We start from the raw sequence: 221,063 nt of genomic DNA on the forward strand, positions 1-221,063 counted from the left end.
GATTTTTAGGCAAACGAGGATAAAAGAAAAGCTCCACCCCTGCAGCAGCGGTGGTGGTAGTGCCCTGGTGAATGCTCTTCCTTCCCATTTGCCCTCCCTGTCATCTCCCGTGGAGCTTCAGAGCTAGGCAAGGATGCTGCCAACCACCATGCTCACATCGTAGCTCTCTATGGACAGAGGCTCTGGTGGCAACATTGAATCAACCCCAGCCTGAGCAGTTCTGGTTTGCTCCCAGGCCTGGAGCACCACATCCCCTCTGCAGCTGCAAATGAATCCTGAACTGGGCATCTGAGCTCTTGATCAGTGAGAACGGCCTTTCTTTAGCACATCCACTTTGCACATACATCAACACAGAGTCAAAACAATACCTGGGTACCAAGTGGAATCTGCAAATCAGTTTTTTCAGTGGTGTTACTATGAGTGTGCATCAGTTGTCTTTTCCATGAAATGCCTATGAACATAGCACCTAGGTTTCTTTTCCACTCGAAAATCTCTTCTGTATAGTTTCATGTCATCATCTGGGTTGGAAAAGACCTTCAAGATCAAGTCAACCTGACCTACCAAGTTCTGTCACTAAACCATGTCCCTTAGTGCCACTGCATGCATTTCAAAGCACAGCTCATGTTATAGGATCAGAGGCTAACTGAGGTTGGAGGGGACCCAGAAGGTCTCTAGTCCAGCCCCTGCTCAAGCAGGGACAGCTCCGAGGTCAGACTGGATTACTCAGGTCTCTCTATTTTGGGCTGGAAAACCTCCAAGAATGGTGACTGCACAGGCTCTCCAGGCAACCTGCTGGAGTGATAAAAGCAAGAAAGGCAGGTTGTCTGAGAAGATCCCAAGCACAGCTCTTTCTCCTGCAGACCCAAAGAACACCCTTCTCAGTCTCCAACCTGGAAGAAATGAGGAAGGGGACTGGGTCATCCATCTTCCTTCTGCTAGGACCACAGGGAAGCACACAGCATTCATTTGAAATGTGTTCCTCCTCTTTGTATCGTGCAAACAAAGCACATAGCCAGTGCAGGGCTGGGAATGCTCTACACGAGCTGGCAATAACCCTGTAGGGTTATTCATTTGTTTTGTATGCTTTATTTTGTTGGAATTCACCTGGAGAGCACGGTATCTTTGGGATCAGAGAGCAAGACTAAGTCTGGAGTTTAAGATAAGCTTTTTGCTTTATAAATATAGTTAAACTGACAGAAACTTTGGGGTTTGTGAGGGGTGGGAGGAAGGTTTCACCCTGCAGAAGACATTTAGGTGGTATGACACATTAAAATGTGGTTTAAAGTGGCTGGATGGCTGCCCCATGCGTGCAAAGCAACCTGCATGCTTCTTCAGTCCAGGCAGGGCTGGCTCCTAGGAGCAGCGCTCCTGCCAGGAGGACCTGGATCTCCAAAGCAGCAATGTGCCTTCCTTGCATCTCACCAGCATATGCATTAATTGAGCCTGGCTGCCTGAGCTTGCAGGACCTGCAGGATTAAGCCCTGGATGTATCTGATAAGGAGCCACAAGGTCCACAAGTACAGACAAACACCGACTCCCTTGCATCAATAACGTACCAATGCTTTGACAGCATCAGAGCCTGTGTCTCTGTTAGTACCAGCTTTGATTTAAATAAATGGAGGCTGTGTGCCCTTTTGGTATCCTGCAAATCTTCAGCGATCCCCCACAACTTAAGATTTAATGTTCTCAGTGCTATGTCCAGACTCAGCAATAGTTTGTCTGTATGCATCCTTCTTGCCAAATCTCCCTTGCAGATTTGATCACATAAAGCATCATTCATTTCCTGAACTAAACCTGCTCTGTCGTCTGGTGCCATTCTAATACTATCCTGAAGGAAAATGTAATTTGGTTGTATATTCAGTGATCTCCACATACAGCACACATTTCTTTGGCGCTGAAAATCATCCTCCTTTCAGTGAAATATGCCATGTAAATCCATTGTTTCAAGAGACAGAGATGAAAATGTATGGGTTATAAAGCCATAAATGAATATAACCATTTATTCTAGCAAAATACCCTGTCTTAGATAAAATGCCAGAAGTGTTTACTATTGATATTTGTTATAAGCCAGGATTTTCAATACTCCTGCAGGGCTGGTGGAGTCACTGTGACAATATCCAGCAAAGCCAGGGCTGGGTTCAGCCCCTCCTAATAACTGGGTGTCTGTCCCTAGGGCACAGCAGAGCCAGGGGCTCACCTCACCTTTGGCAGCAAGGTTTTAACATTTTGTCGCTATTTGTGCGTTGACGTTACAAAGAGACTCCTCTGTTTCTGTCAGTAAAACCTACTGTCTGTGTCCCTGCTCAAAAAAAATAAACAGATGAGTAAAAAGAAACAGGCACGTTATATGACAACGTATTGCCCTTGGCTCGCATTTAGTGTTTTCTTACAGGCTGTTTGCCCACTTGGGCTTTGCAGAGAAGCTGTCTTCTTCAAAACAGCCACCGCTGTACCTCACTGAGAAGTGTGCTGGCTGTTGGCAGCAGCCTGGCCGCACAAGGACACGTGTCCCACAGCATCCGTGTAGATGTGGTGCTTAGGGACATGGCTTAGCATAGACTCGGCAGTGCTGGGTTAAGGGTTGGGCTTGATGACCTGAGAGGTCTTTTCCAACCTAAATGACTCTAAATGATTCCTGGAAGTGGAAGAGCTTGTTCCTGGGCAGCACGGTGTGCCCCTGCCCCAGGCTTCACCAGGCCCGAATGCAGGGTGAAGCCAGCCTGGGCAGGCCGGGAACATGGCGGCCCTTGTGGAGGAACCCCCATCACTGAGGCACTGAGGTGCCGCCCTTCTCAGCTGGCCAGCTGCTCGGCCCTTGTAAATTTGGGCCCGTTTTGCTTCTCTTCAAATTGTGTTGCAGAAATGAGTTGTGCTTGAAAATGTAACTCTTCTCCTGGAGCTCCTCTGCTAACAGCACTTTCCATGGTGCAGGGGGATAGGAACACTTTTTACAAGAGGTAGCCATAAAATGTTCCTCGCCGTGTGTTCCAGCTGATGTCTACTTCCAAACTAATTTATAAAGCTTCTCAGATATGCAACCCAATTCATCAAGATATTTAGACATTGATTTAAGATGTCTAAATCCCATTTTTTAAAACTTATGCGGGTAGGTGTCAATTTCCTATTCTCTTCTAATGAGCCTTAGACTCAGAATAGATGCCATAAAGTCCCTGTATTTCTAAGGATACATCTCTGAAATGCCTCATCTTCACACAACTGTCAACTCTATGAAAAAAGAAATCCTCAGAAGTGCTTAAGCTGAATATTTGTCAGCAAACGCAGGCTTAAGTCTCCTGTTAGCTGATCTTTTAAAAATCCCATAGATGCTGAACAAAATTGTTCTGCACTCTGCCCAGCTCTAAGACAGACTCTTCAACCCATCCAGAGAGACACAGACTATAAAATATAGCTCAGGAAGAGTGAAGGCAGAGACAGGAATAAAAATGAAGATGAATTGGGGACCACTAGGCAAGGCAAAGAAGGATAACCATGCCACACTAACCCATTACATGCTGAAACTGTGAAATTGGCCGGTTCTGCCTACAGAGCAGTGGCTCTGCTTTCTCTTTTTGATTTGATACTGAATTTTCCAATGACAGAATAAAGTCAGATCAGCAGAACTACTATTTTCCAAGCAGCTTTTCCTGTCCTGACAGCTCCAGCCTCGGCCATAGGCACTTTGCAGAGCATGCACCAGGCTGTGTCCCAGGGAGAAGCATCATCATGATGAGTATCTGAGCATAGCGGCTGGTCCTGCCATGCAAGCTGCCCAAGTCAGGGGATCAGATGACTCTCAAAGGGTTTCCATTGTTCATTTCACCAGGAAATAGTAAAGCGGCTTCCCGAACTCCTGTGCTGTTTGCTCATGTAGTTTGTGTGCCAGCTAAAAAACATTCCCGATGGAAATGAAAATAAGGTCCCCGCCAATGTCCTACCCAAGCCTTCCATGAGGGGAGGGCACGGGAGACACACACAGAAAAAGTGTCTTGTGTTTTTTTCCCAAAGCACTGGTTGAGCATTTTTTTCTGTTTTATTCCCAGTAGATATTTCACTAATGTTTTGAGAAACATCCCACCGAAATATTAGTGTATTCCCACGGCTATCTCCAGATTTATTTGTCACCCAATCACCTGAAAAAGAAACTGAGCTTTTTGGTCTACAGGGTAAATATCTGATGGTCTCTACAGAGACACCCATAAATTTTAGAGCTCTGTCTGGACCTGGTGCCCGTTTTTCATGGCAAGTGTCTGAACCGAAAGGTGAGACCCCCCTGGCAAGGGGAAGGGAGGCTGTGCCCATCCCTCTCCTCTCAGATGGGGTGGTCACCTCCACCTATCTCCTCTCCTGTACAAGAAAGCTGTTCCATGTCTCAGAACTGATAGGATTTGCTTCTTCATTGTATGGTTCCTTTTAAAATAGTGGAAACGGGAGAATTGGTGGTTGAGAGCCCAAAGAGTACTGGGTGGGCACTTCCAACCCAAGCAAGGTCCAGGTTTCCCAGAAATGGTGACAGCCTGTCTTCAAGCTCTCACAGAGAGGGTTTCCAATAGGGCATAAAAGAGCTCTTGCCCCAGCCCTTGGGCTGTGTAGTTTAGGCACTAGAAAGCATAAACAGCAGGAAAAAAAAATAAAATATAGATTCTTGCTTCTTTATTGCAAAGGTATGCAAAATAGTGAAATTTCTGTATTTTACTATTTAAGAGTCTCACCTCAGCATGTGTGTATGAAAGAGTGCAAAAAACCATGGGAAACTCAGTTTAACCAGACACACTTGGTTTCTTTTCAGTTTCCTATATATAAAAAGCATCAAACTAAATATGTCCAAGAAGAAACCCACATCAGCTTAAACTCTCCAGAGGGCTTGCAAGCTTGTCTGGCTTGCAAGAAAATGTTGCCGAGCGGTGTTGGGTTGACCACCCCAGCAATTCAGCTGCATAGTTGCCCTTTCTTTTTCATGCCTACAGCAGAATTCCTTGTAAATCATCGGGGGAAATGAAAATAACCACCTCCGTTGCACAGCTGTGTCCATTTACTTCACCCCAGCGCTTCGTTCCAAATAACGCATCCGTCACCACCGGGCTGAAGTAAGGAGGAGAGGTGGCAGACAGGGGCCGGCTGGTGGGCTGCCCAAATCCTGTTTGCCACAGGGGATGAGGGGGTGAGGGAAAAAGAAGCAGGAGGGGGTGAAGGCAGAGGTCTCCTAGCGAACGCCTGCACCTCGGTGATCACAGATCCGGAAAAGCCCATGGGAGAGCTCAAACAAACAAGTGATTAATGTGTCCAAGATCCAAGGCTCTTGCTCCTGTTTTGCAGAAAGGACTATTTAATTTGTATTCTCCACAAATGAGTCACAGCCTACCGATGGCTACAAAAGTCTCCATATTTCTTCTGCGTACACTGGGCCTCAGTGATGTTGCCTTGCTTTTTTATTCAGCATTAAATTCCTGGATCCCTGTGCTCTGGGGAGCTCTTGTGTCAGCAGCTGGGGGAACATTGCAGCTGCAGAAAGCAAGAATAGAGGATAGATACCCTGCACGTACCTGTGTAGATACACAGGAGGCCTCTGAATAAACCAGGCACAGCCCTATATTGCAAAGCTAAGAAGAAATTAGGAAAATTCATTTCATTTTCCAATGGAATTATAAGAAAGAAAAAAAAAAAGAAAAAAAAAAGGAAAAAAAAAAAAGATATTAGAGTTTTTTTTTTAACATATATTTAGCAATGCATGGATCCCTGAATCCCTGTCCTTCAAAATCTCTTACAGACTACCTTAAATTCACAGGAGAAATGCTCTATCTTGTATTAGGTACAGTCCTGCCATCTGTCGGATATTTTTAAAATTAAACCCTCATTTAATATAAGAAAGGAAAAAAAAAAAAAAAAAAAAAAAAGCCACTGACAGCAGTTGTTTGTTTGCTTTTTTATTATTATTATTTCAGTCAAGTGCCTGTTTGCTTTTCTAGAGGACTTCAGCAACCAGCAGCGACCCTGACATTTCCTTGGGGTCCAGCTAACCAGGGGCTCCACCCAGCCAGCCTCCAGACACAAATATTTACCGGAGGATGCAGTATAACACAACATATGGAGGGAAGCAGTAAGTCTCCGCCTTTTGGGATGGGATTCTGCTAGATGCCCTCCAACACAGACATCTACACGTGAACTAGGGACCCTCCCATCTCTGGGGAGCAGCAGGCATTTCCACCGTGCAGTTCATCTGTTCAGATGGACACTTCAATCTCAGGAGGAGATGAATCACATCCTCAGCATACCTCTATACCTTTTTTTCTCTGGTGACTATAAAGACAGCTCGGCATCTGGTCAGAGAATTGCACCTTTCATTGCCTGGGCATCTTTCTGGCAGAAGAACCTGAGCCAAAGACAAATACCAGTGCCCACAGCTCAGGTGGCCAGGAGCAGTGTACAGCCTGACACTTGGATGCCCTCAGGTGATTTTGCAGCCCCTTCTGGCCTTGCTCTCTGTGCTTCTGGGGCTGGCGTCACAGCAGACCCATCGGCATGGCACTGCCTGCTTGGCATAGGTGGTCAGGGCCATCCCATCATCTGGGTGATGGTGAAAATTGCTTTGGCTCCCTGGTCTGTGTGAGAGGCAATCAGACGGGATGCCCCTCAGCAGTGCTCAGGGTCCAGTCACAGGGGAAATCAGCAGCAGCAGCCCTGCAAACACTCACACTGCAGCTACATCTAGCTCACCAGCCACCAAATCCTTCCTTTTAACAAGAGCCGGGCTTCAGAAAAAAAGAATCAAAGCAAAACAAAACAAAGCACTTTCCAGTGAGGCTCTGAGCAGGGTGGATATTTTCAGGCCTCAGAAACGTGCGAATTACCATCGCTCTGACTCAAGCCTCTGATGGTTATGGATGTGCTTACATTACTCATTGGCTCTGAACAGAAGAAACAAGCTCTCTGGTCTCTGCTTTCACATACTTAGGCTATGTTCAACAGATAAGAAGCCCCAAGTGTTTTTTCATTGTGGGAACCAGGCAAGGTTAGCTAAACTGACAACTGGATCTCTTTTCTGATGAAAATATGGAAGGCACGTTTCAGAAACTGCTTGCTGAAGAGGCTATTGCAGCTGCAGACAATGGCAGAAAACATTTTAGAAAAGTTGGCACATTCACAGGGGGGAGCTCGCACGGTTCTTGCAATAGTCTTGTCCAGTTTCACACTGCTGCTCTTACCGCTGTGTCAAAACACGAGCAAATTTCCTCTCTGAAAGCCAGCAGGCAGCTAAGGAAGCCACTGCAGATAACACCATGTGTTCTCTATGCTGTACCAAAAACATCAGGAAAAGCTCATATCTGGTCTGGGCTTGGGAGGTTTTCCTACCCCCAGTCCTTCTCCACAAAGAACTGATGCAAAATGTCCCAGGGAACTTGCTCTTGCCCTGACTGCAGCTGGAGCCTGACAAAAATAATGCAGAAACCAGGCAAAAACGCTTCCCTGAGTCATGTCTGTGATTTGAGGCAAGGTCACAGCGTGCTGGGAGACAGCCCGGGGCGAACACGCTTGGATGAGCGACGTTGGCTGATGCCCAGCTATGACAGCAGTGAGAAGGTGACATTAAGTGAGCCGCACAACATGCACTCCTGCCCTTTGCCACGGGCAAGCACACATCTCGGACATATCCCAGGGGTTGCATCTACACTGGTGTGGAGGAGTAAAGCTCAGCTGCTGATTAAAACCTCAGCAAAGCCTCGCTTATTGTCCGTGCTGTTCATACTCGTGAACGTGCAGCATGAACTTGGCCCAGGCATGGAGGATGCAGCAGTGGAGGAGGAAAAAACACAGCAGTCAGGGTGCCCACACTGTTTAATCTTAGCTGGACATGTGTGGTTTGTAACACCTCAGCTCTACGTGGTCTCCAGGCACTGTCAAAGCACTTGACCAGCCTGGACCTTTCCCCAGTGATGCTGGACCTCCAGCTGCTCATGCCCCAGCAGAGAGCACCAGGCACAGCCCAGGGGTTAGCGTGGCTCTGGCACTCCCCACAGAGTTGTGGTTGAGACACAGATGTGGTTTGGGGGGTAAGTGGATGTGGTGGTACAGATAGGAGCTGGTTTGTGTGGGCTGGCCTTAGGGCCGGGTCTGTTTTATAGAGAGACAGCCTCTGGGTCTAAAACATACCTGCTAATTTTCTTCGTGTACCTTCTCCTAACAGGATCTGGAGTAGAATCTCCTACTATGCATTAAACGGGGAAATTACTATCATTAAAAATCACTTTATTCAATCAGTTTTATAGTCATCGGGTGGTTAACAACTTTTGCCTGCAAGTGCACATTGAAAGTGTGCCTACGTGACTGTCAGTCCTCTGCAGGTCTGATGGAAATACCAGGCACACCTTTAAAATGTCTGGCTGGGGTCCTGCAAACAGAGTTGCCATGGCAGTGCAGAGCTAAGCCCAGCAGGAGATGTTGACTTGCCTTCCAAAGGTGACAAACCCTTTGCAGCATCTAATGGATACTTGCTAAAAACAAACTCTGGAAGCACAGACGCACAGAACCACAGAGTGGTTGGGGTTGGAAGGGACCTTAAGGATCATCCACTTCCAACCCCCTGCTGTGGGCAGGGACACCTCCCACTAGACCAGGTTGCCCAAACCCCATGCAGCTGGGCTTTAAACGCTTAAACTGGCTTGCCCCACTCCCTTTGAGCATCAACCTGAAACCCAAAGACACTGGCCACCTCAGGAAAGGGGTAAGCCTGTGGTGAGAAAGGCCCACTGGGGCCAGAAATGCACGTAAGTTTGTTGTGGCATCAAAGCAAGCCACCAGCAACGGGGACACGACCACATCGCTGCTGGTGGCCAGAGCAGCTCCCAGCAGCAGCGGTGCTGCCCTTCTCCCCTTCTGCAGACGGCTGTCGAGACAGCCACTACTGCCATCAAACCTACCTGGTTTTGTTCTCTTTCATTTCTTTCATTCTGGCAGGAGAAATTACTGCACTTGGAAAGTAAACAGCTTTCACTGCTGTTCTGAATGTCAATACTGCTCTAAAACGTCTAGAAAAAAAAAAAAAAAAAAGCACACACACAATGCAGGAGAATAAACAATGCTGAATACAGATTGTTAGTATTTTCATTATGCCATGGAAGTGTCTAATGTTTGAATGAAATTAAAGGGCAAGCTGGGAGCATCTGCCCTCCAGGACCTCTGGCCTCACTTCTTTAAGGACTTCGGGATGTGGTCTCATCCACGCAGAGCAGCAGTGCAGAGGGGCTGTTTGATGTGTGTGAAGGTCTTGCCTCAGTATTTTCAGGGCTGGAGCCTGACCTGGCAAGCACAGAAAATTGAAGAAAACTGGTAAAAGTAGCAGAGGAATTAAATTTTGATTAGACAAAATTGAAGCTGAGGCACTCAGTGGCACAAAATCCATGTATGACTGGTAACTTCTGTCCCTGTGAGAGAGGGACACAGGAGCTGTTCCTAAATGCTCAGACTAATGAATCTGGTCAAGACCTGATGGTTTAGAGGGGTGCAAACATCCCCAGCTCCATCATGCTGCTCCCACCATATGTGTCCAGCTGTGCAATGATGAACATGAGGAAGGAACAAAGGAATCTGGTCTGATCTATGCCATGAAGCATGACCCACAATTTAAAGCCTCTGAGACTCCTACACAGTAACATCCAGCCTCACCCAGACCTTTATTTTGAGCCAGATAACTCCAGAGCTGAGCAGAAAAGCCTCCTGCTGGCCTACAGCATTCCCATCTGCACAGTACCCAGTCTGCAGCCGAGGAATCCCCTTTCCCTGGATAAACAAGTCCAACGCATCCAAACTGGATGTTCAGCCATTCGACCACATTTGTTCCTGTTCCATATGGATATATTGACCCCTCTCTGAACGTGCCCCAGACATTTACTTATAGGCCGTAAGCAACTCTCCCATTCACCTCTCTCACAGCCCACAAGATCTCTTGCATCTTCTTTTATATTTCCTTTCTCATTTTCCCGTGGTGAGCATTTCTTCATCGAGCCATCTCAGCTCCTTTTTGTGCTTCTGCTCCTTGGCAGAGCAGGCTCCCCCCACCACGAACCCCAGGGAAGAGCCCTGCGCTGGGCAAGGGGCTCCCTCTGGCTCGGCCTCCCACAGCCACTGTCTCCTGCAAGGGACATCTTGTTCCCAGCAGGGACCATGCTCATCAGCTGCCCAATAAAACACCAGACCACCTATGCTGCTATTTCTTTATTCTTGGTTTTTATTCTCCCTCCTTCTACATGGGAGAGAGAAGAGAGACACTGCCCCACGTCCCACGGCAGGTGTAGCATGGCCAGCTTGTCTCACTGCTTGGGCAGTTCATTCCAGTTTGGGAACACCAAACAGAGCACTGCAGATGAGGCAGACTCTGATAATCAGGAAGAAACAACACAGCAAGCAGGAAGGTGGCTTTGCTGAGGTGTTCTTGGATGGCTGCGGCTCTGAGAGGCAGCCGCTGAAGGTTTCTTTTTATAGCAACAACCGCTCCTAATGGCAACTGAGAATCTGGGTCATATTAAGGGGGGGCTCATGCAAGAGAGACATCTAGAAATGGCTCTGCTCTGCGTGGTGCTGCAAAATGAGCACTGGCAGGTAGGAGAGCAAAATCAGAACTGGTGCATGGGCGTCTTCCTTGCCCTCCCACCCCAAAGCACCACAGCTCAGCAGTCAGGGCACACAGCGGGACATTTTTCCCTTGTGCTGTGTTTCCTGGTCATTTGTCACAGGGGCAGCATCAGCACGGTTTGGGCTGGGAGGGTTGCAGCACGATTTATAGGCAGACAGCTTCTTGCCTTGCCTAATGAAGCAGGGCAGGGCGGCTGGGATGAACCATGCTCCCAGCACCCAGGAGATGCTGCTGATCTCCAACCCTGTGGCAGAGAAACCCTTTTCTGAGCTTTCTGACCTAGAGATAAGCTGCTTAGCTACTGCCTAAGCACCTGTGAGTAAAGAAGGCAGCGTAAGTTCTAAATTTGTTGGGAGAAATATTAATAATGAATGGATGGAAATAGGTTAGCAAAACGGGCTGTTCATTGGATCAGTGGCAGTCTGGGAAAAGTTACAGGCAATGATGTGCTGACTTTGCTAAGAATAGAAATACATTTAATTTAGCTTCAGCTGTACCATGCCACTTAGGCTACGCAGGTGTCTCTACTGCGACCATTGCTATGGTTTCAAAAGAAAAAAGAAAAAAAATCTGCTGCAAGAGGTTTCAGTCTTAGGATGCAATTTGTGGTGTGTGTATAACACCTGTTCATGTTCTCCACCTTTCCTCCCTCAGCCTTTGCCCTCATATCAGATCTTACAAACACTGGAGAGGTTCAAAGGCACAACCTCCTTTATTGGGTGTATGTTCACACTGGGTGGTGCAGATAAAGCCATGCTTTGGGTTCTTCATTTTTAAACAGCAGATGGTGTCACCTACTCGTGCAGCAGGCAGAGAAGAGGAGGCTGTACCCTATGTGTGCTCCCCCTGGCACAGCCCAGCGCAGCCCCAGCAAAACCCAGAGCCCCAGTTTCTCTCAAATTGGAGGCATCTCTGGCATTTGATGCTTCTCTTACCAATAGAATGTTCCTGGGAGCCCTTGAATGCCACAAGGCAACAAGTTTCAGTAAAAAAGCCAAATTGTAAAGTTTAGTCTTTCATTGGAAAATAAAAAAATTTGCTCTAAAACAGTTTTGGGCCAAGGCAGGGGGTTGTCTTCAAAACGAAGGCAGCAGCCAGGTCAGATGCCCCAACCCACGTTTTCATCCAGGCTAGCAGGACACCAGCTCTCCTCCACCAAAGGACAAAGGAGCATTGCAAATTCCCTGGAAAAGTTGCAGATTTGGGCTTCTCGGAGCAGCACCAGAGCCCCCATCACTTGTCCCTGACAAAGGAGTGGTCCCATGCCAGTGTGCAGGGGAGGAAGAACATCGTCCTTCTGAACGTGAGTCGATGCTGCCAAATTATCACACTCAGCAATCATGCCACAAACCTCAAAGCTCATATAAAGTTGTTTTGAAAAGCACATGATTAAAAAAATGAACTTTTAAGAATTATTTTTCTGTTTACTCAGTCTCTAGACTTCCATTCCCTGAAGTCAGTTCTGCAGCCAAAAGGCCACAGGCTTTTTCCAAAAATGAAAGCCAAGATTGTCAAGGAATTGTTTAGTCACAGAAAATGAGACTTTAAGAGAAAAAAAAAAAAAAGAGAGAAAAAAAAAAAAAAGCACTGAAGATCACAAGACTTCTGATAATTTTCTGGACTTGTCATCAGATAGGATTTGTCATGCAAGCCTGTAGAGAAGGATGGTTTCAAAATTCTCCAAAACAGGCCCTGGTTTTATGAAAACTCTTGAAGAACTGAATATTGAGGTTTTTATTTTTTTTTTCTTTTTTCCTCTTTGTTTATTTTTAATTCGTTGTTTTGTTTCATTTTGTTTTGTTTTGGGTTAGCTTGGTACCTAGCACTTAGACTATTTATATACTGAGCATTTCAGACTTTCACTACATTGAGGAACATTCAGAAAGAGGCAGTTTCCCATATATCCAGCTGGATTTAGCTGGGAACCTCTGTCCGCTGCCTGCAGTGTATTTTCTAATACAGATTCTCAAATAACATTAAAGTAGTGTAAATAAACTGACTTCTCCCATTTTAAAGACATACCCACTAAACACTTGTGAAACCAGACAAATTTATAATACAAGAAAAAAAAAGAATTCATAAAATAGGTTAAAATAGTTTTGACAGATTTTCTCATTTAGAATCCTACATACAGCCCTGTTAACCTGCTGAAATAAATAATAAAATTACGTAGCTTACTACCGCGGCCTTACTAAGAAATGGGAGGCAGCAAAATGTTGCACTGGCACGCATTTTGTCTGCTTGCACTGTCAGTCAGATCGTGGAGAGGAGCAGCTGGAAATCAGAATTCAGCACTTCCTTCTCCAGAGTATGAACATGCATGGATATTTTGTGCCAGGCACTTCAGGAGACCCAGCACGTGCATTTTTGAAGCTGTGGAGTTTCTGTGTGTGCTGTCACAAGGCCTTTCATGCCAGAGAGTGCTGGGCACCCCCATCCCCGTGTCCTTACATCCCCTGAGGCTTCAGTCTGCAAACTGGTGCCATTTCCCTGTAACTTCAACAGTGTCAGGATCACAGCAGGACTCTCCGTCCTGTTTCTCTCTGGTTTAATAAACAAACATCTTACAGCACTTGCTAAGCTACAGGAAAATTTGCTTTTCAGAAACGTGACTGTGACAGCCACATTTCCTCTTCCACTCACCAGCATGTGCACAAGGACCCTCCATTAAAGTGTCCAGCCTTAGCAATGAAATGAAATCCTGATGTTGTCATAATAGTCCAGCTTGTCACCCTCTTTCACTCAAAGAAAGGAAAAGTTGCACAAGACCTGTCTTCCCAACAACACACACTACTCCTTGAGGTTAAATATCTCACACTGCATGGCTGCCTTTGCTTCTTGCATGTAATTATATTTTCTGTGTAAACCTGTGTGTTCCTCATTTCAGCAATTCGTAGGGACACACTCTTGTGGCATACTCGTGTGCCAGCCTTTGGAAATTGCCTGTTTTCTGTGAGATTAAGTTCTTCCCTCCTAATTAAAAGAATTGCTCAAATTTGGCAAAATTAATTGGAAATAATATTAGCTAATTTATTTTTAGTTAGACCTCAGGGAAAATCCAGTTTGAGATGATGAAGTCCGACAGCACGTCTCCATCTCTCCCTTCCCCTCAAGAAGCCATTTCTGATGATCCGAAGCCTCCCAGCCTGTCCCACCTCCAGCACACCACTACCCCACCAGGCTGAGTGGACAGCCACGTATGGTTGTCCATGCTCGGCGACAAACCAAGCCACCCAGGGGACCTGAAGCCCAGCTGGTGGTGACTCCTTGTGGCTGCTGCTCCCTCCACTGCCTTGAATGTGTAGAAGTCATTAAGCATCTTCTTCAGGCAGTAAGGAAGCCTGGGTTGTGAGGATGTGGAGACAAGAGATGCTCTTCAGCTTGAGAGGTTTTTTTCTCTCGTGTGGATTTATTTGGATTATCAGCAATGCAGCTGTCTGTGCTGTTCATCCTCTGGTAGAACTCAGTGCGTGTAGGGGGGAGGAAGGAGTTTTCAGTGTCACAGCTAAAAACTAGCTGTTAGCAGTAAATGATGCACTTCAAAAGAAAGCTTACTGTGCCAGAAATAGAAGATTGCCATGTGAATACATACACACACCACTACTGCGGATGTGCCGCGTAGTACACCTAGCCCATTAGCAGCTATTATTCAGGTGAACAAAGAGGAGAAAAATGTTTGCAGGCAAAAATAGATATACATATATATATATATAGTATACATAGATATACATATATATATATATATATATATATAAAAGAAGAAAATAGGAAGCTATCTGCTATCACAAATATACACAACAATTACACTGGCCTATTGCTGTGCCCCCTCTCCAGCCTCAAGGCTGTCCAAAGGCAGGACATGCCAATGGCTCTCTGCAGGGTTGTCCCTCTGCTATGTGAAGTCTTCCTGTCCAGACTAAAAATCTTGTATTCAGCAGCCTGTTTGAAATCTGGATGTTATTGCTCCTGCCCACCCCTGCTCAGCACACAGCCATAGGGCAACCAGGCCTTTCCAGCATCCTCAGCAGGAAAGCAAGTGGCCTCAGGGCTGCTCAGCCACCCTGGGGCTGGTGGAAGGCAGAAAGCAGGGTCTGAGGAGGTCAAGAAACACGTACATCCATCCATCACCCAGATCTGCTCTCAGAGAGGTGCATGCTCCCCTCCTGCTAGCACCCTCACGTAGGCCAGGAAGGGATAGCCATCTGAAATCTTACAGGTTTTGAGTATGAAAAACCTATGCTGCCTGATGGCTTTTTCCTAAACGCATGGATATCTGGGCTGTGGTCCCAGTGGAGTGCTAGAAGTTAAACCACAGCATTAACACCTCACCCAAAGACTTGGACAAAGCCTAAGCAGGATAATATATTTCCTTGTTTTATATTTCCTTGGTTTTACTGCTGCTGTTTCTCATCCTGTTGTAGTATCTTAGTCTAGCAGTGACCATCAAGATCTTAGGTTCCAGTGGGACAAACTGTGTTAATTACTAAATTGGTCAACTGGCCACTTGCCACGTCATGAAACCTGCCAGTAACCCCTTTTTACAGAGAACTGCAGATTTTCCTAGAAGACTGAGGTCATATTCTGGGAGGGTTACACACAAGGCCTGGCTTGTTTCATAGTGTCAGAAAGAAGCAGAAGAAAGTTAAATAGCTGTGCTAGGGACCAGCAAATCATGTCTAATAGTTTCTTGTTGATCTCCTGTAGGTGAAGATGTCCAACAAGCCATCCACCGAGTAAATGTAACACCTCTGGTGCTACAGCTCCCCCCACCTTTTGTTTTGAGACAACCACCAACTTAACTCTTACTGATGGATGGCTGATTAGATATATTAGCATACAGATTTCTACCTACCTATATAAAAACTGATTTAATTTCAGTCAACTCTATAGGTTTCTTAAGCTATGCTCCCCAAAAAAAGACTACAGAACGGAAAGCAGAGACACTGCACAGATATTGCTACTTATGCAATTTAAATTTCTTGAAATAGAAGGTAGGAAAATGCATATGTTTAGATTGCTTATCCGCAGGTTGGTAGCAGAAGCAGGGAAATACAAAGCTAAATGTCATCAAAAGTTGGTGTAAAGAACCTTATGGCCTGGAGTCCTTCCTCTTTACCTGGTTGTAGGACAGGCCCTCTCCACACCAAGGAGGCCAAGCAAGTGAAATATTTCAAGAGACAGAGAAAATACAGCTTGCAAGAGGTGACGCAGAGAGACAGTAGGTATGGTGGTATCATTGCACTGTGTTAAGTTTCTGGCTACCATGAGTTTCACTCTTAGCTCCTGACAAGCTCCTCTCTCATGTTCATAATGCTTAACAGTAAGTAGGCTTTCTCTTTTATTAATTTTTTCAGAGTAAAAAACTCTAACTAAAGAATAAGCACAGGGACTGTAGAAACAAAAATGTCTGTTTTCATGAAAAATTTAGTGGATACGGTAAATACATACATCACCATCTGTAAATTATGTTAAGGCACATGGAAGCTGAGGTGACTGATGACAGCCAACATGGCTTCACTAAGGGCAGCTCATGTCTGACAAATCTGGTGGCCTTCCACGATGGGGTCACAGCATTGGTGGGTAGAGGGAGAGCAACTGACACCATCTACCTGGACTTGTGCAAAACATTTGACACTGTCCCCCATGTTATCCTTGTCTCTAAAGTGGTGAGACATGGATTTGATGGATAGGTAGGTAAGGAATTGGCTGGATGGTCACAATCGATGAGTTGCAGTCAATGGCTCAGTGTCAAGGCAGAGATCAGTAATGAGTGGTGTTCCTCAGGGGTCAGTACTGGGACCTGCGCTGTCTGACAGCTTTGCTGATGACATGCACAGTGGGATTGAGCACACACTCAGCAAGTTCGCCAATGACCCCAAGCTGTGTGGTGCTGTTGACATGCTGGAGGGAAGGGATGCCATCCAGAGGGACCTGGACAGGGTTGAGAAGTGGGCCTGACCGAACCTCACGAGGTTCAACAAAGCCAAGTGCAAGGTCCTGCATCTGGGCTGGGGCAGTCCCAAGCACCAATACAGGCTGGGCAGAGACTGGACTGAGAGCAGCCCTGAGCAGAAGGATCTGGGGAGGTTGGTTGGCAAGAAGCTTGACACAAGCAGGTAACGCATGCTTGCAGGCCAGAAAGGCAACCTCTTTCTTCCCTGGCAGTTTTTCATTCAATACAATGTCTTCCTGGGGGAGATCTTGTCTCCTGTCTACTGCAGAGGGATGCATCTCTCTTCATGTGTGCTCTCACTACCCCTGGCTGCCCAGAAGATCACACATGGTGTGGAGAACAGCCAGGCATCTGTGCCGTGCTCAGGGTAGCGAATGTCATCTGTTTTCTCCCCTAAGAACGATGAGGCTTTCTCCGGATAAGCTCAGAAATAACAAACCTCTTGCTCTGCTCTCAAATGTTCTCCCTTATGGAAAATGCAAGCCCCAGGAAACAGTTATGGCTCTAAATCATTTCAGACAGGGCCTGGCCACAGCCAGATTTTCAAAGCCCTGTTAAAAATAGGTTTTCACTCCCCAGTTTCATTTTCTATCCAATTTTCTTTCTGTACTGCACCACACCCACACTATTTCTCCTTCAGCTGCAATGCTTCCCACCACTGCTTCCTTTCAACACCCCTCACAAGGTCTGTCATTTACTGTACATCTGCATTTTGCAAGCCACTGCCAGCAACCAAAAGGACTGAGCCCTTCATGTTTTGCTTAGCACCAGAGGGGAAAAAGCAACACATTAAAAGAACACCCCAGCAGCTGACAAGCCACTGCAGAAGAGGTGCCAGGCTGAAGGAGGCTGTGGCAGTGCTCACACAGCACACATCTGCTCGCTGGAGTGGCTCTATAGGACTTATGCATAGAAGACACTTGGGCAGCCTGACAGATGGAGGGTATTTAGGGATAAGAGCTTTTTGAAGTAAGGATTCCTCTGTAGTTGCCTACAGAGAGGACAATTTTAATAGTTAAGTCAGTATTGCAATGAGTGAAGGTGATGAAACGGGATAGATCTCATCAAAGCCTCAAGCTCTCCTCTATTTGATCCCTTCTTATGATAGGAAAGTACCACATGAAAATGTATACAGGAGGGTTTGTGGATGGCAGAAAATTGAGGAGCCATTTGGAGGAGAGACTTAAAATACAGCAGAGGCTAGATAAATTGCAGAAATAGAGTACAACCAAACTGAGATTTAAAAAAAAAAAAAAAAAGTGAAATGCTTGCTATCTAAGGAAAAAGTCAGATGTATAAATATAGAGTAGAAATGGTGATTGCCCAGCATGGTCCAACCTAGACCTTCTGGATTATAGATCCCAGAATGGATAATGGATCCCAGATTGCACAGGAGGCATCGTCACATGGGCAAGTGGATCCCAAGCTGGATTATTTCTCAAGCAGAAAGCAGGTGGGGGCTTTTCCCCAGCTAGGCTGCTACAGGTAGGTCTTAGTTTGAACACAGCTTTTATCTGGGGGCATCCTCCTTTCAGAACTGACAAGAAAACTTCTGAGGAAGTTCAAAGAGACGTGAGAGGAAAAAAAAAAAAGAAAAAGGATAAGAGAAAAAAATTCTGCCAGTGGAACAAAGTTAAAAAAACTGAGCATGTTCATGCAGGGGTAAGAGGATATCCAAGGGAGGTCAGTGAGCTGTGTATTTCCACAATTGCACAGACTACTGTCTTTTCATCTAGGGCAGAATAAAAAGCAGGAGACAAGGAGGGAAAACGGGGATAAAATTATATGTGAAAATGGTGTGAATTCCCTCTGAGTGGAGACTCAAAGCATCATATCAGCCAGCACAGAGAGGTGCCGAGGGACCTTCCTGAGCCGTGACAGCTTCACTCCGCCCCATTTCTGAGCTGAGCATTGTCGCCAGTAGAAAAAATAGACTGCTCTTTAGAAATGCTCAGGATAATTTTTTAATCCTTTTCCTAATTTCAGGGCTTTTTTCCCCACCCTAATATTGCAATCTGTACTTTCTGGAAGTTCTTTTTTTTGTTTGCTATTGTTTTTTAATTATTTACTTGGAAGCATACATCACCCAGTAGCCTCCTTCCAGGGGTCACTCCTGCCAAGGCTCAGGATCAGGGAGCTCCTTGGGGTCCCAAGCTCCCCAGAGCCGTGGGGCTGGCCAAATCTCATCTCTCCTTCTGTGTAGAGGGGGTCATGCTGCTCTTGTCTTTCACCAGGCCCTTTGCTGTTTAGCTTTTATATTTTGACAGCACCTTCCATATGAGAAACCATGTGTGTATGTGCGTGTGTAGGTTATCTCACTTGGAGGCAGAGGGTACTGCAGAAAAGCATGACAGATATGCCCATACATGTACATGTTAAATGTCTGGCTATAAGATGCACAAAAGACCCTTCATCTATGCAAAGATAATGAGAGACTGCGTGTACAGTCTGACAGCAGGAGGTGTCCCAGAATCCTAATAGATTCACTCCAACATCTGCACAATAATAGACTTTTTCTTTTCCTTTTTCAAAATTTTGTTCAGTTTGAAAAGAAGAAAACAAGCAAAACCACAGGGCACAGTAAACTGCACAGGAGGACAATGATCTGAAGTTGTAGAAATCATCACAGCGCTGTGTTAGGATGCTGGGAATTCAAAATGTTCAGCAATAAAAAGAGAGCTGGCATTCAAAGGTGACATTCAAAAGCAATTCAAATGGCATAATAAAGCATATGTAATTAGGTACACAGTTTGTATCAAAGGTCCTCTTATTAAAGGGCTGCTGAGTGTGCTATGCAAAAGGGCTTCAAATAGACATTTCTGGTTAAACAACGTCTCGTTTCTAGCGTATCTTCCTTTTCTACTTGTTCCTGCAGCCAGGGAGGTCATGTCATACGGCTAAATTTATGACGACATAACTGTTTCCATGGCAGCAAACTATTGTCATAAACACTGAGCTTTATGATTTCACAGCTGGATTAAGAGAGAAAGAGAGAGGGAGAGAGAGAATCAGGCTGGAGAGGGAGGAAGTTTTTTATTCCAATGAGAGTTAGGGGAATACACAAGATTGCAGGCAAAGAAAATTGCTTTTTGCGTAAATGTTCTTTTTTAAGTTTACCCCAGTGTGAAAATCCCTTTTAAGGGATATAATCTGGGTAACGATCCCTCTCCTATTTAAATGTTCATAAGGCTAATGAGCCAGCTTGTCTATTTTTGGAGCACTTCAGCAGTAAGGCTGGATGTTTTGCAGCAGGAAGCCAACCAGATTGAAATGTGTTTTCTCCACTTTCCTACCAGCTCTTGACCCCTTTCTCCATGAATTTCTGTAACTTCACAAACTAGAAATCAATGTAGGTGAGGCTAGGTTATTGATGACAATGCATAGACCCTACTAGCTACCACTTATTTCCTCATTACATCATTATGTTTCATTTTTGTCAGTTTTGTCAAGATGGACAGATTGGAGGATAATCACATGTTTTTAGGAAGAGTGGTTTCCTTCACAAGGTCGTTTAAGTCTTTACAGCTAAATTAATACTGGTAACTAACAATAGTCCTTGAACATGGAACTGCAATCAGGAAACCCGGTCATGGAAGGTTGGAGATGCCCCCTGCCAGTGCATCACCAGGAAGTCCAATATAAAATATCAGATGATGGGACTCATGGCGGAGGCAAAGCTCAGGCCAGCTTTGTCGTCATTAAAACCCAATAGCTGAATGCCCCATAGCCCTGATCCCTGCCTATGGACCCCTCTGTGGCTAAGAGAGAGGCCCAGAGACTTCCCTAGTGTACATCTCTTGCCACTGGGGAGCTCCTGTCCCAGCACCATCCAGTTCTGCTTGCAGGCAAGATGAGGATGGAGTGGTTATAAGTCATCTGGGTGATCTATAGGGGGACACAGCTCCAGTTTTCCGTGACCCCACCATGGTCCATGGAAAGGGACATGAGCATCTCAGGGCCACCTCTCTGACTTCCCCAGTCCTGCCTTCCTACCCCCCTGCAACGACCAGAAAACTCGCCTGCATGAGAGGCGTCCCTTCAGGCAGCTACCAGTGGGTAGGACAACCTCCATCCTTGCTGACAGGGAACAGGATGTCAAGAAAAAAACACCACATGACAGAGTGCTCAATATTCCCTTGGGGATACAAGTGCTGAAATGTCCAGCGTTGGCCTCCATCAAAGACGGAGCTCAGAGCTAAGGAAAGATTATTACTGCGTCTCCTGGTGATTCCCCTGGAATTTCTACAGCAGAAACAAATTAAACGTAACTCATCTTTCAAGTAATTAGCATTTTTCATTTCAAGAAATCCCAGCTGACTTTACCTACCAGACAATAGATTACTATGTCCTGCACTAAAATGTGCCTGAGATTCAGCTTTCCAACAAAGCTTTATTCGTGTGCAGGTAATCTAGATTGTCAAAACATAAAATGACGGCACAGGCAGCACTACAGGCTGCAAAATTTCTCACAGAGCCACACCAAAATGAGGATGCTTTAGAGCACGAGGGCTGGGCAAAGGCAGATGTAACATTGTGCTGTCGGTCTTCTATCAATTATCAAGGTCTCAAGGGAGTGCTTTAATTTTCTTTGAGCAGAATCCAAAATAAACAGAAAGGTCACTTTGTGGGGCTGCTTCCTTCCCACGAGGTAGAAAATGGCCTTGCTCTGCAAGGGGAAGAGCCAGGCCTGGATACTGAGAGCTGTACACTAGAGGTCACTGCTATAATAAAAGAAAGAGCAAGCCAGCAGGTAAGGCAGGTTTCATTCTCCACCTTATTACAAGGTCACTCACAGCAAAAAGCAACAGCTAACTGAATGATACTGTACTTCATTATATGTGAAGAATCACTGAATAAGAACTATTCAGTTACAGAGAGGTCTTCAGATGTGTGGAGAAAGGGATAATGACAGAGGAATGGGGCCATTTATTTTGAAAAAGAAAAAAAAAAAATGTTCATTTTCATCAGTTTCACTTGATAAACAGTGCTGGTAATAAATGTTCATAGGGCACTTTAATATGAATCGCAGATGCAAACCAGTGGGTAATTAGCTGAGGATTACAGGTGGGATGCTAATGAAGTAGATGCCTGTAGAGAGAGAGTCACTGCCAACCATGTGCCAGTCAACTTATCCCAAGGCCTCCCAAGTCTCCAGGCAAGCTTACATTCTTACATCTTTTTGTTTCTATGTACTCTTAATTAGTGTCTGGGACTGTTTATTTAATGAGGCATCCCACATTCCGGCAGGGGTAATTTCTCTCTGTCACATGTTGCCAAGCAGACATGATCAGCCTGAATTTTCGGTCTGCCTTCTGTAGGCTTCTGTCATAATGTTAGGATGCTATTTAAACTCCTTCTTCCCAACCCCTGGCAGATTATTAATTTCACTGCAGATTGAACCATGTAACCTGTCCAGGGCCTGCTTGCTGATGATTCATGACATGTTTCCTGTTTTCTTTCCTCTATAGGAACCATGGTTCCTGATGATTTTGCACATCTTCGCGTGGCACATCCTGTCCAGGGAATTCCTTATCACAGTGGCCAACAGTGTATTTCGTCAGCTGTTTCTCTTTATTCAGTCAGCTCCAGTGTTTCATGTTCATGTGGCATTCCTTTATCCTACTCACTTCATTTTCACAAATTTGTTCTTTCCTTTTGTCAAATGACACAGGAAGCAGGAACATGGCAGGGAAAGGTATTTTTGTGGTGGGCAGCCCAGATAACAGAAAATCAGCTCATCTCACAGTCCTGGCCCGCCTCCATGATAGCTTCTTGTGTGTTTTGTCATGTTTCATCTTGATCAGATATCATACAGCAAGAGATGAACCCATCACCACTACAGAAACTCATCTAAGATCTAGCCAAGGGTCATCCCAGCCCTATACAGCCTTCTGCCAAAACACTCTCCATGACACCCAGTTTTAAATATTTCTATTGTAACTATCAGCTTTCCTTTCCCTATGTAGTCTTCCTGGCTTTGTCTGTTTTCCCAGCCTAGGGATAGCCAAAGAATACTTCTTCATCTCCTGTAGCAACACTGCTCAAATATTTGCTAATTATTTCTCTTTCTTCTGAAATTTCATATATGTTTAGGCCTTTTAGGCTTTATATCACAGAATCACAGAATTTCTAGGTTGGAAGAGACCTCAAGATCGTCGAGTCCAACCTCTAACCTAACACTAACAGTCCCCACTAAACCATATCCCTAAGCTCTACATCTAAACGGCTTTTGAAGACTTCCAGGGATGGTGACTCCACCACCTCCCTGGGCAGCCTGTTCCAGTGCCTCACAACCCTTTCAGTAAAGAAGCTCTTCCTAACATCTAACCTAAAACTCCTCTAGAGCAACTTAAGCCCATTCCCCCTCGTCCTGTCACCAGGCACGTGGGAGAACAGGCCAACCCCCACCTCGCTACAGCCTCCTTTAAGGTATCTGTAGAGAGCGATAAGGTCGCCCCTGAGCCTCCTCTTCTCCAGGCTGAACAAGCCCAGCTCCTTCAGCCGGTCCTCGTACGACTTGTTCTCCAGGCCCCTCTCACCAGCTTCGTTGCCCTTCTCTGGACCCACTCAAGCACCTCGATGTCCTTCTTGTAGTGAGGGGCCCAAAACTGAACACAGTACTCGAGGTGCGGCCTCACCAGAGCCGAGTACAGGGGGACGATCACCTCCCTAGCCCTGCTGGTCACACTGTTTCTGACACAAGCCAGGATGCTGTTGGCCTTCTTGGCCACCTGAGCACACTGCTGGCTCATATTCAGCCGACTGTCCACCATCACTCCCAGGTCCTTCTCTGCCTGGCAGCTCTCCAACCATTCCTCTCCCAGCCTGTAGCTCTGCTTGGGGTTATTGCGCCCCAGGTGCAGGACCCGGCACTTGGCCTTGTTGAACTTCATGCAGTTGACCTCAGCCCATCGGTGCAGCCTATCCAGATCCTCCTGCAGAGCCTTCCTACCCTCGAGCAGATTGACACACGCACCTAACTTGGTGTCATCTGAAACTTACATTCAGCTTTCTAAAGCCACTTCATATTATAGTTGCAGGTTCAGTTCATCCTTTGCCTGTGTCTGTTACTTCTCTTGTGCCTTTTTCAGCACAATAATTTCCCATGTTTTCTACCTGTCTTCAAGTATCTATCTCCAGTTTGTATACATCAGGCGCTATAAGACTGGATTGTTTCCAACATTAATCTCATTGTTACAGGTCTCTCCCTGTCCAAGAAAGAATTAATTTGAAGACAAAAAAAAAAATGCATTTTATTTCAGTCTAATAATTTTCATTTAAAGTAACATTTTCCATGTAAAGCATACAATGTGCTAGAGAAAATGTCAGGGAGGAACAATCTGGAACTATGAATCTGGGGAGTGTTTTCTGCATAGTGTAACATTACGTTCTGCCAAAATGTCTGTGGTCATGTTCATCACCTTTCTGACACCCATTTGTGATGGGGAAAAGAAAAAATTAAAAAAAAAAAAAAAAACTTGTGATACCACTGAAATGCAGAGAGGCTAAAAAGAAAAGCAGACCAATTCCCTTCCAGACTTTGCACATAGTTAACTGTAGTCTATTGATCACCTGGAGGAATTCATGTCACAGCACAGCTCCCATAACTGCAAAGATTTTCTATCAAAGACACAAATGCTTCCTGCTCTGCCGTACTTCTACAGACAGAAGTCCCCACCAACAACCCCACCAGCAGCCCAGCATCACCCCCTCTCTGAAGCTCCCTCAAACATCCCTGTGCTGCACCGCCTGCCCCAAGCCTTGTGGCAGGGATCCAGCTGGCCTGCTGAGGCATCTTCCCCTCCTCATCTTTGGCTGCTGGGACCTGGTCCTGAAGCATCTCTGCAGAGATGGACTTGCAACACAAGTAAAAAACAAGCAAGGGGCCTGCCTCAGAGCTGCTGGCCAGCCAGCGTTTCTAGGTCAACGGTTCCCTCTCTTGGAGTGGTGAGCTTGGGAGCACTGATGTCACTGCCACTTGAGGCCACAAAAGAACAAGGTCATGAGAAGAAAAGTTTGAAAATCAGTGCATTAGATGATTGTAATATTTTTTTTTCTTTTTATTTTTTTTTAAAGGGACTTTCCTTCAAATGCTTTCAAAAAACATTACTCACACTGACCTTTCTAAAATGTCATATGAAATAGTGGAGACAGCATTAAGATAAGGTGTATTTTGATGCTGTTGCATGCAATAAATCCAGACGCTGGCTCCTTTTCTAAGCTGGGCTGCTGTACATGCTCTGAATCAATACATGGTCTTCATTCTCCCCCATGGGGTCCAAATTTGAGTGCACACACATTTTTTTGGATTATATCTCTGCTCCTTTATTTGCAAGTACCTGGGATCCTGAGATCTGATCCAGATTTTGCATGAGCATCACCATACTTTTCTCTGGAAATCTTTTTATAAGGTATACGTGACAGCTGGGGAGGGCAGGTCACTCTTCAGAAGATCACAATGGGTATATGTCTCAATTTTAATCATCAAACAAAAGCAGACTAGATAGTGTGGTAACTTCATTCAGTTTTCTATTCCTACAAATTCACCCTGTGAAGGAATGGTTTGGGAGATTCTAGTAAGGCTAAAAGTCGGATAACATTATATTTCAGCTCCACATTTGATATAATGCTGTGCTGGGCATCCCATTTCCATTAAAACAAATTCTACATTTGCATGAAAAGAGAAAAATAAACTAATCATAACGTGTGTTGTTTCATCAAGAATTTACCCAGATTGCATGAACAGTCTTGGGTGCAAATGTGAGCAATAATTCTGATGTCAGATTTAAGTTTCTGAAATGAGCGGGGGAAGGACAGGCCCCTTGTTAGCTTTAGGATGGAGCTGGAAAGAGATTCATGACATGGCTTCCTGCAAGCACAGGACCTTTGCAACACCCGAGGTCCTTTCTGAGCTGGGTTTTCCACATCTGCTCTATCCCAGCTTCCCAGCAGATCAGTCTGATCGCGCTGCACTGCTCCCCGAGCGAGGTCATGCTCTCGCACAGTACTTGTATGGATGAAGGTTTTCATTGTTTTCGGGTGATGTCAAGGAGTAGGATAGCAACTGTACACTCAAAATTTCATTGTGTCACTTGGCTGAATGCTCCTTGGGACTGGGATGGAGGCGTATGATGAATTTTTGGATGTTAAATGAATCGCTATTAATGCTTAGCATGATGTACTGCTAAGTTGTGGAGATATCTATGCAGGATTTTGATTGATTTTGGCTTCTCCTTTTTTCCCAGGTGGACTTCCGAGAATGTTAAAGGCCTGAAACCAGCTTTCTTATAACCCTTTTCTTTGGTTTTTGTAAACATGCTTTTGAAAAGTTCACAGAGACTAACACCAGGCTGCACAGGGAGACCTAGGAACCACAGAGTTAATCTCAGTCATTTAGTCCTGCTTTTGTGACCGGAGGCTTTAACCCACTTTTGCAACTCCTGTAATCTGGGGCCATTTAGGACACTAGTCTTTCTCCATGGTATAAAAATAGCAAGGAAGTTTGTGTAGTCCTCAAGTGCTGTCCCTTAGAGCTGTGGCCACCATCCTAACTGGGCATATCTTAACGAGGCATCTTCACTGGAAACTGCAGGTATGCCTCTGAGGAGACCTTGGAAAGATCTTCAGCGACCAGAGAGGCCCTTTGGGCAGCAATTTTCCTTATTGTACAACCTGTTTTAAAATCTCTTTGTGTTCACCGACTGGTGTTTGTCACAGGTTTAGGCCATGGAGATTCCTGAGCCTCTGTGAGTGTAACAGAAGATTCCCAAACCATTTCTTAAGGATCTGCAGTGTGCAGGCCTGGTGCCCCCCAGCAAAGCCCTGCAGGTTCCCCCATGATACAAAGGAAACAGCGTGCATCCTCATGGAGATCTCTCTTTGGCTCTCACCTGCTTTTTCCTCCTTTCCCATCCCATCCCTCCCTGCCTAACAGAAGAGTGTACTGACTGCAAGCATATTGCTGTCTTTTGCATGTGGAAAAACATGTCAAAACAACAGCAAGCTATCTGCTAAGGGTAGCATTAACAAAGCCTCTCTGCCTCAGAGGATGGCGAAGTTCATTAATTTATTTGCAAGATGTTCTGACTGGAGTAATGAGCCTGTAATTACCTTCTACTTCTGCATCACCAATGTCTTTATTTACTCTTGGTGGGAAACAAAGGAAAATGTAAGGGAAGCGGTACTCAGATTAAAATAAAACAGGCAAGGGAGTCTTCTGCTGACATGATGTGATGCAGAGCTGGCTCTTTTTCTAAGGCTTTCAGTGCCCAGATGAATGACCACTTCCCCCTGCAGATATGGGAGTTTCATGAATGTTGGTGACCCTGTGGCCCCAGGGATGAAGGATTTATGGAGATGGGCACAAGGCTGCATTGTGTAATAAAACATGCGTGAAACAGGGCCACCAACTCTTTCTTGATGGTTGCCTGATCCTCAGCTGCCACCACACCATGCCAGCAGGACCTCATCTCACCTCCAGGGCTGTGGCCAGACACATCCTCCCCCCACCAATGCTGCCTGTCACTGCAATGAGACACTGCCAGCACCAGCAACTAGAGTTAATCTTTAAAAAGGGTGGGGAGGGGAATCAATGGTAAGCAAATCTTTGTTCCCGTGTAACACACTTACATGCAAATGCATTTGAATACATCCAGCTAGCACTAAGGCCTGTTGTCACATATCAGATATGAAAAGTCCCCTTTTGTAAGGAAAGCAGGGCTGTAATAGCCAGGTCAGGGTGTCAGGGTGTCGCCAAGAAGCCTTGGTTTGCAGAGGCAAGAGCAGAGGAAGCACAGCCTCACCTCAACATTGGGAATAAACACGAGACAAGCAAGGGAAAGGGCATTGCATGGCCGGCCCAGTGCCATTGGCAGCGAGAGGGAGCCCAACAGCACAACCCACAAATATACATTACAAATTGACAAGAAAAAGGGAGGCAACGAGGATGCCCTAATTAGTGCAACGGGAAAAGGAAAGCAAAATGTACCAAGGCAGCCAAGTTTCCCAATAGGATGGCAGCAGCTAACCCAATATCTCCAGAGTCTGTGTCTAATCTAACTGTATTGATATTCTTTCTCTCTGTTTGACTCATGTACAACCAGATGACTAATCCATCACATCATTTAACAGACACACAACATCATAGAAGGTGCCACGTCTTGGACACTAATCTGATACACTTCTATCTTGGCTAAGCTGCGGAGGGCGAAGTGATTCGAAGTTTGTTAATGAAAACTCACTTTAAAAACCTGCCATGTGTGAATCCACAATTTTTTATATCAGAAGAGAGACATTTATTTACTACGTCTTTCACACAGAACAGTGCAGGAAATGTTACCTACATATTTCACAGGGAAGGCACTGTAGAGAAATTAACTGAACAGAAGGAGCTAATGGAGCTGATCTTTACAGCATCTGAAGCAGATAAATAGCCTGCAATCTAAAACCAAACTCATCATTCAAAATGCTTTGGGTAAAAAGGCGAAGAAATCCATGACAGAGCACCATCTCTCATGACAAGTCCAGAGAAACATAGAGCATGAGCTATTTTCATTCTGCTATTCCCAAGAAAAACACCCTTACAAAAGTTTTCCCCAGCAATTGCATTATGCATATTACCATGCCCACTGCTGCAAATCAGGCTGCACAAAGAGTTGCCAGATGACCATTTTCCAGTTCAGTTTTAAAGACATCATCTCAAAAGAACATTCTTTGTCCTAGGAGACGTGCAAGAAAAACTCCAGAAGAATGTATGTGCTAAAATAGAGCCTTGAAAGGAGAAAAAGTACAAAAGAGGAATAGACCTTGAAGAACTTAATGCAGTTGGCGCTAACATGTCTACTGGTGACTACAGCATTTGCTCAGAAAATGGCTGTATTTCTCTCTTCTTTCCCCACTGAGTTATAGCACACAAGAAGTAGATTTTAACTAACTCGGAGCATCTGTTCTAAAACTACAAGTCGTTCACTGCCAGTCAGGGAACTTGACCATTGGGAAATGAAGTAGGGCAATATGAGAAACAAATTAATCTTTTTAAAGTTGCAGGGAAGTCAAGTTCTCATGCTGTTGGTATGAGAAACTTTAACTAAAAACGATTAGGCTCCAAAGAGAGGTAGTAATGCTGGAAGAAGAGAAACGAGTCTCCCAAAGGAAAAGAGCCCAGAGATTTCCAGCAAAGACTCATAAAGCACAGGCAAATGTCCTTCCATGCCAGAACTTCCCTGGTTTCTCGTTCACATCCAAATGGAGGAAACAGCAGTAGCAGTTGTACACAGACAGAACTGCTGTGAATCAAAGATGGTTCACGATGTCCCATAAAGGGTCTACAAGCAACAGGCACGGGATATGCTTCAACCCAGAGAATCGCCTACCTGCTGACATTAGGTCAAGCAAGGGAACAGCAGGGGACTTATCTCAAGACCATATTTGAGTCTGTTGAGCGGATGAATAAGATTTTACTGAGCTTACCCTACCCAGTGTCGAAGACATGTAGCCAGTTCCTCACTGCATACGCAACGTTCCCCACTGAACACTACCTTATAGGTCATACCCTTCCAAACATAATATTGCCTCATAATAAAACTTAGGAAAATATACTGAAGGGTCAAAATAACAGTAATAAAGCTCTTTTACTTATTCAAGGTCTCTATTTCCAATAATCTGTCATTAATCTTTCACTTTGAATAGCTGCATAAACACTGGCATACTTTATTAGGCTGACATTTTGAGTTTGGGTGGATGGTGTTAAAGTGTTAATCCTTGCACGCACTTAAACACCCAAACCAGGCGGCGTAACTAAAATATTTGAGGCCTCCTGGGCTCTCTCTCTGCTTTCTTATGAGCAGTTTCCCCTAACCTAATCCTGAGCGCCCTGCAGGAGTTCACTTTACATTCCAGCTGTATGTTGTGGGATGGGGGAGAGAACTGGGAAACAGCAAAACTCATGAGTTCAAATAAAGACAGCTTAATAGGACGGAAAAGGAAGGGGAAATAATAATAATAGTAATAATAATAATAGTTGTTATTACTGTTATACAATTATATACACTCAAAACGGTGGAGTTGCTCACCACTCACCAACCAATGCCCAGGCAGTCCCTGAGCAGTGGCAGCCCCCCGCCAACTCCCATCATGTTTTTTTGTTCAGCACGGTGCCACATGGTGTGGGACATCCCTTTGGGCAGCCTGGGCCAGCTGTCCTGGCCGTGTCCCCTCCCAGCTCCTGGGGCACCCCCAGCCTCCTCACTGGCCAGGCAGCACCAGGAGCAAGAAAGGCCACAGCTCTGTGCGAGCACTGCTCTACAGCAGCTGAAATATCCATCTGGTATCAACTTGTTTCTCTCCTAAATCCCAAATACTACGTCATACCAGCCACTATGAAGAAAATCAGACAAAACCAGGAGATCGTGACATCCTCATCAGTAGGTATTTAGCCTCAGCACAGGGAAGCAAAGCTGAGGGTGGGCCAGATGATGGTGAGCTGAGTGGAGCAAGCTGCTTCCTCTTGCCCCAACACGAAGGTTTCCTTCTGGTGGAAACCAGATCATGGAGAGCAAAACGGGAATTACCAGTGCCCAGGCGTTGTCCTGGCTGCATTGGGAAGCTCTCCCATGTCTCACCATCAAACTCAATTTAAAATACTTCTCACAGACCAGCATCTAGGATGGATGCAAGAGGAGCAGGATGCTGGTGGGCACGCATCATCCAGTACACAGGTCCCTGCATGAACTCGCTCCAGCCTCTGCTCCAGCCCAGGCTTCATCACTGGATCCACACAGGCCAGGATTGCTCCAAGGGTCCCTGCTGTGACCCAGCGGTGGGGATGATTGCTCCCCACAAGGGGCTGATAGAACATGCCTTGGGTGACAATGCAGGAAGGAAATATGGAAAAAATTGGGGCGAGGGGGCTGGTTAAGCCCTTAGACTTGGGACTTGCACAAAGGCAAGGTAAAGCTGATGGGTTAATGCAGCCTCACTGAAGCTTGGTACCTACTGCTGGAAAAGGCTACAAGCACAGCAACAGGCAGGTATAAAATTAATTTGCCCTAACTTGATTATGTGTTGTTTGTACCTTCACACTTCAACAATGAGCTGTTTATTTCCTATTGTATCATGTGAAACGATAGTTTTAATTGAAACCTAAGAGCTCTGCATCCATGATGGATCCTGAGTCTCCCATGACAATAAAATCAGGCAATGAATTGGATATGAATAAAAAAATGTCAAATATTACAGTTCAACCTCTCATGTAGTTTCTCAGCTCTTATCCAGATCTCTTACACCAACTAGAGCTAAGTCCTGAAAGGAATGCAGAGCATCTCACTTCAGTCTCCAAATTCATGTAGCTATTGTAAACCAAAGGTGGCAGAGGATAGGAAGCACTGCCTGTATCTACACCTAGCCCCAGAACAGCTGGTGCACGGGATTGCACCCGGGCTGGAGTTTCCCCGTCGGTCGCTTTGGACGGGACTCCCGCATCTGCAGCAGCACCATTCGCGCTTTCCATTACGCACGCTCAGGAAGTGCACCCAGTAAATTCAGCACTCTCCTTTTGAACACGGGCTCAAGCCACAAGGCTGTTACAACAGGAAATTCACCACCTCGGCGACCGGGACGTGACTTATCTACACAAATTAGGCGAGTCACAGTTTCCCTCGCACGTCCGCTACGCCTGCGTGCTCCCGATGGCTGCTGGCACACCAAGGCCGATGCCTTATTTTTGGCAAAGAAGAACAGCAAGGCGGGGTGTATGGGTGGGAGAGGGCCTGGGTGGGAAGGTCAGGGCCCTGCTACACGCAGGAGGAGGGTGGCCGAGGTTTGGGCACCGGAGAGGCACCAGGGGGAGCTCGGGGCGCACGGCGCGCCCAACCGGGAGCACCCGGTGCCCTGTCAGCTACGGAGCCCCACAAAACTATCCCAAAACTATCCCATGTCAATATTAACACGTTGGGGAGCCTCTCGCCTTTGTCTAGGAATCAAGGGAGGCGGATCGGACGGAGAGGGAGCCTGGGGGGCAGCCCCACAGCTTGCAGCACCAGCCTCGCCACGGCCGGGCCGGGAGCGGTGCAGCGAGCGTGGTGAGCGGAGGAAGCGGTGCTGGGCTGAGTGAATCATATTTTCCGTGGTCGGCTGCAATCCGTGTGCTTTCTGTATCTCAGGGCAAAACTCACTGAAGCCCAAGCTGCCGCTGGGTTTCAGTGCCCTGTGAGCTTCTGTCTGGTTCCCCTCTGCAATTGCCTCCACCGTTGGGAAGTGGTGCTCATCCCCGTGTGCTCACACAGCCCTCAGGGTGCTCACACCTTGGTGGTCTTCTTGGTGGTCTCGGAAGCCTTCCTTTTCTCCATTTTGTCTGTGTCTGCCTTCCTGCAGCAGGGCACTGAGAAGGAAAACTCCTGCTCACCTACTCCTGAACCCCAGGAACAGGGATCTGCCTGTGGGAGAGAGCAGGGAGCATTTGGAAGTCTCTCCTCGCACCTCTGTCAAGCCTCTGGGGATTTTGGTCCCTCCATCCACATTGGGATGTGTCAGTGGGGGGGGAGGGGTGATGCCATGTCACAGGATCACGGGATGACTGAGGTGGGAAGGAGCCTCTGGAGGCCAGCTGGTCCAACCCGCTGCTCGTTCAGGGACACCCAGAGCCCAGGAGGCCTTTTACCATTTTATGTGTGCGCTGCTCCTCTTGCTTTGGCTGAGGACACACATCTAACCTAAAAATCAAGCACCTGCCTCTGGCTGTGCCATCAGAAAAGCAGCGGTCTGGCCATGGCTCTCAGCAGGCCGAGGAGAGCGATGCTCTCTATGTTCTCCACATCTTCACCACCCACGTGGACGTGGCTTTTACATTGCACTGCAGCCCTTGCCCAAGCTGCCCGAGTCAGGGCAGATGTCTTAGTCACTTCCCGACCTACCAGACAGTGTCACAACAGCCTCTCCATGTGACAGGGCACTGGTTTTTATACCCTGTCCCCCTCCCCCAGCAAACTGGGCCATGCGGCGCCGCAGCCGCCATCCTGGGGCTTTCCCATTGATCTGCACCTGCACCCCACAGCTCTCCCAGACAGCACCCAGCTGCTGTCTAAGGCCACAGGCAGCGTGGGTGCAGGCACCTGGGTGGAGGTGAAGCACGTAGCTACATCAGCACAGCCCACGCTGCGTCGCGGGGGCAGCAAATGGACCCCAGCTCGTTTTATGGACAGGGTAAGGGCTAAGGAGCCATGCTGCTCTGTTTTGCGTGGTTATCCCCTTCTGCACTGCGCTGCGTGTACATCTTTGGGTGGGCTTTGCTTCACCAAAGGTGAAGAAGAGCTGCAGTCATTAGTCTGCCTTCCTAGTAAAGAAACAGAAACAGGAACCTCTAATGGGCATCCTAAAATAGATGGGGTGAGTCACCAACAGGAGACGTCTGTTACTATCCACTAATTAAAGATGGAGCCCAGAGGATTAACTCGGACATCCATCTTCACAAGGCTAAACTCGGGTGATGTCAATCGTGCTTTATGTGGCTTTGCCTCTTAGCTACCTCGTGGAGCCCGAGGAGAAAAGGCAGCAAGGCATGCACACTGTCGGTCACACTGCTGCATTACTGGTGCACAGGTACTAGTGCGAGCTATGCTTTCATGAACTGATGGTTCCTGACTCCTGAATTATTATTATTATTATATATTTTTTCAGAATTAATGTTCTGAACACTTGCTGTCCAGAGGAATATATGTCATGCGCAATCTGGATTCTGGCTTCACGTCATAAATGAATTTCAGACACGTTTTTGACCAACATGCATGTTCCCTGAGTTATATAGCACACAGCTGAAGGAGGATATATACTTCTCTCCAGTTCACTGGATCCCTTTAAATTAGTCCTCCCGACTGCTCAAGCAGAAATGGATCAGTAGCAGTGAGCCTCTCCAGCATATATAAGAACGAACATCAGCGGCAACATAATTTTGTGCCCACCGATGGTGGCATTTGTGACAGGCTGGAATAAATTAGATGCTCTGTAGTGGCTCTGCCTGAGTCCTGTTCCTTTCACTGCTTGATGTACTCCACCGTTGCAGCAAGGATGAGGAACAAGCGGTCAGAAGGATGAGTATTTCCTTCCTCACAGTTCATAAAACAGTGCTCTGACAACACCCTTTGAAATACCAATAAAAACCCATTTTCCTCTCGCCTCCATGTGCTCACGAGTGTGTGAGTAAATATAACCTGACATGTGATGTGTGTGTGTGTGTGTGCAACGCTCTGAGGCACCATTTTCCTTCGTGCTCCAGACCGCCGTGCAGCCTGTTTATTCCCCTTGCTCCCATGGAGTTAGTCTTCCCCTCTCAAATTCCTCTGATTTTTCCCCTCGTTGAAGCACGTGAGTTACTATGGAAACTGATCTGTGGGTACAGAGCTCGGTGGCATCCACTCGGAGGGATGCTTCCCGGGCACCCAAATATCAGCTGGGTGGTGATATGTGACCTCCACGTGTGGCTTACACTTGGGAAAAGCTTGCAGGAAGCCGCTGAGGGAGAAGAGGTAGCAGCTGCGGTTATGATGGCTGAAACCCCGAATCCAGCCACTGGCATGTCCTGCAGCCCTGTGACTTCCAGGCCTGTGACTCAGAGGGAAGCCAGCAGAGAGGAGCTGTGCCCCCATGCTTTTGGTGAAAGTGCACATCGCTTTCTGGCACAGAGGTGCATGTGAAGCCAGAGGGGCGGCTGGAGAGCAAGCAAAGCCCATGTCCAGAAGCCCACCCTGCTCCTGGCCCAGCACCGTGGTGTTACTGAGCCTTGCCCAGTTTGCGCCGCCAATTCAGTTTGCTTTTGGAGAGGGATGAAATCCTCTGATTAGAGGTGCTGTTTGACTTGGTTAGGTCTGTGCTGGCTTTGTGTCTTGTGGGATTTCAGTCCAGCTCCACACAGGCCAGCTGGCTGCCTCAGGGTGCAGCAATCCCACTTTTTACCTGGATGCAGGGCATGGGTTGGGCTGGCTCACCCCGCAGGCCTGAGTGGGGCTGGCTCAGGCTGCCCTGCCCACCCCCGAGCAGAAATAGGCCGGGGAAGAGTTAGGGATTAAGGGCTGAGAATGAAATCGGATCCAATTGCAGGCTCCTCTTGAAAGTTTTTTCCTTTTTCATTTTAAATTCAATCCTTTTTGGAGATTGGTCCTGTTGCACCGGTAGCCGAACCTATTACGAGCAGCAGGGTAAAAAGGTAGAGAATGCACTTTGAAAGACAGTAAGTGGGACTCTCCTCCAAGACAAGCGAGTAATTTAACACCTTGCACTGTGCAGTCACATTTTCATTTAGCAGCGACGTGAAAAGTCATCATGTCCCATTTTTAGATGGCCACTTCCCTGTTTGCACTGGTCTTTATAACAAGCATGCAAATGCCTGTCTATATTTAAAGCGGGCTCTTTGCTGAACCCTGGGAATTTCAGACAGATAGACATCTGGGACTGAACAGGGATGAGCACACAAAAATCCCAACTTTTGCCATTTGCCTAAACCTCAAGGGCTGGCTCCCCATCCCCAGGTTCTCGCCCACCTTCCCTTTCCCTGCTTTCCCTGGGGACGAGCTGTGCCCAGGCTGCCTGAGCGAGGAGGGGCCTCCAGCGCATTCCCTGCTCACTCCTCAGTGTGTCAGCCACTGGGATTTTCCAGAGAGCTTTTTTAGACCCACCTGTTGTTTGTTCGGTGAGCTCCACTGAGCATATAAACCTGTTTTACTTGAAAAGGGAACGCAGGCCAGCCTCTCCACGCGGTCACATTGAGCTGTCTGTCTGCTTTCAGCTGAGGAAAAGATGCCAGCTTGAAGGAACAATTTACCTGAGTGACACCTGAAGAGGAACTGAGTGAATCCCCTAAATCAAGCTTTCTCTGCAGCTGCAGGGCAAAATCTCTGTCCCATTCACATGTTTTTTCTCCATTTCCCCTCCAAGTCTGCATGGGGAATGATGGCTCCAGTCTTTTCCTACTTGAAATTGGCTTGCCCACCCCTAACCAAAACAAGTGTTTCAGATCTGCCAGAGGAGCAGCTGTCCAAAAATCAACAATGAACTGATGACCCAGATGTAGACTGTAATTGCCAAAAACTCAGGCTCTAAAATATGTGTGTTCAAAATGAACATTACATAAATATTGCTAGATACCAATGAAGAAGCTGCAGGAATAGTCTGGAAAATCGTACTGATGGCTTTGTAGGAATCTTACGTGCTACATACACTCAAAAAAAAAAAAAAAAAAAAAAAAAAAAAAAGTGAGGCAACAGTAAAAATTGCACAGCGTGGGAAATGAATGGTCTACAATCCACGTCCATGCTGGTTAGAGAATGATTGCATGTTATAATGAGTTGTACTGAGCAATAACGGAGTGGAGAAATGGAAAGGAAATTGAGTAGCAGCATCTCCGCATCTTACCCAACAAGGTCCCAAAATCTAGCAACCCTTTTGAGATGGTAAAAAATAGTTTCAAAGCAATCAGCAGGAGCGGTGATGTCTGGGAGCTGCAGAGTCCCAGGGTGGAAAAAATGCTGCTGAATGTTGGCTAACATTGTCTATCTGCACACAAGGGATGCTACAGGGAGAGGAAGCAGAAAGTCCTGAACCAAGGCTTGCAATAAGGTCAAAAATGAAAGCCAAGACAGGGAGAAGATTAACAGAAGGGCAGCACGATGCTAACCAACAGGACCTCTCCCCTGTTCACACTCGTTTTTGCATCCTGATGTGAAATCTGGGCTTGGAGATGAGGGATTGTGTTTTCATCAGGTGCAGGGTGCAACAGCAGTGCAGCAAGGTCTGCGTGCCCTCTGTCTAGCTGCTCACTACAAGTCCACTGGGTGGGGGCAAGCATCAGGGAGAGGGAAGAGCTGTTTCAGCTTGGAGAGATGTTGCAAGAAGAACTAGGGGTTGTGAAAGGGCAGGGACGTGTGCAGGCGATGCCACAGCCTGCAGCGGGAGAGGCTGAGCCTCTGCTGCCTCCCCAGCCTCAGCCTCCCCATCCCTGGGAGCAGCACATGGGCTGGCACGTGCCATGAGCTGGGATGCGGGTGTGAGGATCAAGGGGTTTCAAAGCCCACAGGCACATTTGGGCAGCTGCATGGCCCCAGGAGGAGGAAGGCTGAGGATGATGGTGATGCCAGGGCTGCTGGCATGGGGGCATGGCGTGCCCTTTGTCCTTTCCAGCAACACCAGCATCTCAGGCAGGTCTGCACAGGATGTTTGTGGGGTTGGTGAAGCTGCCCTGAAGGCCTTGACTGGAAAGAGCAGGTTTCAACCCGAAAATGGAGCATCCCCACAAGGAAGCTGCCAGCAGCAGTCACTTTAGAATAAATGTGAAAAACAGAATAAATATCCAAAAAATACCAAAAATTTAATACGTGGTAAAAATAAAATAAATACTAGGTGCTGCAGCTTACTTCTTCCCTTCTGGGGCTCAGAAGAACACAGCTGGACAAACTTTTCCCCATTGAGCAGCAGGGAGGCAGGAGGGGTCAGTGCTTGCCCTGCTGGGGACCATTCACCCACCCTGTCCCATGGGTGTCCCTCACCCCCAGCCCCACAGATTCCCTCTATGGGCTCCAGCCTTCAGCAGCAGCTTCCCTCTCGCTAGAAAAGTACTTTCAGTAATTAGCTGGACCATTACCACCGTGTTTAAAAGGCTATTGTCATTTTACAGATGGCCCCTTTTCTTTTCTTTCTTTCCTTTTTTCTTTTTTTATTGCCAGGACTTGAAGATAAATAGAAATGTTTTGAAAGAGTTGGTTTTGGGGGGGTCCGTTCCAGTGAAAACAGCTGGGTTTAGACAAATAAATATTATGTTACTATGTAATATCCACAGCACAAACAATGCAGGCCTAACAGTGAAACTGCCCACACACACAAGAAAAGCTGCATTTCAGTTACCCAGCCAAGAAAAAAGCACAAAATTTAAAGGGAGATTTTTTATCATATCTTAAATTTAATATTTTCAGGTATTGCTGGTAGTGGTAGTAAAGCAATACATGTACATGTTTTACATATAAATTTTCAATGCTGAAAGCAAGAGTATGGACTACAGGGTATAATAGGTTCCCCAAAGTGAAACTCTTCCTTTCCAAAACCAAAATATAGAGCAAGAAATCTGAAAAACACAGGACTTGGGAGGGTTGCACAGGCCTCGTCCGAAGTACATGCACCGAGCATAAAAGCAGTGCTGCCATGAGAATCAGTGATGTCTAAATTGAATCCTTTTGTTGGTTTCCATCCAAATTCACTTCATTCTTAGCTGGCAAGATCACATCAGCAGGAAGGCCGTTGGCTTGCGGTCACGTCTTAGCAGCATCCTTGCTGCACGGTGTAAAAAAATCTTTCACCAGAACTATGCTGTACCCCATCGCAATTACAGAGGGTTGCAATCAGCTAAGATAATGGCTTAATCTCATTCTTACTGCACAACTCTGACTATGAAGGGTTTGGGAGCCCCCTCGGAGGGTTATTTGTAGACTTGCAGTGCTGGAGTCATGCAAGCAAACATGGGAACGGTCCTTGCTGGGGATTTTTCCCCAAAGGGGGGCAACCATCCGGGGGTTGCTGTTACCAGCCCAGGCTGCTGCAGTCCAGGCCTAGACAGGAGAGGGCGAAGGCTAAAAGGCTGAGTCCACTCTTTCCCAGTACGGGCACTCAAAGACGCAGCCAGGTAGCCCCAAAACAAGCTTGGCAGCTCCTGATGGCTGCTTCCAGCTCCCCTCGATTCCCTAGGCCATAGGGAAGCACTGCTGGCCTCTTATCACCTCCCAGTTTGCATGGTTGTATGCAAACCTATGAAGGAGTCACATGGAGGGGAAGTTGTGCCCATACCAGGGTGTGAGGGAGTGGAAGAGCAAGACACACAACGCCAGGGAGGGAGGGGACACCACTGAGGACACCAGGCTCCGTCTGCAAACCTGGGGGAGCCGGGCAGGCCTACGACAGGGTGTGGAAGCGACCTTATCTCGTCAGCTGCTTTCCTGCTTCATGTTTGCTGCTGGGCGGCTTTAAACCACATCCCAGGGGCTGGGAAGGGTGAGGGCAGAGCTGTATTGCCAGCTCCCTGCTGCCTCCATGGCAGGGCAATGCCTTTTGTACCCAAAATCACCACAGGGCTTAGCACAGAGCTCATGTTGACACTGTCTCACTGTGAATTGTGCTGTTGTGTTATCTGTTCACTTTTTGCTCTAAGTCCCCAGCTGCAGTAACTTTCCATCCCCAGGCCAAGCCACCACTGAGTCTGAACCAGAATTTCCATGAGGTTGCACACACACCTATTTCTGGCCTTTTTTTTTTTTTTTTTTTTTTTTCCCTTAGTGAGCTCAGGCAAGAGATGTGAAACTCTGACTAGAGAGAAAAATCTGCTCCAACATTTGGCTATCAGCTGGCAGAGCACAGACAGGCTCAGGGTGCGCAGGGACCGTGCCCAGATGTGTCTCTGCCAAACTGCCTGATGCTAGAGAGTATTGCTTGTCATACAGGGTGGTGTTTTTAACTTCAGATCGTAAGCCCTGTAGCCAAATTAACGTTGTTTGCCTGGAAAGCATTTCTGGCTGAGGAAAGAAGGGAGCACCTACTTGGAGATGGTGCTGCACAAAGCCACTGCAAACACAATAAAGGGGGCTGCAAACAAGCGAGCCTGCATCCTGAGAGGGGCAGCCGGAGTTAAAAGCTGCACCTTTACCAAGCCATTTCTGTCTTTCTGTCCTTTTCAGCAGGGCATCCTTAGTCTCAGCCATTCCTGCAACTTCAGAGAGGGAGGAGGAAAGCTGGGGTTTTAGACCACTTGGTCCTGATGCTGAGAGAGATCCCAGCTGTGTCCCCACCTCACAATCATCTGGAAGAGCCTCGTCTTATTCACCCTGACTTTGTACTGGCTCTCACTGCCAGTGCCACAACTGCAGTGGTCTTTCATGTTTAAGGGTGTAATGGATGTCACACAAGGCTGCGAAGCCTGGCTGTCCATACAACTAGTGGGCTAAAACTGACCAAAGTCCAGCTGAGATCCCCCTGAAAAGGTGATGTGAAACTCCCCTGGGGGCGCTATCACAGGGTTAGGAGTCCCCAGCCTTTGCCCACATAATGGTGAGACTGGTGGAAAACAGCAGGACTGGGACCAGTAGCACTGAGTACCTCAGCTTTCCTTGGGTGTGATCCAGCCACGGTATGGCCAGTGCTGATTCCCCCTAGGAAGCAGGGATCCCCCTGAGGCAGACTTTCCAAAAGAAGCTCGGTTTCTGCAGGCAGTTACTCCACAAAACTTGGCAACTTGCAGCACAAAGCCTTTTGAAGTCTTTTATTTTCCCACTCTCCCTGCCCCTACCGCCACACGCACATCATGCCTGGGACCCCAGAGAGGAATCAGAGCAGGAAAACAGTTTGACTAGGAAACCTTTCCAACGTCAACATCCTCCATCCTGGGGCCTGGCTTTCCGGAAAAAGATGTGCTTTGTGTACACATTTGTGTGGACAGGGCTTAAAGGCAAAGACCTGTCTACCGTCAAAAATAAAATTAAAAAAAAAAAAAAAGTTAAAAGGTGTTCTGCAGACTAAACAGATACAGTTCCGTGAGTACTCTAAGGATGTATGTAGCAAAAGTTCTTGCTTCCATCACTGAAGTGAAGACTGAGCAGAGATGAAGGCATTTCAAAGTGCAGGGAAGCCCTGGGGCCACTGGACCCCATCCTGTGCCAGGACCCATCTCCACCAACACAGTGGACTGCTGCTCCAGTCTTCAGAGAAACCTGTAGTCAGTGATATAGGGGCATGCAGGCTTTTCAGACTCCAAGGACACTCACAGCCACACAGATCCCTAAAGCTTTTATGTCCTCACCCATAATTTCTACTGGAGTGGCAGAGAGCTGGTTTAATCAGCTGCCATGACTTCTCCATGTAGCCAGTCCTGCTAGGGCAGAGATAGGAAATTGAACCAGCGCCTGATGGCTGAAAGTCAAACCAGTAGGGGCTGGTCCCAAAGAGCAATCAGGCAGGCTCTGCTGAACTGCACAACTTGGTTCAACCAGTGGTTAGGACTTTGCGCAGCATCATTGTCTCTCTACCATGCCCTGTCCCTTCTCAACCCCAAGGCTGTTGAAAAGTAGTCCTTGAAGCCAAGTTACCCAAACTATGCTTCCCTTATGGACACATATCCTTGTCCAAAAGAGAACAAGGGCCTTTGTCACTACCATGTTGAAATACTGCTATTTCAATAGAAATATTACAATACTGAAAGACAGAAAGGCATGAGCATTTTGAGAGGGCACGTTACCAAGAAGCAGGTTAGTTCACAAGAATGAGATGCATATTATTTTGAAGGAAGCTTTGTCCGTGGCTAAAAATACACCTATGCTGTGTTTCCCTATTTGAACTTCCTGTAAATCTTCAAAGAACACAGAAACCCAAGCAAGCCATTCCCTTTGAAGGAAACATTTGAGATCATTAGCAACTTGCCTGCTGGGAGGATCTCAGATCCAGATGTCTTTGTGGTAAATTTGCACAGAGCATTTGCTATCCTATTTATCCCCTCATTTAAAAACCATGTGCTACTCGTAAAGTCAGCACTGCATTAAGAGAGGCATGACTGGTGGCAGCTCTGCTTACAATAGAGAGGCACTGGATTAAGATGAGGTTTCATTGTTAAGTGAAAAGTTAACTTCTTAATTTAAAACATCTGAAAAATTAACATTCTCTTTTGGGCATCTTTCCAGGTCAGATGGTAGCTCCTGAAAGTTCTCTGGACAAACTATCTCATCCACAGTAAGTGGCTAAATGCTTGGCTCACTTCTCTAATGTATGTAAGTGAAGAATGATGTTGTGTTTATTAATCATTCCAGAATCAGCTCAGCATCCCACATCACAAGATTTTGTTCCATCGCTGCTGCTCACTTCCTAAAACCAGAGCGCTTGTGTCACAAGCTCTGACACTCCCCACACGCTTCAGCAGTTTTGGATGACTCGGATGACTCCAATTGCTTTCATCTTGGATAGCGTCTTGACTTCCTTCAGCACTTGTCATATCTACATCTTAAATAGGTTATCAGCCTCTTTGGGTTTGTTTTTCTGTTCTCTAGAACAAGTTAAGATCTCTTAATTTGTTCTTATCCCAGAAATCCAAAGAGATTGAAAAATGGAGAGGGAGGGACTGTTTTTATAGTGCTTGCTACAGTTGGTCCCTGTTCTTTTGGTTTGGTTTCCAGGCTTTCTGCATTACATCTTCCAATGGCACCTGCTTGTTGTCACTGTGGTCTTTAGCAGTCCCCCAAAGGAAGTGACTTGCACATCAGCCTTCAGAGATGTTGGCTTGCAAGACTGATAAAAGTTACAATGGACTTCAGTAAGCCATGTAAAGAACTCTTCTTAAAACATATAAAATAATCTTACTGTTCTATTGTCACGAATAATGCCTCTGCTAGAGAATAACAACCAGGAGAGGCACTAAGCTTCAAAAAAGATGTAGAGTTATTGGACAGAAACAAAAACCTGAGGCTGTAGAAACATGACATACCAAGAAAGGTTGAAGTTAATCAGTTTAGCAAAAGATAATAATAAAAAGAAAAACAACACAGAAAAAAAAATACAAACAAAGAAACAAACAACAACAAAATACCTGAGGAGAGCCTTGAAGGGCAAGAGAGATGCAAAAAGGGAGAAAATAAATTTCATTTACGTTCTTTGGAGATAGGACAAGAGTAATGCGTTTTGATTGCACCAAGAGAGACAGAGGCTTGGTGCTAGAGACAGCCTACTCTAGTGATAAAGGCAGTAAACAGTGGAAAAAGTTGCCTAGGGATGTTGAGGAATATCCATCACTCTTGGTTTCTAAGAATAAATGTGACAGAAGCAAGTTAAGACTCATTCTGGTATAGCTGGACCTGCCTTTGGGCAAGGACTGTGGACAAGTTTATTCCTCGGGGTACCTTCCAGAGCTATTTATTTAATACTTGGTGATACTGTGCCTCATATATATATATATATATATATATAAAGAGCAGTAAATATTGAATACTACAAACAAAACCATCTCAAGAAAAAAAAAAAAAAAAAAAAAAGAAAGAAAAAAAAAGTGGAAAAAGAGACCTTAGCCTTTGCAAGGTTTGGAGAGAGAGTGTGTGGCTTGGTCTTCAAAGAATAGCCTGCTCTGTTTTGGTTTTGCATAAGGTTAATGTGAATGATCATTTTGTAGGCAGCCTGTTGACTTAAGAGAAGTCACTTATGGAAGATAAGCTGGGTGGGTGCTGGAGCCATTTGGGATACCCCATCAAGTTTCTCATATCTGCTCCAGTCACAGGCCTCATCACAGAAAGCGCATATACTGCTTGGCTGAGAGAAGGGTTGTGCTAAAAAATGTTCAGAATTTTTTTAAGGGAATCACAGTTTAAAGTAAAACTGTTGTTTTTTTTTTTTTTTAAACAACAACTAAAAAAAAAAAAAAGGCCATGCACACCACGCAGACAAAAAGCCCAGCTCCAGGAAGCTGAAGTAGAGCTTAAATACCACGTACTGAAAGGAAGAGAGAATTAAGCTGGCCATAAATGTTTATGCTAAAAATATTGGAGATGTGGTCACTGTTTATGTTGTGGAGTCTCAGTTTGTCATGCTTCATGCTATGCAGAAGGATTTCAGACTTCCAGGGTTTGGGAGGAGGTTGCCTCCTCCTTCCCATGGAAGAATCAAGAGCGTCTGTCTTGTGAGTCCAACAGAACCATCACAGGATTCCAGTTTATTTCCTTCCCTTCTTAAAATTATCCGGTACTTTTACATAAGCCTCCTAAATCTTCTTCACTGATACTTCAGTAAAATCCAGTACCATATCCATCTTCTTAAAATGCCTTCCCCAATAGTAACCCATTTTCCAAATTTTGACTTCACTGGCACACAGGACTTAATGAACTGCTGAGATTCAAAGCAAAATTCGGATGATGGGAAAATTGAGGTCTGAAACAGCAAAGGCATAAGATGACAAATTTCTAAGGGCTTCACAGCCTTTATTTCTGTGAATATTCTCATCTGTGCTAGTATAAACTGGGAGCAGTGACACTAAATATAGCAAGTGTAGTCCCACTGTGACAGCATAATCAGTCCTGAAAGTGTTCTCATCAATTGTCATTTAGATGCTACCTTTCTTGAAAGCCTCTAGCAATAATTGAGAAGAACAACAACTCTAAATAAAGGCACTTCACTGTTCTACTCACTGCAGAATGACACCTTATAAAAAGGGAATACCTGTATGTTTTCATTTAGCAAGCTGATTTGCTTTCCAAATGCATACAGCGAAGCCAAAGTACTTAAAACAATAAAACATTTCCAAGACAAATAGTGTCAGTTTTGAGATAATATATGAAAAGTGGCTGAGTGGGTGTGAAAATATTATTTGACAGGTTATGGGTACACTGGAGATAAAGAAGCAAAGGACTGGCTGAAGTGGTACACAGGCTGTTGTAACAGTCAGGGTTTTTAAGCCGTAGGAAGTAGATTTGTAATAGCAATTCATGTTTCCTTTTCCAATATACTCAAAACCATCACAAATAGCAAAGTTCTTTAAGAAACAAACAAAAAACGTGGAGATATCTACCTGTATTTTGGTATTATTGTAAGCCTTAAACTCAGGTCTGATCAATTGGGATGGTTTGTACTCCTTTGGATAATTAGGTTAGAAAACTTTTCTTTTCATCAGGCTTTATGGACCACTGAAATCTCTCTCAAACTGCAGGCAACTTATTTTATCTGTTTTCAGCTGGAAAGCTGGACAGGCCTGAGTTTCCAACAGGTGTTCTCAGTTCTTTTTTCTTTTTTTTTTTTCTTGAAATAGAAAACTAGGTTTTGAGTCCATGCAGTACGAAGTGAAAGCAAAAGCACCAAACATATCTAATCCACAACCTAAATCTGCCAAGTTTGCATAACAAAAAGAGAGAGAGAGAGGGGGAAAGAGAAAGAGAATGGCTTTGTCGCTAAATGACAAGAGTAGTTGAAGATGAATGAAGAAAAGTGAATGCTGTGTGTTTGTATTGTGTGGAATAATTTATGGGGCATGAATGCCTTTGAACGCTTTTACCATTGATATATGAATACTTTTGATCACGAAAAACACCCTCAGCGAAGAATAAAGAAATGACAAGATTTCAGTACTCCAGAATTGCATATGAAAAACCCATGCTGCATAACAATAAAAATCACAGATTCTTATAAATGAGTACAATTAGTCATAGTTATTTCAATGTAAGTATACATTCAATCTGTATGTACATATTAAATACAATAAAAGAAATATATTTTTTTTTCTTCAGAATAAGGCATAACATGCTGAGCAAAATTACAGAACAGATAGGAAATGCTTTCTTTTGGAGGAGAAAGAGAGCCTGAGTACTATTGCAATAAAGGACACGGGGGCTGCCAGCCCGCACTGTGTTGGAGCAGGGACTCACCACAGAGCATATTTCTCCTTCTTGGCCCGCAGCGAGGATGATAACACCATCGTCCCGTTCTCCAGTGACATGTCCATTTATGTACAAGTGCAGATGGCTAATTCCATACACACTAACTGTTGGAGTCAAACACTGTAATTTACTTTTTTTTACTGCATCTGGCTCAAGGAAGCAATCCCAACAGCCTGCTGCATAGCTCAGGTGGCCAGGCCAGAACACTCAGATGTTTCTAAAACTGAACAGAGGCTGTTTAGGCAAAATACAAAGGACTTCTATGTCCCCTATTTATTTTGCTAGTTATCTGTCAGGTGACCTGGAGTCTCCTAAATTTGTGCCTGAGCCAGATATTACTATTCTTGGACACGAGCTGGTCCAGCTCTTCACAGCTACTTCCACCTCTCCCTTTGCCCTTCTGTGAATTTTAGAATATAAAATGTAAACATTGCAGTTACTAGATGTATGATACATCCTAAGATGGTATTTATCAGACAGTTTTGAGCATCTCTCCTGGCATTTCATTTCTAGCTTCATGCAGCTGCTATTTAGAAAAAAATACCCTTGCTACAACGCATTCACTTCCTTCCTTGCAAACTTGAAATTGGTCCCTAGTTGTCCTAGCACAGATTATTTCATGCCATTAACTGATCCTTAGATTTGATCTAATGTAACTCAAAAGCTGGAAAATGACAACTGTAGATAGCATAATGCTAGTTATTGTATTTGGTGACTGATTTAAAAAATCTCGCAAGGAATGGCATCTGCTGCAGGCTCCCTTCCATCTCAGGCCACAAGCTTGTTCATAATCCTTCCCAGTCAGTATAGGAAAGGGGGGGACCTTGTGTACTTTCTATAAGGAGGCAAAGGAAGGAGCAGCTCAGGCTCTCCTTTCTGCCCAGGGTTCAAGGCACAACACGCTCTGATGTTTTGCATATTCTCAGATGTCTACAACATTCAGCATATTTGGCTACCATGAAGAACTCCATCTAGCAAAGCTATCCCAGGACATACATGGTGCCTCAGCTGCTTAATCCCAACAGATATAAAAGCGTATAGGAGATAAATTCTGTTAAGGGTATGGATACAATAACTGTCATAAGCAAGTTGTATTTTTTACCCAAGCAAAATTGTTTATATATATATATATGATACTGATGATACCTCTCTCCTGTTCCAGAATAGCTCATGTGATACCAACTGGTGGATCTCTGCAGTGCGCTGCATTGCACTGTGGTGAGTGGTAATGCCCTTCATCTCCTCCCGTCATTAATACTGGTTAGAACTTGAGTCTCTGCACTTCAAGATGCAGGGCATGGGACAAATACTGTGCCAGCACCAGCTCGCGAGAAAAGCCCAGATTAGAACAAGGGGGAGAAGCAGTAGCTTGCTGATTCTCTGTGCATTTTGGGATTGCTTGTGGAGGGTTTCCAGATGTAGTCTTTTCAGTGATAGTATTTAGCAATGCACATTTTGAAAAGAACTGCTTCCATCAGAGATTCAGAGAAGACTGTGAGTAAAAAGCATACCACACATGGTATGTAAAAGAGTAGTTTTACCAAACTGAGCCTCTTTCTTTATGTCCATGAAACATCCCCATTGTGAAATCCCTTGTGTTTTTTTTTTTAAGTGTGCTGAACCTAAAGATTCCCTTTGTCCTACGGGAACCAGCTCAGTGGCCAGATAACATGGCTTTTTGCACCATTTGACTCCAAGTATCTGTGAGGTGTTGAAACACAAACCTCTGCAAATTAGCTTGCTTTGTCAAAAAATCAGCTTTCACTTCAAATATTCCAGACCCAAGCAATGTCAATGTAAAATGTGCATGCCTCAAAGCAGAAAAAAAAAAAAAAAGTAAAAGACCCCAAAGAGAAAAGGGAGACTCTTGGCTTAAGATTTAAATGCAGGTGTCAGCCTCAATTTCCCTTTCCTTAAATTTAAATTACAAAAATATTTTTCAAAGTATGAATCTCTTGGGCACTGTCATATTACGTCGCCAAATAATTCATTAAAGAATGTTAGCTCTACTGCTGCCCTTTGAAGTGTCACTGTTTTCTTTGCTTGAAACTGCCTCTTATTCCCAGGGATGGAGGAAAGAAGAGGGTTCTCTTTGTATTTTCCTTCCAGTGCACAATGGATTAAAAGAAATAAATAAAGAATCAGTACTGAGATAACAATGAGAGATCTCTTTCTGAAGGATCCTAGCACGCCGTAATGGTATGTTGACATACAGATGGGGGCAAGGCTCTTCTTCCCTGTGCACAAACTGCTTGGTTGCAATCCCTGCCGCAGTTTGTTTCCTAATATTCGGTGTGACATTTCCTGTTTCTGGCCTTGGGCTTGAACGGGTTTGATCCAGCCTGCCCTGAAATTAATGGAAAGACTGCTATTTACCTCAGTGTCCCCTTTTACCTCTTACTGCTGTCCGTTGGCTGCTCCAACGATTTCTCTCGCTTTCATTTTGGCTGGCCTTCAAGCCCTTCCCAAGCACCATGCCTTTCCTCTGCACACAAGCACGGGCAGAGGGAGGGAGATAATAAGCCCTTCAGCTCAAACACCTTCCCTGCGTGCCCTGGCCAAGGGGCAGGGAGCAGTTCACAGGCAGGGGCTCAGGTGCTGGAGCCTCCCCAGCTGCTGCCCCTTGGCTGCAGGTGCCAGCTCCAGCACGGCCAGCAGCCACGCTGCAGCTCTCTGCGTTCACCAAGAACCATGTGCCAAGTTTTTGAGGTCCCTGAATGTGATCCCACAGCTGGTCATGGTATAAAGCCCCCTTCTTGGATAATTTTCACTGTACCATTTCTTTTAGCGCCAGCCTTATGAGATAGCACGAATCCTGCTCCTTGTTGTATCACAGCACTTAGCCTACTGTCTACAGAGATAATCTCTCTTTGGCTGATCTGCTTGCTTGGCTGCTTTCCCCTGGGTTTTTGAGGTATTGCAAGACATCAGGTGTACACTTTCCAGGTGCTTGATGCTGAAATATGGACAGTATTTTCTCCTACTGACAATCAATTGCCTTGCACTTCCAGCGCTGTGCTATTTAGTCATTACGTGCTGATACATTTTTGTCTGGATTTATCAATTTAGCACAGTTCTCGGAGGTCTGTGGCTTGCCCACAGTGGCAGGCTTTAGCCCATAGGTGTTTCTCTTTTGTCCTATTTCTTGCTCTCACTGCCAGTGCTGCTTGCAGGAGCTAAATACCGAGGTATATATTCATCTTGACAGCAAGCATTTTCACCAGACTGCTGTTAACACTTTCTGCAGGGAAGATTTCTCCATTCAGGAACAGTTTGACATGTGTTTTCTTTTTTAGCAGCTCCCTTTAATAGAACCATAGCAATTTGAAGCAGTGATTAAGCTTTGTCATTGTAACAGGAGGGTGATGTAGAGCTCCCATCCCATGCTAAATCATCTACACAGAGTGGCCAAAAGCAGGGTCAAGGGGAGGGTCAGAGTGTGATCACCGGTCCCAGTTTCCACATGGCACGGACTAGCTCATGTCCACCTATCTCTGGGGTAGTCGCCTATAAAAAAGAAAAGTGTGACCCATCCAAGAGAAGAGGTATCTACAGGACAAGGGACTTGACAATTAAATGGAGCAGACAGCATCCTAGCAATGCTCAAGTTCATTTCCACGCTGTCCCTTATTTAAAGCCCGGAGGAACCAAATGCTATATACATTTCATCAGCTTCAGGTTGTTTTTGCACATTCCCAGATGAACCCCCCAACTGTTTACCAGGTCTTTGATATCCCTGGTCATGTCTGCCAAGCAGTGACATCTCCAGGTTTTTGGAGAGACACTTCAGTTTCAGGAGGCGCTCTGAGAAAGCTTCTGGGATCCGAGCACTGTGAGCCAACTGCCTCTGACTACGGTGCTATCTCGTATGCTCAGACTGTCCTGATAATTCAAGCACTCGGCGAATGTGGGTGGGAGCTCTCCTTTGGCATATGCCCAGCTCTACAGAATGATAGATATAAGTGCTTGTTTCATATGGTTTGTTCTCAGATTCCTTTCTGGCACTTCCTTGACAATTGTAAATAATTGGCTTGATTGCTTTCTGTGCCTTTCTGCCATCCATTTTTCTAGCAATTTGAGGATCTCATATTTTGGTTCATTTGCTGTACTTTCATGACAGGGATACAAAGTCATCTATGTATATCTAATTCCCTCTTTTCATTGCGCGTCTCAAAATTGTAGCATTGCAGTTTCAGCATCATGGAGACTCACTAGCAGTAATTCCTTAAAAATGCTCCCTGGTGATTTAGTGTCATTTTCTACTTGAGTTGCTTTACATCCTCAAACATAATGATGAAACAACTCACAGCAAACACAATCACTGGATATTTTTACTCGGTTTGGGTGTCTCATGGTTCTGGGGTAATAATGAACTCGGTCCAAAAGCTACCATCTCTCTCTGCTGCAGGAATTAATACGCCAAACTACAACTCACTAACAACACACTGTGTGGCTGCCTTTTCAGTCACACTGCCATGTTTTTGGATGGGATAAACGTTCATCTGTTCTCTGGTGGGATGCAATTGTTATATGTGGTAGTCATGTTCATGTTATTTTTTTATTTTTTTTCCCAGAAATCAGAGGCTGTCTGATTCTGGAAAATCAGTAGAAATAATGACAACTAGTGTAAAAACAATACTGTCAAAGTCCTTTAGAAATTGCCTTTAGACATGGCTGTATTGTTTTTAATGCTATGGTGCATAATCCCTGGGAGGTCAGCAAATGCTTGTGAATGACATGGCAGAAATGTGCAACTTACCTTGCTCCCAGCCAGTTTTCAATCCACTTCCCAAACTCTCTCAGAGCTGATTGTGGCCATGATAAGTGTCAGCTGCTGCCATGTGTTTCCTCGGTGCAGCAGGAAGTTACGAGATACGTGCTGCTGCCAGTAGATCCAATCAATCCCATTTCTATTGTTGACGATAATTACGCCCTTCTTCTGCAAATGGGATCCTAAATGTCATTCCCAACTTTCAGTGCCTACGTGAGGCAAGAGTATTGCAGGGGAGCCACCTGACTTACCTGAGTGCTCTTCCCTGTTTGCCACGTATGCATGTGCTTCAGGAACATGTGAGAGGTGTTTTGGGGCAAAGGAAGCTTGATTACCAGCCAACTCCTCTAAGCTCTCAAATGAAAGAAGCACTGAAGCAAAGCAAAGGACAGGCAGCTGAAAACAAGGAGCATCCTGTTTGGTAGGTAAGTGTGCAAGGGAAGGGTGCAGTGAAACATTCACGCACTCATGCAGTCACGATACGTAAGGAAAGATGCTTATCCTTCCTGAGCGGGTACAGTCATTCACATGGTGACACACACTACAGCACTCCTGACCTCACCCTCAAGGTACTCCAGGGAATAGTGACGGCAGCCTGCAAGTTATGACATCCTGCCACCCTTACAGCACTCCAGTTGGCTTTGTCTGGCTGCATTGTATCCAGGCTACGCTGAGGAAGTCTTTGTAGCTTCACATATTTACTACTGCCTCAGTGTTTGTTTGGCACCTGATGTACTGAGGTTTTTTCTGTGTTTGTTTTGTTTGTCAGTTTGTTTGTTTCCATTTGTACCACTGGGCTTGATCTGGGGTAGTTTCTGGTGTTGATTTGTTTGTTTGTTTATTTGTTTTTGATGCCATCTTGTATTTGCGTCAGGAGCCATACAGGAGGATTTCATTTTCCATGACTTTGCACTGTGTTAATATTATAAGCCTGCAAAATCTCGGTCTGTTCCTGCCTCCTTGATAAGTCATTTCATAGTTTTTTTGTTTGTTTGTTTGTTATCAGTACATTTTAACTCAATGGATTCTTTTTCCACAAGTACTGTATTCAAAATCTTCATGCAGGACACTCTTTATTATGCCTCAGATTATTCATGTTTCCCTTTGCATTTTATTTTTCTCCCTTTTTTATGACTATCCATTTGTTTATTTGCATTCAGATTGGTACATTTTTATCTTTTAATTCCTTTGCCTGGTGGATGGATAATTCTAGTTCTGCTCCACCTTTAACCTCGCATTTACTTGGGAACCTGCACCTTTTCTTTATGCCTCTCCAGCTTTTGTAGGCTTGTTAAGTGTTCTTAAGTTTCGAAATTCTTGCAGTTAAGTCCTTTAAGATTTGATAATCACACGAATCTTGAACTGTTCAGCAAGATGCTCATCTGTTCCAGTCTTCCAACTGCATGCACCGAGCAGATACTCTTTCTGGGTACAGGCACTCGTAGACTTTTTTAGGACTTCACCAGGGGACACATCGCTAAGTGCCAAAACCTCTGTTCAGCTTACAGCTGCATGTCTGCTGCAGAGTGCTGTGTGGCTGGGTTTATTTTATTTTTTTTCCTCCTTCTGTCTGGCTTCGCTACATCCTGTATCTGTTTTCCATTGCAAGCCAGAGAATGTCCACATTATGAGCTCAGTCTATCTGCATAGAGGCAGCTGTGGCGTGGTGCCATGATTATGGCTGTTTCTTTAGTTGAAAGATCCAGAATTCATCCTTAATGATGGATGCAATTACAAACTCCAAGGAAAAAAAAAAAAAAAAAACAACGACCTAGTTAGAAATGAAGCCTATGAGGGCGCACATTCACTCTGATACTGTCAACAATATAGCCAACTCCAGACAGTACAGGAGGTGCGAACCAGGCAAAACGAGGGTGGTGGAACTCAAACCTGCAGCTCCACAAGAGCAGCCCACAAGGATGCAAACGTGACGACTGCCAAGGCGGTGGCTGTTCCATGGGAGAGTCGCGCTGAATCACATCCGTTTGCAGGTGCCAGCAGCGTGGTGCGGGCAAAGAGTATGCCGAGCACTCTGCTGGCTTCAATGAGTTCTCCTTGGAGAAAACAGCAGCAGGAGAGGCTCCTATCAATAAGCTGAAAGTGAATGAGATTTATTAATCCTTACTTGGAATCCAGTCCACGGTGCATCATTAGAAACAGGGTTAGTGTGAGCAAAGCAGTGCTTCAAAGCCCTAGGCAGGGGACAGGCTCCACTGATGGGGCACTAGAGTGAAGACAGCCTCCGAGAGTGGGAGGAGAAAGGGGTGGATTTGGGAAAGAAGGTGAGCAAGAGGATCTATGAGAAGATGGACCTCTGCACTAAACTGTGGCACAGTGCTCCACTGGCAGCAGAAAGGTGGAAACACACTGGTGAAACGTGCACTTTGTACCTTCCTAATTGCTGACCTACACAGATGATGACAGCCCACTGCTTCTGGGTGGTAACTGCAGCACCCAGGAGGAGGAGTGCAGGCAGCCTAACAACTCTCCCAACCCTCTAATAGGCTCATTAGCATATGTCTCTGCTAATGATACATATGGAACCAGACTACTTCCATATGAAATATCTCTGGGTTACTTTACCATTAAAATAAATAAATAAAAATCTAAAACCGAAACACTGGGAAACTGCATCAAAAAATAGATTAAAAGAACATTAGAAGTGGAAGGTCAGGCATCCAACAGTTGGGTAATGCCAGAATTTGGGCTCCTTACATAAGTTTATTTAACTTCTTTGAGCGAATATAGTTGTTAGTCACAAGACGGTGGGGCTTTTTCCAAAGAATCATGACTAATTCAGTGATACAATGGCCAAAAGGATTAAAGAAAAGAAATATTGCTCTCCTCTAATTCAGGATGTGGCAGCCCGTAATATTCCCTGTGCAGAAATCTTGTCCCACAGTGGAAGTGAAATTATTAATTTTCCTCATGAGCTTCAGCAATACACTCTTCCCAAAATATTTTAAATTTTTTACAAATAGGAATTCATCCTCACACTACACAAGTGAGCAGATATTGTTCTCCCCATTTCAGATGCAGGGAATAAAAGCACTAAAATCAGGGTAAAAGTTTTCCCTTGGGTAAAGGGAACCCATATGGGGTGAGCTATACTTAGAAACGTGCATTTCAGACATGAAGAATGCTGTTTTAGTTCTGTCATACAGTGCGGCTTGGAGACAGACAAGACAAGAAAGAGTTTGATTTTTTGGTATTTGGGGATAATTGACTGGAAAGTACATCCTCCTGGGAATCACAAGGCCATGCATGGGCCTGTTTTGGGGGAGACAGAGTATACTTCTGCAATTTATCTGCTATCAGATTAGTCTCTGAGCAAATTAAGAAATTTAAGAATAAACTTGGGCTTTTTGCCCCAGATTTACTCTACCACTGAAAGTCAACCTTCCCAGAGATCCTCTGGTGCTCAGCACGGGGCTAATATTGATAACAGGAAAACAATGACGCAACTTTAATTGTATTAACTGTTCTTCATTTCCACAAAATCATGTAATGCAATATACGTGTTGCCTCCTGTATCTTCCAAAGATACTGTCCCCATAAAAGAATTAATATCTTTCTTGGCTGGATTATGGATGCACTGCTGCTCCCAGTGTTCTTCTCCCACGGGCTCTTTACTGTCAGTAAAAAATATATATATTTTTACTGAAAGTCAATACATTTTATGAACTAGCACAGAGAGTTTAAAATGTTTACTTGAGTAATTAAAATGAGACTTGTTTCTGACTTTTCATAAGTCTGAAAGTTATGAAAAGATGCAGTTAATATTTTAATGTTATTTCTGGATTTCCTTAGGTAACTCCACGTCGTTTTTCTTTTCCCCCATGTCTGTGTCTAGCCACACAGGCTACAAACACATCCGAACCTCATAAACAGAAACTTAGCTTTCAAAAACTGCATGATCCCATTTGAAGATGTTATTTTTACAGTTTAGCACCTGGTTTGCTGGCTTGGGAAAACGTCTGTGAAGTGTCTGAGGAAACGCCTCCTCCAACTTGTGCTTTACAGACATTGTAAGACAATAATACAAAAAGACTGGTATAAACATTCAAGATTAGACTATACAGCAGTAAGGAAGGTCTCTTCTGTTTATTTGTTAAAGATGCAGTCGTGATCAAGTCTCCTTTGTCGACCTGCTCTCTATATTATGCAAAATGCAAAGCCCCTGCCAATTCTCTTCCTTCGTTTTGAGTGCATTATTTGCATTATTAGGATTCACGAGGAGGATGAAGAGCTCGGCTCAAACCCTTCCCTTCCACTTCGAGGCTGTTGTTCCTACATCGGAAACGGTGTCCCCAGGGAGCCAGATCTGCCACCTCAACATCCCCTTGCAGTAATCAGCAGTGAGTCAGCAGGACCCATTTAGCTCTCCCCAGCCGAAGCAACTCTTGAAAACACAGTGGGATGTTTCAGGCAAATACTGTCAGCCTCTTAAAATACTGTAGGCAAGTTCTGATCATTTTTTTTCCCCGCTACTCTGTAATTATTATTATAATATGCTGTACATGGCAGCCTATAGCTGTCTATAGCTGGCAAAATACACACAACCAAAACCAAAACAAATGGTAGTGTTACCGAGTTAATAATGTAAAAAGGGAGGAAGCAAAAGAGAATATAAGAAATGGTGAAGCTGACTAGGGATCTCTTAGTCTATTTGTGATCAGCGCATTGTTCTGAATGAGGAATTTGAAGATAACATTTGGTTGTCCTTCTGAAAGGTAGCACCAATCAAAAAGTTCATGGAAAAAAAGAAAAAAAAAAAAAAGACACTGAAAAATTAAGCTCTCTTTGGATCTCTTTAAAGTTTCTTATATTCTCACTTTTTCAAATTACGGCTTGGAAGAATCCAGAGTAATGTTGAAGTGTTTTGCTCTTGGGTGCAGCCTGGCTTTACAAACAGGAGTTTGAAACAACCAAGAGAACTGAACTGATGTCCTGTGTAGTTCCTCAAAAGAGCTACCTTTACATCTCCCTGCTATTACAAATTTCAGCATGCTTTACTTCTCAGAATATTACATTTCATACAATTTGGGGCTATCATTCATTCAACATAGATTCACACCTATTCCTGATTTCTTATTCATTGAGAAGTCTGCCAGGCAGCAATGCAATAGTGTCTCACTTTGTGACTGTTGTACCACGCTCCCAGGAGCTAAATTAATAATACGAGCAAATCTTAATGAGGCTCCGTGATTTTCATGTCGCTCAACTGCAAAAATGGCATGGGGTTTTGTTACTCTGCAAGAAGACAGGAGCACAGAATGGGAAGGAAAAGGGAAAATCCTGATACATTATTTATTACACATAACTATTTGCAGAATTAAGATCTTGACATTATTTTTCATGTTTTCTATACAGGCTGATGAGGAAGAAGCATTTTAGTGGACATTAGTTGAAAATTTTACTGATGAAGTGTTTGAAGGTGAGTCTGGAGAAAGGAGAAAGTAGTTTGGAATGAGGAGAAAGGTCACTTGGAGGAAGGTGTCCCCAGGGAGCCAGCAGCATTACAGGCTCTAAGCTAAGATGCTTATAAAATTTGAGGAAGAGAAGTGTAAAAAGCCTCTTCTGTACTTCTCTAAGTACATTTAATTATTTCTTTTGTTTAGCTGGGTGGCTGCCTGTCAGATTTTCCAGGTGACTCCTGAAGGCAGGCACTGACATCATCAGAACAGGGTGGTGAAGGCCAAAGAACATAACTTCTGGGAGGAAGAACTGCTGTGTGCAAGAGATGGCTTCACCCACTTAGGAGGCAATGCTCCAGCACATCTAACCTCTGCCACGGGTCCACGGGAACTCCCAGCAACTCCCCTAGTCCTTAGGATCCTAAAGAAATCGCAGCTTCCCTAAAGGGGAAACCCAAGGCTTCCTCCCATGCTTCCAACTACCAGGACTTGCTTTCTGACTCCACACCTCATTCATTCCTCTTCAGCTGTACTAGCTCAGAGCGTCAGACTTTCTACTACGGCATGCTGCCAAGCCAGTTTATCTGCCCCGGCTTCCAGCGGCTCTGTGGCTGATGTATGATATTGTTTTGGTCTGCCTTCATTGATCAGTTGGTTACTGTCTGGTTTGGCTCAAAAAAGAGTGGCTGTTCTTTTTTTCTTTTTTCTCCTTTGTGCCATTCTGCTTTTCATTGGCAAGAGCACCCATAGTTTTGGACACGGATTGTTTTTTCTCACTTGCTTGATTATAAATTAAGTACTTTTTTTTTTTCCTGTATCTCTTGCAGGAAGAACATCTGGTTCTTTGATTAATTTCCCGGATGCCTATGATCACACAAATATAAACATCTATTGACTTGTGGGGAGTTAAGATTACTCATGACTTTGTTAAAAAGGGTAAATTTGGGGCATGCAAAAATGCACCTTTTTGTAAAAACAGGCAATTTTTTTTTTTTTAAGCTGCCCAAGAGCCTGAAAATTATGCTTGCTTATACATCTATAACCAGATTTAAAATAAAATTACTTGAGTAACACTTTCTTTTGCAGTTCCCATCCTAATATGAATTAGTGGGATAAACTCTTTAGGGTCCTGAAACGTTATGGTCAAGAGTTACCTACACAACTTTCACTGTCACCTACACAGGCAGGTGAAATGTTTTTGCTGTGAACACACAGCTATGTGTGTACTGATGAAAAACAAGGTTACACTTGAACATATAAACATATAAAACTGTAATTTCATCAAGAAATCAAGTCATCAGGATGAAATGATTCTCTGGGTTAATTATCAGCAGACAAAAATGAAATCTGGGGAAGAGAGAAAGGTAAACCTTATTTATTGGATATTTCCATTATAGACCTCTTTCCTAATTCAAGCTGTTTTATTAAGCTTCTGTTTGCATCCATACTTTACATGTGTTCTTGCTGAAGGCTAAAATATGATGTTTTTTTCAGTGCTAAGGCAAAAGAGCTCTCCAAACCCTGGGAGATGAGTGACAGAGAGATGTGCCAAGCTGCCAACACTGGAGCATCCGAGGTCGCACGCACGGCTGTGTTTAGAGAAGGCGCCTGAAGCTGGAGCACACGGCTCTGGGTGGACACAAACACCTTGAGCAACGCCGGGAGGAGTCCCGGCATCGCCGAGGACATGGAGGGAACAAAGTGTACGGACACCTTTCCCTGCTACCTGCCTGTGGAGCAAGGCGTACTGCGACTCGAGGGCAGCAAAGCCTGCGTGTGTTGGAGCACTGCGCAAGGCTCCGGTGACGGCTTCTGGCTGTGGTGAGGAGCCAGTGGTCGGCTTCTGGCTGTGGTGAGGAGCCAGTGGTCGCACCTCCTTGAGGATGGCCATGGCGGGGTCGCAGCAACGCCCAGCGTGGCCACCCGAAACGCTCAGTGCCTAGCACAAAACCAGAGACCTTGAGAGCCTCCACACGCTTCGTTTCTCCGCTCCCTTCCCACCCGCTACCACCGATTCCAAGAATTATGGATACCAGGTGGGATATTAGGAAGAACTTCTTTACTGAAAGGGTTGTTGGGCACTGGGAAGCGGTGGAGCCACCATCCCTGGAGGTCTTTAGGAGATGCGTGGATGCAGAGCTCGGTGACATGGGCTAGTGGAGGGCTGGTTAGTGTTAGGTCAGGGGTTGGACTCGGTGATTGTGGAGGTCTCCTTCAACCTAGGTGACTCTGTGACTAAACCCAGCCTCCCTGAGGCCGCTCTCCCCGCCAGGGCCGGCTGCACCCCTCAGCCCCTCCACCCCCGGGCATCCCCTTGACCCCCCCCAGCCGGTGCGGAGATGGCGGCGCTGCGCCGCGCCCCCCCCCCCCCTCCCCACCCCACACACCCAGCGCACCTCCCTCTCCCCGCCCTCCCCTCCATTTCACCCAATGGGAGCCGCGGCAGCCGCGGGCCGCGCTCTCCCATTGGCCGGCGGCGCTGCCACTCTCGCTCCGCCCCCGCGGCGGGGCGCGGCGGGCGGGGGAGGCGGCGGGGCGGCTGCGCCATCTGTCAGCAGCCCCGGCGGGAGGGGAGCGCCCGGGCGGAGCCGGCACCGGCAGCGCCACCGACACCGAGAGCGGAGCGGAGGCAGCGCAGCTCCCCCCCCCCCCCCCCTCAGCCCCGAGAGCCCCGTCCCGGTGCTCGGTGGGCTCCGCCCGGCTGTGCACGGCTCTGCGCAGCGCAGCGGGAGCCGCCGCCACCGCCCGCGGACAGGGGGCAGCGGGGAGCGGGGCGAGGAGGATGGGAGCGGAGCCGCCGCAGGTAAGCGGGAGGAGGAGGAGGAGGAGGAGGAGGAGGGGGTGGTGGGGGTGATGCTGCGGCGCGGGGCTTCCTTTGTGCGCCCAGCCGCGGGGGGACCCCTGCCCGCAGCCCCCGGCATCGCCGCTTCCATCCCCACCGCCCCCCCCCCCCCCCAAAACCCAGCACGGAATAAAAGGCTGCGGGGCCGGGAGGAGGGCGCTGGGGCCGCCCCGCAGACCTTGTGGCTTTCCCTCGCTGTGTGCGAGCTCCGTGACTCGCACATCCTGCCCTGCAGCCTCCCCGCGGCTGGCAGCCAGCAGCCCCTCCGCACAGGCGCATCTCGGGATCGGGGTTTTTCCCCCCCCCCAGTGTCTGTGACCGAAGCCCGGAGCAATGGCAGGTGACAAAGCCGCGTGTCTGTGGAAGCCTTTTCGTTCAGGTTGACTCGTCTGGTGTCCCCAAGGAGGAGCGCTGGGCAGGAGGGATGCCAGCGGCTCTGAACGCAGAGGATGTGAGCACAGAGCCCTGTCCGCTCGGACGCCCACCCGCCGGACCCCCGTGGCTCCCCCGAGCCCGGCTCCTGGCCGCCTGGGCTCATCGCGCCGCAAGGCAGTGCAAAGGCTGCAGCAGGCTTCAAACAAAGTTCTGCCAGCGAACAAAGGAAGCCCCAGGAAGAATATCAGAGTGGGAAGGGAAGGAAGCGCCTCCAACTATTCGGTTGTATCCATTTCAGCCACAGCTGGGCCCAGTGGGAAGCTCGGGGAGGGAGAGAAGCCACTCTTTGTTCCTTTCTCGAGTTGAGTGCTCGCCTCGGATCCCTAAAGAGGCAGATTGATGCCTTGCCCCAGCGAGGCAGGAGGCAGGCAGCGTGTTGGTGTACGTGCTCAGCAAGCTGGTAGCACGCGGTGGATGTCAGCAGGTCCATGACTTCTCAAACTTCTTAATCAAAAAGAAAAATTAAAAGGGAATTCGAAGGGAACAATGGGTTCCTTCTTGACTCCCTTTTCCTCACAAAGCTGTGATTTGATGAAGAAGAGAAAGCAATGTCAATTCATTCCTTCAAAATTTGTATTTCATTGGTAGTAGCTGGCGGATTTCTCTTACTTTGTTGGAAGTTTCAGGTGACTCACGGGTTTGCCTGCAAGCCTGCTTCTTTTCCACCTGTAATAAATTAGTGCCTCATCTGAAAGGTTCATCTTTGGCGAAAATAAGAATTTCCCCTGTGAGGTTGTCTAATGGCAGGCTGCTGGCTTTGGTGTTTTGTGGTTTATGCTTGGGGCACATTGTTTCGGAAATTCCACGTTACCTGCTGGGGGAAGGCGTACTGGCATGAAACATCAGTGAAGTATAAAGCCATGAACCGGCTTCTCTGGGAGTTGTTTTGATGTTGCCTAAATACACGTCTTCAGTGAATGGTAAACAGCTTTGGCGTGTGGACGTGGCCATCAGCATAAGACAGAAGAGAGGAAGGTGGTTGCTTATCAACCCCTTTCATTCTAGGAGTCTCTGAAAGTCAGGACCCATTGACAAACTTCTGCTTCGTTTGAGTAAGAAAGCCAAAGCATTGCTGAGGAGTTATTGTGAAATCTATGGTATGTCAAAAATAACTCTGCATGAAACGCCTGAGTAGTGTTATCCAAAACGCATGGGTGGAGTTGGACACGGGAAGGACTTGGGAATTAAACTGAATATGCTAATCTGGCCGTGGTGTGGTCTGTGGCACGTTCATGGGGCAATACAGCTGTGGTGAGACGCATGAGAGCTGTCCGGTGCCTCCGTGGGGATGTCGCGTTGTGACGTGACCCATCTGTGGCATCATGCATTTGGTTATGGTAATGAAGACGTGGAGTTGTTTGCTATCTTATGCCTCATTAGTGATACTTAGCCAGTAATCTTCCCGGCGCTGCCTTCCCGCGTCAGAGGGCTTTAACTGCAGGGAGGGCATGTGTTGCGTGCTTGTGTTTTCCCTTCCTCGCGCTCTCTCCGGTAGGCATTAATATTCGATCCCAACTTGTTTGGTACAGTTCTGCCCAAGTCGGCCTGGGTGGTATTTGAATGGCTAATAATGGAATTCGTTTCTGTCATGGCCAGCGCTTTGTAATTTGCTTTATGGGCAGGTCTGCTCTGACAGCGTGTGTTGGCAAAGTGACCTTCAAGAGGAAGAAAATTAATAACTCTTTACCCTTTCCCACCCCTGCAGCTCCCACACAAGTGTCTTCACAAGTAATTTCGGCCCATTACTCCCCAAACAGGACTTGAACCAGACAAATCTAATTCACCCGAGCAGTCTCATTGAAATCTAGCAATTAAGGACTCCTTTGGTGACAAAAGGCCTGCAGATCTGTGTAGTGCGAGTCAGCAATTTGCTTTGAGTGAAAGCCACAAGAGGATTCGTGTGCTTCAGTGCGGAGCATCATGAGATGAGGCCTTGCTGCAAGGGTGTTTGCAAGCCCCATGGACTTTGGCATCCCCGAGCGTGGGATGTGGATGCTCGCTACGTGCTGTTGGACATCACGCGAGCACCTCCGAGTCACCGGGGTGCCGAGGGAGATGCTGGCTGGGCCGCCCTGACCAAAACACCTCAGGGAGAGGGGAAGCTTCAGTGCTGCATCTGCCTGCTGGGTTATCTCCTTTGCACAGCAGCAGCTTGCTCATAAAATTTAAAAACCCCAGGCTGCTTTTGATAAGATGGCTGAAAAGCCACCAGCAACGAAAAACCACTTGAAATGTCAATAGGTGACAAACGTGCAGATGTAGGAGGATTTTGAGCATTCGCATCCCCTCATAGGTTTTGTCCTTAGTGCCTGACTTCCTCCTAGGCCGAGAGTTGTCAGGATGAGAGGTGCAGGGTGTTAGATGTTGTGCTACCTCTGAGCCGTGTACCCCGCTCCTGGAGGGTCAGAGCGTGGAGCCTGAGAGCTCAGCATCACTTCTTAAGGGCCGGTTTGATTTCAGGCAGGTAAGCAGGCTGCTGGTGGTAAAGAGAGTGGTAAAAGCTACTGTGGGAGATGTCCTTGAGCTGTGAAACCAGAGACCAGCTTGACCTCACGGAAATTCGCAGCCAAGGAGAAGTGCCCCGTTGTTCTCCTTACAATTGGCTGCAGGAAAACAGTGACATTTTGTAAAGAGCTTTCAGAACTTTCCTTCACTTGGAACTGGGACAAAACCCGACGATATCAACACTTCCACTGAAGGAAATGAAAAAATGAGATTAATTCAAGTCAACCAAAACATGCCACCTCATCATGCCTCTGACTGCTTTGAGCTGTAACTCCTTCTGAAATAAAGGATTACAGCTCAAAATACGTGCAACTGTTTGGAGTAAAATAAAACCGTTGACACTATGACTTTTTATTGAAGATTCCAATTAAATAAAACATAAAATTACATAAAATTAGCAAAATGACTTCTAGATGTGGCTAGAACTGAATAGTCGTGCAGGGACTTTTTCACCTGAAAAAGCCATCCAAAAGCTAGCCTTGCACTATCAGCTGATGGGAATGAGATGGCTTGAGTGCAGTCAGCTTGTCACAGAAAGTCAATTTTACTTTGTTGCCCTTCCCAAAATGCAGTTTCTTTTTGACACCGAAGGCATTCCACCTTGAATGGCTCTACTGTCATACTTGTGACAATGTTAGACGGGGAGAGGTTACCCCAGGTTTTCCAGATGAGCTTCTTGCCAGTTCAAGGAAGCCTTGCACCTCTGGAGGCTGTTTGTTTTTCTATGCTATAATTTTCCAGAGCATCTCTAAGTCGTAAATCCGACTTGATTAAGCCAGTGGCCTAAATTCTTAGTGCAAGTTAGTTGGTGCTCTTCATGTTGAGACATACAAGGGGCTATACAAGGCAGCTGTGATGTGTCAATGACTTGGTGGGATCAAAGAGGGTGGGTGGCAAGTGTTTCACACCACTTAAACTCACAGATAACTTTTGTTGTAACGATCTGGGGAGGAGGAGGGAGGAAACCTCAAATGGTTGGCTAGGCTTGGTTGAAATACCTCCTCTGTTTGCAATTGGCCTTTTCCTCTCGGTTCCAGTTTTCCCTCTTTAACAGACTTGACCGAAATAATCCTTAAGCTTTGGTGTACTCCAGGATGAAAGCATTATTGCCAATTAATTCATACCTTGTCAGTCATCGCTTTGGTAGATGAAGCTATACAGAGAAGTTAAACAGGGTATGATAGTGAAAATTAATATTAAATACCCATTCAGTTATTTTTTAAAGAACTTTTCAGTTTCATGAGAGCTCTCTAATGAGCGTCTCTGGTTGTTCCTAGCATTGTTCTTCTTTAAACTTTGTAATTTTTTTTTTTTACTAGTTCACTTTTTTTAAACAGATTTCGTCATTCATTTGAAGCACGCTCATTGTGCTCATAAAGACCTTGCAACCCCCTTATCACAGAGCAGCCCACATGGGGAAGAACGCCTTGTGCAACTTGCATCTCCAGCTTGCAGCTGTAGCAGCTAGGAAGGTTTTCATGGCGTGACTTCGGGCCATCACGCAGTTCCTATTGTGGCTCCTGATGTTGGTGTACAGTTGAGTATTGAGTTATATATATATTTTTACAAATATGTTGGTTTTTCTTCCCTTTTGTGCCTGGTCTTTAAACTGCAAAACTGCCCTGGGAGTTATAATTGAAGGAGGAGATGCTCTCACTCAGAATAACTTGGAAGCCCTGCTGCTATCCAGCCTGAAAGCTCCCCCAGCCAGAAGCTTGGGGCTGTCACTGAGACACGCAGCACCAGCACTCACAGACTGCCTCTAGCTCTTTTTAGCCTGCACAGAACTTCACGACCCTGCTAAAAAGGACAGTAGCTATCTGTATCAACCAACATCCTGCTGCTGTCAGGGCTGGCTTGGCTGTGGCCTTCCCCTGAAACATACAGCAGCACTTGTCTGCTACTTTTTAACTCCTGGCTTTGTATCAGTTCCACACAGAAGTATTTTCCTCCTTCTGGGACAACTTCATTCCATACCTGGTCATCTCTTACTCCTGACCAGACGATTGCAGGGTGGAGCTGGTTGCATCCCATAGCCAGGTGCTGTTCCCCCAGGGGAGGAGAGCAGGGGTGGGAGAAAGCAGCTCTCACCCCACTGAAGGACCGAATATTTGTTTGTTGCTCAGACTGGGTTTTAATTTGTGGGCAGCCTCTTGCTAGGAAGCAACGATGCATTTTTCCAGGAAAAATGCAGCGCTGTGACTTGGAATGAAACCCTCTATTTTTCGGAGTTGGATCTTGGACTGTTTTGTGCCTTAAACTGTATGAGAGGCCCGTGTTTGTTTTTAGTGGTGAAGCTAATGGTGTTCTGTTGGTTTCTTTTTTTATGGTGAGGTTAATGACCTCTTGCATGTTTATAGACCTCCCTGTGGACAGGTCCTTGTGCACGCTGTTGCTGTATGCTGAGTGTTTGGAAAGGGGCAGGTCTGAATCCTGTGCTCTTGGAGGTAATAACCATGTGCTGGCTTCTGGGAGAAGATGACAGGAGCAGTGTTTGGTCACTGCAAGCTTTTTTTTTCTTTTCTTTTTTTTCCTACCCTCTTCCACTTTCTTGCAATGCAGTAGTCTTTTGCTTTCCCTATTGATCATTTATTTTCTCCTTCAGAAAACAAGTTAAGAGCTTGAAGTTGCTTGGGACACTGTTTCCCAGTCACGTTTACTGTGCTCCTGCACAAGTGGTTAACAGCAGTCACTAACAAGATTTCAGAGGGAGCCACCTCCCCACCCCATGTTCAGTAAGATTGTTCTCTGAAGACCAGCAAAAATGCCTCTCTGCCTTCCTGGAAAGTAAATGAGAATGCCTAAACTTCTTTCTGGAGTTTGGATATAAGTAGCAATAGATGGCATTTCTGGTTGTTGTCACCCCAAGCAGCATTTGAATTGGTGATTTCTGTAAGAAAGGTCCCAGGTCCCATTTTCAAATACACTGATAATGTTTTGCTGGTGTCACTCCTAAGGAAGGAATAAAACTATGTAAATAATCCTTTTAATAGCCCACTCTGATGCCTTTCATAACTATCATGTAAAGCATCCAGCTGAATATGCAGCTCTTTAATCACAAATATCAAGTTTTCCAGGTGTCTGTGAATGGTCAGTGACCTTATATTCACAAGACCTGATACGATGGACTGGTGAGGAGGAATAGCAACTGGATTTTGGATTTTCCTTGTAATTCACAGAAGGTCGGTGTACAACAGATGGCTAACTGAAGAACCAGATATAACTCTCAGTGTAAGAGTGTGCTCTCAAAAATGTGTGTAGTGTTGGCTCTAATTTATTTTGAGCACCGCTCTTGGAGTTTTCCTTCTGTAGGAAATGTAATGAACCCAAAGATTTGGCTGAGAGGAGAGCCACCGAATGATGTAGCACTGTGGAGGAAATGTCTTTTAAATCCGAAGGTCAAAAATTACCTCGTGTGCATTGGGGGAGGTAGGAGACAGGCACTGACTGTCTTTCTTGCTTAGGGCAGCATTACTGCCACGCTTCAAAACTGCAGAACTTGTTGTCCCAATGTTGAAGTGGGGCTGCCAAAAATGAACAAATACGGCTGGGGACACAGTGCGTAAGGAGGCTGTGTGCCTCTTCCTCCTGCCCAGTCATTGCAGGCAGAACAGCAAGAGCATCGATGGCTTTGTAGTGCCGGATGACTCGACATTCAGAGCGATTTGCTGCTACTCTTCTGAGAGGTTAAAAAACATTTTCCTTCTACAGGCTTTTTTCTTTTCTTTTTTTTATATATATATATATATATATATATATTTTTTAAGTTGTGGGCTTCCTTTAGCATCAGTGTGATTCAGTGTCTTCAAGGGTGAGGTGACCTTGCCTTTGTTCTTGCTATGTTTTTAGCAAGCCTTGATTTGAACTGTTGAAAGGTTAGGCTGGTTGGCTGCTTTTTTGTTTTGTTTTTCTCTCCCATGCTAAATAATTAGTTCTGCTTTATGAAGCTGACTGTATGGCTGTAGATGTTGAACAAGCCGGTGAAATTTTGCTTTTGTGGTCAACTCTCACTATTTGCCTTGTAAGCTTGTGTCTTAGTAAGACCAGTTGCTGTCTGCTAGAGCTAGCGTGGCACAGCAGGACGTGCCGAGAATAATCTGGAGCTGGATGTGAAGGCTAGATCAAAAAAAAAGCATTGCTTTCTTTGTACTTCCCAGGGCAGGGTTGGATGCACATCCACATTGCTGCAGTTGTGAACAGAGGAGCTCGTGGGTGAGAATCAGGGTATCCCCAGCAGTCCAGGAACTGAACCACACTGACGTGCCTGCACCGCATCCAGGGCCCCAGAGGTTGGGTGCTAGGTACTGTGAGTGCACCTACACAGCATGGTCTGGTGCTGGAGAGGCTGTACTTGGCTTTGTTTTGACACAGAAAAGAAGAGGCATGAGAGAAATGACCTGAAAGAGTGGATTAACTAGATAAATGTTCATTTTCACAGCACTAAAGACTATTCAAACTAGTTTGCTTAAAAAAAATTAGTGCTAAACTGTGGAGAAACTCTTCTTTTTATACATTATCTGCCCCACTGAAGAAGAGTGATTATATTCCTGGGAAGCTCCATCTCTAACAGCTACCCACAAGCTTTAGAATGACATAGTGCTACACTTGTATGCAGTGGTTATTTTCAGTCTTCTCTTTTTTTTTTTCTTAAGGATGGACTAGCCATTCAAATCATACTGCCACGAAAGTGGCAGAGTGGTATAAGACTCCTTCTCTTGATGAGTCAAGGTGTTTGAAAGTAAACTGGTCTCAAAACACAGATCTCAAAAACACGGATCTCAAGATAATGCAGGTATAAACAACTGGTTTATATAATAATAATTATATATAAAAGATAATGCAGGTATAAACAACTGTACAAACAAAATAAGGTCTGTATTTGGCAATAAGGTGGTCACCCCAAACTGCAACATGAGTTTCTTCCATAATCAGCAGTGTGTTGTCACTCGAGCATAATTTCTGAGAAAATATCTTGAAAATGACCGTGAAACCGCACTGTGTAGATTTGCTTTGTGATTGTTGGTATGGGAACTTGCTCAGCTGCTTATCATGACAAGTGTGTAGCTTTGGACTCCAATATCATGCTTTGAACCTAGGGAAGAAAAAATAAAAATAAAAACACCCGAAACTTAGTTCCGTTTAAAGGGAACCATCACCTGCAGTTGTTTTTTGTTCTAGTTTTTTCTTCCTGCAATCATATTGTAACAGCTTCTTTGTGACTGAGCTCTCTAGAGCTAACAGACTTGTCTGCTAAAGTTACTTTTTAATAGTTCTTCTATTAAACTACTTCTTAATAGTCCTTCCTGCTCCTCTGAGAAGTGTTATTCTTCCGTTTAAAATTTAATCACTGAAGAGTTGAGGCTTTGGGAACCTCTGGAAAACATCTCCCTTCACAGAACAGGGCTGGCCTCAAGGCTGGCTCTGACAGAGGGGTTGGTGCCTCATCCTTCTGAGCATCTCCAGGGGCGGAGGTTACATGGCCTCTCTGGGCAGCACATTCAAGGGCACAATCCCTCTCATTGTGAACATCTTTCCTTACTCTCCAGCAGGAATTTCCCCCGGTGCCACTCAACTCTGTTGTTCCTTGTCACTTCATGTGTGCCTCTAAGAAGAATCCAGCCTCAGCTTCTCCTCCACTGCCCGCTGCGCGTTTGAACAGAGATGCTGCCCCCATCTCTCAGCCTGCTCTGTCTCAGACCGCACAAACCCAGCTCCCTTCAGCTGTCCTCACCCACCAAGTGCTCCAGCATCCTGCTGGCCATCCACCGGACCTGCTTGAGTGCATCCAGCTTTCTCTTCCCAGTGTTCCCCAACCCAGACTGAGCACTCCAGATGTGGTCTCACAGGCACTGCATAGGGGGAATAATTACCTCCCTCCACCTGCCGCCTAATTAAGAGGCTTATTTTGAGCGAGATCTTCAGCTGCTGTCTCCTTTCCCTTGCTGAGGAGCTGTATCAGAGGAGTGCTTGTAGGCTTCTTGTCACCTCGGAGCTGGAACAGGGCCTTGCTCAAATGAAACGAAGCAGATAACCCAGCCAGCATTTACGTACGCAGACCTGTAACATTTTCCATTGCCCTGTAGTGAGTTCTTCACGCTGCATGCAGCAGTATAACCTGCAGCAATGAGATGTTATTGCCTTGATTATTTTAGTAAAATAGTGAGGAAAATGCATAGTAAACACCACACAACAAACTGATTTCACACAGTGTGTCTGTTTTTCTTCGCAGCGCCTTAGCTACGAGACAAGTTACCTTCTTGAATGTTTGCTAACAAATATGAGGACTGAAGTAACAGATGTGCCACCCAGATGAGCCTCGTGGGAGCTGGGGCCCCACAACACCTGCTTACGGCTGTGGGAAATCCAGAAGGGGTTTCTTACCCACTGGGTTTCTGAGGCCTAGGCATTGCGTGCTGCATTGTTACTGGTGCCTGAAGTACCTGTGACAAGCTAGGGTCCATGCTTTTTAAAGGTTTCATCATCTCTGTTTGATTTTTTTTTAATGTACGTTTTTAAACACACACACAATGAAAATGTTATGATGAACAGTTTAAGTACTTGCATGTATGTTTGCTTGGAGGGAGGAAAAAAAAGAAGGCAAAGCAGTCGGAATAACAGAGAAACCCACAACCACCACCAAACCCGTGTGTGTGGGATTCGTCCTGCAGTTGCTGTTGCTTCGAGGTGTGTGTGGCTCGCAGCGCTTGGCTCAGAAGTTGTCTTGCTGTGGTGTGCATACGCATGCTTTAATGTAATGCAAGCTCTTAGTTCAGGAAATTCTGGCTCCCTAAAACCTGTGGAAGCCTCTCTTTCTATTTCAGCTGTTGCTGCCACCGTGTTTATTTTTTTTTAACTATTCTTACTACCTCCATGGCACTGGCTGTGGCAGTCAGGCCTCCAGCACAGGAGAGAAATAGGCCTGTTGGAGCAAGCCCAGAGGAGGGCCACAGGGATGATCAAGGAGCTGGAGCACCTCTGCTATGAGGACAGGCTGAGGGATTTGGTGTTGTTCAGCCTGAGGAAGAGAAGGCTCCAAGGAGGCCTTGTAGCGGCCTGCCAGTACCTAAAAGGGGCCTATAGGGAAGCTGGGGAGGGACTCTTTGTCAGGGAGTGTGGTGTTATGACAAGGGGAGATGGCTTAAAACTGAAAGAGGATAGGATTAGAAGAGATGTTAGGAGGAAATTCTTCACTCAGAGGGTGGTGAGACCCTGGTGCAGGCTGCCCAGAGAAGCTGTGGATGCCCCATCCCTGGAGGTGCTCAAGGCCAGGCTGGATGGGGCTCTGGGCAACCTGGGCTGGTGGGAGGTGACCCTGCTATGGCAGGGGGGTGGAATTAGGTGGTCTCAAACCCAAACTATGGCCTTCCAACCCAAACCATTCAGTGATTCTGTCTCTTTTTTGCACATTTTTCCCATAGCCCTGCTTGCAGCGATCCTGCCCTCACGCCTGTTTACCTCAGCCTTCTCTGTCGCTTACCTCCCTTTAATTACCCTCGGATCACGCCACCGAGCTGTTTATCCTCGAACTAATAGATGCCTCGAATGCTCCGATCACAATGCCGCAGAACTGCTTATATTCACGGCGATTAAAAAATAAAAAGTGGATTATTTTTTGCCCTACCCCAGAGAATTAGTTGTATATTTTTACTCCATACAGTTGTCACTGTAGGTTACGTTGAATAGGATTCAGAGGTGACTAAGAAGCCCCTTTTAGTATGGCAATGAGCCTTACATACCGTAGCTTGTTCGGGTTACCCAGGCATCGTTGTGCAGCAGAAGAACAGCATGAGGTAGCTATATGCCAAGCTGAGGCTTATAACTAACCAGATCCTTGTATTCTGTGGTGAAATGGGGAGTTTTGCCTGTAGGCTGTAATAAATGGCCCCTCCTGGACCCTTCAGAAACCTGGGTCTTCCTCAGAGCCTGTGAGCAGTGCTGGAGAACATCTTTGTGGCTGATCAGGTGTGGTCGGCTGTCTCAGGAGGGTGCGTGCTCCTTCAAGAACAGAAAAGCCTCTTCTATTTATTTGCTTTCCTTGAGCCAGAAATTAGGGCGGCTTTGTGCCATATGCAAGCTCCCGTGGGGGAAGATGCTGAGAGTTTAAAGTGTTTCAGATTTTTGTTCCAGATTTGACTGAATTCGCCTGAGAAGCTCACGAGCTTTCTGGTGTTCAGCGGCAGCTTGAGTAAAATAGTTTCAGTGGGAAGATGAGGGGGATGCATATCAGCTTGTAGTTAATATTTGTTTAAGCGGGTTATGCAAAACAATTTAGGTTATTGTTAGCAAACTAGAGAAGTTGCGAAAGATGTCCTTCTCTGATGAGTATAAAATACATTCTCTTGGTAGAAACCCTGGGAGATAAGGCACCAGCACCGAGCACAGGAGGTTAATACCCACTCCAGATAATGCCAGCGCCTACAGTCTCCTGCATCCCATCCCTGAACACTCATTTGAGTAAAATCTGGGTGGTGACGGGACTGGAACCAAGTGTTGCCAACCCTAAGCATTTAAATATTTTGGTGGTTTTGGAGAGGAGGAAGAACAGGCTGGAGCTGGGAGCTTCCCAATGGTACAACCAGCAGCACTGGACTGGACTGTGCTCACGTCCAGGCTGGGGGTAGCTGCCACTGAGCATCTCAAACGCTGCTGCTTCCTACAGAATACGTGTGTTTGTGCTCTCGTTAACACCTTCTAATTAAATCTAAGATATTCAAATCAGGCTGGAGTTGAGTTCCACCAGCGTGACTCAGGTATTTTTCATATGTGCCTGATACATACATTTTCACTGGGCTGTCTGGAGTTGTTAGCGTTGAGCTGGGGCTAACTCCTGCTGTTAGGAAATCGCTGGTACGTGGACTGGTGGAATAGAGGTTGATCCTTAAAATATTCTGTTTTTTTCTTTTGTTAATGTTGGCAGGTGTTTCCAAACAACACACTGACTTCTTTGTATATTGTGTTTAATCTCTCTGGAGAAAAAATAAAGAAGAAACAAAGCAAAGATCTCTATAAAAGGAATGGCGAGATCGGGGTGTTGCTCAGGATGAGGCACTTGAAGCCATCCCAACATGTGTTTAGAAGAAATAAGTAGTTTAAAAAAGCTTTCTCTCCTCTGTTTGCGCTTGTTAGAGCAATGTCAGCGTTGCCCTAAGCAGACAAGCTCACCACCCCACCTCCCTGCCAAAATACCCCATACCTTCCTCAGGATGCGTCCGGCTCCCAGAAGAGCTGGCCTTGGGCTGGTCAAGTACACCCGCTGTCCGCGTGCAATCTGTGCATGAACAAAAAAGCCAGAAACGTTCCTCTAATACTATAGATATGAGTCAGATTTCCCATCAGCTCATGACTTTATTCTCTGACAAACTTGTGGTGGTTTACTGCTTGCAGTGAGGTTTCTTAGTTTTTGCCCCCAAGCACATCACGTTTTGGCTGCCGTTCCGAGTTGCCTCCTTGTTTCTTGTCAAGATTTCCAAGTGTCAGCCTTGTAAGGAATTACTTCCTAGCACCTGGAAACCAATTATCACATCTGCTAAAGACCCAAAGCAAGGGATACAGCGTGTTTAAAGGGGGAAAGAAAACAGGGGCAGAAGAGGAGGTTGCTAAAAAGTAATCTCTAAAACCTCATTTTGCAAATTAGCGTTGCTGGAGCATCTGCATATGTGTCACATGCTTGCACCAGAGGTAGTAGTTTATGCAATGGCCTGTGTATGTAGATAACTTGTTTCTGACAGTTTATTCTCTCTGTTGTTGTGGTTTTCTTTTGTGGGAGAAACATCTTTAAGAAGGAATCTGACTCCCTTTTTTGACTCAAGAAGAAAGAGATCTCACTGGTGGTCTTTACTCATTAGCAGTGGCTTGAGTGCTGATAAAGCAGCGTAAGCCTTCTTGCCGGTAGTTCTTGATACTTTTATTTTTCAGCTTTATTTTTTCTTTATGTTTGGCGAGAAACTGCTGAACTAATTTTGGTATTCCTCTTAGAGCTCATTTATGTTCAGTTGCCAGAATTCCCCAAATGAATGTTAAGTGTCTTGTCGGTACCTGCGGGTTAGGGTTTTGCTGTTGTTGTTGCTGCTTGGGCTTTTTAATGCCATTTCACTTTTTCCGTTTGTACAACTTTGCTTTCTTTAGGAAGAATTTTTATCAAACTAAGCCTGAGTATGAAGTAGAGTATGTTCTTCAAGTCTCTGTAACGAGTCCTTTCAGGTTTTGTGCCACTTTTATGGCTTCCTTTTGCTCCCTCGGAGCAGATTTGGGGCTGGCTGTGAGTTGTCTTCATGGGCTCTGCTCTTATCCCTCCTCAAGGGACGGTCAGACTCGGTGTGTTGGGCTGTCAGACCGCCGACGGCTGCCAAACCAAATCAGCACGTAGGTTTTGCTCGACCAGCCGTAGCTGTTTTCTCATCTCTTTAGGGTGTCAGGAGATGTGGAAGGAAAGAGTAGATGAAAGGGAAGGCCGAGGGATCCCAGGGCCAGGAAGGGAGGGCAGGGAAGGGACACAGCTGTAGGAAGCAAAGCTTCATTGGCCCACAGCTTGCAGCTTGGTTTTTAAATTCAGTGACCTTTATTTCTAAAGAAATAAAAGTTTCAAAGGCAGATCCATTGTCATTAGGCCTATTTACCAGGTCTTTCATGAGCAGATGAAGGTTTATCTTTTTTTTTTTTTTTTTGGTAATAGAAACAAACAAAACCACAAGCCACTTCAACTAGCAGTGGTAAAATAAAAAAAGAAAAAAAGAAAATAAAGGATTTTAAAAACTGATAACCAGTTTGCCTTCTAGGCATACCCAGGAACCTCACCAGCTTGCTCTACCAGCCAGCCGCAGCGTTTCAGCAATGGGAATCGAAGGCGTCTGTGTCTGAGGAATGTGCCTTCTGAAGTCTGTCGGAAAACTGGTCAACTTGTGTGCAACCAGGAATAATGCCTTACCAAGTTTAAATGCATGAGGTTAACACGCAGAATGCGTCGAATTAATTTTCGATCCCTTCTTCCTAGGAACAGGGATCTTTGACATCCTTAAAAGTGAAGGCTTGTTTGCAACTTTTCATTTACCGTTCCAGGAGTTGTCTGCCAGGGCCCTTACAGGGTTTCCCTGCCTGATTTCAGTGACAATTATGGGGACTGCTTAGTGTAAGAGAGAGGAAAGGCAAAACTTTTCCATTCAGTTTCTAGGCTGAGGTTTCCCCTCTCTGCCTCTTAATCTAGCAGCTTTGACTCAGCCCTTTCCTCTGCGAGCCTTGGGCTTCTGACCCTTTGTGTTTGTGCTGGGTTTTCAACAGCAGCCCAGCTTTTTCTGCTTTTACTGGGCTTCAGGATAAACACAGCCTCTAGGGAAAAGGAAGGAGAAATGGAGGCAGCGGAAGAAAACTGTTGCTGCAGTTTTGGGGGGGTGAGGAACTTGGTTTCTCTGCTCATACAGGCTGACCGAGCTGCGGGCACCGGCGGCGGGGACACAGATAACCTGCCCTCGCTGCAAAGGAGACGATGGCACCCTGAGCTGTGGCTGCTCATGTCTGACAAAACCTGTTCCTTGCTTCCCAGTCTAAGAAAGCGAGCTGTGCACAGTCCTTTGTTTTTGTAATCTTCCCGGCGCTGTATGTTTGTGTGGGCTGCTAGTACATGTCCAGGACAGATCATTCCTACTTCAGAGGTAGGAACGTGTCGTTGCAGCAGCTCTGCTGCTTTTCAAGAAAGACCTGATACACTCAGAAGGAGAGCAGGGTGTTCTGGGGAGCACTGCTCCTCGTATCGCTGATACGTCTGTGCTAATAACCTACTGCTTCTGCAAGGGAAATTGTTTGTCCTAAGCACTGGTATGGCAAAGAGGAAAATAATAGTCTTCTGTTGCCAGCCCACTTACAAACACGTGGCTGGAGCTCTCTGGCTGCAGCAGCAGCACACAAATGGGTGCTAGGTGGGAGGGGTGCTGCCCATAATCTCCACCAAATATCTCGCTTGGCTTTTCACGCTGTTTGTATCCAGTACTGCCATAACATGCGTGTATTTAAGTCTGCATTGACTCAGGCAAGGCCCTAAACCACAAAGCACACAGGCATGTTGAAATAAGGGCAGCTGGATGCAAAATGAATTTTTGCATCTTGCTTTTCTAAGAAAAGCTTTGGTAGGTGGCACAGAGTTGTGCGTGGTAGGAACTTGGGGCAGGGAAGGGATCTTAAGTCACTGCAGCCTTCATGGTCGGAGTTAGGGCACGGTGAACTCAGGCTGTGGCTGACCTCTCTTAGCCTAACCCCTTAGAGAGCTCAAGGCATGAGTATCTCCCACCTTTTCTGTCTTCTACACATCAGTCGTGGGAAAACTTCTGCTAATATCCAGCTTACTGCTCCGTACAGAGCATCTTTGCTAACTTCAGCATACATGGAGGAATGGGAAGATTGAGAGGCCATCGGTCCTGAAAGCTTGTCCATACATCCCTGTGTGCATTACTTATGCTAGCAAAAAACCCCTGCCACTTTGTGCAAAGCCCGCGTCCTTGGAACACCCTTTTCCTTCTTTCAAGGCTGAGAGTATACACCCTTCCCATTTGCTCCCTTTTTTTTTATTAACTTGGCTGATTTCTCTAGCCTTTCTGCGTAGGCCAAGGCATGGAAAAGACCTTCAGGCAGGTTGAGGAAGAAGTCTTGGTTTGTCTGATTTGGATTGCTTGGGCAAGGAGACCAGCAAAGGCTGAGAGAAACCTTTACCCACTGGACCTTTTTTTTTTCCTTCCCCTTAGGCTGTGGAGGTAATTGAGCTGAGGATTTGAGGGCTTTTTTTCCATCTGCTGGTAACAACAACCCATGAAATCCGTCCATAAACGTAGCGTTGTGTGCCCCACGACCACCGCCGCCCCTCCTTTCTGGCTAGCGCAGAGGCAGAAGCAGCATGAAGTTTTCAATTTCTTCCCTGAGCTTAAACAGGAGAGATTGTGCATCAGCCTGCTGATTAATCACAGGCGCTCATGTGATGAACATTCCTCTGGGGATGGGAAAGGTTAGTTTGCTTTTAACAGTCTTAAAATAGCCTCGTTTCAAAGAACATTTCCATGATTTTTTTTTTTTTTTTCCTGAAGCTGAGGACGCAGAAGCATTTGCAGCGTTAGGCTGTGTGCATGGTCTGTGGTTGTATGGTGTGCTCGTGGGCTTTTAGCCTGTCAGCATCCCTCGCTGGACCAGCAGATTGCTCCAGACAGCGACCAAACCTGGGAGATGGGTTTCTGCAGGACCACGGCGTAACTCGCTGCAGGAGCTGGGAGCTGCCACGAGAAGGAGGCGGCGAAGTTTGTGGGAGGGAAAGGGAGAGGATCTGCCAGGCATCTGGGGGACAAAATCTGCTTCAGCACACAGTTATGAAAAGTGACTGATTTTTCCCCGTGCACCCACGCTAATAGGCTACGGGGTGACTGGAGGAGTGTTGAGTACATGCAACTGCAAACGAAGTCAATGGGCTCATTGCTCTGAGTGTACTGAATAGTCAGGCCCCATTTGTCTCCGACTGGGCACCTAAATAAAGGGCACTTTTGAATTTATCTTCTCTCTGTCAGTTCCTGTCATAAAGTGCCAATAATGCTCCTGGTGTCTTAGGATGCTGTAAGGAAAAAAAATGCACGCTTTGTGGGGGAAAAACTCGGGTGCTGAGCACTGCAGGGACCCATGAGTAAACTTGTTTTGTGTTCAGAGGCTGGGAATAGTAGTCTGTATATAAATTATATATATATTAAAAAAAAAAAAAAAGTATTGAATGATGACACTGAATAAGTACCAGTCATTAGGCACTGAAGGAGACGAGACTCTTGCAGAAACCTCTCTGCGTGCTCACGTACCAAAGAGCTGCATCGCCACGAAGCCAGGGGCCAGCTGAGAGAGGGCAGCATGACCAGGAGCAGCTCTGGAGAGATGTAGGTTTGTGCCCACCGTTTGTACCTCTTGCATTTCTGTCATGCAGGGTGGTGCAATTGGTCCTTGAATGCAAACCTGTGGTGAGGTGCGGGGTGCTGAGAGCTGGGGAGCGCGGCTTCGCAACGCGCCAGGTAAACAGAGGGCTGGCCGCTCGCCCGTGCTGCAAGTCAGCACATGTGAACCCTGCTCCTCTGCTGCTGCACGCAGTGCTTGTGGCAAAGATGACAAACCGGCCTCTGTGCGAGCACAAAACCGGGCAGACCCAGCGCAGGGTGGAAATTCAGTGCTGTCACAGAGGTGGGTGTTGGCGGGGCTTCTCCCCTGCGTTCCCTCCGGTGGGGCGGGTGGAAAAGAAAGGGTCTGAGCCTCAGGTTGGCTTTGTGAGGCGCCTGGGTGGGTTAGAGGAGCTGTGCTGTGTAAGGAGAGGAAGGCTGGGACCCTAGGGACTCTTAAAACTGTTTTTCTAATTGTCTGGCTCATGGCACGTTTTTTAGATGTCCAAAGTGGCTTTTTTTTTCTTTAAACAACACTAATAATTAAGAACCCGTTCTGTATCATGCTAAGAACCCGGTAACTCTGCAGTTAAAAACAATGTAAAACAACTCTCTAATTGTTACATATTAAAACTTGCTGTCCTTTCCAGGTAACACAAAGGAAAGTCAGAGCATAATCGAGCAACCCCACGTATGTCAGCACAGTTCCTCTGCTTTATTTTCAGCCCAATTATATTTGGAAGGTGCAGGGGAAATTGAGAACTTGACTTTTGGCACTTATCAGCGCGATCTTAATTACCCATCACTTTTCATGCGTTTCTGTGAAGAGCTCCAGCTCTGTGATCTCATTTCCCTCCTCTCATTTGAGAGTTAATACTCGCAGGTAAATTTGTCTCAATTTCATAACCTAGCGTATCTCCTGCTTAAAAGTAAGTGGCAAAACACTTCTGAAAGCTGTTTGGAGGCCCCCCTGTGTGTCAGAGCAGGAGTCATCATCCTTTTCTGACTCTCAGCAGAAGACTTCAGGGAAATGTATAAATATCTGGAGTGCCTGCAGTGGGGGTAATAGAATATTATGAAATGCACTTGTGCTGTTAAGCGGGATTATAGGATGCACAGAAGACATGCGAGGAAGCAGCTAAATACAGCCTTTACTCACTAAATGAGGTGTTTGTAAATGAACCCTTTTGTTAAACGTGAATTGAATTTTTTCATCGTTTCTACTGACAGAGCACAAAGAAATATAATGCATAAAGGCAACCGTTGAATAGCTGGCACTGTTGCAGCCAGCCAAATTTTATAAATAGCAATAGGAAGGAAAAGTTAAGTTTTTTGCCTTTTTAAAATTCTGTTTGTGAGTGTCATGATGATTTTTAAACTAAAGATAACAGGCCTGATAAATTATCAGACAGAATTTTGAAAAGTTATTTTAGTTACTGGGAGAAGGAGGAGTTTATTTTCCTCTCTTGTTTTTTGCTCTTACCACCTCGTTGTTTGAAAGCAAAGGGGATAGGATCGTGAGAGGAAGGAAAGGGGTTAGGGGAGATGAGATCTTGTTTGCTGATTGACTTCTATTTGAAGTAAAGATATTTTTAAAGCCACAAAATAGCATTTGATTCACATAATCCCTTGTGTGCTTGTATAATCTGCTTATAATTTATAATACAAAAGCAAAATCCCCCCCCAGGCCCTTGGTCAGAAGGATTTGGGCACTTGATACACTTCAAGGAGTCTAAAGAGAGGAAAATAAATAAATAGGTAAACAGAGCCTAGTGCTCGTTAACATTGTTGTATGAATAACAGCTGATTCACTGCCCGTGCTGCACGTCCCCAACATGCTGGTGATGACATTTTGAGAGAGGTGGGTAAACATTTATACTGGGCTCTGAGAAAAGGTTAGGTGAAAGCCTTTTGATGGGACTTGAATTTGCAGTTTTATTCTTGCTTCTTTAAACAACAACAACAACAAAAAATAAAAAAACAGCTGTGTCTGTGAGAGGTTTACTTCTTTTTCACTAAGAGGAAAAGTAAACCAGGTCATAAGAGCTATATGCACGTCAAACAGGTTTTGTGTCAGGGCTTCCAGACAGAAATCTACGTATGTTTATCCAAGAATATCTTTATAATCTTTAAAATAGAAATAGCAAGAGCTTCTACACAACGTGATGTTGCTTGCGGTTGTAGCTTTAACAACAACCTGATTGTATTTCAGGACACAAACCAACAGAGCGTACACTTAACTTGCTCATTTCGTACGGGTACATCCTGTGACTGGTTTCCTGAGGACTCCCGAGGACAGTGGTCTTTTCCATTGTCATTCTGTTCGCCAGTAGAAAGTAGAGATTATCTGCTTTCTGCCATTTCCTCTCCTCTCTTTCTGGGGAGAGGGGGAAATAAATTCTCCCTCTGGCTAATGCAGCTGTTAGCACGGCATGAAACTTCTCTTGCTCCAGCTCTGGGAAACCTTGTCCAAATGGGCCATACGGGCTCGTTGGTCTTATTCTGTCTTTCTGCTTGTTTTTAATTTAAGATTGGTATTATGCTGGTTTTGCACTGAAAAAAAAATGCTTTACTGCAGCAGTGTTTGTTGTGGAGATGTGATCAATTTTTGGAGACTTGTCAGTTAAATGCCACATGAAAGGCAAATTATTTAACAAAAATGTAATGCAAGTGTGCTGGAGCTATATTTCATAAAGTCTAGGAAAGAGGCTCTTAAGCAAGATTACAATAGTACATACGTGACCAAAGCATCTATGCCATGAAAAACACTGTGAAAAGATTATAGATGTCCACAAAATTGAGTTGTGTATTTTTTTTTTCCCTTCTTTAACAACTGAATTTCTCTGCCACCTGCCGTTCAGTTCAGACCGCTTCCATTCTACCTGTGGACTTTGCTGCAGCCACTGCTTCGGTCTGGTTGGGTCTCGCTGCAATGAAAACCTCGCTTGGGAAGCTCCACTGCAATCTACATAAGAAACTGCTGCATTTGTATTATTCCCAAGTACTGCTTAAGTATCAGGAAGAGAAATACAATATTAAAAGTTAAAAATAAATAAAGGAAGGACTTAAATTTCTCTGCGTTTTTCTCCTTGCCCTCTGCCCCACCGATGCGCTGCCCTGTGATACCAGGGTTTTCACTCAGGGAAGTCACCGCAGCGTCCGATGGCTGTTGTGTTGGAGAGGTAAGGGGATAAAGAGGCACGAAAACCACGCCGACTCGGTCTGTGTTCAGGGGAAAAGTCGTGCTAGAAAAACAAGAGACGGTAGAAATTGTAGCTTTGCAACATTTCCCTTTCCGTACTGCTTTCCTCCTGTCCCCAGTGGAGGCTGGTGGTTTGGAAACTAAACCTGCTCCTCTGCTTGGGGTGAAGTGGCTCTGTCCTTTGTTGAGGGAAGGCACAGCTCTGCTGGTGGGCCTCCTGGGACCACCACTGCTACGTGAGGTACAAGAAGACAAAGAGCAGTGTCTGGGGGCTGTGTGCTGTCCCCTCAGGTGTTATGGGGTCTGGGGGAGGCAAAGCACAAGCAAGGCTGGGAGCCTGTGTGAATGTCAGAGCGTGGGTGTGGTGAGGAAGAAGATGGGGGCTTTTTAGTAAGCGTTGAGAAAAAAAGGTGTGGTGGTGGAGATGGAAAATACAGCCAGGACAGGAAAGAGCCTGCGGAAGGCACAAGCGTTGAAGCTAAAACAAAAAAAAACACACTTGAAACAAGCAGAAACCCACAGCAGTGTGTAATACAGATGAGAATGGATCGAAGCCAAAAAGTCAAAAGACGTTTTTAACGAAACCACAGGAGATGCTGTGAGTTCATTGACAAGAAAGCTGTTTGGTTGCGTTATAATTAAATGCTGTAATAAGCGCTTTGGCGTTTCAGAGGGGGCCTGCTTGGGATGTGGCAGCGCAGAGCTTTCCTGCTTAATCTGAGCTATCCTTCAGGAGTGGGATAATGGTTTTCCTGTCGTCCCAGTTTGAGCACGAGGCTGGAGAGGAAGCACGTAGGTGTGCAGAGAGAATCTGTGAAGCTTCATCTGGGATGGAGGTGATGGTGATGGGGGAGGCTGAGCCAGAACAGCTCAGCACGAGGGGCGGGGAGGCAGCTGTAGGAAGGAGACTCCTTGGAGAGGGATTGCCCCACGGGAGGAGAGAAGGGGAGAGATGCTGTAGCAGTGTTTCCAGAGCAGTTAGGGGGCAGAGGAGGTGACAGGCCTGTGGAGTGTCACCTGCCAGAGCGGCTGGCTGTGCTTCTGGGGGGCTGGAGGCAGCCCCTACAACCCCATGGCTGCAGGGCCTGGGCTGGGGAGGGCTGCTCCTAGCGCCTTACAGTGTGGTTTTCATCATCCTTCTGTGGCTCATTGGGGCAGGGGGAGTTCAGGGGAAGCTAATAGGAAGCACAGGTTGGGAATCAGCTTCCCTCATCAGCACAGGTGCTATTTTTACAGCACCAGGCCTTGCTGCAGGAGGCAGAGCCACCTCTCACCGTGCCTGAAGCAGAAGGGAGGCTTTTGGCATCTGAGGAAATCTCGTGCAGCCAAATCGGGTGAGGCTCAGCCTGCCGGTAGCCTGCGAGAGGGATGATGTTACATCGAGATAAAGAGCAGGTTATACGCTGCTGAACCAGGCCTGGGGGCCAGGTGCCAGGGTGATTTACATGGGAGTTACTGGGATAAGGAAACCCAGCAGCCTCTCAGCCTGCCAGTCCCTGCCTGCCTTCCCAGCAGAGCGAGCACGTGGTAAAATGTCAAAACATTTCTGCGTGTTTTTAAGTAGCTTAGAGTGGGAGATGCTAAGGTTTGGGGCTCTTGTTTGCTCTTAGTTCCTTCGTGTTTCCTTCTTGGGTGAGCATTTGGGTTGTGGTTTTTTTTGGTTTTGGAAGCCCTGCAAACACCTACCTGCCCATCTCTGTGAGCAAAGCAAGCGTAATGCCACTAACACACATTTTCTTTTGCTCCATTTCTCTACTACTTCATCTCAAGATAAACTTCAAAATTCGAAGGACCAAATGAAAGAGTTACATAAAGGGCAGCAAAATTGCCATGCCCCACAGCTTGGTGCACAGCACAATAGGGAACTCTTTCAGAGAACCTAGAAATCACGGCAAAGAAATGAGACAAATGTTCAAAAATGCTCTTAATTAACTTGCATTATCAGTAACTGCACTGAGTTGGTTTCTCATTTAAATTTTCAATCTAGAGCTCCTCTGACTAGAGTATTTCATCATTACTGCTACAATTTAGCCTTTGCAATCTGAACGTTTCAAACATGATGGACTTTCCTATCTGAGGAAAAGCTGCACCGAGTTCAGGCTTTTAAACCTTAAAACTCATTCTGATATAAATGAGAAAAGGGTAGTCTCACTATGAATCTTTCTTTCTGAGAAAGTTGAGAGGTTTTCATATTTATTTAGATAGTGGTGTTTTAAAATTTGCATACAGTTCTTTGAAATTCCACGTTTTGTTGCTGCAAATGTCATTTTTAGTTCTAAATGGAAAATGATAAATACTTCTCCAGGAGTCTGGAGCTCCAGGATTAATGTGGTTGAACTAGTTAAATGTTAAATCTATTCAAAGTAAAACTGCACAGAGACTGCAAATGTTCCTGCATGCAAGTAAATCCTTTTTATATTGAGCCTGGTTTGCTAAAGACGTAACTGCTCTGCCAGCTTGTTCTGTACAGATAAGTTATGTACGGTACAGGTACTTTATCTTAGGGTGTTATATTTGCTGTCCCCATTAATGCTAAGCTGAGCTCACAATTTAATTCTGCTTTGTACTAAAATGAGAACCAGCCTGTTTGAACGGAAGGAGAGGTGCTGTAGAACACGGTGAATTTCATACCAATGCTTCAAATGCTTGGTGGGTAGAAGTAAAAGTTTCTCAAGAAAATTGTGTGGACTCTGATAGCAGTTTAAATGTCTCTCTTACCTCTTTGAAATAAATCTCTCTTCAAACTTCATCTGATAAGAGTCCTCAATGGACATTAGCTACGGTTCATCTTGCAGACATACCCAACATGTTGCGTATCCTAACACCGTAGCGTGGTGGCAGTGAGTGCTGTTGGGGCTGCTGCCTACCAACTGACTGAGAAGTCTTAATTCTGTCCCTTGATTTAGCAACCCAGCCACGTGTTCCCTTTTACCACATTTTAAATGGAAAGGTTTGCAAAACGGAGGTCAGGATGATGTTTTAATTTCACTTAGCTTACCAGAGCCCCTGGATAAAATGTCGCGGAAGAGACCCATGCAGATTCCAAGCTCGAGTACTCAGAAGTTGGGTAGTGAAAAGCATTTGCACTGGGACGAGTTTCAATGCCCTGTGTTCTCTAAATAAAAGGTTCTTGTTTTTGCCCAGCTATTTTCTTGGAAGTGACCGGGTTGTTTTGGCTGCAGCTCCTCAGAAAACTCAGCCTGGACTTGATACATTGGGATTCAGCACAAAAGGTCTAAAGAGTCGCAAAGGTTTCCTAAGCAATGAACAGCAATGTGTTGGAAAACTATAGATACCCCCAAATGTAAATCACTGCTTTTCTTTTCAGCATTTGGGATTTTATATTTCAATGTCAGAATTCACTTTGGGCCATTTTTTGTCTCTTTTCTGCCGTTGTTATCCCATAGCCTTTTCTCTTTGTCCATATGAAACAAAAGCCAGAGAATTGCTACACCTGTGCCATGCCTGTGGCACTACTAAATCCAGTAAATTGTCTCTGACTTAACCAGATCAGGGTGCTTTAGGAAAGGTTTTTAGCACCACAGGGAGGAAATAAGGAATCTTCTCTTAGCTCCTTTGTAATTAGACTGTAATAAAAGAATACACGTGATGTTTAATAGCCCTTCTAACGCTGTTACCAGCATTACAACAAAACTGGGCACTGTTTCATGTATAACGGAGTACAGAGACTGACTTACACAGAATCATACATTCCAGGCCTGCACATTTCTCATGGTGGTGAGTTCAGCAGGCTCCCTGCTCATATAAAAACATATTCCTTCTACTGTGGCTTAATTTCCATCGTTCTTTTCTTACCAAATTTCAGATGGGTATCATTAATTTCTGTTCTCCTGATATATTTGCCTTGTGATATATACATTTTCCCTGTTTGTTCTGCACCTCTCAGTTTATACAAACCTAATGTTCCATTCCCTCCTACTGGGTCATTGCCACTCTTTTCTGAACCTCATGGGTCCATTTTATCCTCAAAGCTGTCCCTCTGCTTAATGGGGTGATCATGATGGTGCCCGGTGTTCCAGATGGTGCCCAAGCCTCTGTAAATGTTCAGCTTTGAGTGCTCCATCTCCCTCCCAGCCCAACCACCCCATGGGGGTTGTGATATCCTGAGCCAGGTCCCATGTTCACTACACCAGCACCTCACCGCCCCAGCTGGTTCTGAGGAGGCCAGATGTTGTCACGCACCATCTCTTCATCTGGGCATTTCAGAAGGTGACGTTAGTCTGGGCCTCAGTCTTTCTTCAGGATTGATGTGATCCTGAAGTAGTTTTTTCAAATAAAACACCAGGAACACCCGCAGTTAATGAAGCCTCTGCAGGAGATGGGTCTGAAGGTGTAAGTGTAGCGTTAGCTTTTCCGAGCTGGGGCTTGAGGACAATCGACAAGGCTTAAGGTGAGAGGACGTGTATACCTACATACCCACATACTTATGAAATCAGGAAGAGAGAAGTCGTGTCACTAGATGCTAATTTTAATTGTTTCTGCTATGCGATACCGAAAAGAAGAGAGTGACTTGCCCTGCTTCTGGTTGCAAGATCACTACGCTGGAACCCACTCACCTATAAATGGAAACCTCTGCAACATCCTTTGTTTCCCTGACTAGTTCTGAGTACTATAAGAGCTGTACAATTACTGTGATTGAATCAGACGGAAACCCATCCAAGAAGAAAGCAGGGTGTTTCCAAAAATGATCCTGGTTAGTGTATAATAAGTTTTGAGTCTGTGCTGTTATATATAAAATCTGTGGCCAAAAACTTGGTAAAAACTTTAAAAAAAAAAATGTTTCTGCTTCAAAGAGAAGATTTATTTAGCCTTAAGTAATCACAAGGCAAACGTGGCTGTGGTCTGTAATTTTTATGGATGTAGTTAAAGAGTATTTTTGGAGGTTTGGGAGCTGTTGATAAGATGACAAACTACTTGCGGCTCATGAGCATTTCCCTCACTCTGGAAATGGTAAATGCACTAGAGAGTAGTGGGGATACGTTATGCATTGCATCCATAAATAATACATGCTTATGTTAATATATTTCATCATTATGTGGGATCCGTGCAGAAATTATTCTGTCTCCAACCTAACGTTACCTTTATTGTTTTCAGCGTGTGATTATTTGAGTGCTGAGGCAGGGCCTTTCTGCTGGGGGGGAGATGGATAGGTGGACAATGCCTGTCACACTTCTGGCAGCTCAGGCTGTGTGTGTGATGCTGGATGTCCACACCTAAATGTCCCCTTGCTAGGCTGTTACAGCTCATTTTACCATCTATTGTGGATGCCTCCCAACCACCTGGGTGGGTTAGGGCAGCACTGCGCAGGGACTCCTTGCCCTCTCCCTGAAAGCCCTTTGGGGCTGCTGTGAAGAAGCTTTAGGCAGTTTTAAGCCTCCAGCAGGAGGAGCTGCCCCTGCCTCCTGAAGTCATCTGCCTTTCTTCCCTTTCTCTTTTGCTTGATTAGTTTTGTTGTTGCTGGTTTTAGTTTTGCTTGATACAACCAGGAGCCTTCCGAACTGCTGCTGATAATGAGCAGCTGAAGCAGTGGTTGTGAACTTCGTCCTGTCAAACAGAAACTTTCCTTCAGCAAACCTCAGTTGTATTCATTTTAATCGGGCATTGTCCCCACCACGATTTTTGAAAAGAATAGGATGACTTTCAGTTTGGGAAGCATGTTGAAATGAAGCAATTCTGTGACAAAATGGATAAACTTTGCCCATGTTGCTTATATAAAATAATAAAATAAAAAGAGCCCCAGGGGTATTCTGTCAAATTAGCTTTGTAGCTAAGATAAACAAGTACCTTGGAAAAAAAAAAAAAAAAAAAGATCTGTTTAACGGACTTGAATGTGCAGGTATTGGTTTGTAGCAGATTTGTGCTGCTTCTGTCACGTTTTTCTTTCTTCTGTACTTCCTTTGTTGTACCTTGCCTTTAATTATTTTTGAAATCCTAAGAAGAAGCTGTGCTTGTGCTGGATTTCCTAGGGTAGAGACACGGGGATGCCTCGGCAGTCTCTGAAGTGCTGCAGAATAAGCTCTAAGAAGTAGAAATGATGGAACAGGCTGCAGCTGAAATTCCTTTTATCAGGCTATTTAGCGCTGCAGCTTTCATGAAATGGCAAAATCAGGTCAAAATTGCCAGACCCCTACTTTCTGAAGGGAAATTGTGTGTCAACCTGCCACTTTAAGCTTTTGGAAGAGAGGCAGGAGTTTATAAACAAGTATCATTATGGTTTATAAGACAGAAAATAGTATTAAAATAAATATGTTGCGGCTTATTTCAGAATTTTTCTCCGCTCGATATCGTAGTATTTGTGGTTTCTGAATAAAGTCTATATTCAGACTCTCCAGTCCTTCACTGCTAGGAAGGTTCTGGCGAAGCGCTCCCTAAAGCAGCTGGCGGTGCCACCAGGCCTTTGCCTTGGCTGAGCCCTTGGGTTTTAACCCAGCCAGGAGGAGGTGAGTGGTTACGACTGGTTCGGGTTGAGGCTGAGACATGGCCAGAAACACAGCGGAGGCCCCTTCCTGCATGGTCTCTGCAGAGGCCGTGACGAGCTGGAGGTGTGGGGAGCCTGTGGTCCTCTACCACATCGGCAGGGACCTCCAGAGGCCGTCTGCTCCAATCCCTGCTCAAGCAGGGGCACCCAGAGCTGCTTGACCAGGACCATCTCCAGGTGGCTTTTGAGGATCTCTCCAAGGAGGACACCCCACAGCCTCTCTGGGCAACCTGTGCCAGTGACTTTTAAGTCCTGGGAGCTAAAGCAAAGGACCTAATTCCAGCAAGTGTTCATCTCTTCAATAGGATTGGCCCTTTGTATCTTGTGGTTCACATCAGGATGTTTGATGGCAAGACGAAATGCTCAGCTTCCAGTCTTCCTCCGGGTCAGCACCTCCTTGTCAGTGCCAGCTTCTTCCTTCCCTCCTCCTGTGAATTTATCCTGACTAAACTCGTGTCAGTTTGGTCGAAGTGAGTCGGTGTCTTTCACCAACCACAAGTATTTGCTGAGGATTTCTGCTTCCACTACGTACGTCACTGGCAGCTGTAAGAAAACTGGAATCATCTTGGCTGCTGAAGCGGTTTGGTAATTTATTGTACTTGTTTCAGTAGCACTAATCAGAGCTAGATTTGGCCAAATTAAATTTAAAATCCTGTTTACTACTTCACCAGTCAATGGAAGCACTGAAATGTCTTTTGGGAGCTTGATGAGATCTCATTGCACGAGCCAGGAGGATTGGTCTTAATTGAACCTGACCTTTACCAGTTTGTTATCTGGAGCTGTGTTTCTGTTCTTCTCTTTAGTGCTTGCCAATGCAGTCTGTATCTTCTGCAACCTAAGCTGAGCCTTGCAGACTGCACGCATGCAAAACTCCGCAACTTCAGAGACATTTCCTTTGCCAAAATGACTGCGAGATTGCCCCACTTTGGTGCGTTCATACATTTTTTATATACAAGAACAGTTGCGTATACCAGTTTCTTAGTGGATGGATTTGAGTAAAACTACTTTTAAATGCTTGGTTTATGAATCTGAGTTATAATAAACTCATATATAATTGTGTATTTGTAAGTTTGATGGGCAAGATGAAGAGCGATCCAAAATTTTCTGTTAAGCATGTGAGCAGCCTTTGACTGCTCCTTTCTTTCCGTGTATTCTGGGGAGTACAGTTTCATCCTCTTGGTTGCTTCCAACTGGGAAATTAACTTCTAAGATGTTTGCCATCAGTAAATAGCTGGAAGAAAAAAAAAAAGATGCCTGCAAAATTTTTTTAGAGGTTATTTAATGTGAACTTTATTCTAGTAATAACTGCACTAAATGAGTGCTGGGAGCAGTATCCACTTAAGAGAAATAAGACATTACGAGGAAACAAGTCAGTATGGGACAAGGTGGGATCCAAGCTTGCAGCCGGTGGATTTCTGAGCAGCAACTGCTGTGTGAATGGTCTGACTTTGTGTGTTCTGCCTTTACCTTAGGCTGCTTACTCCTTGCTCTTCTGCAGTTGCTACAAAAGGTGAAAATGTGCTTGTGGGCAGCCACCCCACCAGATGCATGTTCTAGCAGAAGTTCACGAGCTACAAGTTACCGCATAGCTGTTACCATCACAAACCATGAAGTAGCACTTCTGGCCCATGGTTCATGAAATTTAGGCCATGCAGATCGTATTTCTGTTCGCAGAGAAGTCTGTGTTAAATGTTTTTCTGGTAGCCGTGTTAGTGCAATCTGCATGGGAGGACAGAAGGTTTGAAGGCCGTGTTCTTCCCTTATAGTGAATGATGCTTCCTGATTTTAATCTGCGTAAGGACCATAGTTATCTTTATCTGTGTGTTAAGTTCAGTTCCAGGTGGCCATGACATTAAACTCCTGTATAAACTGGCACCTATCCTCATTTACAATATGCAGATTCAGGATCTAATCACTCGGCTCTCTTGAGCTGTCATTGTTTACTGGTCTCTGTGGCCATTCTGGACCTGCGACTTTAAGACTGACCTCACTTTAAAATAGCATAAGAGGAACTAGATACTTGGCTTGGGTTAGTTTTCACTGTTTCTTAATAGCAGAGTATGCTAAAACCAAAACCTGATACATACATATATATATATATATATATTCAATCACCTTTCTGAATATAAATAGATAGTACAAGTTTCATTTCATGGTGTTGTGACAAGCTGATGCTTATCTTGGTGAAAACATAGTCTCAGCTTCGTTGTAGCAATAAAGCCAAAAACAGCTCTGGAGCAACAGGGAGGGAAATGAGAATTGCACATCCCTCTCCCCTCCTTTTTTTTTTCTCCCTGGGGTATTCTGATGCCCTGTTAGGAGATTGTTAATGAAACATAATATTGCCAAGATATTTTAAGTTATTTTGCAGATTATTAATTTGGCCAAAATTTGTGCATGATAGGTAAAGGACCTACATGACGCTTGTGTATCAGAGGAGCATCATGCAGGAGCCAGAAAGCAGAGCAGTACCATTACCATCTCGTGCCCAGTTCAGATCCAGCAACACTCCAGTCACACTTACAGCTTCCTTCACAGCACTGAGGGCTTACAGCTTCAATGACATTGTCAGTATTGGGGCAGGACGGGTGGTAAACCACCAGCCTCAGCTATAAGCCAAGTCTTGCCTCTTTGCTGTCCTATTTTAAATCCTTTTTAACAACGAAAATCTGGCAGATTGATCAGGAGCTTACTGAAATTAATGGGAAGACCTTAATTTAACATCAGGGGAACTTGAATCAGGCATTTATAGTGCCTTTGGAGAAAAGGCTCTTCTGTGATAGTCTTTCTGCAAGTATTTCTGTAAAAGCAGAGAAGATGCGACTGTCTGTAACCATTTTCCGTCCCTTTTAATGTGCCAGTTCCTAGTTATCACGAACAGTTAACAGCTCTTTGTGCTTACCATGTGCATGGCTGCATGTGCAGTGATATCACGGGCTGCTGAAGAACAGATTTCGGTGAAGCCATTGGGTGTGTACCGAGAGCTCAGCTGCAGATGGGAAGTGCCTTTCCTGTGGAATTTAGATTAAAATTGCCATATGTAAAATATCATTCTGCAGTTCGAAAATCTAGATTAGGTTGGAATTGATAAAGCAGATATTAAAATTCTGAGTATCTAATCTTGCTGGCTGATGGCATTCTTCCCCCAAGATCAGTGGTGTCTGTTTATATAAAGCAACTTCATGAGATTTTTACAGGAAAAAATTAAGCTGTGTTTTGACTCTTAGGTGCGAGCCTAGAGATGAAATATTACTGGGTATTGTTTCCTGTAAATTCTCTGTTCATGTATGGGTGTGTGAGTGCGGATGTGTCTCTGCTTATCTCATTAATCATGCTATTAATCATGCTTAAAATGAATAAGCTTTTAAAACATACCTATAACACCATGTGGTTTTGTGTTTAATTAAACGTGTGTCTAATCCTACAGTTGTTAATTTGTCAAAGTCCCACTGGAACTTAGAGCCATCTGATCAAACAAAGGAGAGCTGGATAAAATCTCAGATAAGGTCTTCAGAAAGCGAGTGCATGTCTAAGAGAAATCTTTTTCCTAATTTAGAATAACACTGTAGTGCCATGTAAGCTTTTGGTTATGTAGTGGTTAAAGTGTTTCCTATTTTGACACTGAATTGCTCTATCTGTTTAATTTTCCTTGGATCATTTCCTGTCCACAAAAGGCTATCGTAATTCTCAGCCTTTCTAGTAAACACTCAATAGATAGGAAGTTATAACTTCATAATAGACCACATCCACGCAGAAATCTGTAAACATCCTTTTTGCATCCCTTTCTTTGGAGGTTTCCTCATTAGTTATTCTTGCCACACTGCTTCTTTGTGTGACAGATTGGCTAGTCAATGGTTGTAAAACGGGACCCTTCCGACTGTGTCGGTGTACCAAACTACAGCTATACCAAGAACGTGTCCCAGTTTGAATGCTAAGATATTGTATGTAGCCTAAAATGTAAACAGAATAACCTGGTGTAGATTTTGTTCTTGTCCAAGGGAACATATATATGTCTATCTATATCTATATCTATCTGTCTATCTATCTATATATATTTTGCACAAATACAAAAATTGCCTAGTGCCCTTGGAAATATTTTTTTAAATTATTATCACTTTTTAAAAGGTTAATACCAGGACTGGGATAAGTTGGCGACTACAGATTAAATATCTTTACTGGGTAACGTGAAACACATTGGATTTTGTGCTGAGCTGGCAGCCCTGCCCATAAGGTTATCAGAGTATTTTTCCTCATTTCCAGCTTATTCTTTGCACATTGAAGAATGTCTTAACCAATTAGCGTCTGAGTCATGAAGTTTCATGCATGAGATTCCTATCACAGTGGGAATCCTACCCCGCGCTGTGTCACAGGCTCCAGGAGCATGGGCACAGCAGTGAGCGTCTCTGGCTCGGGGACCACAGCTGAGCCCCACGTGGCTGCTCAATCTGGCCTGCACCATCCTGATCCAGAGGGGAACCCCAGCACCACAAAATATCCGGAGGTCCTTCAGCCACAGCTTCTTTTCCATCTTGCGCCATGATCCATCCCCAGGAGGGATACAGGAAATATAATTCTGTCAAGGGCGTCTGTTCTATTCAATGTATCTCTCCGTTCTATACGGATCAAGACAAACAGAAATTACCTCAGTCCAGCTGGACTTTTTCTGTACCTGTCAGCATGTTTCTCGTCCTTGTTTGGTTCAAAAGTTGAGATTTATTTCCAAGGAATTCACTTGCGTGCATATGTTGTGTGTGTACATAACACATTAGTGATTTCATCATCTGCTTTCTCATAGTTACTGACTTCATTATAACAGCTCCTAGGAGAGATGGACAAACAGTCCTGCTTGAAGTTGTTTGAATTAAGACTTTAAGTCCCGAGAACCAAGAGGGTCTTGCTTTCTAATTCCAGGTAACTCACTGTTGACATTAGTGTTTCTAATTCCTTTTCCATCTAGTTTGGCAAAGTGATGATAAGGCTAAGAAACCTCCAAATCCTGACAGTTTTGGAAGGGAAAGGTGTCTATTTCCTTTCCCCCTGTGACTTCTAATCTTACTTCAGAGCCCATAAATTAGTGGCAACCTCAGAGGTGGCCAATGTAATTTCTTAGGAACTCAACAGTGTTGTTCTCCAGGCAGCCACGTCCCTTTCTCTCAGCTCAGGGAGTGCATCTGCTGCTTCTACACTTCTCCTTTCTCAAGCTAGCCAAAGAACAGAGGAATGTCCTGCCTTCATCCTGACTGAACCAAGATTTCAAATTCTGTGTGTATGCTGAGGATTTCTTCCTATGAAACAGTCCTGAGGAGTACTGCTTGCCTTAATCTGCTGAATTCATCTGAATTTTTTGGTTTTTAATTTTTAATTTCTGCATGGTGCCTGGGAAAACTGGCAGGGACACCATCTCAGACTATGCTTTGTTCCTCTGCTGCAATGCAGACCAAAGTAGAGAACTTCTTAGGCCGATATGCCACAAAAATTAGCTTGCTTTCTCTCCAATCTCAGATGTCTGCTTTTCTTTATTGCTCATCCTGTTTCCTTTTCATGCTTGTATGCTGTACAAAATCTCTGTATTTCTGCATGTCTGCTTTATATTATTGAATGTCAAAGGAAATGCCAAATATCCCTTTCCCAAAACTTTTTGGACAACTAACTGGTAGAAGGAAGTGTATTTGTGTATTTGAATTACTGACACAGTCTCCAAATATCTCAGATTGCCAAGTCAGAAAAGTCTTTGCAACGAGTACCATTTCAATGAAAACAACACTTCAAAGAGGTAATTCTTTCAAATAGACAAACTGTGCAGAATCACAACTGTCTACTCTTTTTTGATGGATCTGAAGTTATCGATGAGTTAGGAGTTTGGTCTTTTGCGTGTGAATTCTGACTGTCCTGTTCCTAAATGTAGTGCGATGCAGAGGATCATGTTGTTTGTGTTTATCAGGAATTAGCATTCTCCCATGTTTTGTGCTTTCCATGATCCAAGAGAAGCATGGATTTATTTATTTTTTCCCAGATATTGTTCCATTTTTATTTCTGCATGAATTAGCTGCCAGAGAAGATTCTGCAAGTCTCCCATTTCCTACCCTCATACTGAACCTAGGAAAAAGGAAGCAAATCTAAAGCTAGCTGGTCTTTGCCATCGTTCTTTGCTCTGATATTAGCAGTCCTGCTCACTCTGATTCATTCTTTCCTTAGAACAACCACTCGTGAGTGTCCTTTTCTATTTACTTGAATACTATTAAGTGTAATAAAAATTGCATAAAGACCCAGATCAGTATCCCATAATCAGAATAAGTTTAAAAAACAAATCACACTTGACTTAGAAGACTCCTTGTGTATCTTTCATCTTGAAAAGGAATGTTTCTACAGCTTATATTACATGTGTTGATTTATAATCTGTCTCCTGATGAGCATGAGGTATCAGGATACTGAACAACTGTGCTAGCAAAAGCTGGGCGTAGAGCTGTTATAGTAACCACGGTCTTGTCCTAGCTGGAAACAATAATGTTTCATCACATGGTTTAGTATGAGTGGTGGTGAAGGTGGTTTGGCCTCTGCCTATATTAACTGTTAAGTTGACCTCAGCGTGTTTAGTCCTGTGAAGGCCAGCACCCGTGTAGAAATGGCAATGTTCTGGGTCACAGGACGCTAATACCCACTGGTGCTTACAGATGCCCCTTCCTGTGTGGTCATGGTCACTGTGACCATGGCTCAAGTGGGAGACTTTGGTCTCGGAGGTGTCGCTCTGTCACTGGTGCAGATGACCAAAGCGTCTCCTTCCCCCGCAGCGCCATCACTTGAGCAGAGCTCCCTCTCAGCTCCCTGCTAGCACCACTGGGGCATGATTTCAGCTGTAGGCGTATGACTGTCCAGAAGCAGATGACTTATCTTCTATAGAAAATCCTCAAGCTGAGCAGTGTTGCAACGCGTACCGAGTAAACGGTGAACAAAAGTTCAAAAGAAATCACTTATGTTCACTTTCCTGGCGCAAAAGAGAAGTGCTTCAGAGATCAGCTGTGTGGAGCTGCTATCCTACGCACACCTCTGCTGCTGAGTGTTGAGCAAGTCGTGGTAACCACGCTTAATGCTGGATGTGGAGAGGGCGGATGTGAAGAGGAAGCTCTAGCATAAAAAAAACTCTGATCTCATGGCACACAGCATCTAAATTAATCACATAACTCCACCGTACTTCTCCTGGCAGGACCGCAGAGCAAGAGGTGGTGGAGCGGAGAGCAGCAGACTTAGGAAGGCCTTCGGACTGGAGGAAAGTTTATCTATTGCACAGAAAGGTCACAGCTTTTAGGCACAGCTGTCTGAAGACCAATCTGCAGATAGGTGTCGATGCTGCCTACTGATTTTTACACCGTGAAAGGAAACTGGTGGATAAAGGGTAAAGATTAGCTGTTTCTGTGAAACGGCTCTCACTGGTAAGCGAGAAGGGAGGGAGCTGCCATTAGCCTCCCGCCTAGGAGCTCGTAACTGATGGTGCAATAACAGCAGCTATCTTGACGATCGTGTGGCCTTGAGGAAAAAGAAGTAATTGCTTCTTGGGTCTTTGGTTTTCCTGCCGTGTCGCGGTGCCTTTTGTGGTGCTGCTCAAGACTCTTTTTGCTCAGGTGCAAAGGAAGAAGGTCGTTTCGCATGCAGTGCCTTGGCAGCAAGGATTTCTGTTCTTTAGTTGGGATTTGCTTTGCAAAGCAAGCAAATCTGGGCACTGGGAGGGAAACGTTCAGTTGTGACTGATCTGAGAGCAAATTAGATTAATACTCTTACTGTACAAACATGTCTCTTGTGGGGTGTTCAGATGGGCTTTTAAGATTTCATTCTTCTCCAGCTACCTTTCCCTGTACCAAGCTTTCTAAGAAAACAAGGGATCTGTTTTTGTGATTTTCATCTGTAACAGTCTGTGGGGCACCCAAAGGTGGTATTGTCACTAAGGGACCTGTACTTCTTGGAGTTATCTGGGAAAACTGTCCAAAAAAAAGCCAGTTCCATCCAAATGTCAAATCATATGCCTAGGGTATCTAATCTTGTTGTTGTTGTTTTAATTAAAAATGATAATTTATGTTTAGATGCCTACTCCTTTTAGTGTTTTGGAGCTGTTCTGTATAATGTTCAACTCCTTACTTGCATGGACCTCCAAGTGCTTCACAGACTGAGTGTGTTGCTAGCATGGAATAGTCATTTCATACCAACTTTTTAACTGGGATTTTATTAGGAGTAGGTACAATTCATTGTTTTTCCGTATGAGGCTCTGAGGGAGCTGTAGACCAGCAATTACAAGCCATCAAGTACTGCTTTCCCTGGGTATGTAAAATGAATAGGCTTTTTTGTTGTTGTTTTGTTATATTTTGCCATATAGTCAAAGCCTTGAGCTTTTACTGTCTCATGTGGCTGAGGAAATCTGCATGTGTGGAATCCCAATTTGAGTCCTTTTCCAGTACTGGTCTTGCGAGCTGGGAAAACGTATGGACTACAAGATTTTGTAGATAGTTAATGGAGCATTTTAATTTCTGAAACATCATTTTCCGCTAGGAACAAGTCGATGCTCAAAGTACTTTCAGAAGGATCTTGATGTCAACAGAAATCTCCAGTGAAACAGCACTCCAAAAAACGCTATGGAAACTGGAAGCTCTTTTCTTTCTGGAGGGATCTGGCTCAATGTACTAGATTACAAACAAGAGAGCATCATTAGTGCCCGTGTTGAACCCTGGGTTACTCTCTCTCTCCATCTACTTTCCTGCAAACACAACACAGGGGGTTGGAAGTGGGCGTCTCAGATACCACATAGTTTCTGGAGGGGAATGGTTTGAACAGTTTGTTCTGCCCTCTCCCTTTTTTCTCCAAAGAAATATTGGTCCTTAAGAGTTTATCAAGGTATATATACATATATAGAGAGAGTTGTAATTCCCACTGGTTGCAGAGGTTGGTTGGAGTACTGCCTGAATTTGTCCTGTATACTCCCCTGAACGTGGTGAGCCCGAGGATGCTCTTCTTGGGTGCGCTGAGGAACCTTTATAGAGTGACCACAGCAACAAGCAGCATCCACACCCCCTGACCTTGCTGTGACCAAGTGATCTTCCTCTTCCAAGCACACGTGACTAGTCAGAGCTACAGATGGCTACGAGGAAGGGAAAGAGAAAGCAGACCAACACAGATGTTTTGCAAGCCCGGAGTTGCATGGTCACCCATGTCAGTCAGGTTACAAATAATGAAAGCTGCCATGCTTTATGCGCATGCATACATCCCATGGCTGCTTGCAGTTGTGTTTAGCTGTCTGGGGGGAGGGGTGTTTCTAATGCAGATTACATTCAGAAATGTATGTGCCAGATATTTAAAACCCTTCTTTTTCAGTCACTGGTGCATACCAGAGACTTTCTGATTTTCTTTTTCAATAAGAAGCATAATCTAGTTATTTTGTAGCATTGTCTTCCATGAAAGAATGTGAAGTTGAGAGAACTTTGAAGTTGAAATCAAGCAATTATTCACAATGTTGTTGGCTTCTCCCTTAAAGCTGTAGGGCTAAAGTCAAAGAGGTATTTAAGAATTTAAATTTACATTGAGCAGGATTTAAGAACTGGATTCATAAATATATATTTTTTTGGATTTGTCCCTAAATCTTTAAACGGTAGTTGCCATGTTCATCTTTCTTGCCACAGCTGAGAAAGCTCTGTACCATCTTTCAGTGTGAAAGAAAAGAGGGGAGAGCAGAAGAGTGCAGAAATGCATGAAGCCGTGAACTTGTTACGTTGCTGTTTATTACCAGCAGGTGAAAGTCTCCCTAGCTGCTGCCCAAAAATGTGGGTGATGGAAGAGGAGGTGAGGCCAGAAGCAGTGTCCCCAGCAACACGGGCTTCCTCCAAAAGATGAGAGCCATCACTGGCACTGGCCAGCAGCCCTCGCAGAGGAGACCTGCAGCTGACACAGCCTGCATCAGCACCAGACCCGAAATTCAGATGTGCCAATGGGTCTGCTCCCTCCTCAGAAGCCATCCTCCAGAGAAGGGAGTGGCAGCTTTCTAGCAGGAATAAGTGCTTACCTGGAGGGAAGTGGTGGCATGCACCACCACAGCACAGCTGATAACTTACGTTCATCTTCGAGCTACAGCCACGCACCTACTGTTGCGTCGCAAAACCCTCATGCCAGCCCACGCAGGCTCTGCTGGGAATGCCCCCGCTCCTCGCCTGAGCAGAGTCGGGGTATTTTGGTCATTCAGGGCACGTGTGTGCACACACGTGAATCGTAAGCTACGGCTGCTTGAGTCTCAGCTGTGAGGCGTGCAGCGCTCGAGAGCTTCTTCAGCAAGTCCTGTGTCGTCACCAGAGGCTGCCCAGGACCCGCGCACGTTTCTGATCTGCTGGGTTTGGTTTCACACCTCCTGCCACCGCTGCCTCCCTGCCCCCTTCCCCGCTGGGGGAGGATGGTGCAGACCTGCACAGAGCAGAGGCCGCCGGTGGCGAGCTGCTGGGAGGAGCGTTGGTGGGGATTTTTGTGTGGTGGTACCTTCCCCCCCCCACCCCACCCCCCCACAACCTTGTTCACTGCCCTTGCAGTTCCCGTACAGGAACCGGGCAATATCACCTGGCACTGAGTTAAACCGTTTCCATAAGCCTTTTTAAGGACTTCTTCCTGCCATTAGGGTTTTACCCCCTTCCTGTCCCTTCCCAGTTTAAGATTTCTTCTGAGGTTTTTATGCAGCAAGGAACATTTGGCCCACTGTCTACCTGCTTTCCCGTGTTTCCTCTTTAGTTCCACTCCCACTGCTGGGGTTTTTATAACTAATGTTTCCCTGAAATGCTGGAGGAGCATCACCAGCCATGCCCTGAGCTCATGGGCAAGGAGTACTCCCCAGCCAGGCACAGACCATCTGCAGGTGCTGGCTGGAGATAGCATCCCTGGCTGTCAAAGAGGTCACCTGGACCAGCTCCCCAATCTACTCGTTTAGTGTGTCCTGGGGTTTGCTGCTGTTTGGGGTCTGGGCTCATTTTCTGTCCTTTTCAAAAGTTTGCTTTGCCTCGGGGTTGAGATTTCTATAGTAGTGTTAAGGCGAAACGAAAGGTCGCGGTTCATTTCTGAGGTTTTCAGACAAAAAGGTTAAATGGTTTGCCTCTTTTATGGTCAAGGGGTTTTGTCTCTGAAGGCCTGCCACATATTTTCACCACGGTGTCACATTTTATTTCAGAAGAAAATGGTTACAGCTTTCTAAACACGCTTTTTGTAGTTGACTCTGCTACTTTGTGGGTAGGAACCTCCTGCATTTTTCCGGCAGGAAGAAGGCAGCTGTGCCTGCTTTGTGTTTTTTTCCCTGTCGGTGGGAGCCTGCGCCTAGAGAAACGAGTGGGAATTTTCCCTCTGATGTTGGCAGGGAGGGTGATCAGAGAAATACATAGCTTTGCAAAGTTTCCGTGCTCAGTGTCTCTGGCAGTCCCTAGTGGTGTTGGTCCTTTTGATGTAGAGCATCTGGTTTTCCCCTGGGAAGATGATGCTCCATAAAATCCTCGGCGATGAGAAATGGTGATTTCTGGATGCAGGGTGATGTTAAAATCGCGTTTCCCCTCCACAGCAGAAACTTTGAGATGCTGGCACAGAGAGGTTGCCATCAGAAACTCTGAAAGACAGAGGGTGTCAAAACCTCTGAGAGGGGAAAACACATAGCTGGGGACTGTTTGCCTCATGTTCATTTAATGGTGTGAAGCTGGCTTAGCAGGAGCGAAAAACATCAGTAGCACTGAAGGTTTGGCTGAAAGTGGGCGTAGCACTGACAAATGTTTAGTGCTTGTGATTTAACTTGGTCAGCTCACCCAAGTCTTGCAGCTTTTTAAAGCGATGCAGAAGAGCAGTTTCCAGGTTAAAAAAAAAATATATATATATAGTATAAAAGCTATCCTTTTTTTCCTGCCAGCATTCATTTAATGTCAGTTTACTTTGTGAGTATGGATGCGTTTAATAAAAATTCTCCATCTGCTCAAGGAAAAAAATAGAAGCTGTTAAAGTTCATCTGCAAAGACACTTTACTGTGGCTTAGCGAATGCAAAGGACCAGGAGATACATTCAGTCGTTTCGAGTCTGAAGAGATTCGTATTTCATTTTGCCCAGAGACCTCCTTCTTTTAAGTGGGAAGCTCTGAGGAAGGTTTGCTCGCTGGGCTTTGTACAGGAGGGCTGATAGGGCTGTGTGTGCAGGACGTGTCAGCTGCAGCGTCGCCACATTCATCCCCAGTGCCAAGCAACTCCAATTACTCTTTGGTCAAACAAACTTCTTATTCATGGAGGTGCAGTTGTTTGCCAGAGCCGTTTGCAATCATGTGGCGGAGGGGGCACAATTAATGCATTGTAAAAATTAATTATTTTTTAATGGCATATGCTATGGAGATGTAATAGAGCCCCGCTGGCGTTCGTCTGAGGGGTGGTGTGGGGCCAGGGCGAGGAGTTGCCAGCTCAGAGGAGAGCGCTAGAAAGTCTCCAACCAGCACGAAAAGAAAACGTGAGCACAAGAGCCCCCGTGGGAACTGCGTTTTGGTTTCAGCACCGTCGGTTAACGTTGTCAAACTGCCTGCCTCAAACTGTTAGGACTGATGAAGTGCCAGTAATTATCATTTAGAGAGCTGGTGGCTGCCAAGCCCATCGCACACTTCACATGTGTTGGTCGGGCTGGTTCGAAGTCACTTTGCTTTAAAAAAAATAATAATAAAGGAAGAAATTACTGAGCCTGCACTCTGATCCAAGAATAGCGTTGAGTTTTGACAAATGGCAGTTGGTGCTGGCAGTAATTAGTTTTGGTGCTTGGAGTAGGCTTGGGGGGTGCTTTCTTAGAGTGCATCACCGGTGCTGTTTGTCTTGTGGGTAACGGGGCTGCCGTTACCTCTGGATATTTGCAGCAGATGAAAATAAGTAACAAGCTAGGGGGGTCTCCCTTTCCTCTCCTGTGAAACTGGATGGAAAGAAAATTATAAATAGCCATCATTAGAAGGAAAAACATCCTTATTTTGCAGTTAATTTCCAGCCACTGTAAAGAAACAGATTCAGAGTGGAAGGGCTGAGCAGGGCAGGGGAGGCTGTTAGAAGGAGCTCTGCCTGCATAGCACCATCTCTTCGTCTGCTCCCAGCCCTCTCAAGCAGCCCGTGTGTAAAAGCCACGGCTGGAGGCAGAGCAAATGTCATCGATTTCCTTCTGAAGGAGTCTGAGTGTGGCTCTTACTGGGAGCTGAGGGTGATATGGACACAGCTGGATCACCCAGCCATCGCTGGGACAGGAGATGGTGATGGAGGAAAGGCTGTGCAGAAGCTTGCACCGTATTTTTCGTATGGAGATTTGTGACTGCATCGGTCATCAGTGAAAAAGCTGGTGAGACAACATCCCGGTCACATTGCTTATCGGGTCTGTGCGCCTGAAGGGCTCTAAGGGCAAGTTGTCTGTCTGTCCAAGAACTTATCACTTGTGGGTGTTCTCTGCTTTTCCCTTAAGCATGTGGCTTGAGACTGGTCTTCTGGGGCTGCATAGCCAGCCTCCGAAGCTCCTGTTCTCCTGTGCTGCTCACCCGCTGCTGCCTCTGCATAGAAAACCAAATGTTTTGTCTCAGTGTGGTTGATTTCGAATGCCAGGCTCTCAAAATCCAGTGGTTGGTGCGGCTTAACCAACAGGTAAGGCGTTGAGCTGATGTAGGAAGGAACATCAACACCTAAGGAATGGGAACAGATTGGGGCATTTTTCATCCACATCATCACACCTTTACAATAGCTAAAGTCATATGCCAGCTTAAGCTAAGTCTTCATGGGACACAGAAGGAGAAACTACTCCTTTCAAATATAATTTCGAGACCCATGAATCAAGATGCTTGCTTATGGCCTAGAGAGCACCAAATATTGCATCATGAAAATTAACAAGCAAGCATACTGCATTTCATTATTTCATCTGCGTGAGCACTTCGCTGTGTCTAATTCTGTTCATCTAAAATTATAAACAAACTTACCCTGATATAATCTAATTTTCATCATAGATGCCAAATTCTGTTCTGCTGGGCAACAAATTGGCTTAAGATAATTCTGTCTTTAGAAAATATAGTTGTAATCAACGGATTTATAGTTTAATAAAGTCTCGTGATATATCTGTGCCCTATAGCTTACAGAGCTTTATTTTCAGTTCAGTGCTCCCATTAGTCTAATTTAGGTTTATTGGTACAATCATTAGATGTAAGATATGCGCTTTTATTTGTAACCAACAAGGAGTGTCAACGTGAGATATGGAAAGAAACAGAAACCAATTATGAGGCATTTGGCTGCAAAGCTGTTGATGGATGCTATCTAGGGATGATGAGAGCAATGAGATCCCGTGTTTTGTCTAGAATTTGGAAGGGGCAGGGGACAGTGAGAATATATAGGGTCCCAACTAGAAAAAGTGAGATGATTTTAGTCTGAAAAAAAAAAGTTTTTTGCCAAAAAATCTTTTTACTTTCCTTTTTCCCTCCCAGCCAGGTCTAAACTGTAATTTCTGAACGCTGTGGTGTTCAGCAGCTCTCCCATACATATGGATGGGGAGAATTAATTGCATCTTATTTGTGGACATATTTAAGCAAGAGAGAAGAGGGAAGGCTAATTGGAAATCTTTCTCATGTGGTTTGACTGTTTGCATATATGTGTTTTAGTTTCTCGTGCATTTGTTTACCTACCTGCTTGTATGCAAAAGAGTGAACCTGTTATGTTTTGCTTTTTATTTTTTTCAGAAGAGCTTTTTGTTTTATTAAGGAAAGTCGCATGCCCGCAGCTCACTCAGCTTCTTTCTTGTCTGGGTAAACCAGTAGAAATAATTTATTGGGCTCACATAGAAAAAATAAGCAGTAGGGAAAAACCGTAAGACAAATGAGATGAAAAGCAGTTATACAAAGAGGAAGAGTGAAGAATAGTATTTTTTTCTCCCAAAAGTTTGATGGTGTGGGGGAGTGTGAGGGCATCCCCAGATAAACTGAGAAGCTTTAGCCTCAGTTTAGATGAAAGGGAGGGGCAAGTACATCTTTAGCTGTGGCCAGTTGCTCTTTTGTGTAGGAAACAAAGCCCAAAAACCTAAACTAAACTACTGTTTTCTACGCAAAGTTGTTGATTTCTTCTCAGTATTTTACTACTGCCTCCTTCTTTAAAATAGGTTGTTGGGTTTTGTTGGTGGTGAATGGCTAAGAGCAACAAAAAGTGCCCCAGTTCTGGATTTCGGGGCGGGCAGCGTGTGCTGGCGGTCGGTGCCAGCGTTCCCTGGGAGTGCTGCAAACAATCTCCACGCCACTGCTTTGATTTCGGAAGGGGAATGATTTATGTCCGTGCCCAGAGCAGGGAGTGCGTTGGAGGAAATAGCGGTGTGTGAGCAAACGGACACGTGGTAAGCGGCTGTGGAGCTGGGTCATTTATAACACGTCGGTGAGATTTGGTGTGACAATTCTGCAGGCTGCTCAAAATCCTGAGCAGGTGTGCACACGGCTGGAGGTTTCTAGCTGGCTTACTGCGTGTGATCGGGAGCAAAGTATGTGTACTTTTATTTTAAGAGTGTAGAAAGCGAGGATGTGTGGACATGCTCTGCTATAGGATCTTTGACTGGTGGTTTATCCCCGCTTCAAGGGGGATTGAAAGGGGCTGTTGTCTTCCGTAGGTATATACATTTTAGCATTGACTAAAAGCCCGTGACTAAAGGCGGGCGGCCTGAGAAGGAGCAATCCCTCGTGGTTACTGCGGCACCCATCAGCAGGACGGACACGGCTGAGCTGTGAGGGACGTGCGGCCGTACGGGCGGCTCTCGCGCTGCGGCCCTCTCACCAAGACACAGTGAGGAAAAAAGGTGTGTGGGCTCCATCCAGGACCAAAGGCTTGTGCCGACAGGACAGGGAGACCTTATCTCTGGTATAATGGGAGGTAACGGGGGGTATGTCGGGCACCAGCTTCCCGTTCTGCCCCCCCTGCCCCACCTCCCATGCTTTTGGATTGAAGAGAGGGTTTCTCCAGTTAGAAAGCTGCGTTTCACAGGGACAGGAACCAAGAGACAGTTCATTTCTGTGGAGGGTTGCTATAAATAGCTTGCTCTGTTAACATACATTCTTTCACCAAATGAATCCTACAAACAGGGTTTTGTTCCAAGCCCACAGAATACTTTCTATGCCCTCGTCGCTTCGCGCGTGCTCATTCGGACACCGGCTCTTCCCCCTCTACACGGGAGGTAAACCTGCCCCTTGTGCAGTGAGGCTTGTGTAGCCTCCATAAATGTTCCTCTTTCATTTTTTCCATCACCGATAGCAAAGGACCACTGGGCGTGTGTGTTGTTAAGGCAAATGGGGCGGAACTTGCTGGAGCCCGTGCTCGCTGCTGGTTCAAATTTGGACCTCCTCGTCATGCTTCGTGCCGCCCCGATCTCTCCAAATGCTGCAGCCTTGGTCAGAAGCTGCAGCTACTGCAGACCTTGAGAGCTGCGCTGGGCTTTTAGGAAGCTTGTAATTGCTCCGCTGTGGATACTTGAGTGAGAAAGAGCTTCCCCAGGAGAAAAATGTCTTCTGTTACTGCTAGAGCAACGCGAATGCTGCGGAGATAAGCAGTCCCAGCTGTATGGCACATCTATAAGTACCGAGAAACTACAGCTTTCATTTTCTTCCTCTTCTGTAGGCCTAGCGCTGGAAATCCTCTCCTTGGGAGAAGGCTTTCAACTTCCATTTAAATCTTTTTTTTTTTTTGAGCTGGGCTGTCTGAAGCCCAGCCCATGGCCCTTCCCCACTGCTGAAATGTTATCAGAGCTGGGCAATGAGACCTCGAGGTGTCTGCCTGGAAAAGGGACGCAACTGGGAGTTCAGAGGGTTGATAAAACATCTGTGTTTATGAAGAAGCATGCCCTTAGTCTGCCCTTTTTAAATCTATCTGTCTGCTTGTGGGGACCGTACTGTTTCCACTCCCCATGATGAGGTCGAACGCTTCCTTTTCTCAATGCACTGTCATGTGTGCGGTGCTTCAAAGCACTTCCTACGACCCTGTGTCTATGCAGGTGGGTTAAAAGTAGGGGCAAGCCATGGATGAGCATGTGTGTGACAAGGGGAAGGGAAGATGACACAATAAATTGGGTGTCATCGGTGGCCACGGCTGCAGGGCATGGAGAAAAGGTTTTGTGGATGTGACAGGTAGAGGTTCAACATAGGCTTCCCAGCTGCAGTGCCAGTGGCATTGTAGGGCTGTGGTAGTCCCAAATTCTGTTGACACTCTGCCATGAGATGTAAGCATACATGTGAGAGAAGTGAACTTGGCATTTTTGGCACGTGTCGGTTGTTTTTAAAACGTGGCTATCGATCTATTGATTTAGTGGCTCCTGTAGCTGCTGCTGGTGATGTTTGCTGCTGAAATCCACACAGCTGACCCTTGCAGCTGCTCCCAGATTGTGCTAATGACTCTTGGAGGGGAAATTAATGAGCTTGCTTTCATACTCAAAAAAAAAAAAAAAAAGTGTTGCCTCTTTGTGGTTCTTAGGCACATATCCCCCTTGTTTCCCAGGGGCTTGTTATGGATCTGTACTCGCAGGGACCGTACCATCAGCCCGTACCACGCATACATTTTCCAGAATTCATAACTCGGTGCCTTTGCGGCTGCGGCCGCGCACGTGCTGCTCTGAATGCTCCTTCTCAGATGTCCCTGCTCCTGGTGGCCCCGTGCCACAGCCGGTGAATGGCACGCCTTGTGCTCCGCAGGGCGGTTTCTAGGGCAAAATCGAACGTGACATTTCCAAAACGCGCGGGTCCAAACTAGTTTCAGCACTAAGAAGCGGAGCCCGCGAGTGCTGTCTGTGTGCTGTTTCTTGCCTTATTCTCAGCGATTTACAGTCTCTCTTATGGCAGGGAGCACGGAGGCTGAATGTGCTTTTATAAATCCCGTTTACATCTGCAGAACTGTCCCAGGACGGGGTTCCCTGCTTTTTGGCTAGTGGACTTGGTAAAAGTTGCCAGCCCCATTCCTCATCCCACTCCCTGCCGCACTCATGCCCGGGGTGGTCACGGGCACATTGGGAGTGACCCAGATGTGCTGCTCCCAACGTGCCCTTTGTTTCCAGCACTCAGCATGACAGTGGATTTGACACACGGTTAAGCACACGTTTGTCACCAGGCTGAAATGCACATCCCCAGTATTACACGGGCTGTTGTACCAGCAGGGTGACTGCCGACACGGGTAGATGCTGGCCTGCCCTGCGAGGCACGGGGCCACGTGGGTGCTGCCCACGCAGCAGGGAGCAGGTTGTCATGCTGTGGGGTGCCGAAGCTGACGTAGCCCACTTCCTCAGAGGGGTTAGGCACTGTTGTAAAGGCTCTGAAATATATTGCAAATAGCAGTGTTGTGCTTTGGCATCCATTTCTGTATTGCAACCTTTTTTTTCTTTTTTTCTTTTTTTTTCTTTTTTTCTTTTAACTCCTGAAACTTTCCATGGGGTTAGCAGGCAAGCATTTTGCTACTGTGGGCTTCGCTAGCTGAAACGGTACAAAAAAGGAACCAGGGCAGAGCCCTTTTTCCACTTCTGTGTTTGGCAGGAGATACAGGGCAGCGCTTTTCCTCAAATCATAGTCTTCTGACTACAATTTCATTTTGGGTTCCTTCATCTACAGACAGATTTATTGCATTTATATACATAAAAATTTGTTATATACAAATATTCTTTCATATATGTATGTATATATACACATATACATGTAAAAAGTCATTACAGAGTCATAGTTGTATAGATATACGTCTATGTGATTCTTACAGCTGGAACAGAAAACTAGTCCTCTCTCTCCTTGTCCAAGCTATAATCTCAATTGGGCTTTCTTCACTTCTTTGTGGATCCCAACTCATGAAGAGTCATTCAGCATGGCTAAACAGTTACCCATTGATACAGCTCCACCTGCAGCTCTCCCCATTATCTCCCGTCTCTGTTGCCATGGACAACACCAGGGTCCCTCAGCGAGGCCAAAATCTGCATGGGTCCATCTCCAAGTTCCCTACGTCTTCGATCAGAGATCAGTGGATTCCTCCCGTGTGATGTCTCTTTACAAATGCCCTCTGCTCTCCAGACTATACTGATGAAATTCACATCCAAGTGCTCATTTCATGTCTTGAATTACTGCAGCATCCTTTTCTCTGCCCTCTACAGATTATAGTTCTGCCTGTCCAGAATGTCTTTGCTAAGGGAATTTGTCCATCTCCCTCATTTCTTAAGTGTAGCCTCCCTTGCTCGTTCCTCAGTTGACTCCTTTATGCACACCAGCTGCCTGTCTTCAACCCCAAAGCCTTCTTCTCCATCTCTGCTTTCCACCTGTCCTTCAGGTCTCCGAGGTCTCCTCCTGCCACCCATGCTGCCAGTCTCTCCAGCGGGTACAAGTTGCTTTCCAAATGGCATCTGTGGGTTCTCTGCAGACCTCACACGCCCCGTTAACGTTGGCAAGACTACTTCATTGTTGTCCTCCAGGTCTTTCCGTCAAAGTGCTCTTTCCTTGGGATGCTTCCAAAGGCCCTGGGGCTGCCAGCATGCCGAGGCTGGCTGGCTCTTGCGCTTGCCCTTTCTTGCGTTGCACAAGGGGGTTTATATCCACCAATTTTCAGCTGGTTTTGGGGCGATGCAGAGTCCCTGCTCTGGGCCCTTCACGATCCGTGTTCACGTTGAGTGTGGCCCTTCCCTTGTGCAGCCGGCGGCTTGGAGGAGTGTTAGACCTTGCTGAGATTAAGCCCGTAGCCAACACCCCCTGCCATGGCAGGCTTGCAGAAATAGGCCAGGCGTGCGCGGCAGCAGCGGCGGCGTAGCCATGGCAATGCGAACAGGCCGCGGTGGTGGGCGGGCAGGCTGGGGCAGGCCGGCATGGCGAGGGGGTCAGGCTGGGGAGGGGGCTCAGCGCCCACAAACGTCTCTGCTTTCCCCCAGCTGCATTGGTGGCCTAAGAAAAAGAAAAGCAGTCGTGCTGGAGATGCTGCGTGAGCAGGGATGCGACCTAGGTGGTCACTCACATTCCCTTTAATCCCACGGCTCTGTTTTAACACAGAGAGATGGTTTCTCCCTTTCTGTTTTCCGGGCGCTCAGGCGTACGCTGATCTTCTGCTGATACCGACAGAAGGTCTCTGAATATCAAGAAACCAGAATACCCTCATTAGGGATCCGCTCTGAGGATGTGAGAGTAATATATTGCTGCTAGAGACGAGGCCGGCTTTGTGCAGCGGTAAAACAAGAATATTAAACAGGAAGCCAATGACACTCCTGAAACATGCATGAGACAGTCATCCAGATGCTGTTCTGGGAGACAGCACAGCCCTCCAGCCTTACATCTACGCTACTCCTTTCTTATTTTTTTCTACGCTGCATCTGCGGGGTTGGGGGCGGGGTGGGGGCGCAGCGAGGGGAAAGCCGGATTTTCAGCCTGGTTTCCTGAGGAAGCGGGGGCGAGGCTGTCAGCGGTGCGTCTGCGGCTCAGGCCTCATCTCTACAGCTTGCCAGGCTGTCACCATCCAGGGAGGGGGCTTCTGCCCCCGGCACCCTCCTGGCCGGCCGCCGGCACTGCCCCGCTGATGCCGATGGGCACCGGGGCACGGAGGCTGCAGCCGGTGACGTGGGGGAGCTTCGTGCTGGAGGAGCTCACGTTGTCCATCTGGAGTCACGATTTCCTTGGGTGGTGAACCCCCGGCTGCCCCAAGCAAGCTGGAAATCCAGGTTCGTTAGCTCCCCCCCCCCCCAGGCTTTTGCTTAATCTTTAAAGCAAGGGAGTAGGGGGTGTTGCTGAGCAATACTGCTCAGCATAAAAATGCTCAGTTAAATCCATAGGATATTTCAGCAAAATGCGGGCTTTTGTGTGGCTTTTGTGTTGCAGAGGGGTTTGTATTAATATAGCACGATCCTGGAATTACAAGAGCCCCGCGTTTGTTCTGGTTCATGCTGGGACACTTGCTTTCGAAGGAGGGACCTGATGGATTTGAGAACAGCGTGAAGGAATAAAGACTTGATCTGCACTCCAGGCTGAAGCATTATGTCACTGCAAAATCTTTTCATTTGTACTTCTGCTGTGTTGTCCTGAGGATTTAATTTCCTGTTTTTCATTATGTGGGAGTCTTTTTTGGAAGCTAGTAGAGAGCAGGGGGTTTTTTTTGGAAAGTAAACTGTCAAAATACAGTGACTTTTTTTTTGTGTTGTTTTTCCACTTTCCTGAATCCAGAACTCGCCAACATGAATTTTAATTATGAAAATAAATAAATGAGTAAATAAGAAAATCAGTGAAGTAACATGGAGACAGCGCTCTTCTTTCCCATTTTCCCCCCGCAGCCCGCCAGCAGCTTTACATAGGTTTTCACACCAGTGCTTCTCTAACTTAAAGCTCTTATTCCTTCCTTGCTTCATGCCATGTGACAAGCAAGGACCTTCTTTATTTGCTTTATGATACTTGTCTGATTAGAAAATGTTGTGTTGTTTTATTTGTCATATTCCTCAAGTTACAGTATTTTGAAACTTCCAGAAAGATAAGGAGTATTTATTTATTTTGAAATTTTCAGAAAGGTAAAAACAGATCAGGCAAAAAGGCTCTCCAGAGCAATCCTTTAAAAACACCAGACCGACACTGCAGCTGATGGGTTGTAACTGCTGGGCTTCCTTTTTGGGGACGGAAGGTGGGCTGAGAGGATGTTTTCTTCGTAGGTTTGCTCTACTCATCTGATCTTGGATTTGATAAGCTCCACGATTTTAAAACTCTGACCTCCTTTTTTTCCCCATCCTTGTGTCTTAAAAGGCTAACGTGAAGAGGGCGAAAAGGAAACAGTTTGTTTTCAGCTTGTCGTTGTTAATCATTAGTTTACAGTGCAGTGTTTTCATTGCTTGCCTTTTAATCCCATTGCTGTATTCTTTTCTTGCACTGTTTACTTTTTCCTTTACAGGCTTTCTTTGATACAGAAATAAGTTTACAAATAGCTTGTTCTCACAAAATTTCAGCACTTTTTCAACGTTTTCTCTTCAGCATCAGGCAGTGGGACCACGGGTAGGTGGCGGGGCGCCTGCTGAGATCGGGTGCTTGGGCTCCGCCAGCCCCAGCCCGCCCAGCCTGCGGGTTCCTTGCAGAAAGTGCTGCTCCTTTGTGTCGCTCCGGGGTAATTTCTGAATTACAGTAGTTAGGAAAACCAAATGTGCAAACTATTTTTTTTCCACAGTCAAGGACATAGCACAGGAAGCCACAATAATCTGTGCACATGGATGGGGCCCTGCGCTGCGGGTTCAGTTTCCAGCTGTCTCGTGGCGTGCTCCGTGTAGCTCACACACCGCTCAACCTCTTTGCTTTGCTTTGCTTTACTGCACGGGATGAAGAACGGCACCAGCCACGTGCTGGCCTGGAGATGAGTCAATCCTGTGAGGCTGGGCTGTGCTCAGAAATGTCAGGTAGCTTGTTCTGGGGTGATTAATCCATTAAAGCATTGCACAGACATACCTAATCCTATCGACTGACTGAACTACAAGGAGTCCTTAGTTACATACAGGACCCCTTTCACCTCCAGTGTGTCCTAAGAATACAGGATAGATGCTCGATTCTGCATAAGTTTAAAGCCTTGAAGTAAATTGGCCATGACTTGAGACCGTTTCTTCCCATGGGTGTATTTTTTATGATTTCTTGCACAGGGGGAATGGCTGACACTGGGGGCGCTGCAACCTTAGCATATTTCTTCTACATACAGCGTACATGCATGCGTTCATTTTTGTTGTACGGCATGGCTATAATGTCCTCAACGTTCTAAAAGCCTGCATTATGCTGGCTGCTGTTTTTCTTGCTGTTCTTTTTTCCCCTTTCCTGGTCCCAGAAACAGTCCCCATGTGTCACAGGGACACGAGGCAGCGTGGGCTGGCAGGACGGGGGTGCAGGGGAGGGATGCGTGCTGCCTGCAGTGGCCTCACGCCCTCCCTTAGCTCCAGCCATACCCAGCAGCATTCTTGAGAGCCAGCTAAGAGGGTCAGGGAGTGCGATCTATTCTTAGGACTATGGGACCCATTCATTTCTTAAAAATAAAAAATAAAATTGTTTGGTGCAGAGCACTTCTCATTTTTCTGTAGAGAGAAATGCGAGCACTCTTCCCACAATTAATGAAGTCATTTTCCTACAGTTTTGAGAACTGAAGTACATCTCTGCCATCACATGCCCCTTGTATATTAATGGGATTTTTCAGCCTCGGTGCCTGCCCCATTGGGCTGGCTGGAGGTTCCCCCGTGGATGGCTCAGTCCAGGTGGTTGCGGGTGCCTGACACAGAGGCTGACCAGTCCCATGGCATGGGTGAGGTATGTGGCACACAAGTTGGCTTCCAGCTTAAAAAGGCAGCTAGAAGACACGATTGCTTCTCTTTTAGGCAGTGTGGATGCCAAAGCTTTGGGGAACTTCCCAGATTTTGAAAGGCAGGATTCATGAGCAGTCTTGCATGCCTTTCAATCACCAGTACCCCTCCTTTCCTTCTCATGCTACAGCCCTCTTCCGCTTGCTCATGACACCTCCTAGTTGTCCCATGATGTATTTCATAATGCTTTTGCATCTTATATGTGGTATCTGCCCTCAATATTTCTCTTTAAGGATTTGCACACTTCTACCTGTATTAGCCCTTCCCACGCCATAGTGCTTAGTTATGCCTTTCTGCATTCAGGTCCTGGCTCCGTGGTGTTTTCTGCTTTCTCGGTGGCCTGTAGCTGTTTGGTTACAAAGCAAGTTGATGCCTAGGAAAGCAGCAGAAACAAAGGTTTGGTTTAGTTTAGCCTGCCTGAAAGTTGAGAGGGAAAAAGGAACTAGTGTCAGCAGTACGGAGCTGGCAACATAACTGTGTCAGCGAGGGGCTGAAGCTCTCTTTGGTAGCGAAGCATCGCAGGGAAAAGGAAACCACGCAGCGTGCTTGGGCAGGGCTGGTAGGAAAGGATGTGCAGGATATAGGGACCCGCTGACAGCAGCACATACACTAAGGATGAGTCAGTGGATCTGGTGCACGAGGAGATTTGAGTGGCACGGAGAAGAAGCAGTTTAGCTTATAATCTTTAACACAGTTTTGTGCTGTGGGTTTTTTTTTTTTTTTTTTTTTTTGTTTTGTTTTGTTTTCTTTTTTTTCTTTTCGTAAAACTAGAAGCTGAAGCAAAGCCTCTTTATTCTCCCGAAGTTTTTTTCCCCCCTCTTTCCTGCTTCTCAGGACTTGCTGGCACTGCGAAAGTGACCTTGGATCTGTTCGGAGAGTTCCTCCTGCTCCAAACGGGAAGGGCAGCAGTTTGAGAGACGTGGTTTTTATAGAGCTGCAAGTTTGATGGTTTTGTTTTGGTAGTACAAACTTTCTTTGGGACTCTAGGAGAGGGACCTGGTTATCCGTATTTATGTCCTATAACTGCACAAAGCTTTCAGGTGGCTGTTTCAGATACCCAGTGAGGTTCAGGAGGCAGATGCAGGGTGCCTGCCCTGCTGTGTAGCCACCATCCTCTTTCAAATTCTGTCACACAGGAGGAGGAATCAACCAGAATCGTAATGTTTGGTCTTAGCAGAGTCTTGTAATGGTGTTGCTGTCTCTTTTCCTCTGCAGATGCCCAGGGCCATGCCTGTCCTAGTTGCACAAGTTGCTTTTTGCAGGAGCTCCTGCCTCAGCTCCCCCCGATGCTGGCTGGGCTTCCTCGTGTCACGTGCGGCTCCCTGGGTCTCCCCCCCCAGCAAGGAAGAGGCTCGGGGTAACAGTGAGGCTTCTGTCCCTGTCTAAGAGCAAGCCTATAAGCTTCCTTTAAACTTTAAACGTTTTATTGTTGGAAAGCTTTCAGATGTTCACTGGATAAGGGGTCTTTATATATAATCTGGCATCGCACAGTAAAAGATTGCTTTATGTAAGCTAAGTTTAAGATGTGCAGTCCCTTTATAAGCTCGTCATATAAACTCAGCATGCAGAAAAATTTTTTTCTTCTCGTGTTCAACATTGCTTTTTAAAAGGGTTTTCTAAGAGGTTTTTGATATTATTACTTTTTTTTTTTTTTTTTTTAAATAAGATTAGAAATTTTAAGGAGGAAATATCAGGAAAATGCTGCACCCCAGGCAAAATTGAGCACGCCTCTGTGCGTTTGTTCAAATGTGTCAGCAACCTCCTGTAGAGTCCTCGACCTGCTCTGAGGGACTCCAGACCTTGGTACTGTAGGGCCAGAGCAACCCACTGCTGAAAAGTACTTCCTCGATTAGTTCATGGCCCAAAACCTCCTTGGTATGGTGTGTAGCATAATGACCACAAATTATGTTAGAACATTTGAAAAAGGAAGACTATTGCTTGGCAGAGTAACCGACATTTCCTTTACAAACTGGATCTAGCTAATTTACAGATCACACACCCTGGTCCAAGGACTTTCATTTGTAAAGTGTTCTCCAAACTGAAAACTTTCTTCTTCCCAATTTTTACCAAGTAACATTGAAGCCCAGGAACCAGGGATGCGTGGTTCTACTTGAGGTTTGAAAAGGCAGCAACAAAAACATGTCACTAGTAGAAAACTGTCAGATGTTTATCATCATCTGGATTTCATTCTGTGCCTGAGTATCACAAAGTGAATTGCATGTACTGGGATCCATCTGAAAATTATTTATGACTTCAGCCAGTCGCTTCCTCCAGCTGGGCCAAGCCTGCGTGCAAACTGCAACACCTGCAGCGTGTACCAGACCAGAATCCTTCACGGAACTGCTTTAATGCCTTAAATCATGGCTTTATCTGTTTCATACGGTGGGTAAACTGTCACGGAAGGATTTTTGCTCTAATGGAAATCAGTTTTTGTTTGTGGGTTCTTGTCTAGGTTTGTTCACTGTGGACTTGTTCCAGAGATCCTGGAAGTTGGTGGGTGTTAATGGATTTTGGCATGGAGGCTTGGAAAAAGAAGCAGTTACTGTGTCTGTTGTCAGTGATTTCTCTTTTGCCAGTGGTAATAAACTTAATTCTGATCCCAGTATGAACTGACAAAAACATATCTGAAAAACTGATGAGGGTAAACAGGGGTTGTCTCATAAAGCCCGCAAAGTAAGGAAACAAACGTGCTGGTGACGTGATTCTACTCACCGCATCGTGTTTCACACAATACTTTCCTCTGCACAGAAAGAAGGCAACTTTTGCACAAAGCTACATAAAAGCACCACTAGTATATGTGCAACGCTGCAGGGGGGGGGATGGCTTTTTGTTGTTTTTTTTTTTTTTTCAGTAAAAAATTCCAATTTGTTGAAGCTGATGCTGCTTACAGGAAATGGCTGTTCTTGGCAGACAATAAGCCTGATTATCTCCCAAGACTACTTTTTTTTTTTTTTTTTTAAAGTTTCAAATAAAGTCTCTTCTTTGAGACTCAGAGCAATTTCTCCCATCTGGTGGTTTGCTAAGTGTTTTACCATGCCATGCCATTTAGGAGAAGATACTTGGACAGCTTTGGTATGTGTGACACAGTTTGGGGTGACCCTGCTGTAAGCGTTTTGGGCTGGGACGGGAAGCAAATCACAGCAACTTGCGGGAAGCTGATGTTGCTTAAACCTAATCCCATTCATTTGATTGTACTTTAAACAGCCTCATTTTGTGTTTGATTTTAGATGGCAAGTGGAAGGAGAGCTCAGTGTGATTTTGTCCGGCAAAGGTTTTCATTCTCAGTGTTTTTCCTTCTGCACCACTTCTAATGTTCATTTATTTGCACCTCCTATGCTGTTTTCTCCAAAGGTCAGCAAAGCTTTCTGAGAAGTGCTGGTCAGATACTGTAGCTAAGTAACATTATCCAAAGCCCTCAAGGAAGAGGCTCAATGTTCCTTCTATGTAGTTAGGTAGAAGGAAAATCGTTAAGGCTGAAGCTGAGGTCTGCACAGCCCCTAGACTGAATGCAAAGAAAGAGCGAGGAGTCTTTGGGTTTCTCATACACGGTTTCTCCAAGGGCTTGGACAGGGCTCCTTCAGCATGTACTAAGGTGCCTGCATCCAGTTGGTCTTAATGCTGGCTGCTTCTCCATCCTCATGTGCACAGGCATTTGTGCAGGGGTGTGGGAGCAAGGCTGGGGCCGCGACCAGAAGCTACAGACAAGCACAGGGGGGCTCTGCCCCCTTTGGCAGCACTGCCAGCCTCTGCCTGTCAGGGATTCGTGGCTCCGGCAGCGTGGAGTGCAGTTTCCCCGTACGTGTCGCTTCACTGGCTTGGTGCAAGAGAAAATAATGAGCTAAGCTAGAGCTGAGGTGCTGCTGGACTGACTCGAACTTGGCTCCTCTCTTAAGCTCCCAACTTTTCTCTATGCAGATGTTATCCAATTAGTTGGGAGGCAGGAGCAGTTTCTTGACTCAATTTTGCTTTCCAGGCCAAATGCCTGGAAGCTAAGGAGGGAAACGGATGGTACTGGAATAATAACCACCTTCCCCGAGCCTGAGCAGAGTGGTTAAGACCCATCTTTTTTTCAGTGTTATTACGAATTCTGCCAAGCTGTACAATAGATGTTGGGGGAGGAGGCTTTGCTGTGTTTTTTTTTTCTTTATTCCTTGATGCATCCAGGATTTCTTTTTTTTCAACCACTAAGCTAAGAAAGCAAGCAGGGAAGAATACGCGGTGATTTGCAGTTGTGTGATTAAAAACGTTTATTCCTTAAACCTCTCACAAAAATGTCTTCTGATTTTTAATGTCTTTTTTTCCTTTCTCTCCCCACCCTGACTTCTCTAGCCAGAATGACATTTCAGCCTTATGAAATCAGAGGTCTGCTTTCTTACCGGGATTTAGAACAGCATAACCCAGTTGCCATGATTTTGAAGAATTACTTGCTTATTTCTTAAGAGCAGTTTTATTTTCCTAGCTTCTTTTCACGGAACAAGGACCAGTGAAAGCAATTTGAGCGGAGAAGCCATGCCCCCTTCTCCAGCATCCCTCACAAAAGGCACTGCTGCAAAGATCTGCTGCTGCTGCTGCAGCTGGGGCGGGTTTTCTCCATCAATAATGCAGGCCCCGAAGTCAGCTGTGTGCAGTTGTAAAGTTACTCATTCAGCAGTAATTTCACAAATGCCTCTCTCGTGGAAAATTCAGCCATGTACTTGGGGGGAGGAATGTGAGCGTTTCTGAAAGCAGGTCAAATTCAGTCTGACCTCACTGGTTTGGACAGCAGGACACTGAAATATGTGCCCTCCTCTGCTGCACACTCACCGTTCCCAAACCTGAGCACCAGCAAAGCCGTAGCTCCCCCATCTTCCAGGCGCTTCCAAAAGCAATGTTTTAACATCATTGTTAGCCCGTGCTCCGCGAGCTGCTCTTTCAAAGATTTCGCCTCGAGGGGAAATAAGGAGTTGCTGTCATTTGAAATTTACTCAGCATTGGCTAAACGATGGCATTTGTCACTTCTGCTCTGCGTGTTGTTCAAACCGGCCCTCGTGTGTGTCAGGCTGGATGCTGTGTTTGCTTACTTGCTCTCCGTCTTTGTTCCTCGGGAAAGCAGGGGGCAATTAATATCGCCTAAAAACGTGGCGTGGCTCAACCCTTTTTTTCTTTGTGTAGCTTTCACACACGGATGCCGTCGAGAGCGTTACGTGCATCCCGTTTCAAAAGCACTTCGGTGAAGCAAAATCACTAGGAGACACTGACCGATTTTTTAGGAATGGATCTGAAATAATTGGCACGCTTGCTTTATGCCGCAGCTTGCTTCGTGCTGCTGACCTTGTATCCCTGACGTCTGAATCACTGTCATGTCGGTGACAGTGATGTGTCTGAGCAGTCCGAAGGAATCCTGCAATTACTTTAATATTTTGCATAATGCTGGTGGAATTTCATGATTTGTTGTGAGGGGATCACATCCAATTACCTCATTCATTAAAACAGGGAAAATAGTGGAAGTTTGGCGATACGTGCCAGGAGAGTGAGAAAGAAGTGTAATGTCATTTGTGATGTCCTAGTCACTAATTTTTTCTTTCCCTTTCTCTCTCACTTTACAGGGCATGTTTCTGAGCCATTTTTGAGGAAATGTGGTGAAAGTCAACTTGCTCTCTTTTGGGGGAAAATTCTGGTAAGTCTTGATCACTTTTGAGTTTCAATGACAAATTCAGACAGATTGTTTTAACATTTATTTCAGTTTTATTTTATTTTTTCACTTAATGGGAAATGCAGCTCACAGAGATGTAGCTGATTACACGTATTTTTCTTCCTCTGGTATGGGGGCTCACAGTGGGAGAAGCACTGACAGAAAGCAGCATGCTGGGCCTCAAGGCAAGGAATGCAGTTTCATTTGCTCCAGTGGCATCTGCTTATTGTGTTTGTAGCTGTTATATTCAGCTGAAGAGTGGTTGAGCTAAAATCTATAGTAGAAGAAACACAAAGCCTAACTGAAAAACAAGAAGAAGAAAAAAAAAAAAGGGCGTGGTAGAGCTATAAACAATGAGGAGAAAAATAGTAATGGAGGGGGAGCACATACCTCCCAAAGCAGTGGGGGTGTGCAGTCACTGAGAAATTTCCCTCTAGGGAACCTGCTTTGGCAGGGGGGTTGGACCTGGTGATCTCTTGAGGTCTCTTCCACCCCCTACAATTCTGTGTTTCTGTGAAATCTGTCTGTTCCCAGAGCATCTGACCAGCATGCTTGCCTCTAGCTTCCACGTGGAGCCAGGATGTTTTGCTTATTGCTGTGAGATACGGAGGCAATCAATACCCCAGTGTGATGTACCAGCCTTCATATTCCTCCTTTCCATCCCACATGGCAAACTTTGCTGCTTCTCTGGTTCGTCTCTGTACACCACACTTCCAGAGGCTTCTGGTCCTACAGGTGCTGTGGGATCGTGGCGTGTTGTGGGTGATGTGTCTGTGCTGCTCAGTCGTGCCCCTGGGAGGAGAAGCAGGCAGAGAAGAATGGAAGATAATTAGTGATGTGCCCCCAGCTAGAAGGGAGTAGTCCTGAGAAAACTCTTCCTAGTTTTCACTTATCTCCAGCCCAACCTGAAAAAAAAACAAAACTGTTTTACATTAGTTTGTAGATTCACCTTGCTTTTTCCCCTTGGAGACTCAGTGTATGCAGCTGTGGCTGGTGCCAGTTGATCACCATCACCCTTGGGAAAAAAAAAAGCCTGCAGAAGATTATGTCCTTTCTTTCCCTTGGCCGAGCAGGGTCTTGGACAGAAATTTTTTCTTCAGCCAGCGTGTGCAGATTGCAGATGAAAACTGGCTTCTTCTCCACTGGCAGAAGACTTCAGAGTAAGATGGCCTGCAGGAGTAGAAAACTGAAAATCAAAGAGTGGCTCTGTGAGAACACTTAGTCTTTTCTGTGATTTAAAACAAACAATAACCAAAAAAAAAAAAAAAGCAACCAACACCACAAAACAGATGTTGTTACATCATACAGAAGGATCAGGATTAGCTAGCAGATGTTTAAGTGTAGATCATTTAGCCTTCTGCAGTGTGGATAGTCTTAGAGATCAGAAAAGATGACCAAGATCAGAATTAAAAAAAAAAAAAAAGTCAGCCAAAAGCATGAAACACCTTGTCCAACTGTACCTTGGTAAACCCTACCACAGACCTTTTAAGCATTTTTTTCTCTACAGTTTGGCTTTTTGACAATTGTTCATGTTGTAAAGCTTCCACTTATATCCCTATACAGGAAAATATGACTACAATTAATTACCTGGAATTTAGTTAGGCCCAAAGGTGAGCTATAGACCAGCAGCATGAACTCATTAATCCACGAGATTTTGTGCAGACTTCTGTTACTGCAAGAGAAGATAGGATGTATATCTAGTTTTCTTTTTGGTGACAAGAACTATACTTTGATACTGGAAGTTGTCCAGTGCCCTTACATACCGGCTGACCTCTGTGTGACAAAGCTATGGTGCTGTCAGGTCTAGAAGCAGCATCGTAATGCAAAAATGGTGTTGCTGTGTAACACAAAGGAAAATAAGTTTATGGGCAGCCCTGGTAGTCAGATTGTTGTGTTTAAATTTCCCTTCAAAGTTGCATCAGCTGAGACTGGTCTAGGCTCTGTGGTTAATGAAGAAACATAGCTCAAGAGCAGCAAGGGGAAAGGGATGAAAGAAACATGTTTATCAAAATCATAGAAAAAATTTGGTGGAAGAAACTGATCCATATGGGGCATCTTCTCTGCCAGTGAGAGGGGTTTTGGAGAAGACCCTCCCAACCCCACATCAGGGAAGCTGCTTTCTGTGGCTCCAAAGCAATGTGGTGTCACATAGATGCAGCAAACTTGTCAGTGAGGGAAAAAACACAGTCCGGTTTACTGAGAGCCTACTTGCACAATGTTTCTCACCCTTTAGTTCGTGTCCAGACTTGGGGAGCGTGGCTGCTGACTTGGCTGAATCTCAAACTCAGAAGAAGGTTAGCTGACAAACTGATGCTCCTGAAAATCACCTGTTTCCCTGAGTTGTTCAGACATAACCTAATAAACGGAGACACTTCTCACTGCTGATTTTTGTACACACCCTGGAATTTCTTCAAGCCAGCCTGGAAATGAGTTTGTGGCACTCCATGCTCCAGGATTTTGCCCCAAAATTTAGTATTGTTTTCCATTATGATATGTAAACAGCCTCTGCAACTTTTGCATGTTTTCACAGCTGTTCCTTTCCTTCCTTCTACTTCAAATAGTTTGCAAGATCTCGTTTTGAGGTAGAATAGTCAGGAACCTTGAGTTTCTTGTCTGTAAGGATCTCTGAAACATCTCCCCGCCCACTGTAGATTTCCCTATGGCATTCCAAATTCACAGAGACGTTAAAAATAATTGCAAAAATGCAAGGGAAGGAAATAGTTTTGACCAGCCTCTGTCCCTAAACCACTGAATCCAAGGACTGGGCACCAAGAGAACATTTTGAATTTATCCTGACATAGCATCTGAGCTTAGAGGCACAGAAGTCACTTATTCATCCTGGATCAAAGTCCTGGAAAAGGTCATGCAGGCTCCAGATCAAAAATTCATAATGGACGTAGGAGCTGATTAGAGAAGTATACTCGAATGCTGTGAGGGGAATCTTGACTGAATTCAAAACTCACTCAGCTGAGCTGATGATATCTTCCTGAGCAGTGTGAGTAGAGACCTCTTTTGATGAGATTTCTGTAAAGCAGCCTTGTGGATGTCAGAGCAGGTACTGCTCAACACTTACGTATTTGACCCTTGTGTTGAACACCCGTGCTGTTCGGTGGGCAGTCATGGAGCCACCACCTCTTCAGCACATTAAATACCTACACAACTGCAAGGAGCCCCAGGAGTGCTTCCTGCTGCAGGTGTGATGCTGTACATTCATCCTGTCTTACAGATTTACTCTTTCCAGGAACTCTGTGAATGCTTGAAGCACAGGTCTTGAAACTGAAAGTACACTTGGGAAATCCACTGCTCCTTTCAATCCAAATTTAGGCAGGGGCACCCTCCTAGGTGCTGGGCTTTTGGATGTTTTAGTTGAAATCAGAGATGCTGTGCTTCCATCTGAACACTTGTCAATACATTCAAAGCAACTGCACATCTTAAACAATGGTTTCAGCTATTTTTAGTTGCTCAGTTATATCATGGAAAATTTGTATTTCAGCTGCTAAGACACACCTCTGGTGTTTTGATGGTGCTTTTTTTTTTTTTTTTGCCCATTAAGGGCAGTCAGATTCCTCCCCTCTATTTTAAACAAATAAAAAAATTAGCAGGTAGTGCCTGCTTTGATTTTTAGAGATTATATGGAAACAACTTGTCAGTAACTTTATGCACACTAAGTTTGTTTGCCTGTAGAAAGATGGTGATGCTCTGCGCATTCCTGGGTGTCTGATTTCTGTGGCACAGTTATTTACATCCAGGACATCTACCAAAAATGCTATTGAATTTCTCGTGGTGATTCTTCTCACTTGTCAAGCTTCTGACATAAAGTATTACAGATCAACTGTGTATTATCTGCAAAGAGCTTGGAATAAGTGCTCTTATTGCAAAAATAACCCACCATAACTTGTGCATCATTACCTGTATTCTGCCATGCCCACGAGAGGCTTTGCCAGAATCATTAGCTGTTCTTTGTAATTACGGATGACCTGGTGTATTTTGGTCCTGTTTCTAGTAGCTTTTAGTTTTCCAGAGTAATTAATTTGGGCACTGACACACCTCATGATGTGCTTCTGTTGTGTAACTTCATTACCCCTTCCTGCTGGCTGCAGATTATCGTGCCTCTTTAGGAAGAAAAGTGTGTGGAAATTCACGAGCATTTAAAATATCTTGTTTTTTACTGAGATTTGCTACACTATGCTAGTAATTCCTCCAATTCTAGTCTGTTTCTTTTCTCCCAGTCTCCTCCATCCCAAAGATGTGCATTTAGTAATGCATTTAGTTTAGCTGTTGGGGTTCTGGGGGACTGAATTTGAGGTGATCCAAAGAGAGTCGGTCTGTGGGCCATCCGTCTGGAGGACCCTCCTGAATTAGCCACTGGATATAAAATAGGGAAGGACTGGTAAGACAGCAAACAATAGAGCACCACATGCTGCTGCACCCCCTGGCTTTCTTAGCTGGCTCAGCAGCAGAGACCTTTGAACCGTGGTGTTACGGCAACTCGGAGATCCATCACAGAATGTTGTAAGTGATAAACTGTTTTTCTGTGGTTTTGGGTTTTTGTTTTTGTTAACAAGCTCTCCAAACGCTCCACTGAAAGAAGAGCATTAAATTTGCAAATTCAGATGTTTGCTGTAGGGAGTGTTACATCAACTTTGCTCTTTTCTGCACGTGCTTCGGGGTGTTTTTGTCACTGCTCAGTTGATACAAAAGCTCCTGTTCCCTCACACTTGCATGTTCTTGTACCTTCTGTTCCCCTTCCTCCCCTCTGGAGGACTGAATAAAAATGTTTGTGCAATATGCTGTAGGGGTCACTGCCATCCAACCTGTTGTGAGCTCAGATTTAGATGCAGAGCAAATTTGCACCTGGTTTCACAGATTTAAGAGTAGGTGCAACTTGCAGCAGGTTGGTCCCACCGACCTGGTAGCAGGATCCTGGGCATTGTAGGTGTAATCCCAAAGAATGGAGTCAGTCACTAGGAAATAATACTTCTTTAGTGAGCCCTTGCAAATGGAAATTTATTTTTTTCAGAGGTCAGTAATTTATTACTTGTTTTTTCAGAGGTTGGTAATTTGGTCGTCTTTGGGAGGAGTGTTTTTCAGAGGCCAAAATACAAAGATTTTGCCTTGCCACCTTGCAGGCTTTTGGTCCAAATCACAAAACCTCTCAAGCTGCTCGAGGAGTGACCAGAGGCTTTTAACATGGACAAATCACTCCGATTTCCCATGCCTTGTTTCGGAATTAGCTTGAAAAAAAATGGGGCTGAAGTCATGCCAAAAATCCAAAACGGCAACAAAGTAAAGAAAAAAAACTCACAGCAAACATCCAGCCTGGAGAAGGTTGCCAGAGCTGGAAGCTGTGCCAAGTTTCTCATCAGGCAGCACCGGGGTCTCGGTAGGTAATGTTGCCACCCGGCAGCGACCCGTGTGAGAGGCGAGGAAGCAGGATCCGTGTGACGTGCGGCGCCGTGCATGGACCAGACCCAAGATTACCAGGACTAGCGAACGTGATTTCTGAGCATCAGATAAGGCGCTGACTGCAGATAAGACTCATGCTAACTGACTGCACGTTGCAGTACTAAATACATCTATAGATACAGACCAAGGTATGTGGACGGGTGTAAATTTCCCCTTCCTGACACGAGCACGCTATGTTTTGTAGTAGAGCCAAGGCACCGGCTTGTTTCTAGAGTTTCTTTTATGAAATCTTGGGAGGAAGGGGGTGGTTAATGTAATTCTCTCGACATTAATTCTGCCTCATCAATACTTCATGGATTTAATAGATTTTAGAGCTAAAATCATTTGGGAGATTGTTTTATCCGCCAAGCATAGCAGAGGCTGCTGAAGCTAAATGGAGGACAGGAGGCATCAGGGTGTGTTATAGGGCACTGCAGCACCCAGATGTAATCACTGTGGGGTTTGTTTCTGTCTGCCCTTAGTGAAACTTTACATTGGGCACTAAATACTTTGCATATAGGCAAGCTACCTCCTTGGTAAGAGCTTGTTAAAGGTCTCTAGACACAAGTGTGTTTCCACCTCACAGCATAAGCACACTGCTTTAGCTCTTCACCTCCCCTTCCATCTCCCTCCTGCTTAAATGCTCCTCTGGCATGGACATAATGAAACTGCATAGAAAGGAGCACGAAGGAGAGGAGAGATCTCCCTGCAGATTAACAAAGCCGAGTATTTCTGGACATTGAGTTATTTATATCAATCAGTTTGCTAAGCTCAAAGATAAAAGCAAGCCTGGGAAGCAATCCAGAAAAAAAAAATAAAATAAAAATAAAGAAGACAGTGTGAAGACGCAGCACTGGTGAGTGTTTTCGGGCGGCCTGCAGTGCTGTATGGCAATAGCCATTTCAAAATAAAAGGGAGATGGGTGGATCTGGAGGGCCGCTGCTCAGAGGGGGGGGAGATCCCTGCTGGATGTGTCAGGCTGGGTAAGCTCGGCGCTGCTGGAGCGCCCTGCGTCATCCTGCAGCATCCCTGCTGCCAGCATCAGCAGCGCTCCTCGGCTCCAAGGGGTCCCTCGGTGTGCGGAAGGCAGCTCTTCCCAAGGCACGTTATCCAGGGCACGTTATCAGGGAAATAAAGCACAGACAGTGCTGTTTAGAGAATAGCCATTTTTAGGCAATATCCACGAGCATAAGGCTGTGATTATGCTGTATCATCCTGAGAGCCTCGGAGCTAACAGAGGTTTGTACAGCCTTTAATAAATAGTGTTTTGTCCATACCTACACTGTGCCCACGGATAGGAATATATCTAGTGTAGTACATCATAATGCTTCTATTGTTTTTAGGGAAAATAGTAAAAGATTCAACTGTGTAAATGCCATTCCCGCCCAGCCCACTTAGTACTACGAAACAGGGAGAAGTCTGCTTTGAAATTCTCCCTCCAGCAAAAGCTTGAAAAGCCTTGAAGATTGCGTGCATCCTTGATCATGTCATGCAGCAGCAGCCCTGAGAAACACAGAATCTCGTAGCTCAGGCTGCTAGCGTTTTGGATGCCCTTCTGGGTGTGGAGAATCCTGCCTTTCTGCTGTTATGAGGTGGTATCTCATCCTGCAACAACTTCTCAGACCATATTGACTTCCTGGCACAGGTTTTGCATTTTTTTAATCAAACTATTTCTTGTTGTATTTTACCTTGTGGAAAGATTGTGACAACCCAAAGCAAGTAGCTTTACAGATAAAAGGATAAAAATGTAAGTGGCATGAGAGTTTTTGCATTCTTTCTGTAATTACTAGATAAAAAGCATGCATGTATCTTAGATGTGATTTGAAACATCAGCCTGCTTTGGTCCTGGGTTAATTTTTTTTCCAATTTGTACAGTTAAATGCTAGTTAGAAGGAAGATGGCATGGAAAGAAACTTACACTGCACACTTTGTAAAGATGAGTTCAGGTCATTTCTTGTCCTCTTTTGTTGCTCATCAAAAGTTAGAAGTTTTGTCGTTTTTTCAGTGGGAACTTGCACCAAATTCTAGCACAAGTTGCTTTAAAGCTCGTGGTTACATCAGTGCACCAGCACCCATTGCTGCTAGGTGCTCATTCTGGTGAGCTGTAATTGCAGCAAATCATCAGTTTTGGAAAGTCCTCATTTAGCTGTTATGTCTGTTGGCTGTGTATGACAATTAGGAGTTGTCCATTCTTTCCCCACAGCTTGTTCCATGTTATTAGGGCACAAGTCTCTCTCTACATGCCATTTACTGTCAAAACACAATCCTTTTATCCCCCATTTCGTCTGGTTTACATCACTTGATGGGTTTGGACAATTGTGTGTCTTTATTCTTCTAAGATGGAGGCTGATAGGAGATCCAGTACGTGAAGTTTTGCTCTACCTATAGAGCAGGATATCTGCAAGTACATCTGTAGCCATATAGAAAATATAGAAGCTGACAGCTGAGAGATCCTGTAGACTTCTCATTGTTTTCTACCATGGTGCTCATCTGTCAAAACACAGAGAAACAAATCTGTATATGAATGAAGTGGCTTTTTTTGCGTTGTCTGGGAAGACCAAGCAACATCCACAGTCCTATTTTTAAGACATCCTCTCTGCCCGTGTTGGTATGTGCTAAGTATCTTTGCAGGAGCCCGAGATCGTTGCATTTGCTTTTTAATAAGTTTTGCTCTTGAGTTCTGCCCTCTAAGTGACTGTAATTACACAGGGAGGCTTAGCTCGGGTCTAACCACCAGTTTTCCTGTATGTCATTAGACGTTGTTAGGGGATCAGCCTGCCCGGTTGTAAATGACAGCATACATCTTCGTCTAATCCTTTTCTGGATGAGGCTGGCTGTAAGGCAGGCGCTTCGGAAGAGAGGGAGCACTATTCTAAGCTGACGAGGCAGAAGGAAGGCTTGTGTTGAATCGGGGGCTGCTTGCAGCAACATTTTGATCGTGGTTCAGGTTGAAGCACCTCGAAGACGCAAGCCCCATCGCTGTAGCCTAACAGAAGTCCTGCATGTTAACACTGAAGTATTCATCATTTCTGGGCTATTAGCGTGGCATGTGCCCTCCACATGTCTGTCATCCTCCGCAAGCGGTGGAGATGTTATCCAGAAACAGCTGAGTGCAGAAACTTGCCAGGTCACGCATGGGAAACGTGCTACTGACTTCTCAACAGGAGCGAGTCCTGCACAGCGCTGTGGCTTGCGGCTTCGTCCCGCCACCTTCACGTGGCTGATGCTCAGAGGTAGCACCCTGCCTGTGATGACAGCAGCCTCCAGGAGGGCTGTATGTTGTGTAATACACAGAAAACATCCCACCTGAAAGACATCTCAGCAGCCCAGCGCTGGGCAGGGCTCTGAGACCAGAGGGCTGGGTTTGAAGGCAGAGATCAAAGCCCTCGGCTGTGCACGGGTGGGAGTGCTTGGGAAGAGCTCACACAAAGATGGGGTTTGTTACTTTGCCTTTCCCATCTGGTTTAGGTCCCTGGACTTGTAACTGCTTTTACCCAAGTAAGATTTGGGTGAATTTATGTGGGAATTGAGTTTTAAATTTTGGGGGGAAACATGGACTGTTAATCTCCTGTTACCGGACGGCTTTTACAGCACCTTTCAGATTCCAGAAGTCAAAAGAAGAATTTGCTTTCCCTTTGAGGCGTATATTTAAGGCATCTTTGAAAGTCACATGTACCACAGGAGACTTAGCAAAAGCACAGTGGTTTCTATTGCTGTATTAAATATTTCCCTAGCTGTACTTCTGATTAAAGAAATAAATTCCTAAGCCATGACTTTTAACCACCTCTTCTCTAGGAAAACTTCATAACCGCAGTGAGAGACCAGCCCCAGCCCAGGCCACTGTCCTGCTTCAGCAGGAGCTGTAAGAGGGCTGCCATGTAGAGAATTTTTATTTCAAATTATCACTGCTGCTTCACTTTCACTGTAAAAAGCAATTCTCATGGTATTTTTTTTCCTAGAATATTCCTCTTCTTGTAGAGGATACCCATGAATATATTCAATGTCTTGCTCTCTTCTTTATTCTTTTGTATCTCTTATGTCTGGGAAAAATTCCAGGAGCTTTATGGTGTAGCTTTAGGCGCTTCTGGGTTGGAAACGCTTCTACGTGTCACGCAGACAAGAACTGTCCTTGTTTAAAAAAAAAAAAAAAAAATCACAGAAAACTCTTCAGTTCCGTGGTGGAGGAGGAGGAAGGTGCCCTAGGCACAGCTGGCGATTAGTTGTATAGTTTCTTCAGGTTGATAACCAGCTCTGATAGAAATCTGTTCGTTGATGGACAGTTCCCTAATGATACTGGACAGGGAGAGCAGCAAATTTAATACGCTCCGCAAGTCGGGGTTGGGTGAAACACCAGAAAACTCTTGGAAGTCTGAGATAAATCCCCTTGGAGCTTGCTTTGTCTGCTCACGACTTTCCCTTTCTGGTATTTAACCAAGTTTGAATCCAGGTCATCTCTGCTAGGCTAATGTATGTCAGTGGAGTGGTGGAGTGTGAAGGGAGCTTTTCCTTTCTTTCTCTCTCTCACTCACCTGGAACACATAAGCAAAAGAGCAGGCGGTCTGAAGCTGAAACTGTGGCAGTCCACACATGTCGAAGTAACTGTTGGGAACAGCAGCAACAGAAATCTGTTCTTGGTCAGTTTGGCAAAGCATAAACTACCAAGTGACTCATCAAATGTACTTCTGCAGTCATTCGGCAGGTAATGCCGTACATTTGCTAATGTTAATAACCTTGACTGTAGCTTAAAAAGGTCCAGCAACCTCCAATTAAACTTTCTGTAATTTTCAGAAGTAATTGAAGTAATTCCTTCTCATGTTGCATGCTGTTTCTCTGCAAGGATCCGGAAACATCCACGTCATCGCAATCCATTTGTTACATTTAATAGATGGTGCTCATCTTATGCTTAAAAAAAGTTTTTAGAAATAGAATTCTTTAATGGAGCCCAGTTAAATCTTTTGCAAAGGCTTTTAAAGTGTCAGATAGGGCTTGCAAATAGCAGAGACTGGCGCTGCGGATTATTTAAATCTGTATGACATCACCAGTGGATAATTTAAAAAAAAAAAACACTTATTATGTAAATGTATTCAGTAACCAGTAAGGTTATGTATGTGAGAAATCATACTTTTGTGCGCTTTAAGTCATCTCACCTGCGTTGTGTTTGTTCTCGGTGGAGTACAGCATCTGATTGTGCCTTGGAACATCTCCAGGGAGCTCATCTCCAAATTGCTGCTGTGATTTACGGGAACTGAATCATGAAGCTTCTTGAACCTTTCAGAGCTTCCTGCTTCTTTGTTGGTCTTTTTAGATCTAACATAGTTTTAAATACTTCTCAGCGATTAGATTAGGCGCAGGCAATTTCCTTTTCAAATTGCCTGAGCAGGCCCTTTGGTAAACAGTAATAACCTTGTTTTGGCTCAATAGGGTTTGGCAGGCTAATTAAAATGGACTTCGGGGCTGCAAATAGGTATGCAGGAAAACTCTACAGGTCTGCTCAGAGGCTTGATTGGGTTTCCATGGACATTGGTTCAATTGTGACCATGCGTGTCTTCTGTTATGGTTTGCACTGTAATCTGTACATTGCTTGCTTCAGAAAATCATAGTTTATAAGCACGTTGATTGATAAAACACTTCTATTTCCTACCCCATAACTGCTTCAACCACCCAATCCATTAGATGGACGCATCTTGAGTAATGCCATCTCTTCCATAGGAATTTATGCTAAAACTGCTTTAATCCCTGAATGTTCGGGATTTTTTAAGGCAGAGGAAATAGAGAGGAGTTAAAGATTTCACACAAGTCAAGAATTGCCATACGAGGATCTTTCCAAATAAGTCCGAGATTTGTACAAAACTGACGGCTGCGTTTTCATGCAGGGCCTGTATTGACTTTGTGCTGCATGACGCATCCTGCTAGGTCTTTGTGCACAATAAACCACACTGACCTCCCGACCCTTCCCCTGACAACCTCATCGTTTTCCGGCTGAATGTGCCTGGTCACCCTGCAGCTATCGCCATAAACACATATGTAACTTTCAAAATCATTTCTTGAGCTTTTTTTCCTCATTTCAGAGAGCGCAGAGAAAGCAGTGTCCCTGTCTACACACGGGCATACCCACACATTTCCAACCAGTAGTCAGATTGCTAAAAAAAAAAAAAAGCCCATGGGTAATTAGCACTGTGAGTATAGTTAATCGATTTCAAATTAAATGCCACCGGCACTGGCAAAAGGTCACACTAGGTTTTGTTATGGGTTTGAGAAACCCCCTGGTTTAGTGTGCGCTGTCTCTGGGAACGGTTATTGTCTTTGTGTGCTGCCTGTGACAATAAAGGAGCAAGGACTGCAGTTTTTGCAAATGATGCTGTACATTTTATTATTGTTTTAATATACATCGTGGTTTTCTGTGTTGATTTAAAGAAAAAAGCCCTTCAATGTAAAGAAGGCAGTTGTATCTTCTTAAGCATGGAAAAAAGAGCTGGGGCGAGGATGGGGTAGGAACCTCATCTCTGGCTTCCTAGTCCACCATTCTCATTATTAGACGGTTTTGCCTCCTAGGCAGACAGATTACTTCATATTTTCATTCATTAATGATTTATCAGACAGCTCCTCCCCTACAGGCTCATCTCCTCTGTTATCCGCACGGCCCACACGCAACCAGCAGCACGCAGCTGCCAGCTGGCACTCGCACGTGAAGCGTGTGCTTTACTACCTGTACTTAAAGCAAAACAAGTGAGAGAGATGAGGCGACCCTGCATGTAAAGCAGCAGCTCTGGTGCCTTTGTTATGGGAATGCTTGGTGGCCTCTGAAAGCTCTGGGCGTTTTGGTGGGCAGGTGTGCTTGGTGGCAGCTTCCATTTTAGTCCCAGGTAGTATTAGTTCGAGAAGAGGGAGTGCTGGGGAGAAAATGAAAGAGCTTTGTCTGTGAACAGGAAGGTGTGGGTTGGCTTTAATTTCAGGTTTTGCTATCAGGTTCTTGGCACAACAGCTCTTTTGAAATCCTTTTCCAGTTGTCTGTATGAGAGAGTGATTTTTATCACACCACTAAAGATTAATGCTATTCTTGTTCTCCTTTCTGCTCTCAGAAATCAGTTGTGCTCTGAGGCCTGGGAAAGGGAGCCCAAATGAAATCCCATGATGAAAGGGAAGAAGCCCGAAGTTGCTTACCACTCTCCAGTTTGTCCACCCCAAAGAGGTTGTGACTGGGTACAACAGGGGAACATGGGTTGTAGAACAGGAGGGAAGAGTATAACTTAGGAGAGGAGTAATAAATCTCATTATTTTAGCAGGTTACAATGGAAATTATGCATTAAAGGTGCAATGAGCACCTCAGCAGGGAGAAACCGACTGTCCCTAGGATACCTAAAATATCTTTTCACCCTCACTGTTTTCAATCACTTCCTCAGTTGTTCGGGCTGAGCTGGAGCTATACAGTGCTGTTGTAAGGGGAGAGCTAGCAGGAGAAGGGGATTCAGGCTGCCACACATAATGGGTTAGCTGTTCTGTTGTGTGCTGCAAGACTAATCGATTTGAATGCCTCTGGCTTCGGAGGGGAGAGAGGTGGGTGAGAACAGTAGGCGTCTGTGTGCTCTGGGCAGCCAGGTGTCTGCACAAGCGCTGTGAGCGCTGAGGGAGATGAGGCTCCTGCTGCTCCTCGCCGGCCTCCCCCGGGGCTGGGTGGGAGGCCCTGCTGGGGCTGTGCTCACACAGGCCGAGGAAAGAGGTCACTGCGTGGTGGCTCAGGATAGCATAGAGGGAAACCGAGACAAAACTACAACTAACACATTTCAAGGGGTAGTTTGTGAGCAGAGCAGGGACTTGGGACACAGATCTTACATGTCCCCAGGCCAAGGGCACAGCCTGTCGGTGTCAGTACAACTGGTTCATCCCAGCTGGATGGGGACAGCACTTGCCATCAGTAAAGCCAAGTGTATGTTTACAGCACCCTGACTGCTTCACAGCATTTCCCTGCACACGGAGCACGTTGCCTCACACAGCATGCAAGAAGTGTACAAGAGGTTGGTGCAGCATAAAGTCTGCACTGAATTTCCACCCAGTGCTAACTGCCTGTGGTAAACCACTGCTCGCCAAGCAGCTGTTTGGGTTTTTTTCTATGCATCTCATAGCTCTACCACTCGCATTAGAACATAGGTTCTGAAAAAAAGCAGGAATTTGAACCATGCCATTTCCTCACAAAATGCGTGCTGTGTTTTTTGCTACGTTACTGAATTGCTGCATTTGTCTCTAGTTTCCTGGAAGGAAGGAGAAGAGGATGCTGCTAAGTGCAGCAGATCTGTCTGTGACCTGACAGAATCACAGAATTGCTGGGGTTACACAGGACTTCTGGAGGTGATCCACCCCCTGTTCAAACCAGGGTCAGCTTGAAATTGGTATCTCAGAGCAGTGTCCCTTTTGGGCATCCTTTTGAGTATCTCTGGCACTGGAGAAATCACAGCTTCTCTGGACAGTCAGTTCCAGTGCTCAACACCCTCGCAATAGAAAAGTTTCTTTTCCTGTATTTAAATGACATTTCCTGTATTTTACTCTCTGCCCATTGCCGCTTTCTCTGTCACCGGCACCACCGAGATGTCTTGCCTTGTCTTCTTTGCTGCCTCTCATCAGGTATTTGTACACCTTGATCAGATCCACCTCAGCCTTCTCTCCTCTAGGCTAAATGTTCCCAACTTTATCAGCTTTTCTTCACATGACAAAAGCTCCAATCTCTTACTATCTTTGTGGCTCTTGGCTGGCCTCACTCCAGTGCATCCATGTGTGTTGTGCACTGGGAAGCCCCAAACTGGACACAGCACTCCTTAAGAGGCTCAGCAGTTCTGAGTAAAGGGGAAGATCACCTCCCTTGATGTACTGGCCATGCACTTTCTGACACAATCCAGGGTGCTGTTGGCCATCTTTGCCATAAGGAAACACAGCTGGTTTACGTTCAGCTTAGCATCCATTGGGACACCCATTTTTTTTCCTTCTTTCTAGCTGGTCGGCCCTCAATATGTTCTCCCTAGCATTTGGTTATTTCCCCCCGAGCACAGAACTTTGTATTTCACTTTGTTGAACTTTATGAGGTTGTTGACCCATTTCTCCAGCCTGTCAAGGTCCTCATGAATGGCAGCACAACCATCTCATGTACCAGCTATTCCTCCCAATCTTTCTGAAGATGCACACTCTGGCATTAATGAAGAAATTAAACAGTATTGGCACCAGTGGCAACTTCTGGGGCACACCACTAGTGCCCCATTCAGCAGCAGGCCCACGTTTTCCCTAGTCTTCCTTTTGCTGCTGATATTCATACAGAAAAGCTCCTTGCTGTTTTCACATCTCTTGAATTCAGCTCCTTTGGGTTTCCTAACCCTCTCTGACCCCATTTCCAGCTTTTGTGCATTTCCATTTTATGTTTGACTTCAGTCAGGAGCTCCTTGTTCATTCATGTGGGTCTCCTGCTACCACTGTTTAGCTTCCTACATATTGAGATGGAGCATTGTGGAGCTTCCAGGAGGTGATCCCTGAAAATTAACCAGCTCTCCTGCACCCCTGTTTTCTCTGGGGCTGTATCCCATGCGATTCTTGTAATCCTATGTAATTCTTGTAATCCCATGCAATGCAATGCACATTCCTGAAGAAGCCAAAATCTGCTTTTCGATCACCTCTGTTGGGAAGTTACCATCAGTGCTCTTCAGGAACCCCTCCTGGAACACTGATTCCCATTGCTGATTTCAGCCTTTTCCCATGTTAAACATGTCTGTGGCTGCTATTTCTTTGTGCAAGCTACTTGATCATTTTACACGGCCAAACTTTTGAACCCCATCCTGAAATGATGTCATGTGGAGAGCAGCTCGCAAAAGAAGGCTATGTGAGGCTTGTACCAAAGTGCAACCCATAACCCACCTAACGTGTTGGGTTTTATTTCCACCTCTTTTCTCACGCTTAAATGTAAAATAAGCATTATGCTGTTGGAACCAGGCAAAGGCTAATTTGCCTCATTTGAATGTGAAAAGGAGCCCACATCCTTCCTGTGCCCTGCAAAGAATGCAAAAAGACTTTACAGAGAAAACAGATGTACTAATATGTATCACTTGTGGGGGGCAGGGGGAATCGGGGTGCTGCCACTAAAGCAGTGCTGAGCTTGCAAGGAAACAAAAGAGCCAGCGTACAAAATATTGTGCTGGGAAGCCGACAAAGTTGGGACTGTTCTCTTTCACTTACATTTATGCTCCTGGCATCTGAAAACCACTCTGAAAAATATATACAAAAGAAAACATGTAGCCTCCTTCTTCACGCTCAAGAAAACCTGCACTGAAGACGCTTAGAGTGCTCAGATGCAAACAAAAAACGGAAGCTTTCGATCCTTAGAGAAATCTTCTGAGTTTCAGGGACATTATTGCCTTGCCAGAAAAGTAAGCTACTCAAAACCATAAATGAAGCAAACATAACTTTTGGAAGTGTCCACTGATTTTATTTATATTTTGAATTCCCCTACATCTCTTGCACACAAATATGAAAGAGTTAGTGCTGTCAGCTCTCCAAAAATACAGGATGTAGTGGGGATGGCTTTAATGGTTTAGAACAGCATGGAAGATAGACAACAAATGAACTCCGGAATTATTTCTACAGCTGTACAACCCACTTCAGAATACCGTCTTTTCCTGAGCGATCTGTTTATTCCTCTTCAAGTACTTCAGTAACGAGCAGTCAGCACTGGTCGGTCAGCTTGTGAATATGCTGATGCTCAAAACTCCCCAAATTCACCAGCCTGCCTGCTGCAGGTTTGGCCCAGAAGCATAACAGAGTCCCTTGCCAGTGATTAGCTTGTAGACAGGAGGCAGTTGTTTGTGGCCATTCATAATTTATAACTTACGTGTATTGTAGGTCGCAGTAATAAATGGGATTCTACAGGAGAATGAATGCTTCTTCTTAAAAGGCTACCTCAGACTTCCTGAATTAAAAACTGATTTTATGAAAGCAAAGAATTGAAATGTGTCAATTAGTCCTCTTCATTATTTTTTTTCAGCAGTAGCATTTGGGGAACAGCCATGGATGGGTGCAATGCTTTATGAAGGCATTGTGCTGTTCTCCCTAAATGCAGCATAACTGCCGTTGTCCTACAATCTGGAATACTAGAGCTCACGACCATAAAAAGGACCCTTCAAAACTGATGCTTCCTCCTCAACATATTGTTTGCATCTTCAGGAAGTGTTCTTAATTCACGGGAGTTTGAAAACCACAGCATTCATGCAAAAAAATAACTTGTAGATATAAGAGCTTCAATAATGCTGAAAAGAGAAATTTTAAGCCCACTTACACAAGTGCGAATGCAATACAACAGCTTGAGATGTTTGAATGTGGTTTACCTGCAGGCTTGTTTTGTAGGATCAGGCTAAATAAAATCTTGGCCTTGAACTACTATCTGTGTTTTGGAACAAACATCGCAATGCAGCACGCTGCAGAAGGAAGGAAGCAGAATAGGAGCTAGATCACTTTCCTTTCCTGCATTATTTCTTGTAAGTGTAGTCTTCGTACATATGGAATAAACATTTCCTGTTGTAAAAATGCTGTCACAGCCTGCAGTAGCCAAATAACCGATAAACCACTGTCACTGAAAACTGGAAGTCAATTAGACCGGCACGTTTAAGGAGAAATGTTCAAAGCATGCAGATGGTCAGCAATGCACTGCTCTGGAAAGACGGTGAGCATGCACAACCTGATAACTGCTGTGGTTGTCAGCAAATGCAGCCTTGTTGTATGGAAGGAATTATAAACCTTGACTCGTGCAAATGGCAGTGTAATGATACGGGCACATTTGGTTCCTGCTTTTTGCTTTGTGTCGTCTATGCAGCTAGACAAAATGGTGTAGGTATCTTATCCTCTCTGCTTCACGTGCTTTAATTCTACTGTGCAGATACTTTATTTATCTCTGTCTGGAGTAATGCTGCTTTGTAACACTACTCCTCAAGCTGTCTGACAGCACTATTAAATCCTCGCTGTGCTAACCGCCCTGTCATTGTACTGTGATAGCAGCCCCAGAGCTGGCAATCCAATTTAACACTAATAAACTTCTATTTTGGTTAAAGCCCCCTCCTCATTCCTAGTACTAGGAAAACGTTTCAACCGTGTTGTTGCATCCTGTACAAATGCTTTAAACATGTAACAAAACAGCATGAAGTCAGGGAATTCCTTTGGATGTCCAGTCTTATTTTTGACCAGCCTTTGTCCTCTGGCTCTCTGGAGCAGTGCCTACGAAGTTTTCTTTCTGTTAGGTTGCACAAGGGGCAGAACACCGTATACTACAGTGGCTGAAGTGTTTGATAATTCCTGATGATAAAACTCGAGTTCCCTGGACATCAAAACACTCATGTAGGTCCCAAAATGTCTGACAAAGCCCTGCGGACTGCGATGATGAGGCAAACGGTGGGCCACACTTTGTGGCCATATTGTGGGAGCAGGTCCCGTAAAGGGTAGGAGATGAATGGCAGGAGTTTGTTTCTTCATTTGTGCACGGGTGGTTTAATATTCTGGATCAAGGAGTTTAGTGGCTGCAACATGTAATCACTCATCTCTCAGAGACCCTGCTTCTTATGGACGTTCAAGCAGTGATTTTTATCTGTCTCTGTCATGGTCAGATAGCAGATGTGGACTCTTATTGTGACAGAGTTACCCACACAAGTAGCTGCAGAAAAGGGAAGTGAGAATCAATTTCTTCATAAGACTTTCTCCTTGGAAGTATTCTAGGTACACAGAAAGGGGAAGCCTTGAGGACCTTGTCTGTTTTTTGCGTGATAGCATTACAGGCAGCCTGTCTGGATGGACTGATGGGGAGCTGGAGGAATGGAAGAAAAGGAAAATTGTGAGTTGCAAGGGTGGAAACCTTTCTTAGCAAGGAGGTAGAGGGAGGAGGGCATCAGCTTGGGATTTGCTTGTTTGGGCTGTGTTCGTTGTACAAAGCTGTGGGAAGAGCCATGGTCAACCCTGGCATTTTCCCATATGAGTTCTAAAAACTGTACTACCACTGTGTGTTCTTCTCTCTTTTCCTTTCATAGAGGAATTATTTCAGGAGAAACTGCAACTAGTCAAAAAATTTTATTCTCAGGATCGTCATTGTGGCTTCCTTGATTGGGTTTCCTACCACAATTCATCCTTCTCTTGGAAAAAAGCATCCCCAGCTTTCGTTCTTACATTCCCTGAGCAGAAAAATAAGCGTCGCCGCGATGTTCTCTGACATCAAGCTACGCAGCCACAAAGCTGCTAAAGCTTGGGCATTTAAATGAGTGGCGGGGCAGAAATGTGTCATCCTGACCATAGCGTTGAAAGCAGCACCCTGAATTTTACAAGAAGGGGAGAAGGGGAAGAAGAGCAGTGCTTTAAGGGGAGGGGAACGTGTCAGTAAGCTTTCTGAGCATACAGTGGCCATAAAGGACTGAATTATGCTGCTCCTGGGGTTGTAGATGAATATCCTCTATGGAACAGATGTTTTGTGTGAGTTATATGCAAAGAGCAAGTTATATACACAAGTCGTGTAAATTTAAACTATAAATCAAACACCATCTATATATCTAAATGATACTTTGGAAGAGTTTGCCTCAGTTTGCTGTTTCTCAGCCAACATGCATGAGTTTTGCTGCTGAGAGGTGAGCATGTGTTTGGCTGGGTTTTGGGTAGTGCTGTGTTCTCTTACTGTTTTTTTCAGTGAGCAGAGGAGACCTGGTGAAACCCTTTTCCAGACTCTGTTTACATCAGCACCTTCGATCTGCCTGCGTCCAAACGAATTATGTCAAAGCAATTGCCTGCATTTGTTTCTTAGCGTGTTCTCCGGCAGCACTGTCGCTTGAGGGTCAAACTGGAATACATTAAACTGGAATTGGGGCAGAAACTGCAGCCAGCCTCAGGTCAATGATGCCTCTTGAGATCTGTGAAAGTGACACTTCTGGGGTTCGTTGCGTTCACGTCCATAGCATTGCTGCGTCTGGGCTGGGTGAGCTGCAGAGGCGGATGGTTAGGCTCACAGTCTCCCATTTAATTCTCTCTCTGTGTGTCTGGAGTAAAAGCACAAGCCTAGGATCGACTTATTTCTTAATATTTCAAAAAGTTAGGGTTTTCAAAATCCATATGCTAAGGCTGTTTTCTTCTATGCAGTCTCTACACATTTATGGTTAGGAAATTACCACAATAAAGCCGTCCTTTGAAATAAATCTGTGGATTCCAGTTATGTGATCTTTGTAATCTAAGTACTAAAATAGTACATCTTTTCTTATAAGCAAGCCTTTAGAAGGTTTAAAAACTTACTTGGACACATGCTTAACAGAACACCCTAATGCTGTAGGTTGTAGGTGGGATTGTGCCAGAGGAAGGGGGAGAAAAACGCATCCAGCAGGACAGCAAGTATTTAGATATAAAAATGCACTGTTCAAACTGTAATTTATCAGGCTCTGATTCACATTCTATTAGTAGCTCTGAAACCTTGCTCTTGATTAACTTTTCCAAAACCTTTGCTTCTTTAGTTAATAAAGAGTTGCTGATCGCATCCTTTTGAGCCTTGAGATAAATAGAGAGGAATACCAGGTATAACAGAGACCATTTGGTACTGGCTTGTGTGTGAATGCATGTGCATATATATACATATCTATTACACTTGGACAGGCCTTTTTACTCCCTAAAATTTTCACAAGCTTTCCTGCTTTAGTTCACTCTACAGAATTTGTGTATTATGATCAGTTTATTGAGGATGGGATGCCGCTTCTGGGTCTGTAACCTGCTAGTACAATTTTACTACGTAGCCTATGCTGTGTTTTAGCAGGCGTTGCTCAGTGAAAGGGACCGAAAGTTTGGAAAACACACTCTTTTCCCACCTGTTGAACAGAAAATTATCTGTAGAATCATGAGTCATTAACTATAATGAGATGTTTGTATGAAATAAAGCCTTTTAAATCTTGGACAAAAACCTTATACCGTGTCCTTAAAACCCACCAAGTGTAAATATTGTAGGACGAGGTAAATTCAGTGTCCCCCGCAGAGCACGTGGTCCTTATGAGCCCACCTGCCTGGGGACGCAGAGCCAGCAGCCTTCTTGGTGGCACCCAGGTCCCTTGGCAGGGCCATCCATACTGAGACAGCGCCTCAGCCCCGGAAGGCTGAGGTTTCCTCCAGTGTCACTTAGTGTGCCATGAGCTGGTCCTGGCTGTCAGGATTACTGACAAGAAGAGGAAAAGGAGTGTGTTTTTTTTTAGTGGAAACAAGACACTGTCTGATGCTGTGATTACTCATCTGGCCTCCGACGTTTTGCAGGCAGTCGATGCTACCTGAAAGAGCTCCTAATAACCAAAGCTGAATGGGGATGCATCCTTTTTAAATCAACCATGATCATCTTCACAACTTGGCAGAGATGGCCAGTACATCACAACACGTGGTGCAAAGTGGTTAATTACCCATAACTGATCATTACTTTTAAAAAAAAAAAAAAACTCTAAAAAAGCCTCTTTACAGTCTGGATTGGATTAGTTTCCACTTCCAATGAGTTTTCCACCTTTGCTAGGCTGGAACCCACAGTTACCAGATTTATTTCCCATATGAATACTTCTATACTACGAACAAAATTAGAAAATTTCCTTTAAGCTTTTTGTTTATAACGAAGCCTTCTGCTCCTCAGTGTTTTCAGTTCTTCAGTCGCTCTCCCCTAGACATTCATCGTGTTTTTTTCCACACTTCATTTAAAAAATGGAGCAGTAGAACCTGATACATTATTCAAGTAGCAGAGGAACAAGAGCCAAATGCAGAGTTACTATAACCTACCTACTCATCTTTTGATTTTCATTTGTTTGTACAGCTGAGGCTCACGTTAGCCCTTTTGGCCACAGCCTTGCCTTGGGAATTCATGTTGAGCTGATTGCCTGCCAGGACGCCTGGTCTCATATTCAGTCTCTGCTTCGGAGGATAGAGTCCTCTCTCTCCCTCTCATCCTGTAAGTATGGCCTGTATTCTTTATTGTAACACAACGGTTTTACACTTGGCCATATTAACACCCAAACTGGTGCTGTTTGCCTTCTCCAGTTCCCACTCGCTCTGTCTCAGACTTTTTCTTTTGTTGTTTGTTTTTTTGCTGTCCCCACTCTTGCTATCTAACCGTACTTAACTTTAATCCAGGTCGCTGATAGGGCTATTAAATAGCAAAGGGATGGTCCTGTGGGAACCCAATAGGAACCCATCTGTTTGTTAATAGTTTCCCGTTTAAAGTTACACTTGGACTTAATTTATCAACTTTTTAATACATTTAATATGATTGTGGACTCGGAATTGACTTCAGTATAAGATACATTTGATTTTTTTGCATGACCTCATGGAAACTATACATGGAGTACTCTCCACATATAGAATCCTGCTGTCCATGAATGGATGAAGCACACTGCACGTGGACTTCAAAGCATTCTGTTTCTTGATAAAGATGTTCTACAGACAAGGATAGATGACTTAGGCTTGTCATGCTGTCAACAACACTGCCTTTATCAAGTGAACTTGTAATATTTGCAAGAAGTTATATCAGATCACTTTGTACAACCTGTTTTTCTTAAAGCCAAGTTGACTTTATTGTAGAGCTTTGAAAAAATATCTATTAATTTACTCCTGTATTGGCTGTTCTAACCTATGCAAAATACTAAGATAAATAAATAAATAAGCCAACTAAAACTAAGCTAACTGGCCAGTTATTACTTTTTACGTTTTGTAAGCACTGACCCAACATGAGCCATCTTCCTGCCCCAGTACATCCCCAGCAGCCCAGAACTGTGTAGAAGTGGCAGCAGCAGCTCAGAGGCTAGCTATCTGAAAGCTTCTGAGACAAGTTTGTCTACCAACTAATTGGAAACACCTAGAATCTTGTATACATTGCTTAGCGTCCTCTCTAGTTGCAGCTGTGGTGGGAAATTATTTCATCATAATCATAGACAGAACACCTGGTCTTTTACTTGTGTGCTAATCAGAAATATTTGCTAAGTAACTTCTGCCTCTGTTGTGTTGTTTTGAATTATTCTACCATGTTTATTGCTCAGAATCTGTCTTTCATAATCTGCTTAGAATAATAAAAAACCTCATATATGATTTATCTGTCTTAATTTTTCCTACTATCTTCTTGCCTCTTTGGTATGATCTTTATCTTGTTATTATCTTTTCCTCTTTTTCTCTTCATATGTAGGTTTCATATATAACACATCATATCTTTTTTTCACTTCCCTGGTAAGCCCAGCTGTTGCTGTTGTTTTTTTTTTTTTTCATTGTGCGTTATTTTTATCTATCCTAGTCTTCTTTTCACAGTTGTAACATTGTAGGCATTTAGGAAATGTCTTAAACCATTCGCAGATGTCAGCAACTTCAAGTTCTGTCTACAGCCTGATTTGACTCCCATTTGCTTTAGTTTTGTGAAATTCCCTCTCAGAAAGCATGCACTGTTTTTAATTTATGTATAGATGAAGAGTGTTTGTTCATATAACACATAAAATTTTACTGGTCTGGATTTGATTGCAGACAGCGTTAGCTATTTGCACAGAAAGTGTCAGTGCTTTTCAGTCTAAACAACCAGTAACCTTCTAGGTTGTGATCATTTCCTTTCTACTGAGACAAAGTTTGCAGCAGGGATTGTCTGGCTCCTCTCTTAATCCAGCCACATCGTATGGCCAGCACTGTGCTGTGCTTGTGGCAGCACTGCAGCTCCTGCACGTTGCTGTCCCTGGGGCTGGGGCAAGGAGCACGGCACCCAGTCCGGCTTGCTTGACATGGTAGGCTAACCACAGGGTTTGGCAGTAAGCTGTGCAGTTTAGCAACGTCCCATAAGCTGTTCACGTTGTGATCCGCATTCTGTGAACTCTGAGTTCTCCATTCCCTTCGGTGCTGCAAGGTCTACACTGCATATGACTCATTGGCAAGTGTCAACTTACTGGCAAGGGACACTGATGAAGCCAGTTATCCTAATCTCTACTGTGGTAACATCACCCTGTGGCAGACACCAGCTAATACCTCAATTGGGTGCATCTTCATTTATAAATATCCGGGATTACTTAGGTTACTTACTTCCAAGTTCTCAGTGACTCAGACATCGTTTCTGACATACAGGGACTGTCAGTTCCCCTCTTCCATTTGGACTTCTTGAGCTGATTACAACTATTTCTTTTAATATTCTAATAACCTACATCTAGTCAGTAGTTTTCAGGAATATTCATTTGCATTGCTCCTCTGCAGACAAAGAGTTTATCTGTTTTTACAGATGCTTATAATTAACATATAAGGAACTGAAAAGGGTCATCCTCTTACAACATCTGCTTTGGTTAGTGTTGTGCTCGGTACCATGGTTTTGTGCTGAATGTGCTTTTGGGTGCGTATTTAACCTGGCTTGTTTTGCCAGCCTGGTTTATGGAGTATGTATTCTTTCCCTATTGAGAGGTCACTTTTTCTCTGCCGCACTCTCTCCCCATGATCCACAAATCTGACATCTGTACTCTGCTATTCACCTAGTTGTTAACTTCTGCAGTCTTCAGGTTTTGTCTTTTTGTGCGAGGAAATAGGGAGGAAGTCCAGGCAGGATCTCCAGATCTCCTGAATTACCTGCAGTTGTGTAGTCTACCAGGTGTATCACAAAGCAGTCACTTCTAGTGAAGCCCGGCCTGTCTGCTCCAGGTTATCATCACATTCTCCATTTCCCTTTTTTGTCTTAAAGACAAAGAAACAGAAACCTCTGTTGTCCGCCTCTTCCTCACAGAGTGCTCTTTTCATTTTTTTTCCAGTGAGGGTGGTTGGAGCTCTCCGCAGGAGCACTTTGGGTCAATGCTTTGTTAACTGTTCATACCCAGAGAACCAGTCAAACCGAGGAGGGCATGCAGGGAGTGTGAGGGGGAGATCAAGCACCATCTGCATAATGCTGCCAGAGTCCAGGGGATGTGTATGTGCTTGGTCATGCATGAGCTATGGGCTTGTGGACCACCTGATGGGTTTTGGGCCCAGTGCTCCCTTGGATCACAGGTCAAGGAACACTGTTGTAGATAATCCTGCATGCCAGGTTGAGCAAATGTCCATTTGGGCAAACATCCACACTCTGTTCTGCATGACTAACAGAATTTTCAGGTGTGTTGTTAGACATTTGCAAATGTACCTTCATTCACAGGCCTGACTTAAAGCATAGTTTCTTTTCTTAAGCATATGGATCCTGGGAGAGAAAGAATGAAAGAAAGTGGGAGAAAAAATAATAATAAATCATAGTTCTGGGTGGATACTTCTGGCTTGAGAGGAGGGAATACAAGAAGTATTGACGTTTGCTGTTTTTGTCGCTCATTGAGTCATAGAAAAATAATCTGAAAGCGACTAGTCCATGCTTCTGAGCAGAGGCAGTGCCGTGACTGATGGCTAACCTTCACGTTGCCTTGGGCTGTTTTGCTGTCCTTGCCAGCAGAAAGGATTTTCATCCCTGACACCAATGTAAATATCCACAACTGCCAATCAGTCCTTTATTTCAGTGTGACTTTCTGCTTAGGCTATGAAGGATTAAAGTAGGACCTCCTATAGCTGCAGTGAGCAGGTTGCAGGAGCTTTAACCTGAAGGACCAGGTTCTGACCTGTAGCTGAGGGTCTCTACACATGAGTATCCCTTGGAGATCATTCCCAGAGATCGTTCCCAGAGCTGTATATGCAATAACCTCAGGTTCATGATGAAATCAAATTAATGCATCCTTCTCCATTCTACTTGCCCTCAGACATGGACATAAAGCTTTAAAACAGATCTGCCTGCCATGTGTTTAGCAATACTTAAATATTTTGATACATGTGGAAGGCTCCTGTAGCTGTTTGCTGGCTTTTGGAAAATGCACATTATCATAGCAGGATCTATTTTCATGGCCCTTAGCCCTTGCTGTCTTTTTAAGCTTCATCTTCACTGGCTAACAGAAGAAGAGACCTGCAGTTTGTAGAGTACATAGCAAAACAGAGCTGGGAATCTTGAGTCTTAGTGGCCTCTATAGCTGGACAGCAGAGGACTGCATGCATTGGTACTGCCACTCTTCTGTATGAGAGAATGCAAGTGAGGACCTGTTTCCTTCTGTGTCCCACTGTCCAGAGTGTTTATCACTGTAATTTCAGCCTGCTATGCTCTCATTTCGAGATTTCAATATCTCTGCTAAAAAAGGAAGAGATGGTAATGTGTCATTTTATAATCCAAATTGATCTCCAGGCAGCATCTCAATCCTTGCACATCAGGTGAACACAGTTTAACCTGTGTGCCTCTGAAGTTATTTTCCAGGCCAGGAACAGAAAGACTTACATATTGCTCACCGCAGTGTGCTGACCCCAGCTAGCAGCTAATCTCCCACCCAGCTGCTCATTCACTGTCCCCCATCAGCATGGGGGAGAGGATCAGAAGGGCAAAAGCAAAGGGAATTCATGGGCTGAGATATATAGGGTTTAATAAGTGAAGGAAATGAAAAGAAAACAAGTGATGTAAAGGCACTCCCTCACCAACTCCCACCAGCAGAGCAGTGCCCAGCCAGCCTCTGAGCTATGGCTGTTTTCAAAAATCTCCCCCTAGTTTCACCGCTGAGCATGATGCTATATGGTCTGGAATATGTCTGTGGTCAGTTTGTGCCAGCTGTCCCAGCTGTGTCTCCTCCCAGCCTGTTGCACATCCCTGTGGTGGTTTTACCCTGCTAGGCAGCTGAACTCCACCACAGCCGTGTCTCAGACCCCTCCTCAAAGGAAAAGGGGGAGAAAATAGGATGGAAAAGGGCTCAAAGATAAGGACAGAGGAATCACTCAACAATTATCGTCATGGGCAAAACAGACTCAGCATAGAGAGATTAATATAATTTATTGTCTATCACTAGCAGACTAGGACAATGAGAAACTAAAAGCAAACTAAAAACAATCTTCCCCTCCATCCACCTTATTCTACGTTCTCCCCCAAGAGGTGCAGGGGAACAGGGAATGGGGGCTGTGGTCAGTCCCTGAGGATTTATCTCTGCCGCTCCTTCACAGTCCCTCTCCGCCCCTGCTCCCCGTGGGGTCCCTCCCAGGGGATGCCGTCCTTCCCAAACTGAGCCTGGGGGGCTGCCCACAGGCAGCAGCTCTTCAACTGCTCCCACACGGCTCCGTACCACGAGGTCCATCCATCCCCCAGGAGCAAACTGCCCCACTATGGGTCCCCCATGGGCCGCAGCCTCCTCCAGGCCACATCCACCTGCTCCACCGGGGGCTCCTTCATGGGCTGCAGCATGGAGATCTGCTCCATGTGGGACCCATGGGCTGCAGGGGGACAGCCTGCTCCACCAGGGGCCTCTCCACAGGCCGCAGGGGAACTGCTGCTGCCTGCCTGGAGCACCTCCTGCCCTCCTGCTGCACTCACCTTCATGTTCTCACTCCTCTCTCCCATCTGCTGTTGCACAGCAGTTTTCTTCTCCCTTTCTTCAATCTGCTCTCCCAGAGGCCCACCCAGCATTGCTCCCTGGCCTGGCTCTGGCCAGCAGCAGGTCCCTTTTGGAGCTGTCTGGAGCTGGCTCTGCTCTGACCTGGGGCAGCTGCTGGGCTCTGCTCACAGAGGCCACCCCTGCAGCCCTCCCGCTACCAAAACCTTGCCATGTAAACCCAATGCAACCCCCAGCCTCATCTCTGTGGGGGCAGAATAAGAAACAGAAAAATCCTTGAAGCTGTGCAAGCAGTGCACAGCAACAGCTAAAACCCTGGTGTGCTCTCAACGTGTTTTGGTCACAAATCTAAACCAGCACCGGACTGGCTGCTATGAAGAAAATTAACTCCATCCCAGCCACCCAGTACACTACCTAGGGTAATTCGGCTATTGTACAGTAAAAACACAGTGGCAACACTGAGTTTGAGAAAATAGGTCTCACTTGTAGCACCTTTTTTTAATTTTCTGTGTCAGTGTAGGCAGAGTTTTAGTGTCTTCCTGCTACTAATGTAGTCTGACTTCAGTGCTTCAGTTGTTCGCTGGCCTTTGTCACCATGTGGTTGCCATCCTCTCTGGGGGTCTCTACCTGTGAGTATCTTTGCCCTTGTAGCTAAAGCCAGTTGCAGTTATGGTATGAAGACTGGAGATTGTTTTGTGACCTGGCCATGAGCTAATTTTTGCTCCTGTTAAGGAAGGAGAGATTTTTTTTTCACCAACGTAACTTGACAAATAAGGAATCTAAGTAACACTTCTAAAATACGAGCAGTAGTAACCTAGATGAAATGCGAGCCCCTTTGGGAGGGAACAGATTCTTGAATGGTCTCAAAGTAAATTCTCAATATTTCTGAGGCTCAGCTTGTTCCCATTTCCTTGCTGTCACATCCTCCCGAGTTCTTCAGTCACAAGCCAGAAATCAGATAAGGCAGAGATGTTAGTTTCATTTGTGCATAGGCAAAGGGAGGTGGGGAGACAGCAATGTTTGTGTTTTGTGGGGCTTTTTTTTTTTTTTTTGAAAATCTTACTCTCTGCTTCTTACATGTTCGAAAGAAGCAAGCAGGATAAACTTCTTCATCCCTCCCTTTTTCCCCTCCCTCTTCTGCCCATCCTGATTCACATTTTGCATTCTCCTCTGTGCGGCTCCCATACTGCGAATCAGATGAACACCCATTAATCCTGGGTGGATTCTAAAAATAAGAATTGAGAGAAAAAAAATCAGAAGTGTGCATCAACCTGCAATCATCTTTCTGTTCTCCTAGGGGAGAAAAGAAAGAGGAAATCAGCAGAGACACTGTTTCACTTCTTCTCTTTCCTAGATAAAATGATTCTGACATTTGCAGCAGTTGTTCTTTTGATACAGGATTTCTAATTTATATACTTAAAAGGCACTTTAAAATTTAGGCACATTAGCTCAAAATGCTTATGCAGACCATCCACCCACTTCTCTCGGCTAGTGAATAGAGCTACCACAAGCAACTTGATGAAGGAGGAACGTAGCTTGAAATCATGCTATTGAATTTACATTGTCTTCTTGTGTGTTACTCAGAACCGAGGACAGACTCATCCTCTCTGGGTTTTGCATTGCAGAGTAAGCAGTGTGTTCACTGTGTGTAGCTGCTGCCTTTAGCTGTTAATTTCAAACCTTCTCTTAACTCATTTTAAGAACAAGAAAGAGAAAAGAAATCCTGACTGAAGGTTTGAGTCTGACTCGCTCATCAGTGCGAATGTAAAACCTGCAGGCACTCCTTATCAACTTGCCTGTAAGTAAGCTTCTTTCTTTTAGATTATAACTGAAGTCTGGATGTTGGTGGCAAAAGAAAAAAATAAATAAATAAAAAGAAAACATGAGAGAACCTCTCCTCACAATTGATCTTTCTGTGCTGCATTTTTCCAGGGCATTTTTTTTAAAGAAACAAATACCCTAAGATAGCGCAAGGTGTAACTCAACTACTGCTACTTTAAGAGATTGCAGGGTGAGATGTTTTTAAAATTACTTTTTATGTTTTGTTCTGTTTTATTTTTTTTTCTGAAAGGAGTATGTCACAGAGAATGGAAAAGAATTTGCTGTTGTTTTTTTTTTTAAAGACGAGGCCATGACATTCACAGACTCGGCTGACAAAGGAACTAGAAACAGAGAGGTGGCCAAGTGTCCTTTTGTTGGCAGGAGGGTTTTTCTCCTGCTCTTTCCTCTTTCCACTGGGAAAGCTTTTGCATTGGGAAATCAAAAGCACAAGCTTTTGATTTTGGCTGGGCAGACAGCTGCGTTGTGCTCGTGCATTTCCTCGTGGCCTTGCCAGGTGTCCCCTCCCCAGCCAGCTACCGGCCGGCCCCACCACCACGGTCCCTCCAGCCAGCACCACATGGGGAGGCTTTTACTGTCACTCCTGCCCAACGGGAACACCGACTTCCTTTTGCCTCTCTAGTCTGTAATAAATGTGACCTAGTTTTGAGCAGTTCTCTCACAATGAAGCAACACAGGGGCTGGAGAATGCCAGACCCACTGAGCAGCACCAGCAGGGCGATGGGGCTGTTTGTCAAGACATCATCACTCTTTCTTCTTGGCTTTCAGTGGTCCTGCCCTGGGGATAGCTTTGTTCACAGCCTCAGAAGTAAACCAACAGTCTGGTCGTAGTTCAGTGAAATCCTTCAGCTTGCACCTTCCCTTCACTGGTCCTGGCCTCGGAGGCTGGCTGAAGCTGAGCAGGCAAGGAGCAGCACAAATCTTAGTCTTGCATAAGTGGCTTTTAGTTCAGGCCCCAGAGGGGGCAAGAAGGGAAGGCAAGCACAGCTGCGGACATGTGTTAGAACTTCAACATGGTCTGTGGTGTCAGGAGGCCGCCGTTTCCACAGCTGCATCCCCCGTCGGGCTGTCAGTGTGGAGGAGCAGCGGGACGGACAGCGGCACTTCAAAGCTCCCTGCAAGCTCTGCTCATCTCATGGCCCACGGGAGCTGCTCATTCTCCTGAGTGGCTTCAGCCACCACTGCAGAAGACTTCCAAAGCAACTTTATGCCGACAAAAAACAAGAGTGAGGGTCCTCCAACACGGTAAAAGGCATTTGCTTTGAGCCAGAGCAGTACGGCAGCAGGAGCTCATCTGCAATGGCTCTTCCTGCATGGAGGTTCGCTGACACTGAGCCCTGGCCTGCTCCTGTTGTCAGACTTTGAGCTGCTGCAGGCAAACAAGCCTGCATTAAAATGCAGAGATTCTTCTGTTCGGCCCACTAAAGGAGAAACTGGGGGTGGAGCTTTAAAGGACTCCTTTCAAAAATCAAATGAATGCAGCCCAAGAATTTTTCAGTGTTGTTTTTCTCGTGAAAATGCAGTTTCAATGCATTCATTGTTCCTGAAACATACTTGACCTGATACATACAAAACTTGAAGTTTTGCCCTGTTGTGTCAGGCCTTTTGTTCAGGAATACCACATGGTGTATGTGCGATTTTGTACATATTCTTAATAGTCACTGTACATCCAGTTGTAGGACAGGTGTAGTGCATGTGTAGATTCAGAGGAAGTCTGTACAAATCCCCGTTCTCTATTATCTTATAAGGCTGAACCAAATCTATCGCATTGCAGTAAACTTCCCTTCTGTCTAGATTGGGACATTAGTTACACTGGTTCTGCTGAGTATAAAAATGGTATGTATTTATACAGAAATCAGTAACCTACCAGCCTGAGAACTAATGAATAATGCTCAACAGTTCCAGTTACGTTGCAACATTTCTTGTATCTTTCTGCCCTGCTCCATGACTCCTGTAAGTTGTGGAATCACTGGTCAAGCTGGAGGCAGTCCTCTAACAGCTCTGCCAGGGTCCAGTACTCCCTGACCGGCTTCTTTGAGATATTCCACGTGTTGCTTTTGAAACGGGCCCAGACTGGATTCTGGAAATTCAGCGTGCTACTATCAGCGTACATGCAAGTCAACAAGAGGTCAGCTAGCAGGCTGTGTGTGAATTCCCAGTCTGTGTAGCACCAGTTTTAAGTGCCCGTCTGTTGCCCATCTTGGGCTGCCTTCCTATGGCTTGTAATAGTCAAAGCGGGTGAGCAAGAGTTTCCTGAAAATCGTATTTTTTAATGTGTCTCAGGCTTATGTTTCAAAATACTTACTCCATTGGTTTCTCTCCGGGGAGCTACTAATGGTGACGTGAAAAGTCAGACATTTCAATTTCGGGATAAAGTTATGTGTTGATTGTTCCCTCTATCTAGCCTGCAGGAGGCATTTCCACAGAAAGCTGAAATGTCTCTTAACAGTTCTTGTAGTTCTTGTTCTTGGAAAGCCTTTTCTGTTCTTCATCTTCACGATAACCCAGAATGTGGCATTTTGAATATTAAATCCTACTGTAACTCATGAAATTTGGCTCATTTGATGTCATAGACTGATAATTCTGTGCTGCTTTCAGCAAAACATAAAACACCAAGAAGATGTCCCTTAGAGGATGTTTTTCTTCACTGCCATGCTGGATGCAAGCCTTGGTTTGATTAGCAAACACATTCACCACAGAGGCGGAATAAAAGCCAAGGATTTTGTTCTTCTGATTCCCTTTCAACATGCCTGTTCTTTAATTTGGCTTTCCTGATGGTGCTTTCCAGTCAAGATTTGTAAGGTTTGGTCAGAAAAAGAGTTACCGTTCATCCAGCCTTTCTCTTTCATCTCTCTCACTTACTTGAAAGAAGTTCTCCTGAAAATGCACAATCGGATTTCCTTCCACAGAAAGCTGTGCAGAGGAAGAGGAACAAAGCCCTGTGGGCTCTGCACTCACTCCCCATCTCTCCTGCTGATCAAAGCTCTCTCCCCTGGAGTGATCTCCGTCCCCAAGCAAGGGATTCCAAGGAGACCATGGCATGGGCGGGAGTGTGTAGAACAAGTGGATGTCTCCCTTCATCTCCCTGTGTATGTCCTTCAAGCATTTCAAGGACCTGCTTTCTCCTAGAATACTCAAAAAAAGCAGGTTCAGGAAAAGCAGGTTTGGGAAAATTCAGTATTTTCAGGCACTAGTTGCAAAATCTTATGGAGAAGCTTCTGATGAAGCAATGAATTTATACCAGTTATCCATCTCTTGGTGGTTTACAGCTGCAGAAGGTAGAGTAGGCCGTGGCTCATCAATACTTTTTACTTTTCCAATATCACACGTTGGAGCTTTCTCTTTTAAAGTCGAAGTATGAAAAACAGACTTTTCTTTCTAGTACTCTTGGACTTTCCTTAGGCTTTGATTACCAAGCAGGCAACAGCGCTAAACATAATTAAGGAGCTATTATTATATAAATCAATTAGTAGTGATAAAAATAATTTTATATCTTTGTCAAATAATGGCATGTCAAATAAATTTGTCAAATAAATCCATGTGGGTGGAAACTACTCTTCTGGGTGAACTGATGAGGGATTACTTGCAATGTAAATGTTCGAGTCGAAAAAATATAACAAGGTCAAGAAAGGAGACAAATAATGGGTATTTTCACTTGTCTCTGAGGAAGTCTCAAAAAAACGTACATGTTTTATATTTTAATGAAAACACATTTTATATCGCCCATAAAAATGCATGTTTAAAACAAACAAATGCAATACATTTGCATAAGAAAAGTTAATTTTAACTAGGCTAGTTACATACCTCTTAGCAGTTCCAGTGGCAAATTATGATAATGCTGCATGACCCCATAACGCATGCATCTGAGAAATGCTGCCTTTATTCCAATGGAAATGGAATAAAATCTCGTTCCTTTACCGTAAGTTGCATAGCATGTTGGTTGAACAACACTGTGTGCTCGTCTCCAGAGAATTCAGTGTAAAACAGCTCCAGATTTTGTTTTTTTGGTGATCTCAGAGCTGGCTGAAGAACTCCAGCCTTCCAGAGCTCCAAGCGCTGACATGCAGGGTGAGCAGACTTTAGGATATGAAATGCCTGCTCTGTGGTACTGAAGGAGATTGGGTTTTGGAATCCATTCATTGATACAAAGGCTGATGCTGAATGGAGGTTATATTTATTGTCTAGGAAAACCCTGAGTTAGCTGAAATTGCTTGAAGCGTGCGCATGCATCCATGTATTCCCTCACATTTAAACCCCCCCCAACACAACGCAGCTAGCTGGCTCCTTTCAGCCAGGAATAAACAACTTCCAAGGACTTGGCTCAAAAAGATGCATGCATGTAACACCCTCTGTCACATTTTACAAGAGACTACAATCAAGTAGTCTTCATGCTCGGATTGTCTGGACACTGTGACAGACTAGAAGGGGGCAACAGAAAGAAAAAACCCTTTCTGTCAGTCACCGACTTTGCATCAAATTTTCCTTCCCTGTGTGCTGCCACTGCAGCAAAATATAAAAGGAGAAGAAAAAAAAATACCAAGGCACTGATAATTCAGTGGTTTTCTATTCATGTCATTCCTTATAAAAATAACCTCCCAAACCATTATTATTCTGAGACTGCTGGTACGTATGTGTACCATCTCCTGGTTTATTCACTTTCTTCAGAATTAATGCATTGAAGGGTTTTATTTTTGCACCAGATTTGTAGTTTTTACTTTTGCCTTACCAATTGACTAAAATGAGTAAATGAAGTGTATAGGGCTGTCCTGGGAGCCCTCATGGCTCGATATGTGAAATCTTCCCAGATTTCAGTGGAGGGTTTTTCCCCTGCTCAGATGAAAGTTTGCAAATGAGCAATAGGGCTGGCTGAACAATAATTCTCTCATATATATTTTTTCATGTCTGCAAAAGCAGCAGCCACAAGAAAATCTCTTTCTCCTGTACTATTCTAGACTTCGTGTTTCCCATCTCTTTCTATTACTTTCATTCTTTTGCTTTCTTTTCTACTTTTCTTTTTCCAGTGAAAACACATGGGAACAAATAAGAGGAGAAACAGATCTGGGAGAGGGAAGGGGAGGAGGCACTAGAGTTTCACAGGGAGGTAAGGTTTCAAGGCAACAAAAAGGCTGCTGAGATTCTGCATTAAATAGTAAAGCCTGCGTTATCACTTCACTAGTCTGGAGTGAATGAATGCGTGTGCCAGCACTTGCACCTATTAATCTGAGCACTACAATGGCTCACTCTTCCCTATCTGAGCCTCCTGATCAGGGATTCCCCCATGGTGTCACCCCGTGCAGCAGCATTTGCTCAGCTGCCTGGGCCTTGCTTTCTGTGCATGGGTCTAAGCACCAAGTCCCCAACCCATCCCTCTGACCCGACGTGCTGCACTGGGCTCCCCCTCTCTCTTGCCCAGAGAAGCTGTGGGTGCCCCATCCCTGGAGGTGCTCAAGGCCACGCTGGATGGGGCTTTGGGCAACGTGGGCTGGTGGGAGGTGTCCCTGCCCATGGTAGGGGCTGGAACTGGATGGGCTTTAAGGTCTCTTCCAACCCAAACCAGTCTGTGATTCTGTGTGAGTTGGCTTGGGCACCTCCACACAAAAGTTTTGATATGGGCACGCTGCTGAGTGAATGGAGAAATGGAGAAATGCAAAAAGAGCGCCTTCAAGTTAAGCTAAGAGCAGGAGGTGGTAGATGTGTGCTGACTGCAGGCAGTATGGCTCAGGGAAATATATTAAAATGGAAATTGTTTTTCAGAACGGGCTTGCAGGATTGCTGATGGTATCTTCAAATTGTGGAAAACACCCTTCAACAGGAGGTTTTTCTAATTAGGCAGGTTAGACTTACGGAGCAGGTGTCTAGGTGTCTGTGAACTGTCACAGATTAACAGGGAGCTGCCGCATGTTTTCCAAGCATTAGCAGCAGAGGGATATGCTTTTTCTGAATCCCAGGAGTTTGTCAAAGCTAATTTCCTGTGTTGATGTTGGGGTAAGGCATACAAAATAGGCAGCCTGGCAGCTACAGAAAAACGAGGATATTTGAAAAAGGATATGCGTTTTATTTACTCTAAGTGACGGATATTGGCTGAAATGTGAGAAGAAATAAGGGGGGGAAATGTGCTTTGCTATCTTTTTTTTTTTTTTTTTCCTGAGCTGTGCATTTTCTCGCTGCCTATTTATATATTCCGGAGAAAGTATGTCCTGCAATTCATTTTTTTTTTTAAGATTTTTCTGTTGTCACTGCTCTTTCTTGCAGCATGAGCATCTCGAGCCCAGTGCCTGTGTGCCGGGTTACATGTAGGATTCACCATAGCTGTTTGGATTAAGGGTCCATCCAGACAGGTATCTGATTCCCTACATACATCATGCATGACTTCAAAAACTTTGGTTTTGTGCCAAGATTCAGCTTGTGTCACAAGCAAAGAGTTTGGTAGCAGCAGCACAAGGATCCTACAGTGTTGGAGCTCATAGAGGGAAAACAGCAGCAGGTAACGGAGCTGACCTGACAGAGGGCTGTGCCTAAATGTGGTGGCTCACCCTCTGTCTCCTTCTACAGAGTGAGCTTCTTCACACAGAAGTAGGCTCTTAACTTGTCTGCAGATAAAATTACAAGAGATCAACCCTCCAGGCCCTTGCAGTGCCCCTTGAGGATGGTGTACATGAGGTTGTGAGAATTAGAAAACTTACAGAAAACTTCTCCAAAGTGAGCCTTCTCAGTCTCTACAAGCCAGAAACCTGGGCTTTGAGACCATCTGCCTTTAACATGTTAATTCCTCCACGACTTTCTCTGCTTTCTTCAATCATTTATACTTCTGGCTACCCCAGCATCCGGTATCAGGACGCCTTACCCTTCAGTTCGGCATAGCATAAAGGAGCGCTTGCTTTTGTTTTACATCTGCTATCTGATGAGTTCCCTCCTACTTTCCTGTGCTGTGATAATTATCAGCTCATTATCTGCTTTTCTGTCTGTGGCACAGAGCTCCAGCAATGAAAAAAGGCCGCACTGCCTTTCCATGAAGTCAACAAGCTCTTGCATGGTTGGCAATGTCAGAAATGAATGAGTTAAGTGCCTCGTGTTTTGGGGCCAGACCTGAACACCTCCAGCAGTACTTTTTGGCTGTGTCTTTGCCTGGCAGTTGTGCTTTCCTTTTAAAGGATGAGCGAGGGAGATTTCTTCCTCCTGCTCTCCTGCAAGGGAGCAATTTTCAGCCTTTGAGCTGAGGCTGCATTAAGAACAGGAGGGACCTTCTCAGCCCTGGTGGGAAAGCACTGTGAGGTAGAATTTGATGTGATCTTTTCCAACACATTGCTGTTTATTTTCAAACGTGTTGTCAGTGCTTTGATTTTTTTTTTCCAAAATAAATAAATAAATAGGTTTTGAGCAGTGAACTTAGTTTGATCCTCATCATACATGAGTTTAAGGGAGGTCTGATGATCATAAATGTGTGAACGGTTCTCTTTTCCTTTCTCCTCTAGGATTTTAGATAATGGGCTGTGTGCAATGTAAGGACAAAGAAGCAACAAAACTGACTGATGAGAGGGATGGGAGTTTAACGCAAAGTTCAGGCTACCGCTATGGCACAGATCCCACGCCACAGCACTACCCGAGCTTCGGTGTGACTTCAATTCCAAACTACAACAACTTCCATGCCACAGGAGGCCAAGGACTGACGGTGTTCGGTGGAGTCAACTCCTCCTCTCATACAGGGACGCTGCGTACAAGAGGAGGAACAGGTGACTGTCAAAGTCTTGTTTCAGTGCACTCGTTGGGCATCAATCCCGTTATTACACTGGGGTCCCAGCTGTCTTGGCATGCTCTTTTGTGTAAAAGTTACCTCATAAATTAGTGCAAAGAATTGAAGTTGGGGTGGAGCTGGGTCCTCAGCCCTGCCTTTGCAAACTTGCAGATGTTAGTTTGCATGGGGGATGAGAAATTATATATATGGCCAACTGACCACCTCATCCAGGGAATGGAAATTGTAGTCTGAGGCACCTCAGGTGTTTAACGGGAGATATTTGGTGTAGGTATGTCTCAACTCTCTCTTTAAAAACGCCGTGTCTACTTGGTATCCCTGCATTGTGTGTGGGTGCCAAACCAAGACGACTGATGACTCTAAAATCTGAAGGAGGTGGCGTGCCCACTAGCTTCATGAAAGCACAAGGATTAGTAGGAGGCTAGAGCAGGAGACTTCAGTTTATTTTTCTCCCCAGAAACTGGAATGGCTTACATTAAGCTTAGCCACCTGCTCTCCTGAAGCTCATTTTTCTTCTGTTTTTGGTGATGGAGTGTAACTCACCTATCTTCTTCTTTAGGTGTAACTCTTTTTGTGGCGCTTTATGACTATGAAGCAAGAACAGAAGATGACTTAAGTTTTCACAAAGGAGAAAAATTTCAAATACTTAACAGCTCGTAAGTTTTAGTCTTGGGAATATGCTTTTTAATATTTTTAAACTTATAGCATTGACAATTACATTTGCTTATGTCATTAGTAAAATATAACGTTGGATATTCAATATATGTAGGGCTTTTACTCGTTTACTTGTCTTTGCCTTTCAAGTGTTTATTACAGAAAAACAACTCAACCACATGCAGCTTTACTTCAAAAGTAAGCATTAGATTGTGTGATTCACTGCTTGCATTTCACAGTAAACTCACATTCAGACCTGAGAGTACCAGCCCTGTGCTTTACCAGAAGCCACAGAAGCTCTGCAAGATTTACACTAGCACTTTCTGCAGTCTGCTGCAAGCATCTCTGCACAAGAACAAGCTAAAAAACAATTCACAAAAGAGAACTTGCACAGACTTGCATGTCAACATTCGCTTAGAAGTGACAGTTCTTTTTGTTTTAAAGGTAGGTGATATAATCTGGACTTGCTAGTAAGTTAAGTGAAAACACATCACTGCACAGTTGCATTTCATATAAAAACCACACTTTCATCCTGGAAGCCATCAACTTAAAATTAATTTCATTAACTGTCCAGAGGAAAAAAAAATTAGCAATTTAAAATAACATCTAAAATTACTGTGCTACTGACCTATATCAGAACATCTTTCAATTCCTGGCTCAAAACAGAAAGTTGAAGGCTACGTAGCATGTACAAGTAAAAATGGGTTAACAAGCAAGTGTGTAGCTTTTAGAGGCTTTGTAATATTGCTCTCATCTTTTTTCTTATACTATGTGACAGTGAAGAAAATTCATCCCTGGTGCAGCTCCTGTTAATTTTAATAGAACAACTCCAGGCTTGGAGTTGGCTCAATGTGAATTAAAGTGGTAAAAAAAATAATCAGGTAATTCTGGGGAATATTTCATGAAGCCATGGAGCTGAGGACCTTTGATGTAGATGAAAGCACAGAAACTTCAGTTACAACTAGTAGAGAGAGCAGCACTTTAAAGACCTCTCTACTTCTAAATTACCACTTGGAAAAGAAAAAAAAAAAAAAAAAAAAGACACCTTTTTTAAAGTATTATCCTTTTTTTTTTTTTTTTGTGTTGCATGCTGCTTTCCCAACTTTACTATGTTGTAACCTGAAATAAATAGAAATGGCACGCATTGTGAATTCCTTACACATGCCAGCTGATGGAATTAGGGGGTGCTCACAGGGATGTGCAGAGCAATGATACTCAGAGTCAGTGAGACAGAGAGGTTGTGGGTGGTTATGGTACAGGCATCAGGAGGAAAGCTTTTTAAGAGAAGAAGAAAAAAAAATCATTCAGTGACTTTCCTGTAGGATTATAGATGCACAGTTCCCATCGCAGCCAGCTCTGCTTATAAACACTGGACCTAACCACGCTCCTGGAGGACTGACAGCCAGGCTGGGAATCTCCAGGGAGCAGCTTTTCTGTGAGAATGTTTCATCTCTCTACTTATATCAGAAATGACATGAAAGCAGACCATTTTTTGGAGTCTGCCACTGCTGCTCGCCCCAAGGAAGTACAAAAGTGCACTCGACCAGTTTTTCGGGAATTTTTTGAGAGAGTCGGGTTTGTCTTAACTCCAAATGAACGAAATTTGATCTGTGCTTTGGGTGAAAGGTTGAGGTCAGCACCACCTGAAATGGCACGCAGAGGGCATCCTTGCCATTTGATGTTAGAAGTGGTCCATTTCTGGGGTTGTTCAGAGCAGACTTCAGAGCTCAGAAACACCCCACCATCCCCACGGCCGCTCCTGCATACCCTGGCTAGCTGCACTGACTGGCCTCCTCCTAACGTAGGCTCATCAGGTGGGTGTCTGCTGTATTCCTCCTCCTTCCTGGCAGCGCTTTGAGAGATTCAGGCTCCTCTCTCAAAGCAGAGGGGGGTTTTCCTGGTGTTAAGATCTTGGGCACGTCTTTTTTTCCCTCCCTAGGTGCGATGAGATACCTCCATCTAGTGGACTGTCTGTGCAGTAAGGAGAATAAATGGGAACCAGTGATACTGGTACAGTTCTGGGGCTGCCTGTTCATGACAGCCATCAAGGAGCTGGGCTGTGCATCAACCACAGCATGGCACAATCTCTCAGAAATCATCTGCAGCAGCATATGGGGGTAGTGTTAGCTCTGCAGCTGGTAAAGTTAGGGACATAAACAGGGTCATTAGCCTGACATACTAATACACAAGTAATACGTATTAAAACAGTGACAGCTGCCAGCATCTAGAAAAGCTAGTTTTTCTTCAGTTTTGGAGCTGTAGCATTGGAAACATTAATTTTTTGATTCATCACAGCTGTTTTCTAGTTGTTTTCCATATTCTTTCTAGCTGTAAAAGAAGGTGGAGTTGAAAATTTAAAATAAGAGAGCTCACCCTCACACAACCTTTCCTGCCTGTTTGTAATAGTCCAGACAATGTACTTTCTTTAACTGCTTGCTTATTGAAGAGGCAGGATTTTCTGAATTTTCTGGCTATGTTTGATAATAGAGTTTAATTTAGTGAACAAATCTTTTTTTTATTTTATTTTTTTTTTTTTCAGAGAAGGAAACCAAGAATTTTCTAAACAGTCCAGAAGTAGAAAATGCTTGTTAGGAGCAGTAGGAGTTATATATCAGGGAATTTGGTACTGAGAACTAAATACAAATTGCTCAATCCCAAATCATTGCATCCCGGTAAATGTATGTTAAAGCTGTGAGTTGTGCAGCAATGTGCACTGTCTGAAAGATGACACCATGTCCCACTGTACACATATATGACAAAAATTGATGCTGAGCCTGTGGAGCACTGCCATAAGGTGGTCCTGTATGGACTCCTTCGTATTTAAATATTGTAGAAAAATGTGGTTTTTTAAGTATTTAAAAATGCAGCAAAGTCTTTTGCTATGTAAGATATCTCCTCCAGGTGGCCAGGAGAGGTAAGCTAGAGAATGAAGTGTGATCTTTAAGGGCTACTTAAAACTCTGTGTTGATAGGTGGCTTTGTAACGTCTTGGGGTTTCAGATGAATAATGCTCATGGAAGTTTGAATGTCGTGTTAAAATTAGCAGTGGATCTGAGTGTGTTCAATTTTACCATTCTCCTATAAGCTCTCTCAAGGGTCTGTATTAGAATAATTGCTATGGAGACAGTTTTCAATATTCCAGTCCAAATTCAGCCGTAACCAAACCTGATTTCACTGGGTTGTTACGCCTGTTTATGCCATTATGCTCCATTTGGAAGGCTACGTTCCTAATAATAACGGGTGCAAAGAAATATGTAGATTATCGTGGCTGAGATGCAAACAGCTTCCTCAGAAGTACACCCATAACCCAGAGAGGAGCTGCTGTGAATTCCTGCCACACACGTTGCAGGTGTCATTAGCAGTAGGAGCACCGTCTGTACAGCTGTGTCTCTCTCTCACTTTTCCTCACCTCTTTTTCTGCAGGGAAGGAGACTGGTGGGAGGCCCGGTCCTTGACAACAGGCGAAACTGGTTACATTCCCAGTAATTATGTGGCTCCAGTCGATTCCATCCAAGCAGAGGAGTATGTTTTCTTTTCACTGTAAAGACCCATTAGTGCTGTATTAGAAGAAGATTTGAGGAGTTTGTTTTGATTGATTGCAGTGATTTTTCAAATGGCTTACATTATTTTTATTTCACTTCTTGACTGCACTGATAAATAATTAGGTAATTAGTAACAAAAGAAGCACAAGCTCAGTGCTTTTTCAATGTCAAAACATAGGAAGAAAACCTAAAGGAACACTGGTCTGCTTCCTTTATTCAAGTGTCAGCAAATTTCAAGCTTTAAGCAAAAGACGCCCTTGCGTTTCCTGAAACGATTTGCAAAAATGTTAGGAGTCAATTAGTGTGCAAACCGTCTCAGAAACGGGGCACATTGGATCAACATACGTCTATCTATGCCTACAAAGCATAGAACAGGATGCATAGTGAGGACATATCTATGCAAAGAATGGAGAGGTGTGTGCATCCATTTTATTTCCAGTGTCAGAGTTACATCAGAGTAGCTTGTGTATCTGAGCAGGTAGAGCATGGCAGTGCCACAAAGCGTGGCTTGTGGGGATCTGTGCATTTTTTGAGTCAGCTCTGCAGAAGGCCATGGACTCCACTGTTGAACTACTGCAGTTTGTACCTTAGATTCCATTTTGCTGTAGTTCATTGGCATTTTTCTGATAACTCAGTTATAAGGATACAGACATCATCTGGAATGGCTCTGTCCTGATTGCCTGTGAAATCAAAAAAAATATATATTAATTGCTGCCGGAAAGAAAAAGGTATTGAAATTATAAAAGCCTTATAGAACCGCGGTAAAGTGGTTGCATCTGGTCCTTCTACTGGGGTTTTGTAGCTGTGCCGGAGCAAAAAATGTTGAATACTAATCTGCCACTATGTAAGTCAAATATTTAGTTTATAGAAATATCTACAAAAATGCTGCTTTTCAGCAGCAGTGCATTTTTCTGCCCTCTTTCTTGCCCATTCCTTCCCCCTCCAAGTCCTGCTTACAGTTTGTCCCAATGTGGCCTTTGCTGTGAGACGCCAAACAAGTGTTCTCAGCATCTACTGATTATAGGCATAATGCACAGGTTATTGTACAAAACATACAACATCTACTTCACAGATCTGCAACATTGCTTCCACACTACAACAAAAGAGACATAATATGACAATAGTGGTTGAATATACATAGTTTCCACAAATTGTCTACCATGTCTGAGCTCTGTGGCACTACCTATAAGAAAGTAATAAAGTAATCCTATGTAGATAGCATTTTTCTTACTATTTCTGATATTTCCTTAAGGTGGTACTTTGGCAAACTTGGCCGGAAAGATGCTGAGAGGCAGCTGTTGTCGTTTGGAAACCCAAGAGGTACCTTCCTGATCCGGGAAAGTGAAACTACCAAAGGTATGCTGGCCAAGGCTTTTCTGACAACAAATGAGAAGATGTGAGAAAAAAAAACATGCAAAGTTTGTAAAACACCGTTTTCATTGCTGTGAAAGTAGAGGAAAGTGCCATGTTGCATGCATTTGTGCTAGGGAATTTGATGGAACATCTTGAGTTATGGAGTGAGTGTTTGAAGCAGAGAACAACCCAAAAACCCAAGAAAAACCATGCCAAGCTCTGCCCATGGCATCTGCAGTTCAGGTTGTGCTCAGGCAGGGTGCTCTGCTCTGCTGCCACACTGAACATTGTGCTGTCTCTCTGAATGAGTTGAGGTTAGCACCACTGCAGTGGAGCTGGGTGGAGATGGGCCCCTCAGAACAGCACTGTGGGGCTGCCAGAGGCAGAGCTGGCTAGCTTACTGGGAATAGATGCTGGGAATCTGCAGTGTAGTTGAGGGAGAAGTACTGCTTCCTTCAGAACAAGCAGAATATCTTGATCTTCTTGGCTGTAGGATGAAGTTTGTGGGGGTGGAGGGTGCTGATTATTATTTGGGGAAGGTTAGGATTGGTTTGGTTTTTTGCCTTTCCTCTCTGAAATGCTGGATCCCTGGGGAAAAATAGTTTTAAATTCATAGACTAGCAATGAGAAAACTTTACAATTTGTACAATGAATATATTCAGAAAGTATTCAGCTGTATACATTCTGTTGAAATCAAGTGGAAGGATGTATTCTCCTCCTCCCCTGTAAAAATACTGGAGGCATTCCAGTTTTCCTGGTGGGTGCTATCATTGCTTCTACATTTAGTTCGTGAGGCCTGTCAACATCTTCTTCAAAGCTTTGTATGTATGGAAAGATCTTTCTAACTCATACAGCTGTTGAGGAGAAAACATGCAACTAACTGAAAACAAACTTGGCCATTTCTCAGCTAACCAGCAATCTGAAACAATAGCTTTGGGAAGCATAAGTCACTGGAATTAAGTTCTGAAGTCTAATGGTGGTTCATGTAATTAAAGCACTGAGTTGTCAGTGCTTTGATCAGAGCACACTCTGTCAGCTCGTGTTAGCATGCAAAGTGGTTGGAGTCGTGGCTGGAATAAGGGCTTAAAGAAGTGCCACTGCTCCCTTCTCTCTGAGCTATCTTCAGGCACTGCGTTCTGCCTCTTGAATCTCAGTTTTAGAATTTTGCCTGCTGCAGTCACCAGAATCCTCCTTCACTTTACCAACCTCGAGGACCATTAATGATGCAAAGTCAGCCTCAACGTGTTGTTGTTTCAGAAAGCTGATTTCCCATCTTGCCACTCCACAGCTTCATCATCCCTTATCTTGCAGTGAGGCACTCTCACCAGGACCAAGATCTGCCCAAACTTGCTCTTTTTCTGCAAATAGCCTCCACCTGTCCATTTTCACCAGCAGTTGCTGTGTATGTGAGAAGCAGGCAGGCTTCATTCCAGTCTGTGCTGAGTTTAAGAACTCTCTAATACAAGCATGCTTGGATCCTAAAAACAACATTGTTTCCCTAAACCCTGTTATCTGTTTAGTCTGTTCTGACCTTCTTTACACAGTGATAGGGGATATGTTTTGCAGGACTGTTTACATAGCTAAGTAAGTCAGGTTTCTTACTAGAGCTTCTTGTAATTGGGGAAAATGGAACAATCCATCCATCACGGTGGGGTTTGTAGCAGCAAGCTGGATTTCTCTGCTTTAAGGCTTAAGGCTTTCTGCATCTTCAGGCTGAGTTTGCATCACAGCCATTGGCAAAAACAAGACATGCATGTTTTTTGTCAAAAATGCCTGTGTCCCTTCTCATCTTTGTGGCGTGTAAATATGTTCTCAGAAGACAAAAAAGGGAGTTTGTTGTTCATGGGAAAGGAAAAAAACGACTGGGAGGACTGCATGGTGCATTCTCCACTAAGCCCTCTCAAAGCGCCTTGCCCCAGCTAGTCATCTTGGGCTTGAGGCAGGAATTGTTTGGTGACCTAGAATTGTCCCGTCTGCTTTAAATAATAACAATAATAAAATTAATCAAGATCATGTTAAAAGTATCATCATGGATGACTTCAGCATGAATGACCTCCCTTGATCATGGTCGCCTTCTCTCCTTACTTCCAAAATAAATCAGTCAAGGCTGGCTTTTCGTTTCTTTCAATGCCTCACTACCCAGGTACTTCATCAGCTCTTGTCTGGATAATCCTTCACCTGGTTTCAATCTCCACCCTCCAGTGCTGTCTGGTTTTAGGTTCATTTTTTAACGAATTCATTAGAATGATATATTGTAATGTCATATTTCTACCCAAATTTTTATTACTTGTATCTTTTATATTCCAATCTATCCGCGGATAATAATGAGTAGTCTAAATAACCAACAGCCTAAATAAATGAATGATAAAATCCATCTTGGTTCTTGTTTTTGTCCAGATTTGAACTAAAGCTCCAGTCCTGCAACTTGATCCGAGGTCATCGGGGGTCCACGAAGGGCCACCCACGCAGATCTGATTGCAGACCTGGAGCCGGGGATTGTTTACATTTTCCTAAAGAATCCGAAATAGTGACCAGATAGGCAGGGAGTGTGACTAAAGAAAATACAGCTGCTGCTGTGTTTTTGGATCAAAACTCACAACTGCAGTGGTGGAAAACCCTGCCTGGAAAAATGCGAAAGTAGGCAGGCAGCGTACAACCAGCAGTGCTGGTACAAGGCAGGCACAAAATTAGCTTGCAAATCCCCCAAACGCTTTGAACTCCTAGCTTAGAGAGATGTCCTTACTTAGTGGGAGAATCTGCTCAGAAAAATAACCTAAACAAACAGTATTTTTCTACACTTAGAAATAAAAACCCTGTCACTTCTCTGAGGGTGTCTGCCATTCACATAAAACAGAATCATGTGTGGAAGTGCTGGCTCTTTTCCTCCTATTTAGAGGATAAACAACAGGGAATTTGAGAAGCCCTTGGTGTCAGGGAGTCAGGGTGGAGAAGTTTTGTTCTCCACTGCTGCTCCACTCGGTGGTGAGCCATTTACCAGTGTGACCTGTTGCAGTATAACACAGTCAAATAAATTTTAGAGTCCCATAAAACATCCTCCCGGGGAGACATCCAAGAAAGACATTTCATATCAGGAATCTCAGCCACGTAACCCTGTTTTTTTAAAACTATTTCATTTAGCTGGAGGTGATTCTGGAGGACATGAATCTGTCACGTGTGTTGAAAAGTACTGTGATTTGGATCATCAGCAGTCAGTGCCATCAGACTGTAGGAATCATTCTGCCTTTCAGACTGTCCAAAATTGTCTGCCGGTGTTTTTCCTTCCCTGTTCTTAGCTGACATGGTTACCAGTGCAAGCAGCTTGGACTCCAGAAGGAGGACCTTTCTGACATCTCTGCAGCTGCCAGTTACCCTTGTATTTTTCTACTAATTCCTGAATTACCCTTGAGTAAACACAACATCAGTCTGAACCCTGAGCAAAGACATGACTTCACTGCCTTCGAGATGGCCGTGTTTTTGCTCAGCAAACTGCATTGAGCTGTAAAATATGGCTTCATCTCTGAATCTATATATAGAGAACCAACAGATCATTAAGACACCTGAATGTGCAGGTCCCCATGTTGGTGGTCCAGCCTGTGGGAAAACTGCTGCCAAGCAGGATGTCTTGAGGCATCTCACATGGCCCTTAACCCCTGTGTTTGGGCATCTGAATCCCATCAGTAAGCTCTAAAGTTCCAGCATGGATTTGTGAAGTGAAATGTTCAGTTCTTGCAGGTCTTCTGGTGCATAGTGTTAGCAGTGTACAACCTTCCCAGGACTGTGATGTACAAAGTATGCTAATTTTTTTGTGAAGAAGCTTGGGATCCATCTGGGTGACAACGCTACCTGTATATAAAGTCATTATTTCCAGTGCTCCCTATGAAAATCTTGACATTTACCACCTACTGGCATTTAGCTGAAAAAGAGTATTTGCAGAGTGACCTGGCACTTAAAATGGGAAAAGTCAATTTAATAACCTGAAGCACTAAATGTTAAAATACGAGTTTTCATTTACATAGACATCCTGATTTCCTTCCAGAAAAGTATGAAAGGGACACGGCGTGAACACTAAAATTTCCGTGATACCTCCTTTAATGTGTTAGATTCTCTTGTTATTTTCAAGATACAATAGGTATTTTTGAAGCAATTTCTCTTTCACTTTATAACAAACGACCAGCAAATGAAAATTTGTGTCTAAAAAGCCATTTACAATTTTTTCTTTCTCCTTTTCTTGGAACAGGTGCCTATTCCCTGTCTATTCGTGACTGGGATGATATGAAAGGAGATCATGTCAAACATTATAAGATTCGCAAACTTGACAATGGTGGATATTATATCACAACTCGGGCACAATTTGAAACTCTTCAGCAGCTGGTTCAGCATTATTCAGGTAACTTTTCAGATAATACGTAGCACTCTTAAGTACTTTAAAGCAAGTGTTTACTGCTGAGCTGACGGATGTGTAAGATGCCCTAAAGAGTCATTTGAGCTATGTCTCTTGCTTGTTGTAATGCATCTTCCATTATCCCTTTCCCATTACAGTTATAAATGGCTTTGAGTGCTGTTCACAGCATACAGTGGCTGAGCTTTTAAAAGCTAGCAGTCTGCTGAGGTAAAGGCTTTGCCTGCTCTCCCTTTTCTAAGCAAACAGAATTACTCAATTTGACTAGCACATCTGAATTCCCCCTGCATAAGCGACTGCTAACACGTACCTTTTGCAGCACAGTATTCCTAATAAAGCAAATAGGGAACTGCAGTGTGGAATTCAGTCACTTAAAGCAATGACCAAAAGGTTTGCGTATATAACCTGACTCAAATAGTCCCATTGAGTTTGTGTTCATTGTGAAGAGTATTAACATTTAAATTTTAATTGGTCTAATTTTAAAAATAAATACAGCAAGGCGGGTGTTTCTCAATGCATACTGCGTCCGCCCACCAAGCTCTTTTTTTTTTTTTCTAAATTCCTGTGATTAAAATGTAACATGAACTATTCAACCCAAAAGTGCATCCTGCTGTCACTGGGGATTGGTATACAATAGTTACAACTAAAAAAACCCCAGACCTCTGCATAAGACCACTGGTTTTTATGTAACAGATTGCCATGCTTCTCAGCATGGGCATTTTCAAAGCAGAAGTTTGAATTTTAAATTATTCTTTTTCTTTTTTCCTTACTTTAGCTTTTCATAATATTAGCAAGTGACCCCAAATGCTCGCTGCTCAAAAACTTTTCATAAATTTTACTGGGAAATCAACTTCTTTGTGGGGTGTTTTTTTATGTATTCTTTGTATTCTGTCTGCTGTATTCTTATGCTATTCATACTAGACATCTGGCTGTCTTCTCCGCCCAGTTTCTCGTGGGTGTATGCTGCCTGGGAGAATTTCTAGCTGTTTCTGGTGACTCTGCATTAAGCTAAGCTAAATAATGTATAAAAACTCACATCTAAGCATGATAATTTTCAAGCTCCTTATACCAACTGATATACGCCAACTTTTAGTTATCTGTGGTCAAAATATTTGGGTTGCGTATTTCCCGTGCACAGATGCAGAGACACATTTGTCTCTGGACAAATATAGGAAAAGTCATTTCCTTGCCACACAGAGACACGATCAGTGAGATCCAGTCAGGGTAGCTCAGGAGCTGATGGTACAGACCCATCCCACAGAGGTTTCACCTGCAGTCTCCCATGCCCAGGCCCAGCTGACTCAAAACATAAACACTGCCTCTAACTACCTGCTCAGCACTCTGGATTCAGGGAGAGGTTTATGACTGCCTAGATTTACTTTTAGAAAGTGCTCAGTGATGCCCAAATGACTCTGTAAAGATCAGCGTGGTTCCTGAACAACCCTGAAGAGTCCATAGGTCAGCACCTCCAGCCTTCATCCCATCACTGTCCAGTCCTGGGTCAGGAGTTGGAAGTACCAAGTGTGGCTTTGCACAGACACCATTCACCACTCCCTAACAACAAATCTTTCAAGGATAAGTATTGTTCTGGTGCGTGCAGCCCAGGCTTACTGGAGCACCAGCATGCCAACTTGTTTGTTTGTTGTTGTTTCAATTAAAGAAGACAAGGAGGTCTTGTAAACCTCTAGTTCTTTTCTGCAGTTATCCAAAATCGTAAGGAAGCTTTCCAGATACTGTCCGTATTTGGAGTAGTCCCTACCCTGATGTTCCTATTGGAATTATCTTGGAATAAGATGTGCCAACTGACCAGCTCATCTTCCCATTCTGTGGACTTTGCTGTCCTGCTGCAGGAAGTCCAGGGTTCCTGTCAGGGTGTCTCTGGGGACTGGCCCACCACCTCATAACAGCTGTGCTGAGGAGGGAGAGTATGGTGTTGCAGGAACTTTGGTGCTTGCCCACACTGTGATGCTGAAAGAAACTTTTCACCTTCCCAGAAAGAAGTCTTGCTCTGCAGAATAAGGACTGTATTTGAGACTAAAAAACAGTAGCAGTTGCCCACCTTGTCCTGCTCTGCTGTCCCTGTTTTAAGATACAAGCTGCTCTGCAGCTTTATATCATAGCCTACTTGGTGCTGCATAGTATATTACACAACATGTCTGTGTAGGTGTGTATATATATATATATATATATATATATATATAAATCATTGGTTTTACTCTGGCTAAAATATTTTGTGACTTTTGTCACAATTCAGTCTTCTGTGAAGCTTTGCAAGAGATAAGTATAATGAATCTGCCCCAAATGATGCAAGACTGTCTTCATACACTAATAAAAGTCTGTTTTATTAGGAATGCTAGAAAAAGACTGCTAGAGGATACCCAGAACAATACATTTTCACAGAATAGGATATAAAAAATACCATTTCGGAGGTCACATTAAAAAAATTGCAAAAACTCTGCCTCATTTTCATCACTGTGATTCTCAGAAAAACTGAATCCTCCCTATGTTTCTGTTACTTAGTTCAGGAACAAATCAGCTTGTAAGTTACTGATGATATTTAAAAAGTTATGCTGTACTATCTACTATACCAGTTACTTATGCAGTTATCTTAATGCAGCTTTGTGGGAGAAGGGAAATCCTGAGTCCACAAGAGAAACCATTGATGGTCACCTTCAATTGCAGGCTGTGGAAGCAGAAACTAAAATATTTCCTGTTCTGTCTCAGATGAATATGTTTCAGTGTTCAATTTCTAATCTTCCAGGATGCTTTGTGGTATGCAACTAACAGCTGTTGTGAGTAGCATTGTTTTTATGCTTACTGTTTTTGTTTCATGTCACACTTTTTTTTCTTTCTTCTTCTTTGCTGTTGGCTTCACTTCTGGCTCCATCAGAGAGAGCTGCAGGTCTTTGCTGCCGCTTAGTAGTCCCCTGTCATAAAGGAATGCCAAGGCTTACTGATCTGTCTGTCAAAACCAAAGATGTCTGGGAAATTCCACGAGAATCCCTACAGTTGATCAAGAGACTGGGAAATGGGCAGTTTGGGGAAGTATGGATGGGTATGGAGCAAAATAATTATTCTAAAATAGCTCTCTGTGTGGGGATTGCAAGATGGAAGGTGAAAATGTAGGACATTGTGACCCACAGGAAAAAAAAAAAAAAAAAGCAAAGCTCAAATTGTTTGGAGAAATACCTTTGCAATCACGACTCTGACCCTGAAATTATTTAATTTAATCTTCAACTTTTACTGTAATGGATGGCAAAAGAAAACTGAAATTTCATGTTTCCTTGGAAGGCTTCAATTATGACAAATTACCACCATTTTAATAATAAATCACAGCTCACATAGCAATCTGTTAATTATACCAGTGAGCCTTTTCCTGCAAGCTAATAAAAAACGTCTTTACCTTCAGTATCCAAAAATCAGTGTTTGCAAATGAACCTTAATGCAGCACTGAAACACAAGTCACCTTCCATCTTTCTCAATGCATGCATAATTTTGGATTATAAGTGTGTTTTTTTTATTAATTTCCTCTCCTATAGAGAAAGCTGATGGTTTGTGTTTTAACTTAACTGTGATTGCTACGAATAATACCCCACAAACTGTTGGATTGGCTAAAGATGCATGGGAAGTTGCACGTGATTCATTATTTCTGGAACAGAAGCTTGGTCAGGGCTGTTTCGCTGAAGTGTGGCGTGGTAAGGCAGAGAATATATTTTCCTTTGGATGGATCTTTTAAGGCCCTCTTGGCTGAAATAAGCATTTCAAGTAGAGATCTTAAGGCTAAAAGATCAGAATAATACAAAATGTTAGACTGTATCACCTCAAACAGACATACATACAGTAATCCCCATGGAAACTTGCTTTCATTTACACACACTGATAGGAGAGTGCAGGGCTTTCAACTTCATTAATTGCATTGAGTTTATTTGAGTGACTACACAGTTGTCAGGTTTTAAAACAGAAATGATGCTGAACTTTTAAAGCAGAATGGCTAACCAGAAATTAACCTGGTAAACAGGCATTTTTCTTTCCTCATCTGTTTTAGCATTGCTGGGGTCAGACCCTGAAATTGCTTCCATCCCCTCCCCCAGATTTAAAGATTAGCAAGCTAATACTGTCAAGCTAGCTTTCCCATGCATCCACTCCATTAATTCAGTTTTGAAATTTGTATCTGCAGCAGAATCCTGTAACTCAATATAGAGACCAGGGACAATAGAGTCAAGACTTGCCCAGCCCAGCTGAACCCACACTTTGAAGTCCAGAAACACTGACATTTTCCAAATCCACTGACATTGTTTTCTGCCCACTTGCCAGCTTTACTTACTACTCCCTTTCTATGGGCCTCATTCTTTTAACGACTACAGAACAATAGCAATTAAAAATATATATAAATCTTAGAATGGCCGTAGCATTGAAACACAATGTAGTGGCCATTTAATAAGAGGTGGGCTCAATTTTGGTGCCAAACTGCACTCTGTGTAGCCTCTTTTAAAACGTCTGATTCAAATAAAGACTCACCATATGTTGTTTCTTTACTTCATAGGCATTTGGTGGAGTGGTTTGGTCGTTCTTTTTGTTGCAGCGACACAAAGAATGTAAAACCAAAATAACCAGTGGGTTCTCCTGGGCTCTTGCAGCTGTTTTCCGTTGCAAGACTACAGCAAGGAGCATGGCAGCAAGTCTGAAATTTATAGAATGTATTTGAGCTATTACCAAAAAAAAAAAAAAAAGATAAAAACAAACTATGTTTTATATTAGCATCCCTATATAACTGCAGTTTCACCTTCTTGTTTTCCATCTTGAATGCACGTGAGAGTTTCACGTTGATGTTAATAGTTAGTGGCCAGCTTTTTTTGTGATCTTAAACTGTTACAATAAGCTAAAGTAAGAAATGTAATTTAAAAAAAAAAAAAATCAGCTATGAGAAACAAAGTGCCAAGTGCCAGTACCAAATATCTGTCAGAAACGGAGAAAATATTATTACAGTTGTGACATTATTTTTCCTAATGTACAGTAAAAATGTTAATAGCCCTGAAGCGTTACCAAATTGGAATAGATTAACACGGTAAAAAAGAATAAAAAAGCCATTAAGTAGTAACTAACTACCTGCGGGAGGAGTTCAGAGGGAGGGCTCTGCTAATGAAAGTTATTTAATTGTCTGTGAGATACAAAGATACCAAAACACAACAAGAAAATTTTACGATTTAAATTGGATGAGAGAATAAGTTTACCTTTCTGTCTGATTTTCTTTTCTTAACCAAAGGTAAAATCCTAGTTTATTGTTATTATAATGTCAGTGACAAAGACCCTGGTGTCCGTGAGGCTCGGGTTCTGCCCCGGTTTGTGTAACTGGTGCTGCTTCTGTGAGTGACTGGGACCAAAGCTCTCTGTGGGTCCGTGGCTCAGTGGCTCTATACAGGACACCCTCCCTTTCACCCATCCCAAAAGGTTTTGGCCACTCTGCTTGTGAAACCAAGAGCTCAGGAGACTGCCTTAGGTGCTCTCAGGTGCTGAGGTAATCACTCCAGCACCAGCAGTGGTCACAGCACTTAGCGCTGAGCTGGCAGAAGAAAACCAAGGCGCAGTGAAAACCAAACTCATACTGCACACATATTCTGGCTAATACGCATCTCAACCCCTCCTCAGACAGCCTGTAGCTGCATGAGCAGCCCTGGAAGCAACAGGCAGCATCCGCAGCGGCTCCCCCACCGCTTCTCCCCTGCCCTGGACGAGGCGAGATGGCAGCTGGGAACTGACTGCTCACACAAAGAGCAACCCGCTTCATTTATGCCCTGGCAGGCTGCAAAAGCTCACAGTGAAGTTATTTTGGCTTAACCTGTTCCTGTGCAGCAGCTGAGCCACGGTAACTGATTGTCAATGCGTTTTTCATAGATACATACTAGGAATTACCCTTTTTGTTGACACCCTCATTTATAGAAGCTAGATTTGAGCCTCAACCTTCAATGTACTTTGTAGATCTGCTATTTTCATGCTCATGTGCAGCAGAGTAGGTTTTTCCCAGCGCAATTTACATCTGAAGTCACATAGTACTGCTCTCCAGCCTTGTTAAAACGCAGCTCCCTGTTCACACACTGTACAGGATCTTTGGGATCCCAATTAAAAGAATGGCACAGCTGCACTCTCCAGTCAGTGCGTGCTCTAGAGAGACGATGGGGAGAGCATGGACTGCTTATAATTGCATAAATATATATATATAAATGTAGTTACTTTAAAAGTAACGTAATAAATATATTGCCATTGCTTCCATTGCTCCTCTTTACTGTAGGACCAGAGCAGTGGATTTATCAGTAAAGGCAGTCGAGGATTTCTCTGAACACCCGTAGCTCTGTGTGTGTCTGACAACTCCACAGCGCTGTATGAAAACACACAGCTGAGCTGTGTTCGCCTGGACTTCTGCCAGCTCACAGAGCAAGCTGCTGGGGATCCTGCGCTTCCAGGGCTGGTGGCTTCAGCCCTCGCTGCAGACTGCTGCGAGCTCAGGGCTCCCGCTTGGCTCCACGGCAGCCCTGCCTCTGAAGCAGGGTTCAGGGAAACCTGGCCCAGGGGCAAGCAGAAGGCTCTAGGGAAATGATATTTCTGCTCGCTTTCGTTTTCTTCACTTGCCCTTCCCCTGAGCCCCAGAGAAACCTGTTAACGTAGGTAGCTGTTGATTTTTTCCTTTCCATTCCTCCCTGCCCTCCTTGCAAACTCCCAAGTGCCACCCCACCTTTTGTGGGAAGCCCTGAGTCAGCCTCCCCTGGCTCTCCCCAGCTCCTCGTGCAGGCTTTTGGGGTCCAGAGCCAGGTGCCTCCCTTCCTTGCTCTGCACCCCTTTGGCTCTCCCCACAAGGATGCCCCAGCCCCTTGGGAGCAGCTCTGGCACGTCCTCAGCCCCACTGTGAGGGTTGGTAGATGATGGTGTGACCATGTCAGTCCCAACCACGAGCAGAGAACAAGGTGAGGTGGGGAGGAACCTCCTCATTTTCAGCCAGCAGCTGCCGGGCTTCCAGGGGCGAGGAGGGGAAGGGAAAAGACACATTTTGGTCTGGAGACAGGCCCATGTTTGTGAAATGAAATCGATTCCGAATTTGTTCCTTGGGAATTTTTCTCATATATTTTTTTCCTCTGACTCAGAAGAAAAACAACATGTCAAAATGTCTTGCAAATGGAAAGTTCTGGGTTTAACCAGTTCTGTTACCCAAATCTGTGACTGGAGCTGTGTTGTTGTCTGGAGTCATTCCTTATTAGCAGGGAAATGCATAAAGATGGATTTCAGCAGTCCTGCATTTTGTACTCAGAGGAGGTTTCCGTGGACATCACTGGAAGCGTTGTCTGAGTAAGACAAGAGAGATCACACCCCAGTGCCAATGGGAGTATTATTTTTTGGTATAATAGAAAAAGACTAAGACATGAGGGAGGCGTGGGAGGAATGTAAATGAAAAGGCAAAATGTGAAACCACTCTTAAAAAAAACACAAAACAGTCTTGTGTCCTTGCTAGTTTACTCCTCTGTTTTATGTATCAGTCAGAAAAAGGAGCAGCAGATGTTTAATCTAACTAACTGTCTGTGCCTTTAGGTACGTGGAATGGAAATACTAAAGTGGCTATCAAGACTCTGAAGCCTGGCACTATGTCTCCAGAGTCATTCCTGGAGGAAGCCCAAATCATGAAGAAGCTAAAACATGACAAACTGGTCCAGCTTTACGCCGTGGTATCTGAAGAACCCATTTATATTGTCACGGAGTACATGAGCAAAGGTGAAGCCAGAGCTGCTGCCCTTGATAACAGTATTTTTTCTTTCTCGAAGCTCAGAGGAAGTCTCTGAGTCATTCAACTCTGAATGGGGCCCAAAAACTAAAATCCCCTAGGTGTACAAGCAAGAATCACATAAAGAAAGTTTGCATGAGGAGGTCATGGGAGAAGCCAGTGCATCTTAAGTGTTTTCAACTGCATCATTGTAATATATGATTTGCACATACAATTCTTTTTTCTTTTCCCTGTTCTTTCCCCTTCCCTTTCTCTTTCTCCCTTCTCTTTTTCTTTAAGCTACCTAACTGGTAACAACATAGTAAAATGAGAAAAGAAAAACTTTCAGCTCCATCAGATCTCCAGCAGGGGTGCTGAGAGTAGAGCAAAAAAATCTGCCTGTTTTGGAAAAGCAAAGGAACCAAATAGGAAACATAAGTTCTCACAGGGAAATTTCATTGTACATTGGAGGATACACTCTGAATTTTTCAGTACATTTTTTCAGCCTATTTGGAGTTGATTTTTATTTTCCTGGCAGGTGCCTGCCCACCTCCCTGCTCAGAGGCATCCAAACGCTGACTAACTCACACTTTAATCATATGTCTTAGTGACAAGCATGTGCTTTTTCCCATTAAAAGAAAAAAAGAGAAAAGAAAAAGAAAGAAATAAAAAAACAACTTCTCAAAAGCCTTCTGAAATGTGTGGTTTATTTTGGCTTAGTTTACTATTTTTTACTGTACCATTTTCCGTCTTTGTTTCTGAGGTTGTGGCTGAGGATTTATCAAGGGAGAAATGTCTAATCAACTTTCTTTTCCCCTTATTTATTAAACCAATTCACTGACCTTATTTAAAGGAGACTGCTACACTTCTCTGCTTAAATAAAAGGTTGGGAAGGGAGCTGTAGCACTCTATGCTATTTTTAAAAGCTACAGGGGACTTCCTTGCTTTTCCTTACAAGAGGGGCTTGTGTCCATATTGCTTTTGCTAAAATCACTTCCATTTGATCTCTGCTTGGTCTTCTCTAGTTTTGAACAGTGATCATCTAAAATTAATGATTCATGTTTGTTAACTAGAGAAGGAGGGCTACAAATAGTGTGGTTACCAATTTCCTAAAGAAAATTAGCCTTCGTTAGCGCTAGCCCATTTGGAGTTACCAGGCTCCAGGCTGACCTTTCTTCTGGAGCAGGTTGAGCTGGGATCTGACTTTTTCCATAGCTTGTGTGGCTTGGAACCAAGCTGATGCTTTTCAGCGGGCTGAGGCCTTTTGAGAGCAGCAGGTATACAGTTTCAAAGAGCACTGGAAAAGTTCAGAAAGATCAGCTTCCTTAGTAATGGTCAGGAAAATTAAAAACAACTTTCTTCTCCCTGCAACTTTCTTTGGACTAGTGACATACTCTTCTGCAAGCCAACCTTAATGCAGAGTGAAACAAGTATAGCAGGAAAATTTTAAACTCTTGTGTTTGCTTTTTTTTTGTTTTGTTTTGAAATTGTCCACTTGCACTCAAAGCATTATTGTCTTTAATATTGCACATATTGTTGCATCTCCAACCTGACAGCCATTGTTTCTGCAACATTTCTGTATTGTGTCTACTTTGCTTTTACAGGGAGTTTGCTAGATTTCTTAAAAGACGGCGAAGGAAGAGCCTTGAAGTTACCGAATTTAGTGGACATGGCAGCCCAGGTCTGTTGTCAGAGTACTGAGCCCTGAGGTGTGCATGTTGTGTAGCCCACTGATGTCTGAGTTCCTTTTAAAATGCACCCATTGTGTTTCATGCAGGTGGCTGCAGGCATGGCGTACATCGAAAGGATGAATTATATACACAGAGATCTGCGATCTGCAAACATTCTGGTGGGAAATGGCCTAATATGCAAGATTGCTGATTTCGGATTAGCAAGGCTGATTGAAGACAATGAGTATACAGCAAGACAAGGTACATACAGCAGCAAGCGTAGCACTGAGCATCATTTTGGTGACAGGGGAAGGAAGAGTAGAACATCATTAAAAAAAAAAAAAAAACAAAACAAAAAACAACTCTCTCCTGTGCTTTGGAGTTGCCTTCAGTAAATCTTGAACTCATATTAACTCCTAGCCCAGAACTCCACTGCCAAATGCATCCCCTACAGGGGAGGTCTGATTAGTTGGTTTTGTTTCATTTTGGTCAGTTTTTAAATGAAAGATGATGAATAGACGCATGGGTGGGTGAAGTGACAGTAAAGATGAGATCCTCATGGTACTGCAACAGAGAAGATACTTCACTTTGCACAGCAGAAAGCCTGACTGGGGACAGAAAAGCCTGTTAGCTAGTTCTTTAATGGTGTGCCTTCTAGTATTTACTAACCACTATCAACATTGCTGTGCTATTCCTGATTTCTGTATTTCAAACTGGTCAAAGAAATCTGTTTGAGAATTACGTCTTTATGCAATAGAGCTGTCTCCCTGAGAACTGTTAACTTGGAGAACTTAAAGTTACTTTAATAGGAAAGCCATTTTCCAGTGCCACACAGAATGCTGGGCACCGCCGACCACTGATATGCTGTAAAAACAAATCAAAGAGTACCACAGCTTTTTGAAAAAGCTTGTGTGTGTGTGTGTGTGTGTGTGTGTGTGCAGACTGAGCCATGACACAGGCCCTTTGTAGTTAGTTGTTCTTTACAAGTTGTGCTTAGTTGTCAGATGTTGGTCCAAGTCTGCAGAGCTACGGTTTTGTTCTCCTTCTGCTGGCAGCCCGCTGGTAGTGCTTGCTCAATACGTGTCGGTAAATACCGCTCCGGCCCTCCTCAGTTCCAAAGCCAGCGAGTGTCTTACTAAACCACGTTGTGTGTCATCAGAAAGTGAGTGAAGCTGAGTGCCTCATAACCCGCATTTACCCCTTCCTATTGCAAGTTTTTTCTCTTCGCCAGAAGTCCCTCTTTTAGCACAAGTTTCGCCATTAATTTCGCCAGTAAAGGGCTAATCCCTTTCTCTAACTTCCAAGCGCTGACAGAAGGAGCCAGAGAGTTTCCAGAAAACCTTCTTGCCTGGGAGCAGAAGCTCTCCCACTGCTCACACCCCTCCTAATTGCTGTCAGCAGTACCTAGTCACGGGGACGGGGAGCACGGGCTGCATCCACGCTAACAGTTCACATTCAGGAGGGAAGCCCTGATTATTTCGTGGGGGCCCTTAAGGAACCTGCGGTAGGTACTAATGCAGAGCTAACCACTACTGAGTGGAGCCTGAGGGTGAGAATTGCTCCTTGCAAGCAAAATAGCCTCATGTCAGTCTCTCTGGAGTAACAACAGTGTCTGCAAGCTCTGCTCAGCAGAAAGCTGCCTGCTGGCCCTTCCCCTGTGCAAAACAAGACGAGTTTGCCTTGAAAAAGGCAGCCAGATCCAGTCTGTAAAATGGCTTTGAAACCATTTTCTATATTATCTTCGTTTTTGTCTGTTTCACTGCCATGTCTTTTGTTCCCCTTGGAAATGTCCCAGTGTATAGTTTGACAGGACTAATTATTCATTTGAATAGACAACTATGTAACCTACTTCTGGCCAAGTCTCTTCAAGCTCATGATCCCTAGGAAATCCTCTGATGACCTGTTTGCTTCCTGGTTTAAATGTCTTAGAATAGTTGTGCCCTCTTGACGTGTTAAAAGTCCTTAAAAGCCCGACTGACTGATGTGGAGGAAAAGCTCAGATTTTATAAGACAATAAAAGTTGTTGGATTTGGGGTGGGAAAGCTTTGAGCTGCAGGAAGCGAAATGGCAGGGGGAGGGAGCGTGGTCGTAGGTATGTCCTGCCCATGGAAATTACTTGTGGAAAAAGTGGCTGGGAAAGGGGGAATGGCTTGGCCTTTAGCCTGTGTCACTGATGGTCGGGACACCAAGCCAGGTGGGCAGCCAGGGTTGAGCCTAGGACGTCTAATTTATTGAGGATGATGGCTTCTAATATGCCACTGGAACTTTTCTCCAAGTGCAGTTCAGCCCCGTTTTGTTGTGTTCAGCTTCAGTTTTGATCGCTGCTTGGTGGCGACCACACTATCAGAAGGAAATGGTCGCCTGTGCTCATTTCCCATGACCTATCCCTTCGGCATCTGGGGACCGCCGTGTTTCTCAAGCTGGCTTCTGCCGCGGTGGGAGTTTAGACACAGGAGGAGAGCCCGGCTGAGGGAAGGGGGTGGGCAGCGCTGCAGACCGGCAGCTCCTGTGGGAGGGAGGAAATGTTTTGCCTCCTGAAATCTGCAGATTAAAGCCTTCGGTCACTCTCTCCTCAGCAGTTTTGCTTCTCAGGGCTTAAGTGTGCTCACAGGGAGCTTGTTGTCGGCCTGAGGAAGAGGTGGTTTTCTCCGGCCTCGCTTGATCTCCTGCTCCCTTCCCCCACTGTCACTTTTGTCTCCGATTAAATATTTTGAAAGGAAACAGATGGGGATGCTTTGAGCCCCAGTGGGTTAGAGTGCGGGATTCCTGAACCTGTGTGGGTATTACTCAGCCTGGTGGTAACGTTTCACCGACCAGCTTATTTTCTTGTTGGTTCAAACAAAGGAGGCCCGGCCGCTTCTGATTTATGAGAGGTAAATAAAAAGCGGTTCGTTGTCTGCGCTGCCATTTCTCAGCAGTGGTCAGGAAGGAAAGAGATGGTCACACCGCTGATGATTTACAGTGTGTGACCAGCAGCCATGCACCGCCATTAAATAATACCCCCCCCCCCAAAAAAAAAAAAAAAGTTCTTGGCTCGTAATGAGCACTTGGCTCCTCTTGCTCTGAGAGGAAGTGAGTAATCAAAGGGGAAAAACATGCCTATTAAAGCGACGCCCATCTGAAAGGCTGCAGTGGGGAACTGTGCTGCTGCAGCCTGCACCGTCAGGGCTTGCTTCTTCTGGCAGCCGCTGTTGCAACATCATTTTCCCCCTGCACAGTGTCGGGCGTATTCAGTCTTGTTTCCTTCCATCCGTGATTTTGCCTGTGTTAAAGGCAAGCCTCGAGACTCCTGGTGTTCTGCAGGACAGAGAGAAACTTCCCATCACCTCAGGCACAGGGTTTCCCAGCTCTGCTACCCTCGCACTTATCTGGTTCACAGCTCCGCGGAGTTTTGGCCAAGCACATGGCATTTTTGTGGAGAGTGCCGAGTGCTCCACAGAGCTGCTAGGGAAGAGCTGTTACTATTCTAAGCAGTAGCAGCTGATACAAATTTAAATTTGCCTTAATTAAAAAAAAAGAAAAAAGAAAAAGAGCAGAATTATTTACCAGGCCATGATTCTGCTGCATTCACTGGCAGGGCCTGCAGCAGCACTGCACCGAGCACACATGAAACAATAAGGATCTTATGCCTTCCAGGCAAGTCACAGCTATTTTGGGAGCTCTCCTACATGTTTGTAAACTTTCAGATCAACTTTTGCCTCCGTAATGCTTAGAAACATCTCCTTCCCGCCCGGCTTAGAAACGAGTGATGCTTCTTATTTTTGTTTCCTCAAAAAGAGCGGGGGTTTCTTTGGGTTCTTTTCCCCGACCCTTGTGTGGAGGCTTGGCTCCCAGCTCACCAGCTCCTCAGAGCTCCTCGAGCTGGCCACCAGCTGCAGCATCCGTGGCTTTGCCCTCGCTCCATGCCCACCTTTCCCTGGTCCATCATGGACCAGGCAGGATGGATGGTTCCTGATTCTCAGCAGCAACCCCCGAGGTCCCAGAGGGATGGCAGAGGTGCCGTCTGCTCCTCAGCAAGGAGCAGGACCGGGTCAGGAGGAGTCAAGGACACAGGGCAAAGGCCAGGGCTGCGTTTGGGCCCGTGGTTGTGCCCCTTGTTCCCTGCTTCCTGAGGAGGGATCGGCCTCCCTATTTCACGTTATTTCTCACAGCTCAAAAAATGTAATTGCGCAGTCCCTCCCACACAGCACTCACCATCGCCTACCCAGGCTGACTCGTTTCCTGTTACATGCTTGCTTCAGCGTTTCATTTCTACCTTTTGTGGCTTTCCCTTTTCACCCTCGGGAGCGTTGTGGTGCTGAGCTGCGCCCTCCGGCTCTCACCCGGCGGTTCCCATGCTCCCCGCTCCTGGCACTGGGGGTGCTGGGCTTGGTTTTAAGGTACGAGAGGCAGCAGCTTCATAGCATTTCTGGAAACACGGCTGTTATCAAGCCAGCAGTGGCTCTGGGGCATTAATCATAGGGGTTTGTGCTTTGTCGAGACTGAGATCTGACAGACAAAGCTCCAAGAGATTTTCGCTGGCCTCAGAAGAAACCACACAGAGAGCTGTATATCGAGGGCGTTTGGCTATCCCAGGCCCTTCTGCTCCTCCTCCTCACACAGCCTGGCTGGGCTGGAGGAAGACTCAAAGCAGGACCAGGGGCTGCTTTTCCCAGGGGATCCCCCCTGAGTGGGAGGTGACCTCCTGGGTGCGAACACCGGGGCAGAGCAGGGCCCGGGCTCACAGAAATCCTCAGAGGCAAAAGGCAGGGCCACAACTCTGACCCAGCATTGTACCAGGAGCTTTGGCTCACCTCACAGTGCAGGAGTCCAAAAAAGGCTTTCCCTGTGCTGAAATGTTTCAAAAGAGGGATGGAGATAAAAGCCACAGACGAAGACCTTGCTTTTGGGCAAAGACAGGCTATCCTGACCTAGGAATGCAGCCTGCGATCAGTTTGTACAGACAGAGTTACTGACTTGCTAGTTTGTAATAAAGCATGTTCCAGAAAAAAAAAAAAAAAAGAAAAAAAAAAGAAAAGAAAAAAAGAAATGAATTCCCCCCCAACAATGTGTTTCTGCCTTGACAGAAGCAGACAGATAGGCTGCCTTGTCAGCGGGGGTAATTTGGCTTATCAGATTTATTAAGATGCTTGTCAGTACTACGCATTTTATCTGATGATCTGATGCTGCAATTTGTGTGCAGCATGGAGTCAGCTTGTTTAATAAGCTGCCGGGGGCTGGGCAGGGGGCTGCTCTTTCTAACACCGTGCTGGGGACAGGGTTGTATGTGTGCAGAGGCTGCGTGTCAGCCAGGAGCTCTGCTGAGCAAGGGGAGCAGCGTCCGGCCTGCACGAGTGCCTCCAGCAGCATTGGGAGGCTTCAGAGTGGTGCTCAACACCTTTTGGGGTTCTAGCAGCAAATATGGAAGGTAAAAATGCTGGGGGAATTGTCCCCGAAGGAGTCTGAAGAGATTTCTGTCCTCCAAAGATGACCTGTAGGCAGTTGCCTCCTTTCTATCTGAGTGTCAAGAACAGAGTCATTGAGTGGCTTGAGGTCAGAAGGGACCTCTGAAGGTCATTTGGCCCAAACGGGAAGCATGAGTGCTCATCTTCCAACACAGCTGATCATAAATAAATAAATGTTGAATGAAATGTGTGCAACAAATGAACAAGCAAACCCGCAGGCTTGGCCATCTCACACACCACCAGACACCAGGCTGCTGCAGAGACCTCAGACATCCCAGCCACGGTGGATTTTAAAATAAGATGAAGTTCTGCAAATTTTGAGTCTTGTAAACCAAGATTGGTCCCATGAAGCTGGGGAGACTGAGGCCAAAGCTGAGCACCTGAATTATAGCTCCTGCCTGCAGGCCAACTGATGGAAATACGGAAGAGGCAGGCTGGTTTGAAAGTGAATAGACATCCACAAATCCTTCAGCACCTTTGCAAATCTAACCACTTATGTGTTGATGCTTAACTAGCCTTAAGTTCCTTACTTCAGGCATTAGGGATTTGAAGCTCTGTCTTATGTCTTTTAATATAGCAGTACTTACTTGAGCATCTGCAATTTTTACTAGAAAAAAAAAAAAAAGTATTTGTTTCTGAGTAATATTCTCTCTTAGGATCAATTATAAGTAGAGTAGAAAAAAATTTAGCACACCTCATGTTTTACTAAGTAAGGGGATGAGAATTGCCGTGTCTGCTCTGTACTCTTGGTCCAACTCAGACTGCAGCATATAGCAGAAGATGCGAGGCGCTGAGCACTGGATATGGCAGCAGAACAGTGCCCACAGAGAACTGTAAACAGCGCCATAACTTAACTCCCTGAGAGTGATTTGTCCACGTTACAATTTCCACGCTCCTCCCGAAAGCTAAGGGAGCTTTTATGAGAGGGTGGTGAGAAGTCAAAGTCAGTATGTTTCAAAATGTGAGTGTTTGTCACTGGGGATCCGCAATAAGCAACGCAACTCTTTTGCCTGTATGTTAATACAAGGCACCAGGGAAATGTCTGCATATTTTTTCATACATACTACAAGTTAATTATTACCACAAGACTTTTCTTTAAAGTCATACTGAAAATATTTTCCCTAAGAAAACAGTAAATGATTGGAAAAGCAAATAAATCAGAGTTTAAAGGCTTGTTATCGTACCATCCTTACCACAACTGGCTCCTGCAAGCTCTGTTGATGGATGAGCACATTAGGCTGCACGTATTAAAGGCACTACAGGCTTTTCAATGCCAGGAGCTTAAAGTACACTGTCAAGTTATAAATCACAGGGCGAAGTTGTGCCTTGACATCGCTGTACTCCAAGCAACTTGAATGGCAATCTTGTTTTTAAATCCTTGCATGTTTCTAATGAAATATTAGGTTTGGTTTTAATTTACATTTTTACCATGTTTGTTTGTTTTGTGTTTTGCTCGGTTTGATCAGGGAATCTGGGAGGTGCATTTCTAATAAATCTCACGCCTATTCATATGTGCTAACTGCGTGTGACTCGCAAATGTCACAGGGAAATGTTAATTTGAAACACTTTAGGAGAAAGATTTTCTATTACATTGAGCTTACTGGCTTTTAAACCTTTTTTTTTTTTTGCGTTATAAAACTTCAAATCTGAATTAAAACTTCTTAACCCTCTCTTGGGATGTGGGGACAAACCCACTCCTTGCCTGCTAAGCCTTTCCTTCTGCCCTACATGTTTCATCTGTCTGTGAGCATCCTCCATGGACCTGTTTGTTAATACTTGCGTGCAGCTCCATCAGCCTGCAGGTGTTGCAGAGCAAAACAGTCACCTGCGAAGTGGTACTTTGATTCTGTCTCTGTTCTGATTAAGATTTATTTCTTCCTTCGCTAGGTGCAAAGTTTCCCATTAAATGGACTGCGCCGGAAGCGGCACTGTATGGAAGGTTCACAATAAAGTCAGACGTGTGGTCTTTTGGGATCCTACTGACAGAGCTGGTAACAAAAGGGAGAGTGCCATACCCAGGTAAGAAAATAGTCTGAGCCCTGCATCACCTGGGAAAGGAGTGGGAATGAGCTATATACTTAAATTGGAAAGTGTGTTTATTTTCATTGGGCTCAAAGGAGGATGGTTATCGTGCATAGGTTCTGCTTGTGCTTGAAATTGGTCCTGACTGAAAGACAGTGTGTGATCATCATGGTAAAAGTAACAAGAGGCAGAAAATCCAACATACTCATTTCTATTTTTTAATTGTTTTAAATTCATTTACTTTCTAGCAAAATAATGAAAGCAAGGTGAAACAACTATGTAACGGAGCAAATAGCTCTCCACAGTATTGCATTCACTTTAAAATACCAACCAGCTCCCAGAGTCGCACTACTGCATTTATTCTGTCAGCCTGGTTCTGTACAAGGTCTGATGACTGTCTGGATGTCTGGTATTACCAAATCTCCTTCTTATGAACTCTTAGATTTGAATCCTTGCGTTAGACATGGATGGAAAGGAAAAGGAAAAAAAAATGTGTAATGTGCAGGCCAGAGCTCACGGCAAGGTCAGAGAGGGGCCAGGTTCTCTGCATGGGGGAACCGGAGGCCCCGTGACTCTTTGTTGAAAGCCTGCCAAGTATCCCGTGGATTAAGATTTGTAGCCGGGGTGACTGGATCTGCCTGTGCAGAAAGAGCTTTACCTTCTGCTGCCGCCCCTGGAGACTGCAGGCATTCAGGTAAAGGGGAAAGGGGTGAGGAGAAAGCAGCGCATTACATGGAAAAGGATTTAATCCCTTTGTTTACCTATCACCGCGGATACTGACAACAGGGCATCTGGCTGCATCTTTATTCTTTTTGGGTTTTAATTCCTCACCAGTAAACCTCGGCTGTGTACGCTAGGGCTGATTTAGTAGAAAGTGTCCTAAAGCAGTTTCAGTCTCCCAGTCTGTGCTGTTATCAAGCAGGCAGAGCCATACATCAAATCCAGCAGGAAAAGCATCAAGGTGGAGTCCAATTTATCCTGCTGTATCTCACGCCACTTCAGAAGGCTGAGCTCAGCAAAACTGAACTCCCAGAGCTTTTCCAGAAGGTTCAGCTTTGCTAGTCCCTAGCAGCCAGTACTGGGGAAGAGAACGTGGGGACTGGAGGGGTTCTCGTGATCAGAGGTGAATTTTTGCATGATTAGCAGGGAGCAGCGTAGCAAAGCTGTGACTGTGCCAGCAGTCACAGAGCTGAGGTAGCAGAAAGTGGGGTGGGGTGTTTCTGTGGGATGCGTGAATCCCTCTGCCCTGCCCTTCCCCGTGTGGTTGAAGAAAGCAGGGTGTTGCCACCGCATGGAGCAGTTGTGGCAGTGGCAGGCACAAAGGTCTTCTTGCCCTGAGGATTACTGGCAGTGGCGTGGGGGAGCAGTGGTTTCCAGGAGGTTATTGAGGGCTCAATGAGCAGGCACAGACTGTGTGCAAAGGTTGAAGATAGAGAGAAGATGCGTAAGGCATAGCTGATAGGGTGTTATTTCTATGGGATGGGCACAGATCCTGGCTGGGGTGCAGAAAGAGGATGCTCCTGGCCAGTGCTAGCAGAGTTGCTCTGCCAGCCATGGCAGAATTAAGGATTTTTTTGTTGTTGTTGAGCCCTACATTTGTGGGGCAGCGTTGCTCAGTGCCTAGCCTTTCATCATCTGCATGAGCTCAAACAAATGCACACAGAAAAAATACTCTTGGGGGCAAAAGTGTCCGTCTAAGCCCTGTGTTTACTCACAGGTTTGTAAGTGAACCCTTTGTTGGCCAGGTCAGCAGAGGACATCTGCACTTCCCAAGTGTTTCTTTCCCTCCCTGTGGGAGAACGAGGCCACTGGATGTGCACTTAAGTGCTTGCAATATATAACTTCTTGTAGGATCCCTGACAGAAATCTCGGGCATGGTCTGTGTCCTGAAAACGTGGACAGCTTTATTAGATGGCAGTCGGAGCACATCAAAGACAGCTAGCGGCCTCTCTCCTCTTCCAGCACCGTCCTTCCCCTTCATCCCTCCCTGCATAAAGCCTTCACGCACTGAGAGTCCTTCCAGCTCGCTCTCCCCTAGCCATGCTAGGAAGTCATTGAGAAGCTAGAAACAGCTTCTTGCGTGTTACATAGCTCAGAGTCAGCAGGTGGCTGGGTGCTCACGTACTGCCTCGGTTATGCCCTGCCTGAGCTCTGCACCAGGGCTGTTCCCTCCTGCCAGGGCTTCCTCTGCTGCTCAGCCAGGCCTTAACCATCTCGTGGTCACCTTCACTCCCCTCTCTGTCAGTTTTACCTAAGAGCAGGCTCAATTTCAAGGTTTCATTTCCAAAGCCTTTAGAGATTTCCATTAGGTCTCATTTTCCAGACCCTAAGTGGGGAGGCATTTTTAGGCCGAGGCAGTAGTGGAGGGGAACTGGGGCATTCTCATAAGCCTGCCTGTGCGTGTGGGATGGAAAGATGGAAAGAGGGCTCAGGTGAGAAAGTCCTCCTAAGTCTCTGAGAAAGGAGACTCTTCTCCCCAGCATAGAAAAGTTCATTCATCTCCAGCTTCATGCTGGGGAGAGGAGGGACTTTCTGGAAGGACAAGGCTTCATGAATGTTGGTCCCTGACCGGGGCAGGGTTCAGACCCACCCATGGGACTTTTCTTGCCTTCGTGCCATGGCTTGCATGAGGAGGAAAAGATGGAAGTTCAGCCACTCAGGGAGGCAGCACCGAGCCTCTCAGAGGACCGAGGGAATGCAGTTCACTGCTGACCAACTTGGTGTGTGGATCTGCAAGCTCTGAACGGGGTCAGCTTTGAAACAAAAAGGGTCATGGAGCTGACACTCTGCTGTAACACCCATTTTTTCATAGTGGTGGGCACATTGTCTTGATGTTCCTACTTTTAGCATGTAGCAGGCCAGGGAGAGCAGGGAAACGTCCTCAGACAAAGGAATCGCTCTCTTGCTTGACAATATCTTGGTGCCTGGAGAGGTTATGTACATCTGCACCCCGGTTCTCTGGTGGTAACCATGCCCACAGGGCACAGTAGGTGCCAAGGCCTTCTCCGAGGCCTCATGCCTTGGAGAACCAGGCATTGTTTTACGTTTGCACAGAAGGAGGGAGAAACACCACAAGGAGAAGACAGGCAGTTTCTAGGAGGGGCACAGACTGTGTATGGAGTAGGACTTGGCATTCCTTGTACCCCAGATTTCCACCAGATGGATGACCCCCTTTGGGCGGAAAAGCTGCAGCAGGGGCAGGACACACAAACAGTAAAGATTTTGCTGGCAGAGGTGAAGATCAGGCTAGAGTTCATGATCAAGCCTTGCCCCCAGACATTGTAGCTCCCAAAATCAGGACTGACTTTTTGACAGCTGCCCCCATCTCCATCCTTTGACCAAGCTTGTTCTTCCGTCAACAGACACAGCGCACTGCTGCCCAACAGTGCTTTCTCATCCTTTTCACAAGGCAGCAGGTTAGAATAAGCAGCTTTCACGGTCTTTCTGTGTGTTGAGGTTCTATTTTCACTGTCACAGTGGAGAAATAAAAACTGGATATGGGCAGAAGAGGAGCCAAGTGTAAAAAATAATCTGCTTAGTCAACCTTTTTCAGGTTCTGCTTCTTTCCACTTTCACAAATGTCCCCTTGGATCTTAGTGTCTTTTTAATGGAGGTTAAGAGTCAGAGGCTGCATTTCTGTAGCAGCAGTCTGTTTTATTAATACATTGCCTTTTGGATAGACAAAATTCTCAGCTGCACTAAACAAGCACCTCTGAACTTGCCCCTTCTGCTTTCTGCTGAACTTGTCACATGGAAAGCGTTTGCATTTTATGGCCACTCTGACAGCCACCACGATATTATCCACATTGCTGCCTCCAGCCAGCTCGGTCTTCAAGTTTGGACTCCAAGTAGCTCTGCAGTCCCTGGGGAGCTGTGTTCAGCCTCCTCCTCATCACTGCAGGAGGCTGGGGCCAGAAGGCTGGGGCTGTGTACACATCAGTGACCCAGCACGTGTGGGTACCATCGTCACGTGTGTGGTAGCTAATGACAAGAGAGAGGTGTGTACTCAGCACATAGCATGGGTAAGCTCGGGTGGGTTTCTCTGTAAGCAGGAAAGCTCAGTCACAACTCTTATACCAAGCAAAAAATAAATATTTATATTTTAAATGCCTTTAAATACCGTATTTAAAGTAATAATAATAAAAGATTTTGATAGCTTTGTTTTGTGGGTGTTCTGAGGGTGATAAGTACTTGGGGATTTTCAGGCCTTAATTTCTAAATAAAGTGGTATGACTTCCAGATGTTTAAAAATTGTTAATACTTTTGCACAAGAATAAGTTTGTATTATTCTCTGAAAAAACATCATTGTGCTTCAAAGGGAACAGCTTTCCCATTCTCTTCACTGTACTATTTATGCAGTGTATGTCATGGCCTCCCTGCATAACCCCCCCATCCCTCTCCTCTCACCTGTACCTTTTCTGTGGGGCTGCCCCCAGAACTTAGGAATTCTGCACCTAGATCAAACTAAACAAAACCCACAAATCAACCTGTCTCCATTTTACCTCTCTGAGAGTGCCAGTTTTGATCTAGTCCCTACGGACAACTGCACGGTTTTACCTTCTCAACTCCACTAGAGATGTGCAAACCTGTCCAGGACTGAGGAACCTGTGAACACGAGCAGAGGCACAACTCTGGACTCTTGGAGAACCTGAAAGATAGCATATCAGGGGAAGGGCAGCAGCTGAGCTGTTGTTTTAGGAGTCATACTTCAAGCATTTGTGTCTGTATTCGTGTTTAGTCATTGGTCTAAAATCATGCAGTGAGGGTTGAAGGAGCATAATTCTCAGTCCAACACAAGAAAACAAGAATAAAGTGTCTTAAAACCATCACTGTCCTCAGTGGACTTCACGTTGCCCAAAGTAATCTATACCACATCAGCTTTGGGTGTGGGGATGCTGCCTAGTTCCAGCAATCTTGTTTCCTGCCCTCTGGAGCAGCAGCGTTGCCCAGGTCTGTGCTATTTGCACATCTGCTGTGTTCTGTCTAACCAAGCTCCAGGGCTGTTTTTAGCCACAACTGGAAATTTTACATCCCCTTTTATGTCACCGTAACTCTTACTATTGCAGCTTTTCCAGGAGGATTCAAACAGCATTGTGTTTCTGTCTCTCATCTGTATGAGCTGGATTTTTATTGTACTGAGCTTTAAAGAGGCCGTATCATGTGGCACCCTAGGACTATTGCAAGTTTCACTAATAAAGCTGGGTGCTGGGAAGTTATTTCATTTTTGATTTTCTCGGGGACTGAGTAGTTAATGAAAAACCTGTCGTTTGGAAATTGGATGTTTACTTTTGGGTTCAAATGCTAATTCTAGAAACGTTATGAGCACAAACTGATTTTCAAGCAGGTGAAATAGCTGTAGTCAACAGAAGAACATTGCTGAGTAGTTTATTCCACAGACTTATGTGTTGCTTTTTTTTAAATAAACTTTTAAGGTATCTAGAAATGTATTGCAATCAGAATTTCATTTATTATTTACTAAAAGAGCTGAAACTCTCGGGTATTCATTAGGAGTGAAGAGTTGTACAGGCTGTTCAAATATTCTGTCTGTGGTGCTAGAAGTACAGATACAACAGGCTCCTGCCATCAAAAGAGAAACACTAAAACCTGTAGGATAAGCTAAGCAAATCCAGATAATGGGTTTGTAAACATAAATAGGCCCATTAAGAAGTAAAAAGCATACCTGACACATCGCTATTTTTATAAGTCTAAGTAATAACACAAGCAAGATTAATATATATATATATGTATTTGAATCTCCCTTTTTAAATCAATAGCACACAAAAGGATTCTGCAGCCCTTGCTGGACACATGGATTCCACCAAGGAATGTGAGGATTGCTCGATTTAGCTTCATATCTGGGTTTTACTGGGAGGGAGGGGAAAGGACAAAGGCAGAGAAGGGCATTTTCCTGGATTATACTGTGATGAGCAAAACCTGGGACAGAAATGACTGTGACTCCAGGCAGCAAAGCGTCTTTTATGTTCTTCTCTCTATCTTTTTAAAAGAAAAGGGAAGGGAAGGGAAGAGCTGTTTGTGTTTTTACTCCCCATGCTCCCCTCCTCAGGGTTTTTCTTCCAGCACGGAGTTTGTTATCAAGTTTCAGTGTGTGCTTGCAGCACCGAGTAATACACTGGATAAAAACACCAAGCATTTGATATCTTAGAGTAACAAATCAGTTGGGAAGGAGCTTTCCTGCTGCTGTTGATTCCATCCATGTTGTACTTAAAGGGGCACTGCCAAAGTAAAAACAAAGAATTCAGTTTGTTTTGGGGGTTAGGTATACACAGTAGATGAGTTACTGGTAACTCTTATTTGCATAGCCTTTACTATGTAAGGGAAGCAAAGCACAGAAGAACCTCTTAGCCCAAAAATTGAGGTAATTCAACTGATTCAAAGACACGGGTGTGAAAAAACAGTGCTTAAAAAGTGCATTTTTTTTGTTCAAAACACACAGACAAAAATAAATAAATAATAATAAGAGCACAACATGAGCAAAATGCTACTTTTTCGTGTAGCATCTCAAAAACAACAAGGCACCAGAAGGTTTGGGTTGGGTTGTTGCTGCCCTTGGGTTGGCGATGACTCACAGACCACTGGTGTTCTTTTTCAATTTAATTAAAAAAAAAAAAAGTAGAATATGTTTGCAAATGTTCTAGTTGGATAATGAGGAACATCCAGAAGTTTGTTCTGTGTGTGGCAAGCCTTCCTCGTTTGTTGTGAGCCCGTGTGACCTAACAGCATCAGCCTGAACCTGATAGCCCAGGAGAACATTAACTCCATGCAGAGTCCAGTTTCTGCAGAGCACCATGGTTGCTGTTTCCATCACTCTGTAGAACCCTACCCAAGGATAGGAAACAGCATGTCAGTGCTGGTGTGGAAATCTAAGGTGATGCAGTAGGCTAACCAGGACTGTGAGTCAACCAGAACGTGACCAAACGAGAGACTGAACACCTGTGGGGCAGCCTGTGAGAAGCTTGGAAAGGGAGAAGGGGAAGGCAAGCAGCTTGTATTTGACATAGTAGGCAACGAGGAGCAAGTGGCAAGGCCGTGGAAGGGATGGCTGCAGCAACAGGTTAGGAAAATGATCCTTACAGAGGTATTGCAAATGGATTATCAGCAAGAGGAAATTGCCCTGTCAAGATAAGAGGAGAAGGTGTTTTGTAATCATAACACGAGGTGAGAATGGAGATGTGGGTCGTCAGGAAAGACTGTATCTTGCAGATGCTTCTTTCAAAACATCTAAGAATTAAAAACAACCAGGATGTGAGGACCCAGAGTAAAGATCAGACCCAAGGATACTGCTGAATTAGCAGCCTAAATGCCACTCAGCGTAAGGATACTGCGCCCACCAGTCAAGGTGCAGAGTAGACAAGTGAATCTGTGCTGGAAAAGGTGGTTGAATTATTTCTCACAAGTAACTTCAGCTAAAACATGGAGTGGAAGGAGGAGGCCCCCTGGGTCCTGAACATGGTCAAGGGAGCACCATGAAGGAACTGGGTGGCAGGATGGTGTCCTGGAAGTCAGGAGGAAGAGCAGCCAGCAGAAAGAGCAACACCAATACATTTATTTCTAGTCTTGGTCATGGAGAAACTTCAGTGGTTCTCCTGGTTTTCTTGCAGAGCTGCTTGGCAGGGCCCACCAGGGCAGGGCAGTGAAGCCTGCAGATGTTTTTCAGCAAAGGACTGGGGCATGAGCTGGCAACTGGCAAGCATAAAGCTTGCAGTCAACGTGCATGCTTTCTCTGAAATATTTCCATGTGCCTGTGGTGCCAGTGTTACCCTTGGTACCGTTAAAAAGCCAAAGCAATAACTGGAAGAGATAAAGGAACTAAAGCTGAGGTTGACTGCAATTAATGTATGGTGAAGAACATCGTATGGTGAATTGTAACATGTAATATAAAAACAGCAGAGGAAATGAGAATTACATGGAAAATACAAGATAGCAAAGGGCCTGGCTTACCTCTTATACAGAGACAAGCATGAGAGCATTTCTTTCCTTACTTAAGAGAGAGCCATGGTTATGCCATAGAGCTGTTTGGCTTGGCATTTGACTCATCTTCTGAGCAGCTTTGTTCTGTTCTGGGGCGGGCTGGAGCAAGACAATAAGCTAGAAGCAATACAGCACAGATCATTAGCAGTAGTGAGCTTCTGAGCTGATGTGGAATTAACACTGCTGGATGTGCCTGGTAGCCTCAAGTCTGTCATCTTCTTTAACCTCAGCAGCACAACCTCACAAAGCCCTTACAAAGGGGGCATACTTGGAGTGTTTCAATAATTAATCTTAATTTCTAGAATTTTGAATAGTCTTTCTCATAAGGCAACCATTTCACATAATGTATTGTGTGGCCACTCTTGTTGGGGAGGGGAGGTGCCAAACCCTACCCATTTGGAGTAAGCCAAGAGGGTAACCATGGGAGCAGCATTTTAGCCATCGCTGGATTTTAAAACCCTCTACAGAAAAAAAAAATAATCCAGGTTACTCTGCAGGAGATGGGGAGCTGAAACAGGACATTGAGGTGGTTTGGTTTACTTCTCCTCTTAGCTGAAAGAAATAAGTATGGTTGAGAAAATCATGTGTTGTAGAAACGTAACTCGGATATTTGGGTTAATTTTCTGGTAACTCAGCAGTGTGGGTTTGTCTGTCCTTAACAGGCATGAATAACCGTGAAGTCTTGGAGCAAGTAGAGCGCGGTTATCGGATGCCGTGTCCTCAGGACTGTCCCATCTCCTTGCACGAGCTTATGATCCACTGCTGGAAAAAAGACCCGGAGGAGCGTCCAACTTTCGAATACTTGCAGGGTTTCCTCGAAGACTACTTCACTGCGACAGAACCCCAGTACCAGCCCGGCGACAACCTGTAAACCCCTGGTCTCCACACACTGTCACGAATTACCAGGTGTTCCTCAAGCCCTGCCCCGCCTGCCCTTCGGCTTCCAACTCCGTGATCGGCTTCCCAAGAGTGCAGCAGCATCTTCCAGCACCGCCGGGCACAGGAGGGGCTGAAGCTGGGAGCTTCCGCAGCCCTCGCCTATGACCACTTGTCCTAACAATCTGAATGTCCTGGATGAAAAGGAGAAAAACACTTGTTTTTTCTTAATCAAAGACTCCAAAACTGCATTGTATTGATGTTATGTAAACTGCAAAACCTCCGTTCATTGTAAATAGTAACTCAGTGCCAATAACTGATCCTAGTGCTTTCCTTTTTTTAAAACGCAAAACCTATGTGATTTTAACTAGTCTTCTCCTGATTCAACTAAAAGTATTATTTTCCAGAAGTGGCCTCTTTGTCTAAAACATTTTTTTTCATGTTTTAACAAAAAAAAAATTAAAAAAAAAATCAGGACAGGTGTTTGGTTTTTTGCTTTTTTTATATATAAAATATATATAATATATATACATACCTGTACATACAGTATATGGGTGCTATTGCAGAGGAAACTAATTCTGAACGGAATGAATCCTGCTGCAGCAGTACCCAGAAAGTGATAATTTTACTGCAGACATGAAAGCACTGGTGGGATTCTGAAAGCCAGTGATCTAATTTTTGGCTTTTGCCAAGCATGATTTTTTTAAATTGGATTGCACTTTTTGTTTATGACTATGTACCTGTAGATGGTTGTAACTTTGCTCTTTCAGGAATCATGTGCTGTATTTACAGTAATGTTTCCAATGTTTGACAAGTGTGTGATGATTTGTTCTTGAAATTAAAATGAACATATTTAAAGCAAGAAAACTACACCATCACCGTTTGAACTGGAAAATTGAAACTGCAAGGACTTCTTGTAGCCAAACGTGTATACTGAAATGTTTCAAAAAAAAAGATTTATTAAACCGTGTAACCACATTCAGATGGTCTTCAGATCATAGCATTTTAGCCATGTCCACCTGCTAAACTGTTGGTCACGCAACTAGGATTTTTCTGTTTTATGTGTAACATTTTTCCATTGTAAAATGAGTGTGTTAAATGTCCTGTACTGCTAATGAAAGTACTTTCTCTGTGTCTGCAAGTTCTCCAGTGGAATTACTATGCACTTCTTTACATTTCATGGGGGATGCACAGAACAAAGTATTACCTTTTCAGTTGTCTGTACCAGCCTTGAATTACTTACGTTTAACCAAAAAAAAAAAAAAAATTCCTTTCTATTTCTATTGAGTTTTTAATACTGAGTTGCAAATTTTAAAGTCTTAATTACATTTTGTTATGGTTTATTTGCAAGTTTACATTTTAAAACTGTTTAACTTTCTTAATTTAGTAATTAAAAAAAAAAAAAGAGCATTTTACATTTGGATAGTTGTTCTTTTGTTTAAACTGTGGAGGTAACGGTGGAGATGAGGTAAAAACTTTTCAAGGAGGGGTGTCATGCCATTTGGGGTGTCGTATTTAATGGGAGTATGCAGACGTACGGGTCATCATTTTCTGAATTATGAAGTGATATGTTTTTAAGCAGCTGGAGTTCCACTTTAAGGAATCTGGTTGAATTCACGGCTAGCCTCTCACCTCCCTGTTCTGCAGAGCAGTTTATTCTTTAATAATCCTTTTGCTTTTCATGTGAATCCCTTTACAAGTGTTGCAGGAGAAAATTTCTATGCCTTGTATTGTTGGTATTGCTTTAAAATATTGCAGCCATGTAAGACTTCATGACAGTTGAATCCTTTTTTCTTTTTTTTTTTTTTAATTATTTAATAATTAGGTTGTGAACTCATAGTCTGAATAGTCACGCATTTTCTAAAGGGAACCTTTTCCAGTTTCTGAAATCTAACACAATAATGAATTGAGATTCAGAAAAGAAGTTGTCGTCGTTGTTTTAATGCTTCCGATACAAAGCATCGGCTGAGGATCCTCTTGCAGAGGAGCGGTCCACACTTCGCCTTTCTCAAGGTGTGAATTTGTACGGCTGTGTTGCTCGATCCCAGATTTCCGTGACAAATCGGTTAACATTTTCCATGTAGAGTCTGTAAGTAATGTTATGTACATGCCGTGTCCAATGTTTCTGTACCTGTCGCTGTGGGACACCGAAGAGGCCATAATTCTTGTGGGGCTTTTTTTAAAACCAGTCTTGACACTTACAAGGTGAGTTGTGGTCCTCTTTTTTTTCCCACAGCTACCCCCCTGCCTTAAAACATTGTCCACTGAGCTGAGCACTCGGCAGTAGCTCAGCTGGCTGGTGGAGCCAAAACGTACTCAGACAAGTGCTTGGTGGCAAAGCATGGTCACACTGCCAACGTCCTGAGCAGTCGGGATGAGGCTAAAACATTTGGGGTTTTGCCTGTGGTTCTCTTTGGAAGTAAGACTCGGACAGGGAGTCGTCGGGACTTTATGGCCTTTCTTTCTGACCCTGGGGTTTGCTGTTCCTGTATCACATTCGGTCTGTGAGTACCACCTCGGTCTCTGCCGTATCTCTGCCTGCAGCTGGCTTGTGTGCAGACTGGTGCCACCACTTGCAGACCACTTCTCATCGGTAGCTCTTCTGCTTCTTTTTCTTAATGTCGGGAGTTTTGTTGTTTGGGGTTTTTAATCTCTCCAATAAAAACATCAGCTAAAATTTAAACAAGGTTGTTAGCATTTTTGCTGTAAGTTAGCGTAAAAACTTTTCTTAGGCACACATAGCTGGGTGGTGACTGTAAAAGTAGAACTATCAGATGAAAAATATCCTCTCTGATATTTTTTTTTATTAATATAAGGTTAAATAAATCACAACCAGAGAAAAACAATTGGCCAAAAGCTCCCCACACCAACTCACCTCACTCCTAACCAATCTTTGGTGTGACAGCGAAGTTCCAGAAGAGCTGAAGGGACTCAATGGGGTGACCCAGATATCTCCAGGCCAATTCATCCAATACCAGTCCCGGGAAAAAAAAAGACCGGCAAAAATGCAATGCTGCCACGTTAACAATTAATTATGATTAATATGATTAATGCCTGTTAATGTATTCCAAGGGAAGGAAACATTGTGAGACTTGGTGGATCTTCCAAAAGATCCACAGCTTTTCAAAGGCACTAACGCGATGTCCTTTGGCTTCTGCAAACAGTACTCTATTTAGTTCTACGTGGTGCTCTAATTTTGGTTTAATTACCACTATAGAAAATAAATACAAAAAGGAAAAGTGATTAAATGTTAAAATTAGAAAATAATCATATATGGAAAACAAACAAACAAAAAAAAAAAAACATCTCCAATGGGAGTGTTTCTCATGAAGTCTCTAGGCTGGAAAGGACTAACTGCAGACCAAGAAGGCAGATTGCTAAATATTATGTGGCAGATTGTCACATAACTTGCAGGTGAGTTGGAAGTTGGTCAAATTTACTTTAATATGCACCATCCTTTTCTCATCTGCTGCAATAAAGAATGCAGCATGCTAATGATTGCTACCACATTGTACCCTAAGGGTTTAAGGGCCTCACGTGAGGCTGAGCCCGAGTGTACGAGAGCTATTAGGATACACACAGTAGCTCCTCTTCTAATGTGCAGACAATATTCATTCATCAAAGAAGGCTTTTCCTGCCTAATGGGAAATTGCCACCAGCAGTGCAGACAAAAGAATATTTATTTTCCCAAATCGTGTCAGTTTGAAGGTCTGTCTGTCTTTCAAGAATAATTGAAGTCTGTTTGTAGCTCAGAAATCTCATTGTGTTCTGCAATCTCAGAAAGCAGTGATTATAATTTCCTGTGACTCACACGCTGGGAAATTTTATCACTGAAGGGGCTTCTGTTAATCAGGGCAGTATTCCCTGCCATCTAAACTGAAGAAGAGGGGGGGACACACTTTAATTTTGGATTTTCCTGCACAGACCAAAAGAGGATCCATGCAGCAGACAAGGAAAAAAGGCTCCTTGCCAGGATGCCACTTGCACAGGGCGTTGGTCTCTCCCTCCCAGTGCTGCTGAATTTATCAGGAAAAGCTCTGACAGCTGAAACCAGGTTACTGAGATTCATTTTGAATGTGAGAGGGGAAATGCTAGCTTCACTTAAGTCTGTGAGATGTTTTCTGTTGATTTTTAATACAGCCAGTGTTCTGGGCGTGTGTGCGTGTCTATCTATCAAAATGCAATTTGCACACAAAAGCATCCATACCTACACAAACATCAATCCATCTCCTTGTATTCTCCCCCTGTAGCTGAATGCTTAACAAAAATGCATTTGTAAGAGCAGGATGTGAGTGGATTAGAGGACAGAAATGTGTTAATAACAAGAGAGCTTCTCTTTTTAACTCTTCTTCTGCCTCCCACCCCTTGCTCAGTTGCAATCCTTGCTCCCAGGCCAGGAGAGGGGTGGCAGCAGCAAGCACTGCCACTGAGGCCCTGTAGTGGTTGGGGTCCCCCTAGCCACTGCAAACAGCAACCTGTGGCTGATTTCTAAGTCAGGAAGGGAAAACATTTCTCCCAGGGGCACAGCCACAGCTCGGGGCCTATGGGAGTTCACAGGAGGGCCAAAGGGAGAAGAGTGCCCTCCCGGGACAGACATGCTATTAGCTTGTAGGCTGTGCATCATGGCATGAGCAGGGAGATGCAGAGGTTGCAGCACCAGCTGTGCTTGCAGCGTCTGCTTTCCTTCCACTGTGGCCAGGGATTTATTTATGTGATCAGATTAGAGCAGACTGGTGAGCCTGAACTGCAGTTTCGGTTACCAAATGTAAACATCTTCTCTGTTGCAGGGATGATATAATAGCATATATCCAAGATGATGGTCAGAAAATCACGGGAGTCTGTGACTAAAGGGAAGATGTTAGAGTGACTAAGCCAGATGGGAGTTTGATTGTTCTGCTCATTGTTGGGAATAACGCAGCATTAAGCTCTGTGAATAGCTAAAAGGGCAAAGAGCAAAGAAGTGAGGTTATGCTCCTTCCTCCAGGGCAAAGAGCAAAGCAGTGAGGTTATGCTCCTTCCTCCATGGCAGTGCTATAGCTTGTTGAGGGCTCTGGTCTGCTTTTTTTTGTGTGTGTGTGCATCAGCATTTGTTGCTGAGCCTCAGCACGCAGGGTGTTATGAGTTTGTTTGGCTGCTGATTGTCACATCTTCACACAAAATCCTTGAGGCCTGCAATGGATAGAAAAAATAAATAAATAAAAAATGATGCAGGGAGGATTTCAGACCACATTGTAGCCTTATCTACTGACTGGGGTTCACTCTCACACAGAAAGCCTGCCCAAAAACCATTACACCACTGGATTTCCCCTGCTAGAAGTTGCTACTTGTCCAGGAAGGGTCCCTGGGTGCTGGGAAATGGATGTAGTGGTGCCTGCATCCCTGATGTCCCATTTAGCTCCTGGAGCATCCTCAATCCCTGCTGTTAGCAGCTTGGGCATGACCTCATGTAGCTGAAAATGGGTCTTTGGCCACCACTGATCCGGTGGGGACCGCAGTTACACAAGCCTCAGTCCCGAGCTGTGGTGCTGACCCAGAAGTGGATGCTAACTCCTGGTCTCCTAAAAACCCAAAGAGCCAAACCAGGGCCTGATTTGCATTTTAAAGGCAGATGACGAGGTATGTTTGATCATATGAGAACTGAAGTTTTCCCTCAAATTCTCATGCCTCCCAAATGCAGCGAGGCCTCCAGCCGAGCTTTGTATATGACCTCATATACATCCAGCGTATAAAACTCATACCGCATCCTGAACATTTGCATATGTTACACGGCTTTTGTTCCACTTGGGTGGCCATCCCATCCCCTCCCCTTCCCCCTACCTCTCGCCCCATTACTCACTCACACAGCTCCCCCTGTACATTACTCTCAACGTGTCGTTTCTGAAGAAATACATATCCAGCTCTTGCAGAGCGTGGGGGTTCTGTTAATTGTCAAATGTTGAGTGGGTAATGATCAATGGAGGACTAATTGGAAGCAAGAGGGAATAAAATAGGTATTACTTAGCTCCTGCTCTTAATTAAGAGGATACATAATGCTGTGGGGAAAATCCTAGCAAATGGCAGGAGGGTTTTTGTTATTATGCAAGGTTTAATTAGAAGCATGGCATGAGCTAACGTATAGGTACTGTTTTCTTTCCTTTCAGGTGTCTCTCCAGGGCGTGACTTTAAAAATGCCAAAGCAGGAGCCTAAAAAAAAAAAAAAAAAAAGGTGGTAAATATTTTTGTGGGCACATGCCTACCACTCCAAACAGCAAGAAGTTGAAGAAAGCCCCAGTTTCCCCCACAGAGCAAAAGCAGTGAGGATCTAGCCAAATGCAGACAACTGGGAGAAAGTGTAGTCTACCTTACACATAGGAAGATGGAATGAAATGCTCATTGCAGTGTCTCCAGATTAATTCACTTCACTAATGTTGAAAGTTGAGCAATGCGACAGTGCTTTATTTCAAACAGTTAATCATTTGGGAGCAGAAACATTTATGGCTGAGTTAGTTCTCTGAATATATAGATGCAGTAGAAAATGCAAGAAGCAGAGCTAGACGTCGGCATTATCTTCCTGATTTGAAAAATAAATATTACAGCTCCTGAAGGACTACCAACCACTTTTATAAAAAAGCTCCACGTTGTCTGCCTTGCCAATGAAAAAAAGTCATCCTGCATCTGAATATTAATCTGTACTTTCTGTGATGGGCCCATTATGACACAGCACATTCTGCTGTTAAATAACACGCAGATGAGATACGAACTTTAAAGCATTTTGAGTTTGATCCAGTGCTCTATGAAGTCAATAGGCTGACTTCAGAAATACAAAACAGGCCTTCAGAAAGCAATTAGGATGGCCTGGGTTTGGGGGGTGGGAGAGTCATTTGAAATGCTGGAATAAACTTAGGTATCTGTTTTCTATATTTCCTAATCCAGAATCACTTATCTGATAATGGTTTCCACAAATTTGCAGGTGTAGGCTGGGCCTTGTCTTTGATTTTATACCCACTCAGCTATTAGCACAGTTAGCTTTCATGCATTTGGGGTTTTGGTTTGGTTTGGTTTTGTCAGGCTTCTAAGAACATACATGAAGCTCAAGCAAGAGGAAATGCTCCAAGTGAAAAAGGGAGGTTGAGGGGATACCTCATCGCTGTCTACAACTACCTGAAAGGAGGTTGCAGTGAAGTGGATGTGTAGGTCTCTTTTCTCAGGTAACAAGTGATAGGACGTGAGCAAACAACCTCAAGTTGTTCCAGGGGAGGTTTAGACTGGATATCAGGAAGAATTTCTTCACAGAAAGGGTGGTTAGGCATTGGAATGGGCTGCCCAGGGGAATGGTAGAGTTGCCATTCCTGGAGGTATTTAAGAGCCATGTGGACGTGGCACTTATAGACATGATTTAGTGGTGGACTTGGTAGTGTTAGGCTGATGGTTGGACTTGGTTAATCTCAAGGGTCTTTTCCAACCTAAATGATTCTATGACTCAGTGATTCTAAGCATCTGATGGTTTCTGTGGTTTGGCAAGTTAAAGAAGGCACAGAGACGGTTCTCTGGTTGTCACTGCAGGCACTATTAGGTCTATAGGAGTGATTTCTGGACCCAGAAACACTCAGATAAGGGCTAGCTTTCACACACTATCCCCTCAGGCATCAAGTCCTGTGGAACCAGGCTGCTCTGTGCTTTTCTCTAGGCCACAAACACCACTTCAAAAAAATATATGTATATGTGGTCAGAATGGAAATGACCCCAAGAGACTGAATGCTGAGTGAGACAGCATTAACTCCTAGGGACCAAGTACATATGGAGCTAGTGGAGAGATTCTAATGAAGAGCCACCAAAATGATGGAGAGACTGAAGCACCTCTCCTATGAGGAGAGGCTGAGAAATAAGAGAAAGCTCAGGGCGTCTTATCAATGTGTAACAAAATACCTTGAGGGGTGCAAAGAGGATGGAGACAGGCTTTTTTCAGTGGAGCCCGGTAACAGGACAAAAAGCAATGGGCACAAACTGTACCACCTGCACGAGGCCCTAATTTCAGTTCCTGCGTGGCCTTGGACCCCCTTCCCCACCACGGTGTGCAGGATGCAACAGGGCTGTCACAAGGCCAGCAGGCAGCTGGGCTTGGTGCAACTCGTGGCTGGGCCATTCCTCCTCAGGCCAGTCCCATGCCCAGCTTGGGCAGTGCTCCCCAGCAGGGCATGCCCTCAAAAGCGCTCAGCTGCCCCCACCCTGATCCTGCAGCCTGCATGAGAGTGGAATGCAACCTTTATTATCTGAATTTATTTATTTTTCGCAGATCAGTGATTCCTGTTTCAGGCCTGGTGCCAGGAGTGCAATGAGGGGTTGCCACTGTCCCTGGCTGCAGCAGCAGGTGCCACCACTGCAGTGACAGCAGTAGTGAGCCACATCGCCACTGATCCTTTCTGAAGAAAAAACAGGAGGGAGCAAGAGTAGGGCAGCTTTATTACAATTCTCCCATCACTTCTTTCAGGAAGGCACGTTGTGTGTCGTGTCTGCCGCCTGTACCCGTGCTTTTCCTATCCCAGCCATGTCCATTTCCATGGTAACTGAGGGAAAAGCAGGAACAGGCTGCAGGCACTGGGGCCATGTCCCACCCGACACCTCTCCCCGGGAAGCGCCACAGGACTTCAGGTCGTGCCCTGCTGTGAGGCCCCAGTGGGGATGACGAGTGCGTGTCCCCTCTCCATGTCCCGCTGCGGAGGTGGGATGATGAGGGAGGGCTCTGCCAGGAGCATGGCATCAGAGGGCCCCAAGTGTGCCACCGCCACCATGCAGCCCAGCCAGAGAGCCCAGCCCTGCACAAGGGGTGCAGCCAGCAGCACCAGCCCTGCTGCGGCTCTGCCTTCGCTGTTTCTGCCCCTTTAGCACTGGCTGAGCTCTGAAAAAAGGCAGAGTCCTGAAACAAAAGCCACCCTGCTGAAAATAGCGCTTCTGGCAGCAGTCAGGGTGATCACAGTGCAACAGAGCCATACAGGAGAAGCTGTACAATTGAGTGACAACTTCGAGCTGGCTTGAACAGCCCCAGCTCTAACGCCTCTAATGATGCTCATGTGTTAACCGAAAGCAATTTTGGCTTCAGCCCAGTAGCATGACTTAGGATGACCCAAAAGGAAGGCTTGCTGTCCTCGGCGGAGGAGGGCGGGGAAGAAGAGGAGGAAGGGGCCAGGACTATCAGTCAGAGGGCCGGGCTGAGCTCCTGATGGACAGTGGGTTTCTCTGGGAAGAAGGTAAGCCCGTGGGGGCACTCAGGCCATGGGACAACACTGCACTGACGCGGATATAATCGCGTTTAGTGCTCAGCTTGGAGGCACCCGCTGCTCACAGCCATTTTAATTCTTCCCCTGGAAATCTGGCAGTAGTTCTCTGACAAGAGGAAATAAGTATCTGGGTCATGGCTTCACCTCATGGCCATGAATTGGGCTAGTGGGATGGTGTAAGTCTGGAGGGGGGATGCTGGGCACATGGTTCCCTCCTCTGCCCCCCATGCCATGGGAAGGGCGCAGGAGCAAGAAAGAGAGGCACCACCCGAGCTACAGACCTCAGGGGGTGATTGAGGCATCCCTGCGTGTGCAGGCTGGCCGATCAAGCGTTAAGCTGGCGTGTGGTGGCAGCCCGTGGACGCCTGAAGGATGAAGCACTGCGCACGAGTTGCAGCCAAGACAGACTCCTCCTAGGGTTAAACTAAGAAAATGTAGGCTAAAGATCAGGAAGAGCTTCTTGGCAGGGAGGTCTGTGGAGCGGGGAGGTCAGGAAGGCAGTGTAGGCTGGGACACACAGCTGCGTCCAGCGGGAGCAGCAGGGACCGCTGCCACGAAATGGCCGGTGTGGCTCTCAAGAGCCCACCACGCCGTGCTGCGAGCACTGGTCTCACTCGGCTTTCAGGAGCGGTGCGAATGTATAAGGGCTTCAGCATGTATGAACAGAGAGTTTCTGTTCCTTTGAGGCACGGAGGAAAACTTGGAAGTGTCTACAAGTCAAACCTAAAAAAAAAAAAAAAAAAAATCAGATGAGAAATCGTTTTTTTGTTCTTTATATAGTTCTTGCAGTCGTCATGTGATTTTCTTCAGTAGGCTGAATCACAGTTAGTTTAGTGTTTGGGATTGACAGTAAGTAACCGGGGATTTAAAAAAAAAAGGATGACTTTTCCAGTGAGCCACATTGTTTAGGAATCATACTGGGTTTCCCCTACAGTTATTTATCTGTAGGGCTCACGCAGAGGCAGCCTGGCCTCCTGCGAGAGAGGGAGAGAGACGCACGCAGGCATTTGGAGAGAGTTTTTGAGCTTCAAAGCGTCTCTCCTCCGCTGCTGCTTCTCTCCCCCACAGGAGGCTGCAGACGGAGGCTCTCCACTTCTGAGTTGTGATTTGCATGCCTCTTCCACTTCCTGCTACAGAGCCAGTTCTGCAGCTTACCTGGGAGAGGAAGAGAGGCTGTCGTAAAAGGAGGAAAAAAAACGGCCGAGGAGGGAGACCCGGGTGCTCGCAGAGCGAAAGAGCGCGTAGGAGACACTCCAGCCCCTTCCCCTTCCCTGGCCAGCTGAGCGAGCCTCCTCAGCCACAAGGTAAGGAGTGTTAAAGATACTGCGCTTTTCGGTCCCTGCTCGTGATTAGCTGTTGACCCACTTTTGGCTCTCCGTGGGTATTTTTTCCCTCAGATTTCTCTCTTCCCTCCCTTTTTTTTCCCCTCTCTCTCTCATCTAATGATAGACCGAGCTTCACAGATGGTTACAACATGTTTCAGCCATTTCACTGCAGGTTTTTTTTATTTTTTTTTCATAATCAGGAGAGTTTTGGGGTAAACACTGGAAACGGACACGCCTGGTGTTGAAATGTTGTCCTGCGTATTTACATAGCTGCCTGGCAATGCCTGTCAGCCAGGCCTGAGCCCAGTCCCTCCCTGCACGGCTGTACGTGCCCAAGGCGGCTTGTTCAGCGCTGCCACGGGGCTGGGTGCGGGCACGGGGGCCTCTGCCTTGGTCCCCACCGGGCACTGCTGGCCCCAGTGCCAGGGGCAGCGTCGGACAGGTCCTCAGACCTGGTGGGGGAGAGGTCGGTGGAAAGCACGAAGAAAACAGGTTTCTAGACCTGGTGCGCACAGTCCTCCATGGCGTTGGTATGGAAACGGTGGGAGTGAGCCAGCGGTATTTCTTTTTAATTAGGGTAAAATCAGCAGTATAAAAATCACTCTGGTTTCATCCCGTAGCTGTTTGTTTCAGGACGTGGGTTTTGGGGGGCTAACGTTTGCTGGGCAGAGAGAACAGCAGATCTGGGCTTATTGATCCTCCTCCACTGCCAATTACCAAAGGACTGGAACTTCCCAGCCCCTGTAAGCTCCCCACAGGTTCAAGGCCTGGCCTGGATGCTGGAATTGTCCATTTGCGTGGCCATCTCCCTGGCAGCGTGACAGGGAGCACGGAGCTGTGTATGTACCTTCAGGCATGAGCAGCGATGCCCCACAGTGACCAGAGGGTGCTCCAAGCCCCACAGCTCAGGGCTGGCTCTGAGGCATCCCCGAGGCAGGTGCCAGCCCTGGTGCCTCGTAAAAAAGACCTGTTGCTCTGTGAGGAGATCCCAGGTGTGCCCCCACGCAGCCCCCTGCATGCCTGGGCCACTCGCTGTCAGTCACAGCCGTGCCCCCACACTGGGGAGGCCCCTGGGAAATGGCCAGAAGTCCTTTGGTTGGGGTCAAGGAGACAAAAATGTGTTTTAAACACCACTGCAGTGGTCAGTTAAGGTGACAGAGTTGGGTAAGGCCCCCAGTGACACCTGTGGCAAGTTAGGGCTCCTGCTCCCTCACCGATGCCGGTTTTTAAACACTCATTTCTCCTGCAATGCCATCACCTATGTAAGGCAGGCTTTAAGAGCTGCTGCCTGCTCGTCTTTGGCCAGGGGCTGTGCACACTTCAGGGGGGTGATGCTGAGGAGAGGGATGCACGGGGTGCACACGGCGGGGTCAGCGCGCCGGTGAGCACTCGCTGACACTGCCGGCTGTTGGCAAGTGTCTGCTAATTGTGCTGCAGCCTGTGATACCATCAGCATCTGAGGTCAGCTTGCTCTTGCTGAGTGCCAGCAATGTTCTGAAGCATACTATACTATTTATTTTACTTTTTTCCCCCCACCACCTTTTAATCTTTCTAAGAAAAGAAACAAGCATGTGCAGTTATGGTGTTCGTGCCTATGAGTGCCCCTCACCGCCAGCAGTGGCGTTCGAAGTTTGGCAGAGGGTACATGTCCGTGAGGTATACACATTTCTGCACGTTTCACGAAAGCAAACGAGTCAGGGTGAGAAGGGCTCTTATCGCACCAGCTGAGGGACACACGTCAGGTCCCAGAGTCTTCCCCACACCCTCCCACCGCCCACACAACCGGCACCCTTCACGCTGCGGCACAGGGAGAGCGAGTACATCAGCCCGGCGAAACGCCAGAGATTTTCCCTTATTAGGAGCCACTCGGTCCAGCATAACATACAAAGCTATAGGAAACCAGGATTTTGTGGTTCCCAAGGAGATTCGCTCCTCTCAGGGTGGTTCCCCTTACCCAACCCCCCTCAGCTATGCCGAATTCTGCCTCTCAAGAATGGTTACGTGTCGGGATTTTCAGATACACTGGAGATATCCCAGTTTGAGGGTTATTCAGTACCTAGGAAAGTTTTATCAGCATCAGAAATGGGCGGGAAATAATCTCCAGACTGCAAACACATTTTTAAGGTGCCTGAACGTGGATGTCTGAGATCATTGCAGACATTTTCATATTTCACAAACGTGGAAAACTGGCAAGGAGTTCTGCCTATATGTGAGACGCCTGTCTGGATCCTTTTTTAAAGTGTTGTACTTCTAATTTCTTGATACTTATTGTCTGGTGCTCCTTTTACATGCATATCGAAGTCTACGCTCAAAGAAGTGGAAAGACATTAGTGCTGAAAAAGAGGATGTGATGTTTGCCAAGCAGGGAGGCGTGGAAGCATGTTCCCCCGTTTTCCTGGCGCATGTAGGCTTCCATGTCATGGCTGCAGGAAATATGTAAGAGCAGCCGTACAGTCAGCGTGGAAGAGGAATGTTGTTTTCATATTGTTTTTCTGCTCCTTCCAGAAGTTGTAAAAATAAACACTACCTGCCCTAGAGAGTTTAGAGTCTGGGCTCAGAACGTGACACGCTGCCTCGGTCTTCGCTGGGGAAGGTACCCAGGGGAGCCGGGAAGCATCTGTGATGACAGCAACCCAAATTCTTCGTGGAGCAGTGAAACTCTTCAGCTTGGATTTCCTTGTCTGTGTTTATTTAAGTTATAGACCCAAAACAGTTCCCACATTTACACTTGCTCTTCCCAAAAGGATTTGTCCCTGGTTTTTGGAGGAAAGTTTTGCCTAGCGTTTCTGTAGAGGAAGCTGCGCTTGGCACAGTGTGCTGAAGCACTTGCACTGCTGTGACCCCGTCACAACAGCATTTGTTGCAATCTCAGTGATGTGTGCATCCTCACGGCAGCTTGCAAACTCTGCATCCAATTACTCCCATCCTGCAGATGAATATCTGCAGCTCCAGAGAGCTTAAATGATTCAGCCAAAGTACAAGGAATTATATGGAAATGAAGAAATTCCGATCAATCCCCACCCCTTGTGATCTCAGCTTTGCCTTAATCTAAATCCATGCTATTTCAGAAATGTCATGACTGGGGAATAAAAAACCTCTCCCTTGTGAGCTGTGCAACAAGGAAGGTGAGGTTCCTTTTTCATCCCAATATTTTCTTTTTTACTAATATACACAAATGTATCTTTGATCAAAGGGTAAGGATGTTTTCCCCTCTCTGGAAGTGACGGGGAGCGCAGATACACTCGCATTGCAGGTTTTCTCTTCTGTTTCTTCACTGACAGGACTTTCCTAATCAAAAGCAGATCGGTGGTAAGCATGTGTTTTGGGACAGTGCATCCTGACAAGCCAGGGAAGTAGATGGAATGCCTGATGGTTTCGCAACTGGCCACAAGAAAACTGCAAAGATGGGCCCGAACCCAACACTCTTCCTCTCCCCCAGCCGCCCCCTTGCCTCTGCTGGATGTTTCTTAGGGCAGTTTGGCCCTTGCTTCAAACTCGGATGCTCAGGCCTGTCCCCACGGACCTGCAAGGGTTTGTTCCCCTCCGTTTATGCTGTCCCTGCCACTTCCCAGAAGTGGCCATGCCCAGCAGCGTGCAGGTCACAAGGAGGACACAGCAGCAGCGGGGGCAGCCCTCCCTCGGGGCTCTCAGGCTGGAGGAAGAGAATTTCGCTGGGTCTGGGGAGCCTTGCAAAAGATCTGGGACATTTCTTCCTAAAAACTTGGGTCCCTGCCTGTCAGGTTGCTGAGCACCCACCCAGGAATGCTTTTTTGCTGAACAAACACACACCAGAGAACTGCGCGTACGAGGAGAGGAAGGAAAAGAAAGAGAAGGGATGGTTTAAGGAGCTCCCTCAGCATTTCTGAGAGCAGCCCAGGCCTGGCTACTCTGTCCCTTTAGGAAGGGCCCCTTCACTTTAATACAGGCAGGAATATGAGCAAAAGCTCCAGCTGGTTATCAGTAATCTCCTGCATAGTCACCGGTGCAGGGGGTATATTAAATTCTTGAAGCTTCCTGGCAATATCACGATCTGACTTGAGGCTGCAGTGGCTTTGGAAATGAGATTGGGCACAATCTACGTTCTCCGGTGGTCTTAGTGCCAGAAAGGGATCAGGCTGCGGGTTTCTCTGGGTGTTTCAATATGCTGAAGCATTCCTTTACCCTAATTCTTCAACACTGGGGACCTAAGCAAGTTATTTTTCTGTCCACGGCTTTACTATACGTGCAGGATAAATCCTATAGGAAAGTCAAAGGAGACCTAATGAAATCATAGACTGTGAGGCCACGTAAAATACCGGGATAATGGGCTCGGTTTTGTTTTTCCTTTTATTCCAGAAGCTGAGGGTCGTCAGTGGAGCAGAACCAAGGTCCTGACACGCTGCTGTGAGGGGAGGAGTGTTTCTGAATCAGCTGTAACATTTCTGGCAGAGAGGGGATTTCTCCTGGGAATTCCAACCCAAGCACCGCCGCCGGCATTGCCCAAAGCACAGTGGGGTTAACTTGTCCTCAGGGCTCTCTCCACAGACAGAGCTCTGCTGTTGTAACAGCTTCCCTTTCCAAGCCCAGCTGCTGAGAGAGGAGGAGGAGGAGGAAGTCACTTCTCCTCCTCCTTCATGGTGTGCCTGTTTTAACACCAAAGCCCTCGGCCCCGCAGGAGCAGGAGCTGTGCGTGGGCATCAAGGCTCAGCTTTCGATGCTCAGCTGTCCTGCGGCGGGATAATGTTTAAAAAGCTGGAAGTTTTTGCAGGGAAGCACATAGGCAGTAGAATCGGGTCTCTCTTCTGTCTGGGCAAACTGTTTTTACTCAGATATTTGCAGTAGTTTTCATAATGTTTAGCTCATGTAACACAGGAAGGAGATAAGGCAGTCATTTAAATATTTATTTGATTGAGGAGATAAAGAGGCATTTGTCCTTTTAGAGGGCCAAACTAATAGGAAATACGTTTTTTAAACTGTTCTGAAGTAAGCATTGTTTCTGCCGAGTATTAGATTCGCATAGTCTGTGTGTGACCCATTTCACAGCCAGCCAGCGTGAATGATGCTACTGAAAAAGAGGCAAAAAAAACTTTGAAGGTTGTAGCCTCCAAAGGAATTTATTAACTTTTAAATCCCATCGGACAGCTGGTCAGTGAGATTCCCATTGAATTCACTCAGGTTTGGATTGAGTTCTTGGTTTCTCTGTAGAAATGTGCTCTTATTGTGGTGCTAAACTGGCGGCTGCTGAATATAGAGGATCTGAAGGCAAAGTGATTTGGCTGTTTGAGACCACCGAGGAATAACATAGTGTGCCAGGCCTCGTAAACTAGTTTCTGAAAAGCCACGTTTGGGTGTTGGCTAAGGATTACCTCTAATGGTGATAATGTTGTAGAGACAATTATCTCTAATGCTGATATCTGTAATGGTGATGTGCTGTGCTGTCCGTGAGTCGCCGCCCCAGGGAGGCACCCATTTAATCTGTGATCCGAGCAGAGTTCCCAGGCTAACAGTGCCTCGTCACTGCCACGAAGGAGCACACACCTCTGCCACCATCCTGGGCTGATAACGAGAGCTCAAAGTTTCCTCTTTCCCGTCCCATCCGTTACGAATTGGGGAACCCTGACTCAGTGAGCGGGACCGGCGACGGGGACGTGGCGCGGAGGAAAAGTGCTGAGGACCACGGGGAAAGACGGCTGCGTGGTGGTGGTCAGCCAGCTGCCAGGATTTGAAGCCTGGGTTCTCGTGTGGGAATGAGCTGGTTTAGGACAAGACCCTGCCTTCTTGTGCACCGGGGTGCGGCTGTCGGAGCAGCAGCGTGCTAGTAGCCGCTCACGGGGCTTGGCTGCATGGGAAAGTTTGCCAGCGTAATTACTCCGCGGTAATTATCCTACTGTAAGTCTCCCCGTGGACATGCTTATTATAAGATAGGATGTGTATTTGGAATATATGGTAAACCTGCTGGAAAAGTGGGTTTTGTGTTACGCGGAGGAGGAATATTTACACTGCAGCCCAGCAGCAGCAGAGCACAGTTTTTATCCTGCTTCCCAGCAAATGTTACACCAAGAGTCTTCTATGCCAGAGGTATTTTCAGGGGGAAATACATGCCAGTCGACCTGATCAGCATAAGCATGAAGCCTCTCTCTTGTCCTGTAGCACAGGGCACGTTCTTTGCTTTTCCAGAATGGCTGTGGGAGCCAGGATAAGGTGGGGACACTGCCTTGTGCCTCTCCATGAGCCTGTCCAACTCTTTCTAATACTGTGGTTCTCTGAATACATTCCTCATTTGAACTTTCTGTTCAAGCTACTGTGACTGAAGCTGGGCAAAATTCTGCCCCTCCACAGTCCAGCAATGTTTAGGTCCAGCATAAAACTGATGCTCTATGAAACCTGCAGCAAGGATTGTGCTTCTCATCCCAAAGGGTGGTACAGCGAGAGCATGTCAGCCACCCGTCACTGCTGCTCTCATTCTGGAGCAGAGGCATCTGTCATCAAGGATCATTTGGTTGGACCAAATTTACTGACAGCACCCCCAAAAGGAAGGGATGATTCTGGTGTCTGGGGCACAAGCCAATTCCGAAGAAAGGGAGAAAATAATCCAAACAGTAAACAAAGTCTCTAAATTGTCTTATAACTCTCAATAATTTCAAATAACAAGCATGCAATAACAGAATGGGTGAACTGGTTTGATAAAACGAGCAGCAACACCTGGAAGCTAGCTTTGGAACTGAAATCACTCAGCTAGGTGTGCGGTGAAGTTTAGATCCAAGGAATCAGTATGAAGGCATTATTACAAGGTCTGGACTAAAATACTGCAAATGATTGTATTCCCTAGGATATGCCCGAGCATACAAATCCCCAGATTTATACAGCCTGCCTTTCTGTCAGGTGCAGAAATTACCTGTGAGAGACAGTTTGTGTGCTTCTTTTTTCCCCAGTCTCAGCAGGAACAGTGAGTTCCGTAAATCCCATAAAAGTGTCTGTTTTGCGAAATGCAATTTCCAGAACTCTAACCAGTATTTCTTTTCCAGGCTCTGAGATGGAGTTATTTTGGGCTTATTGCCTGTGTGAAACTGCACCATGTTCACCAGAGTCCTCTCTCTTGTTTTCCAGTTTGCTGTAAGATTCTGGCCTTGCAGTCGACTCTCATTTCTGGTGTGACCACAGAACCTGGAAATGGCCTCTGTGTCAGGTTAGTCCAAGTTATAACTCTGCACTAGCCACTGACTAGAGGGTTAACCAGCTAACCCTCTGCTGTCTTGCTTTGCCAAAATTCAGCCAGACCTTTCTTAGTGTTTTCTGCCTGTCTTTTTTAAAGCATGTAAACATGTGGATATAAAGAATGCACATTGCTCTTCAGTACTCCAGCTCACCATCACCGAGTGGTCTGGCTGTCAATCTACAGTGTTTCTTCTTCCACTTTTTCAGGCACTTTTGTGAGTCGAAGCATACCAGTGGAAGTTGATGAATCCATGCCATGGTCTCCATTTCCTGAAGGTGTCTTGGAAGAGGCTTCACAGCCCTCTGGAGAGGATGTGGAGGATGAGGAGCCCCAGAGACAATGTGCTGCTCCTGTGGCTGACCCATCGTGCCCCTGCAGAGCACCAGCATATCACCAGCTGCCCGCAGAGCCAGACAGCAGGCTGTGGTCAAAATACACCGATCCTGATGGAGATGGGCACTCCTGTTCCTCCGGTGAATCAATAGCTGGAGTATTTCACCCCAAGATGCACCTTTTAGCTATGGACAAGTCAGGCGTGCAGCCAAGACCACAGCTTTCAGCTGACACTGGGCACAATTCCAGTAAGTCGGAGCAGAGCTTGTCTGATGCTCCCGAGCACCCGCCGGAGGAGAGCAACAAAGGGAGTTCACGGTCACAGCAGCCCTCGGGAAGCAGACCCGCAGCCGAGCTGGCAACCGTGGACACGGGGTACAACTCCCAGTCGCGAGACGTGATGGGCATCAGGCAGCTGGAGCCCCCCTTGCCGCTCGTCTCCGTGCTGAACCCCCAGGACCTCCCAGGACCGCTGATCTCCAGGGAGTTTTTTGGACCTGAGCCCCAGCAGCACCCCATGTGCCAGCACTTGCCCCATCCCAACGCCTCCCCGGCGGCCCACGGCTGCTTCGGGCACCGCTGCCCGGCAGAGCAGCACCTGCAGAGCCCATGTGAGTAGCACTGCTCACCCCGAGGCAGGTTTTCGGGGGGGCATCAAAGCCATTGTTCCCAAAGCTGCCTATTTTCCTACTGTACTTCCTTTGCAGCGTGCGATTATTAATATTTGTAAGCAATCACTTGCAGCTTACTTTCTGTTTCCAGGTTTTAGGGTTGTGCAGACGGATTCTCTGATGCAGAGCCTCTGAGCCAGAGGGAAAGTTAAAGAGCTCACAGTTGCTCATCAAATAAAGGCTAATGATTTTGCCTAGAAACTAGCCTTTGTCAGTCATGCTGAGCATACACAGCCTTCTCCCTGCTGTTATTTCATATTCTAGTCATTTCCTTCCTCCTTGCATCAGTCAGTCAGCAGCCTCCTATACCGACTTAATTCCTGTTGTTTTCATAGGTTTCCTTGCTCCCACTTGGATCCCCGAGGTTGAGAGTTTCCTGCCAGAATCAGGCTGGGTGCTTACCCTTGATCTCTTTAAACACTATCTGCCAGCGTTATGACCAAACTAATCCGTGTGCTGTATTTCTGTATGAAAAGAGCGTGACATCCATCAACCTCATTTTTTTCTGTTGTCAGCTGAAATGGAAGCTCATTACTCGAAATGGACCCCTCTCAGCTGCTGGTGATCGTATCGCCGAGCGCTGATGTGACCCAGTCAATATGGGTGTTTTGGCTCTCGGAGGCTACGGCGCAGTTTACAGCCTGCTATTAATTAGTATTCCTTTCCAGTCTGCGAGATTCTTATCTGTTATGAAGTGAGCTTTGAACATTCAACAGCAATATCATTGTTTTAATACAATTTATATTACATTAGACACAGGAGACCCCGACCAGTTTGGAGCTGGCTTGGTAATAAAAGGCTGAAGGCCTGTTCTGATAACCCTTTTTTCTTAACCTTCTGTTGACTGCAGAGCATTTACACCACATTTGTTTGGAGTTTTCTCGTTCCAGGGATGTGCTATAATGAGGTTCGCAATAGTCAGAGTGTCAGAGCTGCCGTTTTCACCTCTGGTCCTGGGGCTTTGTAATGGGGAAGGGGCTACAGATGGACTTCCATCAACGACTGGAGCTGAACATTTGCAAAATGTCCCCTGCTTTTCTGCACGTACCTTCTGGTTTCAGCTTAGCTCGAAGCAGATGAAGAGCTGGTTGCACAACACGTCTCACTATTTACCTCCTCCACATGTGGGCATCGTGAGAAACAGGACAGTTACTGAACCAGGCTGTTGTGTATCAAAGCAGGGGCTCTGAAAGGCTTTCTTTAGAAAAATCGCTGAGGTTTCAACCATATCCAGAGGGCAAAAAGAATAAAATAAACTCCGATGGCTGGAGCAGATTTGGTCAGGACCAAGACGCTGGCAACTGCGCGCCTGTTTCTCACATGCCTGGGACGGCATAAATCACCTCCTGACAGCTCCTTGTGTTTCAGATAATTGTTGGGCAGTGGCAGCCCACAACAAAGCCGTGCAGTTCGTGTGTCGCAACTCGCCTCTCCCGGGCACTAGCAACAGCGTGCATCGTGCCCGTAAGCTCTCAGCTGGTCCCGAACACCTGCTATTTGTGACACGACAGCAGAGCTACTTCTGAAGTCAAAGAAATCCTCGTGGCCGTGCTGGGTAACCGAGGAGCACTAGTTCAGATATTGGTAGATGAGAGCTGTTGGTGTGTGAGGGCGCGCGTGCGTCACCAGGCTGTGCTTTGAGCAGCAGTGGTTGCGGCCTCAAAAATACTGCAGCATCAGAGAGAGCCGAGGGAAGCTGGTGAAACCCAGGCTGGGCTCCTCACCTGTAAAATGAACTGAATCTCTCAGAGCCTGGACAGCTTTCCCAAGGCTGGTCATGAGGAATCTATGAGAAGCTCCTAATTACCCTCATTTTTTTTGTTCTGCCAGCCTCCTTCACCCTGTCCTGTTACAAACAGCTAAGAATGGGGTGGGAATATCTCCCAATGCAATCTCAAGAAATAAGATGTTGCCGACTCATGATTCCATCAGAAACCTCTGTAATTGTGGGCTTGGTTTTAAAGTACTGGCTCCTGGAGTTGGATGACTTCCTTAAAGCTTTGTTTTCTTTTTTTTTTTTTCCCTCTTTTTCTTTTTTAAACCTTAGTCCTCATGGCTAATAGGAAAAGGAAAGCATGACACCAAAATAGCTAAAAGGATTTAACAAAAAAACAATCTAGAGGTAAAAAAGAGTGTTTGAGCACTGCAGCTTTCCGAGCCAGCTCATAACACCATAATCATGCAGTGCTAATAAGCCCTGCCAGGCTGGACTTTGATCTGCACACAGCAGCTTGAAAGTGTGCAGAGCTGCTGCCTAATGAAAACTGCAAGCAGAAAGACTGAAAAAAAAAAAAATAGTTTTCCCCATTTGGGAAACAAACAGCTTACATTGCTTTCTCTTTCAATTTATGCCAACAGTTCCACTGTACATTAGTTATTAAACAGCATTACGTGTACCCAGCCAGCAACAGTCAGACTTTTCAGAATTGCTTGAGCAAAATTGTTACTTTGGGTTTCCCCTGCAGCCTCCTGGATGGCAACTGGACCAGCAGCAAGACCTTAAAAGGTCAGCTAGGCAGAAAATTCGTGCAGAGTGAAATAACAAACCGAGAGATTATTTTTTCTCCTTTCATTTACAATAATCACAGTCTGTTTAGCCTTAGTGTTGCAAACTGATTTGTTCCAGGATTTTGCATCTGCTTTCATGAGAATGTTGGGATGATTCATTTGCTCAAGTTATTGCCAAAAAGAAATTAAAAAAATAAAAAACACTGAGGCATGTGAAGTGCAGGGACAAAGCAGCCCCGAGTGTTTAACTGTCAGTTGTCCCAGTAGTGCAGCCCGCAGCAGGGATCTGAACCATGTCATGTGTGAAAGGGAAACGGGAAACCAGACCATAAAATGTTCCTCAATCTCGCTTCTTTCAGACTCGGTTACCTGCAAGTGCTTCCAAAACGCTCGGTTTCCCTAGAAATGAAGGAGGACGTGCCTGGAAAGGAACAAACACAAACTGATACACAAAAAAAAAAAAAAGAAAAAAGTGTTGGCTGAAATGATAGCTGCTGCCTTTTGTTTTCTCACCTTCCCAGATGGCAGAGCTCCTTACCAGCATTTTGCACACACATCGCAGCCGCTTCCTCCTGTCCCTGGACCATGCGTGAGGGTCATCCGCCCGGCCCAGCAGCTCATCCCAAACTGCTCAAACCTCCGTGCTCCCCAGGGTGCTGGAGACCGACCACCCCAGAGGCTGTGCTCCTCCCCTGGTCCTCCTCGGTTCCCGTAAGTACGCCTCCAGGGGCTTGAAGCTCCCCTGATCTCATTCTGTGGGCTTTTAACCGGTAATTCTGAAGCCTTGTAGTGTTAGCGTGCTGCAGGGGTAGATGTGAGTGCTGGGCAGTTTTCTTCATTTGCTATTTTACACGCAGCAGGGACCTGACCTTACCCTGAAGAGTTTCAAAGCCAGTTACCCGATATGTTGTTACAGCACACCCTGAAACTCATGCATTCAGGAAGAAAAACACTTGAAAGTTAGGGATGGGGCTGATGAGCTAAAGAGGGGCTGAAAATATTTCGGGTGAAACTTTAGAGCTCTCCTGCTCGAGTGCAAAGGTCAATTTGGTGACTCGCTGCAGCCTCCAGCTCTATGGTGTACCAGCCCGGGCTGCCTCAATCACTGGCTTTCAGCAATTTCCTTCTTATCTCTTCCGTAGTGCAGAGAAAAATGGAGAAAATCTTCTCTGTCACAGATATATCTCTACCTTGCATTTTGCAGCATTTTCTATGATTTTTCATGTAGTAATAAAGCACATCATGTCTAGCACTTTTCATCTGGGGCTTTTGGACTGTTTTTCAAATATTAATTTACCGTGCCTCCTATCTCCCTCCCATTATAAGTGCATCATTAACAAACGGGAAATATCATCTATGCAAGGCTTTCTCCAGACCCGGCTGCCTGAAGTAAAATTGAAGCTGTAGGGATCACATCTGAAAAGCAGGCTGCTTTTATTTAAGTGACAAAGGAGATTAAAGGTGCTAAACTTACAGGCATCCCTGTTTGAAAATGTCCACTTGCGTGACACGGTCATGGCAGAAAACTAAGCAGGATAAAGCAGGATGGACAACGTGACGTTATGATAAGTCAGTAGCAGAAGCAGAGATAATTGCACATTTTCATTGTATGAAAATGTAGAAACACTGAGGAACAGCAGGTATCCCCTGCATTAATAAAATTTAAAAAGACTGCTAATTTTTGGCATTTATGTTAGACAAGGTGAAGTTTTGGGAAGGTCTGTAACTTAACTACAGGGTTGTTTTTGTGGCCTTTGATGAGGTGTATGTTGTTTTTCTTGGTGCTTCCTTCTGCTAAAAGAAATCCACAATGCCTGCTCTCTGTCTTGTGGCTACGTTGCTGGTGTCTGTGTGCTGATTCCAGGAACGGCAGATATATGTTGGTAATATTTGCCTATAGAGTATTTCGTAACAGAAAACATCTGTACCAAAATGAATAAACCGAATCTTAATGTGACAACAGAAAACATGCTGTGCCCAGACTGTCATCGTTCATTTAAGGAAGGCAAAGAGAAAAAGAGAGTGGGCTTGATTGACTAAATATCACTGCTCTGTGGGGAAAAGCCCTCAGAGAAACCTAACGCTCATCCAGCAGATTCAGCCCAGCAGATTCAAATTACACCTCGTGTAAAAAATCTGTGTAGATTTTCTTTCCTAGTGACTTCAACTGTGAACCCGAAGTAGGGTAGGACAAGAACTGCTGAGCTTCCTGTAGGCACCCCTTTCTCTCTGTTTGTTACAGTAGAGCAGATATTAGACAAGATTGCTGCAGGTCCAGAGCAGAGATTCCTTACATGACAAATCCTTGTTGGATCTGCTGTTGCTGGTTAAATTGAACTTTTTCCCTTTAGAAAAACTTTGAGTTCTATCCAAAACTGGAGATACTCCGAGCTGTACCACAGCTGGAACTGGAGTGCTCTGTATCCCCATTTTCCTGCTCCCCACCTAGCAGCACAGGACATCCTGAAAGCTGTTGTGCCATGAAAATTGGAGCTCTCACAAAGATAATGGGAAGAGGTTGCACAAGTGCCATTCTGCTCTGGTATGTGTGCAACAACATCCATGGCATTTCTTGCTCGGAAATGCTCTTTGCTCTTTTGTTAATTGCAAACTGAGCAGCTTTCAGCTACGAGGTACATTTACTTCCTGTGGCTAATGTTGCTTCTGCAATAAACTATGTCTTGTGGTAGACTGTCACCAAGGTATCAAGAGGGCTCAGATCAAAAGATGCTGTAATAAGTAAGTAGAAATGCCAAGTCAAGCATTTCTACAAGAACTTCTCTTAGGTAATACACAGACAAAGTTCTCAGTTTGTTATTAAAAAGAAAAACCTGAATTTTACCTGAAAAGAAGTATTTTTTAAATCCTCTCTTGCTTTTCTTTGTAGAAACCAGATCTACAACCAGCTACCTCATGGTCAGCTACCCCCCAAGGCATGTGGCCCGGATGAAGCGTGCTGTTGTCCTTCTGACAATTTTCCATCTCCAGCTGCTGTCCCAAGACCTCTGAGTAACCCTGCAGCCAAGGGAACTCTGAGAACCAGCAATTTGCCGGAGGAGTTGCGTAAGTGGTTAGCAAATTTGTTCTGTGCGAGATTTCACAGAGCAGCTTCACAGCCTTAGGTGGGAAAGCTCGGGGGACAGAGTGGGGGTAGCAGCATTAAGACACAAAGGCAAGAAGAAAGGAAAACACTGGATGTCATCACATCTGTAGGGTGTGAGCGTTCGTGTTTGGTGGAATGGAATTATTCCCTTGAATCCCGAAAACATAATTGTCATTAATTGCTTGTTATTTTGTTTACTGAAAATAAATGCCGTTTAGATTGTTTTCATGACTTCTTGCTAAACAGGATGTCCCTTTGAGGCAGGAGGCACTCAGGCTTACAGTAAAAGACTAATAACAAACAAAGCCTTAGGGACAAAGTGTTTCTGCCTGTCCCAAACCAGACAAAAATGTCAAGTCTTGACCTCAGTTTCTCCCTGACCTGGTGAGTGGAGACGACTTTGGGTCAGAAGCCCACGGTGAGGGCCGAGGGCGTCACGAGCACCCACTGAGCTTCTTTCCTTGCCACCAGCCCCTGAAACACTTTCACTCTTCGGCTCTTCTGGGAAAGTCAAGTCTCAGAAAAGCTGGCTTCCTTCTTAATGCCACGCTGGCCAGCCAGTGAGAGATGCCATCGCTAAGGTCCCTCCGCATCTCTCCTGAGGTTTCAGTTTTTCCTTTAGTCTTCATTTTTTCACATGACCTTTCAAAGCCCCACATGACAACTTTCTGGCCTGAAGGACCTAGTTGTGACTGTCCTCAGCTTTCCATCCTGCCCTGCACTGGAGCTTATTGCAGCTGTAAGGGGAGGCTGTGCAGCACCTGTATGGGCTCATCCAGCTCTCAGCTGGGTCAGTGAGGTTTTGGGGAAGTTGCCTGCAGCTGGGGCTAGGTGGTATGAGCTCTGGGTGCTCATACCAACTCACATATGCCAAAGGGATGGGGAAAAAAAAGAAGCTTGGTTTGTAAATTCGTTTGGTAAACAATTTAGAGGCACATATGTGGGCAGAACCCGCAGCACAGCAGAAATGGAGGCCCTTGCACTGTGTATTTTAATGCTTTGCATGTTCATATGGACTCTTTTAGGCAAGGTCTTTATAACCTATTCCGTGGACACAGCGGTGGAGGTCATGAAATTTGTGAACTTCCTGCTTGTAAATGGATTTCAAACTGCTGTAAGTACTCCTTCCGGAGAAAATTACTTTCAATGAGGGAAGAAAAGAGACACATTTTGAAATAAAAAAGAAAGGGGAAAAAAAAAAAGCAGAGGGCATACACGGTGCATTTAAATGCTTTGCTGTTTATCACCATATTTTGTAGAGTAAGGAGGCTACAAATGGAATGAAATGGCCTCGGTTTTAAAAGTTGTAGCTTAAATGATTAGCCATTTCATTTGCCCCTATTTTAACTGAATTTTATACCTTGAATTGTGTTTTAATAATGACCCTGGAAAATTCCATTTAGTGACACCAGATACCAGACAGGCAATAATATGAGTTTCTGTGAGCTATTCCATTAACATTGTCTCGTATTTGGTCTGTAATACCAATATTAAAAAAGGTCAATTTTCACATTCATCCCATCCCAGCTTCTTTTCTGAGAAGGAATTACATCGTTGGTTCTTCAAATGTGAATACCTTTCTGCTAAAAACTGATCTAAAATCAGTGTATTTCACACAGCTTAATGAAACAGTCCATCTCGTGGTTTCATTTGCTTTGTTAGACCTTTGAAAGGAATTCAAAAATCACTGGCTTGAAAAGGCCTGTATCCTACTGTCTAATCCCATAAACCATCCAGATTTTCATTTAACTTCTGGTGAGTTTGCTTCGTCGTAACTACCCCCTCTAAGGGACCCGTCCATAGAGGCTGTAGGATTCAGCATTCGTCAAAATCTTGATTCATATTTCCTTATTTCAAGCCCATATGCTATCTGACCCCTCAACCTTCGCTCTGGCTTCAGTTCAGGAAAGCATTTAAGCAAGTGGCTGTCGTTAAATTGAATGAGACTCAGTGGGGGTTTTGTCCATGCTTATTTATTTTCATGAATCAAAGACTTTTTCCAGAGGCTGAAATTATATTTCTCCCCAGCAGCTCTGTGCTATGACCAATTCATAAGAAAGCTCAGGGCGTCATGGAGGTACAGAGTAGAAGGCTCATTAATAGCACCTTTGCTGGACAGGCAATCCTTGGTGCCTGCTACAGGAAAAAAATACAGCAAAATAGCCCCCAAACAGGGAAACAAATGTGCTCTCTACTTTTAAAAAGAAAAAAAAAAAAAGGAAAGAAAGGCTTGAGAGTGGAGCACAATTCTTCTATCAAAAGCCTGGAGAAGTTAATAATTACTCCATTGGTCACAGTCCCTGAGTGCCAGTTCCTGGGCTCACTGAGTGTGCAGGGAGTGGGTGGTGATGGCTGCGTTCAGCACTGGCAAGTCCTCCACCTCTGCTCGGTCCCAAGTCTGGATTGCTGCAGCCAGTGTCAGTGCCCTGCCTGACTGCCCAGCGCACGCTCTGCAAACTGAATGTGATGGAAAGCTAAAACCTGACACTCAAAATATATCCTTGCAGCCAGAAAGGCGCAAGGCTGCTCACCACCAGCTTTGGTTCTCTTCCAGATTGATATATTCGAGGACACGGTGCGAGGTATTGACATCATAAAGTGGATGGAACGCTACCTAGGTGATGTATGTGAAGGCAATTTAACCTTGTGCACAGCAGCAGTGACCTGAGGAAAATGGCTGAATTATTCTGATAGTCACAGGAGCAGCATCAAAATGCAAGATCCTACTATGCCCTTTCCTGCCCTACTGGCATAGCAGAGGCCTGTGATAGAAAGCACGGCCAAATCTCACTTGCTTCCACTTCTTATGGCCTCAAAACTCTTTAGGAAATGAAGTGCTAATCCTGGCATTCCTGACAAATTCTAGTGCTGGCTGTCAGATTCAGCCTGCAGCTGCCATTGAACAAGTTGTTTCTCTGTCTCATTTTTAAGATTTTTTATGTGCTTTGCCCATGCACGGATATAATTTTATCTGTGCTTCATCCCGGGCTGCACAGTAGTGGCCATCTCACCCACAGCTTCTGTGTTGCCTAAAACATGGAAAGGTTTTTCTGGATAAACCATCCTACGTTTGGTTCCTTTTGGTTCTACATTTGGCTTCCTTTGGTTCTTCCCTTGCTGGGGAGCCACCAGGCCTCTGGCTCACTCCAGTGGCTTGGGAACAGGGTGACAAAGTGGTGGGCTCTCCCCAAACCCGAACAAAGAAGCTCAATCTCCCCAACCCAGCACTACACAAGTTTCCTAAAGGTGATCCAGCAGGACACCTTAGCTCCAGTGCCTGGCAGGCCTGGTGCTACTGCAAGCAGAGCCAGCCTGGGGCTCTGCTGTGGCAGTGCAGTCATGCATTTTGGGGTTTTCGTCAGGCCAAATTAGGCTTGGACTCACCGTGTATAATTGAGGTATGGAAACTAGAAGCCACGGTGAATTTGCTTTTGCCAAGAACATCATTAACACTTAAAATACAAACGGGCAGAACCCCCTAGGGACTCCTGCACAGTCAGTAGGAGAGCCTGATATGTGCAGAGAGCAATTCCCCCCTTCCCCATAAGGATCCTTCTCTGGCTGCCCCCCTGGAGACGTCTGTTTTCCTCTAGTGCCTGTGGAGGCAGTTTCTGACTTCTAAACCTTTACACATGTGAGCAAGAAAGGACTGCTTGGACACAAGCAGGGGGATGTGTGCAATCAGGCATGTCTCTGCAAACCCTCAACATCTGTAAATGCTTACATGCACATCAGGCAGAAGCAAAAGTAATTCTGGAGTATGTTAAGTCAGTGCAAGGGATAATGGTTCTTTACCGTATTTGACCCTGTGGTGGGGCAAATTCCCTTGATATTGCACAGAAGGAAAGAGTTAATTAGGTGCCAGGCTGACTCTCAGCCACATACTTGGAAGCCTTACACGGCCTGATGTGGCGGGGATAAAAGACAGGCCCTAGATAAACAAAAGTAGGAGGCTTTCATCTGCGAACCTCTCCACTGGCCCACCACTAAGAGCAGGGAGATTTCCCAGATGTGAAGGACACCCCCTCTGTGGAAACTTGAGGTCAGTGGGATTAAACAGGTCACGGTGAGACCCAGGCTGTCCCAGAAGGGTAAGGAGCACTGCTTTCAGCCCACAGCAAGGTGGCACAGAGCCACCAGGTACCCCTAAACCTGCTCAGACTGCCCTCCACAGCCCTGCTCTCTGCACAGCCACCTCTCTGTGCACCTCTTGCTAAGGATCAGCACGAAAAGTCCCTGTTTCTGCTGCCAAAAGCCCTAGGTGTAGTTTCCCCAGACAACTGCCTGTAGTGGCTTTGTGTGTAAAGAGCCATAGATGGCTGAAAAGATGCACTTTTCCATAAGCTGTTGGAAAACATTTGGGTCTGAATTTGAGGATAACTTTTCTGTGTATGTACATATGCACTCTGCGCTGATAAAAAAGTAGCTTTTTATTACAGGGATTCCAACCGTAAACTGGAAGCTGCTAATATATCTCCTGACATTTCGATTTTCTATATTATGCGATCTCGAGAAATAAAGAGGACGAGTGTTCGAGTTCTCCTGTGTTTCCTGCCAGAATGAATGAGATCCTCTCTCGTTTGCCAAGAACATAAAGATCACTTAAAACACAAACTGGCAGATTTCCGATCTGCCTCTACCAAACACGCTGCATTTCCCAATTTCATAAAAGTGCTTTTCTCCCTAACAGAAGACGGTGATGATAATCATAGCAATCAGTCCAAAATACAAACAGGATGTGGAAGGGGCTGAATCCCAGCTGGACAGGGATGAACACGGCTTACATACTAAATACATCCACAGGATGGTAAGCAAGGACATGCATTTACTGTTTTACAAAGACTCTGTCTCTTCTCCTCAAAAGACAAATCTGTCTCCAAATGGCAGGTTCTTTGCTTTGTTTTCACTAATCCCCATAGTTAAACACCCCCCTTTGGAATTCATTAATCCTCCCTCTCATCAGCTCCGTATGCTCATTAACATCTGCTAAGAGGTTCAAGAAAGAAAAATCCTATTAAACGTGCTCATCTTTTTCTTCCATATTCTGTATTGTTCTGTGTGTATTTCCTCCCGCACCTTCACAAGCCCACGTTGCTCCATCATCCAGCCCCGAGCACAATCTTATCTAATGCTGCCTGACCTTCCTGGCTAAAACACGAAATTGCAAAGCAAAGGCCAGAGCTGCAAAGGGGACCCTGGGGGCACAGGGTGGCAGGGGGGCAGCGTGGGGCACAGAGACCCATCTCTGCGGTCTGCCACAGGATGGATGTTTGGCCCAGCAGAGCTCACAGGGCCATGAAATTCACCCTTTCTCACCCTATAATGGGTCTGATTGTCCCATTTAATCCTGAAAACTTGTGAGGAGCTGGCACCAAGGGGTGAGCTCCCAGCAGCATTTTGCTCACCTCTCATCCCCTGGGAGACTGTGGCTCATTCAGCCGGTGTCCTGGGGACACGGGGGACAGGCTGAGCCCCAGCTCAGACGTGGAACTGGGACACAGGGCACAGGCTGGGACCTAGCTTGGACACAATTGGTCTCCGGCTGCAAACTTTCACCCCATTGGAGTCTGAACAGGGGCCTTGAGTCAAGCTTCATTGGTTCTAGAGGGATTTCATGGGACTTGCAACTGCAGCTAAAACCACAATGATTTCATGCCACAGAACTAAATGCTTAAGAAATGTTGACGGATCTTTCCTGTATCCTTTCTGTAGTAAAGAAGAATCAGAGTAAGTGGCCAAACAAAACGATACCCAGAGTCCAGCAGCAATAGATCAAATCACTTAACAGAAGAGCAGTTTAAGTAAGCAACCCATGTTTTTATGCATAGGATTCGGATGCATGCAAAGCAAAATGAACATAACCTTCCTCACAATAAACCTGGCAATTTGTTCTGTTCTAGATGCAGATCGAGTTTATACAGCAAGGAAGCATGAACTTCAGATTCATCCCCGTGCTTTTTCCAAATGCCAAAAAGGTAACATACAAACGTATATATTATGACATGAAATATGTATATATTTCTCAGATCATTAGAAGTATTATTTTGATCGCAATGCACCAGAAGAAGTCTTAAAAGCCAAAAGCTTCATTTTTTGATTCTTAATATCCCACTAGTAATATTCCACGCTGTATTTTGCATGAAAAATTTGCAGTTTTATGTACATACAAGTAAAAGCATTTCACCCACAATATAAACCTAAATACATAAATGTGTTTCTGAGGATGAATGTATAACTAAAACTCAGATTGTCTTGAGCATTGAAAGAATTTAAATGCAGAGAGACGATCTATCCAGCAAGCATACTTTTTGTATTAACCCTTTTATAATTTTATCCAGATGTAGTACCGATGAGTGAGATGGGGGAGATTTATGACCGATTTGAAGTGAGGATCTGGAAGAGGGCGGGTTGAGAATATAAAAATAAAGAGGATAATAAATATTAAAGTGCTAGACCATTGCTTGAACTTTGATGGGCCCATCAAAGGCAAACTATAAGGTTTTTTAGGACTTGCAATTTCATCTGCCCTCCTTATTGAAGATTCATTGGAGAATAAGAAACACGTAAGGCAACAGATTCCTTTACCCTTCTTCCTCATGCTGAGAGAATCTCTTGGATTTTTAAAAGATCAGAAATGTTAAATGGCTTCGGTTACAGTGGAGAAAAGGCATTCTGCCCCAAACTTGTAATGGATATATTGTGTTTTTTGTGTTCAGTTTTCCTTGCTAAATGGTGCGTGGCACTGCTGTTACCCCTAGGTACAGCTTCATTTTGGAGGAGGGTGGCCAGATTCTTTATATTTATTTGGGTGCCCAGAGTTTGGATCCTAAGTCAGCATTTCAACAATGTTATCACTGACTGTAGGGCTGTGAAATCCCACAGCACTTGTGGATTTTAGTGTGATGAAGTTCTTTATTTAGGCCCTGGCTTAGTGTAAGCTCGTAATTTTGAAAACATGTTCCTGGGTTTGTAAAATATGTGGGATTCTTTGGACTGAGCATTACCTCTGGTATTTCATGTCACTCGGCTTCCTTCCTGACTGATTGCGGTCTGTTACTTGCATTAAGTGTGAAAAGCTTGGAGACAGCCCCGCTGGGAATTGGGCGGACCAAAGCAGCAAACTGTTCGGGGTTTTCGGCTGGTCTTTGCAGCTCGGTGTGAGGGCAAAGGGCAGGGCTGCTCCTAATTTCGGGGGCTCCTCGAGTGGCTGCTATGCGAGCAGACCCTACAGCTCGCAGCCATGTGGCGCGCGTGACGTGAGGGGCTGCAGAGACAATTGGCACAGCAGGCACTACAGCCTTCTCTGGGCCTCAAGGCAAACACGAGAACAATAAACTCACGTTAAATTTGGCTGAACTTTATGGATCAGAAGACACACAGCATATAGCAGCAGCTCTCGGACAGTGAACGAGGAATTTCCAGGGCTGGTTTATTCAGCTGCTCTTATCAAAGCATCAGGCTCCAGGCAGCCTTCCTGCCAATCACTCCACAGTCCACACCACCCTCCAGTTATTCCAGGGCTGCCTTTCTCACCCAAATTATGCAGATCAGCATTTTCTAGTGATGTTAAGGTTCTCTCTCTTCGTTCACGCATTTCTTTGGTACATCATTTACCTTCATCGAACGAGTGTAGAGGAGGTTAGGTACCAGAGCTTGTAAAACTGGCACGTATTCTGGGGCTGAAATATGCCATGTATATATACAGTAAGATGATTTTGGCAGGCAAAATACTTCATTTGTCTTTTATATACTTTTAAATACTACATTTTGTCTTTTTTACACCGGACTTTTCTCTCTGTGTGTAAGTCCTGCTGTACCTGACACTGGAAAAGAGCAGGGAAGCAAGGTTTGGGAGGCGTCACTTGGGGACGTGGATACTAGATGAGTTGCTCTCATCTGAAGTACATCATGAGGCACTGCTGGTATGTGAAAGCTAGCTGACCTCCAAGGGGAACAGATCGGTGCGATCCAAAGAACGTTCATCGGGAAATTGAATAATGAGGGGAAAAAACATGACACCGAGTTAAGGTGGAACTGGCCTTTCCAGCTTCCCATCGTACACTAATAAAGGAAATCTGGGTCCTGCTGGTTCAAGGCTTGCATCAAGCCAATCAACTAAAATCTTACCTTCCCGATTTGGTCACCTGATGACAGAGCATTTAGCTGTGATTGCCCCGGGATGTTTGCTGCCTCTCCCTGGCTGGGGTTTACAGGCAGAGCAGGGAGGTCGTGAGCAGGGTTTGTGCCACGACGGGCAGGACAGCTCAAACCAGGCTCTGCCCTAAACACATGGCCCTGCTCTCTGCACTCTGCCCTATTCCTATTCCTCTGATCCATCCCGCGCACCTCCCTCATGTTAAAATCACTGCCAGGGCTGGTTAGCATGCAGGTAACTTCATTCAGGAGGGGTATTAAATGCAATCGGCCGCAGGACCAGCTCTGGAAGAAAGGCACAGAGCCTGTCTCTGGGCATAGCGTGCCTCTGTCCTCATATCCCCACTTGTCAGTTTCTTACCTACTATCCATTTCTCACACTAATTTCCATCTTTTCAGGCTTAACTAATGATTTCCCATGTGGGCTTACATCAAATGCTTTGCTGAAGTCCAGACAGAGCAGGTCTGCTGCATTTCCTTCCTCCAAAAAATGGAGTTTCTTATCAAAGACAGCTAGAGGGCTCGTTTGGTAAACCTCTGTGTTTGAACACGTTGTGTGGGTCCTTCAGCAGCTACTAAGGGGGAAACATCATGGGTTGCAGCCTTCCCCTGGTAGGGGCTTAAATGTCTCCCTTGTCTCCTCAGTGTTTATTTTCCCAAGCCTTTAGACGCCTATCACTGAGCTCAGAATCCCTTTGAAACGTGGTGAAATTAGCCAACATGATGGCAGAACAGAAAGAGAGACAGGCAAGCTGTGAGATCATTCGAAGTTCATTTATTTAGGAACCCAAATACGATTTTGGAGCCAAATTAAAATTTCTTGTTGTTACGGGAAGTGTCTAGAACAGACAAAATGAAATCTTGCTTGGCAGAGTCTAATGAAATCTGCGAGGTTCTGGTACAGATTCAGGAGGATTTATAGGATTTCACTCTTTTTTTTTTTCTTGTTTTGTTTTTTTTTTTTTTCAGGAACACGTGCCTACCTGGCTGCAGAACACTCACATTTACAACTGGCCGAAGAATAAGAAGAACATCCTTCTGCGGCTGCTGAGAGAGGAGGAGTACGTTGCTCCCCCAATAGGGCCTTTACCGACGCTCCAGGTTGTGCCGCTATGAACATTATCACTTAAAGTGCACAAGAAGCTTTGTTGTTAAAGAGTTGCTTTTGGCGGGGAGCCAGCCTTCTTCCAGATGGCTCTTTTTGATGACAGAAGACACTCTTTCTGCTCAAGGAATTGGCTGTCTCGGGTAACTCAGGCTCAGCTTGTTCCCCACCATGTTAAACATCTATTTCTGAAGCTGATGGGGCAGAACTCTTTTCTCCTAGGTTTTTTAATAAGCTGCAAATGGAAAGAATGTCCGGCTTTATTTTAACATCTGTTTTGAACATATTCCTTTATTAGTCAATATAGCAAACAAATACCAGAAATAATGTTGCAATAAGTGTAAAATGAAAATTACACCCTCCTTTGTGCTCAGGGTTTCTTTACAGACATTCCTGCCGTGTACAGCATTAACATACAGTCACTTTGTACATGCACTATTAAATACAGTTGCCTTTTGGAAGGCTACCTTACGCGTTGCGTCAGTTTTTCTCATTGCCGGGAACAACAAGGAGTGGGAAGGGTTGAGTAACGCAAGTTTTTCTCAGACTGCCTTGCATAAAGACACTGGCTTCAATTAGAGGCTTCCTGGATCTGCAGTCTCTGGAGCTCCGCTTCCTTACAGCACGGCCTCTAACACCTTGGGCATGTCACAGCAGCAGCCCGCAAAGGGACAGCGAAGTGCAACGCTACGTGTGCAGGCAGTGCCCTGGAGTGCTGCCGGACGGTTACAGTGGGCCTTCAGCTTCACGGCTGCTCCTCACCCCTTGTTTAAAACAGCATGTCAGAGAGGGATTGCCAGCTGGAAACCAGGGACTGTTAGGAGAAATAACACCGACTCCTACAACGTGCAGGCAGTATGGAATAATAAAATAATCAAAGACGTTGGAGAGCCACGGGGTGTTGGCAACCGGGACGGCTCAACATCATCACATCTGCTAAAACCTGAGCGTGTTTTTGCAGAGAACATAAGCATTACTTCAGTAAGGCTTCTTTATTTCAGTGCTTTAACCTTTGCTGAGATAACAGTGCGCCCCGTTGGCTTGAAATTCTGCAGCCGTCATCTTTCGAGCAGTCCCAAGAACAACCTGCTCTGGTGCGGAGCACTTCACGCCTTCCCACTACAGGCTCTTTCCAAGATCCCCTTTATTATTTGTTACGAAGTGACCCAAATACAGCTTCACAAAAAAGCAAGCATGTTTAGCAGTCTGAAAAGTAAATTAACCAGAAGTTGATGCTCCTGTTACATTGCCCGAGTTATTTAATTAGCTTTCCATGAAAGCCGTGCCTGTGTGGTGTGTTGATAGAGGACGTGCTTCGTGCTGCTGACAAGAAACAATTAAAGAACCACCTTGCAGCTATACTCGGGACAGATTTTCCTTTATCAGGCATTTGCATACAGAGTCACAGCTGCCTGAGAGCACTAAGAGAAGGGTGTATCCAGCGTTGTCAAATCTTATAACTTTGAATGTGGTATTTGCTATGTTTCTGCCCAGTTCCTAGAGGGAAGCTCAGCAACTGAAAGAGGCCAACACCTGCCGTGCTGGCAGTCCCCAGGCAAGGCACGATGCTGTTACGCAGTGGCACTTCTTGCCGAATTCTTTGGGGGTAGGAGCAGCATTTTCCATATGATAAAATGAAAAACTAAGCTCCTAATTAGGAGAATGATTTTCTAGTATACGGTCACAAGACCAAAATCATGACAGAAATCCTTCTTAAAAGGTCAATGAAGTGAAGAAAAAGGGGGGGAAGGGAAAGAG

The 221,063-nt window shown here is 45.2% G+C and overlaps 2 protein-coding genes and 1 long non-coding RNA gene across 15 annotated transcripts; 2 read left to right on the top strand and 1 right to left on the bottom strand.

Moving 5' to 3' along the window:
• The first annotated feature begins 57,693 nt into the window (after positions 1 to 57,693).
• On the top strand, positions 57,694 to 187,072 carry FYN (FYN proto-oncogene, Src family tyrosine kinase). 8 transcript variants are annotated; one of them, XM_068677684.1, is made up of 15 exons: positions 57,694 to 57,986; positions 113,460 to 113,530; positions 134,811 to 134,945; positions 147,237 to 147,316; positions 149,688 to 149,945; positions 150,525 to 150,621; positions 154,042 to 154,140; positions 155,413 to 155,516; positions 159,751 to 159,900; positions 162,803 to 162,967; positions 167,488 to 167,667; positions 169,261 to 169,337; positions 169,434 to 169,587; positions 176,658 to 176,789; positions 185,444 to 187,072. In XM_068677684.1, exons 5-15 carry the CDS (start codon positions 149,699 to 149,701, stop codon positions 185,650 to 185,652), a joined length of 1,614 nt encoding a protein of 537 aa, XP_068533785.1. In that variant the 5' UTR covers positions 57,694 to 57,986; positions 113,460 to 113,530; positions 134,811 to 134,945; positions 147,237 to 147,316; positions 149,688 to 149,698; the 3' UTR covers positions 185,653 to 187,072. The 8 variants fall into 8 exon arrangements, with proteins under 8 accessions (XP_068533785.1, XP_068533782.1, XP_068533786.1 ...); XM_068677681.1 differs by lacking the exon at positions 147,237 to 147,316; XM_068677687.1 differs by lacking the exons at positions 147,237 to 147,316; positions 162,803 to 162,967 and adding an exon at positions 163,452 to 163,607 and having other exon boundaries at positions 57,696 to 57,986.
• A 363-nt stretch (positions 187,073 to 187,435) lies between these two features.
• Positions 187,436 to 191,425, bottom strand: LOC137854375 (uncharacterized). Its single transcript, XR_011095127.1, has 2 exons — positions 188,533 to 191,425; positions 187,436 to 188,328 (listed from the first exon to the last, which is right to left on the bottom strand). It is a non-coding gene; the product is annotated as an uncharacterized lncRNA (long non-coding RNA).
• A 3,304-nt stretch (positions 191,426 to 194,729) lies between these two features.
• TRAF3IP2 (TRAF3 interacting protein 2) lies at positions 194,730 to 219,776 on the top strand. Of its 6 annotated transcripts, XR_011095128.1 has the most exons (12): positions 194,730 to 194,881; positions 196,048 to 196,215; positions 203,323 to 203,401; positions 203,638 to 204,375; positions 207,465 to 207,654; positions 209,831 to 210,006; positions 211,072 to 211,160; positions 212,601 to 212,669; positions 214,737 to 214,853; positions 215,759 to 215,847; positions 215,947 to 216,021; positions 219,170 to 219,234. XR_011095128.1 is itself a non-coding variant. In XM_068677691.1 (11 exons), exons 3-11 carry the CDS (start codon positions 203,386 to 203,388, stop codon positions 219,314 to 219,316), a joined length of 1,617 nt encoding a protein of 538 aa, XP_068533792.1. In that variant the 5' UTR covers positions 194,730 to 194,881; positions 196,048 to 196,215; positions 203,323 to 203,385; the 3' UTR covers positions 219,317 to 219,776. The 6 variants fall into 6 exon arrangements, 5 of the variants coding, with proteins under 5 accessions (XP_068533792.1, XP_068533794.1, XP_068533795.1 ...); XM_068677691.1 differs by lacking the exon at positions 215,759 to 215,847 and having other exon boundaries at positions 219,170 to 219,776; XM_068677693.1 differs by lacking the exon at positions 215,759 to 215,847 and having other exon boundaries at positions 194,865 to 194,881; positions 195,980 to 196,215; positions 219,170 to 219,776.
• The last annotated feature ends 1,287 nt before the right edge of the window (positions 219,777 to 221,063 follow it).

The sequence above is a fragment of the Anas acuta genome, chromosome 3, assembly GCF_963932015.1.
Source record: "Anas acuta chromosome 3, bAnaAcu1.1, whole genome shotgun sequence".
Lineage (NCBI taxonomy): Eukaryota > Metazoa > Chordata > Aves > Anseriformes > Anatidae > Anas > Anas acuta.

Coding starts and splice junctions, on each gene's coding strand:
- FYN (XM_068677684.1), top strand. CDS start 149,699: ATGGGCTGTGTGCAATGTAAGGACAAAGAAGCAACAAAACTGACTGAT. Junction 155,517..159,750: donor GGAAAGTGAAACTACCAAAG/GTATGCTGGCCA, acceptor TTCTTGGAACAG/GTGCCTATTCCCTGTCTATT. Junction 176,790..185,443: donor AGGGAGAGTGCCATACCCAG/GTAAGAAAATAG, acceptor TGTCCTTAACAG/GCATGAATAACCGTGAAGTC.
- TRAF3IP2 (XM_068677691.1), top strand. Junction 204,376..207,464: donor GCAGCACCTGCAGAGCCCAT/GTGAGTAGCACT, acceptor TCACCTTCCCAG/ATGGCAGAGCTCCTTACCAG. Junction 216,022..219,169: donor TTTTTCCAAATGCCAAAAAG/GTAACATACAAA, acceptor TTTTTTTTTCAG/GAACACGTGCCTACCTGGCT.